The sequence below is a fragment of the Phalacrocorax aristotelis genome, chromosome 2 (assembly GCF_949628215.1).
Source record: "Phalacrocorax aristotelis chromosome 2, bGulAri2.1, whole genome shotgun sequence".
Taxonomy (NCBI): domain Eukaryota; kingdom Metazoa; phylum Chordata; class Aves; order Suliformes; family Phalacrocoracidae; genus Phalacrocorax; species Phalacrocorax aristotelis.
In genome coordinates, this window is record NC_134277.1 from 55441250 (window position 1) to 55719119 (window position 277870).

At 41.5% G+C, this 277870-nt stretch overlaps 8 protein-coding genes across 27 annotated transcripts; 1 reads left to right on the forward strand and 7 right to left on the reverse strand.

Moving 5' to 3' along the window:
* Positions 1-10051: 10051 nt before the first annotated feature.
* GOLGA4 (golgin A4) lies at positions 10052-81824 on the reverse strand. Of its 5 annotated transcripts, none has more exons than XM_075083645.1 (26): positions 81356-81710; positions 73508-73603; positions 65448-65546; positions 60011-60076; positions 58521-58835; positions 56365-56412; positions 55884-55940; positions 52215-52313; positions 51560-51698; positions 49928-50115; positions 48322-48405; positions 47352-47499; positions 41685-41863; positions 40480-40611; positions 39337-39492; positions 34112-38400; positions 33218-33339; positions 32054-32184; positions 27831-27944; positions 24377-24397; positions 24129-24197; positions 23442-23517; positions 21006-21109; positions 15787-15873; positions 12721-12784; positions 10052-10630 (listed from the first exon to the last, which is right to left on the reverse strand). In XM_075083645.1, the coding sequence occupies exons 1-25, from the start codon at positions 81440-81442 to the stop codon at positions 12755-12757; spliced, it is 6936 nt and encodes a 2311-aa protein (XP_074939746.1). In that variant the 5' UTR covers positions 81443-81710; the 3' UTR covers positions 10052-10630; positions 12721-12754. The 5 variants fall into 5 exon arrangements, with proteins under 5 accessions (XP_074939746.1, XP_074939744.1, XP_074939745.1 ...); XM_075083643.1 differs by having other exon boundaries at positions 58521-58727; positions 81356-81630; XM_075083644.1 differs by lacking the exon at positions 65448-65546 and having other exon boundaries at positions 58521-58727; positions 81356-81824.
* A 19495-nt stretch (positions 81825-101319) lies between these two features.
* On the forward strand, positions 101320-160121 carry LRRFIP2 (LRR binding FLII interacting protein 2). 16 transcript variants are annotated; one of them, XM_075083647.1, is made up of 27 exons: positions 101545-101903; positions 111938-112042; positions 121581-121667; positions 123134-123184; positions 126054-126107; positions 127446-127511; positions 129128-129169; positions 130064-130129; positions 131570-131644; positions 132391-132441; positions 132517-132561; positions 134000-134047; positions 134145-134198; positions 136941-137048; positions 139449-139493; positions 140164-140277; positions 140669-140740; positions 145235-145405; positions 146068-146160; positions 148198-148290; positions 151916-152017; positions 152272-152404; positions 154402-154451; positions 155902-156022; positions 157073-157152; positions 158359-158463; positions 159196-160121. In XM_075083647.1, exons 2-27 carry the CDS (start codon positions 111953-111955, stop codon positions 159304-159306), a joined length of 2127 nt encoding a protein of 708 aa, XP_074939748.1. In that variant the 5' UTR covers positions 101545-101903; positions 111938-111952; the 3' UTR covers positions 159307-160121. The 16 variants fall into 16 exon arrangements, with proteins under 16 accessions (XP_074939760.1, XP_074939759.1, XP_074939763.1 ...); XM_075083653.1 differs by lacking the exon at positions 101545-101903 and adding an exon at positions 102260-102446; XM_075083648.1 differs by lacking the exon at positions 101545-101903 and adding an exon at positions 102980-103000.
* A 19781-nt stretch (positions 160122-179902) lies between these two features.
* Positions 179903-212893, reverse strand: TARP (TCR gamma alternate reading frame protein). Its single transcript, XM_075083665.1, has 9 exons — positions 212504-212893; positions 212105-212383; positions 210690-210752; positions 210275-210579; positions 204106-204139; positions 191391-191435; positions 183094-183384; positions 181873-181941; positions 179903-181123 (listed from the first exon to the last, which is right to left on the reverse strand). The coding sequence occupies exons 1-9, from the start codon at positions 212544-212546 to the stop codon at positions 180990-180992; spliced, it is 1263 nt and encodes a 420-aa protein (XP_074939766.1). The 5' UTR covers positions 212547-212893; the 3' UTR covers positions 179903-180989.
* On the reverse strand, positions 202221-205745 carry LOC142052881 (uncharacterized). The gene is made up of 4 exons (XM_075083664.1): positions 205357-205745; positions 204958-205236; positions 203543-203605; positions 202221-203432 (listed from the first exon to the last, which is right to left on the reverse strand). Exons 1-4 carry the CDS (start codon positions 205397-205399, stop codon positions 203068-203070), a joined length of 750 nt encoding a protein of 249 aa, XP_074939765.1. The 5' UTR covers positions 205400-205745; the 3' UTR covers positions 202221-203067.
* A 10737-nt stretch (positions 212894-223630) lies between the features above and the next one.
* On the reverse strand, positions 223631-227755 carry LOC142052883 (uncharacterized). Its single transcript, XM_075083667.1, has 4 exons — positions 227367-227755; positions 226968-227246; positions 225553-225615; positions 223631-225442 (listed from the first exon to the last, which is right to left on the reverse strand). Exons 1-4 carry the CDS (start codon positions 227407-227409, stop codon positions 225078-225080), a joined length of 750 nt encoding a protein of 249 aa, XP_074939768.1. The 5' UTR covers positions 227410-227755; the 3' UTR covers positions 223631-225077.
* Positions 227756-230776: 3021 nt separating this feature from the next.
* LOC142052884 (uncharacterized) lies at positions 230777-234890 on the reverse strand. Its single transcript, XM_075083668.1, has 4 exons — positions 234514-234890; positions 234115-234393; positions 232700-232762; positions 230777-232589 (listed from the first exon to the last, which is right to left on the reverse strand). The coding sequence occupies exons 1-4, from the start codon at positions 234554-234556 to the stop codon at positions 232270-232272; spliced, it is 705 nt and encodes a 234-aa protein (XP_074939769.1). The 5' UTR covers positions 234557-234890; the 3' UTR covers positions 230777-232269.
* Positions 234891-246643: 11753 nt separating this feature from the next.
* LOC142052885 (uncharacterized) lies at positions 246644-249738 on the reverse strand. The gene is made up of 4 exons (XM_075083669.1): positions 249377-249738; positions 248978-249256; positions 247563-247625; positions 246644-247452 (listed from the first exon to the last, which is right to left on the reverse strand). The coding sequence occupies exons 1-4, from the start codon at positions 249417-249419 to the stop codon at positions 247088-247090; spliced, it is 750 nt and encodes a 249-aa protein (XP_074939770.1). The 5' UTR covers positions 249420-249738; the 3' UTR covers positions 246644-247087.
* Positions 249739-255049: 5311 nt separating this feature from the next.
* Positions 255050-258140, reverse strand: LOC142052886 (uncharacterized). Its single transcript, XM_075083670.1, has 4 exons — positions 257780-258140; positions 257381-257659; positions 255966-256028; positions 255050-255855 (listed from the first exon to the last, which is right to left on the reverse strand). Exons 1-4 carry the CDS (start codon positions 257820-257822, stop codon positions 255491-255493), a joined length of 750 nt encoding a protein of 249 aa, XP_074939771.1. The 5' UTR covers positions 257823-258140; the 3' UTR covers positions 255050-255490.
* Between the last annotated feature and the right edge of the window lie 19730 nt (positions 258141-277870).

Sequence of the window (277870 nt, forward strand, 5' to 3'; positions counted from 1 at the left end):
GACCTATCCTATTATCAGAAGTAGAGTTTTAAATCTAAATGGAATTGACTAGACTTAAAGATCATACCAATTTACATGCCAATAAGTTTTATAGCTTTCTATTAAATTACAGCTTAAGACAAAGATATTAGGTATGTAATTATAAAGAGATTGTTGATTGCCTCCTTCATTTGATATTCACTTTTTAGTGAACCTCCAGTGATAGAGGTCCTTTTCAACAGCCAGGACCTAACCCACAGAAAGCCAGGGAAGGGTTCCGAGAAGTTTTAATGGAACTAGACTGTTTAGTATTTTTTAAGCCAAATACAAGTTAATTTTGTCTCGTTTATCTCATTTCACTACATCAAAACAAAGATCACAAGTGGGAGACACATACTAGATATGAGAAAGTCACGAAATACTGGCCACATGATGGATACTGTGATCCACAATTTTTCTACAGGATATCAAATCTCACTGATTTATACATTGAAGTGGTATCTCTACTTTCCTTTTTAGCCTCCATTTCTAAATCTATTATTCTGAGACCCTGGTGGTCACACGAGCTTTAGCCACTGTCAAAAGGTCCAGTTTACACTGCAGCTTTCAAACATTTAGCTTGGCATTCTTGGCACATCTGCTTTCCATTAGCCGGCCAACTCAGTGTTTATTATTCCACATGTTAACTATCATACAGTCCTTGTGTGAAAAGCTCGGGTGAACAATAACCTATTTATCATCTTTGAGAGATCCAAACCTGTTCTCTCCACACGGAAAATACACTTTCTGCAGTTGTTGTGTGTGGGCACTCAAAGCTTGAGCCCTTAGCTAAATAATTTGGGATACACAGGACCCTTCTGTGACCCAGTTATTTCTAAATTGTCTAGTATGCTATGGCTCGATTTGGCGTGTGCTGCACCTACACAGTAATTCAGAAAAGTAAACTGCGGGACTCCATAGGACTTGTTATTGGCATGAGCTATGCCAGAAGCATCATAGTTATCCAGTCTGATAATGTGAAAAGCAATGAATCTGATAACCTGTATAGCAAGAAGGATGCTGTGTTGATGCCAGGGATTTAAAGAAAAAAAGAACCCACCAAAAAAAACCCCAAGCCCCTCAAGGACAAAATTTTTTTGCAGGTATAATTCAGTTTAAAACAATGGAATTAAGGCAAGGAATTTGCAATCCCCAGGGTGATATTCACTACAAATAACATGAAGAGAGAAGCACAGCACTTGTGATAACACAGCAGGCTCTCTTGGTTATGAGTGACATTATTCACACACCTCAGTGACTGGCCCGGCTATAAGAGAGGTTTTGGGAGGAATTTGGCAATAACAACCCTGTCATCCCATAGACCAGCAAGAAAAAAGGACAAATTTGGAGGTCGATGTGAGAGTTTCGTGGTTCACCTGCTGATTTCTACTGAGTCTCTTCTAGCATCACGCTATTAGAACAAAGTTGCACACTCCTAGCCCTCTCGCTCAGTTGATAAGGACTGACCAGGTGACACTAGCAATGTTAGAAAAGGCTTGGGATGTCTTCCAAAATGGAGACAGCGACTATCATGCCCCAGGTGAAAGCAAGCCATGCTTCTGTCCTCAGCAACATCACCAACAAAACTGGGACCAGCCTGGTTGGACTGGTCACAGAACGCATGAAATCAGGTGAGATGTTTAATTACCTTGCCTTCCCTGACACATGAAAAATTAGTCCAGGCATCCCAGTGCGATACATTAAACAAACTATGCTCACAATTAGTTGACAGCAACAATGACATGATATATAAGCAAAGTTTAATTGTCACCTTGTCAAAAGGGCATGAACTGAAGCTATTTTTACGCCCTCTTGTCCACTCAGTTTATTTGATTCCCTAACTATAGTATGCCATTACCGCAGCCACGAAGGGCTTTCTGAAAACCATCAGGATCCTGCTGAAGGATGTCTGTAACAATACATAATTTGACTTCTATTTTTAGTCAATATTAGAGCTTATCTAAAGTAAACATTAATTCCGGTTTCCCTATAGTCAGCATCCCTCCCAGAAATACACACTCTTATTTTCAGCCTAAAAATAAGCTGGTGACTTCATGTATTTGCCTCTCAGCTCCATCTCCCAGCACTATATAAAACAAGCAGTGGGCCCCCACTGTCTAGCAGCTCACTGAAAGTCACCCTCACCTTCTGCCTGTTTAAAAACTTATTTCCAAGGAGACACTGATGCACAAGGCCCAGAAAGGGTCAGTGAAGACAAATGGAATAAAGTGTTTAACAAAAAGTGTTTAATGAATAATTGCACATAACCAGCACACTAAAGAGGAGCTGCAGAGACCACCTGTACAGCGCAATGCTGGCTGTCACCCAGCAGATCTCTGGCCCACGGTGCTCTTGCCTACAGGAAGCCGCTGGCTCTGCCAAAACTTCTGGCTTGCCCTGCCCGTTTATTGAGGCCTCCACATGCGCCCATCCAGAAGGTGTGAGGTCAAGTCTAGCTCTCCAAGCAGAAAAGCTGTCTCTAATCACTAAAGTTTGTTGGATTTTGGGGGGTTTTTGTTTCTTTCTTTGTTTTTTTAAAAAGGTTTCATACCACTACAAGTAACTAAGGCAGTATCTCTGCCTGTGCTTAAAAGCCTAAACATAGCAGGTCCTATGCATGGCCGTGCACAGCACTACAAAGCAACCACACATCGCCATTGCCACCAGTGCATTCTCCCCTCTTCCTCTATTATTGTATTAAACAAGTTACATTAAAAACAAACAAACAAACAAACCCCTCCAAAACCCAAAACAGGAGCTTGACCCCTACAAATCAATGGGCCCTGACACCATCCACAAGAGGGTGTTGAGAGAGCTGGCTGACATCATTGCAAGGCCACTCTCCATAATCTTTGAGAAGTTATGGAGAACAGGGGATGTCCCAGAGGACAGGAGGAAGGCAAATGTTACCCCTATCTACAAGAACTATAGGCCCATCAGCCTTACTTCAATCCCTGGGAAAGTTATGGAATGAATTCCCATGGGGGCCATCACAAGTCAAATGAAGCACGTGATTGAGACAAGCCAAAATGGATTCACTAAAGGCAGATCGTGCTTGAAAAACCTGGTGGCCTATGACAAAGTGACTTGCCTGGTTGACATGGGGCGGGCAGTGGACATTGTCTACCTGGACTTCTCCAAGGCCTTTGATACGGTCCCCTACAGTTTCGTCCTGGAGAACTAATGTGTTATGGCCTAGACAAGTGGTCTGGGCAGGGGGTGGGGAACTGGCTGACAGGCCACACCCAAAGGGTGGTGGTAAATAGCTCCTTTTCCAAGTGGCAACCTGTCACTAGTGGAGTCCCCCAGGGATCAATATTGGGCCCAATGTTATTCAATATCTTTATAAGTGATCTGGATAACAGCATCAAGTGTAGTGTGATGGAGTTTGCTGATGACACCAAGTTGAGTGGGGAAGTAGACATTCCAGAAGGGAGAGCAGCTGCTCTGCAGGAAGATCTGGATAGGCTGGAGGAGTGGGCCAGCAAGAACCTTATGAAGTTCAACAAGGAGAAGTGTAAGGTCATGCACCTGGGAAAACGTAATCTGGGAGTGCAGCACAGACTGGGCTCCACCTGGCTGGAGAGCAGCTCTGTGGAAAGGGATCTGGGGGTCCTGGTGGACAGGAATCTCAACATGAGCGAACAGTGTGCTGCTGCAGCCCAGAAGGCCAACAGGATGCTGGGTTGCATCAAAAAGGGCATCACCAGCAGAGATCAAGAAGTCATTAGCCCGCTCTACTCAGCGCTTGTCAGGCCACACCTGGAGTACTGGGTGAAGTTCTGGTCCCCGCTATACACAAAGGATGTGGACAGGCTGGAAGGGGTCCAGAGAAGGGCCACCAAGATGATCACAGGACTGGGAAGCCTGCCATACGGGGATAGGCTGGGAGATCTGGGTTTGTTCAGCCTTGAGAAAAGGAGGCTCAGAGGGGATCTCATCACCATGTACTGGTACTTAAGGGGTAGCTACAAAGAAGATGGAGACTCCCTTTCTACAAGGAGTCACATGGAGAGGACAAGGGGGAATGGACACAAGTTGCTCTTGGGGAAATTCCGATTGGACACCAGAGGGAAATTTTTCACAGTGAGGAGAGTCAACCATTGGAATAATCTCCCCAGGGAAGTGGTTGACTTGGCCACGTTGGACACCTTCAAGAGTCGTCTGGACAGGGTGCTGAGCCCTCTTCTCTAGACCGTGCTTGTCCTAGAAAGGTTGGACTAGATGATCCCTGAGGTGCCTTCCAACCTGTGATTCTGTGATTAAAACCCCCTACAGATGTATGTCAGACAGGCCCATGGATAAAGGCACACCCCGATTCCCAGGGACCTGCATGGCAGTTTTGTATTTATTCACTGGTTGAATAAGGAGAGCACTGTTAAGACCAGCACAACTTCCATAGCGTTTTTAGGTAGCATTTCCTCGTCTTGAGGAAAAGGACAGGCAATGTGGATCTCTCCTGTTCACTCTGTATTTATAGCAACATTTCTACTGGTCTATCCTAGAAATGAGGTCCCACCATGGCAGAACCTCCATAAAATAAAGAAACTGTGTACCATCCTGAAGAGTTTAATACCCTGAGAATCATCATGTCCTGAATGTGCTACCTGAAGGTGGGTGGGAGGGAAATCCACACTTAACTAAGCTAGACACATTTTGTACTGAATTTGTGGTTGGATCAGATTTTAGTTCAGTGAGTAACAGCACTGGAATGTCAGGGCTGAAGTGTGCTGTGCTTTAAATAATGTGCAGATAACGCTCGCCATGGCTACAGGGCTTCAAGGTAAGGACAGTTTCTTTCTATGTGGAATCACTTTTCAGGGAAGTCAAAGCCAGAACTCAGTGTGGGAAACCAAAACATTCACTCTCTGAAAAAAGCTCAGCCTACTTATTATTTTCATGACCATGAAGGAAGACCTTAGTCTTTCACCTCATCCCTCTTTCTGTTTTTGCCACTTATTTAATCACCATTCTAAAACGGCTACGTAACTCTGGTCCTAGCCTAGGCTGTGAGGAGGGAAAATAATCTCCCTTATTTTTAAGGCATACTACTCTGTATATTATAAGCCATAGACAGCCACTGCAACCACATACACCAACAAGAATTGCTGGACTGGCTGTGTCTTCTTTTTGTACAGTTTGCAATTTAGTTTTTTCAAGCTTATAAACCACCTCCGGTGGGCTTTTCCACCTCTAGACATAGGGAAGTACTGCCCATTTTGTTAAGGGATAAGGAAAGTCTATTATTTTCAATCCTGCAGTTCATTTCCAGAATAATTTGTTGCATCAGCAAGGACGACAATTTGGTAGTATGCATAAAGATATATAGATGCGTAAGTGAACCAGAACATCCAGTTACAGTAACACAGCATACTCCATTCCAGCAATTCTCATGTATTGGGGCACAAAATCTCATGGGCAACAGGGAGGTCTACTTCTAGACAGCTTGTGCCTGCTCATGACTGATTACTTCTACCCCCTCCACAATGGCTGGCGTGTTGGTCAGAGACATGGCAAACATGTTAAACTCAAAAATTCTGCACAAAACCAGTAATATATTTAATACTTCTCATCTGATCTGCCATGATGAATCTTACATCCCAAATAACTTTACTCTGTTCCTACTTTTCATCTCTCTTCCCCATTCAGATACTCATTCTCAGTTTTCCATTGCAGCTGTTTCTCCAGGGCTTGTGGCTTGAGCGAGAAAGACTGGCAAGGCTCAGCAGAAGCAGCAGCTTACAGTTAAGGAACCACAGAGCATATGTCATGTTGGCCGCACAGAGAGATGCCTGTTCTAAATTTGTGCATACTGTTTGTTTGATCATTTTGATTCATTTGCAGAAGATACACTACTGCCTCATCCAAGTCAGAAAACTTTTAAGTGCTTCCCTTACTCCACTAAAACTGGACGGTGCATAACACCACTAAATGCAACTATTTTTCTTGCAGACATCAGCACTGTTAAGAAGTAGGAATCATAGATCTAAATAAGAAGGCTAAATACCTTCTTGGACCACTGAAGTTTCCAAAATATAAACAGTGGCAAAGATTACCGCATACACTCTGTTATTCATCCCTTTTCCTTTCAGTGAAGTTAAAATGCTTACAGAAATGCTGGAGATTCAAGCCGTCCAGCCACAAAAAGACACTGCTACAGCTCAGCAGGCAAAGGTGTCTCTTGCCGCAGGTGTACTGACCTGTTCTGGCATCAGCCCCCTGGGTGCCCTCCAGACCCTGAACCTGGTCAGCCCCCAGAGCCACACGTGCCTTGGTCTACCTGCCAAATCAAAGTGGCTTTGGTTACAGCAACACGCCTAATTAGAACACAACTACCTCATTCATTGCCCAGTGGCCACCAGGTAATGGCGTGACTTGAGCTGCTCTAGAAGCTGCAACCAAGGGGACCAAGTCACATGTCACAGCAGATGTCTGCACCACACTTAACTCCATCATCATCCATTGCTCTACCACGATGTGCTAAGCACAGCTGTAAGAAAACATATAATTACCATGGGCTTAATTACCGCCTCTCTGAAATGTCACATGGTATTAAGTGGCAGCTGTAGGAAATAATAGCTGTCACTGTTCTACAACAAAAGAAACCTCTAGAGACTTGCTTACTTTGAGTCAACGTGCCTTTATAATTACTCTAATACATACAAGACGCTAACTCAATGTTAACAGAGGAAGACTAGAATCAGTGTGAGAGCCTGCAACAGAAGAGAAAATTAGAAGTGGCAACTCTTAGATCATAAATGCAATGTAAAATAAAATGCAACTTATGGCTTAGTTCTGTTCTAGCATCTCTAATTTGCAACATTATGAATATACACCAGCGAGCAGAGTTTCAAAATCCCATGCTAGCAATGCTTCTGAGGAACGGGGTCTAGGAACAACCATGAAGATTCATATGTAGCTGGGTCTGGATATTCCACACATACAGGAGAGACTGCCAGTTTCTGCTCATCTTGATTTCCATAATGACTCAGTAATGGTGTTGTGAAAGCACCAGTGTTTCTTGAAAAAGCAAACAAAGTATAAGTTTCTCAATTTAACAATTTAGAGGAAAAAAATATTTTCTGTAGCACATACGGGTGGGCAGTAAGATTGTATGCAAGAAGTATGTATTACAAAATGAAACCAATCCTCTCAGTACTCGTCCTAGTTTTCGGAGAGTTTAGAATCCTCATTTTAGAGGGGAAAAACAGAAATCACGTACTATTTAGGAAAGAAAAATTTTAGTACAGCTCACAAAGGACTATAAATGGCAGAACTGAAAGTTGGATGAATTTATATATAATGTTTTATAAGAAGTTTGAAATAATATGTTGCTAATAAATATCAGCCTAGGCGCTGAAATGATACAGGAGTAAAAAAACTGGCATTTTTCACTTAAATTAACAACGGCTAATCATTAGGACACTTGATAAACATTTTAAGTCTTATCTTTATGAATAGATCTACACATTTTTAAATATGCACGTGTATGGGTCCATAAAATTATAAATATGATGTATATTGCATGTAAAACTAGGGAAAAGTTCAACATAAGACAATTCAAGTACATTCTCTTGCAGCAGCATCTTTTAATACTCCAGTCTGAACAAGCTTGGGATCCTCTAACCTTTGCTGAAAAGGCAGCCAAAACTTTGACACTGTTTTTGGCTTTTAGCTATGTGTGTCTAAACAAGGATATTTTATAATCATAAGTATTTGTGGCCTGGAGTATATTAGTTTATAGTCACATTGGCACTACTAGCAGTATTTTATGACACTCCAACAAGAAAAAAAACACTACTCAAAGGAAGCCCTTGTTTTCATGCTTTCAACCTAACTAATTTCCTTTATTTAAACTCTAAAGCAATGCTTTATTTACATATTCTCTTAAAAAAATCTAACAGCAGTTAAAACTTCAGTCTGACAAAACTTGTACTTAACACACTTTCCCATTACATTACTGAAGAGTTATGTAATTGCTTATCAAAATGTGAATTTGGGGAGTGGCTATCTGATTTTAGTTTAAAAACAAAAAGAATCAAGGAGAACTCTAGGGCACTTCCAGGTAAAAAGAAATTATTTACTACATCCAATGTTGTATGAATATTATACAGGCTATTTCAGTGCAGCTCCACAGCACTTAGGTCATGCTTGACAAAGTACAGTCTATAACTAGTATCTTTCATGGAAAGAGAAAAGAACAAAAAGAGAAAACATGAAAAATAGCCTATTTTTGAGGACAAGAGAACTGCAAGTGATCATGGTGATACTCACTGTCAGAGTAACAGATCCCTGCATTAAATTTCCCAAAGCCTAAGACAACATATACCTTACATGGAAACCTGAAATTCAAATCTATATTTGAAATTGCTGTAATGGTAGTGATAGCAAAATCCTACAAATCCTCAGCCAGCTACGAGAGGAACACACATTTTTTCATAGCCAAACATACCCATGTCAAGTCTGGTCCAGGCTGCTGCGATGTGCTGGAGGATGCCGTTCTGCTACGCAACAGAAGCAAAAAGATGATCTTATAACTGGAACCGTTACAAATACATTTTTTTTTTTTAAACCAAATTTGATATAAAGAAAAAAGAAGCTATAAATAATAAAGGGCACAAAAATGAAGAGTTTTTGCCAGAGGCAAGGCAGTAGGAAATAAAAGATGGAACTCTGGGTCCTTAACTATCAAAGGCATGTCCCCATACACCGTAAATAATAATTTAAAGCCAGATGTATTCTTTAGACAGCTGGTGGACACAATAGGCCTTGGATCGCTCAAATTGTTGCATTTCTCCCAGTTTCGTTAGGACACAAAACTGTGCAAATGAATTCAGCTTCTTCACTTGTTTTCCTGCAGATGACAAAGGTGAATCCCAGAGCATTTGAAGGAAAAAAAAAAACCCAAAACCCACACCCCACAAAAAACCCAAACCACAACAACAACAACAAAGCCCAAAACAAAAAAGACAAACCCTACATGTCATTGGCTTGTACTCATTTTTTGGAGCCATGCAGAAATATTGGGCTACTATTTGTGCCCTGGCCTGAGGGTAAGATAACTGAGCAGGATGCGGAAAACCACTGGACTTGACAGATAAGAGTATGACAAGCTGACAAAAGGGATAGTGTTGTGAGGAATGGTTGGATCTCACAGGTGTTTATTGAGGAATTATGTGAGAAAAGGCTGAACTTCATAGATAATCAGAGGCAAATATTGGGGATGCAGAGTCTTGAAATGCCAACAATGCCAAGGTAATTGCAACTCTAATACCATATGAAGCTGAGATTGTTTAGATAACAACATGAGAAATACAAAATTTTGGGTAGTGCCCTTGGGTACAACAGCTGGAGCAGGACAACAAATCAAATCTGTCAGAGATGAGCTATTCAGGGGACTCCTGCTCCTATAAACACTGGTTAAAAATTATATTCATGGAGGACTGACCACCTTGAATCATCTTGGCAAACTAGCATACACAGTACAGATGACAGTTATTGATATGTAGCTGGAGCACAAGTTGAATTAATCCGTACTTGCATGTTGCTTCAGAAGAATACAACTTACTGCCAAAATGACCAGACAGGCATTACTTAAAAGAACAAAAATACATAATTTAGAACTTTTACAAAGCAAACTTCCCTACTTGCTATATTCTTATGCCAACTTTTCAGCTCATCATGTGTCTGTCTTACAGGTGCCCTGAAAAATCTGAAGGGCCCCACTGACTTCTTACAGCTCAACATACTTGAACAGCTCTTCTTATGAGTGTGGAAATGTCTCAGCTAAGGATGTCTTGAACAGGAATAAGAACAAAACTGGTGGATCCTTTCAAAAGAAAAATCTTACCAAAGAAGTTCCAAAATTATACAGTAAATAAACTTTATTTCATCTCAGCTCTTGTCGGATTAGTGCTGTCAACAGTCTTAGATCAGCATATGATACAGTTATGTATTAACTATTTACAATTTACAGTAACGTACTTTTTCTCCAGAAAATATAAGTAGAAAAGCTAGGAGTAAACAAATGAGGTACTGCAATTTGGATTTATTGTAGGCAAAAGCATATAGAAGTGACTTTTAGCAAACAACTGTAAGATCACATCGGGAGAGAGCAGTCATAAAGAGTGCCTAGTTCATCAGGAAAAATCACCTCAACTGCTACCCATCCAAAAATGTATTGCACAGTTCATTCAAAACTAAAAAAATAAATAGATGAAACAAACCATTTATTTCAACTCTTAAAAAACACCCAGTAAAGCCTGTATAGAGATACAGTAGTGGACAATTCCTTCCTAGGATAAAGTCTTTTCTCTCCTTTAAAAAAATAACCTCTTAACACAAAATAGAAGACAGCGTTCAATAGAAGAGAAAAAAGACTCATCACCAGATAACCCCTGATTAGCGTTTCTTGTCAAGGCAGTTTTAACTATATTCACGGTCCAAAGGTGGTGCTGAGTTTTGGTTCTTGCTGTTCCATTTGTGACCTTGAATAATAGCTTTTCTTCGTGTCCCTTGAGAAGGGTCAACAACAGAGATATGAACATATTTCTAAGCAGCAGTGTCATGAGACATTCTCATCACAATTTCTTCAAGATGGTCGTAGCCATGACTAGAAGGAATGAAAAGTTAGAACAAATGAACAAATGCTGCATTATGTAGAGCAACTTAGAAGCATTTAATATTAGAGTAATAATGATGATGTTTATTGATAGGAATGGAGATGGAAAAATTTCAGGTAAGTCAAATTGTCAAGTTATTAACTGATTTAGAGCAAGTAATTCCATACCAGTATCTGAAAACAGTTGAGAAACTGTGATGAAAACAAAATAACGTGTAGCAAAACAGTCAGGAGTCTCAACGGAAATAGTCTGCCACATCGTTGCATCTTAATCCAATGAAAAACAAAGTTGTCCTCTCTGCATAAGGCCTATCATCAAAATTGAAATGCTGAAGTAAAATTTTGGGGCTAGCAAAAAGCCAAAAGCCTCCTCTATCAGGAAAATAATTACTGTTTTCACAGTGAAGTCAACATGATCTTAATTTCCAAGTTTTATACATGCAAGAATATTATCCCATTTGCTGGCTATCTACTGACGTAAGTCACAAAAATACTTGAGATAAAGTAAGAAACTACAGTCCAATAATGAGGTCTGAACAGTTTCCATACATATTAGCTTAGGTTCGGAAAGTGTAACAGCCAACTGCTGACATTAAGGTCAGAACCAAGCCCTTCTGTGATATGCTTCAAATGCAGTTGAGAACGCCTGAACTTTTTACACCAGCATTACAGACAGCACAACAAGAATTTAAGTTTCAAACATGCTTTCTGCAATAGTGTTGGTAAATAGCTGTGTCCTATCGTTACGAACAATTCAATTATTTTCAACAGAGGGCTAGAAAAAACAGTTGCTGATTTTGTCAAGAAGTGATCAAGGTTAGGGGGCAAGTGGTCCAAGCTCCACTGTGTTTTAAGTGCAATAAAATGCATCTGCTATTGTATTCAAAGGTTTAAAAGAACACAAAGTGAAGTAGAAACCATGACTGTTTGCTAAGATGAATAGATCTTTTCCTTTGAAACAGATAGTATTTTGTACTGAAGGCTGTGTTCGCATGACTGCCTGTCAACTGCATTCTGATAACTGGCAATGGAAACAGCTTAAGTTAATCCATTTTGCTATGGCAGGGGTGCAGGCCAACCACTATATTTCAGCCCGCTGATAGCGATTGCTTCACATGCAATGAATCAATTCCTGGCAACTGTGCAAAGCTTTTCAGTTGCAAAGGAGGAGAAGGAAAACTGGGCCTACCATATCCTATAGAATTCATCTGAAGAGTTTATTAACTATCATACACCACTAATGACTCAAATTGTAATCTTATCAGCAGTGCAGAAAGTTTTACTTATGTATTTCCATACCCTACTCCTCTCTCAACTGCTATTGCTTGTGTGCTCCTTGTTTAGCTTGGCTAGTCTGATACAACCTGCATCTCTAGACCTAAAATCAATCGTTGGTTTTCGGTAACACTACAATTAGTCTTGCAGATTCGTAATGAAAGTAGTTCAATAAAACCTGAAAAAAGGCACAATAAACTGAGAGCATCAAGGTCCCAAATTGTTCTCCTTCTGCTCTAGCTTCTCTTGATACCAAGCTAAAGCTCTGATTCAGAAAGGTACTGATGTTTAAATGCAATTATATCCTAATTCCTCTACAGAGGATATTTCATCAATCTTTTTAAAAATAATCCTCTCTCATATTTATAAGATTTAATAATTTCAAGCAGTACAGTATACATCTCCCATAAATCTGACTTATTTGCTTATTCAAAAAAGGAGCTAAGAAAGTGAATAAAGACAAAACAAAGCCAAGTGCAATAAGATTTAATATTACATACTAACTGATCTAAAATCTGATATTTTTTTTCCACAACTGAGATTTCTGTAGCTCAATCAACATTTCAAGTTATGCTTTTAACTCATAAGGATTAGTTTTGAATCAATATTTACTATTTTCAAACTTGGCTAGGTAAAGCAAAACATGATTAAGAGTAGAACAAAGATTATCATACACATATAGAACAAAAAAATGTGATTTTTTTTAACAAACAAAAGCAGGAAAGAAAAAAAAGCAGGAGAATGATTAGTCTCATACTACAGGTTTCATACTTAAATAGAACAAGTATGTATTAGGCTTCACTCACCCACATGCTAACTAAGCACAGACTGATGGGATATTCAGAAGATACCACTGCGAGGTGAGGCAAACTACAAAGCCAGGAAGAAAACAGCTTATTGGACTACTTCGTTAATAGTGTAGATAAGAACTTTGTGGACATCTGCTCACGAATGAGATTGCTGCAGTTGGATCACAATAACTATGTAGTAAAAGCTAGATTAGTGAAGGAGATACACTGATCTAGCATATGTTTATTGATGTATTTAACAGTTTTCAGAAAACTTTTGACAAATCCCTACATGCCTACTAAGAGGGTAAACAATTACTCACAGATACTTAGTACTACACACACTTATTCTTTTCCAGTAGCACAGTTAATTAACAATTTACACATTGAAATTAGTTATAGATGTTTTGACCATAAACTAACACACAAACAAGCAAGCTTTATGTTAAAAATGCACATTTATATTGCAGTTCAAAGCTTTATTGCACATGAGACCTAAATACTGGGTATTTTCAAATATCAGCATCACTCCAATATTAAGTGTGGAGAAAAACTACTGCCGTGTTAGTAAATGTCAATAAATCAAATACAAAAAACCAAGCGTATTTCTCGACAAAATAATTTATGAAAACCCCTCCAACTTTTTAGTCCTAAACAGAATTACAAAAGACTTGCCCCCCAAAATAATTTGTGCTTCAGTAAACAAACTTAGTAACTTTGAAAGTGAAGAAAAAAAGTTACTACATCCTCCATAATATGTCCTAATATCTGCGTTTTCTAAGCCAGGAAAGGTTTGCTATGTGAAACCCCAGAATTTTCTGATTAGTGCACAAAGCTCTTTGAACGATGATATCCTTAATAATCAAAACACTTGCAGCCTGCAAAAAACCTCACTGTATGTTCTAGCCAAAACTTAATTCCAAGGACCTTTAACACCAGGGACCAAAACTTACTGGGTGAATTCAAGCTACCTTTTATTTAGTATCAGAAGTTGTGAATACCTGTTTTAGGAAGGCCAGGTTTCAAGTATCAAAAAGCTGAAAGGACTGCAAAATAAGGTCCATCTCTCTAACCTTTCTTTTGGCCAACAGAGAGCTTAAAATGTTTTCTAAATATTACTCTAGATTGCCAAAACAAAAAATAAGGCACCAGCTTTCTACCTGGAGGTCACAGGAAGTGAGCATTAAGAAAAAATCATGTTTGGGATGTGTGATACTTACTGGAGCTGCAGTATTATCAGCATTTGTGTCATTCTAAACGTATTTTAAATATTTAAGATTGCAAGACACTCTCAAACATACTAAGTGTACAGGAAAATGCTGAAGTATTTAACACTTTCCTCAGATTTGATACTCCAACAGATGAAGTGGTAGAATTTTTTTTAAATTTGTTTCAATGGATCAACAGCACTTTAATGTAACTACTTCACTGAAATGTAAAAATGTTAAATTTTTTATTTTTTTCTGTTTCTGCAAATAAATATATATGCAAGGCCAGTGACAGAAACAGAACACAATTCTTCCTCTCACTTAAATTCCTAAATATTTTACTAAGATGACCCACAAATAGAGAGATCAGTGTTGACTCGAGAAACAATGTAGAGAAAACTATTACTGAAGTTTTCATCGTAATAAAAAATAGCTCACATACATAAAACAGTAACAGTAACCCCAAAGAAATGTTTATGCTCATATATTCTTCTTTTTTTGGGTCTGCTTCTCAAACCCGAATTCACCTTTCTGGTAAATAGATTAACTGGTAAATACCAAGCAACAGCCACAAAATAGTAAGTGTGTTGAAACTGGGGAAAAAACCCAATCAAGCAAAACCAAAGCGAGTACTTAGGACACTTATTTTTGACCTGTCCTGACCCAGAGTGAATGTGACCTATTTTGATGGTTTTTCAGTATAAAAATAAAGCAGACAAAAGAAACCACCACACAAGAACTAAAAAAGAAAACCACCAAAAAAAAAACAAACCCCAAACAAAACCCAGTCTTGTTAGGATACTCACTGAAGATAAAAATGTACATATCCCACTTGAAACACACATATCCCAAGTGATTGAGCTCATCAGGTTTCTAGTCTACAACCAAAATGGGATTTGGTTTTGCCAGAAATTTTATCCCAGGGCTGAAAAATCTCTCTTGACGTATTTTTCATGAAAAATGGTTATGACCCCTCAGAAACCTATAAATTTAAGAAACATGAAACATTCGCACCTCGAGTACTGGTTGGGTTTTGGGCCCCTCATTACAAGGAGGACACTGAGGTGCTGGAGCGTGCCCAGAGAAGGGCAACAAAGCTGGTGAAGGGTCTGGAGAACAAGTCTTATGAGGAGTGGCTGAGGGAGCTGGGGTTGTTCAGTCTGCAGAAGAGGAGGCTGAGGGGAGACCTTATCGCTCTCTACAACTACCTGAAAGGAGGTTGTAGCAAGGTGGTGGTTGGTTTCTTCTCCCAAGTCACTAGTGATAGGATGAGAGGAAACGGCTTCAAGTTGTGTCAGGAGAGGTTTAGACTGGATATTAAGAAAAATTTCTTTACTGAGAGAGTGGTCAGGGATTGGAACAGGCTGCCCAGAGAGGTGGTGGAGTCACCATTCTTGGATATGTTAAAAAAAAACCAAACATGCGGACATAGCGTTCCAGGGGATGATTTAGGAAGCACAGTGGTGTTGGGTTGACGGTTGGACTTGATGATCCTAGAGGTCTTTTCCAAGCTTAATAATTCTATGATTCTATTAATTTTCTGTCAGATTACTTTTTTGATTAGAAAATTCATCTGCAGAATAGTGGTGGTGACTGAACTTGCTTTGTTCTGTTGTACCCATAGCTATCAGAAATATGGCTTAACCAATGATGAGAAATACTAGTTAAGAAAGTATGCTTGCTTCCCCCCCCCCCCCACTTTTGCTATAAACTCAAACCTACAGCTGGAATTTGACATTCCACTGAAGAGGGGGGAAGGAAGGAGAAAAGGAGTTTTCTTGAACGTGGACACAGGGGAAAAAGGAGACTTAAAAGTTTCTAATTTATTATTCTTGCAACCTAATCTCTTCCATAACTTGATTTACTTATAACTTACCAATGGTCGAGCATCTTCTCGTTCTAGTATCTTCTGAGTCTGATCTGCTGGGAACTTCAGCACTGTTGTTATAACCTTGGCCATTGTCTAAAAAGAAATAGGTCATCTATAAGCAATTTCATATGCACTAAAATGCTTTGTAATATTTTAAAATGCATTTCATTTAAGAACACTGGATGCTATTTTTAGTAATATCATTGGAAAAAAGTGAAACGAGTAAGATATAACTACTTGTTTTATATCATATATGCATGACATCTTATGTGAATTATATGAAAACCATGAAGAATCTTCATTTCATGTTGTCACAAACTGCAGATACTGTAATATGATGTAAGCTCTGTGGTATATATGCTTAAATACCTGAAGTCCATTATTAAGACAGCGTAGTTACAAATACTGCTCCTACTACATTTGATTTTAACACAGCATTTCTGAAAGGCACATTTCAGGCGCATGGCACCTGAGAGGGTCCTTATGGATTCAAATATGACGCATCATATATTAAACTATGTGATTCATCATGCGAATATTTTCTAAAGAAATAAAACACTGAGAAAGCAGATCCAAATGTCAGGTGTGGAGCTCCAGTTGTGTAAATATTTTTAGCTGGTATACAGTAACCCCATATTTAAATAGCAAATCATTTAGACATCCTCAGACAGAAGACGTAGGAATATCAAAGCTTTGTGCAAAATAGGCAGTGACTATTTCCATTTTATCAACAGATGAGTGGGAAGAAAAAACTCCAAAAGGCATAAAACAACGTTCAGGTGACTTTTACAAGAAAGGTCAAAGTAAGAGCTGCAGCGCAGCTCAAACAGAAGGTGATTGCTGCAAAAGGAGTAACTGCTGCTCTTGAAGAATGTGGATGAGATAAGATTGCTGCTCTGAATGTCTACTGTTTTTTACCAGTCTCACATGTGGAATGAAGAGGCAGGCCATAGCAACAAATCAGTTGCAGGACAAAAATGACTGCAGCTAAGAGTGAGAGGTAAAGCCCTAATTTGCAACAACTGTTTCAGTATATAACTTAACTAGGGATAAAAATGGGAAGAAACCAAACCAAACCAAACCCTGTTGAATCCTTTCAGCTCAGAAAGCTTAATTTTTAACATATTAATAGCTCCCATCAAGTGCCCCTACTGCAGTTCCCAGATACACAAAGGAGTATGCTCAGTGCCACAAACTAACATTATACTTTTCTAATTTCTTTTGCCAAAGTCCTCATCACAATTACTTAGGACTACCAGATTAGAGAGCGCTGATCTTACAATCTGTTCAAACTCTTAGTAACAGAGCTATCAAGAAAGCTCTCTTCTAACTGTTTTCTACAGGACACAATGGCATGCAAATATTAAAGAAAAATCTATAAACACTGCAAATACTCCATGAATGCATAGAAACTTATGTGCCAACTTAAATAGGGGCTATCTAAAACTCTCCTTCCTGAAAACATGCATTTTGTAATTTATCACTAGCAATGACTTGAAATAATTTCCAAGTCTTTGAAGACACTAGAGAGATTTTGAAGTAGAAATATTCAACACTATTCACAGTTGCATAGTTATGAAACAAAGTTACAAGCATTGCAGAACTTAGGGTAGTATGGTTAATACAGGCTTACTTTATTGCTCTAATAGTCTATTCTACTATAAAACTACCCTAATAACTGTTTAAGAGTGTGAGTACACACACATATGTTCCTCTGTGTGCATCTCTATACCTACCTATAGAAAGGCCCTGAGCTTTTTCAAGCACAATAGCTAGTTCTGCTATAAGATGTGACAGTTTGCATTCCCATTTCTTCCTATGAGGCTGACATAGTCAGATATGTAATCTCTGAAAATAATACTTTTACAATGATACCGATCAGTGCTCTCCCTCACTCAAGAGCTGCTGGTCAAAGGCAGAACCTTCAAAACCAAAGTTTTACAGAAATATCCCTCGTTTTTCTGCAATGCACAAAAGCACGTCGAGGTGCCAGAAAAATATCTACATAAATTTACAATCTCTGACAAATATGTATTCCACTATATTCTTCCATGTACCTAAGTCAGTGTCAACACAGACATTTATTACAGGCATGCAACCCTTGGACTGATTTTCCAGCCTCAGAACAGACTCCAAACAGCATAACGAAGTTACAAGTAGAATTCTGCAAGACTTAAGATTCAGTCTGCAGTACAGCTGGACAGTGCAACTGTTCCCGTGACTGTAGAGAAAATTATTTTCTTTGACCTAATGGTTTATGCCATGTATTTCCAGGTTCAGATATTCTGAACAAAGTGCATGCTTAGAAAAAGCTGGCAATCTCATTTCATATACCATGCCAAGGATGAGGAAAAATATAAAGTTGGACTAGAGAGCAAGACAGTAAAATCCCCCAAAGACATGTGCAGTTTACAAAGAATGTGATAGGGTACATGTTATGACCATAATTCCTGACTCTTAAGATACTGAACCACTATCAACCCTCAACATTTCTCTTTGTGTCTCCAGCACAATAACACAACTGGTGCATTCATTAACATCTATACTTAATACTATTCCAGGATCATTTAACCGGGCTGCATAAATGGCAATCCATCCTAGATAGTTTGCATAGATTCTCTTGAATTCCTTTCAATAAAGAGGAAATAATGTCTACAGAGATCACCAATTCCACCGCTGAACCACCTCTGAAACATGACATACATATTTGCACCATACAAGGAAACCCTGCACAGAGAAAGGATGCCAGAATGATCTTTACAAGCGAAAATTAGAAAAAATTGCCTCATCTGGTCCAGGAAAACAAAGGCCAAGAGGAAGGCAAGTCTGTACCAAGGAAGTAAACCTTGATACAGATGATTTAACTCAAGGACTGTGTTGGGGGAAAAAAGCACATGTTAATACTTTACTAACACACTTAGACCGTGTATTAAAAAAATTTGTCAATCACACTGTCATTGCTCATGGTCTTCCAGTCAGTGTAGCAGGATGAAACCAGTTTTCAAGACACAGTTCAGTAAATTGAAGTTTATATGATACAATCCCTATGAGAGCAGACATCAAGCTCTGTGTCTTCCAGCAACACATCCAATGGTTGAAAGAAAACCAGCAGATTAAATCAGCTTGAAAGAACTTTCTGAAGCAAAAGTGAAGAGACCAAACTACCTTTGTATTTAAATTGGTAAAAATGCTATCCTTCATTCCATTTTTTTTCATTAATAAATGCTAGTACAGCTACACCCTTGATCAGCTAATAATAGAGGACTAAACAATACCAGAAATTCTTCCCTTCTTGCAATACGTCAGAACATTCACCCTCAATCAAAAATTGCTAAGAGGTAATCAAATTAGTATGAACACACAATAGAGAGGAATACATAAATCACATTGAATCACATTTGATTTTAAGGACTCTGTCATTCACCTTTACCTATCTACATCTAACCTCCTGAAACGAAAAACTGTAGTGCTTTGAAAATTATTTCTGCTGTTTGTTTGTTTAAATATACTTCCCCTTTCAAATATATAAACTTTCAAACAATGCCTTCTCAAGTTCCTGTAGGAACCAGATGTCTATCTTTTCTGATTTTTTCTTCTGTTCCCAATATTCATCTTGTTTTTAAGGAGCCATGTGCAGGCAAATGTTGTAGTGGCATCTTCTGGTTAAATACAATGTAATCTCCAGTGCAAGTAAATACATATATATGTCTATGAATGCATACATACACATATTTATTCATATAGCTTTTAATCAAAGCAGCTGAAAGACAGAAGAGACCTAAAGTCAATTTACTTTAGCACTGATTGTTTGTTGCTCTTCTTGAAGAAACCAACTGCAAATTTTAGGATGTCATTGATAAAAAGGAAAAAAAAATCCTCACAACTCTATTATCCAAAGTTTTGAGGCATGTATTGTAATGTTTTGAAGATCAGTAAGAAATAGCCTTAATGAGTGAAAAGAGTTTTCAAATTAGGTTTTCTTGAATGTAAATTTGCTAAGTACATCAGCAATCTACAATAGTCATCTGCAGCTGCCTCAAGACTTGTTTGAAGCTGAAGTGCGGCTACAGGGGTTTTTTTTTTAGCATTTTCTCTTGTCTAAGTCCCTCACAATTCAAAATCATAAAACCCAGTAATGTGCATATTTTTCTTTAATGATTTCAGTTGTTTGTTATTGAAGTAGGAGAGCTGTCCGCTGAGCCACAGGCTTGTGAACAGAAGGTAACTAGTGATTCTAGGGTTTTTGGATCAGGGATTTGTATTTTTAATAAAAAAGGAATTATTATCAAAGTGAAAAATGGGATAAAAAGAGAGAGAAAGAGGAACCCCATAAGGACAAGATGTCCTGCACAGACCAAGTTTTATTCTGTACAGAGCACAATGGGAACAAAGATAATTAACATAGAAACCTACACAAAATCTCTTTGCTTAATAGTTGTCCAAGTTGAAAGCAGGACAACAAAGAATGGAAGAACTCCAGGGAGGAGGAAAAAAAAAAGACAAATAGAAAAAATGAATCCACATAGCATTTATCATCCAAGAAAAATGTTTGTGTTACGCCATACATTTTTTGAACCTGGTCAATCTCTAAGCATCAGTATTGTTACAGGCTAGTAAAATTCTAGCTTAGGAATTATTTCACAAGCTTGCAGAATACAACAAGAAGCCTACTGGGCAGTTTTTGCCTAATTTTAAGAGTAAATTAATACTAGCTAGAGAAAGTATATGGATTTGGGAACCCTATAAAATATCTTTAAGCAAACAATTAGAGAGATACGCCATCATCTTCAGAGTTACTAACAAACTATTATTTAATCCAAATGTTACTTACCATGTTTGTGTCAAGATGAATCAAAAGAGCACTTTTGCTAATGTTGTGCATACATTTTCACTTTACATTAAACTTGGCCAACAACAGATCTTTCGCTAGTAAAACCATACGTACATATAAAGATTTTTGTCTTAGAGGTACATTGGTGAGAGATGTAACAACCCCCTTCCCCCCTTTATCTTAGCTCACTGACAAAGTTTTTAAGGTATGGATCATGTCTCTCTCAAAAAATAAACCAACCCCAAAACAAAACCGTGAAAGCCTATCAAATCCTGTGTCAGTAATAAACAGCATGTAACAAATCACAAACACATGGTACTTCAAATCTGTAAAGCAAGGAGGTTGAACTGTATTCTAACCTGAATCACTTGTCACCACATACAACTTTCCATACCTTTGTCTCACGACCCATCATATACTCGAAGAGCACTTTCCTCAAGTATTCAAACTCAGTAGGCTCCCCAAAGAGGGAAACCTCAGTATGGTGAAGGTTTCCATCTGTGTAAACAAAAATAAGAGAATATTTATACTGAGAGTCAGTCATATGAATGTAAGTTCCACCAATGGCATGAAATTGAGCAACAACAAATGCCAGATTCTGCACTTGGGACAAAGTGAACAGCAGCCCTGCAGAAAGGGGTCTGGGGGTGCTGGCTGACAGGAGGCTCACCAGGAGTCAGCAGTGTGCCCTGGCAGCCAAGAGGGCTAACCACATCCTGGGGTGCATCAAACGCAGCATAATCAGTCAAAAGAGGTGATTATCCCGCTGTACTTAGCACTGGTGTGGCCTCACCTTGAGTATTGTGGGTAGTTCTGGGCTCCACAATTTAAAAACGGTGGTAAGGTACTAGGACTGTGTCCCAAAGAAGGGACCAAAGCCAGTGAAGGGGCTGGAAGGCGTGTCCTCTGAGGAGCAGCTGAGGTTATGGGGCTTGTCTAGTTTGGAGAGAAGGAGGCTGAGGGGTGACCTCACTGCTCTTGACAGCTTCCTGAGTGGAGGAAGTGGAGAGGGAGGTGCTGATCTCTTCTCCCTGGTACCCACTGCCAGGACACGTGGGAATGGCTCAGAGCTACATCTGTCAGGGGGGTTTGGACTTGACGTGAGGAAACATGTCTTTCCTGAGGGGATGGTCAAACCCTGGAGCAGGCTTCCTGGAGAGGTGGTCGATGCCCGAAGCCTGTCAGTGTTTAAGAGGCATTTGGACAACGTCCTTCATACCGTGCTTGAACTTTTGGTCATCCCTGAAGCTGTCAGGCAGTTGGACTAGATGATCACTGTAGGTTCTTCCAGCCTAACTATGCTATTCTATGCTATACTTCCTCCTTCCTATGCCTTCTCCTTTCCCTAGCAGTACATGCCAAAGAATCTCTGATGACACTTATTTCCAGCCCAGCGCTAGCAGAAGGCATTGAATAACCATAACCATGTCCCAGTCTAGAAACTGGCTCTGCCACTTTGTGGGAAGGAAGCATGTACCTTCTGGTGGAGATGAGAGCTATGGATGGGCTCAAGATAACTGGACCATCTGCACAAGTTTGCAAAAAGCAAGTATGAAGTGTGGTTTTTGAAAGCCTTCTGTGTCCATCCAGTTTAGCTGGATCCCCACAGGATGGCAACACCCCACATCTGTGACACTAGCAAGGCTCAAAGATCAAGCCCTCAGTCAGAAGCAAGGACGTGCTCCTCAACTAAAGGGTTGCGAATCTCTATGAGGTGAGCAATATCTGTTCATTTCCCATGGATTGCTTTTTACTCCATGTACCCATTTTTAGAAATGCCTGAGTTGTTTCCTGTGGAAAAACATGCTACACCAAAAGAGCCTGAGAACAACAGTACTCTGTCAGAGAGAAGGTCCCTCTGGCCCCATACTCTTGTCTCCAAAGGGGCCAAGCATAAACATCTAAAGGAGAGCATATGAGCAGTGCAAGTGTCCTTGCACCAGGGCCCTGGGGGTGCTCATAGTTCTCAGTGGCTGGGACCGGCCTCCCCTGGGACCCCCAGCCCCAGCGTCTCCTGCCAAGGGCCGAGGGGACGTGTCTCAGCTCAGCCTGGGACCTCCAGTCCCTTCCTGAGCCATGCTGTAGATGTGCCCGTCTCTGCCTCTGTCTCCTGGACGGGGCTGGTCCCTGCACTGCAGAGACCTGCCCTCCCGGATGGAGCCCTCTGCCCTAGATCAGAGCTTGTCATGCAGAAATCTAGGCACAACATAGCATGGCTATTCTATTCTACTCCAGTATATTCCACTTCTGTTCCCTGTGTTCACCATGAGTCGAATAACAAGACTGTTGTTTGCCTGAAATGCCAGGGGGTTTTCAGCTTCAAAACCACTTTGAAGGACACATATCACAAAGGTTAGAAGTGGAGGCAGGATTTTATTTTATTTACTACTGTGTCACAGCAGAAGATCTTGCATAGTAGTAAATAAAATACAGAAGATGTGTACAGTCTAATATTTGTATTGTTAAGAATTTTAGAGAGTCATAAAACATATATTTAATTAGCCAAGACAAAAGGATAACTCCTCCTGACCCACTTTCGAGTGCCACTGCCTATACCACTCCCCCTGGAGATACAGAAAGCTTAAGAACTCTGATGTAGAGCTCTTTTAACTGTATGTCACAAAACCAAACATCAAACAACATCTGTGTGATTTGCTCACCTGAAATCACACACCAGCTCTATTATAACAGACAAGACAAAACAAGGATGATACCATAAAAATATTATACGAGTGTTTTAAAGAGACTGATATTTTAATAAATTGTCTAAACCAAAGCTTATCTTTCAAAACAAAAGAAAACTTATTTGTGATGAAAACTGCGTACTTACCTCTGTACGATGTTCCAACTGATGTGACATACATATTCTTCTCATAATTTTTCAGCCGGTCTTCCAGTACATGAATCTAAATAGAGGACAGTCAAAATGATAAATGGTGATCACAAGCAGCTAAAATAAGCATAATCAAAACAGTTTTCGGGTAAACATCATCTCCTTCTATGAAAGCAAAATATATTTGCTTTTTAAGGAAGGAAAACATTAAAAACTGTCCCTAAACTACTTAAGAAAATGTATATACACATAAGAATATCTATAGCAAATGTTATGCATACATATTTGTATACATATATACATGTGTCTATTTTATACAAATAAGCATACATAAAAAGAAAACATGACAAAAATTATACTTAGCATCAGAAAAGATTTAGTTTAGAAAAAGAAAGGATTCATAATTTCATGAAGTGCATTGTTCCATTTTTCACTGTGCAAATGTTTTGCTAACCTGTATCACAAGCATGTGGTATTTTCATTCTCAGGGGGAGAGGAGTACTTTGAAAACTGCACAGATCACCGGAGGGCAAGTATGAGTCAAAACTATTTTACACGCCTATTATTTCTACAGTACCTGTGTGGAGATGTGCTTCATCATCAGCTGAAAAGGACAAACTTTTCAATACTGCAAACAAAGTATCAAACAACAATAATTTTTGCTTTTTCAAACAGCACCCTCACCTGCTCTTTGAACTCCTGCTCCTTCAGTTTTGAATCATTGACTAGTGTTGTCTTCTGTGCAAGCTGTGCCTGAAAGAACGGCCATATATGGAAATCATAAAGAAACTGCTGAAGGTATATCATGGATACCTTTTCAATAAATCTTTCTCTTTTTAGCGCACAGAAACTTATAAGCAGTATTTCTGCTTTCAAACTGCTATGAAACAGAATTATCTAGAGAGCAAAAATCAATAAAATTTAAGACTTACCTGAAGTTCTGTTATCATGACCTAGAACAACAAGAACAACAAATTTAAATTAAAATGTATTAAAAATACTGAGTATATCAAGCACTGGTCATGGGTAAAAAAAGAAAGAAATACCAACCACCTAGTTCTGATACAGTGAGTTAATAGAGGATGATAAAAATTGAAATTACCAAATCATGCATAGACTTATAAAAATAAGTAGTCTCATAAATAGAGTTTAACTTGTTTGTATTGACAGTACATAAAGCTTACATTTAAATTCTCTCATTTGATTCTGTAAGACAATTATCGTACATGTATCTTCAGGAACCTAGTGTATCCAAAATGCATATTGGAGATGAATAATAATTGAATGAGCATGAAGCACAAGCCAGAAAACCCTAACTACTATTAATACTATTCACAATATTGTACTTTTTTCCTTAATTCTCCAAGTTGCCTTTGGAAATGTGAACACTTAACTGAAAATAGCTTCAGCTTAGAAGCTTCATGAGCTCTACAACTTGCAAAGATAGCAATTTTTATGAAGTACAGAGACAATACTAAGCTGAAATTTCTATCTTTCAGTGTTCCAACTCTAAGGAAAGTAATGCTTTAGTACTCATGGGTATAACTCAAGGTTGTAAAATAATTTTAACATCAAATAATTTGTGTGTGATTTTTTTTTTTTTTACACTAACCTATACCTTAACACAGAAGTGGTACATACTACTTGTTTCTTCCTGAGCCTCTTTGGAATTATATCAAAAAGGAAAGCTGTACCCCCTCTCTGTAGGTTCATAAAACCAGTAGGTTTTCCTACACTCCGCAAACACAATATAAGGGAAAATCATTCATCTATGGATCTCAAACCTGCAAGTGCAATTCTTTCTTCTGAAGACCTCAATCATCTGATCAGCCATTTATTTTCTCACACAGTTTCTGATATTTTTACATCCCAACACTAACACTTAAGGATGTTAGTATCTGCCAACTATTTATCACAGTCAGACAAATATTGTTGAATTGATTAGTTACACTTCATGTCAAAGCGTACATGTTATATGTGACGTTTGGCCTAGGCTGACAATAAGCAGCACAGGTTTTAAAAGACAAATGTCTATGATTTGGGAGGCTCCAACTTGAGACAACAAAAAGTTGTTTCCAGACAACAGAAGACTTCTGAGCTGTTTTACTACTAGTGCTGAAGGGGAAGGCGGGGGGGGAGAAAAAAAAAATTACAAAAGAACAAAATAAAAAAGAAATAAGACAAAAAGACAAGGCAAAGTAAGATCAGATAATAAGATAAAAAGGCAAAAGATACCACATCAAATGTAAGATGACAGAATTCACTCGAATGCACACGTAAAATCCAGATGCGGATCTGTACACTTCTGCTCAGGTATGTGGACAAGGTCCACAGGCCCCAACAAATTTTCTCATCTAGCTCTGTAATGTTGCATATATATATTGCATCAGTTGGAAATATATGCTATTTTACCAGGTAATAGCAAAATTAGTTTCCTACAGACATTCTGAGGACAGGCAATGGACAAATTAAGACAGGTAAGAAGTAAGAAGAACAGCAACTCTCAATTTCTAAGGAGGAAGAAAGAAAACTACCTCCTAACACCAGAACAGACTGTCAAAGAGCAAGAATCCAACCCTGAAATACTGATAAAATAAGAACTGCAAGCCCACTTACTCACAGCACACTAAATACTCAAGCTCTGACTGGACCAGAAGATGTACCAGGAGCTATCTGCACATTCAGTAGCATGATCTTACTATTAGAATAGTTATGTTGTTTTGAGATTAAGTCACCATTGCAAATAGTAGGAAATATGAAATTGACGTTCAGTTGAATTACAGCTATGCAAAAGAAAGCTTGTGAACAATTTGCTAAATTTGAATGTAGTTGGAATTTTCAAAATTACTCAGGAAAGCTTCATGCCTGTATGCCAGCGAAATCATGGATATTTAACTGCCTTACACCCACCAAAAAATCCCATTCTTATTCTGCAAGCATTTGGAACCTGGATGCTTTAAGTGTACTTAAGTACATGCACTACCACACAGGTTTTCCTCCCCTCTGAATAAGACATCATCTGTCCTTTAAAACAAAGCTATTTACCAGCAGTTGAGTTCTCTCAACTGATTTATACCCACCACAGATGGAATGACTCCTTCGAGTTTCCCCAAAAGTCTGCCATGGAAACTCCAAGGAGTGGAGAACTGTGGACAAGATTCCAAAGACAGGCAAAATCAGCTGTTTATTTTGTTTATTATAGTCAGATTTATCTTGACATAGAGATGTAGTATTTGCAATACTCAAATATTTTACAGGTCTTGCTATTATTCCAAATCTTTTCCATGCATTTCTGGGAGTAATTGAGAAATATATGAAATACCATTGCTGAGATATAGATCTGATATAACCTTCATGGCCTATCAGTGAATATATAATCGTGAAGATGCATGTAAAGTGTGATGCTAAATGACTGCCTGTTATAGCAGACTTATATAACAAAGTAAGTAGCGAACAGTTAACAAAGAAGTCCTAAAGAAAAAGTACCCTTCGTACTTTTCAGAATGTTTTAGGGTTTAGGAGTCTCTTAAAGAATCTTCCTCCAGATAATAAGATTATGTAAGATTATAATCAGTGGGTAGAGACAGAGGTTGATTAAGAATACAAGGCAGTCTCATACAAATATTTCTGCTTTTCCTGTTATGAAAACAACACTCATGTCATGGAATAGTTAACAGAAGTAACATAAAGGGTGTTGTGAGCAAGTGCAAGGCAGAAGGTACAAATGTTAGGATAGTGAGGTAATTGTACTTTAAGTTTGTAGTGCCAAATAAATATATTTAATATCCCCATTGCTGTCTTTTGTCAAAATGAAAATTTAAAAAATAAGATTAATATGAATTATCAATGACTCAACACCTCATATAATTTTTGTCTTCTCAGTGTAATAATAACCATTAATATTTTCATCAAAGAACCCCTCAAACTAAAATGTGGTCTTAGAAAGACAAAAGCATGCACTTAGTCTTCTTTCAGTGAAGAACTCGCTGTCCATAATTGATATATTCAAGGCAATATTTCAGAGCCCTTTCAACTTGAATTTTAAAAAAATTACACTAAAAATGACCCAATATAACTTCCTTTCCTTCTAAAGGGCTTCCAGTAAAACCAACAAAAAAAATACACATGCAGAGGGCAAAACCTCCACCTTAATAATCACCACACAACTGGACTTTTTAACGTAACATTAAAAAAAAGGTTGTATCAAGCACTGCAGATTCTAAAGAGGTTCACTTTTGAAGTCAACATCTAAAAGAATAGAAACTGTATGGGAAAGTGAAGGCCAGATATATAAATAAAATCCAATTAAATGCAAACTACAGAATTTTATGAAGACTAAGCATTTCACACCTAAAGATGTAAAAATAAATGTTAGTGCCAGCTCACTTTTTCACTGTTCCAATGTTCCTCTTCTGCCACTCTTTTTTTGTATTCCTTTTGCAAGTCTTCTAGCTGTGCCTGCAACTCATGAACTTTTGCTGTCATCTCTTCTTCACGAGCCTTCAAGATACAGGAAAAAAATTATTTATACGATCATCTAACCACTCAAAACCTGAACTACAGTGGACAGAAAGCAATAACAAAGGAGTTATGCTATACACAGAAAGAATATGCTTGCAATTCAGTATAAAGGCTAGTTACACTACAGGACTACAGAAAAGAGCAACTAAGAAACATAGGAGCTTAACAAGATTTTGCAGGCCTTTGACAATTAAGATTACATAGCTAGGATCACAGGGTTTTTTTGTAGTTTAAAGAAAAAAAGAGCTGTTTCTATTGGGCATTAAAACAGCATTTGAATATAATCCAGTAAATGGATTACTGGAGAGATTGTGCTTGCTTATATGACCTTCATGAAAGGGACACGTGATGATACAGTTACTTCCTCTACTCTGGAAGTGACAACTACTTATATCCTTTCCTCACTCAATCTCACAAAGATGTTACTAAAGCAGTTTTAAGCACATTTCAGAAACAATGATTTCCTGTTCACAAGGGTTTGCAGGGCACTGTGCAGCATGGAGGAAAGAAGCAGTAGCAAGAATGGTAGGGAGGAAATGAACTTTTCCTGTATGTTTTATGACAGTGTGAAGATTCATAGGAGAAAAATATGATGACCTAAATCATAGCAAGTTAATCCACTTTTAAAAATTGGGTCCCCTCTGGCCTTGTTTGCAAGATAACACATTAGGGAGCTTATAAAAAGGCACTTGGATTCAAACTGCACATCTCTACTGCTGAACTCAACGAAAACTTAGTTTCACTCATGCTAACCACTCAGGGCAGTGAGCTGCCTGCTCTGATATGCAGTAGTACTTCAGATCAAATTAGTACAAATTAATCAACTGTTATCAAGAACAGAGCTGCTGATCAAAATTTTGTTCCATTCAAAATCTCAGGAGTACAAACTATAGTGATACAGAATATTCACAGGAAAAGGAAGTGCAGAACTAGAAAGCTCATCCAGGCTTAATAGATTTAGGATATGCCATATGTAAAAAAATAAGTCTTTCCCTGTAAGGCCACTTTTTCATGTGTTCCATGCACTCTACTTAAGAGCAAAACACCTACCCCACACAGCCCCTTGGCCCAAAAACCACCACACCAAAAAGAAACAAAGCAACCCTCCCCAAAATGCTAGCGAATGTGAAGTCACAGTACAGAAGCAAGTTTTACAGACTAGAAGTTTTTAAGAATATCTGTCTTCAATAACAACCTTCCTCAAACATCATGACTGCCAGTGTTATTTTTCATTCATTCACATGATTTTTTCCATGCCCTCAAAAATACATCAACAATTAATCTTTTCTAAGTTTTTTTTTAAAAAAATGGTTATACTCTTCTAGTTAAAAACCCTCAACACCTGACATATTAAGATGCTTCTACTTTCCATTTGTTTGGGATTTTTTTTTGGGGTGGAGTGGTTATTGTTTTTTGAGGTTTTTTATATCAAGAATCTAAAATCTTACAATTTCTAGATTACTGTTCAGTGAAATAAATCAAACTTGCATGCACACCATTCTTAGTCATACAAGGCAGATGAAATGCAGAGAAGAAATTCAACTCAAGATGATGAATGACACTTCTGTGAAAAGGACCTACCTGTGACCCATTATTTTTATAAAACCCTGAACAGAGATTATCATTTGAAATTTTAAATAATTAGAGATCATGTGGGGTTCAAATATCCTGCAGAATCTGTATTTACAATAAGAACTTATCTGGCAGACTCTGAAAATAAACTGCATGCTATTTGGATTATATGGTCAATAAAGTTAATAAAGTCATAATTTCCCAAATCTTAACCACAAGGCTATCCTGTATTCACATAGGAGGCATTACGACAAATGAAAGAATACACACCTGAAGTTAGATATTTTCTTTTTAGCTCATAGATAAGCTTAAAATAGGCTAGCTGGAGCACAACATTCAATTTTTCTCTAATTATATACTTTAGTTGAAGAAAAAAGGCTTATGCTTCAAATTACATGCTCTGCTGATTTGCAAGTCCTTTGATTAGGGAGACTTTGATGAAATCTTATATAATAAAAGTTTTTATGAAAGATAACAAAACACCAGATAAAGCAAGAGAAGTACCAGGGGAACACTTCACAAATAAATCATATTAAGTTTAACAGATTGAATGATTCCTGCTCATCCTTAAGGATACATGCTCAAATCAAGTTAGACGACTTTTTAGCATCATTAAACGTGTTTAAAATGCAACAAAGATCTACAAAGTTATACGAGCAAAATTAATTGTTGCAGTTGGCATTATTCTTGCTTCACCTTCTTACTATTTATGGCGGAGACAAATCTCTCTGCATAAACATCTTGAGGCGAAATTTCTCAAACCTATCATGAACCAAGTCAGGTATAAGTCGGGTAATAACTGGTAACTTCAGGCTAAATTGAGAAAACTATACATCTGCTGATGCATATGTTCCCATTTACATCAGAGATCTCAATGAATATGGCATACACTTAATTTAACATAAATATTTCGTAACTTTTGAGATGCTTGCAGTATTTTTTTCAGGAAAAAGGATAACAAATTGGTTTTTTCCTTCCCCAAAATAACAGAAACAAACCACTCACATATATACCATTACCTAAAAAAGGAACACGTACTCTGAAATTTAAAATATCAAACTACAGCTTATTGCAGTTGCAGGCAACTGTCATTGCCATCATCAATGAGATGCAAAAAAATGTATCCATGTCTTCCAATTGCACAGAAGTCAAATTAGCCTAAACCTTCAAGATCATACATTGAGTACAGCATGCATGTTTCTAACACACACACAGACTGAATGCATCAGAAAACAAAGAGGAATTATATCTGCATGACTTCAAATCACAGACCTATTTGGGCCTGTAAAGTAAGGACCTGAATGGCAACACACTGCACATTCATGTAAGAGAAATATAAATCCTCCAGAAATGCAGAATTTAGAACTATGGTACAAAAAAACCCAAAATAAACGAACAACAAAAAAACCCAACCACCAAAACCAAACCCCATGACAACAAAAAAACAAACACCACAAAAAAAAAAAATCCCCCTACCCTCAGTTTTATATCATGCAATATTTCTAAATTAGGAAACAAAAGAAGGGGACTCACAATTTAAAACCCTGCCACCTCCATCCAACTTCCTAGAAGTTCAAAATCAGAATGGAACACACCAACCTGCCTACAATACTGAAATTTTTGGCATTAAACACTCAGTCAGACTCAGCACCTAGCTCCTTGGGGCTGGTAACTTAGCATAAACAAACAGAAATGTACTTACGTTTATTACTGCTAGCTCTATTCAAGGGACATTCTTTTTTATTAAATTATTTGTGCAAACAGGACTAAGATTAGCAAAATTAAAGCTGCATGCCAATACGATGTACGGTCTAGCACTGAAAACTATTTAAGCTTTTATTGCCATACATGTAGGGCTGGGACAATTTACTTGGCCAAAATAGGAGGCGTCCTTGGGAGATAAAACATCTTCAAGACTGAAGTTGGCTGCTAACTTCTGGCTGAAATGTTACTGGAGCAAAACCATGTCTATTGCAAATATCATGCAGACTAACTGCTCACTTACAAGTGAAAACGAAAGCTTTACTAGAGTAAAAACTATGCAAACAGACTGCACCCTGCATGGAACAGAACCTTACTTTAAGGGCTATGGTGCAATCTGGACAGAGCATCAGAGAAAGGGGCTAGAGAACAAGGATGACCCATAAACATTGTATTTAAATCCTTAAAAGAAGCAACATACAACACCAGCACAACTCTAGTAAAGCTTAAATTTAACTCACCCACTTTCCTCATTTCAATCTGGAACACAAACTGCTCAAGGACATAAGGACCTAACTGTATAATTTGTACTGAATGATCAGAGCCAGGGCTTAACTTCTGGTGTTCTTTCATGTTCATAAAACACAGAAAACACTATTTTAAATGCAAGCTAGGTCACCACACATATCAAGTGTGATTCAAGCAGTAAGATCTTTACTAGAAAGAATTACAGTTTTTCTATCTAGTTGTGCAATGAAAAAAAGGAGAGAGTTATTTTGAAATGTATGTAGTCATATCACTTTTCAGAAAGATACCTCAAGGATTTCTTCATATTTTGCCACAGTTCTTTTTAGATCATCATCTTTTTCAGCAATTTTCTTATGCAACTCGGTTGTCTCTATGTGATGATTTTCTATCAATTCAGTTTCTACCTCCTGGGCTTTACCTATTAAAAAAAAAAAGGCAGATGATATAAAAAAGGCATATTTATGTTGTTAAATTATGTCACAACAGTATTAAAAAAAAAGCTTAAAGACAACTGTGGAAGGCATCTCTAAGGAAAGCTTGTCAAGAGGATCCATTTTTCCACACTGTCAGCGATAATTAAGTCACTTGATCCTAATATGTATGAAGTTTGTTGTCTACAGTTTGGTATCCAGAGCAGTTTTTTCTACCTGTTGCTGGAACATTTTTCTAAAAGTTAAGATCACAACCAATATCCATATCTTATTCTCTCTAGGGAAGTGACTGAAACATCTGCAAATCTTCAGAAATTCCTCACTTGTATGGGTACTTCCAGTAGCTGTGGAGTCGAAGGATACCCTCTGCTCACTTCTCCAGCCTCCAACTTACACTACAGTGGCAAAAGATCGACAGAGGAGAGAAGATGAAATATGGTGTATTCTAGTTATACCCACATGGTATAGCTATCAGACATCATATCCAGTGGGTACCTGTTAGTAGTTACAGTGAATGAAGTCTGCAAGACACAGCTAAGAAAATGAAATTGATTCCCAGATGGATCGAAGTTTCTCTAAAAGGCACCCTTCAGTGCCATATGTTCAACAGTGGAGTGTTAAAGGTTTGTAGTATTACAATGAAAACTTACCAATGTGCTTTCACCTCTAAAATCTTACTCTCCTTTTTTTACTTTTGAACATATGATTAAAAAATGGGTACCTATGGCTATCATGGGTAACTCTTGCCATGACAGATGCAAACAGGAAGAGTGGTAGATCAAAGATTCAACCTGCGGGGTAACAAAGAACAGCTACATATGCATTTTCCTAATTGCACTACAATTAACATTTCTATGTTATTTCCTGAGCAAGAGACCTTCTCTCCCTGAGTTCTCTAGGCAGTTATAAAACACATGTTGACTTTATCAGAGTCCCAGGAAAAAGCCCTTCCGCAAAACATCTGATGATTTGGTTTTCTGGCTATTTTACTGATTACAGTTATATCAGTATTTCACTTACTGATTGCCTCTTTCACTGCTGTTTCCAATTCCCTTTCTTTTTGAGCCAGCTGAGTATTAAACTCTCTCATTAACTGCTTTAAGGTGGAGATGTGCTTTAACTCAATGTCTTCTTGTTCACATCTGTACAAAAATATCAAAAAAATACAGTGAGGAAATAAAATGTTAAAAGAGAGTGAGAGAACAGTGCAGCAAGGTAGGAGATCTGGGAATTTCTCTAAAACTGTTTTAGAATGGGATGGTTTGGAATTATATTAATTCCATGGGATTCAGGGAGGCTTTTTGTTCCAATCCTATTGAATTCACCTGGAAGGCATGGGAGTTTCATTTAAAAAAAAAAAAAAACAACAACCCAGAATTGAACCCTTCCAAAAGATATGGAGTTCTTCCTGAGGAAGAACTGGAAGTAAAGAATGTGCCACATAAAAGCAGAGTTCTTGGGGAATTCCCTGCTTGAGAAACCGTTAGAGCGCTGAGCAGTATACATTTTTGTGCCATACATATGAACAATTCTTGATATAATTTGAACATGAAGCTCTCAGTACTAAGTTTTAATAAACTTGGGTTTCCTGTTTGAGGAAAATAGAACTATGTGTTATGTTCTGGCAATGCTGAAAATAATCATTGCTAAAAACAAATCAAAAGCTGTATTACTTTGCCAAAAGACAGATCACTTTTTAAACTGGTAACTCAAATAGTGGTTTATGTGTTCATGAAGTGCTACTTTCAAATAGCTCTTTTCTTACTGTTTCTTTAACTCTATTTAGCAAATGAGAGAAAAAACACCAGTCATTATTTCATTGTTACAAACTGAGCTTTTAAAAAGTATTCTTGAGGTTTTAGTGGTTAAAGATAAAACAAAGAAATGGTAGCAAGACAGGAACAAAGGATTTACCGGATTTTCTGCTCCATTTCTTCTAAGGACTCCTTCTTTACTATGTCAAGTTCCTGCTGATGTTCTTTTCGCAGAGTACGTAAGTCTTTTTGAAGATTATTCACTTCTTTGCGTAGTTTCTGTTTCTCCCTTTCAGTCTCTTCTAGTTTAGTCTGCAAATCCTTCTGCTGGTTCTGCATATCACCTAGTAACTTCTGCAGCTCCAAACCAGATTTAGTCTTTTCTTCAGCATTTGCCGCAAAAGCTTGCAGACTTTCATTTCTTTCATCCAACTGTTGCTGTAAACTTTTTAGCTTTTCTTCATATCTCAAGCTCATATCTTCCACCTCAATCTTATGCACTTCATTTTCCTTGACTAGATTATTTTCCAACTCTTTTATCTTCTGTTCTAAAGATTGACTGACTACCTCCTTTTCATGCAATTTTTTCTGGAAATCTCCAATTACATTCTCCATTTCAAGATTTTTTTGTTGTTTAGCTTTTAGTTCTTCCCTACTGCTTGCTAAATCACCACCACAACGAGCATGCTCGTCTGCTAACAGTGAGTAATTTTTTGTTTGCTCCTCAAGTTCTTTCCTGAGGCTTTCAGTCCTACTCTGTTCTTCCTGATGGCTCTTCTCAATGCATTCTAGTTTTTTTAAAAGTTCTTCCTGTTTGTTTTGCAGTTGTAGGTGAAAGTCATTACTCTCCCGTTGTTCCTTTTCATACTTCTGCAACAATTCATCTTTTTCAGTTAAGCCCTTCTGCAATACGTGCATTTTCTCTTCATATGTCTGTTGGACACTCTCAAGCATGCTATTTTTTTCTTGTTCTACAGCAGCTTTTACACTCTCTACTTTTTGCAGCATTTCTTTCTCTAATTCTGTGGAATCTCTTGTTGACTTAATTTTTTCTTCCAAGGACTCAATTTTGGCCTCTCGCTCCTGCAACTTTTGTTCCAAGTCTCTTAACTGATTTTCTCTGTCTTGCTTAAATTGCTGCTCCTTTTCTTCCATTTGAGACATCAACTGCTTTTTAATAGAACCAATTTTTTGCTCTGCCTTCTTTTTCAGATCTGCCAGCTTAGTGCTGTTCTCTGCATTCAGTCTCTCTTCTAATTCTTTCAGTTCTTCCTCTTTGCTTTTAAGTATCGCTGACTTCATTTCGTTAAATTCCCTCTCCTTTGCTTCAAATTCAGCTGTCAGTGAGCCTATTTGCTTCTCAAGGTTAAGCACTTTTTCTTCAGCCTCCTTAAATCTACTGTCCTTTTCAAAAGCCACCTTCTCTGCCTGCTGGAGTTGCCAAGTTATCTCTTTTTGCTCTGTGTCTTTTTGTTCACTATACTTTTTAAGTTCCTCCACCAAGGAATAATTTTCTGAAGTTTTCTGAGCAATGTGCTCTTCTAGTTCAGTAATTCTTGCTGCTTGGTTTTTTAACTTTGCAGTTAACTCACTTTCTTGCTTATCCCTCCTGTTTTGCTTTTGCTCCAATTCACTTTTTAAACTATCAAGATTCTTGCTTTGTTTAGCCAGCTGCTCCTTCAGTTTATTTAGCTCTTCATCTTTTTTATTGGCTTCAGTATTGCTTAATTCAAGTTTGCTCTGCAAATCTTTAATAGTATCGTTACTTTGTGTAAACCTGGTTTGTGCTTTCATCTTCCACTCTGACAGCTTGGCCATGCAATTATCTACCTGCTCAAGAGCCGATGCTTTTTCTTGACTCAGTGTCTCAACTTTGGATGACAACTCCTGCACCTGGTTTAACAACTGCAACCGATCCTCTTCATGTTGCTTGCTTAACAGAGACATGGCTGCTTCCTTCTCTGTTAAACTTATTGTGCTTTCAAGTCTCGTATTAAGGTCATTAATTGTTTTGTTGAGAGCAGAGATGTCAGATTCTTTTTCCTGGAGCTCCTCCCTCATTGAGGTGACAGCATTGATATTTTCAGATAACTCTTTCCTCAGCTGTGTTATACAAGTTTCTTTTTCTGATGCTGCTTGCTGCTGATGCCCTCCTTCTTTTTGCAACTGTTCCTTTTCTGTTACAAGTCCTTCAATGTCAGCTCTCATGGATGTAATTAAATTGTCCTTCTCTTGCAGCTGTTGCATTGACTTTTGCAAAGAAGTATTTGCAGCAGAATGATGCTCTGTTACTTCTCTAAGCTGAGCTTCTAGTTCAGGAATCTTACTTGTTTTAATTAATAATGCTTCTTTAACTTCTGCAGTTCTGCGCTCACAATCTGCAATTTTGCATGTTACTATGCCAATTTTTTCATTACATTTTTCAATTAATTCATTGCTTTTTGTCTGCAATAAAGCTGCAGCATTCTTCCAATAGGCATCTAACTGGGCTGCAAGTTCTCCTGACTGCCTTTTAAATTCAGTTTCTTTTAGCTGAATTGCCTCTATTTTTTTCTCATAGTTTTCATGATCTTTATACTGAGCAGACTGCACAGTTTGGAGTTTCTCTTCAAGTGTTTTCAGTTTATCAGCCAGCTCAGTAATTTTGGTTTTGTCCTTTTCTTCAACTGCTTTCTGTTTACTGAGCTGTTCCTGAAGTCCTGACTGCTCTTTCAGGGACTGATTAAGATCACTTTCCAATTTTTTCAACTGTGTTTTCAGGTCACTTTCCTTATCTGTCAAAGCATTCACGTTAGCCACTGACTGCCTTAGTTGTTCTTGCAATTCCTTCAGGGACTCCTCCCTTTTTACCTGTTCTTCCTTCAGTCGGGTTATTTCTGTTCTGGAGCCCTCCTTCTCAGCACTGAAGGTGGCAAGTTTCTGTTTCAGGTCTCCAACTTCCTGCTCTTTCTCTTGCAGTTCCATTTCATGTTTTTCCTGGAGCTCTTCAACCTGCTGATTGAGTTTTTTTTCCCAGCTCTGGGTAATTTCTTCCAACTCCCTCCTATGAGCCTCAGCAAGACTCTCTAGTTGCTCTTTCCGATTAGATTCCAGTTTTGACACGGCATCATTGATTCCGGCTGAGCTGGCACGTGCCATTTCCAACATTTTAGCACTGAATTCACTCTCTTTCTGCCTGAACTCCAACTGCTTGTTTTCAAGCTCTTTTTTAAGTTTAGCTTCCTGCTCAGCAAGTTTCTTTTTGAGAGTTTCCTGCATATCTTTCAATTTCTGTTTAATTTTCTCCATTTTGTTCTCCTGATGTTTCAGTTTACTTTCATATTCTCCTTGTATAGCACTAATTCTCTCCTCTGTGGTGAACAGTTTCTGTTTAAGCTCTTCCACCTGCTTGTTCTGTAACTTCTTCATGTGTTCAATTTCATTTTCCTTCTCAGCTAGACTTCTCTTTGTCTCATCAGTCTCTCTTTGTAGATCCTTCAGCTGGCATTCATACTGTTGTGTTAGAGAAGTTACTTTTTGTGTACTTTCATTGCTTTGCTCTTGCAAATGCTGCTTCAATTCATGTACCTGAGAGATGTATGCCTCTAACTCATTCTTGACTTCATTCAGCTGGGAATCAGTTCTTCCTAGCTGCTCACTAAGTTGCAATTTTTCACCTTCAAGATCTGTCAGTTTTTGCTGCAGTTTTGATAATTCCTCTTCATAAATCTTTGCCTGCTCATTAGAAGTACTCCGATGAGACTCTGAAAGGTCCTCTAGCTTTGCAGACACCTGTACAAGTTCAGCTTCAGATCTTTCTGCAGATTCCCTTAGTTTCTGTTCATGTGCTTTTAGTTCTTCCACATGTCTGTCTTTCTCCTCCAATGATTGCTTGAGTTTGTTGAGTTCCTCTTTGAGTACCTTCTCAACACCTTGAATAGACATCTCATGCTCTTTTAACATCATTTCAACTTCTTCGTTGTGCCGTTTCCTCTCTTCTTCCAACCTTCCTTCCAGTTCTTGCTTTGCTTCACACACTTTACTATTCAATTCTGAGAGCTCTTGTTCTAAATCATGACGTATTTTTAATGCTTCTGATAGCTCAGAAGACAGTGCTTCTAATTCTGTTTGTTTCACATCAAGTTTTTCTAATGTTTTTTCATTCATCTCTTCTATGTGTGCACGGAAAACTGCTTCTTTCTCTTTCAAAACTCTGTTTATCTCTTGTTCTTGTTTCTCTCTCATTTTTAATATTTCAGTTACTTGTTGTTGCTTTAAGATTTGAAGTTTTTCTGTCCAAAGCTTATCCTGCTGCTGTTTCACGTTCTCCAACTCTTCCTTGTGTTTTTCAACTATATCATTGATTTCCTTATTGTGCTTTTTTTCAGATTCCAGAGTACTTAATTCCTCTGACTGCTTTCTGTCATCTTGCGAATACTTTGCAAGAGAGCTTTCCAGTTCAAGAATCCTCTGTTAGAGAACAACATTTTAAAAGAATATGAATATTCCAAAGGTAATAAATTGATTACAGTTTTAAAAATCTCACCAGGTTCAAATAACTGCAAGTCACTTATTCCATTATTTTTAGTGAATATCAACTTTTTACATAAGCCTTGCATTCATCTCTTTTGTTGTCAGCTTTGCTTCCTTTTATGGTGAGTTAGTTATTTAATAAATTTTCTATTTCACTGCAGTGAAAATCGATACAATTAAAACTTGGAAAGAATTTAACTAATTAAAATAAAATAATTTACATGATATTCATGAGATATATGTTCACACTTTCTTATTAAGCTAAAGTACCGATACATAGGACAAAAGATGTCGGGAGTCTACTACAGTATTACGGAGCTTTGTATATATCTGCTGATTTATCTTAATTCCACCTCTCTTGGAAATGCTGCTGTAAAGTTAAAATGCTTCTATAGGAAAAACTTCCAAACTAATATTTGGTAGTGATGGAATAATGTACAAACTTGCATTAGCGGATAATACAATCTTACCTGCTACATAAAATGCAAAGGACACTTCAAAAACCTAAGCACATTTTTCACTTATTCAAGTATCCTTGTAAGTGTTTGTATGGTAGTGGTACCCAGAAGTTAAACAGTTTAAAGTTTAGCTCTCCTGTATAACGTATATAAAAATTATGTAGATAGATACAAATTCATATCCCATGCCATGATGTAACATGAATGTGTTTCTATATTTTGTCACCTAATCTTGTAAAAAACTAGGGGCTGCAGCATACTATGGCAATACATTACATTTCTGCCCGTACAAGAAGCATCAGACTAAAACAACCCAACCACAATAAATCCACAGTATTTGTAAACCTGTCACAGTTAAATACATCCACTGAAAGGAATTCTTCTAAACATTAGGTCTTTTGGAATCTTTACTCACAGTTCTAAAAGTCTCTACTTCTTGATGCATCTCCTGAACTTTCTTGTCACACTCTAACTGTATTGCTTTCTTCTGCAGTTCTAATTCTTCCAAGGCTAGGGATTCTTGCTGCTCCTGTTCTTGAAGGGTTTTTAAACACTCACTCTGGTTTTTTTCCTGTATCAAAAATTATGATAAAAACAAGAAACTATAGTCATCACACCTTCAAAAACAGTATACAAACCAGTTAATAGGAGTCATATACTCATCACCTGTATTTTCCCTACACACACGCAGAGTTTGCATTTCATCTGTGAAAACAAAACTGTTATAAATCACTTCCATTTTCTCTTCTTCGGAACCATTTGTCTTCTACTTCTCCTTGTATAAAAAACAAAATGCAATCCAGCCTTTCATTTTGGTTTGTTTACCATGATTAATTGAGAGTAACATCCTAGAGGAATAAAGGTCTGTCCTCACGTGATTCCACTGCTAATGTATTTTTAAGCTTCTGTTCCTTATAATTAAAAAAATAACCTGTGAAACAGGTAGAAACATATAGTCAAGACAGGACTGTCAAAGTCACTCAGTCCTAGTCACCAACAATCATGGAAGAGCACAAAAGGGAATCTACTATTTGTTAGGTAAAATTACACGATCATCTAAAGTAGATTACAGATTATGAAAAAGAGCAAAGAATCCCAGTGATTCCTCCCAGCCTAACCTAGAAGAAAATTATTTTCTGAGGTCAAACACTGATTAGTTAACCCTATTCACATAACACAACAAACGCAGACATAATGATACCAACACTTTTAAGTAACAGCCCCATTCTTTGTAGCTCTTTTACTCTAGTTGCTGTGGCTAATCACCAATGATCCAGAGGAAGAAATTAAAAAACCCAAGTCTAACAAAAAGAGTTTTTAAAAAAACGAAGTCTTTCCCACAAGGTGCACCTGTTAGTTAGCAGCGATAGTGATTAGTTATCATTATTCAGTCTGGATCATTGCACCTGCTTTCCTTTCATGTTGCTGAAGTCTCTGAGCTCTTTAACTTTTGGAGGACACTCATATCTTTAGCACTGCAGAACAGGGTCGGATTAAGACTTCTAGTCCCATCTCAGACTTAGAGAAATGTCTTTCTACACATTTTAGGGATACTTACAAGAGCTGCCTTCATCTTCTCCTGGAACACCTTTTCTTGGGCCTGTAATCTCTCATTTAGCTCCTGATCTTTAGTAGCCATTTCTTTTTTATGGAATTCTTCTAGTTCAGCAACACGTTCCTCTGAAGACTTCTGTGAATCAGTCAGAAAAAACTAATTTTACAACATTAAACAACAAAACACTTTGTACTATTTCTTAGTAAGAAAAGCAGTCAGAGAGAGGAAACCAGAACCATCTCTTTGCTCCCTTTGAATAAGTAACAAACACGTGGAGCACTTAATATTAAGCCCTGACAGCTTAGTTTCAAGCTTGAAGACATCTATCTTCCTTCTCAAGTCTTCCACAGTTCTACTAAAAGAAACACCATATTTTTCTAAAGACTCTCCTACCAAGGTGAACTTAGTGTTTTCCATTTCAGTTCAAATGTGATAATAAATTGGAAAAAGAACTTCTGTACATGGCTTTCCCTGTATTCTTGTTATTTCATGAGCCAGAAAGTCGGGTGGTGATACTCTACATAGACAGCTATCTACAACCTACATACATGCTTTATTTAAGAATAATGTAACGCAAGTCAGTCATCCCCCTAAAGCATCAGTGTATTCTCTTAGAAAAATTAATAACATAACAAATGTCAACACAAGAACTGCAATTTAAAGGTGTTCAAATTTACAGCATTGCAAGGCACATGCAGTACTCCTGCAATTCCTACCTGAATATACTAGAAGCACATTTTAGCAATTCTTGACTAGCAAAATGTTTGGCAACAAGTTCTTAAATGTTTGCACATACTGGGCTAGGATAATCATTAAAAGTACTTAGCGTTAAAACCCAAAACCCTGCTGGAAATGCGTGAGCTGATTGCCATTAATTTATTCTTCTTGACTCCCTCTAAAGTCTCATGTGTACTTCTAGTAAATAATTTTATTAAATACTGTGAAACAAAGAGTAATACTGTTCATTTTTACATGCCCCTAACATACTGATTTTAAACTGTTAGAGGAAAAAAAAAATATATGGGCAATTTTCTGTTTTGTTTTAAGTAAATCTTCAATCCCAGAAATTAATTTTTATAGAACTTCTAAATAGCAAAAAAAATCTTATAACAAAGTTCTGATACACTAATGTATTTTACAACTATAGTTTAACTGTAATTGAAAGATTATATTAAAAGCCAATAATACAGGGTGAGTTTCAGCTTTACCTTCATAATCTCAACCACCTCTTGCTTCACTCTGGTTAACTCCCGTTGAAGATTTACCCTCTCTTCCTCACTTGCCTTTTCTACTGCTTTGATTTTTTCATCCATTTCTACCTGCAATTTTTTCCGGGCTTCCTCTGTCTTTTGGGCAATACTCAGAGCCCTCTCAAGCTCTTCAAAAGCTGCAAAGTAAAAAAGTTATATGATAGTTGAGAAATATCTATGTCCCTTGATAGAAGAACAGAGTTCTCAGTAAGTGTAAATTACACAAGTCACAGAAGAATGAACTCAGGAATTCATCACGAATTCACACGGGTTTATTATCTAGGAAGGAAAGAAGACTGACAAATATCTGTGAATGTCTTCCAATACACTCTGTGGTTTTTAATTCTTCCCCTAAAATCGCTATTCTATATATAAACCATATAAATAAACTGGCTCCTCTTCTGGCTATACGTGCTGAATAATTTTGAAGAAGAAAAAAAAAGCTGCATGAAGAAAAGGCAATTCACAAGTTGTTCTGACACTGAAACAAGCATAATCCAGGAATGACTATTATGCAAGTCACTTTTTACTGAATCATAAAAGACTTCTTCCTGAATAGAACACTGAATTATAATGCCAGGCACTTATTTACCTAAGAGTTGTTCATTTCAAACTATACAACCTAGATAATCTTCTCTTCAAACTGTGGGTTTGGTTGATTTCCATACAGAGGGCTTTACTAATTTCATTATTTCACCCTCTACTTTTAGTGTAAACTACTATCAATGCAATTCAGAGACACCAGAAAAACACTTGTGTGTTATAAACACCATCCTGTGCTTCTAAACATCACAAATAAAATAAGAAAAAAAATTAATATTTGCTCCCAGAAAACTCAAATATACGTAAGATGTTTCAAAAGAACACTCAAGCTGCTGCGATAAAATTTATTTACATTTGCACAAGATGCACAAGTCTGCTGAAACACATTTTCATTTACAAATCAGAAGCAATAATTCCACAGCTTCTTCCCATGCTAAGGAGAAGTATTCTGACATACTTTATTCACTTCATAGATGATCATTTAGGTATAAAAATAAGGCAAATAAATTCCTGTGTTATATCTTAAAAGCATATTATTCCACTATACCCTGGACTACTTGGGTACTATTCTGGGAGCAGACAGAACAAAGTAATTTTTAAAGTGTTATTTAGTATGCTAAGCTTTCTTCCACTTAGTTCTATCCCAATAAGAAAATCATAACACACACATTTCTAGTTCCCTTGATTCACCATTATTTAGTAGGCATTCACAGCAGTTCTCGTTATCCTTGGTTTTTTGAAACTATCTTCAATAACATTCAGGCGTAAGTTTGAGAAGTGAATAATAATTTCCATTCCACATCATCTAATAGCATTCAAAACGGAAGCTTTTAACCACAATCTATACTTTTGAGGTAATGCTGCAAATCTGTTTTCACGTAACTTAACTCCATAAAATTGCATTCACCCAAATTCTGACCCCTTCCAAAATTTTCTTCTGTTTTCTGAGGAAACCTTTCCCTGACTACTCACAGCAACAATCACGTTTTAGGGCAAAACAAGGTTGTTATTGACCCTGGCAATACTAAAAGTATATCATTGTATTCACTTTTTCACTCCTAGTTCTACTTAAAGAAGTACTAAAACTCATTAGGAAAAATTAAGAACACCAGAGATTATTTCAAACAGCGGAATGGTCTAAAACATAATGCAAGCATGCATGAGGCTTATAGCTCCTTGCTTTCCAAGCACATTTTTTTAGAGTCTTCATCAAGGCATTTGCTGCCAGGGACCCACAGGGCTCAAGTCCTACCCCCTCACCACCCTGGGCACAACGTGGTGATGAACACAGCCTGCACAAGTCCGTTTGGAGAATGGCACTGACTTCCCTGATGCTCCACCCAGCCCTAATGAAAGCACACACAGCCAGCAAGATTGGCCAAGTCCTTCAGTATTACAGCATCATAAATGGCTTTAAACAAAAAAAAAAAAACAAAAAAAAAAAAAAAAGAAGAAAGAAACTAAACCCGCAACACCCAGAGACCTTTACAAAGTATAGCTTGCAAATAAAGCCTGCAAGTAAAAGCTTTTTCACTTTTCGATACACGTTTTCTGATTCTTTTTCTGAGCAACATACACTTCATTTTCATTTTAAAAACCTGTTCCTTCTGCAAAAGGAAAGAGCATCCATTTGCCATAGCCCACAGATCTGCCAAAGAAGATCCAGGTTTGCACTAGGACTGACTACTGATAATGTAGTAGCTGAGCAACATGCAGTTGCATCACCATAATCACAAGCAGGATGCTAATACAAAAGCCAGCAAAAGCTGATGGATAAAACACCAAGGGGTTATGAAAGCACAAAGAAGCAACACCGGACACAAACACACTTAGCTCTCTAAAAGTTACATTATATGCATCTCAGGCACTTTTAGCACTTAAGCAAAAAAGAACAATTTTATTCGAAGTGGTTCATTCTAGTGTAGCATGACACAGAGTTTCAAACCAGCAGAGGGCTCAACTACCTTCAAGTAGACAGAACGTGGTCTAAATTATTATTATTATTATTATTAATTTATGGAAGATTTTAATTCTACTGTGGATAAAAGCCTGGAATAAAAGTCCATGGTTTTATTCAAATACATCTATTCTGAATACAAAGAGTAAAGGCACTGCCTGTATTCTTCCCCAACCAGCAGAGCTACTATTGAGGGAAGATCTTCTAACCAAGGAACTGGTTAAGTGAAGTCTCATAAAGGCACAGTGGCAAATCAAACAGTAACAAGCACACCAACAGAGTTTCAGTTGAATCTTGCAAAATTCCATTCATGTGACCAAGCCAGACAAACCAGAAACCTTCCTGTGCAGTATATAAACTAGACAAAAAGAGACTGAGCAGAGTTCAAGAAGTGCAAGGCTGCAAAACTGATTTATGTCAAATGTGTGCTAGAGAGTTGACTGCTTTACATACACTATTCCAAAGCACCAGTCTCAGTTCCCTTTGCCTTGCCTCTCCTACACAGTGTAACACCAACTGCAGACTTCTTGCTTACCCTCCCAGTGCCGCAGACAGGTTATCTTCAACTATAGTGCCATCTACTGCTGAAAATTGTGACAAAAGCACTAAACAGAGTGGCAAAGGAGGGATTTACATGTTTTACTGAAGGCTGAGAGCAGGCATCTTGTCAAAAGTTTGAGAGAAAGAGGTTGAATTAATTTCCTATAGTTGATTTGCGCATCTAGCCAGGACTTCAAGTGCACAGTCCATGCTTTTTGTTTCTCTGTAGAAAGGTGCAAAGCATACGTTAATTAAGCTTGCAAAAGAAATGTTGCCTAGTAAGAACGGCAAAGCAAAATGAATTTGCTTTCTAAAGACTCTTTTTAATTACTGTACAGAATATGAATAAATCAATAATCTGCATCCGGAGAAGTCAGAAAGGACTTTATGCCTAAAAGTACCTGAGAAGCACAGAATTTACTTTTTAGAGCCCAGTTCAAGCACCCAATGTGTGATGTAAGAAAAAGAGCCCTTACCCCAGTCCTGTTCATACAAGGCTTGGGAAAGGCACCATGATTCACTTATTGGCATGTGTGGATGCACAAAAACAAGATGCTCTGTGAGATTTCAACATAATGTACCTCTAACTACAAAAAAAATTATCTTCAACTGGGGAGACCAAGTCACATTTACACAACACACACAAAATAAGCATACATATCTTTTCTCTATTTCAGTACACAAAAATGCATTAACATTAAATCAAACACTGGAGCATTTCACTATAGTCACTGAATTACAAAGGAAATAGCCAGACATGTAACTCTAGGCAAGTTAAAAACATGAAGGAGAAAAATATACTGCTTTTTAACCTACAATAAAGCACTACCAAAGTAAATTCTAAGCGCAAGTGTATTATGCTTATCGTTATTTTGCCATAAAATAAATGAAACTGACTTAATGGAATATTGTATTTGTAGAAATGTTAATTCTTCACTAAATCATAATATAGAAAAAGAGAAGTCTAGAATTTAAAGTCATCTCACATTAACTACCCAAGAAACAGAACCTCAAACATGTTGACCTCAAATACAGGAAACTGCCAAATTCTTAAAACTGGTAACTCAAAGGTTGTGACCTAGAAGTAGTTTCAGGCTCTCCCAATACGCACCATAAAAGTTACCAAAAGTACTTTAAAATTTTATTTAAAAGAGAGCATATTTAACACACAAATCTCCCCCTAGAAAAGTGCATTGTACTCAACACATTATTCATAAATAAAATTACTTCTCACTGCAGTAGTTAAGTTCTCCAGGTATCCAGAGCATCACCTCTAACCCTTTTTCAGCTTCTGGCTACGCAAACCTGAGGAAATTACTGTATTAACCACTGTTTAAATATTAGTTCATAATTAAGAGGTTTCTACTGCTTAAAAAAAGCTGTGTTTCAAAAAACTATGATAATAACTTTGTATCTATGGAAGCGTTAATATATTCTTCAGCTTTTTTTTTTTTTTAAATCATGAAGAAAAGCTTCCTAGTCTCGAAGAACTGAACAAAATCCAACTTTAGCAGGCCTGACTGACTTCTGAAATATGAATTTCCAGAGCTAAAAAGACACATGCAACCTGAAAGGGTAGGCAAGGAGGGTAGCTAATCAAAATGTTTGTTACTTTCACAAGATGAATATTCAAGCTGCTTTTCTGTATTACAGCACAATGTTCTACCCAAACTAATCTTTAAAATTGAAAGTTCTGATCTAAATCTACGTAGAAGTAAAATAGACCCCTACAAACTGTATTGTTTGAACTTCTCAGTGTTTTTAGAGAAAGAAAATATGAATAGTGTTTTATACAAACTAACCACATCTGAGCTTCTGCCAAAAGAGTGAACTCCTTTAGATGCCTATAAGAGCAAACTCAATTATTCTAAAAAAAATTTTGATACATATAGTGCAAAACAATTTCACTGTTTAAAAAGCAAAGGTGGGCCAGATTGACCTTCTTAACTTAGTTTCAAGCAAAAGGAGAACTGCAAGCACACATAATTAATGTTACCTAATTTCCATCAAAAGCAAACTACAGCGCGTAATAGTTACATGACCACTAGGTTCCAAGCCTGAAGTGAAAGGAATCATCACTGCTGTTTCACTAAAAAGAAATGAGAAATGCTTCCGCTATGATTATCGAAAGAAAAATGCTTATTATGGTTGTAATACATCCTCTTGTTTCTACTTCTTCCCAAGGTCTTATATGCTCCTGCTATGTTTTCTATGTAGAATATTAGTGGCATTATAACGATAATTTATACAGAGTTGCAAAAGTTTCCCTCCTGAAATTATACTGGCACAAAACTCTATCAATCTTTTTTCCTACAAATGGGAAGGTAGAGCTGCCCTTCAGCAGTTTTCTTCCTAACTCTAGCTGAATGGATAATAAAGACAAACCAGTCAAAAACATCCCTAAACTCTTCTGACCAGAAGTGAAGTTAGTAATGACACTAGCAGGGGTGATATGTAGAACATTAGGAAAAGGAGCCTCTTTTGATACCCATTGCAAACAGCAACTGATGAAAAAGTGTAAGAAGAGCACACTGAAGCTTTCTCATGTTTAAATGTGAAAGCTAATAATTCCCAGAATTTCTTACCAGCTCTTTCAGATTTTTCTTTCTGTTCTTTCAATTCCTCGCCTTTTGTAGTTATTTGCTTGATCCGAGCACGCAGTTGGGCTATCTCCTCCTCCTTCATTTCCAATGTTTCATGCATTTGTCGCTTCGTCTCTGCAATTACCATGCCCTATAGAAAAGGCCCTTGTGATAAAAAGCTAGCAAATGAATAAAACATATAGCTAAAACAATTTCAATCCAGGACACAATCCTTGACAGGAATAAACTTTAGCCTATTACTACAAGACAAGAGATCACGGTGGTTTTTTCTATGTCAGAAAACGCTAACAAAAAGAAGGTAAGAATAGGGATTATTTTGAAGAGTAGCCAAAATTTATCTAGTGGTGAAAAGAACTCCTCCAGCAACTAAGAACCATACCTCCCTTCTGGTACAGATACTTTTCTTTGAAATATGCATTCTGTAAACAAACCAAAATTAAAACCATTCTAGTGTGCATGCTTCTCCTTAGAGAACATGCATACATAATGAGTGCTAGTCATGTTGCTTATTACGCCACCAGAAGTTACTTCAAGTACTAAGACTGCGATAAAAAAAAAATTTTAAGGTACAAAAAACTGAGAAACTCTTCATATTCTTAAGAAACTAGTTACTTTTCCTTCAATAGTAATTATTTAATTAATTTACATTATATCCCATCTTCTTTAGTGTTTGGGGATTTTTTTTTTAAAGCTGGAATTGAGGAACACATTCAGCATAATTGCTCCCTCCTAAACAACATCATCTTGCAGTATTAAGTGTAACCTAAGAGATAAATACCCTAAAGTATCTATACAATAAAATTCTCAGGTAGCTTAAATTATTTGCTCCCTAAAACATAAACCAAACTACATCAGATGATTAAGAACAGCTTCTAATAGCAAGAAGCCCGATACTTTGAGTTTCAAACAATCTTCTTCAAAAACTACACAGTTGAAAGAAAATCTTTTTTACCTTGTCTTGTTCTAACTGCTCGATCAAATTCTTTGCATCACGCAGCTGTGTAATCAGTTTAGTCTTCTCAGCCATGTGAAGGTCCTAAACAAAAGACCCCAACCACAAGTTTAATGAGCTGCCATCTATAAGAAAATACTGTCTTCTGACAAACAGGTTAGGTTTGGCTCTTACCCTGCACTATGCCTTGGATTAAGAGCACAGAATAGGATCCAGGGAAATTCAAGTAGGCAGCTTTAAATTACTTCTAAATCTCCCAGTGCAAAGCTGCCTCACGGCTTCCATAATAATTCAGCTTTGTTAGAGCCTCCACAGTTCTCTCATGCATGTCAGAGCTGCTACAGTAAAATGGGCAATAAACACGCTTAAGGCACCTGCTTTATTACCTGATTTCAGCTTACAAGAGGACCTCAACAATGCAACATAATTGCTCATTACGGGCCTTGTTCTGGAAAAGGTCCTTAAAATACTCGAGTCTTTCAGAGCTCTTTCAAACTGCACTAGTACTCAGAGACCAAGACAGAGAAGACAATCTTATCTCCAGAACTCAAGCTGAATACAGCTATACTTACCACATTTTCATGTTCCCATTACTATCAGCCACCTTAATTTTACTCCACACTCAGCATTAATGGCCTTAAAAGGAAAACTGAGCAAAATAATAGTTTAGCTTTGGGACTGCACTTATGTTATCTTCACTGCATTGTGCTCTCCACTGTCCATCCTTTCTGTGTTTTCTGTTCATTTACATAACTGCTGCCTCTTCCACTGTGTCTTAACCGTTTAGCTCTGCTCCACTTCTCTCACTTTACCTCCTGTATTCTGTGCTAGGACAGTCTTGTCCTCACCCCAACTTCTCACAGCTACTTTACTTTTGACACCATTTTGATGGTGTCGTGGTTTAGCCAGCAGCTCAGCCCCATACAGTCGCTCGCTCACTCCCCCACCGGTAGATGAGGAAGAGAATCAGAAGGGTAACGCTCGTGGGTTGGGATAAGAACAGTTTAGTAGTTAAAATTAAAAACAAACAAACAAAAACAAAAAACCCAGCAAAAATGCAATGGAAAGGAAAACAATGAGAGGCGCGAAGCCCGGAGGGGGAGAGGGAGGGAGGGAGGAGAATGAACCCCCGAAACAAACCTCACGCGACGCAGCCGTCCACCGCCCGCCGACCCGACGCCGCGCCTTTCCGAGCTGCAACCTGCCCCCCCATAATATACTGGTCATGGGGTCACATGGTCTGGAATGAACCTGCCATTGGCCAGTCGGGGTCAGCCGCCCCCGCCATGGCCCTGCCCCTCCCAGCCCCCCACCACATGGCAGAGCACGGGAAGCTGGAAAGGTAGCAACCCCACACAGTGAGGAGAATTAACCCCTTCTCAGTCAAAACAAGCACAGATGGTTATTCATACAGTAAGGTTTCATAACCTTACTGACAACTTTTTGAGTAACTGCTCAACATGTTCATTCCAGGTGGGTCTTGTACTTGTAACAGCAAAATAGTACAGGGACAGTTTGTTTAATGACCTGCCCTATTAATAAATTTTGGAAATATCTGAGTGCTTACTGTGTTTTAGTAGCTACCCATGAAGAGCATTTTCCATACCTTTATTTTCTCCAGTTCCTGAAGCCTCTCGTCTAACTGTTCTTGAAGCGCCTCTTTCTCGTTCGTTAACTGGGCGCAGCGCTCCTTATGTGACCGAATCATCTCCTTACAACGTTGCAGCAAGTTCTCTTGGCGCTTCACCCGCTGATTAAGAGCTTCTAGTGTTTTAACAGAATCTTCATTACCCTCTACAAGACAACATACCAACATTATCATATGCACACTGTTCCCAAAACGCAGATCTGCACTTATCATTCACATTGCGGGCAACTCATAGGTCTCTACAGAAAGTCCCTCAAAGTCTGCAAAACTTCCTAGTGACTACTAGAACTGCCAGAAACATGCTACACATACAGAGAATAGTAAATAAAGCCTTTCGCCCCAAATTAATTTTAAAAATTCCAGTAACTATACAAGCTTCAAAAACAAACTATTATTCAACATGGTTTTCTTTGCAATTAAAAACTCATCACAATTTACAAACCTGCCTGCTGCTACTAACAGAACATTCACAAGCATGAAAAAATGCAAAGCAAAGCAAATCATATCTCTCAAGTGCCAAGCACAGATTCCTGCTTTCCCAGGGCTGGGTATGACATTAATTCTAAAATATCCAGGTTGGCAATACCACATTCGGCAGGATAAAGGTGGTTTGTGTCTTTCTGAGCTGTACTCCTCCCTGTAGAACTAACACATTGGGTAATATTTTACTGTGTGTTCTGCTCCAATGGTCTGGAGGGTGTAAAAGTACTTAGCATGAAAACAGGATCAGACAAATTCAGAGGTTCAGTTCATGACTGTAAGTGTTGCACACTATAATCCAGAAGCAGACTCCAGCGCAGGAAACATCCTGAACCCTGATTTTTAGGGACTGGATACTCACATTATTTTCTAAGCACTACAAAAGACATGATGCTGGAAAAGAAAATCTCTGACCTAACCCTTCACGTCATCCTAACATACAAGAGTCATGGCAGATGCTAGAACAAAGAGCATTTCAATATGCACATTCACCTCTGTCCGAACCCTTCCTTTTATGAAGGACACTGATGAATGACACTTTCATTATGTGTCAGCATTATAACATCCCTTGCTCAGTAATCAAATATACACAATGCTGGGAGTTCCATAAGTCAAATAACCTCCTGATGTGAGGAATACTTAGATTATTCAATAACATGAATATGACCTTTGCTTTTATTTTTTCAGGGGGATGGGGCAGGGATGGGATGGAATGGGATGGGATGGGTGGGAATGGAGAGTCAGATTAGCAACTGGTTCCCCCTCTAAACTCCAAACTCCAGGGATAGGTTGTTGCTTATGGGGGACAGAATCTCTTAATCATATTAAGTGGGGATAGTAACAACCCCTACCGGCAGAAGCAATAAATACAATACTATCATCATTATTAACAAAGGCAAGGCATATCAGATTTGAATTCTTACGAAGATTTAGTATCTTTGAAGGGTTATACTGTCCTCTAGCTGCCAGGGTTTTCAAAATGACTGTTGTCTTCTACAAAATATATCCTTACTATTATATGTTCAGCCCTAAGTATTGTTACTGCATCATAAATAACACTAGGCTTATTCCCCAAAATTCAAGTTCTCTTGAAAAAGCTGCAATACCTACCATTGCTTCCTGGTTCCACGGCATTTTCTATGCTGATTTCTTTTGTTGGACTTTGAACTTGTGGTTCAGATTGGATATTTGGATCAGGGAATTCAGTGCCTATCTGACCATTCTGTAACCTCTGTTTCAGCAATGATACCTAAACAAAATGTTCTTTTTGTTAAAAAAACCCAAGGATTCTAAGTAGGTCACGTTTTCATCTTCAAAACTAGAGAGAGTTAAATAAAACTGATATCAGCAAGTAGAGAAATGAAAAGTCTGTCTACATTTTTTTAACAATCAGAATTATGTTTCCAATTAACAAAAACAGGATCATTATGAGTGGCGAAACAAAGACAAATTAAGCAAAACACAAATTTTGCCAAAATAATTTTAGCTCAAACATCTACTAATGTTATATTCTTGATAACAAAGACATTACAAAGATATTTAAGTGCAAGTCAAACAATCATTTAACGTGAGTGAGATTTTACAAAGGTATCCTTTACCACAAAAATACGCACTTATTTTCCAGATAATCATAAATTTTCAAGAAGCTTTACAACATTGCAGCAATTATAATGAAACATGAACATGCATTATAGGGAATACATAATTAAAAAAAAAAAGTAGGAAGAGCAGTTTTAAAGAACATCTGTTGGGTAAGGTACCTTACCTGAGTTTGCAGGACACTAATAAGTTGATCCTTTTCTTCTAAGGAAGCATCAAATTCCTCTTGGAGATGTTTCTTAGCTTGTTGATCCATCTGGAGCTCCTGAGAATCATAAATAAATACAACTCAAATAACAACTGAAATGTGAATTCAAAAGGCTTATCAAAATATTATGAAATACTATTAAAACCTCTTCTCAGTTGTGACCCCAGAATACAACCATAAAGTAAATATTTCTTTTACTATACAACATTCCACACAACGTGATAAGAACATTCTGATACCAGAATTAAAGCAGCAAGAGTCTACATTTGATGCAAAATTATCAAGGATTCTTTCTTCCTAAAAATAAGTTTGTGTAGGGATCACTTCAAGCCTGCTCCTGAAAACTGTTTTCCATGCACACTTTTCTCCTGCAGTTTGAAGACTGCACTCTGGTAAACCAGATTCTTCATTTAACCACCAGATTAACTCAACATAAACAGCAGAAGTGTGAATTTCTCTTACGCTCATTCAATTTGCTACCATTCTAATCTGAGAAAATCCTTCTATAAGAGCAGAAAGTTAGCTTTTCAGTCCTCAAACGTGTCTCAGATGAGAAAGACAGAGAATGCCAAAGAACTTAAGTATGTGGCTTTACTTGCTACTTACTTTCATTCATTTGGCTGAACGCTTTTAGAAACGTGTAGATGTTGCCTAAATGCATTAGTAGGATCTACATGATCTTATAAAATACTGCCTTAGGGAGGTTTCTTTTATTTACTTTCTATGCTTTTGAAGTTTACATATTCTAATTTCTTTAAATAATTATTGTTCTAATAAAAATAAATGTATTTAATGTTAAATTAATTTACATCTAACTGCTTACTGAAACAGAACCATACACATTCCATGCATACACTGTAAATAATTTCCCAAACTAGTATTTTAGTTTGTTTAAATTTATATATTCACTTCATCCATATATATCTTCCTAGTGATTTACCCCAGGAAACTAATGTTCTATATGACCATTATTCTGCAAAGATCGCTTGTCTAAAAGCAAACGCCATCCATAAACATGGATTCTATTAGTCAGGCAAAGATAGAGGATGATGGAAAGAAAGGATTAAAAAAAAGCAAACAAGAGACAAAACACCGGGCACTATGTACTTCCTGCTTTGCTTTCCTCCACCTCTGAATCTTGCTTTTATGCTTTCTTGCTGCGTATCCCTTACCTTCAACAGTGAATCCTGGCTGCCATGGCTGAGCCTGATACCAGCTTTGAGAACCACAGCTGTGTGAGCTGAGCCTGCCCAGCCATGCACAGGGAGGACAGTGCCGGGAGGCGTCACTGGGAAAACTATTCCTCTCTCTTCCCAAGTAACTATATCCACTTCTTAATACTGCATTGCCTCAGGTTCTCAACAGCTACTGATCACACTTCTGCCTTGTGCTTTTGAGCTTTAGAAGCAACTCCTTCCAAGCAAAGCAAAGCAGCTCAGTGCAAGAGCAAATGCCAAAGAGATTTACTGAAACCAACACAGAAATAGTTCTCTTTGGATTCCAAAGTCCCTTCTGATCCTTGTCTCAGAAGGAGAACACTGAAGACTGCTTGAAGTCTTAACAGGAAAAAAAACTAAGGTAAGCAAAAGACATATTGATTTCCAGGGACTATTTTACACTGACACCTTGGTCTCAAAGGAGACTTAGTTTATTCTTACATGGCCCACTTATAAGAAACTTGTCCGATTCAATATATTTATGGGGAAAATGGACTATCTAATGAGGAAAGGGATTTTTAAAATTAATTGCTGATAACAAAATATTACAGCCATGAATGGTCTATTTTGTACCATTTTAGCTTCCACAGTGGAAACGTACCATTTTATTTGTAATTTTTCTTTTAAGTCTGTTTTACCTATTGTTATAAGACTTGGGCTTCCAAAAGACCAAAAATTTACCTTTTGAAGTTTTTCAATTAATAAAAAAGAATATCCGTGTTAGATTTGGAGCAATTTTTAAATCTACAAGGTTTATAAGAAAGAACTTAAATTTTGCACCAAATATATATACAAATCAGACAAATATATATATAAAACTTTATATATATATATATGGATCAGAAAGGCTATGACAGAGGAAATGAAAAATAAGTATGCACATGTCCAACCCTTTTTCATAACCAAAAGCTTTAACTCTGATATATATACACCTGCTGAACTTCACCTAGTACCAATAAGCTGGAAAACTAAATTTACTGGGGCATGCAGATAAAGACTTAACACAGAATGAGCTTCTTTCATTTGACCTTGTGGTGAACTGGAAAAAAACAAACATTGGCAAGCCACTTCTGTCAGTAATGCTGTGGGTCTTCCCCTCCTATGGGCTGACGGTTTAGCTTAGGACAGAGCAACAGCCCAGATGCAGGCTCTGGCTAAGACGAGGACAGCACACCCAGCACTCTGGCTCACTGTTCTCAGCTGCTGGGGTTGAAGCAGCACGGACTTGAACCAAAATGCTACCCCTGTGGCACACAGAATTCACAGCCTGCTTACCTGGATCACACTCTGCATCACTGAAGAAGCTTGCCTTACAATTTGCCAGTGACCTCCTCTGAAATGACTGGCTGCCCGACTGGTTGCACTGGGGCAGCCCCTCGCGGGTGAGCATGAGCCTTGGGTACATACACATCCAGATGCTCACCCTCAAGGGACCGACCCTGGCCCTTGTCTGTGGGCAAGACGCCTGACTGCCTGGAGCTAGTCTGCCTTCAGGCAATGGTGGGACCTTGCTGTGGGGGGTCTGATGACTCTTGCAGCCTCTGCTCTGCACAGCACATGCCAAAACATGGAGTGCATCACAGAGAACGCCCGTGGTTTTGAGCCATCTGGTACCCACCTCCCAGGCAAGGTCAGAGCATGGACAGAGAGGCCCTCGCGCACCCATCTCCAAACCTGATGCTGCACTGGCTCCTAGGGCAGTAAAAAGGCGCCAGCTTCATATTCTGCTTCACTAGGGCTTGACAATATGGCTTTTGTGAACTTGCCCTTTTAATTTGCTGTGGCCAATAATTTGGACATGTCTTTTAATTAAGCCCAATGTGTTTATTATCAATACCAAATACATTATAGCTTCTCCTTTTAATTTCACTATAACCTAAGGAGACAATTATCATAACACAACCTACCTGATTTTATGATTGAAACCAAACTATACTGCAAATCCATAAAAAACAATGTAAATAATATAACTGACATCAAGATGGGTATTTTTTTAAATTAGATCCTTAATTTTTTTATTGATAGTCAATAAAATCTTTATTTAAAAGTGCCTACTGGTTGTATTTTCTTAACATTAGTATTCCTCAATACTAGAAGAGCAACAAATTGCACAAGACAACTACTGCTGGGCCCAACAATACCACAAGACTCACATGCATTTCTACCCATTTCATGATGAACAGAAAAGCAGTTCAGTTAGTACGATTAACTGTTCTATATTAAGAGTATGACAATAAGCTGCTGAATGGGAAACAAGCCAGAGAAATAACCTCATATAAATAAATGAAAAATATCCTGCTGCGCAACAGAAAGTATTTTGTAAAGTGAACAAAAAAATCAAAAGGTAGGCAGAGAAAGATCCTATGTATGTGTGGTATAAAGTAAATATTCAGTCAATACAGGAAATTACCTCTCTCAGTTCTCCAATTCTGCGAAGTGCTTTATCCTGACTTTGACTCAGAATGCCCTTAAAAAAAGGAAGAATAAACAGCAGGTTTAATAAATGTAACTTATATAAAAGTGTAAAAAATATTCATAGAATTGCATTTAAGCAGAAAAATTAATGATTTGTATTTCTCTTTCAAGTCAAACTTGTAGTGCAAGTATTATCATAAACTGCCAACTGTGGGTTGGCAGTCTATCACCCAAATTCAGCTGATGTAATAAAAAAGGTTGGAGTACAATAGCTTCACAGTTATTTTGACAAACCAAGCTTGGCTTCCTTAGAAATCCCAGCTGAGTCTTTTGGTATACACACACACACATATATACACAACGTATTGTGTAAATGCACACACACACACTGCACCAAAATTAAATCAGTATCTGCATTACACATTTTAGGATTCAGAAAAGCATTCAGGTAAGAGAGGATGAAAAGTACCACTTACCTGTAGCTTCTTCTTCTCCCGCTGGATAACTTGATAGGCAGACACTAGCTAAAACACAGAAATCAGGTATAATGATGATAATGTATCTGCTTACAGCTATCACAATAATTTGCTTAGTTGTATCACTATCTGCATTTTCGAACTCTTCACTTGAGAAAGCTCTTCTGACAGAAACATACTTAAATTTTCTCAGTGTTTCCTTTTTCCATTTATAAAGTATCTCCAATGTGTTAAAAAAAGTAAAACCCACATACAAAACAATGTGGTTACTCAGCATTCACACCATTTTCCCTTCACTAAAAAGACCTTTAAGAACCACCATGCTTCAACAGAGAGAGTCAAAAAAACAACTGTATCAAAGTTACATCCCAGACAGTTACCCCAAAGGGATGTACATTTGTAAGGGTACACGTTCCAGAGAGCTTAACTAAAATTAATTTTACAATGAGTATGCATTAAAAATACCCTCACAAGTCTAGCAAAAAAAGGTCTGTGTAATACTGAATGTTCTCATCCCATGTGCTTTGCATATACCCAGCAGACAAAGAAACACTGGAAGTGGACAATATTTCTCATTGTAAGCTGACAATAGGACTTCATGAGTAACTGCACAATTTAGTGTAATTAAAAATTTGATCACAATTGCCTAAGTTGTCCAAAGCTGAACTTGCATAATGGCATTTGGAACTAGAATATTCTGTTTTCAAACTGCTGAAATATTAAATGAAAACAAGTCCAAAACACCGAACCCAGAAATCTCTGAGTCAAAAGGCAGCTTCAAATTAATATTTCAAAGAAATCACAATTTTTCAGAATTCAAAAATACTTCTAATTTCAGAGTCATACTTATTTTGCACTTAAAAGAGAACTAAAACTACTACGGATGGTTTCCTTTACCATATTTTTTGAGATGCTAAGTATCCTAAGTATTTTGAGTATCCTACTTTAAATGAGAAACAAATTTTACATCTGAAGTTCTCATTATATATTGAAACTACCTTCTTCCAAGCTCCAGCAAAACAATATTTTTCCAACTGAACTATGGAAATTCAGAAAACCAGGAAAAAAAACCCAGACCTTTTTGATGGAGAAAATGAAAAGACTTGCTGGATAGACTACGCTAAAGAAAAAAAACCCAACAAAAACAAAACCACCAAACAAACAAACAACCCCCAAAACACACACAAAAAAAAAACCCCAAACAACAAAAAGCCCCACAAAACACCAAACCAAAACAAACCAACAAATGGAAGAATTTTCATTTTGGCAACACTGTTTACAGAATTTTCTTTTTCAAGTTTATTATGCTAGCTGGATGAGAATGAAAAATTAACGGGAGACAACAATTCCTAAATTAATGGAAGACAACTGTTCTTTCAGGCATATGCTGAATACTGTAATTGCCATATACATATTTTAGATTCCAGGGATTTTAACAGTAATAACCAAAAGTCTGCACAGGAATTTTTGTATTTGAGGGCAAACATTTAAAGAACTGTAAAAAACTGTGCAATTGGCCAGTTTTAAACGCAAAACACACACACTTTAAAAATTCTACACCACCACCTGGAAAGCTTTACTTTTCACAACAGTTTAGAAAGTGGGGAGCAAAACTACTTATATCATCAGTTGTCACTAAAATAGCAAAAGAAATAGTCCTTGAATGAATTCCTTCCATGGAATACCTGGAAATTATGGGGAGTAGAACTTATTTATTGGAAACAAATTGCCCATCGCATATACATGGAATATACATTGTGTACTTCAGGAACAAGTTCAGAAGAAAGGTACATTTGTGAGTACAAGCCATGCCCACCTCTGTACTGCACTCCATCCCTCGCTATGGACTTTCCGTAGAAACCATCATAGGCCTTCTCTGTGTCAGTAACTACTAATTAATCTCTATTGCTGACAAAATGAAATTATTTAGAAACAAGAGAAGAAAAGGATTTCCACATTTTATTACCAAGACAACATATGGCCTATCTAGGCCAAAAATAACTAGACTTACAACCATAACTTATTGTCCATGTTAGCTGTAGGTTGATCCATTTGCTCCAAACAGGAAAACAAAAAGATTATCCACTACTGCAGCATCTCTTAGCCTCAACCTTGTCCCCTCTCCGCCCAGGTAAGACAGTGACAACATTGCCTACCTCTGAGTATTTTCCCCTATAGTTGCCCAAACTGCGCTCCACTCTGCGCAGTCGCTGCAGCAACCGCTCCTTGCTGAGGCTGTCCATGTTTCCCGGAGGCTCTTCTGTTTCACTTTCAGTGTCAGAAGGTGGATCAAAGGTGGGACCAGCTGTGTCCAAGTCCAGTCGATTCAACGAGTCTCTTGAAGAAGTTCGTATCAGGGACTCCTTAGAAGAAGAGTGGAACAGGGAATCTTTTATTGGGCTTCGAAACAAAGACTCAATGGAGGGAACCCGGAGCTGAAGCCTCTGGGCAAAAGACTGAGTGTCACTTAGCTGCAAAAATTCAAAGCAAACAATTACTTCTGCACTGCTTTAGGCAGACACACACCCTAAAGCCCAGGAAACAGAGACCTGACCTGGGTAAAGGAACAACTGTTCCCAGACACATGCATGACACCAAATAGCTACCACTTCCTTGGAAGAATCACCTCCTTGTGCAGAAAAATCAAGCATGCAGCTACCAGATGTGGGCAGTTTCAGGCAGCAGCTAAATCCAATAAACTACAGCTCTGATTTAAACTTCTAAAATAATGTATTTCTGTGTAACCCCTTTAAAAAGTGAAGAATATGTAACTAAAATGGATAGATGCATTTACTGTTGTCCAAATGTGGAAAAAAAAATAGTGTGACTCACTTCTTGATGTATTAAACAGAAGGCTGTATTTATCTCAAAGACACAAAGATATTTTCCTATGATTGAGAAAACAAATTCATTGTAAAAGTCCTTGTACAATAGTTAGTTCTCACATGCTGTCTTAAACAGTCCTTTTTTTATTTCAAATGGCTTTATGATTTTATATAAAACGCAATCACTGATTTATGCAGCGAAAGTATTTATGCTGTTCTGTTCTAAAACAAAAGGTTCTGTGCTATGGTACTGTATCCTGCTGATGCTACAGAAGTGATCTGAAAGCTTTACTCCATAATGTTGCCCCCACAAACAAATGTTGAGTCACATGTGCTAGGAGCCAATGCTAATCCCACTCCAGCAAGCTAAACTTTTTCCTGGGACGTATTAAAAACTGACCTCCACCTTTATCTCGAGTGACATTACAATTTTTTTAAGCCTATCAGTTCTTTTCCTTCAGCTAGAAGTTAGCTTTCTAGCCACGCCATATGCCCTCTGCTCTTGAAAGCAAGGTTAACACTCCATGGGATCATGCTGGCTGTGTCCCTGAGAATTGAGATGCACCTCAACGCGGGCAGCCTGTGGCACGCTGTCAGATACTACTAACCTGTCCCTACAAACAAAGCTCCACAAATCAGTGACAACACTCAATACCAGCTAATGGGATTATGCACAAACAATACACCGCAGCATCCTGACATGGCAAGTGCTTGTCATCCCTACTCTAGCATGAAGATATATACAGGGCACTTAAGCCAACGTAACACAAAGACAACACAGCAGTGAAGGAGGAAACAACCCCCCCATGTACCCCCTATACCTGTGGTGAGGCTCGTCCACTTCCACTGTTTTCTGGGGATCTGGGAAGTAGTGGTCTAGTTAAGACCTACATGAGGAAAAACAACTATTAGAAGGAATAGACTGCAAGGACTGTAATTCAGTGATGCCTAGAAATAGCACCTGTGCTTTTTCCTTGTCTTTGTTTTTAGTACTTTCTTTTGAACGTTTATTAAGATGTCTTCATGCAAACAAGCTAGTTTGTTAAATTCAAAACAGGTTGCTGCAATATACAGAACTACAAAGCAGCTATGTGTGCATGGATTAGTATGAGACATCTGCAAATGCTGATATCTCAAATTATTCGTAATGATTATTTATGTAACATTTATGCACAAATCAAAGACATACCAAAAAGACAAAATGATAGCAGGAAAAACTCTTGATTGATGACCAGTGCTGTTTACAGCCAACATGAGTAACTATGGAATCACACTGTCTTTCTCTCTTTAAGTACGTTTTTGTGGGTGGGTGGGCGGCAACTACCTGGAGAAAGTACTGGTAACAGGCTGTTTAAGACTCCAAACAAGCACAGGAAGAAAATCAGACTTCCAGGAAAAACATCCTGTGCAAAACTTCATGCGTACATTCCGCTGCTCTCCCAAAGAAAAACAAAAACCAAGCCCAAACCCTGCCCCCAAAAAACCCCAAACTCAACGTAACAATAGTTTTGGGTGGTTTTTTTTGTTTGGGTTTTTTTTTGGTTGGGGTTTGGGTTTTGGGATTTTTTTTTAACAGAGTTCAACCATTTCTTTTCCTAGTGTGTCTACCCTGCTTTTCCTATGTCTTGCGTTCAGGTGTTTTCTAACCTGTATAAATCCAGATGGTTTTCTGGTGTTTAAACCACGTCAAACTGAACCAGCAAAACATGCTAAAAACCATCTTCGATATGATTTTTGTCCAGGAGAAGCAAACCACTGAGACATATCTAAGTATGATTAATATTATGAGAATATTATGATGAAAATATGAGGAATTCAGGTATAACTTTTAATCAAGATGTACCCTGATAGTTATACACAAGCTGTAAAATCTAAGTGTATATACAACTAAAATATAAATAATCCATGTATCTGCTACATTACACCCACAGCTTCTACTCTGTGTGGATATGCAGATAAGCATACATAAACATAAATGTAGAAGAGGAATGATACAGCGTAAGAGGGTTTCAGAAAGGTTTGACATGGAGCAAACTTAAGGAAGTACAAAAATACCACAGAATAAAGAGAAAACCAGACAGTTTAGAAAGCCAGCGAAATGAGCTGTCACCCAGATTCAGACAAAGCGAAATGAGCAATAACCAGCCATACAAGAAGACTATTTGGGTTTGGAAATCGCGCTTCACCTGGCTTGAACAAAATCTGCATTCTGCTTCAGAGCACTATCCTGCTGCAGTGGATTTATTCCTAGTGGATTAAGAGCTCTTACTGGGTTTTAAACTAAAGCACCCCTACATTTTATTCTCGGCTCCATTAACTGTTCGTTTTCATTTCCTAACTGGAAAATTAATAGTGAGGGTAATCCAAATAAAAATTTAACTTCTGCTTTATAATTTACAATGCATCCTCAGTGCTAGTACTGGACTGACAACAGAGGAAGACAAATACTTTACCAAGAATTACAAAGTAACTACAAATACTTCTTTCCAAACCCATATATTCTGATACCTGTAAAAAGAATTAAAGTGAAGTATGGAGGGTTTGTACATCTAACTCATATGAATAATTTAATAGTATTTAAGATCTATATTAAAAACACAAGATTAAGTAGATTTATTACATCTAATAAGGTGTTTATGAATATAAAAACCATGGATCTTTCCTGTGAAGATCCTTAAAAAGCTGCCATTTCAGGATCTACGCAGATCCTTAAAAAATGCCATTTCAAAACTAAAACTAATGTAGCCACATTTAAAATCTTCCTATTAATTGTGCTGAAATCTTTGTATCCAATGTGCGTGAACAAAAGTAGAATCTATACTTGGGATTAGACTATCTATTGGCATAAATCATGAAAGGGGTACACTGGTAACCCTTCATCTAAAAACTGGACCACCAGAGGTATGTAGCTGCTGCAATTCTAAGTCACTGTGCTCTAGGGCAAAGGGTCAGTCTGGCGTCCACACAGTGAAAGGTAAGCATGAATGGAAGTTGCTATATATAAGTACAGATTCAAGAGGCTTTGGAGAGCTTAAAAGCCATAGCCTTTCATAAGCCTTAAGAGATGTTTCAGCAAAACTAGAAACACGGAACACCGGCTGGCACTTTGAAAGTCTTAAAACCAGCAGTTATGTCAGGGTTTCTGGAGACCAACAGAAGTCTTTCCTCCACAATCCCATAGAACATACAGAACTATATTTCCATCCGAAGAGAGCTATACTTATAGTCTCTAATCAGAAGGTTGCTTTTTATAATTAAGCTGTATAAACCAGAGCTCACTTTTAACTGGAGCACATTAGGGCGTTGTAGTGACACTTATGCTTCCTTACTTCCCTATTTCTGAAATGCAAACTAATTGGAAGGCACCTCAGGGATCATCTAAGTCCAACCTTTCTAGGATGAGCACAGTCTAGACAAGATGGCCCAGGACCCTGTCCAGACAACTCTTCGAAGTGTCCAACATGGCCAAGTCAACCACTTCCCTGGGGAGATTATTCCAATGGTTGACTCTCCTCACTGTGAAAAATTTCCCTCTCATGCTCCCCAATAGCAACTTGTGTCCATTCCCCCTTGTCCTCTCCATGTGACTCCTTGTAGAAAGGGAGTCTCCATCTTCTTTGTAGCTACCCCTTAAGTACCAGTACATGGTGATGAGATCCCCTCTAAGCCTCCTTTTCTCAAGGCTGAACAAACCCAGTTCTCCCAGCCTACCCTCATATGGCAGGCTTCCCAGTCCTGTGATCATCTTGGTGGCCCTTCTCTGGACCCCTTCCAGCCTGTCCACATCCTTTGTGTATAGAGGGGACCAGAACTGCACCCAGTACTCCAGGTGTGGCCTGACAAGTGCTGAGTAGAGCGGGCTAATGACTTCTTGATCTCTGCTGGTGATGCCCTTTTTGATGCAGCCCAGCATCCTGTTGGCCTTCTGGGCTGCAGCAGCACACTGTTCGCTCATGTTGAGATTCCTGTCCACCAGGACACCCAGATCCCTTTCCACAGAGCTGCTCTCCAGCCAGGTGGAGCCCAGTCTGTGCTGCACTCCCAGATTATGTTTTCCCAGGTGCATGACCTTACACTTCTCCTTGTTGAACTTCATAAGGTTCTTGCTGGCCCACTCCTCCAGCCTATCCAGATCTTCCTGCAGAGCAGCTGCTCTCCCTTCTGGAATGTCTACTTCCCCACTCAACTTGGTGCATTTATCCAGATCACTTATAAAGATATTGAATAACATTGGGCCCAATATTGATCCCTGGGGGACTCCACTAGTGACAGGTTGCCACTTGGAAAAAGAGCTATTTACCACCACCCTTTGGGTGTGGCCTGTCAGCCAGTTCCCCACCCCCTGCCCAGACCACTTGTCTAGGCCATAACACATTAATTTCTCGAGGAGGAGACCGTAGGGGACCGTATCAAAGGCCTTGGAGAAGTCCATGTAGTCAATGTCCACCGTCCGCCCCATGTCAACCAGGCAAGTTGCTTTGTCACATATCACTTGCACAAACACAGTTAAAATACTGGTCTGTTTTAGCACAATTAATATGCATTTGTGTATGCTGATGAAATTTTCCCTCTCCTGCATCTTTAGTTTACCTAGGTTTCCCAAATGTATATAATGGGTTTTTTTAATATATATTTGATTATAATCGCCCCTCCTCTTCCCTATACACTTTTATATAATTATTTTCTCCACCTCAATTCTTACTGTGAAAGTACAGCTCTAGAGCTTTCAAAAAGTTCAGAGAGCAAAGTCAGTTTTACAGGTAATGCATTATTAATACTCATTGGAAACACATTAACAATAACTCTTGCATTATAATATTTGCTATGTATGCAGTCTTGCACATAAATATACAAGTCAGTGATTCAATATAAAGACAACACTTCAGCATTCACAGAAATATGTTTTTCTAAAGGCAACTGTACTAGCGATGTTCTGTAGCGTAGTGAAGAATAGCCCTCAACTTATTGCTGTAAGTGTAGAAAAGCTTAATTAAATTTGCAGTGAAACTTTAAGTAGTGATCAATGGACCTGGAATATGGTCAAAATACATAGAACAAACAAAAAAAAAGAGCTAGTAACTATTTCAAAACTACAGATTTCAGCACAGTCTGAACATCCTCTTTGCTCCCCATCAAAAAGCTCAATCCTGAGAACACCATGGCTGAGCTAGTAATAAATCTGTGCTGTAAGGGCATGCTCTGAGCAAGTACAACACTTTACAACAAATTAAGACTTTCCACAGATCACCTTTTTAACCATTGTTTCAGTCCAATCTTGCTTAGCTTGAGAGAGACAAGTCCAACACAACATGGTCCTTCTGCTTATCAAATTTCTATCCTGTTATAGCTTTCAGTGACTTCTCATTTTCAGCCTCCTCATAAGCAGCAAAAAAGCACTAGCTAAATTGGAAAAGCAAAGTAGTCATGAAGTATGACAGCGAGCTGGGACTCTTAAGAAACACTGTGTTGTGAATCACTAGGGACTCGGGATTGCCATGCCTCTGAAGCATGTGAAAGATGCCATACTGTTCCTGTGACAATAACGAGAAGAACACAGCTTTGTATGTGCCTATGTTGGGAAGTAGAAGGCTGCTTTCCTCCCTGTGCCTCCTTTTTCTCCACTCCTTGTTCTCTTCTCTCTGATCTTTTCCATTCGTGTACTATGAGAACATTTCCAGCAAAGAAATAGATATTAAAAATAAAATCTAATTATTAAAAAGACTATCCTCACAATAATAGCTGCCAAGTTACCAACTAGAAGTAGCTGAATTTCAGTGTCTATGTGAGATAATTATTTCCTGCTACCATTAGTGGTAAATGATGTTGTGAGGCTTTCACTGTACACAGCAAAAAGCATGTAATTTTTAAACATTGAGATTGTTTTTGTCTATAATATCCATTTATCTTGAAATACATACAGACTTACATAAGAATGAAGAATAAGACTTTCAAAGGCATTAATGAATTCCAAGCAAATGTACAAACTTGTGCAACAATCATTTAAATGTTGTGTAGAGTGTGGTTACCTGTATAACAGAAAATGTGTTAATTTTTTTATGTTACAACAAATTCACATCATACAGCACACCAGCCAGGAGCTATCAGGTACTACCTCTGTGAAATTTAGTGCAGGGTTAGCAACACGGTAGTTAAGATGCCTTTGTGAGAACAAGCCACAAGCAGCACTAGGTTTGCCTTCTAGTACAGTACTCTCCTCCCCCTGCTAAAGGCATCGCTAAGAGGGGTGGGATGACTCACCACACCGTCACTCTGTGGCTTAGGTTGTTTGTTGGGATCCAAAGCAAAGATAGTATACTCAGAGAGAAAAGCAGGTTCTGCTATCATCCCAGCTAGCAGCTGTCATTCAACGCAAAAAGCAGGAAAATGAAAATAAACCAAGTAATAAGGTAAAGAATGTTGCATGACTTTACTCAATTTTTCCACACTATTAAAAACATCAGAAAATAATACAGCAATTTATGAGACCACAGAAATTGATAAAGGCAGGACATAACCAGAAAATATGCATTAGATCATATCAGAACAGCCAAAATACAGTTTTGATCATTTAGATGTAACGAAACACACAACTGAAAAGTTCCTAGTTTAGCCAAAGATAAAGACAATGTTTCAGGCACTGATATTGTAGGTTTTTTTTAAACTTCCGTGGATGACTTATCTTCAGATACCACTGAGCCTTCTTTGCTCTCAGTTATGTACTTGCCCAGTGCATCCACTGTGGTTGCAGCCACATGCTGAGTTTGGTCAGACCGGACACCAAACCTCTCTGTCCATTAGAAGTATAATTCCTACAAGTAAGCTGTGTTAAAGCTCCAGCTATATATTGATTCAAGTGTGTAAAACCCACACAAGTTTCTTTCCTCATCTGAGCTTTTAGGCAAAACACAAATAAGAAAGCTGACAGGTGTTAATAATTCCAGAAAATCTTTGTTAAGTGGTGATGGTTGTAGAAGCTCATAGCCTTGGCCATGCTATGCATTTTGTTTATGGACCTCTTGAAAGGGTATATGCCAAAAAAAGAACTGGCAAATATTATGCATACACAAGTGTACAAACATATAGCAGCAGTACTACAAGCAGGCCTGGTGGCCTTGTGAATTAGAAGCATGCAGATTCTCAACCATAAATAAAATAATGAGATCTTTAAAATAAAAATTACTTTGTATGTTTAGAGAAGACCAGTTACCAAGATGAAACACAGTTTGCAAAGCACTCATAAATGGATTATGACATACATTATTACCCAAAAGATTATGAACATTTTCAATATGTAACATATATTATCTTCAGCCTAGTTATGTCACTTTTAAAAACATGACTGTCAAGGACTTCAGGAATCACAGATGGTTCAAATTCTCTCTTCATAGTAACAGTATGCTAATGTTTGCTTCTCAAAATACTAAGTTGTGACTTTTCACCATAGCATTGTTTTGCTTAATCCTAATTCCATTAAATAGTACACCAAGCAACTTGCATTAAAAAGAATTCCTATTTGATCTCTAACAAGTTACTATTCTTCACCTGAAATAAAGAAAAAAAAATAGGACCATCAGTATGTTTAAGCATCCATGAATTGTTATATTTTCAATCATCCCCTGAAGTCCACGACCATGTCAGTACAGCCAAGTTCTGACAGGAGGCTTAGACAGTAAGTCTTTCACAAAACATTAATTACAAACCTCAAAACTTAAGGGTAAGATGACAGAGAGCTTTAAACAATGGAAAGTAATTTTAAAAATTCATTCAAACTACGTGGTGGGCAAGTGTTAGGGAGTGTATGTAACTCCTTTTTAGCAATATCAAAGATCCAAGCTATCCACAGCCTAAAATATGCCAATCCACATTACTAACTGTTATGGTTTTGAGAAAAAGAAAGAAAAAAGCTTGTGAATATAAACTGATGCAGTACTGCTTGAGTTTTCAGACATAAAACTCCACCCTCTTTATCACAACTAATAGTTTACATAAACAGTAGAATGCAATTAACAACACTGTTGAGTTTCACAGACATTAGTCAGAACCCTGATCCAAGAACATCACTAGATCATCTCAGCTTCACCCTACTTGAATAAAGGGCTTGAGTTAAGGATAGTGCAAAAGAGAAGGAGCCAACCCTGCAAATAAAGAGGGGCAGAAGACAACAATACTGGGGCAGAACAGTAACCACCGCATCAAAATGAAATTGCAAAACATTTCCTCCCTAGCAGCCAAGAGATTCACACTTCAAATAGCTACCAAAAACAGACTATACTCAGTCATGGTCCAAGAGAGGCATTTCCTAGCACATTTGGAACCGGCTGCATCTTCTCATTAGTGAGTTCATCCTCCACTCTCAGATGTTGGGTGCCCAACAATAATATTTAAGTGCTTGCTCACAGTATTTTTGTTACTCCAGCAGCTCATTACCTGCTATGTTTTTACAGCTACATTATAAACAGAGCTGTCTAATGAGTCCTATAATTACACTACCTAATGCTTTCTAATATATACCTGTGTTTTTATCTGCACTCTTTAATTTTTTTAATCAACTATTCAGTATGGCTTTAAAACCAGCTGTCTAGTTAAATCTGGAGGGCAGGGAGGCACTAAGACCTATTCACCTATGCCTGGAGAAAAGGCAAGAAACAACCTGCTAGTCTGCCAAAATTAAACAGATATAAATATTTCCACTTGCACTTCACGGTCTGGCCTAAAACCCACTCTGAATTATCTTAGTAGCTTCAGAAACATTAAACATATCTGGTGCTATACTGTGTAATGTATCACTAGCACCACATTAGCACTATGCCAGTAATGCGATCAATAGAACTAGACAAGCAAGGAAGCCAACTGGGCTGAAGCATACTGGAAACAGACCGAATGTGGAAAGATGTAAATAAACCTTTAACTAACCTTCTCTAATCCTCTGAATGCCATTAAATCACACTTGAAGCTTGCTATATAAATACTACTAAGATCTTCCAAAGTTCTGTTTCAAATATACTCCAGGGTAAATAAACTCCCTACCCCATACGGACCTTAATCTCAGGCACCAAATTAAGGCTACGATATTGCTGATCTTTTGTCACAATATTTAACTCCTATTCGTTTTTTGGCAAATAAAATCTTACTAACCAACAAACATTTCTATCTTGAAGAGAAGGTTACAAATGAGGCAAATTAGGTGATGAAGCCAGGCAGCAGATGATGCTGTCTCCTTCAGTATTACCAAAGAACCATACATAAAGTTATTTTTTAAATAAACTTTGTATTTCCAAAATTATGAACAGTGTCTGTAGCCCTCAAGTTTGGCCTATGTTAAGCTGCCTTACTTGCTCTTTCTTGACTTTCTGATCTCCAGACCCAACTGTGTTCATATTATTCTTGCTATTCCTCTTCCCTCTGAAGAATTACCATGCTCAAATCTTCCTTTGCTAAAATTCTGATGAGTGGGGTGCTAAGGCCACAGTGCATGCAATCCCTAGATCAAAGGGCTTCCTTAACACACTGTGAAACAAAACCTAGAATTTAACAGGGTCTAACTGCTCTGGAGATGGCAGTAGTTGAATCAATGCATGTTACATACATATAATACACATTTGATAGCCAAAGGCAGTCATTGTTCCCTTCCAGAAAAAAAAAAAAAAAGAAGAGAATCAGTGGTTCCAAATTTCAGATTAAACTGTTATCAAGCAAATTAATAAATTTTGTTAGCAAAGTGTATTATGGTATATGTGCATTTGTAGTATGTTAATGCTTAAAAGCTTCTGTAATTGTACATGGACAGTTTTGCTATGTTGTATACAAGCACAGTAAGATAGAGGGAAAGCAATCAGGCTACAAGCTTGTCTAAGAGACAAGCCAGTACTTGCTCATCTAGTTCAAGGACCTGGGGGTTGCCAGCTACCAGGCTAAAGGTTTAGAGTTTCAACTCTTACTGACAAGTAACTCATTCCCCACAGCAAAATAAATACATAAATTTGGTTATTTGTCCAAGTTGGAGAACGCCAGAAAAAAGTTGTGAATAATTCAGTGATTTGCTGATTTACACAAATATTTATTTATAGAAGGAATGTGCAATTTGCAACATAACCTTTCATGCCTCAACCCTCCTGTGACCAGGGTATAGGAAAACCCAAAGAACTGAAAGTTCAAGGCTTCCCTCTGCAATTAAAAAAGCCCCAGAACCTGCGAGTGCAGAACTGCATTTTCAGAAGGAGGTAGTACAGAAATCAAACACAACTCTTTTCTGGTTTGTTTTTCATTCTGATCAGCAATCTAAACATGCTGGTCTATGCATCAGGAATTGTAAAATCCAGGCTTTAGATACAAACTAGGTTATGCAGCCTCCACAATTTCGCTTTAAATTTGCATGTCAGAAAGGAAAAAAATACAGACGTATCTGAATCACTAACTTCTTTGCATGGCAACGTCTATTTACAAGTACTTCAAATGACATTTATGAATACTGGAAAGATGCAGCCTTAACACAGTTACTGAAGGAATATTACTTCAGCTTTACTTGTTCTGCTTTATTAATAGCCCACACTAGAAGAACATTTCAATTAATCTAAAAAACACAGTCATGATATAGCACTAAAGTGAGACTGAAAAGCACCTTAGCTAGTTTATCTTTAGCTCTAAGAAGAGCTATATATATTGTGCTCTGCTGTCACTTCCATAACACTCATGAGGATGTGAGTGATACTTGGATCTGCATGACTAGTAGGTCATCCACAGCAAGCTATCAGCTGTTTGCTCTCAGTTGATGGCTCCAAACTAGCTTTGTTATCTTCTGCAGGTCAGCCTGACTTGTAAGTATATTAAAGAAAATTTTGAACTTCTAGGAACTATACTGAATACAACTCATGTATTTCACCTCAAATTCTGTTCAAAAGTCAATGCATTAACAGTTTGAAAACCAAACACTATTCTTTCCTAGAAAGACTGGAAGCACGAAGTAAGCATGTTTTAATCATCCAGGGCTGTTTCAAATGGCATCAAGATCAACTCAGAGACCACGTGATATTCAAATTGCCTGAAAAGGTTCTACGGAAGTACCAATATATGCTTTTATCTCACACTGTAGACATATTTTATGGGTTACTGGCAAGAGCAGAATACAGAACCAGACAGACTTCTGCTTTTTACTCATACACGAAAATAGTATGAGCTTCTGCGGAACACTGCCTCTGGAGATCCACAGCTCCACTAAAATACAAGCTGAAGAAGAAAGTAGGCATGAAAAAGAAACTTACCTAGTATTCCATGAATGGAGCATACAAGTTTTTTTTCTTAAACCAAGAATGTTTTGGAAATTTAAAAAAAAAATTCTTATCACTGCAGAATATAAGTCAGGAATGTTTGCCTTTATGTTTTCTTGTAATTCTTTTGATCAGACTAATGCTGTCATTTACAAATGCAAATCACTCTGAAATTGTTTTTATTCTAAAAATATTCTGAGTTTAAATCAAAGCTGTCACATTCAATACTTGCAACTTTGATATTACACTAAAAATCCAAAAACATCATCTATTAAAGACATACTAAAACATAATAAGCCCAGAGGGAGGACAGAGAACATACAAGAGAACAATGAAACACTGTAATTTTGCTTAGCTTTCAGTACCAAAAGAGGTAGCAATTATTCGGGTACTGCAAGAATGTTGCAGCATATGATACTCTTCAAAAACCATATATTTTCAGTGTATTAAATGTTGTCCAACTGCAGTTCATTGCCACCCATTGACACCTGTACATAAAGTAACTGCCTGATCAAATGAGAACACTTGCAAAAAACACCTCCCAAAAGATATCACACCCCCATATAATCAGGGCATATGTTTTCAGAGATAGTATGTAATATATGGATTTTCTTTGAGCATAGTAATACTGCCACTGAACTGAATTTTATGACAATTTAATCCAACAAACAAATTACAACAACAAATTGCTTTTAATCATTCTGTTAACATTTATGAGATATACTTGGAGAAAGGAGATTTCACACCTTGATCATTTAAATTTATCTGTCTTTCATTGAAACTTTCCATTTGACTTAAAATCACTCCTTACAGGAAAAGAAGATATTTTCATTCCCTTAGCAGCTTCACTACTTTCTGAATTTCTAATTACAGGATAAGTTTCACAAGTAAAATTCTCTTAGCAGCTCCCTAAGCCCAAGGATAACTGTAAGTCTGAGGTCACTTTAGTACTCTGTTTCCTTTCTTAATCTTATTTCTCCTTCTGCCTCTCTGATCATTTCAGTGTAACCACTGTATTTAGAGCACAATGTTCTTCTAACATAACTTGGCATGTCCTGTGGGGAATTCTTTGCTTCTCCTGTTTGTCTGGAAAAGCAGTCTGAAAAAAACAGTCTGCTGGGGGGTAACATATATCTAATGAAGCAGTACAAGACAAAATTTAGTTCTCCATAGAAATAATGAACACTACAGAAAGCATTTATACATACAGGTGACATATCAGTAGCACCCAACAACATTTGGAAATGTATTTATTTTTTAAATGTTAGCTGAACTGTAAAGTATTGCTAGTATTTTTCACTAAATCAAGTGATAAAACTGTAAAAGCATATAAGCCTTAAGGCTCACAAACCTTTTCCAGATCTGGTATAAAAGCAAACATCCTCAAAAATAAATACAAGTTAAGGAAAAGTATTCTGCCTTTCACTCAATGTGAGAGTTATACTATTTGAGCAGAAAAGCAGTTGGTACTTGTATAACAGAAGGGATGAGGAGTGTTACCGCTTAATCTTTCCCTTTATTTCGCACTGAAAAGAGAGAGGAAGATCTCTTCCTTTTGTGTAGGCACCACCAAGTTAATGAGAGGCATCAACAACTTAATAAAGAGACAAAAAACAGTGAATCAGCCCCACAGAGGAACATCACTGTGTCTCATGGTTTCAAAATTCACATTCCAATGAGCTTTTGCTGCTTAAGAAGTCTGAAAACCTTGGCCAAAACAGGCCTCCAGTATATCCTACAATGGATACATGTAATAAAATTTAAAAAAAAAAGGGAATGTTTATGTTTGCACTGGTCACCGATGACACCGACTCTTGGCACCAACTCATTCCTTCTAGGCTACAGTGGTAGTACTTATGGAGCAATATGCCACTTCTATGCTCTGCATTAAGAATAGAATGCAGTATTTATCCTGGGTGACACTGCTTGCTGACATTCTGGGGCATCAGTTAACAGAAAACCTTGCTCCAGGGACAGAGGGAAGTCATTACATACATATATATGTATATATACTGAACAGTAGAGAAAATAAGCATTTATTAGAAAACTCAATATGGCATTTCCAAAACACACAACAAAATCATGAGGTACTCTTCCTTTATTTTCTATTATCATTGCAGGAAGCAAACTGCCAAGCTGTAATCACTGGTAGCATTCATAATAGAATCTAAGACAAATTTCAGGTATTTCTCCTGAAGAAAACATGGTCTTAAAATGGATTGTCCCACTGCAAGAAAGCACATCTTTTTTGCAGCAAAACCCAGCAGCTGAATTTTCTGGCTAGAAATTCAGTATTTCCTGTGATAAAGTTCACAGAATCACAGAAGTTCCCTGCCTTACTCCACTGGCCTATTTTCATGCTTGCTAAGTCAGGGCTTTTTTTGTTTGTTTGTTTTTTCTTTTTTAATCAATCCACTTCAAAAAAGCCATAGTATTCAACATGAAAAGAAAATAAGTGTGGATTATGTCCTCTGTTTGCTCTGTGAGAAGGATTTTCATGATTGATAATTTAGAATCAGTTTGGTTTGTTGTTTGGGCTTTTGGGTTTTGGTTGGGGTTTTTTTGGCTGGTTGGTCAGTTGTTTCTTTTGGGGGGTGGGGGTGCAGGGAAAGGGTAGATTTTATCATTATTACTGATATGGTTATAAACATCCACAAGGGCTCAGTCTAAGCCTTTAGGCTCCTCCACCTCAAGTTACCTGTGCAGTGAACTGGATTCCCCCAGCTTTTCAACCAAAAGAGGCATAAAAAACTAAGTTAGTCTCTCTGAACGTAATTTCTGTCCTGCTACCTCAAGTTCAGTTCAGGGTAAGATTTCTAAGACCTGAAGAAGGTCTTAAAAGGTTTCCTAATCTAGGGCTTCACCACTACAGCTTAAAGGCCTGTTTTACTAAACAATTCAGTATTTAACCTAAAAATTAGACTATTCACATCTATCAATGCAAAGAAAATAATGAGATTAAGGAATAAAAACCAAAGTTAATCAAGGACACAAAGACAGATTTTTTTTTTAAAGTTAAAGTTGAAAAATACAGAAAAGCAGTTGTCAACTGACCTCTTTGTCTGGTGTTAAAGTGCCTTCATCATTCTGATCTGTAAATGAAGATGTCCTGCTTCTGTTGCCAGCTGGTGGAAGGGATCTGGAAGGGACCTACACAGAGATCACATATATCAACAAGTAATAGTATTAAGTCCAGAACTAATTATTCCATATCATAATTGATTTCAACAATTACTAACTATAGTAAAGCCTGGTCTAGATTTTCCCTTTAAAGAAAAACACTATTTCCACATATTGTCTGTGACAAGTTCTACCTTACTACAAAGTCTCCAGAGAAGAATGTGTCATGAATCAGCCACAAGACCATGCAATAAAATCAGTTATTTTGATTATTGCTGACCATAGTCCTCTTAGACTACATTTGAAACTCAAAACTTCAGCGACACAGTACAGCTGCCTCAGGTTTAACAGCTTTGCAAACTGTCAGGGATTCAAGCATTTACATACAGAATACCATCGGATTCCTTTAAGAAAACAAAAAAACCCCACACCTGACAAAAGAAGAAAAAAACCCAAACAACACTTATAAAACAAACTAAACAAAGAAAAAGGGCAGAAGAAAATGACACATTTCATGAAGTCAATGGGAACTTACTGTTCATGTCAGCACTGATGATATATTAAAAAAAAATTCACAAATTCATGCTGAGTAAGGCTGCAACAAGCCATGCCAACCCAACCCAAATGTAGCTTGCCGGCCTCATACTTCAAAATCCAAATGTAAAATTTGAGTGCAAACATAATGACACTAAAATATCAACAAGCTTCTATGTACAAAGAAATTAATTAGCAAGTTCCCTCAATAGGTATATTCTACAGTATAACCGGAATGCAAAAGGTGTTGCAACCTTCCCCCCCCTCAAAATACCAAACCAAACCAACTAAATAAGCAAACCACTACCACCCCCCCCACAAAAAATACAAAACAAAAGACAAACTGAAAAAGCCCCATAACTACCACACATCCTTTTAATACTTTGTGGCAGCACCATCATTGAGGTTGCATACTTAAATTCCGCCTTGCAAAATGCCTGTCTCACAAGACAGAGTTGGATGTTCTAAAACTTGATAGAGTACCAGACCACTGAAAAGACATTATCAAAAAAGACAGTATTTTTTGAGAATTACACTCACATATGAGTTTTGTAAGATTTGGATAATAATGAATTAGAAAACACAAGATTATTCCAAAATCAGTCATAATTACAGGCCTAACCAAGTGGACCCAATCTTCCTACCTGAAAATGCAACTCAGAAATCAAACACCCTACCCAGTACTGAAAAATCATTCACCATGAAAGCTCTATGTCCCATAGAAAGACTTCATGCCAAAAGTATTCATATAGTTTGAAAAACAACAATTGAATCAAGCCAACAGCCTACCCCCCTTCTTTTATTCCTACTTCCTAATCTAATGCCAGTGTTTTAAAGATTGCTTCTGGCCCTCACCATACACCAGGAAAAGTGTTTCCAAATGTTCATCGCCACTTTGCTACTGCTTTGAAGGAGTATGGACATCTCTCTTTATTCTACCCTTAACAGTTCTTCAGCTTTCACTACTGCATTCAGGCTTCTTGTCAATGGAGAGCCATTTCAGCAGCACTAACCTCTGCACCATGAATACTCTTTGATCTTACGCAATGAACAGAAAGATTAGGCCAGTTGGAAGGGATCATCCAGACCAGCTGCCTGGCCAACAGGGCGGACATCACCCAGCAATGCAGTGACATCAACGCTGCAGTCACAATGCCCTGGAACAGGATAAAAGCAGCAGCGTCCAGCAGCCAATGCCAGCGCTGGCCCAGGGGCAGCCTGAAGACATCTGAGAGGAAGACCTTGAGGAACCAGTGGAATTACTTGGAGGAATTGACAGAGGAAGACACTGGATGAGGACGCTGGAGGTTTTCTGCTGCAAGGCCAGCTCCCAGTGGGGCCATGTTCAAAGCCTATCTGCTGGATGGAAATCCTGCTTCAGCCTTCAGGGAACAGACGCAAGCCCCTTGGGAGATGAGAAGAACCACCAACCCCTGGAGGTACCCAAGGCTATCAGGCCTTTTCAGCTGGATAGCAGTGGAAGACCAAGGCAATGCCTTCCTGAGGAGCACTGCAGAGCTCACCGTCCTCATCCCCTGTGGAACCAGGGGCAGCAGTGTCAAGGAAAGGGATGCAGAGATGTTGCAAGGGGTCCCAGTGCTTTGGAGTACCCACTGGTGTCCCAGCAGGCACAGGAAGGATTCTTGCCCCCACGGTCAGTCAGGCCAGCAGCATTTGGCCACTCTCAGAAGCCCCTGAGATGGCTCCAGGCTGAGGGAGAATAGGGCTTGGGCATCTCCTGGGAGGCATGACCAGCTTGTGGGACAAGGAGACAGGTCTTGCTCACATGCTCAGGGAGTAGCCGATCGCCAGTGCTGGGGTCAGGAAGGAATTTTCCCCCAGGGCAGATTGGCACTGGTCCCTGGGGGTTTTTCGCCTTCCTCTGCAGCATGGAGCATGACCACTTGTCAGGGCTCCCCTGGTCCCTTTTAGCTGGGTCACTGCCTGCTGCTCGTGCACCACGAAGATGGCCTCTCGTGCCCTGCAGCTGGGGGGAGGAAGGCTTTTTTTCCCCCATGGTGGGCTAGCAAGCATCCCTGGGGGTTTTTGCCTTCCTCTGCAGCAATGAGCACGGTCCCTTGCCAGGGCTCCTTTGGGCCATTTTGGCGAGGTGCCTGCTGCTCCACGAAGGTGGCCCTCGTGCCCCGCATCCGGGGGGAGGAAGCTTTCTCGACTCCCAGGGCAGGCCCCCACGGTGGCCCCTGGGGCTGCTTCTTGTCCTCTGTAGCACTGAGCACAGCCCCTTGTCAGGGCTCCTCTGGGCCCTTTTTGCCCAGTTCTCGCCTGCTGCTCTTGCACCTCCAAGGTGCCCCTTGTGCCCTGGCTCTCTCTGGCTCTCTCGCCCATTGCAAGTTTGGAGCAGAAGCGAGCTCTGCTCTTCCCTTGGCTCCATTTCCCTGGGGCTTCTTGCTTGTGCAAAACAGCCTGTGCTTGGAAGGGCACCAGGCTTGCTGCACCACCAGGAGCTGCCACTTTCCGGCTCTCCCTGCATGCAATATGAGCGCAGGGCAGGCACGAGAGCGCTTTTCTTGCATCACTGGCCAAGAAGCGCAGTGACAAAGGTTTTGGAAGGCAAAAACTGTGCCTGTCATCACTGTGTCATACTTTGGAAAATACCCCCGCGGTGCCACACACCTCTTCTTCGTTTGTGGTCATCCTGATCCTCATCCTTCACATTCTCACTCTCCAAGAAACAGGGACTGCTTGGCCAGTGTTCCTGCTGCTACTTTCTGCAGCTGTGTGACTTGCCTTTGCCGGACTGCAAGGGATGGGTTTTTAAGCAGAACTGAAGAACACAGCCTGCTCTTGGCTACACGTGCATGTTGTGTTAATGCTTGTGAGCACTGGCTCTGAAACAGATTCAGATAAATACAAATAAAAATAACACCCTGTTTCCACTTGTAGCCTTTGTGTTTTGTGTCCTCGAAAGTGTTTTAGGAGCTGAAAAACCCCTGGCGTATCAGGCAAATAACAGTTTCATTGTTATTCGACTCACAGTGAACATAGGGAAGGGACCTACAACGATCATCTAGTCCAACTGCCTGATCACTTCAGGGATGACCAAAAGTTCAAGCACGGTATGAAGGACGTTGTCCAAATGCCTCTTAAACACTGACAGGCTTTGGGCATCGACCACCTCTCCAGGAAGCCTGTTCCAGGGTTTGACCATCCCCTCAGGAAAGACATGTTTCCTCACGTCAAGTCCAAACCCCTACTGACAGATGCAGCTCTGAGTCATTCCCACATGTCCTGGCAGTGGGTACCAGGGAGAAGAGATCAGCACCTCCCTCTCCACTTCCCCTCCTCAGGAAGCTGTCAAGAGCAGTGAGGTCACCCCTCAGCCTCCTTCTCTCCAAACTAGACAAGCCCCATGACCTCAGCTGCTCCTCAGAGGACACGCCTTCCAGCCCCTTCACTGGCTTTGGTCCCTTCTTTGGGACACAGTCCTAGTACCTTACCACTGTTTTTAAATTGTGGAGCCCAGAACTACATACAATACTCAAGGTGAGGCCACACCAGTGCTAAGTACAGCAGGATAATCACCTCTCTTGACTGATTATGCTGTGTTTGATGCACCCCAGGATGTGGTTAGCCCTCTTGGCTGCCAGGGCACACTGCTGACTCCTGGTGAGCCTCCTGTCAGCCAGACCCCCAGACCCCTCCCTGCAGGGCTGCTCTCCAGCCACTCCTCCCCCAATTTAGACTTGTGTCCAGCATTACTCCATCCCAGGGGCAAAATCCAGCATTTGTTCTTGTTCAGGTTCATGCCATTAATGACTGCCCAGTGCTCCAATCTATCCAGACCCTTTTACAGGGCCCCTTGTCCCTTGAGGGAGTCAACAGCACCTCCCAGTTTAGGACCATCAGCAAACTTAATAAGGATGCATTCAACTCCTGCATCCAGATTATTAATAAAAATATTCAACAGGACTGGCTCTAAAATTGAGCCCTGAGGATCACCACTGGTGACTGCTCATCAGCCAGCTGTAGCCCCATTCACTGCAATCCTCTAAGCTCTGCTGTTCAGCCAGTTCTTCACCCAGCACACTGTGAATCTGCTTACCCCATGGTTGGACAACTTATCCGGAAGGATGCTGCGAGGGACAGTATCAAAAGCCTTACTAATCCCAGAAAAACTACATCCACTGCCTTCCCTTCATCCACTAGGTGGGTAACCATATCGTAGAAGGATATCAGTACTTTCCATTTGTGAATCCGTGTTGACTGTGCCTGATGAGTGCCTTGTCCTTTAAATGCCTTTCAATAGCACCCAGTATGATCTTCTCCTTCATTTTTCCAGGAACTTCGTTTAGACAAACGGGTCTGTAGTTTCCCGGGTCTTCCCTCATGCCCTTCTTGTAAATTGGAACAACATTGGCTAGCTTCCAGACAGCGGGGACCTCCCCAGACTCCCAAGATGATCAAGAGGGGTCCTGCTGTAATATCTGCTAGTCCCTTCAGTAAACTGGGATGAATCACATCAGGCCCAATGGACTTGTGAACATTCAGCTGATACAGCTGGTCCCTTACAATTTCAGTGTCCACAGATGGAAGGTTCTTGTTTCCACACTTGTGGCCCTCCAACTCAGAGAACCAGGCAGCCCAAGGTCTATGAATATTATTAAAGACTGAGGCAAAAAATCCATGGAATGTCTCCACTTCTTCATCCCTATTTGTCAGGTGACCATCTTCAACAAGTACCAGTCCAAGAGACACTTGGTATTGCAACAGAATTTTTTTTCTCCCTGTCAGCAGTTAAAAACTGATGTGTCCTTCAGCCTGTGAGGGGCAGAGCACAGGTATTCTCAATCTCACACGCTGACTTCAGTTCGCTAACCATTCATATAAAAGTGTGAGGCCTACAAAGGCCTCCTCAGAAGAAGTGGTACACTTGAGCAATTTTACCTACAGATTTAATCAGTCTTAGGTCAGTAAACTTAGTCTTGGACACTACAAACCAGAGGACAAATTACAAGTTTTAGGTCTCAAAGCAGAAAATACAAATAGAGTAGAGAGGATATGGTGAGTGAAGACTCCCTTCAACAGGGAATAAGAAGATGGCAAAAACGAATCCGAACAGAAGTCTCATAAAAGTAAGAGAAGTTAAGTGTTTGGAAAATCTGGCTTTACAGTGTCTCAACAGGAAGTAGCTGATAATCTATATGATGACAGAGTACCCAACAAGTGGAATGCATTTTAAGGATCTGATTTACTAAAAGCAAGGTAACAAAAACATTCCACACCCTCTGCAAGACTCCAGTACATTTTACAGGCCTCAAAACCTTCTCGCTCCTTCCTCACCTACAGAATCTGTTCTCAAATAAGATATAAGGAATAAACTGACCAGCCTATTTTACTTTTAAGATAAAATTTAACTCTAATTTCCCTCTAGCAGTACTTGAGAGCAATTGAAGAATAAGCAATACTGAAAGGTAACTATTTTACACACACCAAAAAAACTCTGTTCTCATTTTCTGCTTCTGCCTTTCCACTCATGTCAACCCTTGAGTTACATGATCTACTCTGTCCACAGTATAGCGGACTAGGTCAAAGTATCATTTATCGTAAACTCCTGTATTAGGTTTCATGTACTTTGTCAATGTTACTTTTAACAGCCAAATAAAGACTGCAATATATTATGCTGTTGGGTGCACATGTGCACTCAGGCCCAAATTTATCCAGAACACTGTCAGCAAGTGCCGACCCTTTAACACAGGCACTGAGTATCCTGAACTAAGTGGGTTACAATATTGTGTGCATGGTATAATAATTTAGCTACTGCTTATTGAGAATAGTAAGCTCTGCAGCTCAATCTCTTTACACTGCATTGAAAGTTAACCACAAATGCCAATTCAGGACAGCACTCTAAACTGCCGCTGACAAAAATGTACTTACCTTCACCAACTAGAGAAGACCCAGAGTTAATAACTATGAAAGGGCTTAAAATAAAACTCAACAAGTTACATAAAGCTTTACAGTAGATCCATTTCCAAAAATATTGCCCCTGTTTGACAAATGAGAGATTTAAAAGATACTACATAGCTGAATGTCAGCAGCTTTGAAACCATGGTCTAATAGAGAGGCTATGCAGTGTCAGAGCTCCCAGTGGTTCATATTACATTCAGATCAAACCCAGGCAACCGACTGCCTATTAGAAAAATTAACCAAATTATCTGCGTCTAGTTTAGCATTCACATGATACAGATTTTATCCCAGTTTTATACTTTTAGATTCCAAGATACAAAGGATACTTAACCCAGTGAAAAGCCAAGGAGACATAGACACACATTATAATTTTCAGTGCAGAGTTTGCCAATACAAAGTTAAGTTGTCAAAGTCTTTCTACCCAAATTTGAACTGGTAGAATGAGTTTACTCTGCTTTGACACATGCACGAAATCATCACAACATTTTTTTGGCCACTGTCGTTTTCAGGGATACTGATACTGTATTTCAGAGACACTCTGCCCCCATGACATACCTAATGTGCATTATTATAATTTAAAAACAGTAACTTCTAGAATCCAATACTAATCATAATTTTGCTAAAGTACACGCAAGAGAAAAATGGCCAATTAAATAATGACTAAAAGGAAAAAGATGCCTTGTTCTCAGCTCTATACTATAGTCTCAATTTCTCCACAGTTTAAAAAAAAAAAAAGAATAAGTTTAAGGTAAGCAGAATAAGGTTAAAGTAGGCAGATCAGCCCTCTATGCGATGGCAACAGAAGGGGCTTACAGGAAGCAAAAGCACATTCAGATGACAGAAAACGAGAACTAGCTATGTCAGTGCCGGGTTGCTATCCAGCGCACACGACAGCGTCATTCCTTTAATCGCTGAAGGAAAAACCCGCTTCTGTTTCGCTCTGTCTGACATTCAAGCAAGAGACGGCTTCCACGCTCCCCCAGAAGACAGCCTGTGTGGGGAGAGCGGCCAGGGGACAGCCTCGGCCTCCCCCGGAGCGGCTCCCAGCTCGGAGGCGGCGACTGCTGACAACAAAGTTGGCGGCTGCTGACAACAAAGTTGGCTCCCGCCGCCGGCGGGACGCCGGGGCCAAGGCCTGCGCCGCGATACTCCCCGTCCCCCCGCGGCCGGGGCAGCGGTCCCACCCGCGGCCAGCGGGACGCCCAGGCCTCCCCGGGCGCAGCGCGGCCCTACCCCGCCGGCTCCATACCGGCCCCACACAGGCCCCAACTGACCCCCCCCGCCCGCCCCGCCCCGCCCCACCCCACCCCACGCCCGCGGTACCTGCGGCGGGAGGGCGGCCGCCCGTCCCCCCATCCCGCGCGGCGGCGCCTGCTCCTCGCTGATCTTCTGCTTCAGCTTCTTGAACATGGTGACAAAAGGGAGAAAGGGGAGCGGGGCCCCGCGCAGCGGGCGAGGGGTGCCAGAGGGGAGGGTGGCGGCGGAGGGACCGAGCTCCGCCCGCCGCGGACCCGCGAAACCACCGCTGCCGCCGCCGCCTCTCCGACCTGGGTCCCCCCCGCCGCGGAGCAGGTGAGCGTGGCGCCTACTGCGCCTGCGCCGCCAACGTGGAGGAGCGCGCTCGGCACGGTACGGGGCGCGGTGAGGCGCAAACTTCACGGCGGAATTCCCAGCGCCATCCCGCCGCCTGGCAGCGGGGGGCGGGCGATGGCGGCGTGCCGCCCGGACGGCTCTGGCCGCCGGGACCGCGGCGGGGCGCTGCTGCCTCCCTCCCTACCTTCTCTTCCCCCCCGGCGGCCGCGGGGCGGGAGGCGGCGCCGTGCTGGGAATAGCGCGGACAGAGAGCAACCTGTGCCCGCCCACGGTCGAGTCATCGTTTTTCTGTCAGGAAGGAGGAAAACGGAGCGCCAACCACAGTCCCACCGGCTGCCGCCTCGCTGCGCCTTCCCGCCGCTGTCGGGGCCGCCGTAACTGGCTGATTCGACACCTCAAACCTCTCCGCCACCGGGGCGCCAGCTCCGCCCCGGGGGCGGGGGGGAAGGCCGCAGGGGCGGCGGCAGCTGTGGCGTCCGGTACCCCTCGGGTCCTGCCTCCCATAAAGCCACGAAGGGAGAAGGTGAACTCCGGCCTTCCTCCCCTTGAGACGGTGCACCCCAGCATTCCCTTCCGTGGCACCTGCAGGGGCACGTTTCTGTGGGCAGGGGGAGCGGGCGCAGCGAGCCCTGCCCGCGGCCGGGGAGCGGGACGCCGTTCGGCTCCAGCTGCCTGTTTTCTGGCCTTTGCTGCCATAGCGACTGCGCTGGAGGGCTGGCCAAGTAACTATAAGTAAACCCTTTTCATCTTAGCGGGGGTATGGCCAGTCAGTGCCGAGACATGATGTGCCAGAATGCAGTAACGGGTTTCTGTGCCCTTGCTGACACAACCCCCGGGCTGGTTAGTGACAGACTCATGCACAAGCTTGCAGAAGCTTCCACAAGCCCAAGAAGCGGGTACCTTCTTATCACAAGGTAATTAAACGGTAATAAGAGGATGCTTGGTTCTTGGGCTTTTGAAAACTTCCGACTCAAAAATGGTCAAAAGTTGCTTTTTGAAACTGCCTGAAAATCTATCTGCTGATAAGAAAGTGATGCTGTTTTTATTTAGTCCACCCTGAAACGTTTTGAGTGCTCTTCCCTTCGTAAACCTGAGGTATACTGCTTACAAATACACTACCATTAAAGTGGAAGGGCAATGTTTGCCACCGTTACTATTATCTGTTGAAAACTGGGGCGGGGGGAGGGGGAACGTTCTTGACCGCTTTAGGTTAAACCCTATGGCTTTAGAGCCCTTGTTGGATGAGATTTGGGGGTGGAGGGGGTTCGGTCCTGTTGGTGTAGGTGCAGAGAGCGGCTGTCAGTAGCTGGCATTCATTCTCCAACACGGGGACTCTGTGGAACCTTGCTGTATTGACAGTGCTGTATGAAGGCCAGAAATACATTACACTGTTTCCAAGAAATGCTGAACCATGAGGTCTTCTGTATAGCACCATATGACAAAGACTGTATGCGGTAATCACAAACATCCAGAAATGTTTTTGCTGAAGTACACTCCTGTCATCTTTAAGTATTACGTGGATAGAAAATAGTTTGCATACAGACCAAAAAAAAAGCAAGATAAATCCACAGCAAAATAACTGCTGTTAGTTTTTCCTAATTTTTTGCTACATGTTAAAAAAAGTAATTTTCAGTTGTCTATTTATCTGTAGATAAACGGAGAAGCTGGTAGTGATCATCATCTTTGTGTTCCCATTAAGGCTACTATGCATACATCGGATGTGAGCAGTGATTTGCACGCTCTGCTGATTTCTAGTGAGAAAACCTGTTGATTTCTAACACCTTCAAAGAAAGCTAGTCTGAACCTACAAGCTGTAATAGTCAGATAAGTAGTTTGAAGATTTTTATGTTCTCTTTTCTATAGGTGGACTTGAAACAGAGGTATAGGGGAGTCTCCAGGACTACTGGGGCAAAAACGCCTGAATAGCAGTCCATAAGGAAACGAGATAAAATGTGCAATTAAGTTTACTGCAGCCATAAAACACAAAAATTCTCTACTTCAGTCAGGTAGCCTCTGTTCCCTCTAAATATGACATGCACCAGCACAGCTGTACAATTCAGAGGTTAACAAGTGAGAGGGGCATTGCCTGATGGATGCTTTCGGAAACCCCCTTAAGGACCTTCAGTCTCCTAATAGATCTGCCATTCTCACACACCTATGCGCTCTCTTTCACATTCTCTTCAGCATCTCCAGATTACACTCTCATTTTAAACCTAAGTCACTAAATGTAGTATGTGAGTTTCATGGATAGATGCATAATTGAAAGGACACTAGCTCATGCGGCTATGAAATAGAAAAACAGCTTTGTTAATTCTTCCATAAAATGTATTTAGCACAAAAGAGAGATCTGTGTTATTTCCTTGGGAAATTTAAAGCTTGAGGTAGTATGTTCTGACTGTTTCTCATAGTGCAGATGTTTCAATAGGACTAAAAGCTATGTGGAAGAGAACAAGTACGAGACTAGAAACTATGATAAAAGGGTTTTTTTCCTACACTAAAGCCTTAGTTGCTACAGAAAATGGTAAGGTGATTAATTAGAACTCTGTTAATGAGTTGCAATAATACTAACCCAATGTGGTAATCATATGGCAGTTAGATGTTCCAAGGGTTTTTTTTTTACTACAGCAAGGTCTTTTGTTGTGTAAATTTCAACGTACATGATCACCTCCTGTTCTCCACAGGAGGTACCTAACCTGGGTTTTAGGAAGAGGTGAAGTAATATTTGTATCATTTAATCATATAGAGATTGGTGGCATTTAACAAATCGAGGACAATGTGAATTTCTGTGCTTTTAAATTGGCACAAAACAGTGATATTTTATGATACGTGCCTATATGTCTAGTGTGGCTTAGATAATACAAAGTGGTATCCCACATTAAGTGGCAGTATACAAATTCTGAAGACCTATATGATAACTCTGCAAAATACTATCAATCATAACCTTTCTGAAAGGGCTTTAAATGTTTTAATGCCTGGACAAGTATGATTAAAACTTACGGCAATATACAAAGCATTTACTCCAAACCCCACAGAAGTCCTGAGAGAAATGCCTAGACAATATTCTCACACACGGTGCCAAAATCCTGTATTTAACTGAATAGTACCTTATTTCTAGAGAGTCAACCTGATCTGACTTCTTTGTGAAGGTAAAAGTAATAGTAGAAAGTGAAGATTTGCCTTTCCTTTTTTAGCTTCCTTAAGTACACCAGTTAGCAGGCTAAACAAGAGAAACATGATGTTATTGTACTGCCCGTGAAAGATAAATATATTTCTGCGAACAGCACTGGTTATGGTGGATAACTAATAATAAAGGTCTGTTCCCAATTAAATATATAGCAGCCATTAATGTATTTTTGTGGAAAAGGGAATAGAGCATAAATGTAAAAGACTGTTTTCATGGCAGTCTAGCCTTCCATAATTGTCAGCTCAGTGGCCCACACATTCCTGCAGCCCCATTCCTTGCCTTGCGCTAGCTCCAGTGCTTGTCAGGCCTTTCCCTTAGTCACTTCTGTATGTTGAGTCTGCAGAAAACTAACCTGACAAAAGAGCAAATAATTTTCTGCTGACTTACTGTGCTGAGTCCCCCGAGTACAGGAGCTGCTTCGAGAGGGACAGAGGCAGGCAGGAGCTGGATAGCTTTACATTGCCAGGGTTAGTTCAGATCGCTCAGGAACATACAGCCTTTGCTGAGCAATTTGCTTAACTTTAAACTGAACTAATCCCACTAAGTGCTACTTCCAGTTCAGCTAACAAGCAACTCTGTTACTGAAATAATCTGATACTATCTCAATCAGTAACTCTCTTAGTTGCTAATGATGATTGAAGTATTTGTGTGTATGGCCTCCAGTCTAATCTGATGTTTAAAATGCTGTCCTTAAGTCACTGCAGCTTTCTGGAAGTCACAAAAAAGCCCTGGGCATAAATTATGAATATGGCTTTCAATACTCTTGCCCACACCTACAACCCAATTACTTTATGAAACATGTATGAATTTGCTGGAAGCTGGTTCTTTCAATCCAGTCATCCACCACAAATATGAAAAGACATAAAAGAAAGCAACGTAACATACATAGCATTTCTGATAACTTTTTAATGTTGATTCATATTTTGTTTGGAAAGGTTTGCCATGTTTGAATTTTTCTTTACATCATCATGCTGTTAAAATAATGCCTAATATACTGGATAATATTTGAGATTGAGGGAGTTACTTTCAAAATAAACAAACATGAACTGGTAATGGAGTAAACAAACCCAAGCAGAAGGGAGCACTAATCATGTAACAGGAGTTACTGTCCAGAGCTTATGTACACACCACTGTTCTTTATTGACCGCTTACAGAATGTTGCATTTCGTAATAATTGCAGTTTTTACTCCTACTCATAAAATTCAAAATACTAATGTCGATGTTAAAGCAGTCATAAAGCATACATAAGTGCACAGCTAAGCAGTTTGTTAGGAAGTATTTTGATCGTTACTTCAGCGCAAAGGTTACAAATGACAGCACGTTATCTGATAGTGCAGTGAAAATGGTGACAACTCATTGTACCTGCAGCCTACACAATGAGAATTAGCTGTGCAAGGTAAATCCTTTGTAGTGCTGTGATTAGAACCCTGCCGGTTTTAATATGAAAGCAGGACTTGGTGGATAACCAGAGCATTTGCCGAGCCCGATTTGATTGCCGTTTTTACTTTTTTATCTAAATGTTGTGACTTAAAACCACCACCAGATGACAGTGTTCTAGAAGATTATGACTATGCCCCTAGAGTCACTGTCAATATTACAAATGCAAAACTATACCAACAATGGAGTGAGAGTATAAAAACATTCAGATCCTGCAAGAGTCTTACTTTCCTAAAACAAGGATCTTCATTTTATCACTACCTTGTTAAGCAGCATTTCCTTTCTGCTTTGTTTAGAGCGTCAAAACCCTTCTCTTAACTTCCATTTCACTTTAGTTGTTGTACTTCCTTTAAAAGCTCTGGATGCCACGAAAAGAGAGCAAATGATGCTGTAAAACAGCAGATCCTTTATATCAACAGTGATGCCAGTCAAAAGTTTAAAATTAAATTAGCTGGCACCAGACTCTCACTTAAGTACTTTTGTTCTTTTTTTCTATAATCACAATATTAAAAAAACCCCAAAACCAACACTGTGTGGGCAAGGGCCTTATATTTAAAAAAAGAACTTCCTCCTGGAGACAGGCCTTCTTTACAGCAGACCTGGGTTCCATTCCTAGCTCCTCCACAGTGCCCTGCTCACTGGCCTTGGGCAAGCTGTTTTCCCATCTCGGTGTTTCTATTGGTATTTTAATTAAGAACAGTGATGCTACCCAAATCCTTGCAAACACATAGTTTTCCTCTTTGCTTGCCGACCTGCTTATAGCAAGGTCAAAGGAACAATGGCTTGTTTGGATGCTTTTTAAAAATGGATGAGATACATGTTCATAAGACAATTATCTCCCTGCTGGGATTTTTCCAGTTCGGTGATAATATTTTGCCCTTAAGCACTGTTGTTAAGAAACAGCAAATTATTTTGCTTCATCATTCCTAGTCAGTAGGGCTAACCTACATGCAAAGATCTTGAGACACTGAGGCTACTCAGTTGGGAAGAGCTAAAAAACCCAATTTAATTTCTGTGATCCCTTTAGCTAAAGTGTGGAACATCTGAAACCACATCACTAGAGATACTACACCCAGCAGAATTCACTTTTGAGGAATTGAGAATGACAGATTCTTAAAGAGGTGTACTGAATAACATTTGCAACCATCAAGGTAAGCAACTATTTCAAGGAGAATCAGGAAGCATTCTTCCCAATTACTGTTTAATTTGATAGGTTGTTAATGAAAACACTCGGTTTCCTTGTGCAGTATCAACTGTATGAAACTGATGGATGCAGAATAGAGGAAAACAGTGATTTAGGAATAATTATACTACTACCGTGCATCACAGTTTCTAGAAACTACAAAATACAACAAATACACATTTTTGTTCTGTGGTTACACAAAGCCATTACATATAAAAGCACAAAGGCAATAGTTTTATGTAGCCAGACCCATCAATTAGTGCTTGAATTCAGAACATGTGAAGGCTATGAATGTAACAGATCTCTAAGAACACACAACGAATTTCAGATTAGGAATTTTTCAGCATTTAAGGTAATATCCTGATACTGCTATATTGTTTTTTGAGACCTGTTGTACTCTGAATTCCCTACTACTCTTACTTTTCAAACGTTTTGGAGGGAAGTGTTTCTCACCGTCCTTAATTCCTTTTTTTAGCTCCAAGGATTTACTACAAGCTTTGCCACCCACTGAGTAGGGCAGAATATCTGGTTGAAGCGACTGGAGGGCTTTAGGCCTGACATTCCTTTCATGTCTGGCCTACTTCTCAGTGACAGGCCCACAGGGCACTTCTAGGAATGGAAGAGTAACTTACCTTTCAGTTGAAAATAGTGAACACTTCATCACCCCTGCTGAACTACTACAGGAACAGGGTTATTATTCAGTATTGATCTGCACACATGATGTCTGGCTTTCTTGAAGGGCTTTAGAAACAAATGGTCAGTAGGTCTGATGGTATGTACACCCATAAAATAAACAAAAGCCATTTTACAGCCGAGCAAAATGAGTTCTGGAAAACTCAAAATACTGCACAGCAACTTAGTGGTGGATATGGGATTGAAACATGGACCATTTGATACTGTTCCCAGATTTATAATCTAAAATATTTTTAACCCTGTGGTCTAGAAGACATCCTTACTTAATTGCGTACACACATAATGAAAAGAGATGCTCCCCATGCATTCTCATGTTTTTTCATTGTCTCTGGGAGCTCACCTGTATGTAAGGATGACGTGCTGGCACGCTTCCTTTTTATTATCTCTCCTCATCTGCAAACAAATGCTGCCAATGCAGAATCTTGAGATGTGAAGCACTTCTTGGACTTGAGAAAACTGTTATTTAAAAGTGATTACCAAACTGCTCAGAACACTCCAACTATGTGATTTTTCATCTTCATCAGTTAACATGCACTATTTAAAATGAAACTCAAATTCTAATCATCAAATTGTTCTCGCAGACTTTGCTCAGCTTATTCTGCCACTTTGATTCCTGCTTATTTGGAAAAGGCCAGAGACATTGGGTTTGGCTTGACAAATACCAGGTACAGGTCACAGCATAGTTATATTTAATTATTAATATAAAATAATACGTACTGAATTTTTAATATAAAACATTCCTTACTGATGAGTGCATCTATTAAAATGGACCACTACCTTCTAAATGGCAAAATACCAGTTTTCCAACTGTCCAAAGTAAACTCTGATGCCTGTAACTGAAGTATTACCTTGTTATATTTACAAAAGAAAAAGAAATGCTGAAAAAAAACCTATTTTCACAAAATAGTGACAAGTCTTCACACAAGTATTTCCTCAGGTAATTTGCTTCAAACCACCTGGACTTTCCTGTGGCTCTGAAAGGAGAGAGGGTGTTAACCTAAGGGTTGCACTTACGCAGTTCAGTTTAGAGTAAACGCAACGTGAACTCCAGCTATTATATTAAGAAAAACTAAGCCGACCTCAGTTTGTCCTCCAGCCCCTGAAACTTCATTTGGAATAACACCTGTGGGAGATAAGACAAGAGAGATGCTGTTGATGGGGACTGCCTCAGTATTAAACTGCATTCAGTGTCTTTTAGTCAGGCAGAGGTCATAATCTGAAAGTTCAGCTCCAGAAAGACACTAGCAATTTTCCAAGTTGGTTTGGTACTACAACATAAAGCAAACTAGCTCGGCATAAAAAGAGCAACACAACTGTGTCATTACTCTGTCCAGCTAAATTAGACGATTACAGGCAATTTGGTTTTCATTTCCAACACTGTGAGGCCCTTCTTATGAAACCAGGAGCCATATTGTGAGCTTCTTGCTCTGATTAAGCAGCAATTTGCATGCGACCAAGAAACTCAGAGTTATGATGCAAGTCACTGTTTACTAAAGAGTTTACAGTATGACTTTTACTCTGTGAATCTTTTCTATTAAACACGTGAGAATACTTATTCACAGAAGTGCTACACTGAATCGTTCGCCAGAAATGAAGGCCAGACCTTGCACACAGACCTTGCAGGGGGGTCTGCTGTGGATACTTGGGTCAGAACACACAGGACTCATGGAAATACTGAGATGTAATTCTGTCTCCTACCAGTCACGACTAGAATAGAGGTGTATTATTTAGTCTTTGATTTCCAAGTGTAAAGTGTTTTGTATTGTTCTTCTATTATCCTGCCTTATTCAGTTCATCCCTATAACTATCCAGAATAGCAAGAAATGTTATCTCTACATCATGTAGCTCCCTGTACATCTGTTCAACTCATTCTTCAATATGATGTGCCACAATCCAAAGTATCAAAATGATTTTGCAGGTGGAACACTGAGAGAAGAGAAAAATGCATTACGGTTAGAAAAAGTGTTGCAAACAGTTAACATTTCATAATTATACTATAAATATGCACACAGATACTTAGAAGGAAGGCGTAACTTCCTTTTGGCTTTGTTCAGATACTGCAAGAAAGAACTCTTCACTTGCTGTCATAATGTATTAACCAGCGTCATAATATTCTTGTTCAAAGCGCACTCTAACACTTTGCACTGAAAATGTTTCATGCAGGATTTCCTCTTCTTCCTCCACGTACTAAAAATTGCTTTCTTGAAGTTTAATCTAATTAAGCACAATATGAAGGTTTATACATTAATTAATTTTATTATTTGAAATATTTTTCTAGATATTTTATTCTTTATAGTCTAGTGGTCCAGACTTTTGCTAGTCCCTTAGGGACCATACTAAGGAAGTAACATACTGCAAGTAAGATCAAATTTTGTTCTTGTTAACCTCTGTTACAACCTTTTAATTTAAGTCTTATAGCTATGAACAACATCAGAAAGTCTCATGGGGTAATATACAGCCCACAAGCCACGTAGAGCTTGGGGTCCACTGGTGAAGCCCATTTAGCAGGTGCTCAAGCAGGAGCCATGCAGGACAATTAGGTACAGGGAGATAACTGTGGACTATTACGAAATAACAAACCACCGTGAATGACACTGTGGTGTTGGTAATCTTGAGTACACAGTGCGTACTTACAACACATTCTCTTGTTGCCATCACCGTACACCCTGCAAAGCAGCCATGAAGCTATCCAGCAGTTTTGGGTACCTAAGCAGTCTGAAATACTTCAGAATCAAAATCGTACTTCTCTGGAGTTCAAAGGAGAAACTGCTGCCTCAGGAGAATACCTAGTCTCCAAAAGCAAAACTGGAAGAGCAGACATCATACAGGTAAGCTGAGTAGTCGCTCAACACAAGCCTCAGAGCAAAGAAAACAGATAGGTGGTAGACTGCAAACACAATCCAGAGCAGAGACGGGTATGTAAGCAGTCTCTAAATCACTCTTTGTCCAAAAATGAGTAAAATTTCTGAATTTCAAGTTCAAAGATTTGCGCTTTTTAAACACAGTTTTGCCTTTTTTTAGTACTGCTTCACATGCAGATAAATCCAGTTGCATCATTCATGCAGAGACACCCTAAGAAGACAAAAGCAGAAAGGATCAAGTCAAAAGCTTTGTTATATGGTGCAAAGAAACTAATGAAGAGGGAGAGACTTCCCTTAAGGTTATTTGAGATTACCACTACAGACAAGAAATTTAACTCCTAAGAAACAAACTCCATTAATGACAACTAGTAATTTTACTTCTAGTTAGCAAAACTAATTTAATTTTTGCAGCAGTGGAAGAAATTTGTTGTTTTGTTGATTTAGTCTAACACTAAGACTGCTCAAAGATGAAGGCTGCTCAAAGACAGAAATACTGAAAGCATAGAAAACTGAGGTTTGCCTCCAATGCGTCCAGAGAAGATTATTTTTAGGAGGGGAGGGAGAAAAATGTAAATACTGCATACACTTGAAAGGGTTGATGACTGAAATGGAACACATTCTTTAAGAATGAGAAACATATCAGGTGTATTAATCAACACAGAAAATATTTCTCATTTTTAAATAAAACCCAATAATTGTTTGCTTTTTAACTTCATCTTACTGACTGTTATATTTTAAATACTTAAGTACGTTTTCATTTGTTGATATACTTGGAAATAGAGGAAAGTATAAATACTGAAAATATAAACTATTAACAGAATTTGAAACATGGGACTCAAAATCAGACCTCACAGTGCAAATACAGAAGAGACAAAGAATCAGAAAATGGTATCACAGTGGAGATAACAGCACAGTATTGAGAAATGAGAGCAGTGATACTGCCTAATGTTAAGGACACAAGTATCAGGTCACCAGCGTAATAACCCTCACACCTCTGTGATCCTGACCCTCCAAGTGCTTTTATGATAGCAACCTGCATGAGAGTCCACTCCCTGCCAGCCAGAGGCTGCAAACAGCAGCAGCTTTCATCAGCTGACCAGGGATAACAGCCTATACTTTTGCACCTACTTCTCTCTCTTCTTACCTTTACTATACCCCTGCTGCTTTGTCTTCTCTGTGCTAAACCGAAAGAGTTCTCTGCCCTGGGTTTCGGCTAGCTGCCTGGCTTAGGGTGGAGAGCAGCAGCTTCCCAGGTGGCCAGCGAGCAAGGCCGGGTTGCAGCCTGGCGGTCACTGCCAGGGCACCTGTCAGCCCAGGGTGCCTCCCACCAACTGCTGACCTTGTGCAGTCTTAGCGCTGTGCCCGTCATGGGCTGGCGTCACAGCGGCTGGGTGAGCCACTGGTGTTACTCTCCACACCCCGGTGTTGTGTGTCAGGCTCTAAACTTCTATTTCTCATTATCAGGGGAATTATTTCAAATTAAAAGCCTCTGGATTTTTTACAACATCTCCAAGGGAAACTCTCACATTTCTCATCTTAACCTAGCACAGACAATGGCAGATATGAATAGCTTTGTTCGGTTTGACCATTAATCTTATGTTAAATTGCCAAAAGTAGAGCCAGCAAGTAAAATAATTGCACCTAAGAAAAGCTTAGATCAATTTCAGTTTATCTATATGTACTGACAAATGTATTGGTTACTGTTTCTGAAACACTAGTAGTCTACAAAGTGTCTTCCTTACAACTTCTTTCTTGATCCAAATAATCTCTGGGGTAACATTTCACAACACACCTCTTAATAGCCTTTCTGGATGTCTCTCCTTTAAATCTGACAAAGAAGGACAAGTACAACCCTCAAAAAGCTAATCTGATATAAGGTAGTTCCTACTGCTTTTCCTCATCCAGCATGAAAGTTTCTTCTTTTTTTTGTCCCTCGGTTTTTTGGTTGTTGTTTTTTGGTTTGTTTTGTGAGGAAAAGGTGTGCATGTTTTAACAGTAACAACATATTATAGTTAACAAACCACTTTTTTCCTGCTCTAGGTTATATTCCAGACATTATTGCTGCACTTATGGATGACAGATAAGGAACACAACTATTACGTAGTTTCAAGCAACTAAAATTTAGTTGGATCGACCCAGACCTTTATGTTTAGATACCAGTTACCATCCCACTGGTTATGTTCAGTATCATCGTTTACAAGCAACCCTGCCAAACATCCTCTCCATAAGGTACAAAAGCAGATGAACGCAGATGCAGAACTGGTTGTTCTAAAAATGAACGTGGCTGTCTTGCTTACCAGGAATTGAGAACTGTGGTATTTCCCTCAGGAAACAGGCAAAGCTTGAAAAGTCAGCATACATCTTACTTATGCTGGTCTGGTGACTAAATTTATGCTCAGAGGTTTTGAAGTAAAGCAGGCATGGAGAGTTAAGAGAATACTGTGACATCTTCGGTGAAGGAGGAACCTAACAGCATGAAATGGTTATTTAAGTAATTGCTTCTCATTAGACACTGCAACCTGTTTGAGATTCCATTTAGCCTAGGTTTAATATTTATTAGTGCTGGATGCTCTGTTTTATACATACATATACGTATTGCATGTATGTATATCTTATATATAACAACAAAAATTGCAGTTTGTTGGCGATTTGAAGGATCCTTAAATGGGTGTATTAACCCATTCTATTTTCATGAATAAATCCTAAAAGTTTTTTTTTCAGCCTTAAGTAATTAAAGAATCTGATGTCTATAACAAAGCAGCAAAACTAAGTTGTTGCTTAAAAGCTTAAGGTGTGGTTCAAAGTATAGCTTTGCTCTGAAAAATTACTGTAAAAACAGCATGAAAAATATTCATATATGTTGTGCCTTGGTTCTGACACCAGATATGTTTTCTGTAGTCACATAGAGAGTTTGGGTTTATTGGGGGTTCGCGGAATTTCTTTTGGTTAGTTTGCTTTTCACCCCCCAAAACTGCCAGGCCCACAGACCCAGCTTTGGCTCCTGTAGTCACCCAGCGTTATTTCTTGCTCACGTCTCATTTCCTGTAACAAAAGTTCTCCCTGCCAAACAGTGTCCTCATTACAGTTGTGTAATCCCGTAGTTTTTTAAAAGTGATGCCCTTGGTGACACCTGTGCAAGCTGAGCTGAGGTTGCATAAATAACCAACTGGCTCTCTTAACTGGATGCTAATAAACAAGCCCACACGAGAAACTATAATCTAGCTTGTGTGTGCTCGCTCTGCCTTTTTTAGCTGAGTTGGTTGGAATAGTTAATAAGCGTACAAAATATTCAGACATGAGTCATCACAAAAGTTACTGGATCTCCTTTCGAAGCTACAGAAATGTTGAGCAAGACTTTCATGTCACTCTTCAGAATTAAATCATGCCTGGAAGTAGAATTGCCCAGTACGTATTTGGAGTGACATCTGCTTGCTTTTATACCGCTTTTACATTTGCTCAGCCTAGAAACAACAGAAGACAGATTCTTTCTCTTGCATAATCTATAGCTTTGTTTACTGTGTTTCAATCGGTTTGACTACTAATATTCAAGAAGTCTCACAGAGTTGCAGAGGTATGCATATGCATAGGTGTAATTTAGGACATCCCTTAACAAGCATGATCATTTGCATGATTGTCTTAAAAACCCCTGAAAAGGCAAAACAAAACCTTGCAAATAATTTTTTCTTGTTCATGTATCAAATACAGAATTCTACAATGTTAAAGTTTGTTAGATCAGAAGTGCACATACATACAGAAACAAAAACTTGCTTTTTATTACTTCTGGGTCACAAAGGTTGAGCTGCCGTAACCCTCAGAAGATTCAACGTCAAGTATACACAGAGATCAATTTGCTACAAAATCTAAGTAATCCTATGTTCGAGCTCTAAAATGCAATGTACATTTAAAGGAATATTAGAAATTTAATTTAGTTTAGTTAATTTGCTTAAATATTTGCAAATTTTATAGCCACTTTTCAGTTTGGCCAGTTCTAATGTTACAACTAGACATTTGGAGTCCTGTAGTAGCTTCACTCTGTAGCTGAATAAAGGATCCACATATTGTCGTAAGAAAGAATGAAGAGGGATATGCTGTATTACAATCCTTTATAAGGTAAATGATTAAAGACAAATGTCAATAGGTTAGACTTTACAGGCAAGACATGGTATACATTGTATTTATTTTAATTATGTATTATGAACATTTCTGTGAATTTTTCACATTCTTCTTCCTCATTGTTTTATTGTGTTTGAATATTAGAATATTTGAATATTTGGATATTAGAATAGCCTTTCCGTGAACCCAACTTCTTTTTTTTTAATTTGTGTAGTATGATAGTCCTAAAATTTCAAGCACTGGAGCTACTATCAGCTCTAGTCATGACTTGGCAAAGCTGTTTTTGCTCCAGATCTTGGGTGCATGTACCTCATAGACAAATATTACTTAATTCCCAGTTTTCCAAAGCTTGTACATACACTGATTTTTCATTCAGTAAATGGAATTTTTAAACCAAATCTGCTTAATTTGAATGGGCTGTTTCTCTGAGGAGTGTTGAACATCCATAGCTGCCACTGACTGTAGTGGCAGTATCTGCTCAGGAGTGTAAAAAAAACTGGACAGAAGCGAGGGTGATTAAGTCTACAAAGAACATGCAAAGTTAACATTGACTGGCTTCTGTGAAAAATACACAGATTTGACAATCTCTAAAGTAAAGTGCAGTACAGAGCCTGACATTTAAAATTTAAATTTCAGTGTCCTCTTGCTTCTCCGGTTTAACAGTACTTGTATGAAGGAACCATCCATCTTCATCTTCAAACAATACTGCTAATTAATGTCAGACACACACCAACAGAGAAGTGCACCAAAGCATCAAGGAGCAGCATGCAGCACACAGACTCAATATTAATGGAAAAGAAGTATCTCTCTCAATTTGGCTCTCAGTTATTCCATTCATCTGGTGTTTAAATGCATTAGACAGAGGGACAGCTTTGTTGCTAGAGAAAATGAGATGAAGGCTCAGTGAAAGCTATTTTTATTATATCAAGAATCTGCAGTACTTGAGATTTTCAAAAGTGGTTCCTTCAGGTAGGAAGCAAAATTAAGAAAGTAGTTTAATTTTCATTATATTTTCTAAAGACGACAAAAAAACATAGTAGATATGTCTTAGTAATACTAAGAATTTGTTCACCTCAGCATACCTGGCAGGAACTACAGTAGGTGAAGTAAGTTTGGGTTGTGGGGATACTTGGCATAGGAGAGTTCTGATAAATGCCCATTCAGTTTCAGTATGTTATAAAATCTAAAAGTATTGAAAAGTCCTATTTAAATTTTACACTCTAATTATGTTTCTACATAAAAAATAACAGGTATCAGAAAAGCAACTAAGAAAAACATATGAGTACATACTAAAAAAGCCATGTGTTTACTCACTTATGCTTAATATAGACACTGCTTGTTGGTTTTGCAAACTCAGCACAACTGTGTAAGAGTGAGGTGATTTCCTCTACATGGCTTGTGTTGCATCAGTAAAAGCAACTAGCATTTACAATCTCTCTTGGGGGATATATAACACACAAAGAATAGGGCATGACTTCAGATTCAGTTTTCAAGAATGGTATTTAGCATAGGAAATTCTCAGTATTTATATATATGTCAAATAGAACATAAAGACGTTTACAACTACATCTACCAGGTCTGTAAGGATGACGATACCTGGATCTCTACCTGTTTTTACCATGGAATAATAATGAAAGGCTCTATATGAAAATTAAATATACTGCTATGTATAATGTGAAAACCTTCAAATTTTAAAGTAAAACTTCAATTTTTGAAGTCTTTTTTTCAAATATAGCCTCACTTTCTTAAAAAAAAGTTTCTCACAAGCCCTCAGTCCACAAACCTTGTTAAGATATTTCATAATTTTTTCTACATCTAAATGGGATTGATTGAAATAATGCCAGTGTCTTCCCCTTATCTCTTATTTAATGAGCTGATCTTTGGCCACTGTTCAGAGCACTCTAGTGCTTAAAATTTTACGGTGTAGCATTAATCTGTAGCAATTACAAAAATCTTCCTATAAACCCATTCTAAACATAAACCACAATATTCTAGTGCTTACCTTGTTTCTAAAAGACTTAAAAAAAACCCACAAACAAACCCGAACAAAATAGTGACAATAAATATCTAGGATGTGGGGAGCATTCTGTTTTCAACTGTTTGGTCAATTAACAAATCTGTGTTAAAACAGACGTTTTCTACAGAAGATTGCATTTACTTGGAAATGTAGACTTCTAGGAAAACATTGGAATACAAATTTTTCAGTTAGCCCTACCCACAGCTATTCAACAGATGGTCCAACCCTTTCCCTGCTGAGGATGCAACGGATCTGAACCAGAACTACTGATGCAATTCTACTGCTGGAGTGCACCAGAAAGATTTGTGGATGCCGATCCCCATCAAAATGCATTGTTTGTGCATAATTCCTACTGTGCTCTACAGATTTTTGCATTATTAGAAATGAGGTAAAGGGAAAAACTACATCTCACTGATTCTGCAGTTACCTAGCACTCCCAGAAACCTTCTAGTCTCTATTAACCCTGCAAGAACAGCCGTGAAATGTGCATATCCCCACAATAAAACGGCTAGGGATTCTGAATGCTTGCTTTTTCCCACTACTTGGTAAATGTTATATGTATGTATTTAAATAAAGAATTTTGTGATTATGTTCAGCATACAATCTGCATGCATTCTGCCTTATAACTATTTCAAATATTCCCTTCAAAGTCTTACACTGTTTCCCACCATTTACATTGAAGTCATGCAACCCTTTTCCTTATTGCTTTGAATGTAACTGAAAATCAACATTACTTTGAATAATGTCACGAGCTTCGACAGAGCTGGTACTGGATCTTTTTAAAGATCTTTTGACTGTGCCACAGGATTCCTCATTCTTTTGCTCTCTCTATTTAGTCTTCCAGTAACTAAAAATATATTTTATTAGTCTAGTAACTGGATTATAAATTGCCCAGTGTCTGTTTATGTAACTTTTACATTTAACTTCCAGTAGAAACTGTCTGATTGCTATGGTTCCCCAGAACTAATGTTTTGTAAATATATTCTGGGTCCTAATAATTTTTGAGTTAAAAAAATTGGTGTGGAGAAGATCACATGCAAAAGGTCATCCAAGGAAGGCAATGCATCTTTTTTTTTTTTTTACTACTTCTCCTCTTGAATTTTTACAAAACATATAAACACTGAGACTGAAAACATTTAAATAATATATATTAGTGTCTGTGTATCTGATGATAGAAATGCATCTTTAGCAGAAGTTAAACTCTTGACAGAAGGTGGGGAGGACAGGAGTAAAAGGGCGGGGCAGAAGCCTTCTCTAAGCACATCCAATAACTGTTTTGAAAAACAAAACAAACAAGCAAAAGTTGCTCCCTGCCTTACAAAAGGGATTTGTACTTATGTTACAGTATAGCCACGCAATGTTGATTTTTCCACCTGGCACAAGGGAATAGTAGAACACCCTTTTTGTGGGGAGAGGGGGACAAGCAGTTACTAACAACACTGGGAATCTCCAAAAGAGGATCCACTACAGCTGGAAAAAAAAATGTATGTTCAGTTGTGCCAAATGAATTGTTGAGTGACGGTGTCTGAAATGAGGAGATGGAAACTACAGGAAAGGAAAGGGACAAAATGGGAAGGAGAACAATAAGTGGATGGAGGTGGTCAGAACTTCTTAAAATGCTATGTTACACCAATCAGTCTCCGTCAGTAAACCAACCTACCAGTTAAACCAGCAGCTGAAAGTTGCTCTTTCCATAAAGGGGTGGGAGGTGGGTGTAAGAGAAAGAGAGAGAGAGAAGAATAGGGAGGACACAGAAGGAAAAAAAAACATGGAATCACATCAGAGATCAAGTTAGACTATAATCCTAGATGTGTAGCCACCAATATTACATTCTTTACCAGAAGCTGCAACAGTCATGAAACAAAAGCTTCATGGGAAGATTAGAAATGCTAAAGCGAGCAACAAAAAAAGATATTCAAAACTGCAGAAATAGGAAATATTACATAGGAAAACACATTTTTCTCTCATTGAAGCTGTTTCGATGACAAAATGTCTTTAAAAATGTATACAAATTATTGCAGGAAGTTGATAGTTGTTGATAGTGTTCCATAAAACTGACTTATAAAATCATCCTAGATATACTTTCTTAGGTGACCATAACTCTAAAAAGAACTAAGATTTCACCCACGGAATGCCTCAACTGAGAAGAACAGTTTTAGAGAGAGATTTTCAGAAGGGAAAGGGAAAGGAGAGGGTAAATCAGCAGGTTCAATTACATATGAATCTATATTAAACACCCCCACCCCCATATAAAAAGACAACACTGAAGACAAAAATATATTCAAAGGCAGATCCAGTGATACTTCATTCCTTCATTTATTTGTAGCAGAAACTCATTAGTAACCCAGCAAGCTTTACAGTAGCTTCAGTAAGAATTTGTTCAAGGCAGACTCATAAATAATTGTATATTTTGTATCTGCAGCCATTTAATAGCAAAAGTTCAAATATAACTTCAATTTTCTGGCTTCTAATTAAAGGTTTATAATGAAACTCGATGTAACTTGACTGTTTTAACCACTCATTAATGATGCTGAACTCAGAATTGCTACTGTGACATCCTGTACCACTGCCTGTAGAAACTGCACTGTGTATACACTGCACTGTGCACCGCTTTTCAGTCAAGTAAACAATTGCTCTTTCAAGCCACAAAAATGCACGTCTGCTCTCCAGGAGACATGCGTTTTGCTCCATCATTAAAGGAAAAATGTGCAGCCTATGATACCAAAAGACTAAACGTATTCAAATACCAACCATTCATCAGAGAAAAATGTACAAACAATTGAAAATTTTTCCCCCTTTACATAGCAATATTTTTACAGAGGATCATCCTGCCCAGACCTGGGACATCCCACACTGCAGAAGATTCCACACAAACTCTCCACTCAAGAGGGAACAAGAGTTCTCCCACCAGCTAGACCAAACCAAATGACGCGAGATGTTTTTAATGAAGACTCTCCATAAAGCCAAGAAAATCAGATGAGTCCTTCTGTAAGGATAAACGTCAAATGAAAACATAGTTTTAATCCAGTACTTTTTTTTTTTTTTGTCTTTTCTACTGATGTTCCAAGAGACACTTTCTACTTCACCTCCCTGCAGTGAGATCATCATCTAATACTGCAGAAGTTAATGTGATGTTAAAAATAAGCATGGTGAGGCTATGCTGTATGATCACACAAGGAAGAGGATTGAGATGATATAGCGTTTCTCAAAAAGTTACAAAATACTAATGAAACTCAAGGAAGTTGTTTTATGTCTAGTGTAATAGATTTAACTCACTGGCGTGTCCCTTTTTTCTTTCCTTCATGCACATCCACTTGAGCTTATTTTAGTAAGCCAACATTTGACCACTGCCAAGGGCTCTGGTGAATGTTCTTGAGTCCTGCCCCTTGGCTTGTCATTTTAACAGTGCTTTTTCACGTACGAAATGCCATCTCTTCCAGACCTCTGATCACCTCTATGTTCTTCGTGTATAATTCAGTATATCTTTAATGGTACAGTCATTTCTTCCCTATATGGTACCCTTAGGGACTCTGATCCTTGCTTATATTTAAATTTTGACGGTACAGAAGTCCGCCCGCGTTTGGTGCGGTATATGATAAGGCGTAAACGTTTGCACAGGATTTTTACCCATAAACCCTGCCTGGCACCCATCCACGTAAATCTCCCGAAACCCAGGCGTGGCGTGCCAGGTGAAAAAGGCGGGAGCAGGACGCACAACGTGGCGGGGCGCGAGGGGAGCGGGGCGGTTCCTTCGGGCCCGGCCTCCCGGGGCTCCCGCCGGGCCCTTCCCGGGGAAACACCACTCCATACAAACGAAACCCCAGCTAATAACCGAGAAGCAAACGCAAAGGAGAAGGTCGCAGACCTACCTCTCCCCGCCACAGCAGCGAGTCAGCCGGCCTGCCCGGTGATAACGGGACGGGGGAAACACCGCAGCACCTCCTCACCTCAGGGCACGACCTTCCCCCCTCCCCGCTGCGGAAAAGAGAACCGGGGAGAGGAGAGGAAGGCGCTTCTCCTCCAGCAACGCAATTAACACCGGGGGCCGACTGCTGCCTTGCCTTCCCTGAGCTGAAAGGGCGCACCGAGACACAAGCGCGCACCGCCATCCCTCCCGCCTCCAAGCGCTGGCCGGGACCACCAGCGGAGCCCCCAGGGCCGCGCCCCGCGCATGCGTGCGCGCAGCCCTTTCGCCCCTTCGTCCGCGGCGCGTGCGCAGTGGGCCTCGCCGCCCTGTGTAGGGCGCCGGGGCTGGGGCGGGTCTCGTACCGCTCTTGCAGCGGCTGCCGGCTCCTTCCTCCTCCTCTTCCTCCTCCTCTTCCTCCCGCAGGACCGTGCGGGCCGTTTCAAATTAACCGCTGTTTTTTGCCCAGGTTCTCGATGTCGCTGTAACCGCCAGCACTAAGGGGAGGAGACGAGAGTGCGGGGCGTGGAGGAGGAGGAGGGCGGCCCGGAGCGGCGCTGCTCGTCTTTGCTGAAAGCTCCGGTTCCTCCGGCCTCTCACGGGGAAGGGGTGGAGGGGGTTGGGGAAGGGTGACGTGAGGTAGCAGCTGCCTTCCCGCGGCTCCCGGACGGTCCGTGCCTGCGGGCACCCGCGCTCGCCCTGGGGCGATTTCTGCTGCTTTTCTATGGGCTCCGGGTGCGGGGCGTGAGGGAAGGAAGGAGCCTGAGGCGATCCCGGGCCCCGCGAGCTCCTCGCACCCGTGGAAGTGGGGTAGGGGAGAGTGCAGAAGCCCCCCTCCCTCCCTCCGTATCGCGGCGTGGCGGTGCTGCGGCGGGCTGGCCCGCAGGTAAGGCTCCCCGGGGCCCGGGCACGGAGAGGGCGAGGGGCGGGGGGGGAGGGTGGCATCTGCATGTGAACCCGGGCGGGGCGGGGAAGCGGCGCGGGAACCCGGTTCTGCGGGTTTAGAGAAGCGGGGAGGGCCCGGGGGCTCTGCCGGGTCTGCCTCGTCAGGTGGGTGAAGGGAAAAGGGAACAATACGGGCGGCGGCCCGGGGCGGTGGTGTGCGGGGCGGCTCCCTTCGCCACTGCCGCTGCCAGACCTACGGCAGGCGGGTGGCCCGGGGGAAGCCGGGGCCGGCCGAGCCCTTCCGGCGGCTGCTGCCGCAGGCCGGCCTCCATCCCCCTCTCCCCGCCCCGTGGGCCTGCGGGAAGGCGGTGGTCACGCCTCGGTACTGAGTGGGAACGGCGGCGTGAGGGGGAGAAGAGGAAAGAGAAAGGAAGATGTCCTGAAATCACAGTCGTGTGTATTTCAGTGCCTTTCGCACTTCATCGAAGCACAGCTTCGCTGTTCCCCGGGGCAACAGGGCATACCCCCTCGGTGGAGAGCTGTGGTAGGGTTCAGTCAGCCTTTCTGGGGCTTAGTCGGGCTTTTTGTTTTGTTTGGGTTTTTAAATTATTATTTATAATATTTATATTATTATTATTATTTCAGATCATCTTTATTTATTTATTCTCAGTATGCCCTGCTGCTATAACTGCAAAGAGGTAGATGGTGCTACTAAGAGAGATGGGTACATTCATGACTTAGGAAGGAGCCCAAAAACAGCCCTGAGCAGACAGGGAGATCTGCTTTGTGTGTTCTGAGTGAATTGCAGTTTGAATCCTAGTGTGATGCTTTGAAGGGCAGTGTTATGTATTTCACCAGTAATAAAAACGTTTTGTAGACATAGTGGTACTACATTGAATTTGTATGATCTAGTCAGTGACTCCCTTATTTTAGGGACAGTTTCCCTTATTTTAGGGACAGTTACAGACATTTTTGGCTTGAAATGAGGACAGTCTAGGATCAGTTTTATCCCTTTGAAGTATCAGTTTGCATCGAACATCTTTGGAGATGTGTGGGGTTTTTGATACAAATTTCCTCTAAGATTAAAGAACTCACCAGGTAAGCATTGATTTAAACGTTCATTGCTTCTTGACAGTAAAGTGATGTAATTAAATATTTTGGGGCCTAGAAACGGTTTTCTTCTTAATATACATATGCTTCCTTGGTTAATGTAATTTTTTAGTGAGGACGTAAGAACAGATGAAAGGTCCCCTAGCAGTACAAAACAGTTTGATGTACATGACATGCTTTTTCCATTGTTTTGTGTTACTTGGGTTCGGAGATGTTTACCTTAGAGTGTGAAGCCAGTCTTACCTGACCTGAATTCCTGGCTCTACCTGAGAACTTGTGAATAGAAGACGGTTGTGTGAAATGTCAGGTGTAAGCTTGTTGCCCCAAAGATCAGTACTTCTTGTGAACTGACTCCAAAGGAGCTTATTTTCTCTTTTTTAAATTACTCTCTTGGTCTCAGAAGATGACATAGTACTTTAACACATCTGAACTTTTAGAAAGTGCTGTTTAAATTGGACTCTGTAGAACATGTTATGGCTAGACTTTGGCACAGCACACAAGTTGTCATATGCATGTACCCAAAAACCTGGATTGGTATTATATAATTTAATACATCTGGTATACAATGCCAGCAAGAGAATTAGAAACCAATGACAGATTTGATACTATGTTGTAGTTTCTGTTTGTAAGATTCTCATGTGAAGATGTGTGGTGATACTTGTGGATCAGTACAGCCCAGCAGCGTTACAAAAAGTTATTAGAGTTGCTGAGAAAGTAATCCAAATTTATTATCTTGAATATCTGGTAACTAGGTAACATATAAGTGTACGTCATGGACAGTTTGTGTTTATGCATTATGTGTCCTTGAAAATAGTTTATGTAAATAGTGCTGTCCGCTTGTGAAGATGACAGTTCATAATTTTTTGTATTAGGCATGCAGAGTTAGAGCTGCTCCAAGGGAAGAGGTGAGGGGCACCTCCCAAAGGGCCATGTGGGATCAAGTGTTTCGGAGCCTACCAGCTTCCTACTGCAGCCGAGGGCTAGTTGGCAGGAGTGATGCTGGCTGATCGAGGAAGGAGCTCTAAGGGGTAGCCAGGAGAATTTGTCCTGCTTGCTTCAGTAGCTTTTCTTTGTTGGACTGTAACTGGACCAGTAGTAGAAAAGAGTGTAGGAGTGTATTAAATTGGTAATGGAAAAATACCTTAAATAGTTGCAGCTTGTTACTGAATGTGGGTTGTTACCATGGGTCGCTCTGTTTGTTTCATTTAAAAAAATGGAGGATCAGTATAGTAGCAGTGTTTTGGTTTGGTTTTTTTCAGTCATTCTTTTGCAAAATGACAGAAAGGATATCCACTTTGAAAAAGCTGACTGTAAAAATGATGGTTGTTCCATTTTAGAATAAACACTTATGGAAGATTCTTGTGACTTTTTTTTTATTAGGCATGCCTATCATTTTTCATGGTGCTCATCATAGTACTGTCATTTCCTCATATTTTAAAATCATGTTTGATTTCTTATTTTGTTGATTTCTTAGTTTACGGTAGCGCTGATTCTAGAAAAGTCCAACTCTGTTACACTGCTCCTCTGAAACCTTCATATGCTTTACTCTGTGCCCTGAGAGATCCTCTGGTGAGTGACCATTATAAGAACTTCGCAGATGCTCCTTGTCACTGATGATAAAATAAAACATTACATACAGGATATTGTGGAGTAATGGGATCACCAAGTACAGCTGTTAGCAATTGACTGGCAGAGAACTCATACTTTATAAAATAAGTGCCACTGCTTGAAGTTGCATCGCTGTATGATGTTGTCATGGAATTTTGGTAATTTGAAAAGGCTGAGAAAAGTCACCAAAGATAGCCTGGTAGTTCTACAGGCCTGTAGGATACTTTGGTACAGTTACTGTCTTGAATTGCTTTAAGTTTACCAACACTAAACCAGGCACGGTTATACTTTACGGCTCCATCAGGAGGCAGCGCTCTTGCAGATGGCATAATGGCTTTTTGATTGTCTTAACTGGTGACTTTGTGTTCATCTATAGCTTCATAATGCCAACAGACTTGAGGGATTTCAACCCCCTCAAAGGAATTGTCATTCTATTGCTAAACACCATGGACTTAGAAGTTGTATTTTTGAGATTTTAAAATGACAGATCAACTGCCAATATGCTGCACTAAAGGGGTAGATTGTGCAGTTGTCAGCTTGTACCGGATTAACTGTCAACTATCCAGAGAGTAACTTCTTCCTGAAGAAGCTGATGCGAGCTTGTCTGCTCAGAGCAGAAATTTTGTGTCAACGGTTTCAGAAGTGGGCCGTGATTAAAGATGAGCAGGTTTGTTTTTTTAAGTGGAAACACTATTCATGAACTGGAATGACTGCCTCCATCATAGTGGTAAGCACTGTAATCTTTTGGCAGACAGTAATTACATGCTTTTCTAAGTCTTTGCCTTTTCCCTTGAATGTTAGGCTCTTTTACTCATATTGGCAGCTTTTTTTTTTTTTGCAGTAGTTCTAGTTTCAGTTAATCATTTTCTGAACAAGGTCACACTGAATGAAAATTCTAAATGAGTCCTTAAAACTATTGCATTAAAACCCTGCTTGTTTCCCTCTCGCTCCCTAAACACTCCTTTGTTGGGTCATGGTCACCCTGTGATCGTGCAGCTCCTTTTCTTTCTCAGGTGCTTTTGGGCCCACGGACAGGCATACTAATTCCAAAGAGCATACCCTTGTATAGGGACATTCTTCTGGGGAAGACTCTTGTGTTAGTCTTGCATAATTTTAACTCAAGTAATGTATTTTTTTCTATGTCCATTTATTTGTCTGCCTCCTTAAGAGTTTGCTTTGACAAAGCACCAAAGGTTAAGCAGATAAGATTTCCAACGTGATTCTTTCTGCTCCTTCCCAAATATGAATGCTATTTCTGTTGTTTTGCAGTAATAATACCTCTGGCTTATTTGTAGCTTTGTGTTGCTAGAGCTGCAGTTTCATGAGACAGTTCTTTAGAATTGCTGGGTTGAGTTTTCTACTGTTCTTCTGAGGACGTTAACTTTTAGAACTTTGCTTTAATTGCAGTTATAGTAGCTTCCAAACTTTTGCTCATCAGCGGTATTCGTATTTTGAAGTAAAGAGTAAGTGTTCAGTTAACTTACGAGGTATATTTAGATTCTTTAATTTCAACTCTGTCCTCATTGCATAGCACTCCAGCTTCTTAGATCTTTCTTTTCAGTTAGGTATTTGAAAAAAAGCTTTTGCTCTTTTAGGTATATTTCACACGTATATTTTTTTAGTATATTTAACATTTGTGGAACTGTCAAAAATAAAAATGAATTACTACTGTTTGTGCTTTATCAGCAACCTGTGAATCGTTTGCTGGTGAGAAATTTTTGTTTCTTCCTGCTCCTTACATTCATCCTCCTTATTTATTAATGTGTTTCTAATATTTGCCCAAGTAACCTTCATTCAGATTCTTTATTTTAGGTCTTTAGGCTGTTTGATTTCAAGGAATTCCAGCCTTTCTCTGTGTTAATGTTCCCTTCTCCCACTGGCTTCATTGCCTTTTTGTTTGTATGAAATCAGAGAATTTAGCCACTAATTTAAGTTGGATCAACTTATAATTGAAATAGATCACACAGACTATTACCATGTATTCTATAAGATCTTTGGGTTTTGTTGAGAAAATCCTTAGTGCTACGTCTTGTTTGTTAAGAGACAGAAATTCTGTAACAAACATAGGTATTTATGTACTCTAATATTGTGGAATTACATTCAGATTATATTTTATAATCAACAGCTTCCCAGTAGTGTTTAACTGTCTTATCACATGTCAAATATACCAATTTTCAGCAGCGGGGCAGTTAGCACTATTGCAGTACTCTGCAGAACCTCCTCTGTGGTCCACTTGATTCAGAAGTTTAAAGGTCTGTAGCAGATAAAAACATGAACTTTGGAAGTGGACAACTGAAATAGCAAGAAACTGCCTGGATATTAGGGACGAAAGGTGAAACTCATTCTGAGGATTAAAAGAATTTACTTCTTTGAAGATATAAACTGCTGTGTTTGTGGCTTTCGACTAGAAATGCAGGGGCTGCTGGCTTATATTCTAGTGTTAATTAGGAAACTGAGACTGGTTCTAACAGCCAGTGGTTCTAGAGCAGGGCTGCTCTTTTCTGTTGTTGGATCAAATATAGAAAGATTGTTCTACACAGGTGAATTTTAATTATCTTCTGGTCTTACGTGAAAGAGAAAAGGAGAGTTTCAGTCTGTTTATTTATAGCCTGTTCACACTGTAGTATCTGAATGCCTTGCGTGTATGTGATGCCAAGTACACTGGCATAGACCCAGACATCAGAACAGGTGGTGCCACTAAAGGTGGTGAGTGATAGGGCCATAAACTGTTCTGTAGCTTCTGTTTTATGTAAGATGGGTCACGCTTTTTTCTAGGAAGTGAGAAAGAAACAAAGGGAACCTTTAGCCAGAAAGTAATAGGAAGAAGAGTAAATAGCAAAGACTTGGGGGAGAGATAAAATTTATATAGGCCTGAAGTGAAGACAATGAGAGAGGGAACTTCAGGGATTTCCTCACAGGTCTTCTGGTTGGTTTGGGTACTTCAGACATGTCAAGTTTTTGGAAAGAAATACAAGAGGATGTCACTTCAACACTCATGTAATACAATATGTAACCCAGTCTGCACTAAGAAATAAACATGTAATAGATGTGACTCAGGAATTCTGAACTGTAAATGCTGCAGATCATGATGTACTTTCATTTTACTCTTTTTTTTTATAGTTTAGGAAGGCCGGTGTAACAAACTGTTCTTTGTGTGGTTGTGTTTTGTTTTGGTGTTCTTAGTTATTTTCTGTGAAAATCCTAATATTACAGCATATATTAAGTTCTTTATAATATGAAGCATAATAATTTTTCCTGTAATTAGCAGGTTAAGGAAGTGAAGCACCCAAGAAGTATTTCTGCATGCATGTGAAATATCTGGCACCGTATGTTTAATGGAGAAGTAACATCATGATACATTTAGTATTAGACTAATTAGTCTGAAACCAAGACAGCGATAGAGCTACATCTCTTTAGTACTGAACTATAACAAGACATTAAATACTCTGATGTACATCAGCTCAATTAAAAGGTACATGGAATGGAAGACGTTGTGACATGACCTTTGAAGGAATATTAAAATGTTTTATTAAATTTTATTAAATTAAGCTTATATTGAAGTTTAGTTTCAAAGGTGACAGCAATAATAACTGTAGAATCCTATAATCTTTTATTTTGGAAGGAACGTCTGACTATCACCCCTTGCTCAAAGTGTGGTCAATTAGATCAGGTTTTTCAGAGCCTTGTCCAGTCAAGTTTTTATTATCTTCAAGGCTGGACTTTTCACAGCCTCTCTAGGCCAGGGCTTAACTACCCTCTGTTCTTCAGCTCCAGGGTCCCCTACTTGCACAAGATTCCTGTTGGAGATGTGGGCACTCCAGGTTTGCATGTACCTATGCTGTTCCCTGCAGTGCCCTAATGCATGCGCCAGTGAGAGTGCACCTCACAAGCTCCACATGCACCAAAGGTGTGGGTTCTCCTCCCTTGCTGCACCCTGTACTGACCACCTGCTCGCTGGGGTGCAGCACCTTGCATCCTTCAGGAGGGCTGCTGCACTGTCTGGCCTGGACAGATATGCAGTTAGTGGGGTGACTTCTGGCAGCGCCAAACCAGGTTTTGACTGCTGCTGCTTCCTCTCCAAGGCCTTTCCCACAGGTATAGCTTTTTATATTTTTTTATATGTCTTCTCAAGAGCACTCCTTTATTTCAAACGTTTCTTTGTCATTCTGTAGTTACTGTTAATCTAACTGCTGATCCTCTTGCTCTTCAACATGACTGGTTTTGGGCAAATGCCCTGTTAGACAATCTTGCATTTTTGGTTAGCGCACACAAATTCTTACTGTCACGTTCGTTATTATCCAGGCGCTATTGCCAAGGGTGGATCTTGCAAGCACCTTCACTATGTCCCCCGTGTCACTAAGCAATGGCTCTACAGTTTTCTTAGTCTTTCATTCCCAGTGTCCTTCTTTCTGTCCTTATCAGCCTTTGCTAGTTTTGCCTTCAGCTGAGCTTTGTCTTTCCTAACTCCTTGTAGGCAAAGGGCAGCATCTCTGTACACCTTCTAGGTAATCTGTCCCCTTTTCCTTTTTTGGGTTTGGGCTCAGTCTCAAGTTCTGTGCTCATCCTAGGTGAGGAGTGTGGCAGATGGCCGGAAGGGATGCCTCACTTGCCTTCCTTCACAGTGACTTTGGCACAATTATGCTACAGCAAGACTGAGATCGAGGACTTTTTTCTTATTTAAAGAATCAGCATCTAATTTTTTTAAATTCACTACTCCATGTGTATCTATCAGTATTTATTGTCAGCCTGAACATACCTGTCTTAGATATATAACCTATTACATTCAGTTTCCCAAATCAATCTGCCAGCTAAGAGAATCTCACTGAATTAACAAGCCAAAGTTAGTTGTCTATAAGAAGTGGTATGTTGTTTAAAGGATGCCCACAAATGCGGTTCAAGCCTATGGTATACGCAGTTACTCTGCAGATTTTACTTATGTGGTAAATAGTTAAAAAATACAACCCATAACATCCAATTGAAAAGAATTTCATTTCATGTTTAATGACCTTTTTTAGTACGTAAGTTTGAGTTCTGTTGCTTATGCAAACATTGTAATAACATAATTTCTTGATTTTTGTTTTTCTCTTTTTTTTGGCTGATATATACCCTTGTGAAAACCTTCTGTATTAGGGGAGTATTATTTTATGTGTTGATGCAACTTCTACTTTGCGTCCTATATGCTTTTCTTATTTCAAGGCAGACAATAAAAATTACTGACAAAAAGGTGCAGATTTTTTTGAGATATTTCTTCCATATGTGGGCAGCAGCCTGTAGCTCTGAGCTTAAACCTTTGTCAGAGAGATCTCCAAATTGCTTTCTGCATGTATATACCTAAATTAATCTGAGTACAAAACATGTTTGCTTGTTTGTTTTAAAGACTAAAAAGGCAGGCTCTTACTGAATGGATTAACAGTGGCAATACTTGTCCCAGGCCTTATCTCAGAATCTCCCTTCAACCCTGAGTTTGAGCTCTACTGTTCTACTTCCAAGACCCATCCCAGTGTCTGATATGAGTGAGGCTGGAATCTTTTATTTCTAACTGAAAGTGTGCTGCTACCGAACACCAGAATTAAAGCCAAAACAAACATCATCATCATCATGGTGTTGTGGGGGAGTACAAATAAATTGAACTACGAGCCACAAGCAGATGGTAAAAACACTCTCTGTCAGGTGAGGCCTCTGTGCTGGTCCAAATGCCTGTATTTTATCCAAACACTCTCCACTGCAAAATGAATGAGCAGCCTGTGGAGGAATGGATGGAATCCAGGGAGGTACTTATTTCCACTCTTCCCCGTCAGGAGTGTGTTTGTTACTGGACAACAAAACTGCATCTTTCTGGCCCCTTCAGATACTGTGGTTTTATTCCTGTACTACACATCCACGAGGACTACAAGATCTCTTTTAAGGTCTTTACACAGCGGAGTAGTTGTGCACCTGCAGTATTGAGTATGTTTAGTTTTGGTCTCAGAATAGCAACTGGAAATTAATAAGATTATTGCCTAATTGTTGTATTTGTCCTATGCAGGAGCTTTTATGAACCGGGACATCTAGTTTCAAGCCTTTGTCTTTTCTCTCATCAGCAAATATAAAGAATAGTAAAATACCTGCAGAATTTGAAGCACAGTAAAAGACTGTCTGCCTGCATGGAAAAGAGGACTGGTGGCATAAAGTTACAGGGAAAGGGGAGGGGAAATGTCAAAGCCAACAACAACAACAAAAAAAAGCTGTGATGCTACTTGAAATCTTTGTACCAGAAAGTACCCCAGTATGTTTTGGCTTTGTGATCGCTGTATAAAAATAATAATGTAGAACCTGCTTGCACAAAAATAGCGGTCTCCCCCCCCCCCCCCCCAAATAAACTGTAAAGAATTCTTGAATGATTGCTGGTTAGACCCAGTATGAAAGATAGTTCTTGCACCAGTTCAGTTTCAAAAGGATAGTCGATAGTAGTTCCCCTCTAGACCTTTTCTGTTTGCATGAAGAAAATCTTGTTCTGAAGGTGTTTTCCCAAGCCCTTTGTGGGACACTTGTTTGTATCAAATAGCTGGACTACCACCAAATTCTGATCTGGTATCAGAAGGATGTTGATGTCTGGAAGTAGGGTTTCTTCAGGATATTTGAAAAAACTAATTTAGATTTTTTGAGTAATGTTTTGTTGTCTGTGGCTGTATGTGCTATGTTTTGGTTTGGTAGTGATTTTTATTTTATTGCAATAGGTTTCTCTCTTCATTTCCCAAATTAGGAATCTTGTTAGGCAAAATTATGTTTGTTTGTCCAGAAATGTCTTTATCTCTACTGTAGTAAAACTTCTCCCGAGAACAGCTGTGTTAAAATGTAAATAAGCTCCATCTACCTGCTTGGAATGCTTTGAAAAGTTTGTCTGCTGAATCTGTGTTTTCTCTTTTGGAGAGAGCTCTAGTGATCATGTAAGTTTAATATCTGAACCTGTTGTTGCCTACAGGTTTTCTTTGTGTCCATTTTTAAGACTTGTGAAAAGTGAAAGGGTGCATAGGTATTGTCATTGAATCATGCACAGTTGTGCATAACTTTGAAGCTGATGGGTTCTGTTCAGTAGAAAAATGCTGTGGGTGCACTTTGTAGGATGCAGTGGTGTTCTGTAAAGCTGCAACAAGACTTGATGATGATGTTTTCCCAGAAGTACAACTGCTGGATAAATTTGAGGCAATGGCATGTAGGTTTCTTGAATATCATACAGCTAAAGTACTGGAAAATTTATTACATTTTGGGGTGTGGATTGTTTGTTTTTAATTCCAGGTCTGAAAACTGAGCTTTTTCCTGTCTGTTTTGCAAATACAGAACCAGAGAATAAAAATGGGAACTCCTGGATCAGGACGGAAGAGAACTCCAGTGAAAGACAGGTTTTCTGCAGAAGATGAAGCTCTGAGTAATATTGCCAGAGAGGTTTGTTAATGTCAAATTTCCTTAAATTCAGAAATAGGGATGGAAGCAATCTTGTTATCCATAAAAAGTTAAAATTTTTAAGCTGTGCATTAGTGTAATTAGCCAAAAATATGACAATTATTATAAAATAAGAGTTTCTGATACAAAAAAACAAAATCACATTTTCAAAAATCTTGTCACAGTGATATATTCATTGAATGATTAATGTAACTTCACAGGATCACACTAAGCTTAGCAGATATTTCTATAGGTAGTTATATGTTTAGCTAAAGATAAATGAGAAGTCAGAAAGAAAAGTTGCGATCTCAGGTCTAAAACTAAAAAAATTCCACATTTATCCCATTGTGTTGTATAGTATTCTTAAGATGGTAAGTAGAGTGTGTTAGTGTTGAATGAGTATTAAAAGGTATTTGTACTATATTCTGTTTCATATGTGAAAGGTCACATTTCTGTCAAAATAAGCCTAATATGTATGCTATAACAGGACTTTTAACAGATTCACCATCTGGATAATAGAGAGCTGGAGGTAACATGCCTAAAATGCAATTAACAAGAAGTTGATACAAAGGGAAATTTTGTCCCACCGGATATAGGAAGGAGGCAGCTGCAATTTAGAGTCTTACAGTTGATGTCTACTTGAACTTCAGTTTTTCTGGGAGGAAACGATGTGCCTTGGGAACAAAAGCCTTAGTACTATTTGTATACATTTGGATACAGAAGCTTTGAGCTTCACTGTCAACAAAGCTGCTCACACTAGTTGACATAAATGAGTGCAAAATGTGGATTCTAATTGGCCTTCTAATGTAAGTTTTTCTCTGTGTATATAGTATGTATACATAGATGTGTATGTAAGACAAAATGGTTGGGTGTTAGATCTTTGAAAACACTATGATTTTTCAAATGTAGCCATCACAGGCTGTAGGCAAAGGAAATGCTCTGTTAGCAAAAAAGAATTTTCATTTAGTTGGTAACTTTCCAGAAAGTTAGGTTCACACCAAATCTAATGGAAGTTCTTGCCCTACCATGCCTTTGGGTTATGTACAGTCTCACTGATCAAGTTCTATCTTCCATTTTTGTGGAAAACAGTTAATGAAGGAGAAGGAATCTGGTTGTAATTTTTTTTTTTTTAGTATTCTCTGTGTGGTTCCAATGCTATAACATCAGCTTGCACCTTAGCCTAGAAGAAAAGGTCTCAATAGCAAGGTATAATAAGTATTACCTTACTTAAAATTACTGTGGGGCTTTGTTCTCTTACGTTGCTAACTCCCTCAATGAAACTTTGAGCATGAGCATAAAATAAACAAAAATGAAGGATTTCTTCCCCCCCCTTAGTGCTACATTAAGCTAATACTAGGTTTTGTAGCTAGAGGTCTGTGTAGGACAAGCTGGCATTAGATCCCACGTCAGACAGCAGCTGTTGTCATTGAATTGGTAGCTGTAGTTCATAGTATTAGCCAACTTTTTCTGAAGAAAACTTTTACTTTAAAGGAACAGAATGCATTTTGTACGATATAACAGCAGAGGCCAGGTAACAAAACTAAGTTCTGTCTTTAAATAACATCTGATTTTCCTGTGCCATACACATGCCTTTATCATTTGAGGCTGGGGAAAAATTTTGGGTTACCATGCTGACATACGGCATGCTAATTCTCAGTGCATGAATAAATATATAGAGTAGATGTACTTTACCATTCTGAGGTCATTATGTCAGCAACATGGCTTACCTTTTTATTGTCAAAGGGTGTTTTGTTCTTCAACTTCCTCTTCTGAAATTACCTTTTTAGCAGATGTTACACAACAGTTGAATTGAGCCCTGTAATCCAGAAGTCAGATGTCTTGTGAGTGAAGCGTTCCTAAAAGGTGTTCTAGGTATCAAGAGTTGGTAATCAGAATATGCTGAAACAAAAGGCTGACGCTCAGGATGATCTGCACAGAAAAACTTTGTAGAAGTGCTCTGGGGTTGAGAACATTCTCAAAAGGATGGTAGGAATTATCAGAGTTTGTAATGCTAGCAGAGACTTCTAGTGTAGTGTATGAAGTTTCAGGTTTTTTCCCTCTAAAAGTTCAGATTTCTGAAAGCACTAATCTTATTCTTCCTCACCACCCTAATTTGACAAAATTGAGATTTCCTTGTTCTATGGGACGTGTCAAAAAATGTGATATCTTCCTTATGGTGCCAACAAACATCAGCTTTCTAGGAAATTTTGTGTAAATAATTCTTTAGTACTGATTCAATAAATTCATTTCTATATAGTAATTTTTCTGCACTGGTTGAATCTGATGTATCATCTTATATGGAAGTATTTAATGGAAGACATGGGCACTATCATAGGATCTGGGGGGGTTGGTCAAGCTACTTCTTCCTTGTGAGATATCTTTAATTTTATCCATCTTCCTCTGTGGGTTGTGTCTCCTCCTTCACTTCTTGTAGCACTAGCACTGTTATGTAGACAGTTGTTTTGTAATGCCTCTGCACTAAACAGGGCATGAGTATGCTATCATACATCAACATTGGAGTGAACTACTGCCTTATTCCAAGAACTTCTGAGTTACCAGATCTCTTCCTTTGGGACCTACTTTTTCGTGTTCTGTTGTGTGATATCCTTCCTGGCATTGAATTCCCTGTACATGCTGAAACTGAGGAAGAGTGAAGGTGGTGTACATATTCAGGGACAGGGATCTGTGCATCCTTTTCTGGAAGCAATGTGTTCTCCATATTGCACGGTGTTAAGTGAGATTGGTTACAGTTGATTAGTTCGGAAGTCTTACCTTGGTACAACAGGGAGGATTACCAGTTTATCATGTTTGTTTCAAAAGCTGTAGAAACAGGTGGTAGGTTATATTGTCCAGGTGTTTCCTGCAAGGAAAAAGGAACTCTGAGTGTAAATGCCCAGCTACATTAAAATGGAGTATTGGCAAGTGTCTTCTGATTACAACAAGGTTAATTTGAAGTCAGCTAATCTCTTATTTAATAAAGGAAGAAAAAAGCCTACCTCCTGAAGATACGAAGAGTTCCTGTACACCACCTTCTGGTTCCTTCTCTAGCTGTTGTAATGGATTCTGAACCTGTTCGCTTTCTCAGATTGACAAAGAATATAAACCAGCTGGTGTAGAATACAGTTTCTTCTGCCACATGGAAAGTTCTGCCTTTCCAAATAACAGATAGCTATCGTCTAGTGTGACTTCAGGCTCCTGTCCAGATTAGGTTCTTATGCAGGAATCCTTTTTGTTTAACAAATAACTAAATAAATAAAAATTGAAGTTCATCTTCTCAAGGTTATAGTAATTCTACACTAGATACAGCTGATATGATCTCAAGATCTGTTTCCCTATGGTGGTTTTTTTTTGTTGAGATTCTCTGCTTATAAAGCTATTTTGTGGACAAGTATCTTCAGCTGACATCTGCATCACTGCTTCACTTGTCCTTGTAATTTACAGACCAGTTGTTTTGTTCATTTTAAATATTCAGCATAACCTGTTGTCATCGGACATCTCGTGATTATTTGAGACCTCTTTCTCCACAACCAGCCTTAGATGCAAGAGTGGAGATTTCAGTCACTTCTGTGTTCTTATATTGTCTTCAGTTCAAGCTCAGATAAAATCAACATCATGCCAGAAAGTGAGAAGAATCTGACTCTTGTAATCTCACTAGCCTCAACCCGATAAGCAGCAGTTTGAAGGGACAATCAGGATTTACCTCTTCTATCCTTTCTTTCCATGCTTGCTTCAGCAACCCTTCCATTCTTCAATGCTGAGTAACTCCAGATGACAAAGAACGAGAGCTTGTGGGCAATGATTGCATCACTGTTCACTTTCTTTGTAGCATCTTTTCTGTATTTTCTCAAGAACTGTTCCCATGACTCTGTTTCATTGTATAGCAGGAGCCTGGAAACTCTTAAGATGTGTTTTCTCATGGGAGAGAATAAAGATGCATTTGGATTTAAAATTCCCTCTGTGGTTGCTCAAACTTTGGGTAGCGTGCAGTTGTTCTTACTTTGGTAAAAATGTCATGTTACTTAGTTGCTAGGGTAGAAAAAGCCAAGAGTTCAGTAACTTAAGATGTTTGAATGCTATATTGTGAATTTAAAAACAGTTAACAACATAGGCTTTGTCATATTGAATCTATTCAAAGTTCAGTATGTGTTTCTCTCTGCACACAGCTTCAGCTTTTCTTAAGAAAACAATCAAAACCCCAAAGAACCCCACCCTCAAAGATTGTGTTTGTAGATGCTACATGATGTTCGAATTTATGTTTTAATAAGAGATCACATCAAATATTTTTTTAAATCGGCTATTTCTACTTTAGTATTAATTAGAAATTTTGTTTGCTCCTACTTTTAATAGTGGCTAAGAATCTTTTATAAGAGGTAAGGTAGTCTAGAGACTTTCTAATCTGTATGTGTATAATAAATGGAAAAAGAATAAGAGTCATCAGAAATAAAGAATCCTAAACTGTTAAGTCATGTAAACCTTAAGGTTTTATTGTTTATAGTCTTTGCTTTGTAGGAACTGGAGAAAGAGTAGGCACATAAGATAAAAGTGGAAGGAAGATACTTGTGAGGAGGCATATGAAATACATTTGGCACATGAGAGATGGTGTTGCCTTGGGTCCATGAGACAGGAGGAGATGACAGTAGGTAAAAGCGTGGCAATGAGAATACAGAAATAAGCAACAGAAGAGAGAAATAATGCATGTCACTTAATAAGAAATTATGAAATAAGCTTTATATTGCAGTGTGTAATAGTGTATTAAGAAATATGGTGAATGTTTTAAAATGCTCACCCTGATGCTTTGCCAGAGCTGGCAGAATGTCCTGGTGTTCTGTCAAACACCCTGTGGCAGAAATGGAGCCACGTAACTGGTGCCCTTGCCTCTGCCATTTGGTGGGAGAAGGAGAACCTTCTTTGCCTGGGCCTCCTGCATTGGAAGGTGCAGGCTTGTAAACACTGCATATCCCTTGACAGAGAGAAGAGCGAGTTATACATATTATAGCCCATGATGACAAAATAATTCTAATTTTTCCATGAAAAGCATTCATATTTTTTCAGAGGTGAATAACATATTTTAGTATAGGCTGTATTTTATCCTTATGAAGCTTTTATGCTGAGTCTGAGCTAACTAATGAATCACCTTCTCTACAGTATGAACATTAAAATACTATTGCTTTCTAGTGAATTGCTTCTTGCAGGCAAGGGGAAGGGCAATGGTGCCTGTCTGCGCTACAGCGACAGATGTTATGCTTCTCTTTAGTCAACACAGCGGGAAGCTTCTACCATATCAATTCTATGTAGTAGTATGCTGCTTATTTTGGTGAAGAACTTAATCATTGCTGTGAAGGCACTTAAAAAAAAAACACATCAGAAAGGAGAGACTCCAGACTCAACCTCTTACGAAGGCATTAAAATTAAAATCTGGTCTTTTTCCCTTTCTGCTTTCTTTCTTTCTTGCCAAAAATACTTTGGATTTAACTGAAGAACTGAATATTGTCCTTGGAAGTTGAGATAAAATGTTTTGGAAGGTTTTCAAAAGATTGTGGCAGTATAGCTATTAAAAAAAACAAAAGAGAAGAAAATGGAATAAGCAGAGATGGTTTTCTAAATGACTGTAAGTAGTTGTTAGTAATTAGTTTTTAGGTGGAAATGAGAAAACTGACCATGTTGCCTGCAATGGAAGGAGAACATTCTCTTGCTACCCATACGTTCACAAAACATATGCAATAAAATAACCTAATCAAAGTGACTACTGCTTGAAGGTGGTGGCTTAACTGCTTGAAAACAGCCAGAATCATCATATTCTTCTAGAATGAAATGCTTTTTATGCAGGTGCAAGGAAACATTGCTTTTATTTTTGCATGTAATGCTTTTGAGTGCATATTTTGAAATTAAGAATTCCAGAACTCGGCAGTTAACAGATAGCTTTGCTTTGTTACTCAGAGCAGAGCTAATACGCAAAGAAACACAGATATGGCACTTGGTTTAAAATCACATATTTGTCCTTAGGGTAGGAGGTAAAAGATAAGGAGTAGTATCAGTGTGCCTATATAAAAAAATTGTTTACAGATTTAGTTATTAAGCCTCCTTTTCTTATCCAAAGTCTTGAGGGCCTCTTCTTGTGTTTTGTTTTGGTGGGTTTTTTGTTTTGTTTTGGGGTTTTTTCCCCACTCTCTCTTGTTGCAGAGATCTTCTCTGTAGTCCTCTATTTCTGTTCTTGATCACTTCTCGCAATAAATCCCATGCAAAATTGTTGTATCTATATCTCATGGCTCCTATTTGCCCTCCAGAATATATAACCAACTGATTTCTTTCCATTTTAGCCACCAGTGTAAGTGTACTGGTATGGCTCTAACAGGTTTGGATATCTCATCTCTTATTTGCAGTTGAAGCGTTTAAGAAAATTCAGCTATCACATTTCTTTTTAGCAGTCAGAAGTCCCCTTTTGAAACTTTTACAGTGTTGGATTTGCTAGATCTTGGACAGTTGACAGTTTAATTTTTACATCAGAAAAATAGAAATTTGGTATGTAACAACATTTTTTAACAAGCTGTACTTCAAATATATTATTTTATATCTTTATAATAAATAATATATTTTATTTATGTGTGTCTGTTCTAAAGACTATAGAGAATAATGACCAATGGAACAGAAACCAAGACTGTAGTGGCCAGCCTGTAGTTTTGTAATACTGGAATTTGTTCAGTGCAAGCTGTGGAAAGCAACTGGTACTGACTCCCAAGCTCCTACAAGCAAGGAATAGTGATGTATTTAAGATGGCCTTTAATTCAAATACTAGTTTAATTAGGAAGCATTATAATATGTCTGCCTGTCCTTTTGATGTTTGGGGTTGGGTTTTTTTTACCCCCCCCAAAAAAAAGTCTAGATTTCTGTGCTGCTTCAGTAGTCCAAACAGCTGCTTCTTTTTAACATTGTTCTCTATCCAAAGCTGTTATGGCACTGTATTTCCCGTAGCAGGTATGTAAAGACTTTTTTTCAACGTAGCTGAAGAATTTAATTTGTGAAGAATGTTGGTGGAAAATAGTTTCATAACTTTTATGGACTTTCTTTGGTAACACAACAGAGTGAACAGCAGCACCAAGGCAGAAAACTGTCCTTTTGAATTATAGCTGTTTCTTTTATTACTGTTAACTTTGAATTTCAGTTATATAGTTATCACAATTTGTAGGAGTGTCGTATTAATAACATGAGGTCTGCTCTCTAACAATTCTGCTGAGAATAGTTATGTATGATGGCCTTTCAGATGGTGATGTGATTTGTCTCTTGCTCTATGCTTTGGTGAAGGAAGCCAGAGAACTGTGCTTTCAGTTACCTTGCCAACTCCCTTGTCTTTTTGAAACTGTGTACTTTTTAGAGGAATCTGGTAACTCAGATTAATGATTACTGTAATACCAATCTTTGTTTTTTTAGGAAAAAATGTTCTCTAAAAAGATGTTTTCTTTTCAGTTTGACACCCATTTTATGACAAATGTTCGTAGAGTACACCTGTATTTTATCAAAGGCTTAGTAAATTGGAAGAAATGGAGTGTCCCCTGCACTGTAGGAAGGTGAAGGTTAGGTCTCTGGCTGTAGGACTAGGATAGAGTCGTGAAATGTGAATTGATTTTTAGCATGAATCAGTGAAGGAATGAACTTTCTATATTTAAAAATAAAGCCTTGCCAGTGTCTGAAGGCTAGATAGATATGTCTGCTGATCTATAGACAGAAAGAAACCCAGACATATCAGCTGTTTGGGTCCTTTCTCTTTCTGTGCTGGATACATGTCTATTTGAAAGTTTATATGGGACAGAGCTATGATTACAGGCAGTTACAGGGTAGGGCTGCAAGTGAGGAAAGACTTCCTGTTGCATTGGGAATTCCCTTGCTTTTCTCTGTGCTGTCATGTAGGAAGCAGAGTAGCTTCATGCTGCTGTGAAGGCAGCTTACATTGTGGCAGACAAGAGTGCTGACTCAGACTTTGAATCATTTAATCTGAATATGCAAAATATAGACAAACAGTGTTAATGAGAGTCATTTGAAGTTAAGACAAACAATTTTAAGTGATAAAGCTATAATGTGTTTGCATTCTTTCTTGTCATTATTTGATAAATATTTTTGTACCTGTAGTTTAATCATAATTTAAACTTCAACTCTGAGTTAAATACCCCATTTTTCCTGAAGCATAGTAAAAGGTAGTTATTTGCAATTGTCATGTATTTTATAGGTTTCTAATGTTTTACATAAAGCTATGCTGTTTTAGTGGCAAAAGCAAAAAAAAAAAAACCAAAACAAACTCTCCTTAACCAAAGGCAAAATCCCATTGATATTTACATTTTTTAGAACTTCTATAAAATGAAATGTTTTGGATGTTAGGCATTCTGAATTTTTGGCTGCTGGTGCTTCTCATAAGTTGTTAATTAACATTTAGATAGACAACTAGAATTTTTCGTGCAAAACCTGGCTTTAGTGGTTTAATATTTTAAGACTTTAAGAGAAAACTTTTATCAACTCATTATCCAAACATGAAAAAAATTCAGCCTGTGTTTTCCTCAGCTACTAGCTTTATGTCAAAAGTTATTGCCTCATGTAATCAACTGACTAAATTTGAGGTAGCATTTAGGGTCTGAAAGACAATGTGTTTTTTCTTTGTTTGAGGCTGGATAGAAAGTGGAGAAAATATATAGTTGCATCTGCCAATAACCAGGTTTCACAAGCAGTGCAGGAGCTGTAACAGCTTTTTGCCACTGAAAAGGGGGAGGTCTCACTGCTCTTTGTCCTGCCTGTCCCTTTTGCTGGGTCTGGTGTTCATAAGATCCTTGTACAAGCCAATTCATTTCACTAATGCAGCAGAAAACTCAGAAAACTACTTTCTGTTGTTAACTTTGTGCTATGGTACTTAGTTAAACTGACTTACAGCAGATTCTGAGCGCTGGAGCTGTGTCCAAGGAAGACGTTGGGAGTATAAGGGCTTGAATGGAAAGGTAGGGAAGTCCCTTTTTGGTGATGTTGAATGTTAAAGTTAGTTCTTAAGGAACTGTAAGCTTAAATTTCTCACATTTTGCCCAATAATCAATTTGATTTTGATTGCTGTTTGAAGTAATTCAACTTCTAAGTGATGTTTGCTTTTTGAAATCATTCCAAATTATAGCAGAGCCTTTAAATATGACATGAACAGTAGTGGTTTAATATTTTTTGGTTTGATTCTTTTTTTGTTTTAATGTCTTTCTGTGGCCAAAGATTCTGCAGCTGCATACGTGCCTGTTTAAATACTATGCATAGGCAAAGTCCTGTTAAAGTATGCAAGACATGGAATTTTAGATTTAGTGACAGTAATATTTCTGAACTGAGTTCTCTCATCAACATGTAATTCTTTTGGCTACTAATGATATTTCTGAAATTTCATTCTGAGAACTGAGATTTCTTTAGTACTTATGCAGTGTGATGTTAGAATCTTAATGTGTTTTGTGAAGAGATTATTAAATTGAGTACTCGGGCCATTGTACAAAAAATGCGGTTTTAACTTCCAGTATTTTCAATTTGCTTGTAGGCTGAAGCCAGGCTCGCAGCCAAACGGGCAGCTCGAGCAGAAGCAAGAGATATACGTATGAGAGAGCTGGAGCGACAGCAAAAAGAGGTAGTATTTCACCAGGAATTATTGCAAACCTTTACTAAAATTGTTAATGTATTTTATTTCTGTACTTGCTTCAGATTTTGTCTTTTGGTGTAATTCAGTTGCATGCTACTATTTTCAGCATCAGGCAACTGTTAGCTTCTCTCTCTGCCCCCATACCCTTCTCGTTCCCCTTGGGTTATGCATGCAAAAGGACAGCTTGCTTTCTATTTACCTGTGGATAGCACCTCACAAAATATTAATCTGAACTATGCTCGTATTGTGGGGGAAAAAATCTGCTGTACAAAATAAGCTGTTAGCACTCTTTCAAATGCAAAACCAAAACATTTTTAATGTGATTTTTAAATTCTAGTTTTACAGGCAAAATCAGATGCTTGGATGTTTTACCTTTAACAAATACAGTAAATTCCATGCTAGCAGTGAAAATTGTCCAAAAATTAATCTAAATGTTTATCTTCAGATTTTTAAATGGTTGAGGCTTTCCTATTACTGCTTATTTGATTTTTAAATGAGCAGAAGAGGGAACATAATGACAATGTCCAGAACTCAGGCTTGCATAATAATTTTGCATAGAGAAGAACAGTTTTCAACTTCTAATGTGAAGTTTGATATTGTCTGGGTTTGGATTACTAGGCTTGCAGCTGAGTCAGCTGGTGACTTCTGTGCTTTTATAAGAACAACTACTTAACACATGTGGCAGTTTCTTTGCTTGTTGCTGTGCAGAAGGTCCATGTAAATATGAATAACTGGCAGCACAGCATAAATAGTAAACATGACCGTACTCAAAATGAACACTGCCTCATGTATAGGATAAACAACTATGAAAAAGTAGAGAGAATTATTTTGCTCTAGTTTTAATGTATTTATAATATACTTAGTAACTGGATAATTTGTGTATGTGACTTTGGATATGCGGTTTTCAGTCAATTTCTTCCCATATATATACTGAAAATGTTCACAATAAATACCTATTGTCAGGATCTTTACTTAAAAAAAACTAATGGAATTGGGATAATATTTACACATACAGTTGTGTGTTGCTCCACACATTTCTCCTAAAAAAAAAAAAAGTTTGCATTTCTTCAGGAAAAAGTACTGAGGAACTAGATTTTCAGTAGCATGTTTATTTCATGGTGGTTGCATTTGATCCAGGTTTTGACATAGCATGCAAAAAATTGAGAGTTTATTATTTGTCACGATTACGTGCAAATTCATGTAAATGCTGGGTTTTTTTCCTGTGGTAATAACAAGTACAATCTACAAAACATGTTTTGCCTCGATTTTCTATGGTTCTCATTATTTTGCATACTTTCAGTTTTCTAGCTACTGTAGGTATCTGATATTATACTGAAGATTACGTGGCAATTAACTTAGGTTTTTTCCAAATTTTTGCTGTAGGAGTCCAGTCTTGTGTGGTGTCTAATCTTTATTGTAAATGGCCTGTTTGTTTTTGTTTTTACATTCTGTAGTTTTCTCAGCATTCATATGATAGAAAATGGGCTCATATCCAGAAATGGATGGTAGGCTGAAACCACGTGTTGTGCATGTGTTTGCCACTCAGAGAACTAACACAGGATTTGGAGGAAATAATTTACTAACTGTTTGCTGTGTGCCATTTAAAAGTGTTTTATTACTGAAAACAATTACATCCGAACTATATATGGATGTGGATATGCAGGGCATTTTATGGCAGCAAAAGACGAACTATGAAATGAGAACTTTTCTTGAAATGTTTTTTGTTTCCACCATGTGCTGGCTTAGTCATGAATCTATTTTAAATGAAATTACATTAGTTTCAATCTAGGTAAACATCTTTTTCAATAGCAAATGTTTTTATTTCTGTTAATTTCTGGGGGTTGTGTTTTTTACTTTTTTCTTAGCAGACTTGCATTTGTTTCCTCTTCGAGTAATATGGCAAATGCTTATCTTTTCACTGATGATTAAGTCACTTCTATGACTCACAAAAACTAACTGTAAAAGATCTAAAAAAACGCCAAAACCAAAAAAAGCGGGAAAAAAAAACCCAAACACAAAAAAATCACACTATGCATCAGTTGCATTGTTTTAACCCTTGCCCCTCGCTTTCCATTAATAATGATAAAATATTTGATTGTTCAGTTATTTAGATTGAATCCACTAAGTACAAAGTAGTAGAGATAGTTGAGTTACAAGCTGAGAAAGCTGCTGTTCAATTTATACTAATTTAGTGTAATGTTTCTTTAGAGAGTTCCTTTCACAAACTTCATGTGCCTCTTAGAAAGGTACATGGGACATGTGAGTTTCTTTGTATGTTTTAGGGAAGTGTTCACTATGTGAATGTTTTGAATCAAGAAGATTTAAGGAATGCATGCTAAGGCTAAGCATAATTCCAAATAGTTAAAACTATCATGACAGTTAATCAGCACTTCTGTTGAGAAATCCTAGAACTGTCATCAGAATTTTATTTGCAAAAGTTTTGCTGACTTAATGTAGTCTCTTTGCCTAGCTGACATTTGTGTGTATATTAGTTCTTATGTCACTGATAAAGGATAACATAGGTTTCTGTTATCTCTTGGAAAAATGCACATTTGAACTTGTTTTTTGCTGGAGAGCAAGAGTTTCCATACTGGAACACAAATGGCATTTGTGAGCAATCTCACTTTGAAATTCATGCTACTCAGTTGAATGCCACTTTTTTTTTCTTTTGCAGTTGTCAGAGGCACATCTGCTGCAGGAGTTTTCTGAGCAGATGTGCACTCCACTCCTAGATCGGGAGGCCTAACCTCTCAGATGAAGTGCATATTTCAAACTTAAATTCTTAGAAATCAAGCTTGATAGCTGCCAGCAGCAGTTATCTGTTTGCAATATGTAATGTATTACTTTATCCTGTGACCTGAATATGCTGAACGCTTAACGATGGCTTTCTGTTTTCTGATTGTATGTCAGGAAGAGACGTGTTACCCCAAGTAAATCACCTACAGAAATGTACAGAAAATTTCATCGGAAGCTGAAGCTTTGCATTATAGGAGCATATTATTAGCTGGAGTGTTATATATTGGCAATTAAGAGGAATCTTATATATATAGCAAACTGTCTGCTTGCAAGCTGCAAATGTTATTAAGAGGTATTTTTCCATTTAGACCACAGGCCCGAAGTGTATTTAACATTGGCAGTGATCTCACTGCAATCTCTTGAAAAGGTACATAGTGTAAATGCTCATTTTAAACCTCAGAGTAGACACTAGACAGAGAAAGACTAAAATGTCATTATGAAATGAACCTCTTTTACCCCCCGCCCCCTTCTTTTCTCTCCCCTCTTTGAGAAGTTATTTTCTTGCAGAGTATTAACTAGGTGTCTTGAATAGTAACAAAATAATTTTAAACGAGTTAATGTCTCCAGTGATAATGCAAGAAAATAACCACGTGACCATAAGCAGTATGAAAGCCATCTTTAGACTTTAGACATCCATCTATGATCTGGAGGCTGAGCTTTTAACTCTAAAGATAACTGGTTTACAATCTTTAGAATAGTTTGACATATGGAAAACTGTAGAAAGTGAGTAATTTAAGGAAGGATTTCTAGTTTTAGAGCCCTGTTGTAGCCTTCAAATAGGATAGTTTCAGATTAAGCTTACTCTTAAAATGCTCACCTACTGTAACTAAAAAATTGAGAAGCTTCTGGCATGTGAAGCACTTAATGTTTAATTTTAAATTAGTTGTATTTTGTGCTGCTTCTCACGTATTCCCTTGTGTGAGCCAAAACGAACATTTCCTGATCATTCAAGAGGACAAAAGATACTAAGGTGCGTTAGCTAGTTGTCCTCCCCCAGATTTTATAAGTTAGATTTATTTTTTTTTACTATTGTCGTAGAGCAGAACTACCTATAGAATACTGATCTATTTGCTTAAGAACCTTTGCTCCTATAAGAGAGGAGAAAATCTGAAATATGTATGAGGAAACGGAGAACAATTGCCTCTATTAGGGCTACAAACTTTTTAAAATATTCACAATCTGACTGTAGTAATTCTATAGTAAATGTCTTACTAATGTATTTGTAATTTTGTAAAGCTTTTTTAAATTTTACTTTAATTGCTTAATTTAAATTTTGTACTTTTTTCTTCATCAATATAGTAATGAGAAGAAAAATTGGCTACTGAATGCTAATTATTATATTAACCCCAATTATTTACCTCTCCTAATGTAGTATGTTGGCATACTTACCTAAATCAGGTGAAATCACAGTTGTTCTTACTTGAATGAGTTCACTTGACACAATGGATTTTTCAAAAATAATACACAGCATTAGAAGTGCTAACAGCACCTTTGCTTGCTTGTACTTTGTCATCATCTTTTTGTTTTTTTTAATTTCCTTTCGTCCTATGAAATAACTCTGCATTTCTTCTTTCTCAGGAAGATTCAGAGAGGGCCAGGTATTCTCACCGGTCCAGTCGACATTCATATTTGGTTTGTGTTCAAACTGTATACTTTTCCTTTTGCATCATGGGTTTTGTTTTTTTTTCTAAAAAAATGTTAGGGCTGTGGTTTAATTTTCTGAAGTAGCAGATGATGCTTTAAGTCTTCCAAGTATTAAAATTTTTAGAGTCAGTATTTTAAATCACATGTAATTTTAAAGTTCATCTGATATTTTATTTCCATAAACGTCAACAAGGAAGTTTATGTATTTAAGTATCTGCATTTAAAAAGAATCTCAATTGCCATGCTTTAATTCTCTGTTTTTACTATAAATACCTTGTGCTTTTTTTCCTCTTCTACATACGTTTGTTTACAGTATATTTTTGTTGCTGAAAATAATTTAGTAGGGATTTGGAAACTGTTTGGAAGTATATGTAGTAGGAAATAAATATGAATTCCAATCAGTTATTTGGAATAACATACATTTGATGACAAGTTTTAAGTGTAGTTTTTTAGTGTTATTCCAGTCTAATATAATTTCTTCCTTTTCTAAAAAGCTGAGTAATTATGCTCACTTAGGCCAACTATATATTGCCAACTATATATATTGCCAACTAGTACGAATTAATTGCCTTGTCTTGAAATGGTAGAGTATTAAGATTCCTACCTACATTGTCAATTGTCTTATGATTACTACTAGACATCAAATGTAATGGTCAGATGTGAAGGTGTTATTAATGATCAAACACTGGTCTAGTTCAGATAAATCTAATGGGAAAAATATCCCTTCCCATTTTCCTTAGCTGTCTCAGAAATTCTGCAAACACGCAGATTTTTATTCAATAAATACTACTGCTGACTGGAGTCATTCTGAATCAATGCCACTTACTGCGATGAGTATTACTCATCTGTATCTTGGGCTTTCATTCCAAACTGATGCTGATAGTCTGCTCGCTGCTGTGTCTTTTCTTGCACTTTAAGTATTATTGTGTTTCTCTAATACATGTGCAAGAAAAAGTAGTAGTGCCTTAGGATGCAATTTGAAGAAGAGTTTGGTATGATGGCAGGGTTTTATTTCTTTGAGAGTGTGAGGATGTCTTATTCGTTAGTGGCAAAGACTTACTTGAATGATGCAAGGTGCGCCAAAAACTGCTAATAGAAGCATTTATTGTATTGTATAGGCTCTCCTATATCCTCTTTAGGTCATATACAGTGCTAAAAAATGGTGTTATTGAGGCTTTGTAAACATTTTCTTGTCTTTAGTAGATCTGCCTAGAAATCAGCTTGTCATTGATCTGGATATATAGGCCAGAAGAGGGACAAATTACCATTAGATCTTTTTAAAAATTATTTTATATATTGATACATTTTTACAATTTCATTCTTAAGAGTTCTTTGGATGTCAGTGGGTCTCACAGGAGCAGAGCAAGTACCTCCAGAAGGAGAGATCTTGTGGTGTGTAGTCTGGAATGAGCATGCTTTGATGTGTTCACGTTATAATGTTTTCTGTGTCTACTTACCAAAGCAGTAGCTTGGGGGAAGCATGTTTTATTGTACAAAATGGTATTAATTGAAGTGCTGCGATGATTGATATAATCGAACACTTCGTAATAGCAGGTTTGGGGGCTTAAAGAAAGTGTTAAATTTTGTCTTGAAAATAATTTCAAGTTTGAATTAGTCTCTCCAGTCTCACTCTTCTAATGCCCCACGAGAAGTAAGATAAAGTGGTAGAGGTTTTGCATCAACCTCGATAGATATAAAGATGTTGCTAAAAGTTATGGTAGGAAACCTTTTTTTCCCCAATTATGTTGCAAAGTTAGTCCTACAGTCAAGGCTGGAATACAAACAGAAATTTTACTTTTTCAGAAATGGGTATATCTATATATTTTGTGGTATTCCTAGTTTAGGCAACTTAAATATTTGTTAGTAGACTGTTAAGGTGTTAATAGTTAAGGTGTAAGTTAAGTGTTGTGATGATAATGATTTTCTGAGGGATCAATCTTCATTCTCTGATAGCAAGGTTGCTTATTGGTAGGTAACAATTAAGATTAAAACCTTTTTAAAAAATAAATTTTTAGGTTGTTTAAAACTGGTACAGTATCCTATGGTACTTATATGGTAATACTTTTAGCAACGCAGAAAGGTACCATAGTCTGTAAATAATATTAAATTATTATTTAATACAGTATGAATATTGGGTATATTTGAACTGTTGAGATAATATGAAAACAATATGAAATAATATGAATTAAACCTGTCCTATATTACTTTATAAACAAATATAAAATCCACAAATTTTGCCATTGTTGAGTGACAACAAGGGTGGGGACACTGGCTAAGCTACTATTACAAAGCTGTTTTCATAAAAATGGTTGAGTTGCCAAATTTGGTAGGTGAGCAGTCTCTTTCCACACAGGTGGCCCTTTCATCGCACTATTCCTCCTCTTTTGCATACTTGCTGCTTCTGAAAACACATTTATTCCTTCCTTTCCCCACGCTCGGTTCCTCTCCTGACCCCAAGATGCTATTGCTCTGTATCCATGCCATGTAGGCAGTAACTTCCCTCAGTCTGTAAGGTGCCCTGAAGAGCACCCACATCATGATGGGTTTCACACCTCAACGGTGGGGCTGGCTGATGGTCCTTTGAGCCGCTTTGCCTCTGTGGAGATGAGTCTTTTATCACATAACCTAACAAATACTGTCTCAGTTTAATATAATCTACCATATGAGACAGCTTAATTATTTGAAATTCTGTTATCAAAACCACATTAATTATGTCATGTAACCTGCTGCTGTCCAAAATTATCTCACTTACTAGAAACTGGAATGCTGTTGGGAGCGGGGAAAAAAAAACAAACCAGCTTTTTAATAAAAGTGTTCCAGCCTTAGAATGCCCTTTGGATTGGATAAAAATGGCATTCCTTCATGTATAAATTCTCATAATTAGTAGAACACATTTTCTTGTAATTTCTTTTTAGAGTCTTTTTAGTCATTATTTGGGAAAAAAGATTATTTTTATATCTCTGCTTTTTTTAACTTTGTGATTTTAATTTCATTTTCTTTTACTTCAGTATGACAGTGCTAAGGATAGATCTACAAGACACTCGGTCCCTGTATGTTAACACTTTGCATGTCTTTGAGTGAAGACTGCTTTTGTGCTTTGTTTTTAAGGTGTAATGACACTAACTTGCTACTTCAAATTATTTTTAAAAAATATATACATTTCTACTATCATACTTTCAGACCTAAATAGCAGTATGGTTCTAACACTTTTCCATAGAATGCATGTGTAAACTTTCTCTGGGAGAAAATCTAATGAAGTCACATATTAAAGACAGCTATCTTACAGTAAGCACTTTTTAGTATTTTTTCTGTTATTTCTAAACTTTAAGAAGTGTGTGTATGCCTATATTTGTAGTCTCCATCTTCATATAGAAACTTTAACTTAATCTAATGGAAAACTACTTTAGTACTGAGAAAAAGCAGGTAGTTTTTATACCTTTACTTAAAAAAATTCCTTCTTATCATTATGAAGCGATAGTAGAGTGCATCACATCCTCATTGGTATTACACCAAGTAGTATTTTTGTGTGTTTCCTTAAGCAAAGAAGGGCACAGAGTACCACTAAAAGGACTATGCAAGAAGCTTAAAAAGCTGAATTTGTTTAAACAGCAGCGTTATCTGTATTAGCTACAGATAGGTGAACATAATATAGTGCTTAAAATAGTCTGTGATGTTAAACTTTTTTAGTGAATTGGTATTACATTATTTGTGAAATGTGAACACTAAGGCAAGTCTGTGTTAATCAGCAATAAGTTTCGTTATAGTTTCACTTATCAGTCCTTTTTTACACAGTGATAGAAGTATGGCCTATTATTCTAATCACATAGTTAGAATTTTCTGTGGTGGGTGATAAATACGTTAAATCCTTATGTTTGACTTCTTTACCTTTTGAGATTGAAGATGCTGTTATTTAGTGGCATTAATTTTCTAAATTTTATTCTTAGAGTCATGCTTACAGTGAATCTCATAGTTCAAAGAAGAAAGCTGCTTATTCCCGTAAAGATTTATTGGTTAGTTTTCTACTATATTTATTATAAATATACTAACTACATAGAGTTACATACAAATACAGTTGTGGATAAATTTATTAGCTTGTTGACATATGCATAAATGTTTTCAGGAAAAAAGAAAGCTCTAGTATTGACCAAATTCTTACCTGAAATTGAGTGTTTGAAACTGTGCTCATGTCAGTGGAATGCCATGAATGGAATCAGCTGAAGAGAAATCAAGCTCTATTGGAGGCCTGTGGAAGGCTCTCGGAAATATTTAAAAGTAGTACTTCCCTGTGTTAGAGTTTATTCAGTCAGTATGGAGATACGTGTTCTATTATTTACACTTTGTCCCCTATCAGTTAAATATACTTTAAATGTAGATGTAAAACAGATTGAATTTACTAGAAACTGTGACGTTAACCTGGTAAACTGTTGAGAAAGGATGTGGATTATTGCGATCTTCCAAAAACTAGTCTAGAAAGTTCAGTGCGTAACACATGTGAATACAGTGCCAAGAAGTTAAGTATTTTTGATGTAATTTGTCAGAGGGTTTTGGCACTGATCAAATAGCAGTTGTGTTGAGGGTTGGGGGAGTCGGAGCCGCAGTGGACACCTGTGTTGAGACAAGGCTGAAAAAATTTTTATATTTACTTATTATTTGTATTACAGCATTTCGCTGTACACTTTTGAGGTGCTATTTTCCTGTTCCCTCAGTTCTTAAATAAATGAGTAATATGAATCTTTGTCTCCTGTGGCCTATTGAGAAAGAAGGTGCTACTTTCTGAAAGCACTACTTTTTTTGCCACATTGTGATCTCTATTTTTATTTCATTATATGTGTAAATCAATTTTTTTCCTCACATACTCATATATATACAGTCTGTGTAGGAAGTGTCAAAAAACAACAGAAATAAGCTGAAGGATGCGTGCTCGGTGTAAAGAACAGTAGTAGTGTACAGACTACTGCTGATCACATGAATATCTATCCCCTCTTAAAATCTTGGGAATTTGTGTTCCCTTGTCTCCCCAAATGCTGTTATGCAGGATGGTATCTAATGGGGGAAAAAGGTCAAGCAAATCATTGCACTAATTATTAGAGAGTTTTGTCAAATATGTTTTTCATGTATTTCATGATGCACTTGTCAAGGTTTAGATAAACTTTTCAGGGTTTTCTTATTTATTAGGGAGAAAACCCAAATCCTCTTACCCCTTTGGTTGGGCAGGACATTAAAATACAGATGATGTTGATATACAGAGAACATAAGTAGGTTTGGGGTTTTTTGTGCTTTACTTGCTTCAGAAAGTTACATGGTTTTTGAATTAACCGTAGGGAGGATTTTCACAACAGTCTGTAAAAGTTCTAAGCTTGGGAACATTTGGGCCATGTTGAGATGGAACTTTTGTTTACAAGATCTACAGATGCAACCTTTGTTTTCTCTTTTCTTTTTTCCCCCCACAGAGTGGAATATACTATGATCAAAGAAATTATAGCAGTCTTAGATATAGTAAACCAGTTCCTTCCTACCATACTCGGGTCTGTCTTGTCTTCCTATTTTCATTTTTAAATGTGTATAAAATACCTATATTTAATTTTGCTACCTTATGCTATACAAAGCAAACGTCTCTGTCTTTCCTTCTATAACACTGGAAATTATTACAGTTAATAGTAGTTACAATTTTATTTCTTGCTTTTAAGGGTTGCCTTTTATAAAATAAATGGATAAATGCAAGTTAGTGTGCTGCACATGTGGGATTTTAAATTCAAAATAGATTGTTTCATGTTTGCTGTATAATATAAAGAAAACAGCAGCTGTGACACTTGCTTTTTTGAAGTCCTGTTTTCAAAAAAAACCAAAAACTGTTAAGTTTAGCATCCATGTACTGCTTTCTTCTACAGTCACATAAATGATAAATCAGTGGTCTGTCGTGAGATGGGTAGTATCTTCCCGTACCTGTAGCTAACGTTCTGGTCAAGTTTAAATAAGTAGCTAGAGGAAAGTGACACGTCTTTTGAAAACTACTTAAATTTCTTACCATTCTCTTCTACAAATCTTTTGATAAAAATACTAGATTTCTTTAATGTTTTAGAATATGATTTCAAAGATAATGGGTTTCCGTGAAATGTTTATCCAAACTTTTCTTAAAGTTCCTGCCTGTTGTAGATGTAGAATTTAGTATTTCAGTGTTTTGGAACTTTTGGTGACTATAGAGCAATAGATTAAAAAAACTTAGTGTACACAGAAAAAGCGTTTCTGACTTTTTCTATTCTTCACACTACAGTCGTCGTCTTCTCTGTATAGTGATCCGGTGGCAACAACTAGGAGTTACAGGGTTAGTACAATGTAAAATAATATATTAGATGTTTGAACGGCCCTCAGAAATATAAAATTACACTTTTCTTCATAGGTGTCTCCTTCTGTAAACACTGGTTTGATAAGAAGTATCAGTTTGGTTCGTAAGCACGATTTGCATGGTTGCCTTAAATCTGTAATGTATGGCCATAAGGCTTGGCAGTATTACATGCGCATTTTTTCATATACTGAAATAAAGCTGCAGCTTGTGTGTGTCATTTTGTGGAGGCATTCAGTTTTAATGTTTTTAGCATTGTTAAATTGCCTTTTAAAATTATTTTAGTAGTTGCTGGTTTACTGATCCTTTTACAGACAAGCATAAAGTTTATGAATACAGCAATGATGTTGAACACTGGGTTAGAACAAGTTAATCCAAGCATACTAAATAGCAACTGCATGTATAATACTAAAAAGTATTTAAACAAGTTAAGCTAACTGTTTGAATAGGAAAAGATTACAGAAATTGGTGGTAAATACATTTTAAATGCTTTCAAATAAGATGACATATTTAAAATTAATAATCATACAAAAATGTAATAGGATGACAACCTAGTCTGCATCATTACAAAATAAAAAGTAGCTAGAAGTGCCATACAAATGGTTAAGATAGCTCCAGAAAAGGTTGTCGTCTTTAAAAAGTGGCATGTGTGCCTGAAACTTTAAGCCTTTCGCTGCTGCAGTAGTTCAAATTCAACTTATATTGCCATTTAGAGACATGCTAAACCTATGTGGAAAATCATCAAGTATTCTTATGTAATATTTTAATGTAGTTAGTGAGGTTTTGTTCTGCACTTGGATTGCAAACAGAGATAACTTGCTTTTTTGGCTTTGTGCATATCTCGAAAAAACATTAGAAGATCCAGTGAGAGAATGAGGCCATAATGACTGCTATTACATGTAATTTTAATATACATGTAATTCTAACTTTTACTAGAGATCTCTTCATAGGTAGGGGGAAAGCAGCATGAGACTGTAGGTTTTTTGTTTCTAATTGTGTTGCTCTGAGCTGCTTGTATTATCCACTGCATACATAGACTTCAGCTTTGTACCTTAGAATCATAGAATCATTCAGGTTGGAAAAGACCTTTGAGATTGAGTCCAACCGTAACACATTCTCCTTCAGGAAAGCCTGCATGGGTGAGAATGAAGTAAAGCAGATAAGTATACAATGTAGCTTCACTTCCTAGGGTGGATTAAAACTTTTGAAAGCTTCAGAACAGTGAAAACCACATTGTAGTTTAAATATTTAATTTAATTGTATTCTGAAAATAGTTAAGACTTGGGTTTTTTAAAAGAAATTATTTTTCAAGGAAACTTTTAGATTTATATTTAGAAATAGACATCCCTAATAGTAGGAGGAAATGCTGGAAATCTTTAAAAACTGTTTGTCCCATCAAAAAGTTTAATGTTAACTGGAAAAATCCATAGATGGGATAAGCCAGAGTACATTATAGTGTGTAAGAATTACAGTGTAAAAGACTGTGGCATAACTGTTTCTGAAACTGAATATAAATGGTATTTCATTCCCTTTTTCTCAGGCATCTTTGTGTGGTGATGGATTACATAGCTCATATAGTTCTCGCACTGTAAGTGTAAGAGGCTTTTGGTTGTTTCTTTATCTCTGTTTTCTGGAGACAAAAATCTATGATAATTGTGAAAATTTCCTTCATAACTTTTCTTTAGCCATCTGAGTACAGTTATTCTTCAAGAGCAAGCTCGGTTCGAAGTAGTCCTGTGGTGAGCGTTCCTCTTGCATGATTTGCTGAATGCTTTGATACTAATACACAATGTTTATGAGTATTTACACTGGGGATATTTTTACTGATCAACACACAGACTCGAGTTTTCAATTCCTCATCAAAAACTTTAATTTGTCAGAGATGTGATTTTTTTTTTTTTTTTTTTAGCCATATGTAAAGTTTTAGCAGGAAGACAGTAAAGTGTAGAAGCAATAAGGAGTTTGCTTTTCTAAACATCTTTTAAATGTTTGCAATGTATATAATGGGAAGCAATTGGAAACTAGATTATAGTACGTTGATGGAGTTACCACCTTATGTCATAGCTGGGCAGGCACACGAAACTGTTACTACAATACATGTGAAAGTCTTTCTTTTCAGGAAGAGGACTAATGCAAACTCTGTTGTCTCATGCAGTAGGAAGTAGCTAGCTCATTTTTATGGTGACCAGTATTCAAAACTGAGAGAAGTTTGTTCATGGATGTGTTTTGTGTCAAAAGGGTCATGCCAAAGATGGCTTTTTGTGCTGCAAAAGTGATTTTAAGTAGTTCCACCCTAGTTTTGCCACTGCCTGACTATCTTGGTTTCATTGGTGCAGCTGATGACTTGTCATGCTACACAAAAAAAGTAGATCAGTGTTCTGGTATAGGTTAACTGGAAATGTTCTGTTTATGAAAATGTTCTGTTTACATATTCTTGATGTTAGAGGTGAAATAACTGATTTGTCAGAGTCTGGATGTTTTTAGCTACAAAAGATGTCAGGGGGAATTTTTGAGGGTGTAGGAAAAAAGGAATTTTGCTGCTGCTTTATGCAGTTCCAAAACCTGAGAGATATTAACATCATCTCTAAAGTCTCTTGAGCTGTGAAAATACTGCTTGTCTCCTTAGTTTCTCTTAACATTAATTTCCTTAAAATATATACTTCGTACATATATAGGAATATATATATTTATCAGATCTCAGTATGTATAGGTGATACCAATAGTGCCAAGGTACCATTCACTCACAGTAGTGAATGTTTAATGTTTTAGTGTTTGTTATTTATGTTAATGTATTTGTTTAATGAAATAATTCTGAAAAGGGTACTCAGCAGGTAAAATAGAAATCTTATTCAGAACTTCACTTTCACTTTCTACTGTTTCTCTGGTTAATTTTGGTTTCACTCTGGGTAGTGCATTGGAAGTCAGGTCAGTGCTCATTGGAAGTTGAAAGTAGGAGAGAAGATGGAAACAGAGTAAAAAACACTGATAAACTGTATGGTGCATCTCCATCTTAAACTGTATTGGTTTTGATAAACATATTAGAAGTGCAAAAGGTATAGAAGGAGGAACAGTAAGGTTTCAGACATATGGACTTTTCAAGAGCAAAGATAGATTAGTTTTGAAGGAAAAAGAGCACGGTGTTGTCATAGATTGTTTGTAGCTCTTGAGTTGGTTGTTCTTCTGCTGTAACCGTAATTCATACAAGCAGAATTCTGTTCAACATCTTTATACTTTGTGAAATAAGAAAGTTTGGCCAACTTTCTGACTGTGAAAATTTTACTTTGTTATTTTAAAAAAAAATTTAAACTGTAGATATTGCTAGAAAATTCTGTCAGAGTAATAGAACATAACCAAGCAGTGACAAAAGATACAAATTCAGTAATCCTAAGCATGCGTAGTCTGAGACAGGTGTTTATCAGCAAACTGTTTTCTCTGTAACTGGTCACATCTGCATGAAAAACAAGTAACTATCTTTTAATTGGAATAAGATGAGGCTACTTCACTTGTACCTCAAGTACAAAGAAATTAAGGATTGCTTTTTACAATAGTAAAAATGGAATAAGGACAGTATATTTTCAAACTGTTCACTTAAAGATTTTTTTCTTTCATAATCACTTTTAAAACTAAATGTAATGTTCACAGTAACTCTCTGCCTTTGAAGTAGAATGTTATAGTACAACATTTCTGATAAACCTACTCTTCTCATTAAATCCTATGTTTAACATGCATAGTGTTTTCTCAGTTAAATATTTCACTTAAATTCATGTGGCACTGTAATGTGGTTAGATATATCTTGCCTTTTTTACCAGTGATGTGTAGCATTAGCATTTTTTCCTCACCTTTTTAGGTGCCTGCCTGAGATACAGCTTGGGGGAGTAAGCTTGTCTTATATTCTAAGGCCTCTTAAAATTATGAGTGAGAGGAAGACCAGATCATATTCATAATTAGTAGTGTTGGGATTGTGTTGATTTGAAGAAAAGACATTTGTAGAAGAAAATAATAACTTCTATTTAACAACTTCTGCTTATATAATCTGTTTTTATGATCTACACACCTTTTTTTAAAAAAGGTAATTTTTGTAGCTTATACTTGGCACCATATTAGCACTAAACTCTTTTGTATCTCCAATTGTATTTTTTATATTACTCCAAATAAGGAAAATTAATCAATAAATGATAGTTTTAGAAACTGTAAAGTATAAGGATAATAAACATGAGAAGTGTGTGTTTAGAAACCATGTATATGCTAACAAAAGTGTTCATATCAGCACGGCACATGTTTTGTTCATGTAGACACATTTAAAATAGCAAAAATCTAAAAGAGTGATTAAGATTTTACAACTGTTAAACTGTTAGAAAAGCTAGAATAAATTCCGATAATGGAGATCTAAGTTAGGATTTCCTGTTTGTTCTTTTTTAAATAAACTTCATCCTGTGGTATCATCTTCAGTTCTCTCTTACCCTTCTCCTTATCTTTTGAAGTACTCTGATTTTTCTGATCAAAGTGAAACCGCTGCTGACTATTTTAGTCGTTCCAACCGCAGGGGAAGCATTGTTTCTGATGCAGACGATGTCCAAGGTTTGAATAGTGTGAGTGTAATTCTTGTTGTTATACTGTGATGAATACAGCAAACTTACTAACCATGGATTGTCTTTTCATGCTCTGGAAGAGTAAATACTGTAAAAGTGTTCAGAGTTATTTAATGGCAAATAGGTTTGTGGAGGCTGGGGATGGTTTTTTGCATAAAAATGTCTGGTCTGAATTTCTTAAAAGCATGCTGCTTTATCTTAAAGGGTTTTCTGCCTGTTTCTAGAAGCATGTGACAAGTGTTAACACTTCACATTTTGTGTGTGTGATAAGCTTAAGCATCTCTTAAATGTAAAATGTTGGGGTGTTTTCTTGTGGAAATTAACAATGCCTAGGTCTTTTGTGTATTTTTGGAATACTATTGCTTGGTTTAGTGACAAAAATAAATACTTAAAACTGTGCCCCCCTTAATGTGTTTTAGTGTTCATTCATCCAGGATGAGATTTTGTCGGGATCTGTTACAGGAGCACACATTATTGGCTATGCTCTTGCACTGAATCCCAAATCTATGCAGCACGGTACAGGAAAATTGTGATGGTTTTCTTGTGCATCCCTTTAGTTTGAACATCGTTTACAACAAACCTAGCTGCCTTCTCTTTATTGCTGCTGTAAGTTTTAGAAGCTCTTGTTGCTTGTAGTCAAATCTTTTGTGTTTAATGGTGGAAAAATAGGGAAATTTTTCTTAGACATGTCTTTGAAATAACAGAGTGTTAGCACATGCAGGAGGAGGAGAGGTTGAGAGAAATGGACGTATTTAGTTGGGCAAAGGGGATGCTACATGGTGATCAGCAGCCTGGAACTGCTTAAGTAAGAGCCAAACTCTTCATACCCGTGCCAAGCAGTGCAACAAGGGGCAGCAGCCTCATGCTGCAGCTGAGGAGGTTCAGATGAGCCACTGCAAGAAGCTCTAGAAGGAGGTTAATGTTGCACTCTTGACAGGTTACACGAGGCTGGAGAAGAACCTCCATCCTCAGGAGCTGGTGAGACTTTGCTAGATATAGCCACAGCTAACCTGGGCTGTTGGCAGCAGTTCTGGTTTGGAAGGGAGGCTGGGCTAGGTGATTGCTAAAGTACCCTTACAACCACTGTTTCTGTGATTCTGCATTTAGATTGTTTAATACTCTTAGAGCTATGTAACTTGTATTGTGATAATGCACAGTATTTATCATCTGAACATGCTCAAAGCATGGCATAAACCAATCATTTCTCCAGTTCAAGTTTTAGCCTTTTTTGTCCTGTGATAAACCTGCTTTTCCTGAAATTAATGCTCTGCTAAAAGAAAATGTGGAGGCTGAGACCGGCAATTATGCTACCTACCTTCTCAGTTGCTTTTATTTTCATCTTCATTTTTATGTATTATTAGATTCCAAAATGGTATTTTTAAGTTGTGCTAAACGGATACTTCAGATGAATTGGATTTTTAACATCGTGTTACCATCACAATGGTGACAAATATTCATAATTTACAATTTCAGTATGTCATTGGAGACGGTGAATTTGCCATGGAAAGGCAACGTTGCTTCTGTAGGAACCACAACAGAAGGAAAAAGAAAGATCTCATAAAGTAATGTTTGTTTCTACTGGAATTGTAGCAGACTTCCCAACCTCTTGTCCTGGGCAGGGAGAAAGACAGGTGCTTTCAGGGAAGCCAGATATTTGAGATACCATACTCAATGTATCATACTTATTTTAGGAAATACGGCAACATGTTAATGTCTTCATTTAATTCCACCTATTTTGATTCATAGAAATATAGCAAATATGGGAATCTACAATATAAGTTTGCAATATCAGAGTTTCATTAATTAAGAAGGTGGGGTGTGGTAGTTTTTTCTGGCTCAGACTTTAATACGTAAAATATGAATTGAAATTATTTTGTAGGTTGCTATTATTTAGTACCCTTTAGTTATGGGCTCTTACCTGAACTGTTTCGTCCTGATGTAATTGCAGATTTCACCAAAGAGATTGAAGAAACAAAAGTGTTTTCTATTAACTAGGACATTCACACAGGTGTCACTGGCTTGTCTGAAGTGCACTTGCATGAAGCTTTGTGTTTGTTATGCCACCAAGTGTTGTAGTCACTACCCTGTTGAAATTTAAAATAATGAAACATGCTTTTTGATCAGTACATTTTTTAATATTGGTAATGACTTTTTTAAAGAAAACTTTTAAGTTTCTGACTCTTTCTTTACAAGCATTCATTTATTTTGCAACGGAGGTAAAAATTACTTTTTCAGACTGAATATATTTTTTTTCCTGTCTTGATCTATGCTTATTTCTGGAAATTTTTTATTGTTTCATTTTTCTTAAATATTTCTTAGTATCTTTGACCAGAAGATGGTGATTCAGTAGTCCCTTATTGCAAAAGGTGTATTGTGATCACTTTCCCTTTTCTCTTTCAGCTGGAAGAAAAGAGTGAAAAATCACATTCAGAAATATTTTCAAGGGTAAGAGTGTTTAATTTAAAAACTATTGAAAGTCAGTGTTCAGCCATAAGTTTACAATTATTAAAATAGTTCAAAAAGCATAAATGCTGTGTGTTTTTAGTTGAGTGCATTGTAGTCATTTTTAAGAGCTTGCAAAGAGATATCTTTAGACATATTTTTTTATCTAAATTTATGTTTTGCACCTTCTATTTCCTGAGGAAAGAATTTTATTCTTTAGTTTACTTGTAGCAAGTATTGGTTTCTTAGAGAATTTATTTTCTGTGTGAGAAATATTAAGCAGGAAAAGTTGGATTTTTAAGAGGCCAAGGCTATCAAAGTTCATATGCTAGATTCAACTGGAGACTTTCTTCTGTATCGTGGGTGGCAGAAATTATAAATTTTAGAAATATTTTGTACTTCTACAGTTTTTCAACACTAACAGCCTCCTTATGAAAGTCTTCAGAAGACTCAGAACTGTAATGTTGTGATAACTGGTAAGTCATCAAAGAGAAACCAACATCTCACCTAGAGGAAACATAAGTGGTGGAAAATATTGTCTACAAACTAATATTAGGAAACAGTAAAAACAAAGAAAGGTGTTCTATAACTGTGAAGCAATTTATAGAGTGAAGTCAAGTGTATCAGAAATGACAGAATAATTCCTGATTCAGTGTTATTCCCTTTTTATAAGCCATCATCTCGCAATTCAGTAACTGCAACTCCTCTGAGTGGAAACTCATCTAGGAGAGGAAGTGGAGACACGAGCAGTTTGGTGGATCCTGATGCCTCCCTCAGTGAATTACGGGTAAACTGCATTTTTCAGAGAATTGGGAGCTAGTCTAAAATTGTATTTCTGGTTAGGAGGAATTTTTTCTTCCTACAGATCTTCTGGTTTCCTAATAGTACGAAAAAGTTACGAGAATGTGATTTTTAATCACAAAAGATTTCTCTGTTATTAAAATATGACTTTGTTTATGTCAAATTTGAAACAATTCTGTCCTATTTGGGATTGCTTGGGTTCAGTGATATGAACAAAATTTTATTTCCATCAAGTTATTGTGAATTAATCATAATTTATGTGAATTATTGCAGGCTTTGGCATTTGACAGAAATGCATGTAAACCTTTGAATGCTTTTTCAACTATAAATTATTTCCCCATACTTCTTATGCAATGGTTCATTCCTATGTCCTGCAGGATATCTATGATCTTAAGGACCAGATACACGATGTAGAAGGGAGATACATGCAGGGACTTAAAGAACTAAAGGTATCAGGGCTCCTCCCAAGCATGCATTCTGTATCGGTGTTTTTGGGTAACAGAGATACCACTGGTTCCACTAACTATATAAGGCTTTACTAACAAGTTTTTAAATTTCTTTAAAGCATGTATCTAACTTTTAATCCATAGAGAACATAATCTTAAATTTGTCGTGTGGGTAAATTAAGTTATTACTTAAATGTACATGAGATAGTATATCTTCATTATTTAGTTTATGTTAAAATAACATTAAACTTTCGTATTTTAGCAGGTGTTTTCTGGTAAGATAATGAGACATTCAGTTTATATCTTTCAGAGTTTCGTTAGCAAACAAATGGATATTCAAAATAATTACTAGGTATTGAATGGGGAAGAAAAAAATGGGAAGTAGTTATGACAAAGAACTTAAGAAATTAAGAATTAAGTCTTCCAGGTTTCAGCAAATACTACATCTTATAAAGCAAAACCAAAGTAATAATTTTGAAAGATGTGCTGAAATTAATCCGGGCAGACATATTGCTTGCATGAGATTATTTTTGTTTTACTCCCTTGGCACTGGGAAAGATGTTTGGGGTGTTTTTTTAATGCTTATGGTTTACATTCCCATTATCTTTTTCTAAATTGGTATTTTCAGTGTTAGGTTAATGAGATTTGTCTCTACTTTGACTTTGTTTAAATTTGTATGTATGCTTTTCTTTTGTAAGTTTTCACAGAATTAACAGTTTGCAGTTGAAGTATGATTATTTTCCCCTCTTCTGTGTTGAAGGGAAATTGAGTACACCAAATGATGTTCTGTTCTCTTTCCTGTTACCTAATTAGAAATGGTTCCATGTAAAAGTAAAGAGATCTTTCCATATTTGCTTTATATTCATATAGAGACTGAATTTAATGAATGCTGCTTGTACTAGAGCATGTAACAGTGATGTATTTAACAGCTTCCTTGAATTTCCTTGATTAAATGACGTATCAGATGGTATAGTAAAGGGAGAATATATAATTTGAACTGTTCAGTGTAGCAAAAATTACTTCCTCTTTAGAGGGTAAGTAACTTTGAATCTGATAGCCATATGCTCAGATGAAGTATGTCTAGTTTTAATTGTATTGCTATATGAATATTAAAAGGACTTCAAAGAGCAGTAGATTACAAGATTATTAGATATATCTATGGTTGTACTAAATTTAAATAAAATGTGAGATTGCTTCATATTTTCAGAACGGATCTCTCTCACACTTCTGCATGTTTCCCAGCATCTAATGACTACTGTTCTGAATCGTTACTAACGCACTATTACTTATTGCACTGCATTACAGGTGCCAAAAAGCATGGATGTGCAATAGACAGTAAGATCTTGACCTGTGCTTGGCTTACAAAATCGAATTGCATTTTATGCTATTCTTAATACTGAATAATATATTGCTAAGTTAATTTACCTTCCATAGAGAATTTTTTCAGGAACCCTTCCTCCTAATGAGGAAGGTATTGCCTTTTTCTCAACTTCTGCTTTAGCAGTTGTGTACATTAGAAGAGTTACTAGGATACCTGCTTTTACACTGCTTTTAAGTTTTGTTTAGGTTGGTCAATTGGGTTTTTTTTTCCCTAGTGGTTGAGTAACATTGATTTGTAATCACACTAACTTCATATCTCTGTGGTTGCCCATCCGTTGTGCTGCTAAGAGGAGTTTTCACCTGGCTACAAATCTGCTGGGTGTCAGCAGAATGAACTCTCGTGTGGATAGTCCTGATTCAATTAGGCCTAAATCTTTTCATGTCTCTGATTCAGTTTTGTTGATTCTCTCTATATTCACTTGCATCAACTAGAAAGGAATCCTTTTTCTTTCCTCAAAATTTTTCTTTTATGCAGTTAACAGAGCACTCTTTTGATGTCTGCCTGTTCTAGCCAAGCAGCCTAATTTGCATAGCCCTTTGGCTTTCCTGAGAGAATTGTGGGTGGTATTGCTTCGTAGCTTTGGGTTATGTGCAAAGCCTTATTATCCATTTTTATTACAGCCTATTCCCACTGTTTCATCCTTAGGGATCCCAGTGCCGCATTCAAGTGTTTAAGAAATTCTTCCAAATCCATATTATTTCTTACCAAACTGGAATATTACAGAAACTACATGGAATTCCTGAACCATAGGGAACATGTGTAATGCTCTTATTCGAAAAGAAGTAACAATTCCAAAGGAGCCTTAGCAATGTTTCTGGTTTGGTTTTTTTTACTGATTGGAGAATCTTAGGCATAGCTTAGTTTCTTTCTGGAAAGCAATTCTCACTCTTCTGTCTCAAAATCAATTTTTTATTCTTCCATAGCTACAGATTTTTTTCCCCTAATTAACTTGTTGATTAATGACATCTTAATCCAATTTTTTAAGCTGCAACCTTATGTCCTCTTTAAGGCTGGAGTCCTGGAGCATATGGCATACAATAAGAGGCTGAGACAGCTGGATTTGCTAAGTCTTGGGGAGTGGGCAGACGGCAGTGTCACTGCTGTTTTCAGTTGCCGAATAGGAGGCTGTTGAGAAGACAGGGCAGACTCTTTTCAGAGGTGCACAGTGACAGGGCAAGGTGCACAAGACAAAAGTTGCATTGTAAGGGCAGAAATTCCAATTAGACCTCAAGAAAAAGACTTTTTCACAAGGAAGGCAGTCAAACACTGGAGCAGGTTGTCCAGCCAGGTTCTGCAGTCTACATCCGTGGAGACACTTAAAATGAACTGGAGATGAGCTGCGAGCAGCCTGATCTTGGTTTAATTAGGAGATTGGACCAGATGGCATCCAGAGATCTCTGCCAACCTAAATTACTACATGAGTCCACTCACCTCACTCACAGGAACAACCAAATCGGAATTTTTTCCTAGTTGCACTTTTCATGAAGTTTTGCATCTCCTCGTAAAAGGACTATAGCATTCACTTTAATCCCAGTATTTTCCTTTTCTCCTCTAAATTGAATTACTCTTTGAAATACTTTGGAAGCTTTAGTGTCTCTGACCTTTTGTTTTACCAGTCTTTACAAGATTTGTCATGTCTACACCATCACAAATGTTTTCTGTGGTTTTAATCTAAAACTTAAGAATTACTTGAATGCACTTACATGTGTTCTTTATTTTTAAAAATTTTTTTTCTATCTTATCATGAATCTTCTTTGTTTGCTATTTACTGCTTCTCAAATGATAATGGTTCCTTTCTTATTTTTTCACTACTTATACTGTCATGTGTCTTCTGATCTGGATATGTCATGAGTTATTTTGTTTTCTGGGGGTTCTAAACTACTGTTTCTCTCCAGCACAAAATTCCAGAATTTAGTGAATGGAACAGGTATATAAATACATGTGGCTATGATAAAATTATAGAAGTTAAAAAATGTACTTTAAGAACAGCTTTCTCAAACTGGTGATTTATAACATGGAGTAGGGCTTGGGGGTTGGGTGTTTTAGGTTTTCTCAGGACACTTAGACTGTTACCACCCTCTCTTCTAATACCTTAGTCCTACTTTTCTGTTTTCTGGAAAACCCAAGCCTGGTGCCCTTCCTGTGCTAGTACTTCTACTGTGATAAATATAAATAATTAAATATGGAGCTTATGCTGCCTATGCCTTTGAAGAACAGATTGTGTGACATAGTAGGGGATTTGTAGTAGGGCACAGATCTACCTCGGAAGCGGAATCACTTAATAGTTCTTCAATTCTAAAATTAGGACCCTGAAGCTCAATTTCTGTATTTTTAAAAGCATGCATATTGAAATCACTGCATGTTTTAAAGTGCCTGGAGTGATAGTTGTTCTAGTATTTGAATAGTTGACATTTGTTATAGTACTGAGAAATAATAATGTGATAAATGATTTTGGTAAACATGAGAGAATTGCATAGCAGGGTAATAGCAAGGTCTATGTGTACCTTCAGGTACAGAATTAAGCATGTGAATCTTTACATGCTTTTTTGTTTTTTTAATCTTAGTAAGAAGTAAAGACAGTGTCTGCTTAAACAGAATCATTATTACTTAAAATATGACTACCTTAAAACTTTGGATCTGAGGTATAGAGCACTGTTTAAATAATGAGCATTAAGTTAAAGCTAGTCTTAAGGATATTTCTGTGATCTTTTCTAGTCATTTAATTATCTGAGTTCCCTGTCAGATTTGTTGCCTCATTCTGAATTTTTTTTTTTCTTGTGCATGCACTGAAGATACAATAAAGCTGTGATATTATTACTTTAACCCTGTGAGTTAAGTTGTGAAGGTAGAGTAGAAAATGTAAGTGGAATGTTATCTTGTAATTTTCATACATTTGTAATGATAACTTTTCATTGCTGTGTATGACTTAACGTGAATAATCGAAATTGAACTGTGACTTGGTATCTCTAAAGAGAAGACATTGAATAATAATTCAGAAACAAAAATGGTTGTGTAGTTTTACTGTGTAACAGCACTCTTCAGTATTATGGTAGTATTTTAACGTATAATAATACATCAAAAAATTAGACTAATCTAAGCCATTCTACTCTCTGTAGGATTCACTGGCTGAAGTTGAAGAGAAGTACAAGAAAGCTATGGTTTCCAATGCTCAACTAGATAATGAGAAAAACAACTTGGTTTACCAAGTGGATACTCTAAAGGACGTCATTGAGGAGAAAGAAGAACAGATAGCAGAGTTCTATAGGGAGAATGAAGAGAAATCAAAGGTAATGATTTTTAAGACTTTCTTTTTTTTATTTTAAGATAAACCATAGAAGCCTGGACTACTTAGAACAGTTACTTGGATTAGTAGAGAAGTCTGTCTTTCTCAGTGGCCAAACATGTTTTGAGTATTGTGTTTTGGTTTTTAAAAAACCAAACCAGCTACCCTCCCCCAAAAAATACCAAACAAAATCAAAATATATCCTAACCTCCACATACCACCCCATGACCCCAGTTAAATGCAAATTAATTGCATTTAATTAATGCAATACACTAATGATAAAATATGCATTTGAATCATATAGGACATGTTCAGTCCCACTTTCTTGGAAAGGGAAGATCTGTGTGGCAGTTTTTTCAAGAAATTTTAGATAAAATCAGTATCTGAGCTTTTTCTCGTTACTGTTGTTCTTAAACCTTCATGGCATTTTTCTCTCCACTCTAAATTTTATTAAATAAAATCTTCTGTATAGTATGTATCTGGAGAACTTATCTAAAACACTGATTCTGTGACTTTTGGCTACTTGGTAGGTAGAATTTCTCAAACTGTTGCTGTAATTTCTTAGGTAATGTTAAGTGCTATTACTAACTTTTTTTAAACTTTATATTGAAAATGAGTGTCAAACCCAAAATAAATAAAAATAAATCATTAATTTATTTAACATAGGAATTGGAAAGACAGAAACACACATGCAGTGTTCTACAGCATAAGTTGGAGGAACTTAAAGAGGGCCTTCGACAGAGAGATGAATTGATAGAGGTATGTTCATATGATAGTGTGTGATAGAACATATGCAAATAAATATGGTGTAAGATTTGAATGGGAGCCACCACCATACACAAAATGAGCTTAATATTGTCTCACATTTTTAAGACATAATTTTTTCTTGTTTGGGTGGAATTTAAGCTATCAGTCTCTCTTAATTTAGAAAGTTAAAATGTCTCTCTGCAAGATTTTCAAATGTGTAAAAACCTTAATTCCTGTAAGAATCGTGGTTCTCATGAATGTTCCTTATGTCTTTCCTTCCTTGTGAGGGCAGAACTAATGTCTGTATGACCAAAATCTTTTTGCACAGGCAGAAGTTCTGATGCATTGATAATACCAAATATTATTCTTTGCCTTTCCCAAGAGTTTCCTTTTCAGTTATTTCAGATTTTTGTGAGCATCAACCACTGAAGTTTGCAGTATCAAATGTTTGTTTGCTTACAAGTCAAGCATAAATATAGCAACACTGGTCAGTGTGTTCTTGGGTCATAACAATGTTGCTGGATGTGTGGTGTGTTATTTTCTTTTCCCTCTCGCCTCTTTGATTTGTCTCCAGAAGAAATTTGCCCTAAAATCCTAGAGCTATTATCAGTCTTAATTTTAAAATGGCCCATAAAGATATGTATTGTCAACAACATGCAGGTGTCTACTTCCCACTGACCTTGGTTCTGGCACTGTAAGTTGTAGTTGAATTAGTACATCATTTTCCCACTGCCTCTTGGTTTCTCTCAAAAAAAATTTGATTATTTTAAGTGTATGGGCCAAAGTTTCCATGACCTCATTTTCAAAAGCTATATAATATTGCATTTCATTAATTGATTTCTTTCCCCATTAAGTTCTTGTGCTTTCCAGGCAGTAGTATAGTAACTCTGAAAAGTTCCAGATCTGTTATGGTTACTGAGAAAATAATCTGCTTCATGAAGTGGAGTTAGGAGGACTTACTAGCAGAAGAAAAGGAGCAAGATTAGCTTAAGAAGCAGCATTTTGCAGATTAATGCTGCCAAGCAAGAACTCAGCAAATTCTGTCTGTAGCTTGCTCTGGTTGTCACTTGCTCTGGATTCTCTTTGGCTTCACTATGAAGGACAAAAGCACTTTCTTTGATGGTTGGTTGTTTTTTGGTTTGGTGTTTTTTTTGGTTTTTTTGAAGTATGTTAATCAAGAATATACAATAGATTGATTTGTCTGGAGCATTTGCTTTGGTAGAATGTAGCATATGTTTGAATTCTCACCCAATGTATGGAGTCCCTTCAAAGGTAAAGACAGTTTGCCCCCTATTTACCTTTTATTTGAGTAACTTGTCCAGCTATTAACACTAACAGATAATTTAGCTGAAGCCATTTCACAGAAAGAAATTGTCTTCCATTCCCAGATGTAAAATAAAGTTCACCCTTCGGGATGGCAAGAAAAATTATCTCTAGCCCTAAAAATTCTTATGTCATCTTCATACGTAATTATATGAGTGTATCAAAGAATTGTCGTTTTATTTGCAAGGCAAACAGTAAAATGCATTGTTAGTCAGATGGAGAAAATAGGACCACACTTGATATGTATTAATATAGTATCAGAAAGCAATCAGCCTCTGTATTTCAATTCCTGGATGCTTAGTTCAACCTTCGTTCTTTATACTTTCAATAAGGTTTTTCTCTTTTGTAAAATATTAGTAAAACCACTTGTTAACATAAGTGTTCATTTCCAAACAGGACTTGAAGGTATCTGGAAATTACCACAGGGTAATTTTTTTCCTAAAGAAAGGACGTTATCCCCAGTCTTTACTAAAGAAAAGTAGCTCTAGTTGCATTAAATTCTTCTGTCAACATTAAGTGATTGAATAAAATTATTTTCCATTCTTTTGCATTAATTCATAGGGAAATATTGTAACCCTTAGTAGCACCCTTTTCCTTTAACTTCATGCTCATAAACTCTTTGGTTGGCTTTTACTATTTAATTTCCTTTATGTCTTTGAATGTTTCTTGTTTCACTTCCTTACTTTTCTTTCCTCTTTTATTCTTCCCTCATACTATTTACTACAGGAGAATCAACGCATGCAGCAGAATATAGACTCCATAACCAAAGAGGTGTTTGATCTCCAGGAGACAGTTAATTGGAAAGATAAAAAAATAGGGGTATGAAACAAATATGGGGGGAAAGGTATTTTTTCATTTTTAGAAGTAGATGGATGCCCCCCACCCTCCAAGGAATGCTGTGTACTCTAAAGAAATGAAGGCTACTCCCAATTTAAATATTGAAACCATTTTGCAGTCTTGTTTAGAAAATGAGCTCCACTTCATCTTCACTTGCATAATGATGAATAATACTAATTAAATCTATAATATAATAAATTTATGCATAAAATTTTATAAATTTTTACAAAATATTTTTAACCTGTAATAAGGGCTTGAAAAAACGATTTCCTTATTCTTTACAAATGTAGGAATTGCCTGAGCATGTACACTGATCCACAGTGACAATTTTATACAGATTTGAAATTATTTTTAAAGCTTTTAACCTCCTTAGAGGCAAATACAATTTAAAAAACATGAACAGTTTAGAACTTGCTCACCATTTAGCTCCTGCCTCTGTTGTCATCTTGAGAATTTGCGTAACGATTAGCAGATTTTAAAATGGTCTGCTTTCCACCGCCTGGGATAAGAGAGACAAAATATCTCAAATAACGGAAAACCTACAGAGCTGCAGGAGCTAAGGGTCAAAACGTAGAGAAGCCCCAGAGAGTATTTTTAGATTGTGCTTGCATTTGGGATACTTAGTGCTAAAAAATATGATCTTGAAGTGACTTGTGCAGCTACACTTGCACATTCCTGTGCTTCACTTCTGATCCTTCTAGGGCTGGTTAGCTTAGATGCAGCACTGAACCAAGATGATTTTGTGATACCACAAACAAAATACTAGAGTTACCAACTATTGAAATTGAGAGTTGGAATTGAAACAATGGTTGCGTGGGACCTTTTGAGGAGCATCTGTAGGGCTCCTGCATAGAAAAGAAAGTGGTACAGGAAGAACTGAGTTGATGTGCACTATGCAGCTAATGTAGGTCAGGCAGAGTTTGTCAGCTCTGCTTCTGAGCAGCATAGAAGTTTGTCTCAGAGCCAGCCTGATCCTTGGTGGTAAGTAGGCTCTGAACCTGTGGCTGTTCTGGGCCGCAAGTAGATTGGTGGTGAGACGGAGTTAACTGGATGGCCTTTAGAAAGGAATCAGTAAGTCTAACTGAATTTTACACAAGATTTTGACATATGGAGATTTCATAGAAAATTGCTGTATTTAACTTTGAAAAGCTATCCTTTAACTGGTGCTGCCCAGATTAAAAAAAGCCCTCTTATACTGTCTTTATTCAGTTCATATTTATTTCATGTTTCAGTCCTTCAATCCATATTGCAATTCTTTCTTCCATCATAAAATAATATTTCAACGTTTAAGTTTTCTTCTGAACATCTTTCTGAAAGGTTTTTTTTATCTTTAATAGTATTCTTTCCAAACTTACTCTTTACCTTTGTGTACTGGACTGTCCCAATTTGAGGAATTGTTTTGTGCAAGCACTTTTTTCTTTCAAATACATTGCTAGAGTTGGTACAGAGCATATCATCTATTCAAAATAACTACTAGCCAGACTGACAAGAAAGATATTTTTTTCTTTTAGCCAAAATGTTCCTGCCAGTTTCTGCGTTCTTGTAAAAACCATAACTGGATCTTTTTCTAGTTTTCGTATTTTTTACCATATTGGAATTGAAATTTCTCAGTTCTTAATATGTAAAAAATGCTGCTGTCTTTTCTTTCTCATTTCGTTATCTTAAAACATTTACATATTATTCTTAGCTCACAGCTTTTGAGTCTTTCTCCCCCATACTGAGTAGTTCTGCTAATTTTTACTCTATTCCACCTTCAGAAGTCTCTGAGAAGCTTCACAGAGTGGTAGTTCATAATTAGAATTGTAACCCAGTTTTACAATGTATATGCATGACTGATGCTGCCTCAGAGGAAGAAAGGGAGGCAAGCACAATAGAGATACCATGAGTCTGTTTTACCACTTGCCTTCCTATATTGCATTGTTTCTACAAAGTGATTGGAATTTGCATGTGTATTTAGTCTTAAATTAGATCAATTTGAGGACACTGAACTATAACTTCCAGGTTATACTCCTGAAATATACAGCTGTTTTACTGTTTGGTGCCTCCAAATTGTACATGCATTGCCGATTTGAAATTGGCAATGGCATGTCTGAGTTTAGTATAGCTTTTGTGAAGGTTCAACACTGAATAATGATTACTAATCTCTCTATAGGTAGAGTTATATTTTTATATCAGCTTCACTTCCTTCCTCATCAAAATTTTTATTTCCAACACTTGTGCATAGAGGATGAGGATAGAAAGGATGTTTTGGGAAGGTCAGCAGCATCGCAGGGCACTGCCAAGCACACAGACGATGTGTGTGTGCAGTGTGATTCTGGGCCTTTGTGCCCAAGTGGGTGAGCTTACTTCCCTCTCTGTCTCTGCTGCTATTCTTCAAAAATGGAAAACGTGTATGTTTTATTTAAGTGGAAGACAAAAATGATGTAATGGTTAAAGTTCTTAGCACTGCTTATAATGTAGTTACAGAGGTCTAGTATATGTTAGGAAATTAAGAATTCATAACGTGTCCTTTTAACTGTGATATGACAGCTAATACTTTCACACGTGCTGAATTACCTATATTTTAAATGTTATATTTACATACTAATAAATCAAGTGCAGCAGCACTTAAATTTTTCTGTTGAAGTTAAGAGTAATGCGTTAAAACGTTGCTTGAGGATACAGATTCTAGATGATTATTAAAATTCAGCACGCTGCAACTGTCATGTGGAGCAGCTACAATACAAAGGTATACACCTTCATTTCTTTCTTTGTAGCAGTCCATTCCTAAACATTCATGCATGACACAAGGTTTAGTCGGATAGTTTTCTTGGTAAGATGTGTGTACACTTTTGTAGTTGCTGTATGGTCAGGATTATTTGTAATGCATGCAGTATTGAATTTGAATGTAATACTGGGATGCTGCCCAGTCCAAGTGAAAATGTCTGATTAATTGCCAGGTAACACAGCTCCAGCATCAGCAGGCAAACCCATCTACGTCTGTATTGCGCTTTTAGCTGCAATCTGTTCTTGTGCTAAAATAGCGCTGCTAGTGTTTCCTGCTCGCCCTCTTCCCCCCCCCTTAAAAACTGATTGCTTTGGTTTTAGTAAAGGGTGGTTGTAATACTTAAGCAAGTAGAAAATAGTATTTGTAAGTGAATGACAGGCTGATACATCCAAGGTCTTTAATGAGGTAAGATTCTACTTCTGTACCTTACAAAAGGTAGATAAATTAGTTCAATGAATGTAATGTTTTAGGATCTTTGCAAGTTGAGTTCCAGCAAATTTTACTTCTGACCACGGAGTGCCTGTATTCTTCTAATCACTTACTCTTTTGGTATTCAATTTAGTATACCAAAATTACAAAAAATAAAATCCACTAAATAAAAGTCTACTATAGAATCTACTAAGACTCTCGTCTGGGGAAAAATCACGTCATGACAAGCGTGCAGCAATGAGGGTAGAGTGTGACTTGTAAAAGGTAGTTATCAGAGATATATGTTTATATATTAAATACCCTTTTTAATTTCTTTTATTGAGCTCTTTGTACTTGTTGAAAACCTCTCTGCTATCTGTCATATGCTTTTTCTCTGTGCCATTCTTTTTCTTGCTATCTGCCTGAACCCAGGCCCTAGAAAGACAGAAAGATTACTTTGACTGCATTAAGAATGAGCGAGATGAGCTCAGAGAGGAGTTGGCTCACCTGAAGGAAACAATGAAGAGAGGAGAGGTATGTTGGCAGTGGTTGCTTTACAGTAACAGAAATCCAGGAATGGGGCATGAAATCAAGGTCAATGAAAACGAATAATGATGGTTACTATTCTTGTGCAGTCTCAAAACCTGACAAATGGGTTTAGGGTAGGACAAATGGTGTATTTCATTGTAGCTGTTTCAACTTGAAAAGCTTTTTAATAACTTTTCTGTCCAATTACATTTTAGCACTGCTCTTGTATTAATAGGATTTTTCTTCTTTTGTATTTTTAGAAACATGGATTAGTTATAATTCCAGATGGCACACCAAATGGTGATGTAAACCATGAATCAGTGGTTGGTGCAATAACAGTTGTATCACAGGAAGCTGCTCAAGTCTTGGAAGCTGCAGGAGAAGGACCACTAGGTAAAAATATCCTAACATACTTTGGAGAGTGTTTGAAGTCTTTGTTTCCCTTCTGTTCATAGTGGACTGTGATTTAGCCACAAGAAGATACTGGAGGTGCTTCTGGAATACATGCTTACACAACTTTCAAGATTATGATTTTTTTTTTTAAAAGCCGAGTAAAAAGACAGATGTATTTGTTGAGTAAAAAAAAAAAAGTATGTGCCTGGATCTTTATAACTGATTAGATCTCTTGGTCCCAGTTTCTGTTTTATTACTGTCAGAAAATACCTTGCCTGAAAGTGTAGTCTTTTGGATTAGTATGCTTCCAGTTGTGTTTCATGGAAAAAAAATATGTAAAAGTATGTATAATCAATGAAAGAACTTCCGTTATAGAAAACAATATATTCTTTCCCCTTCCTTGAAATACTTCTGCCTTTATTAGTATAAAGCAAGGGCAGCCCCCCCCAAAAAAAAACACCACCATGACAAGAAAAATATAAATAAACCAAAAAACCCCCCACAAACATAGAAAATAACTGAAGTTTAAAAACTATTCAGAAAATTACACAGAAAACAAAGATAGAGGTTTTGCGGGCCTTTAGTTTAACTTTCTTTTATCCTTCGGTTAAACAAGTTATTGCGTGCATAGTCAATCCACTGTAAAACTTTTGTTAGTTGACATGCAAAGAAACATTTCTATACACTTGCAATATATTTGGACATAACATATAATAATAGTTTGGGGTTTTTTTGACAGATATTAGACTTGATACATGTTTCTGCTGTGGCTCCATCATAGTGAAACACAGATGTCTTTATACCTTCTTACTGTCAAAGTTATAATTTCCAAGGGAGCTGCTCTAATCTTAGCATAGTGTTGCTCGACAGACTGTTTTGTAGTCATTGCTGATCTTCTGACTGATTAGAGACATTGCAACATTCCTATTGATCCTTTCCCAAGTACTTTTTTTGTGGTTTGAAAACACTTTCTAAAGAATGGGGCAGTGTCATGGTTTTAGCTGGGATAGAGTTAATTTTCTTCACTGCAGCTGGCATAGTGCTGTGCGTTGGACTTAGTATGAAAACAATGTTGATAACACACCAATGTTTTAGTTGTTGCTGGGTAGTGCTTGTACTAGTCAAGGACTTCTCCAGCTTCCCATGCTCTGCCAGGGGCACAAGAAGCTGGGAGGGGAGGGGGCACAGCTAAGAGAGCAGATTCAAACTGGCCAAAGGGATATTCCATATCATGTAACATCATGCCCGGTATGTTAACTGGGGGGAGCTGGATGGGGGAGGGAAGCAACAATCGCTGCTCTGGGACTGGCAGCGTCGGTCGGCAGGTGGTGAGAGGTTGTATTGTTTGCATTTCTTTTTTTCCCCTTTTTCCCTTTTCTTTTTTATTATATTATCATTATTGTTGTTGTTATCATAATTATTATTATTATAATAATCTAATTATTAAACTGTTCTTACCTCAACCCACAAGGCTTTTTTTTGTGCTCTGGCTCTTCTGATTCTCTCCCCCATCCCACAGGGGTGGGGGCAGTGAGCGACTGGCTGTGTGGTGTTTAGTTGCTGCCTGAGGATGAACCATGACAAGCAGCTTAGTGCCTTCCTGGATAGATAACAATCTTTCAGAATAAGACAGGGAGAAGAGTATCCAATCAGAAGAAAATGTTGTTGGAAATGGCTGTTCTAGATATTGGGACAAAGCTGTGTTCTATTAAAAAAAAAATTCGTAGTTGTTCATTTACTTTGAAGAATTACTAAACTCTCAGAGGTCTTGCTTTTAAGATTGTTATATTTCATTCACATTGTTTATTAGTATCTTTCCCTTTTTTTCTGCTATTAACTGAAGTCTGGTATGTTGTTATTAGTGAGATAGCAAAGTGTTATGCTTCCAGTGCTATTAGCTTTTAAGTTTGAAGAGCATTTTATTTGAAAATGAACAAGAAGTTATGAAAAAATGTGTTCTTAGTTACAGATTTCTCTGTTTTTGAATTTGTTTTTAGATGTCCGGCTAAGAAAACTGGCTGGAGAAAAGGAAGAATTATTGTCCCAGGTAAAACAAGCTATTCTATTCATAAATAGAACTTTGTGTCTCCTTTTTCAGGCTACTAATATACTAGCAATAAACAAATATTAAGCACTAAGGGTTCTTAACCAAATACTTAAGCACTAAAGCAAAATAAAATATTCAGCTTCTTACCTGGCTGGCTACCAAGAATTATCAGCTCCTCTCACTAGTGTCCTTATCCATGTGACTTCAGTCTTGGTTGGTAAAGAGCCCTCATTTCACTAACTGGTTAGCTGAAATCTAACTTGCTGCTGACTCTGCTATTAGTGCACGTGCTTAAAGTTGTTCATTCTTTTATTTTGCCTTATGTGGAAATACTAAGGTCGGTGAAATGACATTCTCATAAGCTCAAGTGGCACTTTCTTCCAAATTGCTAAGTAGTACTATTTCTTTGATCATTTCAGTTACTCAAATAAAAAATTAATATTATAAAAGTAGTTGTATTTTAATACAGCTCAGTATTGAGAAGAAAGGACGTAACAAAACACATCCATTGAACAATTGTTAAGAATACCATAGTTTTTGTGCTTCTAGCTGAACACATTGCAAATTTAAAGTGGTGGTGTCAGCATTTGTTTTTGCTGGGAATGTACTTTAATTAGCATAGATAACATGGTTTAGAATGCCAATAAACTCTAGCATTCAGTCAAGGCTGTTAAATGTAAGTATATAAATATGTCTACAAAGATACATTTTTCACAGTATGATTGTAAAAATCACTGTTAAAATATTTTATTTATATCATGAGTGGGAGTTTTGCAAGTATAAGTCCCCTAACACTAATCTGTAGGGCAGTATTTTGATAAGAGATTCAAAAAAAGTGGCTCCCACGTCTTTCATAAACGCCAGACACAGAGGGTATAGCTGAGGAATCTATGTTCCCTGACTACTGGAAAAATCCAGAGATGGCTGCTGTAGAATACAATGGAACAGTTTAAGACTAATGTGTACTATAGACTTGCCTAGGACCAATGCTTCCAGGTGGAGGAAAAGACAGGACCCCAGAAAAGCTGTGGATTATTCTTTCTGTAAACTCACCAGGATATTGTTCGTTATCTTCATACGTGTTTAGAGTGTAAAAGAAATGTATAAACAGAGTTTAACGCCACCTTCTCCTCCGGAAAGGCAGCTCTGTCAGAGTTACTGGGTGCCTCTGTATTGCACACAGATCCCTGAATCACTGACCAAACTGGTGGGTCTGGACTGTGCATTGACATGCAGAGGGTGCTTGCCCAGAAATGGAGATGGGGGATTGCAGCCACAGGCCTCAGGGACTGGCTTCCCTGCCTCCCCTGCATGGCTCTGCTACTCCCACTTACAGGACCGTCTCAGCCAGTGGCATCTCAGGGCTGCTTTGCCTTTTTCCCATTGAACGTTTAGATACACAACTACTGAACTTCTGGGAGTCTCTCACAAAAGAACACTTGTTTTTCAGGTTAGAAAACTGAAGATGCAGCTGGAAGAAGAACGACAGAAATATTCTAGGAGTGATGGCATGAATACAGATATCGTAGGTTTAGAGAACGGTTCTGACTTGCAGCTAATTGAAATGCAGAGTAAGTGTACCGTTACTGTTCAAAGGTACTCTTGCTGGGGAGAGGACACATTCTTCCAACAACTCCTTTTCCTATATTGTTATGCTGTAGTAGTATTGTGGATGAATATATTGTTGAGCAGCTAGTTTTCTGTTGGTATCTCTCCTTGCAGGAAATGTCTCACTGCAGAATAGCTTAAAAGACTGCCTCTTTCAGTGCTGAATAGCAACATTCTGGGAAGTTGTTTTTCTGTTGAACTTCCCTAGAATGGGTGCCACTACTTGAACAATTCCAATTTTACATGATAGAATTTCAGCTAAGATATTTTGTTAATATATTCTACCTGATTTTTTAATTGAATCTTTGATACAGAAATTTAATCTGAAAGACTATTATCCTCTGAAGCAAAACAAGAAAAATTATTAAAGTTTAACACAATATTCAATGTTGCTTCGTAAAAGCACTAAGCTACTTTCCATTTTCAAGCAAGCTATTTCTGAAAACTTTCCATGTTTGACAGATTGTCATTTAGTATCCTTGTGGCAATGAACATGAGCAGAGCACTGGCAATGTCAGGGCTAAAATATAACACCAAAATAATTTGCAAAGCTTCTTGGAGTTCATCAGGCAGGTTCAAGCCTTGTGCCTCTTATTATTCGAGTGTTATTACAGATGTCTACACTAAATTCTATGATTCTATGATTCTAAATGGTGCTGGTTTTCTGTCTGTGATTCGACCCTTTTTGCAGTGTGTGTTGGTTATTGTGTTGATTCTCTTTTCTGAGAGATGAGTTTGATCTATACAGGTGTGTTTTAAAAGGTGTATATCTCATTTATACATCCGAGATTTAATGCACAGTCTTACAGAGACAGTAATTGTGTTCTGTAAATAACAGGAAAATTATTTCTTTTTCATACACTCAGAAAAGATTTCTGAAAGCATTTACCACTTTATAGTCCTGTATATGGGCTTCTCAATAAAATGGTCTTTTTAATGAATTTTAATTAAAAGGGAAACTGCCATCTTAGAGAGTTGCTTTGAGTAATATATTCATGTCAATTTTTGTTTAGGAGATGCCAACAGGCAAATTAGTGAATACAAATTTAAGCTGTCAAAAGCTGAACAAGACATAACTACTTTGGAACAAAATGTAAGTGTGTCTGTCTTCATATTTATTGTTATCATTACACTTGCTCTGCATGCTTTTACAATATTCTTTTTCAACAAAAGCTATGAAATCATATTTCATTGCTTGATTTACTGTTTGCTCTTCAGTTTGCACAGAATGGCACTATATTTGTCTTTTATATTTCATGCAGTTCAATATCTGTGCTTAGTCTAACTGTAAGAGAAAATAATCTGGAGTTAATTTACTACAGTGTGAATATACAGCAGAATATAAAGAACTGAAGCTACCAGTTCAAGAAAATCAGTTTATGTAGCTTAATTACTTGTAAGAAAGTTGTATAGACTGTAGAAGGTGCATAATTTACTTTCTGAAATTAAGAGTTTGTTTTTAGAGATATGTGAATATATATCTCACATGGATTTATGCACGCTTAGTGATTTTAAGTCAGTAACATGGTATTATAGTTCAGCATCTCTGTATATCACCTAAAGATCACGTAAAGGATTTATAATTTGAACCAGAGACGCATAGCTGGTGTCTCTTGCACGGCAATAGGCTACTAGCCTGTCCTATGGATTTGGGGGTAGCAGGGACCTATAAATACAACAGTCCAGCAAGTGGGCTTTAACACCTGCAGATTGCAACCAGGATTTGTCTCGAGGCCCTTCTTTACTGCTGATCTCTGCTTGAGCTCAAGACATCTTGCATCTTGTCCTGGTAACAGTTATAGTCTCCTTTCTACTTTGTCCCTTTTCATACAGTCTCTGCTTTTCAGCTTTCCTTGTTTTGTTTTTAATCCCATGTGTTCCCAAATTATTGAATTTTTTTTATTATTATTATTATTATTCCCGCCCTCCCCCCCCCCCCCCCCCCCCCAACTCTTCTGTCTGCTTAGCTCTTTAACCTTCTGTATCTTCTATGCTGTGTCCTATATTATGTTCCATTCTCTATCATTTCCTATGAACCTCGCCAGGGAGGGACAGGCTGTGAAGGACATTCCAAGTTTCTGCCCACAACTTATTTTAGTGTTTTATTAGTTCTTTTAAACAGTCTCTTTGCAGTTATGGCTGCTGCTAACACAGTTAAACCTCCTCTTTCCAGAGGGAGATACTATGGGTAATTCACAGGATGCCTTGTGTTACAGTGGCTTTCAGAAAGGGAAGCACAGCTAGTGGCAGGTGAGCTCAGGGTGGAATACCTGAGTAATTGTTCCTTTTGGGTTTGCAGGTTGGACGACTTGAGGGGCAGGTTGCAAGGTATAAAAATGCAGCAGAAAATGCAGAAAAAGTAGAAGATGAGCTCAAAGCTGAAAAGAGGAAGCTTCAGCGAGAGGTAATTGACTTGATTTCCTTTTCAGCTCTATGCTCCTTTCTTGAGCTGCTCTGTCTTTTGCCTCCAAGCTCTTTTTTGTTAGTCTTCGGTTGCAGCTTCTCAGTTGTTTTTTGTTTTGAGAAGGCTTCTGAGTCTGTGTTGCATTCAGAAGATAATTGTAACACAGAAAAATAGACACTAATAACAATTCAATGCAGTCCTTCCTTGAAAGGAAGGATCTCGGATTGTATTTTCTTCTGAATTTGATAGCTTGTAGTATTTCCAACTAACCCTTCTGTAAAAGTTACTGGGGAGTCAAATGCTCCCTGTGTCAAGTGCCAGCCTGGGAAGTTTCCAGCATGCACCTCACAGGGATCTGGGAAGAAGCGGTATTTAACAGAGCTGTTGATCATGCTGGCTTAAGAGCTGCTGCATGACTAGCATGATGCCTGCTACCCATGGCAATATCTCCATCAGCAAGTAACAATGGTGGAGAGGACTTCACCTTTAAATAGCATGTAATAGGAAGCTGCAGACGCCTAGTTCTTTTGGAATGAGCATGTGTTTCATGTTTCAATTGCTTCCCAATCTGGTTCATCTGACTGCAACAACGGAAGTGTCTGAACTTATGCGGGACTGCTATAAAGCGTATAACACTTGTATTCCTGGTCTAATTTCCTCTGTCAAAGCTTAAGAACAGCAGAAAATCCAAGTAAACTTAAAGTCATCCTAACACTTGTTTTCATTTTATAGTTAAGAACAGCAATGGATAAGATAGAAGAGATGGAGATGACCAATAGCCACTTAATGAAAAGGCTGGAGAAGATGAAGGCAAATAGGACTGCGCTTTTATCTCAACAGTGAAGTGGAAATTCAAAGTATGATGCACTGCTCCTTTAATAACTAGCCCCTAGAGTGTTTTTAAATACAGACTTTCATTGGCACAAACTGTTTGAAACACTGAGCTGTTCATTGATATTTTAGTTTCAAAATTAAATGGCATACTTTTTTGTAACTTACGAGAGAATGAAATGTAGTTTGAATTCCCATGTGAACGACGGCAATTTTCCTGTAGCATTTGATTCTAGAGTCAGAGCTGGAGCACAATGCTGTATGTTCAACTTAGTGATAAAAAACGTTTTTACAACTGTGGAATCAAGTTTACTCACGATCTCTTTTGGCTGCTTTAATGATGCTTGATGCTTGGAGACAACTGCATGAATTCAAGAAGACACTGTATTACTGTATTATAAACTAACATATATTTGCTCAAGACATCACACAGCACAAGTGCCTTTTATCTGGTGCAATTTAGACTTCATTGTTGAAATAACCTTTGAAAGCAGATAATGTTTTATTTTAAGATACATTTGGGGTATTCACTAAACTTTATACATTTTGAAAATACATTTTTGTAAAATATTTAAATTTATAAGAAAAAAGGAGGGACTGTATATAAAAATCTGCTTTTTTTGCATGGGCACATCTGAGTTCTAGGTAATTTTGTCAAATACGGGCCTCTGATACTCTTATTACTAAGAGTGCGGATTTATAAACTTCTGTTGTACACCATCAAATTGTATGTCATCTGCTGCTTACGTGTGAATTGAAATTTTAGGGTGGGAGGAAGGGGTGGGAAATGTGGCTAAGGAGTTTATTAAATGGACACTTTACTGACCAAAAACAGATGTTTTGTGTTTTCTTTTAAATACTGAGATACCAACAGGACAGAGCACGATCTTTGCAGAATAGTAAATTCTGATCTCCATATTCTTCAAAGGTATTTTCTTGGCTTTGAAATAGTGAGTTTGAAAGTGGGTTTTTTTGTTACCCTGGTCTGCTACTCTCTGACAGTACTGCCGTGGGGGAGGGAGGCAGTACAAGGAAGAAGGTGCTTTCTAGAGGAGTTGGGTTTTGTCTGTAGCCTACTTTCTATGGACAGTGAATGCTGTTAAGAACTTTCACTCTTTTCAAGCTGGCACATCACAAGTGGCAATTCAGAAGTATCTGAAATGGCACTGCCCGTGTGTTGGACTTCCCTTGAGGCCAGCAGGAGTCCAACATTTGATCTCAGAGGAATCATTATTTGGACTTGTATCAGATGCTTCCCTGTTGTAAACTGCTACCCTTCAGGAGTATTTCCCAAAGCAAGGCAGGTTTCAGGACCTTTGCAATACAGAGGGTAAGTACTTCTGCTTGTACCAGAGCTGCTTTCCAAAGAACACCCATCTTGACAGTGCAAAACTGAAGCTTTCTGTCTCTTGGTTTGGATGCCTTGTGGACTTGGAAAAGAAAATGCCTTCCCTGTTGAGAAGTCTCCTTGTAAGTAGCAGATCTCCCTAGGCCTGTGTATTAAATAGGAGACAATTGTAATTTGGTGATCATATAGATCATTGTCTGTGCTGTTTGACGCTTTGCATTCCATTGTGTACTTGTTCAGAAGAAGCTATCAGGGTCTTGATTAATTGTTCTTAATGGTGTGTGTTCTGAAGATAAAGGGGATCCTTTGTGGGTTTTGAGAGTGTTCACATGTACAAAACTCTGCGAAAGCCTTATTTGGCATATGATGGGTATTAGTATATCCTTTCTAAAGATTAAGGTTTTTAGTAGGTTTTTAAATTTTTAGTAGTGTTTTTATTGCGTGACCTCAGGAAAGATGAGACCTGCAGAGGAGGCACCATCTCAGGAGACAAGTGTCCACTCTCACTTAACCATCCCACCCTCCCCACCTCCCCAGGCATCACAGTGTCCCCCTGAACATCAGCTATTTCAACCAGACCACTGTCATCTTCCATTTCAGCATCATGTGGCCTGACTGCACCATCTAGAGGCCCTGTGTTAACCTCTGTCTTCCCTTCAGAGGGGCCTGTACTTAGGGGTTGCTCACTGGCTTGAGAAAAGCATCCAATTTCTGCACTCGGGAATCAGTGTGGACTGGAATTAAAACATTTACCAAAAAAAATTAGCTAGAGAAATATCTGAAAATGTTCCTGAGACTGTTGCAATGACCTGGGGAGGTAACATGAAAAGCAGTAACAAAAAAAGAACACGAGGTTCTTTTCTCTTGATACAAGTATAGGCAAGAAAAAAGATTGTAAGGAATAATGACTGACACTTGGATAGCAATAGAGAAAGCTTTTTTTTTTTTTATTAAAGCACAGTTCATTTAATCAGAACTAGTGTATCTGTGACAGGCAAGTGAATAGTGGCTACATGACCTTACCAGCATTGCTGAAGACCACAAATTGCTTGTCAGCCAAATGAAAGAAAGCATTAGCTGTAATTACAGAAAGTTTATAGGGAAAGTTATTATTTTTCGTCAGACCAACTGGGGTTTGGTTGAGAAAAAAACCCCATGAGTTTAATTATATTAATCAGATAATTTTAGAGATGTTTGCAAGGGGACAGAGAAGGTTGTTAGTGCCTTCTATATGCAGAGTTATGCCCAATTACTGCCAACAAAAAGGTGCGAAGTTAGTAGAAAGTGGGCATAAGGATAATTGTAACATGGCGTAATACCTGTGTTTTTATTAAGGGCATGATTTTTAACACCCAGCATAGTTTGTTCTTCCCTCAAGTTTGTGGGGGTTTTCTTTGGTCCATGGGGGGGGCATTGTTGAGGCCGGGTGGAAAGATTCGGTGAGTGTTTGTTAGGGACAGACAGCAGCACCAAAAAGGTGAAGAGAAGCTAGGTTTTCCTGATTTGTGTTTTGTAGGAGATCACATGCAAAAAAGCAGGCTCTGAGGTGCCTAATGCGCTGATGGCTTTTTCTACCAAACTCCAATGAGACAGTGAATCTCCACAGCCTCAGAAGGAGATCTTCACCCCACACTTCCTGCTAAAAACTAGGAGTCCACTAACTGCAAGCTGTTGATTTACCCCACATAAAAGCTACACGGGCGAGGCCAGTCAGGCCAAGCAGCAGAAACAGCAGCAATGTAACCTGCACCCACCCATGCGCACTCTCGCAGGAGGGGTGAGGTGGCCTGTGGCAGTGACCGTGGGCCCTGGCAGGGGCTGTTGGGGGCAGTTGTGGTGGTTGCAGGCTGTTGCAGGCAGCTGCAGCCACCTGGTGCAGGGCAGGTGTAGGCCCAGCTGCTGCCGGGGCACTCGGCAGGGCGGTGAGGGGCTGCTGGGCCACCCCAGCCTCCCTGCAGTTCCTGACACCCTCGTAGCCTGATCTGCTGCTCCCCAGTTCCCTGCCACAGCCATTTGTGGGTATCTCCTTTGCCTCCATTATTTGTGAAGATAGGAGATGGCCAAATCCTTGTGGAAACCATATAGAAGGAGTCGGAGTAAGGCCAGCTTGAAAGAACGAATAAAAGAGAGAAACAAGAAATGGATGAGGCTGGGGAAAGCTTATGAGCCCTTGTCTACAAATACCAATGGTGCAAGTAAGGTGGTTTTTTTGCCTGTGCCACAATTTGTCCCGTGCTTGTTCTTAATTTCTGATGTGTAACAACAGATTGTTCTCTTGCAGCCAGCAGCCATGTGCCACTGAAGAGCATCCAAGCCAACAACAGAGCTCTGGCTCTGGCTCTGCAGGAGGAGAAGCTTAAAGTGAGAGAAGCCAGAGATGCCATTCTGTGTTTGAAGGGAGAGAATCAGTGCCTGAAGTTTGAGATCATTTATTTACAAACACTGCTCCAGTCACAGCAAGTGCAGGCACCTGCTGAGGTATTTTGAACAATGTCTTTGTCTTGCAGTAATGGGGGGTGTCAGAATTGGCTCCAGATAAGCCTGAGGTCTCTTTCTGAACTTCAGTGACTTCCAACAAGTCAGTTTGTTACACAGGATAGCTCTTGTTGGGTTCCCCCCGGTTCTAGTCATTAATTCTTCCTGTTTCTTGCTTCTCTTCCTTCTGTAAGGAGATTTAGTGCTCTCCTTTTAATGGACAGTCTATGACACCTGATTTACATACAGTTCAGTTTTCTCATAATGTGATTTTGTGATGTGTGTATGTGGAGCTGAAAATAACTGCACCAACCTGGTTTGCACGGTTCCTCTGTTAGACAAGTGTGTCAGCCTTGTTTGGGCTCCCATCTTCAGGAGCTGCTTGGAAATTATGGCAATCATTTGCTGGGCCAGAAAGGTTGGGGGGTTTGTGATGTGGTGGCATCCCACCTTCCATCTTTGGTCTGCACCTTTACTTCTGTCTGCCAAGGAATCTTCTCTTTTCTGAGTTTTCCCCTCCAAGTATCTCCATTGCTTTCTTCCTGCAGACATCCACACAATTTGCCTGTGGAGGTGAAGGAGAGGGCTGGCTCTAAGCGTGGCAGAATTTGGGTTTCTCTGCTGCCGTCAGTCATCGAAGCCTTGCTCTTCTGGGGACTATCAGTCTTGTTTCAGCTGCTTAATCACAGTGAAACCTTTCTTGTTGGCAGAATGCAGGAGTGTTTCCTTCAGTGCCTGTGATTCCTGTTGTCACTGGACAAGAGCATTGTGTGTAAGTAGCTCTTATTAATTTGTCGATTCTCCTCTAGTTTTCTTAGAGTGAAGGGAGGCAGGTGTAATGCAACAGAAATAATTCCTTGTCCTAAAAGTGATGTATTTTTCCCCTCCCTAGGGGAGCTCCACAACATATTTTGGAACATGAAGAAATCCCTGAGAGTGAGATAAAGGCCACAGCAGATGACAATAAGCCAGCTGGCTGCATTTCAGAAGACCATTGTGAATCTCCCAGTGTCAATGCCATAAAGGAAGTACACCCAGACCGTGGTAAGGAAATCTATTGGGTATTCCTTCCTCCTGAAGTAAGGAGGAGGACTGTGTGCTTATAACCGCATCATGAATACTCCTTAGTAGTAACGGTGAGGTAATACATGAGAATGGAGGAAATTGTCTATAGGGGTAGCTGTGGCTGTACTAGTGGTGGTGAGGAGCAGACTTGAATATCAGCAAAGGCTAAAGGTTTTGAGTGAAGATGCCTGGCAGAATGGGGAAAAAATTTGAAAGGTCTAACTCTTTATCCCTGCCTCCTAGCAACCTGAACTACTGAAGGGCTGACTAGAAAAATCTCCTTTTCTGTGGTCTGTTAGTGTTTATGATGAGCTACTTTTTCAAAAGCCCAATATTTGAAAAGGCTGATTGAAGAATAGTTATGAGCTGCAGCTGAAATATCCTGGAGTCCTGCTGTTAGAACTCACGTTTTCTGTGAGGAAAATACCCAAGCTGTAGCCTATTTCAGGATGCTTTCTGGATACTATATTCACCCAAGCTTATCTTGGTGGCCGCACATTGGGTCTTGCAAATCTTTTTAGAAAACTCTGCAGTTGGTCTGACTGATGGATTTAGAAAGTAAGCAAATCTTCTCTGGGTTGTTAATTATATTTCAGTACGACTCTCTGTTCTGAGTTGAATTTGATTATCTTTATTTTATTTCCTTGTTAACATAGTGCCAGAGCTGGAGATTGCCTCTTCAAAGCAGTGTGAACAGTCTGGCAATGCGTTCTACAAAAGTATGTCCATCCGGCAGTGCTATTCAGAGATAAGGGCTTGTGCAGTGTGTCCTTAGGGTTTTGCCCTTCCAGAGACAACTCATTCAACAAGAGTCTTTTCTAAACAGAAAGAAGTTAGACTTGGGGAAAGCCTAGAAGAACATAATGTTGAGAATACAAATCCCACTATTTCTCAACAAAATGAGAGCATGGGAGAACTGGAGCTGGTGTTGAGGCATGTAGATTCTGCAGGTGCTCAACTGAATTCAGACGATGTGCCTGGCCTGAGGGAAGCTGTATGTAAAAGGCTCTTGAGTAAGGAGGGAGCGATATCAGGAGAAAAATCTGGAAGGTGCTGGAGAAGCCTCCAGACCAAGCCTAGCACAAGTGAAGACTTGCCAAGGAAAGCCAGAGGTGCTGGGTGAGTTCTGTCATGGTAAGGTCCACGTTTCTTAGAATGGTCATCAGGTGACAGCTTTTTGGTGGAAGAAGGTGACTGACCCAGCTACCAGCAGGGCTGACACAGAAGGTGTATCTGAGTCCTGGCCACAAGTTGGGCAGCGTTGATGAGGATTTAGATGATGGTCTCTGCATGCCTCATCACCATACATCGCCCAGCAAGAGCAGCTCAGTGGCCAGAATGGGTGATGGGGAAGAGCATGCAAGACCTGGACCTGAGAGGTGTCTGGCAGAGCCTGAGCAGGAACTCTAGAGTGAAAGAGGATTGGAGTATCCTACACCAAGGGCAAAGCTAGTTGGTAAGGGGAGTTTGGAAAGGGTTGTGCCCTTTCTGTACTTCCTAGAGTGTTGTTTTAGGGAAGTGGACTGTTTCAAGCTATCTTCTCTTACAAATGCACATGAAATGGTGCTGGAAACCTGATATAACAGTGTCATTTATCCAACTGCTCGTATTGTGAGCAAAGAGGTAACTGAAGATGGATACTGTTTGAAACACTGCTTAAAACCAAACTATACTGTGTTGTTTGTGTTTCACAATGTTGTAAGGATGAAGGGAAGCAGGAAATTAGAGCTACTAATAAAGAGCATGTCACCAGAGAAAGCGGGATATTCTTTTTTTAATGGCAGATCAGGGCTTGAAGAGGATCAACATAAGTACTTCTTACTCCTTGAATGGAGAGATGAATGGCATAGCTACAGCTGGCAGCTGCTTAATGTCTATTAGTTCATTTGTATGTATTGTGCCTTAAGATCCATGTTTCCTTGAAATGTTGGGTGTAAAATGAACTAATGTGCCTTGAAACTCTTTGAACAGGGGATTCTTTTGAGCCTTCTCATCGATATCTTCAGAATGTTACCGACATGGCATGCTCCCGACTCAGCACTGGGATAACCATTGTTCACCCAGCACATGAAGGCCACCACCTCTGAAACGCAGGCAACATGATCCCAGGAACTGTGTATGTGTCCTACTTCTCAGTTTAATGCAGTGAAGCATTGTGGCCTCTCTTAAAAGGCAGGATATGGCGGGGGTTATTTTGGGCAGAAAGTTCCAGGACAGCCTTTGAAGAAGGGTCTGATATTAGTAGTACACACCAATTCAAAGCAGGATCTAATGTCATATTTGGAAGTTGAACTGTTGTAAATAGAGGAGGGAGTTGGAGATGAAATAGAATCCAAACTTAGTTTTGCTGCATTATTTTTGCAGGAATCTTAAAGGAGATGCATTTGCAGATGAGTATCGTCTGACAGCTCCAATTTTCCAGCAGAGAAAAAGAAGAATCTCTTGAAATAAATGAGAAATGTTTTAGTTATCAGTGAGTTTTCCTGTCATTCTTAACACCTAGGTAGTTCATGATGCATGAGAACATCTCCTACAAATAGAGTCACATCTGGGCATCTCATACTAGGGACATAGACAAAAGGTTCTCTTGTTTTCTTTAGTCCAAAGACTGACTTGCTTTTAAGGAGGTGACTTTTGTGTGTAAGGCATAAAGTGACTTTATAACAGAGGTGATTCTATTTAAACTCTTCTGGGAGAAAAAATGTTCATTATTTCTCATTTTATAAATGTCCCATGCAATGATGGTTGAATGTTAGAGGTTGACTCTCCTATCAGTCCTATCAGTAGGACTTTGGTTGATGTAGGTGGATCCCCTAGGATCACTTGATTCTGAACATTTGTGTCTCCTCAGGTCTAGTTTATTGCCAGGGTTTGTGTTTTAAATTGATGCTGTAGTAAATGCATTAGGAAGTACAGCAGAGATCTGGGAAATGGTTGGCATCTCTAGCATGGCTTCAGGGGTCGCTTTAAGTGTCCTCTGCCAGGTACTAGAGTCCGGTCTGGGCCCAGTGCCAGCCAGTGCACTCTTTTCCTCCCATTGTATCCATATAAGCACCTGTGTTAGCCAGTCTGTCAGCTGTGCTTTGACTGCCCAGCTGAAAACCATCTGAATCCATTGGCACAGCTACAGATATGGCTTGAGAAATAGAATCTGGGTTCTGCCTTAGTTTGGTGCCTGTCTGGCTTCCTGTGAAGACTGTGAGAGGTGCCCTGCTATGGGGCATGGGAAGGGAGATATTGTAAGGGTAGAGAGAGCTATTGGTAGGAGAGAGCTTCCCTACTTTGTTCTCACGGACTTGATGCATTTGTCCTTGATAGAACGTAACCTCAAGCCACCAAGGGAGAGCCCTCCATTTGTGAACTGACACTCTTAGTACTGCAGTAAGTGGTGTGTCAGAGGAACCTCTGAAAACTGTTAAACCGTTTTAAGGCTGTGTAGCACTGGCTGTTTTTTTCTATGCCTATCTACCACTTTCTGAAGTGGCTGCTTTTGTTGTGAGGACATGAAGAAGGCAAGTGCATCCCAAGTTTACGGTGGCAAAGAACAAGTGTACAGCTTCTGTCTCTATTGGAGAGGTTCCCAGCCTCACCTGACCCATGTGAAGAGGCACATGACTTCTCTACTTCTGTAGTTTGGAAACAGCAGTCACTCTTATGCTTACTTTGTCCATGATGGTCTCAGCAGTTCAGATGAAGGAAGTTCCTGCTGAATGTTTTCTAGTGTTCTGCCTTAATACAGTGCTGTGGCTGCTTACCTAAAGCGTGCAGGCTTGCCGTGGGAGTCAGTAATTCCAGTGAGGAGTGCAAACTTGATGTTGCTGTCCCCTTCTGTAGTCTCAGAAGGATGTAAGCAGAGTGAGCTCTTCCCTCCAGGTGCTTTGTGTCACCTCAGCACCCCTGCAGCCTGCAGTGACTGCTGTGGCTAGAAGGCTAACTTTGTATAAAGCCTGCCTGAACCTGAGCATGTTGCTGCTTCTCTCTTCTGTATTGATGTGCCTAGGGCTGTCAAGAAAGCAAGGCTGGGTTTTCTCTGGAAGCTGCCATGACCTCTAGCAAATATATTTGTCATATACTTTCTCTGCCTTAAGTGATGGAGCCCCAGACTAAGTCTTACTCAATGAATAACAGCCCATCCTTCCATGTTTTTTGGAGCGCCTCTCTAACACTGGGCAGATGCAGCCCTACCCTTTAGAGGGTTTTCTTCCAGTGTGCCAAAAATAACTTGCATTAGCAGTAGATGATGGCAGGTATGTTCAGACTCCAAAGGGAGAGGATATTGCTTCTGTTCATTGTGTACTGTTACGAAGGGATGTTTAGTGGGCAAAATACGCACCTAGCAAAGAGTATCTATCTTCAGAGGAGAACTCAAGACCTCTGAGAAGATCAATCTGAGTTGCTTGAGGTGTTAATGTTGCCAGGGATTAGTACATTTTGTGACAAGGTATGAATGTTATGTGGGGTCTTCCCTGCTCTTCCAGTAGAATTGCTGGCTGGGACCTGCTTGGGCTCAGTGGACCTATCCCATGGAGTTTGTAGGCTTTCCGAATAGTTATTGAGGCCTGGAAGGGGCAAGTAGCTGACCTCTTGCAGATTCTATGCTGAGTTGTGATGTAGCAGCACCACCTGTCTGCCCAGAGAGGTGGCAGATGCCCCATCCCTGGAAACATTCATGGTCAGGTTGAATGGGGCTCTGAGCAATATGATCTAGTTGCAGATGTGCCTGCTTGTTGAAGGGGGATTGGACTAGATGACATTTAAAGGTCCCTTCCAACCCAAACCATTCTGTGATTCTGTGAGCTATATGCTGAAGGCAGATCTAGCAAAGTAGAAGTCCAAAGTAATTCAGGTTTAGTTATACTTCAGGTAAACCTATTCTGTACCAGTATAAAATATTGATTTGACAAATATGGAATGGCCAGCTGTTGAAGCATTTGCTAAATCACATATGCTACTGTGACTTCCTTGTATGGTATCTCAAAAACTTCCAATTTTAAAATTGGGGAGACAGTGCATTTCTTTGAAACTGAAAAGGGAGGCACTTAGCATGCTTTTTTAAGGTTAGCAACTTTCACAGGCTCTGAAGCTAAACAGGTACATCCAGCTAGTTGGGGCTTTTCAGCCTGGTACCTTCTGAAGTTTACCCATGGAGCACCAGTGGCAAGTATCAGCCACCAAGGATGAAATGCATGTTTTAGTCTTCATGAGAGTAGTGTATGAATTTTAACTAGAAAATATCAAGTGATGAGGTTTTTTGGCCCACATTCATCTCTGTAGAGTTAGAGTTATGTCTGGGATGTCATGGAAGCAAGAGAATGTATGTTTGTGTATTCAATTTCATGCTGTGGGATGTTTCATACAGAAGTTGTTCTGGGAGGGTTAAAGCATGTATCAGTGAAGAGTAGGATATGAGGTGTATTAGGAAGTACATCAAAACCTTACCCTGTTGAAGCCACTTAAATACAATTCTAACAGGCTGACGACACTCAAAGGTATTTTGGGTTCTTATGTCTTGCATAAACCAGATCAATGTAGAATGGCGATCTAGCCAGCCATTTTTCTTCATATACTGGTTATGAGACTGCAATTTTTATGTGGAATGTTTGTCAGGCTCCCAAGTAAGGCAAGTTTTACTTACATTGGGTTAGGACTTCATAGACGATCCATGAAATTGTGGGGTTTTTCTGGAAGTTGTTTCTCTTCCTCACCTGAGTATTTCTTCAAAAACTTTCTATTAAAAAAGTTTAAACTTCAAAGTTTGAACTCTTCAGCCCCTGATTTAATTTTACCATTTTCTAGTAAAATAGAATTGAGGAGGGAGGTTTTTCAACCTGATACTTCATTAGCTAAACTGCCTGAATACTCTTCGTATTTCCAAATGTGCAGTTTACCATGGTCTGAGGGATTTTGCACTGTAGCTAATAAAAATTTACATGAACACGGTAACTGGTCATGAAAAAAATCTTAGACATCAAGTGCATATAAGGAATCACTTTAATAAAATAAAATTTCTGTATCTTTGGTATAATATGTTTGCAAAGCTGAAAGAGTTTTTAGAAGTGCTAGGGATTGAACAGGGAAGTTTCCTTGAAATACTAACTTCTGAGAAACAGAACTGCATCCCCAGCTGTAAAACAAGTACACCTGTTGCAAGAGAGGCACCCTCAATTGTCAATCACACTTGTTCAAGTTACGTTTAGAAAAAATTCTCCATTACATCAGCGCATTTGTAAGATTTATTCTCAGTGTAGATTGTGAAAAGTCACTCAAAAAAGGCTGTGAATAATTTGAGACACATCATAGCTACAGTTGCTTAAAAATGAACTAGTGATGTGTTGAGAATGTGTTTCACGATGTGATGTGGGTAAGGGAGAGGCAGGAGATACAATTTGAGAGAAGTGGAATAAATAGCACTTCCCTGTGCCAGGGAAAGGTTGCTTTTTTGTTGTTTTAATTGCTAATTAAACCATGAGGACGATCAAATTAAATACTTACTTAAATTTTCTTGGACGCAAGACGTATGGCAAGCAGTGCAGCTGGGAGTGAGTTCATGCCCAGCCCAGTTGTAGACATTGTCTTTTAAAGAGCCATGCTTGCTTGAATTGTCTTCAGTGAATAATCTAGGGAGCGTTAACGCTCTCTGGACAAGGGAGCCATCTGGTGGCTCTCGCTGAGATGTTTCCATGTGGCCTTAACTCAGCACCCCGAGTAAACTTGCCGGAGATGAAGGAGCAACAGACGAAAGTGGTCAGACCAGCTCTAAAGAGCCATGTATTGAAGGGTAAGGGTCTTTGTTTCATCTGATGGGGGACTATGCATGTTCTTTCAGTGTCTGGTGTGTATATTGGGGGAATACTGGCAATGAGCTCTCACTTTTTCAAGGAGTGCTGGTATTAGTACAAAAGAATCTAGGTAGTGATCAGCTTCTCCTGTCACTGTCTACTTCAGTCCCTTACCTGTTGGCAAAGGAGGTCTTTCACATTTTCTCTTTTTATACACTGCTTTTTGTTTCTCTTTTCTCTAGTGCTTTTGTCAAGCTTGAGAAGAGAAGGAGGATCTGGACCTGCAAGGGCTGCTCTGCCTTGAGGTGCAGAGGGAAAAGCTAAATGAGGGTGGTGTTTCATGGTGGCTTCCATAGGTGTTTTACAGGCCCCTGTGGAGGCAATGTTCTTGGCCGTCCTGGGTGTGAGGTACTGGGAATGACCTACTAAATTGTGAGCTTGCTGGCATCCTAAGGGAAAGCATTAAAATTCACATAAAGCACTGAATTTCCCTGCAACCCGCCTAGGGGATATGGGAGAAAAACTTTCTAACCCAGATGCTTGAAATTATCAGCAGTGGGGGCTGCTTAGTCCTTCCAGGATAGCTCTTGAGGGATGAATTAATTTCTTGCACCATGAGCTCCTTACATGATTTTGAAAACAATTATACTCCTGAGCAGTTCCTTTTAAAGTTTGTTGTATTTCCCCAACCTCAGGCTTTGTTTTCAACAAGCCTTTTTAATGCCCCATCTTTTTGTTTTGTTGGTTTTTGTTGGGTTTTTTTTTAATAGTCTGAGGTCCCTGGGGCTGGAGAGTTGTGGATATTGAATGTCTTTTTGTTTCAGTATATGCCAACAGGGGCTGTCACTTGTAGCACGTGAGCATTAGGTGCTGCTGGATAATATGGGCTGAAGAAGCTTAACTTGGCTGCCCTGTGTATGTACCTCTTATGAAGGGCTTATTAATGGTATAGTTGCAGGCTTTTTGCTATGTCAGGAGGTCACTGGTGGTTTGGGAGTGTGTATTGGGAACGTGGCAGAAGATGCTGTATTTGAGGAGCTAGTGATCTTGAACAGACCTTGTCTGATCTATTGCACCTTGTACTTAAGGCTTGAGAAGCCTGTTATGTTCTTAACACAATCTCTGGTATCTCTGGGAAAGGTGCATGTGGATCAGGGGGTGGAATGTAATGATCCTGACCAGAGACTGCTGTACATTGTGGAGTTAGTGATCCACATAATGCTTAACCTGAGCAGGCGTGTGCTGTGCTGCACATACGAAGTGGCCTTTGGGCTCTGTGTGCTGCACAGATTCCTTGGCTGCAGGATCAACTCAGCCCACTCATTCTAACAGAGAAGCCTTTTATCTAAAAACACAGCAGGAAGTTCTCCTGTGAACATCCTTTATGAGTAGAGTTGTTTTCTTGTAAGAAAATTATAAACTAGCTCAAATGAGCAAAATGGAAGAACCTCTCCTATTGACAGGATCTGTCCAGCATGCTGCATGTAGATCAGAGGTCTGTTTGCAACTACAGCAACCAGTGTTCCCAAGGGATGTAAAATTATCTATAATATTCTCTCCTTAGAGTGTTAGCTGTAGTAAACAATATTTAAAATTATGTTTTACAGAGCCTGAGTGCCCCTCTTACTGGATTGTAATGGGCTAGCATCTCCTGGTGCAAAACAGAGGGCGTTTACCCCCTTAGTAAGTGAGCCATATCTAGAGACTTTTTTCAATATGGAAGTAGGAGTCCACAGTTAGACTTCTATAGTTTTAACTTGTGGTCATACATTAAGTCTATTTTTGGTACCCTCCACAATGTATCAGAATAGAGCAGGTTCATGCTGTTTTCATATTAAGAGCCTTTATTCTGTGGAATCCAGGGTGTCTCAATTTATCCTTTATATCTATTGTTTGTGTTGCAGCACTTGTCTAACATCCATGAACATTTTTCTTGAGGCCGAGAAGATTATTCCTAAAAATTGATTTTAGAGTTACAAATAGTAGAACAAAATCTGTCGTGAGAGGATGTGCAATTTGGTATGCACAAGGAGACTATGAACTATGTTCAAAACTTTGCGGATGTCTCTGCACATAAGGATATCTGTACTGGTTTCAGACCATTTTTACTATTTTGCAAGTTTAGCCTTATTAGAAAACCCGGCAGAGTACTGTAAGCTCATCTTGCACGTTTTATCAATATTTACTAAGGTTAAACTCGCCAGCTGTGGTACCTGCAGATAGTGGGCTCTGCAGCTTTGCAGAAGAATTTACAAGAATTCATAGTTTTAAAATTGGGTTTTGAAAGGACTTGTTTAGCCACAGTGCTTTAACAAATATTAGCGTCAAAACTGTAAAAAAAGATACTTAGAGACGGAAAGATCAAATTTTTATAACTGTGTAGTAGTATTTAGTTACAGGTTGTTATCCTTTGTGGTGGAATTGTTACTTGCTGAACCATTTATTCAGATGGTTAGCATGAGTCAGTCTAACTACTGAGATTAAGGAGAAAAGTATTTGTGTTTTTAAATACACAAATGGAAAAAAATGAGCTGAAGATACGAATGCACCCACAAGGCAGAGAAAGAAAATGGCAGCACGCAAACCTAAAGGTCACTTGTTTGGTGGAGTTGTTCCTATATCCAGTGAAATATAGAAGAGACTGCAGATACTTAATAGCTTCCTCTACAAAAGGAGAAGAAAATGTATTCTGCAGCAGGTCTTGGAGAAGCTAAGAGATCAGAGGATCAAGGGCGATGATCAATGGAGAGTGCCCCAGCCGCTCCTCACAGCAGGCCTCTTATAGCTCCCCATTACCAAAACCTTGACACCTACACCCAATGTACCTTGGCTGTGGCAGGGTTTGCAACCTCCTTTTCTCTCAGCAGAGAGCGCTCTCCTCATAGATAAGAAATGTGGGGAGAGTTATAACTGCTGGGCTTGTCAGAAAGGAAAACACAACCAGTCATCAATGTTGAAGAGTGTCAGGAACAGGAAAGACCAAAGAGCTCATTCTCCAGAGAGGCTGCTCCAGGCTGGAGAGCCATGCTGGGCAGAAGCCCTGTGTCAGCCCTAGAGCAAGGGAATGGGATGGCTGGGGGCCCTCCTTTAGGTTAGCTCCTTTCTCTGAGCACTGGCTCTGTCAGTCCTCACTCTTAGATGACCAAATCTCCTTCTGGAATACATAGGACAGGGCCCTGGACTCTATTCAAGGGCTGTGCACTTAAATGCTGAGCACCTACCCTGGGTACCCAGGGCCTGTGCAGGCCCTTTGCTTCCCCTGGTCACCCTCACATAGTAAATATTGTACCAGAAGAGCAATCTACAGAGCAGAGGTTGGGGCTCGACCGTGTCCTGACCTCCCTTTGGTTGATATGTTCAGCCGAGTTGCTCTTATGCATGCTCCAAGGCTCTGCTTTGTTTCTGCATTTGTGGGCTTTAGAATTTCTGATTTGTGTGTTGAATAATCCACAGATTAACCCAGAGTAACTGTCATCAAGCTTGTGGGGATGTGGTGTATTAAGGTAACTAGATAATATTTTCCCCAGAGCTCCATGGCAGGGACAGTCCTGGAATCTCCTGTGGGGTAAACTGAAGCAAAGCCCATATTGCAGGAAGGAGCAGCTGGCCTTAACACTTCTGTGTTTGACACACACACAGCTTGAACAGCTTCCAGTGAAGTATTGTAGAGGTTTGTAACAGAAATGACTGGTGTGGATGCAGTACAAAAGGAAATGTGCAGTGAGAGGAGGGGAGCTGGCCGTGTGCTTGTGGCTGTGGCAAATGAAAGGGGGCACCTTTCAAACATGCAGCAGCTATTGGTCTCGTATTGCATGTCCTGTATGGTCCTGTCCTTAGCTGGAGGTGATTATATGTGATCAGATTTCCCTCCTTTGAGTGGGAGTGCCTGGTGAGTGGCAGTCAGGAAGGCTGTGCTCTCCCATCCTTGGAGCAACCACCATAATACTAAAGGTATCCTTTGCCATCTTGTATTATAAATTTATAAATGTTGGTGATATTTTTCATGGCTTAATTGCTGCCTTAGCAGTTTCTGAGTGATTTTTTTAACAGCACTGTCTCATGCCTTAATTATGGTCACCTTGATTGTTCACCAAGGGTTCTTCCCACTCTCAGTGGTGTTGGGTGGGAAGAACAGAGCTATTGGCCCTGTGTCCCGTGGAGAGCTAATGTGCTGGGAGTCTGAGCCCCCTCTACTGCTGCAGTGTTAGAGATGCTGGTTACCTGGCTTCTGAAACTAGGTAGCCCCTTGCTTTCTGACCTGGCATTTCACTATGATGAGCTAGGCTGGAAGACCCTTTGCTGAAGGAGTTTTTGCTCCTGCCAGACCTTTGTTTCAGAAGGCATCTTCAGAGTGGAAGTACTATCTTGTTGGTACTCTGCACCTGATCTGTCTGTGCTGTCTAAAGCAGTGTGTCAGAGCTCAGCCTTCAGCCTTTCCCAAAGCTTTTTGAAGGAAGGGGATTCTTTCCACAAGAAGTAGAGGGCAGCAGAAGCAGGATAGCCAGCTGTGGGGTGGAAGTATTCATAATTTTTCATCCCCTTTGTAAGCCTCTGTGCACATTCTGTGCGTTTTTCCTTGCATTAAGGAGTTTGCTAGCATTTATTTTGCAAGCTTATATGCAGGTGAGCAGGTATGCTCTGTACCTACTAGGAATTGGAGTATATTCAAGACAGGTGTTAAAAGCTTTCTCAAGAGAAGTTAGAAGTTGATAAAACAGTAAGAAACCTTGTAGCGTCTTGGCATAAGGGGTGTTGAAGCATAAGGGATGTTGAAGGGCATCTAGGGGTGTTGAAGCATCAGGACAATGAAGAGTATAATGCTGTGCTGTACCAGTGCACTGCAAATTAAGGTCTGTTTCTGACACAGGAAATGCTTAGGAGGGGGAAAACTTGGGTTACAGGAATACAGGTCACAAGTGAAATACCCTGCTTACTGTGCAGGCTGCTAGGGCTCCAGGTACAGTCAGTCTTTCCTGCGTGGAGATCCTTGAAACCTTATGCAGTAGCATGATCCCTGGGAGTACTGTGGACTAAAATCACACTGAAGGCTCAAAAGGAAAATGTAATTCAGTTAAACGTAACAGAGGTTCAGTGATCTGGTTTTGTTGTTGGTGGATTGAGGAATGTTGGTGGAAACAAGGTCCAAAAAAGCAGATTGAAACTGCAGAACATAAGCTGTTAATATTTTTAAGAGGAGGTCCAGCCCTTTGCTGTAGGTACAACAGTCGAAGATTCAGAAAGTTCTGAAAGACTCTATGCTCAATCTGGAAATGTTCTTCTTTTGTCCCTATATTTGTGATAGTACTTGAAGATAGAAACGGCTGACACTTCTGACCCCCCTCCTTCTATTCCTTCTGTTCCTTCTTTTCCTTGCTGCCCATGTGCATGAGTTGATTGAGCTAATGTGTTGTCCACTGCAGTTTAGCTGTCTTAATGCTGCATGTGCATTCAGCTACCATGCCTCATATTGCAAATGGTGGTGAGGGTCCTGTGACTTGCATTACTTTGAGCTCAGCGAGCTGCCGCTTGAGCCTCAGTAACAGCTTGTGCACTTCCTTTCTGCTAGCCTGCCCCAGCTGTCAAGGAAATAGTGTTGGTTCAAGCACTCTTTATGGATATGAGAAATGAAATTACATTAAATTATGTGAAAAAGGTTAGAGACTTCATATTAAAGGTGAAGGGATTAGATAGGAAGTCTTGGTTGCTGACTAATCATTCTGCTAGTACAAAATCAGCCTGGAAACAGTTTATTCCTACTGTTACTTTACAGTTTAAGCCTCAAAATGATTGGCAGTTATGCTATTCCAGGAAAGGAAAGAAAAAGTCTCCCTGAAGGGACTAATCCATCAAGCCACCTTCCTGCAAAGCAGTGCCTCCTGCAGAAGGGGTCTCTGGGCACGTAGCCCTGTGACCACCTAAGCTTTCTTCTGGAGGCATTTGAGCACTTTTCTGCAGCAGAGACCTGCATCTTTTTGTAGCGTGCTTTTGTTGAATATGAGAAATGATCTTCTCATTTTGGGAATGACTTAATTTATTTTCAGAATTGTCTTGCCTCATGCATTCACTTTGCCACAAATGGCAAAGGTCCAGCTGGGGAGGAATTAAATCTTGAGATGCTGAAGCTCCTGATTCGAAATCTTCTAGTGCTCACTGGGGGCAGTGGATGGCCTTTTCTTTTGAGCCTCCTTTTTTCAATATCTGTTGACTTGACTCATCTGCATTCATCTTGACTTCTATAAAAGAAATTCTATGGGAGAAGTTGTTGGGATTTGGAAACTATGGCAACAGAGTCTGTGGCTCACTTGCTGGTGGAGCTGCTGATAGGAGAGTTTATTAATTAAAAAACAAAGGGAGTGGTTCCCATGTGCTGTAATATCTCACAAAGATGTATCTTTTTGACATATGTATATTAGATTGCCTTCCAGGTGGTATGAAAATAATTGTTCAAGATGTATTCAGTAGTTCCTGGGTTTGTTCAGCCTGGAGAAGAGAAGACTGAGGGGGGATCTTATCAATACTTAAAAATATCTGAAGGGTGGGTGTCAAGAGGATGGGGCCAGACTCTTTTCAGTGGTGCCCAACAACAGGACAAGGGGCAATGGGCACAAATTGGAACACAGGAAGTTCCACCTGAATATGAGGAAAAAAATTCTTTCCTGTGAGGGTGACAGAGGGGTGCAACAGGCTGCCCAGGGAGGTTGTGGAGTCTCCTTCCCTGGAGACATTCAAAACCCACCTGGTTCAGTTGCTGTGCCCCCTGCTCTAGGTGGAGGCCCCTTCCAATGCCTGCCGTCCTGTGATTCTGTGATTCCTGAGGTTAATCTTCCAAGGAGTAGGTAATTAATGGAAAGCATTGTCTTGTGTACCTTATCAAGAGACTGGTAATACAGTGAAGTAAAACTCACCTATGGTGGAACTATATTTAATGACTCTTTGGACTCACTAGTAAAACTTGTCAATTAGTTGTTAATTGTTATTTGATCTATTTCCCTGTAAGTTTCTATAGGTGCAGAGGAACGAATTCTCAAACTGTTCCTCTGAGATTTTTTTATTTCCTCAGCACTTTCTAAATGTGTGCTGATGCCCCAGCATTTCAAAAAAATCTCAAACTGAATAGTCCGCTATTTGAATATTTCCTTAAAAGTTATAAGTGTTGGTACATACTATCAACAGAAGTTAGCTGTTAGGAGACTGCTGTAGTCCTTATGCAGATCTTTCTCTTTTACAGCTACATGTGAGAGGAATCCACAGGTAGTTTTCCATATCACCTCTTGTAGGTTATTTTGATAGTGGAGAAGTCAATATTCTCAAGCATGTAAGTTGTTGTACAGTATAGGACACAAAATTATTCTAGCAAGATAAAGAATGTATTGCACATCCCTTTCCACAAATAAACTCATTTGTGCATATTACTTCTTTGTGCTTTCACGGCAAAAGTTGATCCTATTCTGTCTTCTTTTTGTTGGAAGCACCAGATGGCCTGTAACCATTTTTGTAGTATTTGTATTAATTCTGCAGCTCTGTAACAGGAGTAGAGCAGCTGTGATGCTCATAATTGTAGGAGCTTGAAATCACTGAAAATCAGTTGTGGTAAGATATGTACTTGAGGAGACATGTCTTTCATCAACAGTCCCGACTACAGAAGTTTACACTTAATAGATAACATCTAACTGTGGCGTGCATTCTTGATAACTAAGACTGCAAGTCCTGCAGACGTCCTGCAGTACCCATGTTTTTGTGGTAGCAATAGCCCCTACACAAACATATCACAAGCATGCAGTCAGACCAACATGTGTACCAAACAGTGAGTTTCACTGTGTTATTTTCATGTAACTTAGGCATGTGGTTTTTATCACTTTGTATTTCCATTAGAAGGAAATGGTTTAGAAGTATACTGTGGTAAAAGGCAGGACGGCTGTGGTCTAACTGTCCTCAGCTTATCACCCATTCTCATCGCAGCCCACCTCCTCTGAACCAGTTGTGACTGGTTCAGTTTACAGGGTTTTTCCACTAAATACCCAAACCTTCCTGCAAACAAACACCCCAGCACCCAGAAGCCTTAAAAAAATCCACTTGTACTCTTATTTCAGCTAAATAAATAAAAATTTAAAACTTACTATGAACAGCATATGTCTGTATAAATAAACTTCAGGGACATGTGAGCTGTTGCAGATGTAAAACGTGCAACCCTGTACTTGAGAAACCTGAGAAACTGTGAAGTGATAGCTATGCTCAGCATGGTTTAGGATTGCACGTAGGCATGGGGGTTTTATGCAAAAAGCTTAAAAAGCTGTGTTTTCTCTCTTTTCCTGCACATAGACAGCATCTTTCAGTTTCACGTATCAGACACAACAAGTGGATTTAGGGATCATTTTAATGGAAGAGATCTTGGTTCAGTAATGCAATCAAGCATTTCTCTAGCAGAGATAAAGGTAGGGCAGATGAGGATAGTAATGCTACTGAAATCTAAAGTTACTGCATTCCAAAAATACCTTTGTAGCTATGTTATTTCACTTTGATTGGAACTGAGCCTTAACAAATAATAGTATGGTATACCAGCTGTTTCTCAGAGTGAGTGACTAAAGACTAGATATGACATCTTTCTTCTCATTGAAGAGTAACTTGACATTGAAGGCAGTAATTAGTTGCATTGGCTTCAATATGCAGGTTGTAAAATTGCTTGTAAGATACACTGTTCATAAAATAGCTGTGGTTGTTAGAACTGAGCCTGACTTATGTTCTTCCTCTGTTGCAATGGCGTGAGCCCTAGAAGGCAGTGCTGTTGCAACAGCACTGCATCCCCCCCGGCTTAGCTCTTCAACAGAAAGGATGTAACAAGCTAGCTTTTATTTTTCTGTGTAAAAGTGTCCCTGTTTAATACATTGAAAAGCAGAAAAGTGATGGTTTTAAGGATCTTTGGTTTCCTGAGGAATTTATACGAACAGAGAAATTAATCGGGTTTTCTAGCCATCTTGGCATATGCTGTGGAAATGCTGGAGAATGAACACAGGCCTCACAAATTCATCTGGAAGAAAGCTTTTATTGCCCTCTACATCATTACTGAAACAGTGAGTGTAAATGCTGCAGGCATTATCTCCAAACTTATGGCAGTGTTTTGCCCAAAACTGAGCAAATGCTTTACCCCAATATGTCTACTTCCAGTTTTTCCACAGAAATTTGGAAGGAACTGATTTGTGGAACTTGGAGATGAAGAGTTTGAAGTCCAACATCTGAGAATTTTTCCTCTATTGTGAAAACGCTTTCTCTATCAAAGCTTCAGATACAAGGTTTTGCTCAACTTAAAAAGGTATCTCTAAACAAGATGATGTTTGTGATCATCACAACTCTTTCTTGCTTTAAAAATACAATGTGCAAGTTTCCAGTCTGTGTCACGGTGCTGGTGTGGGGCCTGGTGGCTTTATTCTGTTTCTGTACATGTGTACCTTAGAATTCCTTTTATGCTCAATGAACTTCTTCATTCAAAAATATTATCTTCACTTTTTAAAGCTGTATTTAGTTAACTCTTAAAGCACACATAATTTCAGAACATTTAAGTCCTGATTTGGTGGATACATGAGAGCTGCAATAAATTATTGAAAGTATATATGAACAAGTACCTGTGAATTTACAGCACAGGAATGCTCCTAATTAAGCCTTAAGCGCAATGACAAAATGCATCTCTGCTTTATATGTCAAAAGCTCCATTGCACCTCTAAATTTCTCCGTGCATGACTACTTTTAGCATGACTACCTTCCTCATTTTCCAATATGGACTTTGGATTAAAATCCAAGGCATGTAACCTTACTCTTATAGCCCAGCTCAGCTCAATACTCAGAAAAATTAGGAAAGCCAGAGTGATACAAAAACACTAACAGTAAAGGAAAACAAGCCCCATGCACTAATTATTTTGGGATTTTTTGTTTTGTTTTGTTTTTACATCTAACACTGAGAGCAGGGGAGTCTATATGGATAATCATATAGCAAAGCAAATTGAGGATGATTTTGTAAGCCTTTCCTAAGCCAGCGTTTATGCTTTCTTTCCTTGGTGCTTGGTTGGAGCCCACATTCTGTAGATGAAGAAGAGTACGATAAGGTAGTACATGGAGCTCTTCAGAAGAAGGACGATGTACACTAAATATGCTGTCCTGTGCGTTAAGTGATCTGTAACAAATATAAGACAGAAGAGTCTTGTTTAATGTCGATATTGTACAACCTCCTAAAAGGTGGGTAGAACTGGGACTGTGTAGTCTGTTTACTGCTGCAATTACATTGATTCCAGTGAGCAGTGTATAAACACATACAATGTCTTGACTGTCCTTTGAGTGGGTTTGCGCTGCTAATAAGTTCTAGATCAAGCGGATTTCTTAGCACTAGACTGCCTCTCAACGCCGTTGGGTTATTATGCTCTGCAAAGGCAAGAACATAATTCTAGTACTTCTGGAACTGATTACCAGTAGCACTGTGTTTGCTTGAATACTGTTGTGTTGGATTTTTTGAATGTAAGTGCTCACAATTCCTCCTAAATCCCTGTTCAAGCTAAAAGAAAATTTCTTTGTCTGAAGCATTGGGCAATTGCTTGGCTGATGGAGCATCAGCTGAAGCCTTGAGCATTTAACTATACAGGTATTTAAAAAAGAGGCACTTAATGCAGGCTAATAATCTAGTAGACTGAATAGCATTTGTAGCTCCTGATAAAGCTACCTAATAAGGGTACAAGAGCCCCTTCTTATAATCCACAACAGAAGTTAATTCAGAATAGCATTGAAGTATTTTTAAGTTATAGACCCCAGGCTTAAAAGATTTCTTGTATACTATTTAGATAATTTCCATGATGTCCTGATCATGTGTAGCAATATCTAACTGTTGTATGACATGCATCGCTTTCCTGCATATTAATACATTTTAATTACCTCTATTAAAAACTGTGCCGTTTCCAGGATATGTGGTGCAGTTTTCCTGAGGAGGAGGCTTTGAAGAATCTAATGGAAAGAGAGTTTGAATGACCAATTAGGCTTTTCTTTAATTTTAACAAACATGAATTGAGAAATAGGGGTAAAAAGAGGCAGTAAAGTAACAGTGGAATGGGAAGTTAGTATTAAACAACAACAAAAAAAGATGTGTAAGATCTGTCTGCAGAGCAGATGTTCTCGAGTAGCATCCATTTGCAGAGAGACTTTAAAGGGGGGAAATGCTCGTAGAGAAGTGACTGGGTATTTGTTGCCATAAGTGGGAGGTTTGCCTTTGCCCTTTTAGGAATGTGTCCATTAGGCTGTTCCTTGGCAGAATCTCTTTTATGTGGAACTGCAGTCGATCTGACATCCCTAAATACATTCTGCATCTAAATAAACTTAAAGCATGTTATTTTCAGAGTATATTTTGAAGGTTGAAATTTAATGGCTATTTATGGCCATACTCTCACTCACTGAAGTTACATTAAGTTGTAGTAAGTTGAACAGAGGTAGGTACTGAGAAAAGATTAATCTAAACCAATATAGGCAACTTTAAGAAAAGTTATAACCACGATTTGAACAATTTGCATTGATTATAGATTACTTTTTTCTTTAAATTGCATTGTCTATCAGATTTTTCTTTGCATAATCAATATTTCCGTAATTAAATATCTTATTTTCATACATGCTTATTATCTCATTATTGCTGGACTGTAAGTAATATATTTAGACCTTGCTCTACATCCCAGCAACCTTGTTTTTAAGTCCTTAGTTTTTTATAGCTGTGACTAATGTCAGGGGGTGTCAGAGGGACTTACACCTGTAAGCCATGGGTAACAGAGAGGTAATACTGTTTTCAGGAACTTCTGTAGACTGGAAAGTAACCAACACGGCTCAGTGTGGAACTTTTGGAGCTATACTAGTTTACATGCAATGAGGTTCAAGAACTGCTCTTTTCCTGTTACAAAGGGACGTCCACTTGGGGAGCATAGCACAGGCTGGGTTGCTTTTCCTTGGAAAACTTTGTTAGTTTCTTCCAATGTGTATTTTAGCTATTGTGCCAAGGAGCACAGAGGCTTTTGGGAACAGTAATAGAAAGCATTATTTCTATCATTTTATTGCAAAGAAAAAGTGATGTCTATCAAAATACGTAGAATAAAATTTTTAACATGTAGTATATACCTTGTGTTACCACTGAACCCGAGATTGCTTCATGTTGGTATTTGCACTCGTACTTCTTGCCTTTGTTCTCCTCTTTCACAGTTAACCAGCTGCTGACTGAGTAGTCATCCTCTCCTGAGCGCTGCCAAGGGTCTCCTTTTACCACGTCCTCTTTTATCTCTCCTTGTTCATCAGCCCATGTCACCTGAATAACTTCTGGGTAGAATTTCTCAATAAGGCAAACATATATTGTCTGATCTTTATGTTTCTTCTGCAGGATTTCAGAGTTTACTGGTGGAGAACTTTCTTTGTCTGGATTGGTTGTTGGAGGAAAAAAAATAGCAAAATACAGAGTTGGAAGATCAATAGTGTACAGCAAATAAATACGCAGCCACAAAATATGAATTCTGAAGAGCAACAACCTAAATGTCTTATTAGCAAATGTTTTAGCTCTCTAATTTGTTATTAAATGCTTAGGATGTGAATGGAAATGTCTTGTGTATGAAAGGAATTTTAAGTAGTAGGACGGATGAATTACAGCTGTTTCCATCCTTGAAGTAAAAATAAGTTTTTGTAGAGCTGGACGAACCTGGCATTCAAACACACTTTACATTAAATATGATTTCAATGGACCCAAATGGCAAGTTTTAGTTTTCAGTCTAAACCAGTTACAGTACTATTCAGAATAATTGGGAATAGAAAATATTACTTTTAACCTTATTTTAAAATGTGTTCTTTTACAGAGAACTAAAATGAATAGAGGCTTTTATGATAATTCTACAGAATTTCAAGCTCAAAATCAGAAGACAAGACCCAATTAAAATATTCTAAACTATTTTTGTTTAGACAATATAGAGTCTTCCAGAGTCCAGAGAATGTTTGATCTATGGTTTGATACTGTGCCATGTGTAGGGAGAAACATTATTTAAGTCCTAAATCATTTGGTGAACACTAACCTCTAGACTGCTTCATTCATGCTTCTTGTCAAGCAGCACATCTGATAGAGGAAGACTAGAGTAGACTAAGCCTACTGTTTAGTACTAGAGTAGATTAAAAAGTAACTCACAAAAGATTTCTTGAGTATTTATTAGAAAAATAAATTCAGGTCTGGTTATTTAAAACCTTAGAAACCTACTCATTTACTTTTGAGGATGTTAAGAAACAAATATTGTTGAAGATGATAATCTCCATTTAAACTGAGTTAGAAAACTTCAGGTAACTACTGAGAGCCTATATATCGCAGCCATCCAAGCAGCACTGCTGTCAGAAAGTGTATTTGTCTGCATGAGTTTTGACAATTATTAAATAATAGTAACAGTTCCTGAAAGAGCTTTGCTCATATATTTGATAAGAGGAATTTAATATTGCTTTATAATGTTTATGCAAGAACAACTACATGAAAATTCTCTGCAGGATTTTATAGACCACCTACCTTTCAAATCTTCGCAGTTTTATGTCCCCAGTATAAGTCCCCAATGCTAATTTATGAACATCTCCTCTATTGAATTAATTTTCTGAAAGCTGATATTAATTTTGTTATTTTTGGGGGGCGGGGGGAAGGGGGAAGGCAACAAAAAGTTACTGTTGCCATCTTTTTTAATTCATTCTGCGTATTTGCCAGGTGAAGAACTTGATACAAGACAGGAAAATGGAATCACAAAATGCTTTGGACCCCAAAGGTTGGCAATGCTCTTCCTTTAACAGTAGATTTGTTTCAATATTTGAAGTAATACATTTCTATACCCAAATAGCTTATCTATCTATACAGGGTTGTCGTATATGATGTGCTTTCTGAAACATGCCCAGTATGAACATACATTAATATATTTTAAATGAAAAGTGAGCTGTTTCCACAAGCTAACTGTAGGTAATCTCCATTTCATTTGCCTCTCTGGATTAAACCTTATGTTATTATACTAGGAGGAGTCCAAATCATCCAGATTTTGTCCACAGGGAGAAGACATTTTGATATTATAAAAATGGATAGTAAGTTTAAGAGTCTGTTTAAGTTAAATGTGAACTTCTGCAGTGTGTATATAGGCAGTGCTCATGGGCAATCGTTTTCGTCTACGCCTAACTACAAGTGAAGACTAGATACAGTTTTCAAAATTGACTTTTTTTATATAGAAGGTACCACTTAAGACTGTTTTACTTAACTCAGCAGAGAGATTTCAGGTGTTCATCTCCTTATACCACTCCTTCTCTTTAGATTCCAACGTAAATCTCCACCACTGCATTTGAGCAGCCAGATGCACAGGGTTTAAAGTGTGTTCTGGCTGAGTGGTGAAGTTTTCATGCATTGTGAGAAAACACATGAATGTAAACATGTATTTTTGTCAAAAAGCTGCTTCCTTTCTTTAAATGATCTGGCCATTCTAGAGCAATCTACGTTGCATCCCCCCTAAATAACTTAATGAGTATTTGAAGTATTTCATACTCAGTGTTTAAAAACAAAGATGACCAAAGCATAAGGCTGTCTACCTTCAAAAAGATAACCCTTTTATTATAAATTTCCTTCATTTTTGAGATTTGTCATTGAAATGAAGGTGTGGACTGAGTTCTGTTGTACCAGAAATAAAATTGCTAACAATTTTATGGTTCTCTAACATTAATTTAGGGGTTAATTTTATGTTCTTTATGCATCAGTCCTCCCAGGGATGCAAGGTTAAAATAATTTCTAAAATGATTTACTTGTTCCAGAATACTATATCTTCAGAAGACCACAATGTAGATCCTGTCCCAGTGACATTGCACCCTGCAAAGCCTCATGCCTATATTAGCTGTTTCTTTTAGATTTTCAAAGCTTAGTAAATTACCCTGACTAATTTCAGGAGGCTAAAATTTAATTGTCTAGTTTGATGTTGTTGTCTTGGATTATCAAATCTAAGTAGACAGGGAAAGAGAGATGTTTCCAACTGCTAGCTCATCCTGCCCATTTTAGAGTCTTTTATTAAGATGGAATAATTTCCACCTCTGGAATTGCCAATGTCTCTTCATTTACTGTAAGACGACCCTAGGTGCTTAGCTTAAATGAAACACCTAAATCATATCACAATACTGAGAAAACGTACTGCTTGAATAACTGCAACTGTGTGCGTGCATGGGAGAGTCTCAGGTACACACATAGGTAAATGGATGACAGTGGAGAACTGAACAAATTAAATTTAGCATATATACATGTATGTATATATTTGCATGTGGAAAAAATATCTCTCCATAAACTGTGGGTATGTTTATGGAAAAAAGGATGAAAACTTGTAGAATTGGCTGTAGATTTTGAGGTATTTTCAGGCTGATCTGTTAAGTCATTGAAGTCAACATGAGGGTTTCCACTGGCTTTTCTGGGCAAATGATCTGATCCTTTCTGAAAAATTTTAAAGTCATGAACTTCCACTCCACTGTCTTTTTTGTTTTAGTTAAACTTTCAAAAATTTTGCTGTTAACTTTGTTAAACAGCTTTCTAAGGCACGTTTTAAAAGGTACGTAGGTCTTATTTTAAAATAACATGTAAGCATGTGCAGATGTTTCTTAAGCTAAAATCTGTCTTTCCTCTCTTGTAATAATGCAGTGAGACTGCAAAACATTATGCAAATAAAATTCTGGAATTAGGCTTATAATTAATAAGCTATTAATGAATTTGGGTTCAAACTATATGTTTTTACAGATTAACTGTCAGAAGTTTTCTTAACAACTCCTCTACAGTTTTCTTATAAGTATCTATAAATAAAATTTATAAATAAGGTCAATGTGTTCTTAAGCTGAAGTTTTAATTCTCATTACTTGGATGATCCCACAAAATAGAGAAATTGTGTTTGATACTCAAAGCTCCTCAGTTCCCCTTCAAGCCAGTGGGAGCTGAGAGCACTCAGCACACTCAGCTCATAAACAGCATTCTTGTCCTGATTGCCAGTGACTTCAGGTATTATTGCTGATAATAACACAGTATAGTCCTAACCTACTGTGAGCCACTCCAGATACCTTAAAGAGCTGACAACCTTCACTCCAAAGCTTTCCCATTACAAAACTTAAAAAATAAGTCTTTGAAAACACTTACTGGAGACGATGAGTTTTGTGCCAGAGCCAAATACCTTGTAGGTCCCCCACTAGTACATTCCTTTGCAGAAACTGCTTGGGACGTTTTGGCCAGACAAGGACCAGATTTAACAACCACCATATGAACTATTAGAGCCGATTCATTTGGCTACATTAATGTAGAAAATTTTAATTCAGTCTCAGCTAATGCTGCTATTCCCAAAGATCCTTTAGCAATACATACTTTAAATCAAGTTTCAAGTTAATCTTTGCTATCACTTGTTTAAAAAAAAAAAATCAAAACAAGCCAAAACTGTTGTTGTCCAGGGCATTGATTGAGCTACCATATTTCCTCTAGATATTTTTTCTAGAAAAATTAATTTTTTTGCAGGATGGTGAGTGCTTTTGACCACACAATTTAAAAATGCACACATGCTAGACCATTGTTTAACTGAATTAATGAAAGGCAGTCCTGAACAGCCATGATTCCTCTCAAGCCTAGTGGATGGGCATTTACTCGTTGTGAGCCTAATCCTCTGGATGTTGAAGTTACTGTAATCTGCATAAATGGATGTGGGATCGGGGCCATTCACCCTCAAATCCTGCTGTGCTTGCCTACAGTACTATTGCAAGTAGTCAGTACCGAAAGGAAACATCACACGTGCATCTATGTATGCTGTAGAGAAGCATCAACTGCCATCATTCCTGTGCACATCCTTCCCTAGGGCCTTCTGGTTTCTCCTGATGGAAAACCATGTGCACCTCACATGAAATCCTGCCAACACTGAAACCAATGCCAACATTTCCAAAGGTCCAGGGTATCCCCCCACCATTTTAATCTTCTGATTAGTTATTGTCTTCCGACAGCTAACCGGTGCTGTGGTGCATCCAAGAGACCTCAGTTCCTCTTGGCTGGAATAAACCACCATTATTAGGACAAATCAATGGGGAAAGACTTTCCCCTTGACAAAACAGAGAGATGCAGAGCCTCATCCATGGTTTAGGGGATATGTTGGCACTCACAATGTTTTCCTGTATAGCACCTCTATTCCCCCTGCTCTGAGGCCAAGGGTCAATCTACAGCCATGTTTCTGAGTTACCCTAACCTTGCTGCCCTGGGCAGTATGCTTTGCACAAGGTAATGACCTGATGTAGCCCTAAGTATCCAAAAGAAGTTATATTTCAGCAATTTATAATTTATGTGAAGTCCTATAGTTTACCCTGACCTCTCTTATACAAGCATTTGAGTGCTAAAGAAATGAATTCTGCTACTGCAAAGTCTACATCACTTTTCTGTATTATACTTTTAAATCTGTATTTTAACCTGTATTATAATTTTAAAATAGCATATCACATTCCCTCTTTTCTATATTTTAGATTATCAGAATAAGGCATATTTTCCTAGATACTAGAAAACTTAGCAGAAACAATAAGCTTTGGGCCAGTTCCAAAGACTTTGTTATATTCAGTGCATGCAAGTGCTCTGCAAAAGCCCACCTAGTCTCAATGTTTTTAAAATCTCTTTTTGTGTCCCAGCCTAACCTCATTTTCTTATTAGAAAAGCACCTGTTTCTTTTGACACTGATTTCTATAATTAAAACTTTCCTCACAAAATGATGTATGGATGAAATTGTGTGTACTCATACAACAGATTTCACTTATGTTAGTCTTTCAGGTTTAAATAAATAAGCTTGCAGGTACACAAAAGTAAGGATTTGGAATGCTGACAAATTGGATGATGAAGCCCTAATTTAACAGTGGGCATTAAAAATCATGGAAATATTTAGACAGATACTGTGCACCTGAGATTTGTAACTTTCTAGACTGAGTCTCCTTCGATATCCCCTGAAGTTTCTGTAGAAAACGTGAAGAAGAGTAAAGGTTATCACCTTGACAATGTGGGAAATAATGCATTGATATATATGTGAATGTACATCTGTGTATGAATATATAACCTATAACAAGAACCTATCACTGCATCCTATCACCAGTTCCAGATGATCTTTTGGGCCATGGCTTTAGGATAAGAGAATGTTATAAACAGGGTAATGTTCGCACTGAAGCTTGTTTGTGAACATTGCCTTAAAAGAATCAGATGCTGAATTAATCTTCATGCCCATGAAATCCTTGATATTTTAAAGCTGTTAGCAAATATTCCTAGTAATATTAATCACAGTAAGAGACTTTTACTCCACAGATTTCTTTTGAGTGGCCACATCTCTTATTTATGTCTTACGGCTCCATCCTTTTGCCCTAATACTTGTTTGGACTTTTGAGTCTACTGGGTTTTGATTCAGAGCTTCATGCTTTTCCCTGTTGAAAAAAAATACTAGTGCAAACTAGTGCATACATTAATCTTCACCATTTTGATTTAAACAGGCAGAAATCCAACTTCAGGTAATGTATAAATAAATTTAAGTATAATCTATCCTTAGGCAACATATATTTTATAATATATAGTTATAAAAAATAATTGTAGCTTTTTGAACTCTGATCTTCAATGCACTCGATGAAAACAAGGTAGGTACTTCAGTAGTATTTAGGAGATAGCATTCAAAGAAATCAAATATTGCTACCATAATTTCTGCTGTGAAAATATTTCCTAGAAATGTTAGTAGATTGTTCTTTCTGTCACTTCCAAATAAGTTAGCAATATGCTTGTGAGTTGCCAGGAAGACCCAGCTTCAGCTGAATCTGAGATGGCAGAGGGAAACCAGCCCCATGCTAGCAGAGCAAGCCACTCTGCTTCTGTGCTGAAGGAAAAAACCTGGATTTGGAGAGGCTGGGTCAGTCTCAATTTCCCTGTTGGAACCTTGTGAGTCCCTAAATTTCCTGGAAGGATACTTACAGAAGAATCCTGTATTGCCAGTTTATGTTGGATTAATATTTCCATTCCGCTGTAAGCTTCTAAAAACTCATCTATTCCACCAAATGCGAATGCCAAACCAGTCTCTCAAATCCCAGCCCTTCTGTTACTTGCATTATTGTAAGTCTCAAGCGACTTTCTTTTGGTCAGAACTAATTAAAAGAGACCAACAAGAACAAAATCAAGTTCATTACAAGTTGATGGGAGTTTCGCTCTCTCTATATTTGCCTCTTTCGGTATAGATAGGGGAAAATATTCTGCTCAAGCTCAAACCCCGATGATTCAATTCAATTAAGGTCACTTATCCTAAGTCCTGATTTTCTGCATTTCTTTCCATTAGGAGTAACTTACTAAGCTGATGTTGGATAGTCACCTCCGAAAAGACAAGCTGCAATGAAATGCCTGATCTTAAGCGTGAGGTCACTACAGCCCTTTTACTCTATTAATTGGCCAGAAGCCTTGACCACATACAGGCAAAATCCTACAGAATTAGTGTGATGCTTGAAAAGAATTTATTTTGAACTGTAGATATTAAAAGCATGGCAACTACCTAATTAACAAGGTAAGGATTTTCACTAAAAACACCACACCTATCCTGACATGGATATTTCTATTGAATTTTGGATTTACTTAGTCATTATGACATAAATCATTAAAAACCATCTTTGCTGGATGTGCTAATTAAAGTTTATATATTCAACCAGGCTTAAAACATTTGGTAGCAATAGTTCCTCTGCCTTGTGCTTGTGTAGTTGCTTACTCCAAGATTATTGCATTTAAAGCACATTTAATAGGAAAAATATTTTTGTCCTCCACTTTCCATTAAAATAAATATCTCTGCAGGAAAGGCAAAAAAAAAGGATCACTTCTTCATATGCGTATTAGCAATAAGAGCATTTGGGGGTAGTAATTTATTTCTACTGCCAAAGTGCTGTGTACATGTCAAAAATAATTACAGACAAGTTATTTCACTTTTACTAGCCTAATTAAAAAATTAAAATATGCAACGGCCATTGCATATTGCTCTTTGTATATGTATTGGGAAAAGGTTTTCTTTTTTTCTGCTTAATTCACAGATGCTTGATTCCCTGCTTTTTCCTTCAGTACAGCTGGGGGAAAGAGTGAGGGCTCTGGAAACTACTATCGGCCATTTTCCACCGCCTTTCCAAGGAGGAGTATGATCAAAAGTGACTCAAAATTGCTCCTTTTCAGAAATGTTGGTGATCCTAAACGACTACATTTCAAATACAACAAGGCTCTTACTGTAGGAATGGCCAGCTAGGGAGGGGAATCTTGCACAAGGATGGTGTCAACTGAGTCTGGAAGTGGGCTAAGTGCCCTCTAGGACACCATAGCACTTATCTATATGACCACCCCAAGCTCCTATAGCTTATTGTATGGAAAATAGCATGCAACTTACCTGACACAATGAGTTTTGTACCAGAGCCAAACACCTTGTAATAATCACAGTGAATAACATCTTTGCAATAACAGTGCAGGTCTGTTATCTTTATATGGGTAAATAGCATTCTTTAAAGAAAATCAGATTTGCTGTGTGATCAATTTTTAGACCCTAGAAAAGTAAAAAAAGAGCGGTTGCCTAAACTAAACTGAAAAAAAAAAAGTATTGAGGTTTTTGAGGGCATGTATGCTGTTAAATGGACAGGATCCGTCTCAACTACTTTTAGTCTTCTGAAAGTTTAGACAGTGGTGAATATTAATCACCTTGGCTCCATCTCTGCTTTCTGGAGAGAGGCAGCCCAGCAGAGGATCTGTTTGATCAGGTATTGGCCAAGTAATTTGCTCCTTATATAACCCCATAATTTCAGACCTAGAATTGGTGAACATTATGCTGAGATCTGAGCAGCACAAGACTCCTACCAGTATTTTTATTGTCAGTAACATGAAGAAAAACCCTGCATGGATTGGAACTGAACCTCCCACTAACCAGATACAACATTTTCAGATGGTTAAAATTAGGCAAACTGTTTTCATCTCAGGTGCTTAGCTGAGCCAAATCACAGGCAAGTATCAAAGCACCTGAAGTTTACTTGAAGCAAAATAATTTTGCTAAGTATGTCAAAAAATTCTGAATTTGGCATTCTTCCTTAATAATAGTAATAACTGATAATAAACAGTTTCTGTGAAAGCAAGGAAGAGAGACCTTTTCGACTATACGTATCTTCAGACAGCTCTGGGAATACCTCAGATAACTCCTTTCATTTGGTATCATCAGACATATTCTTAAAGGAAAACGTTTTGCTTTTCCAAGAATTTGAGTAACCCAAGGGTTTTACACATTTTTTTTCAGAATGAGAAATATCACAAAGGTTGAATATGCATATTTAAAAACAAAAAAAATCTTTCAGTTCTCCGAATGCTATCATTGCCATATCTATATTCATCTTTAAAGAGAAAATACTAGTGGGCTTAGTTATACATCTGTGCTGCAATAGCTGTTGTGTTTCCCCCATTTCATGCATAAATACAAAACAATTACATTGTGTTCTCCTTATGGAAATCCTGTTTAAGAGGAAAATCCTGCAAAGCATTAGGTAGGGTTAAAACTAGCTAAAGCTAAAATAGCAGAGCACTTCATGCAGCCAGTATCTAACAGTATTGAAAAGCATTTCAGAAGGAGTTAAGTTTTAAATTTTGTACTTACTTGAAACAATAAGCTTAGTTCCACTTCCAAATAGTTTGACATCAGCATACCACAGCCTGATAATGCTTAGCAATATCTCCTGCACTGTGCTTTTCTTGCACAGGCCTCAGAAAAAGTCTCTCTAATTTAGAGGTTGGTGATAAATCTGGCCCAGTGCAACAGTTGACTTTTCAGTATTGACTAGAGTGACGCTTTTAGAAATACTTATATTTTTATAGTGAGTTAAAAGTTCAGGTTTTTAAACCCGACATTTCCTGAGAAGAAAGCAGTGCTGTACTTTTATAACTATGTTCTAATCCTTTTAGCCCTGGGATTTCTCTAACAAAGATCTGTTGCCTCTGGTGTGCTAGGTTTTCTCTGAAGTAACTTCTTTTTGCTATTTTAAGAAGAAATGTTGTTACATTATGATTCCCAGAGGAAATGAAGGAAGTTTACTAGTTGTTTGTTGATTTAAATATACAGGTAAAGATTTTTTTTTCTTAAATGTCCTATCTTGTGAATTACTTAATGTGTGAAACCAGCTTAACTAAAGTTTCGTCAAACTCATATTTTGAAGCCCATATTTTAAATGCAAAGTCCATGCTCTAAACAAAACTAACTGACCCCCATAACTCATGCCTTTGGTAAGTGGTTATGCTATTGTCTTTTTGGCAAAAGCAGCTGCCTCTACACAGGCACAGTTTAATTGCTAATTGCAGCAGAGGACATTTTTGGTCAGAGGCATGTACAACATGTTAAATTTCTCCTGTAACTCTCCTCTGCTTTTTACGAGTTGACTTAGTTATAGTCACCTTGATAATATAATGTATTTTCTGAACAACGTAGTGTAGGCATTGCTGTATGCTTTATACTGAAAACAACATTCATCCTATTGATTGCATAGATTCACCACGGTTAAGGATAATACAAATGCAAAAGTAGACCAGTTACTTTTCAGTAGGGCCAGAAGCTAGAAATTTGTTACATTCCAGGCAACTTTCCTTCCCAATCAACTTAGACTAACCATCTCCATCAATAAGAAACTTTTTGCATCATTTACTTGCTGTTCTGAGAGTGAACATTCAAGCAGGTCACTTTTCTTTCTCAGAACAGGGCATTTTTACTTCTCATTTTTCCATTCCCCCACCCTTAATAAATATTTAGTAATTGTTCTAGAGGCAATTTCTCTATTCATGAGGTCAACGTATTTATTGCCCATCAACCCACCCAACTGGGGCACCACACACATTTCACAGACAAAACATGATTTATCAGGCAGAAATTAATTTTCCTAGTCTTTCATTCTTAATTATCTGAGAACCTAAATGACTCTGTGAAAATCAGATCAATAATAATGGTACTTACCAGAGATAATTACCTTGGTTCCCGTGCCAAAGTATTTGATCCAGGTGCTCCACACTGTGTTCTGGCTTTGCAATAAGCTAACATGCTCTCTTGCTATGCCATTACTGAAGGAAATCCCCCCCACACCTTTTTCTTTTTTCCCAAGCAGCCCTGAGAGACTGAGTGAAAGCTTGGCCCTTGGCTACTGGGAAGATGTCAGGAATTTCAGACTTGCACCTGGTTGTTCAGCTGGTATCTAATGCCCTTTGGAGCAAATCTCTTTCCTAAAGTGTTACAAATTTGTTAGATAGCCCCTCCGCTTAACACCTAAGAATTAGGTAAGGGTTTCTCTTCAATTTCAGACCCACAAATAGGTGCACAGGGTTGTGCATGTTAAAAACCACATACCTTCAGGTGATGATCCTGCTCTTTCCCAAAGGGGTACACCCCCTTTCACCTGCAATTAAGCGTCAACGAGTACTACTAGCATGGAGTTAATTTTTAGTTGCCTTAAACAATTCAGCAGAGGGAAAGGAGGGAGAGCCAGCACCATAAGCATCACAAAGATGTCTGTGTGCTGCAGGTTGCATTTTCTGCCACTGGTACATAGTTATTGTCTGCCCATCTCCTGGAATCAGTCCAGGCTCTGCAACAGCAGCTCACCAGCATCTTTTCATATACTAGCGGGTAGGAGGAGGCGGCTTTTCCTTTGCGCACAGGTTCCTTACAAAACAGACCAAGATAACATCAGAGGAGCTACAACTACTGTCAATCAAACAGCCTCCCTGCTTAGTTTGCCATTTAAGAGAAACTGAATTTGAGTGCTTCTGGGATCTCGCATGGCATACCAACTGCAAAACAACGTTAAGAAATTATGATTTGTGGCTAGACGGAGGAACTAGACGGAGTGTGAAGGTCTTTCAGTTGAAGTAGGTGTAACAAAAGCAATTGTCTACTCTGAAGGCTCATGGACAGGAACAAAGTAATCTCAACCACAAAGCAATGGCAGGAGTGATGTAGAGAGAGGATGGTGTCAACCGGTACTTTTTCCTGCCATGTCCCTAGACACACAGTGGAGGCGGCCACCACCATCTCATCTGCAGTTGCTGGAACTGTTGGCTTACCGTCCTGACAGTGAGTAGCTGGGAGGACTTATTAAAGCAAATAAGGTGAAATATTGCATATTGCAGACAGTATGTCTAACTCCCCTGTATGATCTGGCCTTGCAAATGTGAGTAGGACAAAACTGAACTATAGTGATTTGGAGAACCAGTACACATTTGGAATTGTGTCCCTTTTTCCATCCCATCAGACTAATATTCCATTATGAGTTACACTTCAGTGAACCAAGTAAGGAGAGTATCAGGGTACCACAGTAAAGGAAAATATTAAGGAGAGCTTGATCGTAGAGAAAAACCTCTGTGGATTAATTCCTCAGGCACGAGAGTCAGCATGTACCTTGAGGCAGTGGCTAGGAGAGATGCACTGTGTATGAGATATAAATATGGACAGTTGTTCTTAACTATGGAAAGCTCTTTTCTTCAGTACTAGCTTTGATAACTGTCTCCAACTTTTTAGGTGATTCAGATGCATCGCTACTAAGATGAACAGCAGTGAAACACATTGATAAGCATGAAGGAGGGGGAAAAGGGCAGATACAGCTCCAAAAAAGTGAACAAATATTCTCACCTCCAGGTGTCGGGAGGAATAAATAGGAAATCTTCATCCTCCAAAAGCTACAAACTTTTAAGTGAAAATAACACTCCTTTTCCTTTCCTTAACATTTTATGAACCTTCAGGATAAGGCTCTCTGTTTCAGTTTTCTTTGTCAAGCCAGATGCTTTGAAGAGCTCCAGTACAACATGCTGACCTATTTCCAGGAACAACAATATAGAAATGTGCCTCTTACCATTAAATAAATCCTTACAACTAGAACACTGACATGCTTGAGCGAAGAGGGGGAGAAGCCGGATTGGAGAGGATGGGTTAGATATTGGACCTTCACCACTGTCCCCTTTGCACTATGCACTTGCTCAGTCAAAATCTCTACCTTTTGGCAGCTGATGCCTCCAAGGAGTCAGTCAGCACCGGCCATGTCCTGCTTCTTCAGAGCCTACGCCTGAGGCCAGGTGACTCATCCACGCTAGGGGAAGTGAGTTGTGATATTTCAAGTTGTTTGCCGTTGAGACGCTGAGGGAGTTTTTGTCTTGGTGATCTCTGAGTTCCTACCACAGTGACTGTACCAGTAGGCACAATAGTAGGTAGCAGTGTCGTCTGGAATGACATCATTTATTGTAAGAAAAAACACTTTCTGGCTAGAAATTTTTTCAGCTAAGTACTTGTTCCTTTGGAAGCCGTCATCTACTACTTTTGACCCTGAGAAGTAGAGAACCCTCTCTAGACCTTTATTTGCCTTCTGTTGATACCAGTGTATGACAGTGCTGTCAAAATTTCCAGAGACGTCTTTAAAGTTACATTCCATGCGCACGCTTCCTTTAGACTTTGTGATAGATATAGGTCTCTGCATGGGAATTTGTTGTGCAAATACATCTAGAAAAAAAAGAGGAGAAATGATGTCATTAGCTGGAATTCAGGAATTTGGGAAGATGCCTGTTAGCACAGCCATGGTGCCTATGAGAAGAGGAGAAGAGGTAAGAAAATAAGGAAGGACTTACAAGACCAAGCGGCTGTGGCCACAAGTGCTGCCAGCATCAGCATGTTTGCTTGCCACTCTCTGCTGTGGTTGAGACTTGGAGAGGAAGAAAACCTGCCCTGGTGCAGAGTGAGCAATGCCGCATGGGAAGAGGAGGGACTCCCCTGGGTGGCAGCTGGTGACACTGTGCATCCAGCCAGAGTAATGTGTCCTATGAGCTCCTGCTGGGAGCACTGGGGGTGGGGGAGCAAAAGGGGAGGGGAGGGGAGGGGAGGGGAGGAGAAAACTCTTGCCTGTGTGGGGCTTTGCTCTGTGGACAGACCATGGGTGGCTGTTGTGAAGCTTGGGAAGTGCTGGTCCCCTGTGAGACATCCAGAGTGTGCTAGAGGTGGTGAAACCACTGGAGATGGCTCTCTTAATGGTCCACATTGATTTTACTATTATAAAATGGGCATTGTGATGCCACATGCTGCAACAAGGATGAGGTCTTCTTCAGGAAGCTTTCTGAGCAAAATATCAACATTAACTGCAGCACTGCAAATGCAGCATTGATGGATGCTAGAAGCCATTACATGTGGAAGGCAGAAAACAAAAAATAAGGATAATTCACTGAACTAAGAGGAAACTCTCTGGAAAACTGCCATGAGATCGACAGAATGTGACAGTACCAACTTCTAGCTAAGAGTTGTGTGTCACATCACTGGCTAGACCTGAAGGTACCGTGAAATCAAAAAGCACTTGCCTGCTTAAACTTCACTTTGTGTTTAAGACTTTCAGGACCTGAGGCTAATGGTGTTTAGTGTTTATTTGCAGCAAACCTGACCTTCTTTCTGAAGTCCCATAGCTCATGCTATGTGATGGTCCAGCATTTCAGGTATCCAATTACACCCCTCATCAGGAAAAGAAAAGCTGATGAATAGGCACATACTGGGTTAACGGCGCAAGCAAAAATTATTCCTCTCAGTCTTCCCTGTGAAATGCTTGCTGTGCCCAGGGCCATATACTAACTCACCGCAAATTTGAAATAAGTCCATCAAACTTGATAGTTTCAGTAAAACTCCTTCCTTCTAAAAAACCCTGTTTATCCTATTTCCCGTAACATGAAATGAAAGAGGAGGATGGTTATAAGCAACATATCATCAGCTGTGGTAGGTAAGAGACTATAAATCTCTGATTTAAATTGGTCCATGTGGGATTTTGTGGTATCTCAATTAGGTAAACAATATTTCCAGGGACTTACAGTTGCTCACACATACCAAAGAAGAATATAGTGGAGAACATGGAGAGCTTTTTCTTAGAAGTGCTAGGCAGTGGCAAGCATATCATTCCCACCACCAAGGTACTTTCTTCAGCGTATTGTCTTTCTTTTACTGTCTTCTCTTTCCTAAGGGAGAACAGTGGCTGGACTGGAAAATCAATTCAATGTTTGCTGCCCTCAACTGGCCACTAGACTTCTGCCATGGCTGTGCAAACAGAACCAAAGGAGCATGTAAGTTTCCAGTATTTATGTGCTAAACCAAAGGAGCAGGTGAGTTTCCAGTATTTATGAGCTAATCCTTAAGGCAGTGAAGACTTCCTTTGCCCTTAAAATAGTAGGTGTGTGTTTGAAGATTGGAGTGCTAATGACAACCCAGACTTTGAAAAGGAGAGTTGTACAGAATTAGTTGCTCTTTTTGGGTAGCAGAAAAAGGTTTGGCCTCTCAGCACCTCATATCGGATGGAGTGAGAAGACTGGGGGAGTGGCACAGTTACAACCCTGTGGTTCAGATGTTGAGGGAGGATTTTTTTTGCCTCGATGATCTTTGAGTTCCTATCACAGTGAGGCTCCCAGTAGGCACAGTAGTAAGTAGCAGCGTCATCTGGAATTACATCTTTTATTGTAAGAACACACCGTTTCTGGCCAGAAACACTTTCAACAATGTACCTGTTTGCTTGAAAGCCACTTTCAACCGAAACTTTCCCTTTTGAAAAGAACAGGAGCCTTTCTGGAGCTTTACCCTCCTTCTGTTGATACCAATGTATGACAGTGCTATCAAAATTTGTTGTCTGAATTTCACATGTCATCCGTACACTGTTTTTGAACTTTGTGATAGATATAGGTCTCTGCACGGGAATTTGTTGTGCAAATACATCTAGGAAAAAAAAAAGAGGAGAAATGATGTCATTAGCTGGAATTCAGGAATTTGGGAAGATGCCTGTTAGCACAGCCATGGTGCCTATGAGAAGAGGAGAAGAGGTAAGAAAATAAGGAAGGACTTACAAGACCAAGCGGCTGTGGCCACAAGTGCTGTCAGCATCAGCATGTTTGCTTGCCACTCTCTGCTGTCGTTGAGACTCAGAATAAGATGAAAGGGATCCTAGATGAGGACAGTGTTCTGTGGGAGAAGAAGGTGACTCTCTTGAGCAGTCTTCAGTGATGGGTCTTCTGTGCACAAGCAGATCAAGCTTACATTTGCAGGAAACCCGCTCCAGTCTAGCAAGTGCTAAAATTGGTTAGAAGGTTGCAGTCATGTCTGCTTTTCAGGTAAAGTTGAGATCTTTACCTGAATCCTAAGATTACGGCCCTTGAAAAGTTGAGCCAGAGCCACTGAGGAAGGGCTGTGAGTCAGATCAGCTCCAGCCGTATATCGGGGTGTGAAGGTTCCAGCCTGTAGGTCACACTGGTGGGCGGTGAGTGCGTGCTGTCCCCGAAGAGGTTGCAGGGAGGCTCACAGTACCTGAGCAGGCGGGAGGCATTCCCCCATGCCACTAGGGACCTCCTTTTGCTGTGTCAGCTTAGTCACCCAGCTGCAGCATGCTGAAGTGCCCAGAGTGCCCCCGTGCTGGTGCTGCCCTCCACTGAACAGCGGGAGGCCATCACCCTCTAGTTACCGGGGCAGCTGCACCATGGGAAGGCACCTTCGCGTTGGTTATCTGTGTGGGAGGAAATGTACAGCCATAGGATTTTGCTTTTGAAGCTCAGATGAGATGAAAGCACTTCTTGGAAAGGAAGACTGGTAAACAAAAGCTGCTGTCAACAGCCATGGCAGAGGGTCATCTTGATGCGTGGGGCTGATGCCGTGGGGCGATCCCCTGTGACTGGTGAGTCTGGGCTGCAATTTGCTGATTGCAAGGGTGATGAGCTGCTTCGGCCTCCCTCCTGCTGGTGGTTGGCCACATGCAGCATGCCGGTGGAAAGCGTGTGTTGCTAACTGCTTGAAAAGGTGCCCGTGAGCAGAGGGCTCAATGGAGAGGCAGGCAAGGAGAGGCACCTGCTCCTGTGTGGTGGCAACAGAAAGGGTCCCTTTCTTCTAATAAAAACCATTGGCAAGTCCTTAATTTTATTAGGCCTCCCTCACTTTCAGGGGAGAAGAAGAAATGACTTAATGACTGGCACGCACAACAAAGTGACATGGAAAGAGAAATATGAAATGGACTTAAAGGTAAAGGGAGGGAGGTGCAAGGAAAAGGTCACTCAACAAAGTCTCCTGCGTGGGCAACTCTCGTTAATCAGAGTGAAAACTGTGTTGGCAATTGTACGCTGAGGACCTGAAATCCAGCTCTTCTTGCCAAAACCTACCAGGGCATGTATAAAACTGTTGCAGTACATTGTTATTCTTTTGATCAGAGATATCTTCTGGCACGTGGTTCCAGATTAAGAAGAAAGGCCTATGGGAGTAACTGGGTCTTACACAGTTAATTGTCTAAATTACAGACACTCTCTAGGTTTTACACTGCAGCTTTCTAACAGAGCAAGTCTCTCAGTAGGAATAATTACAGATCAAACTGCATGGTATCAGTGCCAAGAGGACGCACACACGCAGTGGCCAGAGCCTTCTTCAACAATATACCTTTTCAGGTTCAAATTATGAGCAAATAGACTTGTCACTTGAAATATTTTCAAGGCACCTTCACTCCTTTTTACATGACCCAGAGGTTTTCCAGCTTGGAAGTTCCCACAAGGATGTGAGGTCTCTGGATCATTAGTCAGCCTGAACCAAAGTATGGCTAGGAGTCAAATATAGCTGTCAGACAAATGGCAGCTTTCCTCAAACCAGTCTTGGATCATAGGCCCTGATTTGTAACACTCAGTGCACTTAACCCAAAGGGCCTGAGAGTCTCTGCTTGCCAGGGGCACGGCCCCTGGCTGAGGATTTAACGTCTGCCCTGGACACACCACATGAGAAAGTGTGACAATAACATTGGGCTTTTTGGAATGTTGTAGATATTTATAGAGAGTAAAATGCAAAGGAAGGAAAAAAACCAACACATGAAGGAGGGTGTGCAAGATTGTCTGGTCTTCCCTTCTTTTATATTAATGTCTTTTTTTTTAGATAAAAATCTGAGGGGATGGAGATGTCTTTCTCTGCTAGCTCCAAGGATTCTAACAGAGAAGAGAAATTTACAGCTTAATTTCTTGACACAGACAAGCATTTTCACTGTCAGGGGAGTGCTTTCAGGACAATCAAGCCTTCATCTTAAGAGCCATGTTCAGCCTATTTACACTGAAATGACTGGGAATCTCCGATTTCTGGATGTTGCAGATATGGGTCAGTGCTGAAATGATATACTGATTGTTATCATTATATATTTAGCAGTTGTCGTGAACAAATTGCTGTTACTTAGTTGCAGAAAATCATGAGAGAGGGTTGGAATAGGGAACTTTCTGGATTTTGGCAGAGTTCAGATCCTGTGGTTCAGAGTGCAAAACAACCTTTTTGTATGGCTAATCTTTGCCCGTCTAATGCTGTGATGTCTTGGTAAAACCCAGTATGCACAGTAGTATGTACCAGAATCACTTGGGGTTAAATAATCTATCTGAAGACTATAGAAAGGCTTTGTAGAATGCTTCCAAGCTTGAAATCTCCTTTTATCACCACTGTCATCAAAAACAGGTGACTGTCCCGACATGTACAGTATCCTCTTTGGTGGCTGCCCAGGAAGCTGCTTGTACCAGTGCACAGTGTTATCGGCGCTCATCTGGCACTCCATGCTGACAGAGCTGCCCTTCACCTGCCTCCGGAGCGCTGGGCTTTGCACTGGCACTGCCTGCGTGTCTCCACCTGGAAGGGGAAGCAGAGAAATTGTGTGAAGGGAAGAAACCACTGGAGTTTGGAGCCCCGACTGTGCTCTCGGCACACGGGAAGGAGAGGGGAGAGGAAAAAGGGCTTACGGGACCACAGAGAACTTGCAAGAAGGACTGGGAGCAGCAACATGTTGCCCGTGTGGGTTAAACCTGGAAATGAAATGGAGAGAAAAACGTTATAAAGCCCTTCAGGTGGAGAAAGCTCCAAACAAGTGGGAGGAGGAAATGACTCATTTGTCACATCCAATGGTCGTTCTTCAACTTGCTACCATGGTGGGGGGTTAAATTTATTGACAAGCTAAACCCCATCAGCAATGATGTAGAGAGGAGCTAAAATAGTCAATTTGAATTAATTTTTCTTCCTCTATCAATCTGCTACATTCCTCTCAGACTTACGTGCTGAGCTCACACATAAAAAGTCCAGTGGTTCTGTGTGGCCCAGTGGTGAGCAGCGAGTGTGTACCGTCACCCGGAGAGCTGAGGGGAGGTGCACGGTACGTGAGTGGGTGGGAGGCGTTCCCCCATGACACTAGGGACCTCCTTTTGCTGTGTCAGCTTAGTCACCCAGCTGCAGCATGCTGAAGTGCCCAGGGTGCCCCTGTGCTGATGCTGCCCTCCACTGAACAGCGGGAGGCCATCACCCTCTAGTTGCCGGGGCAGCTGCACCATGGGAAGGCACCTTTGCTTTGGTTTTGCATGTGGGAGGAAATGCACAGCCGCAGGTTTTCGTTTTGAATTTTGGATAAGATGCAAACACCCCTTGTAAAGGAAGACTGGTAAACAAAAGCGAGGCTGGTGAGGGCTGCTGTCAACAGCCATGGAAGAGGGTCGTCTCGATGCATGGGGCTGATGCCATTGGGCGCTCCCTTGTGACTGGTGAGCCTGGGGTGCGAGGGTGTGAGGGAGATGAGCTGCTTCGGCCTCCCTCCTGCTGGTGGTTGACCACATGCAGCAAGCCGGTGGTAAGCATGTGTTGCTGACTGGCTTGGAAAGGTGCCCATGAGCAGAGGGCTCAACGGAGAGGCAGGCAAGGAGAGACCCCTGCCCCTGTGTGTTGGCAATGGAAAGGGTCCCTCTCTTCCAATAAAGAATAGTTGGCAAGTCCTTAATTTTTCAGGCCTCCCTCACTCTCAGGGGAGTGCTTTGATGACAATCAAGCCTTCCTCTTAACAGCCATGTTCACTCTATTTATGCTGAAGTGACTGGGACTCTCTTGTTTCTGGATGTTACAGACATGCGTGAGTACTGAAATGATATGCTGATCATTATCATCATATATTTAGCGTTTGTCAGAAACAAATTGCTGTTATCCTTATCCAGTTGCAGAAAATCATGAGAGGGGGGTGGAACAGGGAACTTTCTGCATTTTGGCAGAGTTCAGATCCTGTGGTTCAGAGTGCAAAGCGACCTTTTTGTATGGCTAATCTTTGCCCGTCTAATGCTGTGATGCCTTGAAAAAACCAGTAGGCACAGTAGTAATTGCCAGAATCACTCGGCGTTAAATAACCTATCCTAAGACTATAGAGGGGCTTCGTAGAATGCTTCCGAGCTTGAAATCTCCTTTTATCACCACTGTCATCAAAAACAGGTGACTGTCCCGACATGTACAGTATCCTCTCTGGTGGCTGCCCAGGAAGCTGCTTGTACCAGTGCACAGTGTTATCGGCGCTCATCCGGCACTCCATGCTGACAGAGCTGCCCTTCACCTGCCTCCGGAGCGCTGGGCTTTGCACTGGCACTGCCTGCGTGTCTCCACCTGGAAGGGGAAGCAGAGAAATTGTGTGAAGGGAAGAAACCACTGGAGTTTGGAGCCCCGACTGTGCTCTCGGCACACGGGAAGGAGAGGGGAGAGGAAAAAGGGCTTACGGGACCACAGAGAACTTGCAAGAAGGACTGGGAGCAGCAACATGTTGCCCGTGTGGGTTAAACCTGGAAATGAAATGGAGAGAAAAACGTTATAAAGCCCTTCAGGTGGAGAAAGCTCCAAACAAGTGGGAGGAGGAAATGACTCATTTGTCACATCCAATGGTCGTTCTTCAACTTGCTACCATGGTGGGGGGTTAAATTTATTGACAAGCTAAACCCCATCAGCAACGATGTAGAGAGGAGCTAAAATAGTCAATTTGAATTAATTTTTCTTCCTCTATCAATCTACTACATTCCTCTCAGACTTACGTGCTGAGCTCACACATAAAAAGTCCAGGTTACATTCTGGCCCTTCCCAAGGACGTTCTCCTGACCTCAGACACCCCAAAGCTGTCCCCGAAGCATGTTTCAGCAGCCTTTCCTAGAACATACTGCCTGCTTTGGTAGCACGAATCAGGTAAGTCATAGTGAACTGTCACCTCTGAGTCTTCCTTAAAGCAGCTCCAAACTGCCTCGTCCCCTTATCCATCTACCCCAGACACGGTGATGTGACGCCAGGGTGAAGCGTGCACGTCTCCCAGGCAGCCGTTTTCTGCCCTCTGCTGTTTCTTGTACTTTTCCTCATTTCAGAGCCCGGCAAAGGTGCCCTGCAAAGGCTGCATGGCAAACGGTCACTTGGGCAGCAGCCACCACACAGCACTCTCTACGCTGGGAATGATTTCTCATTTTCTGACCCAAAAGAGATAATCAACTTTGGACTGCTGTAGTCTGCAGCTTTCTCTCGTAAATGATCTTCACAATAATTTCTCGGGGCCGTCTTTTCAGGAGAGGCACAGTATTACAGACCCTTGCCTATAACAAGGGGTCCTAGGGCGTATCGGTGTTAGAAGCAGCCCTCCTCATCACTGAGTGACCATCATCAATGAAACATTAGGGTGGGAGTGACCAGTGAGGAGCATCACCAGTATCGCCATCGTGACCTGGGTGTGAAGTCTCCCAGGCTACCTCTTCAGTGCAAATATGCCCCTCCTGTGCTGCCTGCCTGCCATTTGCTTCATTTTTGCCAGCTCAGCCTGTATGTGGGGAAGTATCTGCCTTCTTGAAAGACAAAACTGTGCCACTGTCTACATTCAGCTGTAACGCCATCACGCACAGGAGTGCTCCTTTTCCCCAGCACAGCGCATTATACCTGTTGAGGTGCAGAATGCTGCTTTTCTGTGCTTTTCTCTCTGTCAGTTATTTAGACTGACATACTCAGCATGAACCTGTTGTGTTGTTTTAGAGGCAGGAAGGTGCAATGGTGTTTCTCTGCATTTGACAGAAAGCCTGCCGCTCAGGGTACAGGCAGCTTTGTGTACGGGCTGCCTGTGCTCTTCTGGTTCTGTGGGACTGCCAGTAGGCACAGTAGTAGGTACCTTCATCGCTGGAGTCGACGTCCCTGACAGTTAAAGTGCAGACATCTGTGTCTTTCTTCGAAGACCCAAACTTGTTTCTATAGGAACTGTCATCATAAGCAGGTTGAGCTGATCCGATATACAGAATCCGTTCGGGAGCTTTGGGTGGTATATGTCGGTACCAATGTATATACGCAGACCGGAAGTCAGATATGCCCTCGGCTTTACACTCAATCCATGCAGTTTTCGTTTGCCGTTTGGTAGTAGATACTTGGCTCTGCTTCAGAAGCACTTGTCCATCTAGAAAGAAGGAGAGAAAACACAAGGAGCGCTCTTAGCCTGCTGTTCACTCACACTCGTAAATAAGGGGTACCTCCTGCCGCTGCTGCGTGCCATGCTGTGGTGACAAGGGGAACCTACGAGACCAGGCTGCAGCCAGGGCCAGGAGCGGGAGCAGCAGCATCCTGATGGCTCTTGCTGGCGTCTGCCTTCAGGAAGAAGGGGACAGATCTCCCGACAGCAACGGAGAGCTGCTGCGGCTGAGGAAAGGAAATGACTCACTTGGGCATCATCCGGAGAGGCTCCGCTGGCAGCAGGCAGGTGATGTTGAGAAAAAGCAGCGTGGCTGCACCCTGCTGAATGTTAACAGCCCGATTATAGCTTTTACACAAGCAGCACAAACTCACCTGATTTTGCTCACTCTCCCTCTCTCTCTCATGCACTCTCCCCCCAGATTACTTTAACTCATTTAACAAAGTAATTGTGTAGCCTGAAGCAGTTTTACCACTGCTTGTAAAGTAGTTGAAGGCTGCTAAACAATGTGTGGGGTCAGACGCTTTTCCTCAGTCCCACTGCCAATAAAAGGAAGCAGAAGTAAGAGCCTGATGCTTAATGAATTTGAAGGCCCTCAAATTCCTGCTCATCGCACAAGTTGAATGCCAAATGCCAGGAGACTACACAGCACCATCTGGGAGCTCAGAAGGAGGATTGCTGCGCTTGTGACTGTTTCTTGTCACAGGTAAGGTGAGAGGTTACAGCCCAGAGCGGCATCTCCAAATGTACCTTGTGCCAGAGGCTGGGCATAGGGTCGGTCTTTTCGGATCGAAGCACAGCGGTCCTGTGACCTTAACAATCAGTTGTTTGGCTGCAAACAGAAAGGGGTGAAAAAACTTCAACTGTCTTTCTGTTTGAACAATGGAAGTCTGAGGATCTGTTTTATTGTTGCTGTTTGTTTTGCAGGCTAGCTGCCGCGTTGGACGAGAAGCCCCGCTGAAGTCAGTTGAGAGACTTGTGTTTTTTAACTTAAATGAGGGTTTGATCCTCTCCAGATGGAAAACAAAGAGAAACTAAGACAAGATTCTCTACCTGCAGAGGAGTACAAAATGAGTATCTGATATCTGCAGTCCTGAGCGGTGCTTCAAGTTTGTTTTCACTTGCACCCCTCTGTTCTACCACACAAATGGTGTAACTGGGGACTTATTCCAAAGCTGTAGCTTGAAGGGTAGTGGGCCTAGAATGATTTTTCCTTCTGCCAGCTGGCCCACCCGGCCGTCCTGTAAACCCACCCAGAGACAATCCAGCCAGACCTATGAAAACGCCACCTTGTTGTTGGTGACGTGAAACCAGAGCTCTGCTGGTGCTGACTGTAGCGCGTGTCTGCAAAACCCGCGCTAGCTCAGCAGGTGTCTTGGATCTGGCTGCCTGTACAGTGTGTCTGATTCAAGGCTGATGGCGAAGGTAGGGTGGGGGTGTTCCTGCGTGCGGTCAAACACTTCAGGCTCCGGTTCAGGAAGCAGAGCACGTCTTTGTGCAGGCCGCCTATGGCCTTCAACTGCTGTGCATCCCACCTCGCACAGTAGTAGGTAGCCGAGTCTTGCAGAGTTAATTTGCTCACTGTCAGGGTGCAGACAGATTTGGCAGGGTCCTTCTCAAGACTAAATTTCCTCTCATCGGACTTGTTTTCAAGGAGTGGCCTGGAGTACATGTAGGCAATGCGCTCGGGCGCTGCGCCGGGCCTCTTTCGGTACCAGTGAATGAAAAGGTTGTTAAAATCAGGATGGGAGACATGGCAGTTGATTAGCACTGTTTTGCTTTCTGGCTTGGTGATGGATCTTGGGGTTTGCTGCAAGACTTGTGCAGACCTGCCTGTGTGAAAGAAAAGGAAAGATAAAACCCATGAAGCTGAGATAAGAGAGTGTGTCCTTTGCCCGTGGTGGACATGCAGGCATAGGGGTGAGCAGGGCACGCACAAGAAAAACCAGCCACCAGGAAGAAAATACTCAGCAGCCACATTGTCACTTCCCTCCTTATGGCTTCCTTTCAGGGACAGGGTCAGGACCAGACTCAAGTGGTGGCAAAGCAGTTCTGAGTGGCAATGAACCACCCAATGAGACTGTGCCAACTGCGATGTGTTAAATAATTATGCACAAACCATTTCCTTTGATTGACACTTAAGTAGAAGGCAAACAAACAAAAACAAAACAAAACCCACCCATTTAAGAAGAGAGCTCACTACTGAGGCAAACATTTTTCTTTTCCCCTCTTTCCCCCAAGAAATTTGCTTAGATGATGAGTAATGAGTCTTTTTTTTTTCTTTTTTTTTTTTCTCAACATACAATTTCTGTGCTCTAGCTTTCAAAGTCCGTTCTTCATACCCAGATTTTAAGGTACATTGGCTATCAGAGGGCAGAACAGAACAGATGTCCCTTGAAAGCAGGCAAAACTGCTGCCCTAAATCCCTGAGACCAGGAAGCATTTCTGGGTAATTGCTCCTGTATGTCTGTTTGTACAGACATACACCTCCATGCACCTATTGTTGCCTGCTGCTGGAGGCAGAGCGCAGGGTTGCACCCTGCACCAGGCAAGGAGGGACGTGAGGTTACACTTTGCCTCTACCTCACGCTGGTGATGCAATTCCCTTCTGCCTATCCTTCCAGGTTAATCACCTAAAGCAGCCAAGCAGCGCTTGTATGGTATTTTTCACAACTTGTCACCCTAGTGTATTCTTGCAGGTCTGCTGAGCCTGGCAAGCAGGCCCTTGGAGTCAGGTGAGGTTTCCAGACCTTGGGAGAACAGAGGAAATTTTGTGTTAGCTGCCTGATGGTTTTCTAAGGATGTGAGGTCCCAGTAAGTGCAATAGTAGGTAGCCTCTTGCTGCTTTTTTATTTTATATCTTGTCAGAGTACAGGTGGACTCCATCCCTGCCTTCTCGTCCCAGAAAATATCTCTGTAAGATTTGTCATAAAAAGAAGGGTCCCCCATTTGCATGTCCAGAATGCACTTTGTTGTTCCTCCAGGGTTGTGTTGGTACCAGTGGAGGAAGGTATTCAGAAAGTGTGACGCAGGGAAACAGCAGCTGATCCGCACAGTCATTTGCACGGCTCTGCTGGTGGAACGTTTTGGCTGCCTGAGGCTTTGCATCCATCCGCAGGGAAAGCAGAGAAACAGCACTGTTGTGACAGCAGCAACCAGCCCCCAGGGCTCAGAGATTGTCACTCTCCCAAACCCCTGCAACTTACATCACCAGCAAAGGGCTGATGCAGCCAGAAGCACCTTCAGCAGCAACATCTGGGTCGTGTGATGCCAAGCCTGCCTCCATGAACCAGCCAGGAGCAGAGTCCGTCCCCAGCAGAAGGGAGCAGCACATAGGAGGACAAATGAGTGACTCAGGTGGCCATCACCCAGTGGCAGCTCCTCTAAATGCCTTGAGCTTTTTGGGGCCATAGGAGGTCTCCTCTGCCTCTGTATGAAGGTTCCATGACACACTGAAGTTCCCAAAGGTAAGTCCGGTGTGAGCAACTACAGCTTTTCTTTAAGGAAACTGCCTCAGGACTGTACCCAGGTCCTGGGACTGTAGCCCTTGAAAAGTTGAGCCAGAGCCACTGAGGAAGGGCTGTGAGTCAGATCAGCTCCAGCCGTATATCGGGGTGTGAAGGTTCCAGTGCGGAGGTCACACTGGTGGGCGGTGAGTGTGTGCTGTCCCCCAGAGGTCTGCAGGAAGTGGGAGGCATTCCCCCATGCCGCTATGGATCTCCTTTTCCTGTTTTCTGTTTCAGCTGCAACATGCTGAAGTGCCCAGAGTGCCCCCGTGCTGGTGCTGCCCTTCACAGAAGGACTTAAGGTCTGCTCTCCCAAAGCCCAGGGTTGTGTTTTTGCCCTGCTCCCTCCTCTCGGGAGCCTGAACCACACCAGCTCACGGTCACCGCAGCCAAGGCTGTCCCATACCTTCACATCCCCAACAAGTTCTCCCTTGTTTGTGAGTTGGAGGGGCAGAAGACCACCCTTCCTTGTTGGCTGCTTGGTCACCTGTGTTTGGAAGTTGTTGTCAACTCACGCCAGAAACCTCCTAGATGGTTGTGAGGAACCCTCACGTCCCGCAATGTGAAGACACAAGGCGAGCAGCCTGCAGTTAATATCTCAGGTCACGTGCTCTACAACCTATTTTTCAAAGAGTTAAGCAGGCCAGACACATGAATAGTGAGGCGTTACGTATTCAAAGCTTTCCAAAAGTCCAGCCAAAACGATGTTCAGAGCCTGCGGAACTGGAAAACCACCACAATGGAGGTATTTGTGCTCATTTGTGAAGGCCCAGACGCATTAAAGGAGTATCTCACAGGATATTGAGGATGTGCACTCTGTCCTACCGCAGGAACTCAGAGGCACAAAACTGTCTCCGTTTTTCTGACGTAGCTGTCAAATGGCAAATGGCAGCTTTCCTCAAACTCGTCTTTGATCATAGACCCTGATTTGTAACAGTCAGTGCACTTAACCCAAAGGGCCTGAGAGTCTCTGCTTGCCAGGGGCACGGCCCCTGGCTGAGGATTTAACGTCTGCCCTGGACACACCACGTGAGAAAGTGTGACAATAACACTGGGCTTTCTGGGGTGTTGTAGAAGTTTGTCAAGAGCGAAATGCAAAGGAAGGTAAAAAAAACCAACACATGAAGGAGAGTGTGCAAGATCATCTGGTCTTCCCTCCTTTTAAATTCATGTAGGTTTTTTTTTAAAGAAAACACAGAGGGGATGGAGATGTCTTTCTCTGCTAGCTCCAAGGATTCTAACAGAGAAGAGAAATTTGCAGTTGACATTTGTTCAAAGAGACGGGCGTGTTCACTGTCGGGAGTGCTTTCAGGACAATCAAGCTTTACTCTTAAGACAATCAAGCCTTCATCTTAAGAGCCATGTTCACTCTATTTACGCTGAAATGACTGGGAATCTCCCATTTCTGGATGTTGTAGATATGGGTCAGTGCTGAAATGTACTGAGTTCAGAACTTGCGGTTCAGAGTGCAAAACGACCTTTTTGTATGGCTTCTCTTTGCTGATCTAATGCTGTGACACCTTGGTAAACCAATAGGCACAGTAGTAAGTGCCAGAATCACTCAGCGTTAAATATTTTATCCTTAGAACATAGAGGGGGTCTGACGAAGGTTTCCAAACTTCAAATCTTATTTCATCACTGCTATCATCAAAAACAGGTGACTGTCCCGACATGTACAGTATCCTCTTTGGTGGCTCCCCAGGAAGCTGCTTGTACCAGTGCACAACGTTATTGGTTCTCATCTGGCACTCCATGCTGACAGAGCTGCCCTTCACCTGCCTCCGGAGCGCTGGGCTTTGCACTGGCACTGCCTGCGTGTCTCCACCTGGAAGGGGAAGCAGAGAAATTGTGTGAAGGGAAGAAACCACTGGAGTTTGGAGCCCCGACTGTGCTCTCGGCACACGGGAAGGAGAGGGGAGAGGAAAAAGGGCTTACGGGACCACAGAGAACTTGCAAGAAGGACTGGGAGCAGCAACATGTTGCCCGTGTGGGTTAAACCTGGAAATGAAATGGAGAGAAAAACGTTATAAAGCCCTTCAGGTGGAGAAAGCTCCAAACAAGTGGGAGGAGGAAATGACTCATTTGTCACATCCAATGGTCGTTCTTCAACTTGCTACCATGGCGGGGGGTTAAATTTATTGACAAGCGAAACCCCATCAGCAACGATGTAGAGAGGAGCTAAAATAGTCAATTTGAAGTAATTTTTCTTCCTCTATCAATCTGCTACATTCCTCTCAGACTTACGTGCTGAGCTCACACATAAAAAGTCCAGGTTACATTCTGGCCCTTCCCAAGGACGTTCTCCTGACCTCAGACACCCCAAAGCTGTCCCAGAAGCACGTTTCAGCAGCCTTTCCTAGAACATACTGCCTGCTTTGGTAGCACGAATCAGGTAAGTCATAGTGAACTGTCACCTCTGAGTCTTCCTTAAAGCAGCTCCAAACTGCCTCGTCCCCTTATCCATCTACCCCAGACACGGTGATGTGACGCCAGGGTGAAGCGTGCACGTCTCCCAGGCAGCCGTTTTCTGCCCTCTGCTGTTTCTTGTACTTTTCCTCATTTCAGAGCCCGGCAAAGGTGCCCTGCAAAGGCTGCATGGCAAACGGTCACTTGGGCAGCAGCCACCACACAGCACTCTCTACGCTGGGAATGATTTCTCATTTTCTGACCCAAAAGAGATAATCAACTTTGGACTGCTGTAGTCTGCAGCTTTCTCTCGTAAATGATCTTCACAATAATTTCTCGGGGCCGTCTTTTCAGGAGAGGCACAGTATTACAGACCCTTGCCTATAACAAGGGGTCCTAGGGCGTATCGGTGTTAGAAGCAGCCCTCCTCATCACTGAGTGACCATCATCAATGAAACATTAGGGTGGGAGTGACCAGTGAGGAGCATCACCAGTATCGCCATCGTGACCTGGGTGTGAAGTCTCCCAGGCTACCTCTTCAGTGCAAATATGCCCCTCCTGTGCTGCCTGCCTGCCATTTGCTTCATTTTTGCCAGCTCAGCCTGTATGTGGGGAAGTATCTGCCTTCTTGAAAGACAAAACTGTGCCACTGTCTACATTCAGCTGTAACGCCATCACGCACAGGAGTGCTCCTTTTCCCCAGCACAGCGCATTATACCTGTTGAGGTGCAGAATGCTGCTTTTCTGTGCTTTTCTCTCTGTCAGTTATTTAGACTGACATACTCAGCATGAACCTGTTGTGTTGTTTTAGAGGCAGGAAGGTGCAATGGTGTTTCTCTGCATTTGACAGAAAGCCTGCCGCTCAGGGTACAGGCAGCTTTGTGTACGGGCTGCCTGTGCTCTTCTGGTTCTGTGGGACTGCCAGTAGGCACAGTAGTAGGTACCTTCATCGCTGGAGTCGACGTCCCTGACAGTTAAAGTGCAGACATCTGTGTCTTTCTTCGAAGACCCAAACTTGTTTCTATAGGAACTGTCATCATAAGCAGGTTGAGCTGATCCGATATACAGAATCCGTTCGGGAGCTTTGGGTGGTATATGTCGGTACCAATGTATATACGCAGACCGGAAGTCAGATATGCCCTCGGCTTTACACTCAATCCATGCAGTTTTCGTTTGCCGTTTGGTAGTAGATACTTGGCTCTGCTTCAGAAGCACTTGTCCATCTAGAAAGAAGGAGAGAAAACACAAGGAGCGCTCTTAGCCTGCTGTTCACTCACACTCGTAAATAAGGGGTACCTCCTGCCGCTGCCGCGTGCCATGCTGTGGTGACAAGGGGAACCTACGAGACCAGGCTGCAGCCAGGGCCAGGAGCGGGAGCAGCAGCATCCTGATGGCTCTTGCTGGCGTCTGCCTTCAGGAAGAAGGGGACAGATCTCCCGACAGCAACGGAGAGCTGCTGCGGCTGAGGAAAGGAAATGACTCACTTGGGCATCATCCGGAGAGGCTCCGCTGGCAGCAGGCAGGTGATGTTGAGAAAAAGCAGCGTGGCTGCACCCTGCTGAATGTTAACAGCCCGATTATAGCTTTTACACAAGCAGCACAAACTCACCTGATTTTGCTCACTCTCCCTCTCTCTCTCATGCACTCTCCCCCCAGATTACTTTAACTCATTTAACAAAGTAATTGTGTAGCCTGAAGCAGTTTTACCACTGCTTGTAAAGTAGTTGAAGGCTGCTAAACAATGTGTGGGGTCAGACGCTTTTCCTCAGTCCCACTGCCAATAAAAGGAAGCAGGTATCCCTTCAAGGAAGGTGTTATATATCGCCCAGGAAAATGGACCACCATGGGGAAGGGTTTCCAGTACCTGAGGGAATTATCTGTGCTTGAGGTGATTTATGGTGAGTTGGACGATGAACAGTCACCCAAAGATCCAGATGAAGGCCAGTGCGCATGACCCACGTGGCGGAAGTTTGTAAGGAGGGCACCATCATTTTATGCAAACTCATTGGCCATAATGCCTGGAAAGATGGCGAGGCACCAGCGGTGGTGGATGTGATTTGCAGACTCTGTGATTATGAAGCAGATACCTCTTCCTCCCTCATCTCAGCTGTGGAGAAACTGTCCGGGAAGGTTCAGCAACTCAAAGAGGATATGTCCTACCCCCCACCTGTATGGACCAGTATCTCAGCCATTAGGAGAAAGCGTCCTTTTGCTCAAGAGAGAGGATACACACCATGGGCCAGCCTATGGTTTTACCCACGTGACCACGGAGAGGACATGAGGAAGTGGGGTGGAAAATCTACCTTGACCCTAGAGGCGTGGTTACATGAATTGCAAGGAAAAACAATTATTCAGGGGGGTTCTCCTAGGCAAGTTGCTGCTCTGGTTTCCAGTAAGCAGTTCCCCAAACAGAGGAATAGAAGTGCTGATTTTACTTCTGAGCTTAATAGAGAGACTTTTGATTCACATTTACAAGTGAGTTGTGAATGCTACAATGAGGACTAGAGAGGCCCTACCTCCAGCCAGGTGGAGGAAAGGGACAACCGAGTTTACCGGACTGTCGATCTGATGGCACATCAGACGCACAGGAGTATAAGGCTTTAGTGGACACCAGTACAGAGTGCACCGTAATGCCATCAAGCTCTATAGGGGCAGAAACCATCAGCATTGCTGGAGTGACAGGGGGATCCCAAGAGCTAACTGTATTGGAGGCCGAAGTGAGCCTAACAGGGAATGAGTGGCAAGAGCACCCCATCGTGACTGGCCCAGAGGGTCCATGAATCCTTGGCATAGACTACCTCAGGAGAGGGTATTTCAAGGACCCAAAAGGGTACAGGTGGGCTTTTGGTGTAGCTGCCTTGGAGACGGAGGGAATTCAACAGCTGCCTACCTTGCCTGGTCCCTTGGAGGACCCTTCTGTTGTGGGGTTGCTGAGGGTCAAAGAACAACAGGTGCCGATTGCCACTACAACAGTGCACTGGTGACAATATTGCACCAACTGAGACTCCCTGATTCCCATCCGTGAGCTCATTTGTCAACTGCAGAGCCAAAGAGTGATCAGTAAGACCTGCTCACCCTTTAAACAGTCCCACATGGCCAGTGTGGAAGTCTAATGGAGAGTGGAGACTAACAGTAGACTGTCGTGGCCTGAGCAAAGTCACTCTACCGTTGAGGGCTGCCGTGCCAGACAAGCTAGAACTTCAGTACGAATTGGAGTCAAAGGCAGCCAAGTGGTATTGCAAAACTGATATCACTAATGCATTCTTCTCAACCCCTCTGGCAGCAGAGCGCAGGCCACAGTTGGTCTCACTTGGAGGGGTGTCCAGTACACCTGGAATCGACTGTCCCAGGGGTGGAAATACAGCCCTACCATTTGTCATGGACTGATCCATACTGCACTGGAAGAGGGTGAAGCTGCGGAACACCTACAATATACTGATGATATCACTGTGTGGGGCAATACAGCAGAAGACGTTTTTGAGGAAGGGAAGAAAGTAGTCCAAGTCCTTCTGAAGGCCGGTTTGGCCATAAACCGAGGTAAGGTCAAGGGACCTGCACAGAAGATCTAGTTTGTAGGAATAAAATGGCAAGACGGATGTCATCAGATCCCAATGGAGGTGATCAACAAAATAACAGCCCTGTCTCCATCCACTAGCAAAAAGGAAACACAAGCTTTTTAGGGACTGTAGGTTTTTGGAGAATGCATATTCCAAATTATAGTCTGATTGAAAGCCCTCTCTAGCAAGTGACCCAGAAGGAGAGTGATTTCAAATGGGTCCCTGAGCAACAACAGGCCTTTGAATAAATTAATCAGGAGATAGTTCATGCAGTAGCTCTTGGGCCAGTCTGGGCAGCACAAGATGTAAAAAATGTGCTCTGCACTGCAGCCGGGGAGAATGGCCCTACCTGGAGCCTCTGGCAGAAAGCGCCAGGGGAGACCCGGGGTCGACCCCTAGGGTTTTGGAGTCGGGGATACAGAGGGTCCGAAGCGCACTATACTGCAACTGAAAAAGAGATATTGGCTGCATATGACGGGGTTTGAGCTGCTTCAGAAGTGGTTGGTACAGAAGCAGAGCTGCTCCTGGCACCCCGACTACCGGTGCTGGGCTGGATGTTTGAACGGAAGGTCCCTTCTACACATCACGCAACTGATGCTACGTGGAGTAAATGGGCCGCACTGATCATGCAATGGGCTCGAATAGGAAACCCCAGTCACCCCGGAATCTTGGAAGTGATTGTGGACTGGCCAGAAAGCAAAGATTTTGGACTGTCACTAGAGGAGAAGGTGACACATGCTGAAGAAGCCCTGCTGTATAACAAACAGCCAGAAAATGAGAAGCAATATGCCCTCATCACTGACAGGTCCTGTCGTCTTGCGGGAAAGCATTGGAGATGGAAGGCTGCTGTATGCAGTCCTATATGGCAGGTCACAGAAACTGCTGAGGGAGAAGGTGAATTGAATAATTTTGCAGAAGTAAAGGCCATCCAGCTGGCTTTAGACATCGCTGAACGAGAAAAGTGGCCAGTGCTCTATCTCTACACTGACTCATGGATGGTGGCAAATGCCCTGTGGGGTGGTTATGGCAATGGAAGCAGAGCAACTGGCAGTGCAGAGGCAAACCCATCTGCGCTGCCAAATAGTGGCAAGACATTGCTGCCTGGGTAGAGAACCTGGTTGTGAAACTATGTCACGTGGATGATCACGTCCCCTAGAGCAGGGCCCCTGAAGAACGTCGAAACAACCAGCAGGTGGATCAGGCTGCTGATATTGAAGTGGCTCAGGTGGATCGCATAAGGGTGAATGATTTATAGCTTGGTGGGCCCATGACATCTCAGTCCATCAAGGAAGAGATGCAACATACAGATGGGCTTGTGATCAAGGGGTGGACTTGACCACAGATGCTATTGCACAGGCCTGGCAGATTGATTATATCACCCTCCCACAAACCTGCCAAGGCAAGTGCCATGTGCTTAAAATGGTATAAGCAACCACCGACGCTGGGAACATATCCCGTGCCCCGTGCCACCAGCAGGAACATTATGCTGGACCTTGACAAAAAAGTCTTATAGCGACAAAGGCCCCAAAGGGCCTGAGAGTCTCTGCTTGCCAGGGGCACGGCCCATGGCCGAGGATTTCACTTCTGCCCCAGACACATCAAGTAAGAAAGCGTGACAATAACATTGGGCTTTCTGGGATGTTGTAGAAATTTGTAGAGACTGAAATGCAAAGGAAGGCCAAAAAACCCAAACACATGAAGGAGGGTGTGCAAGATCGTCTGGTCTTCTCTCCTCCATGCCTTTTTTTCAAAAGAAATCACTGAGGGGATGGAGATATGTTTCTCTGCTAGCTCCAAGGGTTCTAACAGAGAAGAGAAATTTGCAGCTTACATAGGTTCACAGCAGGCCGTGTTCACTGTCAGGGGAGTGCTTCCAGGACAATCAAGCTTTCTTCTTAAAAGGCAAGTTCACTACATTTACGCTGAAGTGACTGGGACTCTCTTGGTTCTGGATGTTACAGCTATGTGTGAGTACTGAAATGATGTACTGATTATTAACATCATAAATTTAGCAGTTGTCATGAACAACTTCCTATTTTTCTTATCCAGCTACAGAAAATCATGAGAGAGGGGTGGAATAGGGAACTTTCTGCATTTTGGCAGAGTTCAAACCTTGTGGTTCAGAGTGCAAAACAACCTTTTTGTATGGCTTCTCTTTGCCGATCTAACACTGTGCTGCCTTGATATAACCCAGTAGGCACAGTAGTAAGTGCCAGAATCCCTGGGGGATAAATAATCTATTGTAAGTCTATAGAGGGGCTGTGCAGAAGGCTTCTGAGCTCGAAATCTCTTTTTATCACCACTGTCATCATAAATAGGTGACTGTCCCGACATGTACAGTATCCTCTTTGGTGGCTCCCCAGGAAGCTGCTTGTACCAGTGCACAGTGTTATCGGTGCTCATCTGGCACTCCATGCTGACAGAGCTGCCCTTCACCTGTGTCCGGAGCGCTGGGCTTTGCACTGGCACTGCCTGCATGTCTCCACCTGGAAGAGGAAGCAGAGAAATCGTGTGAAGGGAAGAAACCACTGGAGTTTGGAGCCCCGACTGTGCTCTCGGCACACGGGAAGGAGAGGGGAGAGGAAAAAGGGCTTACGGGACCACAGAGAACTTGCAAGAAGGACTGGGAGCAGCAACATGTTGCCCGTGTGGGTTAAACCTGGAAATGAAATGGAGAGAAAAACGTTATAAAGCCCTTCAGGTGGAGAAAGCTCCAAACAAGTGGGAGGAGGAAATGACTCATTTGTCACATCCAATGGTCGTTCTTCAACTTGCTACCATGGCAGGGGGGTTAAATTTATTGACAAGCTAAACCCCATCAGCAATGATGTAGAGAGGAGCTAAAATAGTCAATTTGAAGTAATTTTTCTTCCTCTATCAATCTGCTACATTCCTCTCAGACTTACGTGCTGAGCTCACACATAAAAAGTCCAGTGGTTCTGTGTGGCCCAGTGGTGAGCAGCGAGTGTGTACCGTCACCCGGAGAGCTGAGGGGAGGTGCGCGGTACGTGAGTGGGTGGGAGGCATTCCCCCATGCCACTAGGGACCTCCTTTTGCTGTGTCAGCTTAGTCACCCAGCTGCAGCATGCTGAAGTGCCCAGGGTGCCCCTGTGCTGATGCTGCCCTCCACTGAACAGTGGGAGGCCATCACCCTCTAGTTGCCGGGGCAGCTGCACCATGGGAAGGCACCTTCACTTTGGTTTTGCATGTGGGAGGAAATGCACAGCCGCAGGTTTTCATTTTGAATTTTGGATAAGATGCAAACACCTCTTGGAAAGGAAGACTGGTAAACAAAAGCGAGGCTGGTGAGGGCTGCTGTCAACAGCCATGGCAGAGGGTCGTCTCGATGCATGGGGCTGATGCCATTGCGCGCTCCCTTGTGACTGGTGAGTCTGGGCTGCAGTTCTCCAGCTGTGAGGGAGATGAGCTGCTTCGGCCTCCCTCCTGCTGGTGGTTGGCCACATGCAGCAAGCTGGTGTGTTGCTGACTGGCATGAAAAGGTGCCCATGAGCAGAAGGCTCAACGGAGAGGCAGGCAAGGAGAAACCCCTGCCCCTGTGTGTTGGCAATGGAAAGGGTCCCTCTCTTCCAATGAAGAACAGTTGGCAAGTCCTTAATTTTGTCAGGCCTCCCTCACTTTCAGGGGAGAAGAAGAAACGACTTAAGGACCAGCAAGCTCAACAAAGTGATCATGAAAAGAGAAATATGAAATGGAATTTATGGTGAAGGGAGGGAGGTGCAAGGAAAAGGTTACTCATCTCCGCGCATCCCATGATAGTCTCCTGCGTGGGCAACTCTTGTTAATCAGAGTGAAAACTGTGTAGGCAATTTTATGCTGAGGACCTGAAATCCAGCCCTGCTTGGCAAAACCTACCAGGACATGTATAAAACAGAAGCAGTACGTTGTTATTCTTCTGATCACAGATATCTTCTGGTACGTTGTGGAATAATCGCTGGGGGTGACTTAGAAATTAAACTTATGTTTTTAGCAAAGGTACATCACGGAAGAAGCTTGCAGGGGAGGGTGGGTGCAGCTGACAGGTCAGAAATCCAATCTATGGCAGTTCCCTAGGCTCGTAGCATTAGACGTCAGCAATGCCAGGGGAACTTGGTGTACTGCATCTAAGAGGATTTGTCCAAAGATGGAACAGTGTGGAGACACTGTGGCCAGGCTCCGTGACCATGGAGCTGATACACTGCACATTTGGCCAGGCTCTGTGATCAATGGCAACTTGCGGTACCATGGAGCTGGTACACTGCACATTTGCTACCTTGAGCCAACGCTCTGTCATGCTTTTGACAAAAGGCTGTCCTTTTTGTCATTATAATACCAAAGCACACCTCCATCCCAAAAGCTACCTGCCTCTAAGGTGCAACCACCCCTCACTGGGCAAAGCAAGGAAACTTTACACCAGTCATAATAAAGGTATGTATGACTAGAGTCACTCAAGCTCCACCTGAAAGGTCAAAAATAGTATAAATTAGGCTTAGAGAAAGGGGGTGTTGGGGAAGACACCATCGCGTACCACTCTGACTTCTGGGACCAGTCGATGGGCTGAGCCTCTCTTTTCCCCTCACTGAGACGCCTTTGGGTAAGATTTGAGCACTTGGCTATATCAAGTGTTTCCCCGGGAAAACTTATAAACCTCTCTATAGCTTCACTTTAAACCTCCAATTCATTAGAGTCATACTGTATTTGCTTAACGCACTCGTCGCCTAGCAGTGTTACTAATTTTCTCAGTATTTGTGTGTGTCTTGTAACCAGCAATTCCATTCCCGGTAATCCAAAGGACCTGTGTACCTGTTGCTTTAATAAATCGTACTATACATTAATCTAGCCGTGACCGTTCTCACTGAATGTGACCGGCCTGGGCAGCTGCCACATTAGTTACTGACAACAATTACTCTGAGGGGTGGTTGCATCTACAGTCCTTAGAAAATAAACCGTTGACCAAGTCTGAGACTGGATTTAGCTGCGCCTAGACTCCTCTCTGAGAAGGAGTTTAGAAAGCAAGGGGGTCCTGTCTGAACCTCGTGACTCAACCGTAGGGTCTCCCCCTAGCTACTGCTCAGACTCAACCATTGCTGAGGTTACACTCTATCCCATCGTCCAGGTCATTGGTGAATATGTTGAACAGGGCTGGGCCCAGCACAGACCCCTGGGGAACGCTGCTAGTTAGGGGCCTCCATCCAGACTCTGCCCCATTGATCATGATGCTCTGAGCTCTGCTGTTCAGCCAGTTTGATGGAATTTAACAGAGTTTAAAAGTGGTTTGACAAGGTTCAGTACGTTTGGTGGCAAGGTTCACCTTATTAATTACTACATGGGAAAACGTACAAACAAAAATGAGGTTAGGCTTGAGTTAGAGAGATTCACAGAGAGAGTTAGAGACACAAAGAGTGAGGAGGACCCTCCCGTCGAGTTGTGACGTTCAGAGTGGTCCCCCCTTGCTTTCTAAACTCCTTCTGGTGCACCTTGAGGTGTGGATGGGTCCAGTCGTAGCCTCAGACTTGGTCAATGGTTTATGTCTAATGCAATTATCCGTACAATGTTTGTAGTAGCATTGAGTAGCTACATGGATTAATAATATTTCATAGTATTAATTCATCATGCTCTCAGTCACTTACTGAGGACCTGGTGCGGGTAAGGGATTGTCATGTTTTTAGGTGGGATAGAGTTAATTGTCTTCACTGTAGCTGGTATAGTGCTGGTTTTGGACTTAGTATGAAAATTACGTTGATAACACACTGATGTTTAGTTGTTGCTAAGTAGTGCTTGTACTGGTCAAGGACTTTTCCAGCTTCCAGTGCTCTGCTGGGTACACAAGAAGCCCGAGGGGAGGGGGCACAGCCAACAGAACTGATCCAAACTAGCCAGAGGGATATGCCGTATCATATGATGTCATGCCCAGTATATTAACTGGGGGGAGCTGGCCGGCGAAGCGGGGATCGCTGCTTGGGGACTGGCAGCGACGGTCGGTGGGTGGTGAGCAGTTGCATCACTTGTTTTTTTTCCACCAGGTTTCATTTCTCTCTCTCTCTCTCATTATTTTCCTTTTCAATACATTATCATTATTATTACTGTTATTATTATTATCATCATCATAACCATTATTACTATCATCACTATTATTACTATCACTATATTATTCTAATTATTGAACTGTTCTTCTCTCAACCCACAAGGGTTTGCTTTTGCTCTTCCGATTCTCTCCCCCATCACGCTGGCATGGGAGCAGTGAGCGAGCGGCTGTGTGGTGCTTAGTTGCCGACTGGGGTTAAACACCACAAGAGGGATCCCTCTGCCTTGGGTAAGGAAGGATCTCTCAGACTCAGGTAAGGAATGGCTACCCTTGAGAGACATCCCTGCTCAAGGGAAGAGTCACCTTGTGTGCAGTCCAGCTGCAATTCAGGGAGCGCTCAATCTGGGCCCATCCTCATGGTAGTATTTATAGAGTGAAGTAGTTGGCTGCTATCAATAGTAAAGGCAAAACAGGCGTTTCAGTGTTACCGCTTCTATCTCCTGTACTTTGGTTATCTTGCATTTTTGTGTTTCGATACCAGCCTTTGAAATATTCAGCAAGGCACCTTCACTACCTTGTATGTGAGGCAGGGGCTTTCAAGCTCAAGGACGTGAGGCCTGTGGCGCCTCAGTCAGCCTGAACCAAAGTAAGGCTAGGGGTCAAGTGTATCCATCAGAACATCCCATCAGGCGCCATGGACTCCTGTATGTTCAGTTTAAGTGCTCACTGACTTGATCCTCCTCCACCAAGGGCACATCTTCCTTGCTCCAGTCTTCTCCTGGGGTCTCAGGGGCATGGGAATCCTGAAGTCTGGCTTCACAGGTGAATACTGAGGCTAAGCAAGCAGTGCAGACCTCGGCCTTTTCCATGTCAGTTGTCACCACTTTCCCTGCCCTACCGAGCAGCTTTGCCTAGTCTCTCTTTTGCTGCTGATGTGCTTGTAGCATTCTTTCTTGGTCCCCTTCACACCCTTTGCCCAAGTCAACTCCAGCTGGGCTATTGCTTTCCTAAGCCCACCCCTGCATGATCAAACTGCAGCTCCATATGCCTCCTGGGCCACGTGCCCCTCTTCCACCTCTTGTACACTTCAGTTTCATGCCTGACTTCATGCTCTTTTCTCTTGCATGAAGGCCTCCTGCTGCCTCTGCTTGATTTCCTGCTTGTCAGGATGGGCCTTTCTTGAGCTTGGAGGGGAGATGCTTGAATATCAACCAGCTCTCCTCAGCACCTTGTCTCTCCAGTGGTGTACCTGATGGGATTCTTCAAAGCAGATCTGTGTAGGACTTAAGGTCTGCTCTCCCAAAGCCCAGGGTTGTGTTTTTGCCCTGCTCCCTCCTCTCGGGAGCCTGAACCACACCAGCTCACGGTCACCGCAGCCAAGGCTGTCCCATACCTTCACATCCCCAACAAGTTCTCCCTTGTTTGTGAGTTGGAGGGGCAGAAGACCACCCTTCCTTGTTGGCTGCTCGGTCACCTGTGTTTGGAAGTTGTTGTCAACTCACGCCAGAAACCTCCTAGATGGTTGTGAGGAACCCTCACGTCCCGCAATGTGAAGACACAAGGCGAGCAGCCTGCAGTTAATATCTCAGGTCACGTGCTCTACAACCTATTTTTCAAAGAGTTAAGCAGGCCAGACACATGAATAGTGAGGCGTTACGTATTCAAAGCTTTCCAAAAGTCCAGCCAAAACGATGTTCAGAGCCTGCGGAACTGGAAAACCACCACAATGGAGGTATTTGTGCTCATTTGTGAAGGCCCAGACGCATTAAAGGAGTATCTCACAGGATATTGAGGATGTGCACTCTGTCCTACCGCAGGAACTCAGAGGCACAAAACTGTCTCCGTTTTTCTGACGTAGCTGTCAAATGGCAAATGGCAGCTTTCCTCAAACTTGTCTTTGATCATAGACCCTGATTTGTAACAGTCAGTGCACTTAACCCAAAGGGCCTGAGAGTCTCTGCTTGCCAGGGGCACGGCCCCTGGCTGAGGATTTAACGTCTGCCCTGGACACACCACGTGAGAAAGTGTGACAATAACACTGGGCTTTCTGGGGTGTTGTAGAAGTTTGTCAAGAGCGAAATGCAAAGGAAGGTAAAAAAAACCAACACATGAAGGAGAGTGTGCAAGATCATCTGGTCTTCCCTCCTTTTAAATTCATGTAGGTTTTTTTTTAAAGAAAACACAGAGGGGATGGAGATGTCTTTCTCTGCTAGCTCCAAGGATTCTAACAGAGAAGAGAAATTTGCAGTTGACATTTGTTCAAAGAGACGGGCGTGTTCACTGTCGGGAGTGCTTTCAGGACAATCAAGCTTTACTCTTAAGACAATCAAGCCTTCATCTTAAGAGCCATGTTCAGCCTATTTACACTGAAATGACTGGGAATCTCCGATTTCTGGATGTTGCAGATATGGGTCAGTGCTGAAATGATATACTGATTGTTATCATTATATATTTAGCAGTTGTCGTGAACAAATTGCTGTTACTTAGTTGCAGAAAATCATGAGAGAGGGTTGGAATAGGGAACTTTCTGGATTTTGGCAGAGTTCAGATCCTGTGGTTCAGAGTGCAAAACAACCTTTTTGTATGGCTAATCTTTGCCCGTCTAATGCTGTGATGTCTTGGTAAAACCCAGTATGCACAGTAGTATGTACCAGAATCACTTGGGGTTAAATAATCTATCTGAAGACTATAGAAAGGCTTTGTAGAATGCTTCCAAGCTTGAAATCTCCTTTTATCACCACTGTCATCAAAAACAGGTGACTGTCCCGACATGTACAGTATCCTCTTTGGTGGCTGCCCAGGAAGCTGCTTGTACCAGTGCACAGTGTTATCGGCGCTCATCTGGCACTCCATGCTGACAGAGCTGCCCTTCACCTGCCTCCGGAGCGCTGGGCTTTGCACTGGCACTGCCTGCGTGTCTCCACCTGGAAGGGGAAGCAGAGAAATTGTGTGAAGGGAAGAAACCACTGGAGTTTGGAGCCCCGACTGTGCTCTCGGCACACGGGAAGGAGAGGGGAGAGGAAAAAGGGCTTACGGGACCACAGAGAACTTGCAAGAAGGACTGGGAGCAGCAACATGTTGCCCGTGTGGGTTAAACCTGGAAATGAAATGGAGAGAAAAACGTTATAAAGCCCTTCAGGTGGAGAAAGCTCCAAACAAGTGGGAGGAGGAAATGACTCATTTGTCACATCCAATGGTCGTTCTTCAACTTGCTACCATGGTGGGGGGTTAAATTTATTGACAAGCTAAACCCCATCAGCAATGATGTAGAGAGGAGCTAAAATAGTCAATTTGAATTAATTTTTCTTCCTCTATCAATCTGCTACATTCCTCTCAGACTTACGTGCTGAGCTCACACATAAAAAGTCCAGTGGTTCTGTGTGGCCCAGTGGTGAGCAGCGAGTGTGTACCGTCACCCGGAGAGCTGAGGGGAGGTGCACGGTACGTGAGTGGGTGGGAGGCGTTCCCCCATGCCACTAGGGACCTCCTTTTGCTGTGTCAGCTTAGTCACCCAGCTGCAGCATGCTGAAGTGCCCAGGGTGCCCCTGTGCTGATGCTGCCCTCCACTGAACAGCGGGAGGCCATCACCCTCTAGTTGCCGGGGCAGCTGCACCATGGGAAGGCACCTTTGCTTTGGTTTTGCATGTGGGAGGAAATGCACAGCCGCAGGTTTTCGTTTTGAATTTTGGATAAGATGCAAACACCCCTTGTAAAGGAAGACTGGTAAACAAAAGCGAGGCTGGTGAGGGCTGCTGTCAACAGCCATGGAAGAGGGTCGTCTCGATGCATGGGGCTGATGCCATTGGGCGCTCCCTTGTGACTGGTGAGCCTGGGGTGCGAGGGTGTGAGGGAGATGAGCTGCTTCGGCCTCCCTCCTGCTGGTGGTTGACCACATGCAGCAAGCCGGTGGTAAGCATGTGTTGCTGACTGGCTTGGAAAGGTGCCCATGAGCAGAGGGCTCAACGGAGAGGCAGGCAAGGAGAGACCCCTGCCCCTGTGTGTTGGCAATGGAAAGGGTCCCTCTCTTCCAATAAAGAATAGTTGGCAAGTCCTTAATTTTTCAGGCCTCCCTCACTCTCAGGGGAGTGCTTTGATGACAATCAAGCCTTCCTCTTAACAGCCATGTTCACTCTATTTATGCTGAAGTGACTGGGACTCTCTTGTTTCTGGATGTTACAGACATGCGTGAGTACTGAAATGATATGCTGATCATTATCATCATATATTTAGCGTTTGTCAGAAACAAATTGCTGTTATCCTTATCCAGTTGCAGAAAATCATGAGAGGGGGGTGGAACAGGGAACTTTCTGCATTTTGGCAGAGTTCAGATCCTGTGGTTCAGAGTGCAAAGCGACCTTTTTGTATGGCTAATCTTTGCCCGTCTAATGCTGTGATGCCTTGAAAAAACCAGTAGGCACAGTAGTAATTGCCAGAATCACTCGGCGTTAAATAACCTATCCTAAGACTATAGAGGGGCTTCGTAGAATGCTTCCGAGCTTGAAATCTCCTTTTATCACCACTGTCATCAAAAACAGGTGACTGTCCCGACATGTACAGTATCCTCTCTGGTGGCTGCCCAGGAAGCTGCTTGTACCAGTGCACAGTGTTATCGGCGCTCATCCGGCACTCCATGCTGACAGAGCTGCCCTTCACCTGCCTCCGGAGCGCTGGGCTTTGCACTGGCACTGCCTGCGTGTCTCCACCTGGAAGGGGAAGCAGAGAAATTGTGTGAAGGGAAGAAACCACTGGAGTTTGGAGCCCCGACTGTGCTCTCGGCACACGGGAAGGAGAGGGGAGAGGAAAAAGGGCTTACGGGACCACAGAGAACTTGCAAGAAGGACTGGGAGCAGCAACATGTTGCCCGTGTGGGTTAAACCTGGAAATGAAATGGAGAGAAAAACGTTATAAAGCCCTTCAGGTGGAGAAAGCTCCAAACAAGTGGGAGGAGGAAATGACTCATTTGTCACATCCAATGGTCGTTCTTCAACTTGCTACCATGGTGGGGGGTTAAATTTATTGACAAGCTAAACCCCATCAGCAACGATGTAGAGAGGAGCTAAAATAGTCAATTTGAATTAATTTTTCTTCCTCTATCAATCTACTACATTCCTCTCAGACTTACGTGCTGAGCTCACACATAAAAAGTCCAGGTTACATTCTGGCCCTTCCCAAGGACGTTCTCCTGACCTCAGACACCCCAAAGCTGTCCCCGAAGCATGTTTCAGCAGCCTTTCCTAGAACATACTGCCTGCTTTGGTAGCACGAATCAGGTAAGTCATAGTGAACTGTCACCTCTGAGTCTTCCTTAAAGCAGCTCCAAACTGCCTCGTCCCCTTATCCATCTACCCCAGACACGGTGATGTGACGCCAGGGTGAAGCGTGCACGTCTCCCAGGCAGCCGTTTTCTGCCCTCTGCTGTTTCTTGTACTTTTCCTCATTTCAGAGCCCGGCAAAGGTGCCCTGCAAAGGCTGCATGGCAAACGGTCACTTGGGCAGCAGCCACCACACAGCACTCTCTACGCTGGGAATGATTTCTCATTTTCTGACCCAAAAGAGATAATCAACTTTGGACTGCTGTAGTCTGCAGCTTTCTCTCGTAAATGATCTTCACAATAATTTCTCGGGGCCGTCTTTTCAGGAGAGGCACAGTATTACAGACCCTTGCCTATAACAAGGGGTCCTAGGGCGTATCGGTGTTAGAAGCAGCCCTCCTCATCACTGAGTGACCATCATCAATGAAACATTAGGGTGGGAGTGACCAGTGAGGAGCATCACCAGTATCGCCATCGTGACCTGGGTGTGAAGTCTCCCAGGCTACCTCTTCAGTGCAAATATGCCCCTCCTGTGCTGCCTGCCTGCCATTTGCTTCATTTTTGCCAGCTCAGCCTGTATGTGGGGAAGTATCTGCCTTCTTGAAAGACAAAACTGTGCCACTGTCTACATTCAGCTGTAACGCCATCACGCACAGGAGTGCTCCTTTTCCCCAGCACAGCGCATTATACCTGTTGAGGTGCAGAATGCTGCTTTTCTGTGCTTTTCTCTCTGTCAGTTATTTAGACTGACATACTCAGCATGAACCTGTTGTGTTGTTTTAGAGGCAGGAAGGTGCAATGGTGTTTCTCTGCATTTGACAGAAAGCCTGCCGCTCAGGGTACAGGCAGCTTTGTGTACGGGCTGCCTGTGCTCTTCTGGTTCTGTGGGACTGCCAGTAGGCACAGTAGTAGGTACCTTCATCGCTGGAGTCGACGTCCCTGACAGTTAAAGTGCAGACATCTGTGTCTTTCTTCGAAGACCCAAACTTGTTTCTATAGGAACTGTCATCATAAGCAGGTTGAGCTGATCCGATATACAGAATCCGTTCGGGAGCTTTGGGTGGTATATGTCGGTACCAATGTATATACGCAGACCGGAAGTCAGATATGCCCTCGGCTTTACACTCAATCCATGCAGTTTTCGTTTGCCGTTTGGTAGTAGATACTTGGCTCTGCTTCAGAAGCACTTGTCCATCTAGAAAGAAGGAGAGAAAACACAAGGAGCGCTCTTAGCCTGCTGTTCACTCACACTCGTAAATAAGGGGTACCTCCTGCCGCTGCTGCGTGCCATGCTGTGGTGACAAGGGGAACCTACGAGACCAGGCTGCAGCCAGGGCCAGGAGCGGGAGCAGCAGCATCCTGATGGCTCTTGCTGGCGTCTGCCTTCAGGAAGAAGGGGACAGATCTCCCGACAGCAACGGAGAGCTGCTGCGGCTGAGGAAAGGAAATGACTCACTTGGGCATCATCCGGAGAGGCTCCGCTGGCAGCAGGCAGGTGATGTTGAGAAAAAGCAGCGTGGCTGCACCCTGCTGAATGTTAACAGCCCGATTATAGCTTTTACACAAGCAGCACAAACTCACCTGATTTTGCTCACTCTCCCTCTCTCTCTCATGCACTCTCCCCCCAGATTACTTTAACTCATTTAACAAAGTAATTGTGTAGCCTGAAGCAGTTTTACCACTGCTTGTAAAGTAGTTGAAGGCTGCTAAACAATGTGTGGGGTCAGACGCTTTTCCTCAGTCCCACTGCCAATAAAAGGAAGCAGAAGTAAGAGCCTGATGCTTAATGAATTTGAAGGCCCTCAAATTCCTGCTCATCGCACAAGTTGAATGCCAAATGCCAGGAGACTACACAGCACCATCTGGGAGCTCAGAAGGAGGATTGCTGCGCTTGTGACTGTTTCTTGTCACAGGTAAGGTGAGAGGTTACAGCCCAGAGCGGCATCTCCAAATGTACCTTGTGCCAGAGGCTGGGCATAGGGTCGGTCTTTTCGGATCGAAGCACAGCGGTCCTGTGACCTTAACAATCAGTTGTTTGGCTGCAAACAGAAAGGGGTGAAAAAACTTCAACTGTCTTTCTGTTTGAACAATGGAAGTCTGAGGATCTGTTTTATTGTTGCTGTTTGTTTTGCAGGCTAGCTGCCGCGTTGGACGAGAAGCCCCGCTGAAGTCAGTTGAGAGACTTGTGTTTTTTAACTTAAATGAGGGTTTGATCCTCTCCAGATGGAAAACAAAGAGAAACTAAGACAAGATTCTCTACCTGCAGAGGAGTACAAAATGAGTATCTGATATCTGCAGTCCTGAGCGGTGCTTCAAGTTTGTTTTCACTTGCACCCCTCTGTTCTACCACACAAATGGTGTAACTGGGGACTTATTCCAAAGCTGTAGCTTGAAGGGTAGTGGGCCTAGAATGATTTTTCCTTCTGCCAGCTGGCCCACCCGGCCGTCCTGTAAACCCACCCAGAGACAATCCAGCCAGACCTATGAAAACGCCACCTTGTTGTTGGTGACGTGAAACCAGAGCTCTGCTGGTGCTGACTGTAGCGCGTGTCTGCAAAACCCGCGCTAGCTCAGCAGGTGTCTTGGATCTGGCTGCCTGTACAGTGTGTCTGATTCAAGGCTGATGGCGAAGGTAGGGTGGGGGTGTTCCTGCGTGCGGTCAAACACTTCAGGCTCCGGTTCAGGAAGCAGAGCACGTCTTTGTGCAGGCCGCCTATGGCCTTCAACTGCTGTGCATCCCACCTCGCACAGTAGTAGGTAGCCGAGTCTTGCAGAGTTAATTTGCTCACTGTCAGGGTGCAGACAGATTTGGCAGGGTCCTTCTCAAGACTAAATTTCCTCTCATCGGACTTGTTTTCAAGGAGTGGCCTGGAGTACATGTAGGCAATGCGCTCGGGCGCTGCGCCGGGCCTCTTTCGGTACCAGTGAATGAAAAGGTTGTTAAAATCAGGATGGGAGACATGGCAGTTGATTAGCACTGTTTTGCTTTCTGGCTTGGTGATGGATCTTGGGGTTTGCTGCAAGACTTGTGCAGACCTGCCTGTGTGAAAGAAAAGGAAAGATAAAACCCATGAAGCTGAGATAAGAGAGTGTGTCCTTTGCCCGTGGTGGACATGCAGGCATAGGGGTGAGCAGGGCACGCACAAGAAAAACCAGCCACCAGGAAGAAAATACTCAGCAGCCACATTGTCACTTCCCTCCTTATGGCTTCCTTTCAGGGACAGGGTCAGGACCAGACTCAAGTGGTGGCAAAGCAGTTCTGAGTGGCAATGAACCACCCAATGAGACTGTGCCAACTGCGATGTGTTAAATAATTATGCACAAACCATTTCCTTTGATTGACACTTAAGTAGAAGGCAAACAAACAAAAACAAAACAAAACCCACCCATTTAAGAAGAGAGCTCACTACTGAGGCAAACATTTTTCTTTTCCCCTCTTTCCCCCAAGAAATTTGCTTAGATGATGAGTAATGAGTCTTTTTTTTTTCTTTTTTTTTTTTCTCAACATACAATTTCTGTGCTCTAGCTTTCAAAGTCCGTTCTTCATACCCAGATTTTAAGGTACATTGGCTATCAGAGGGCAGAACAGAACAGATGTCCCTTGAAAGCAGGCAAAACTGCTGCCCTAAATCCCTGAGACCAGGAAGCATTTCTGGGTAATTGCTCCTGTATGTCTGTTTGTACAGACATACACCTCCATGCACCTATTGTTGCCTGCTGCTGGAGGCAGAGCGCAGGGTTGCACCCTGCACCAGGCAAGGAGGGACGTGAGGTTACACTTTGCCTCTACCTCACGCTGGTGATGCAATTCCCTTCTGCCTATCCTTCCAGGTTAATCACCTAAAGCAGCCAAGCAGCGCTTGTATGGTATTTTTCACAACTTGTCACCCTAGTGTATTCTTGCAGGTCTGCTGAGCCTGGCAAGCAGGCCCTTGGAGTCAGGTGAGGTTTCCAGACCTTGGGAGAACAGAGGAAATTTTGTGTTAGCTGCCTGATGGTTTTCTAAGGATGTGAGGTCCCAGTAAGTGCAATAGTAGGTAGCCTCTTGCTGCTTTTTTATTTTATATCTTGTCAGAGTACAGGTGGACTCCATCCCTGCCTTCTCGTCCCAGAAAATATCTCTGTAAGATTTGTCATAAAAAGAAGGGTCCCCCATTTGCATGTCCAGAATGCACTTTGTTGTTCCTCCAGGGTTGTGTTGGTACCAGTGGAGGAAGGTATTCAGAAAGTGTGACGCAGGGAAACAGCAGCTGATCCGCACAGTCATTTGCACGGCTCTGCTGGTGGAACGTTTTGGCTGCCTGAGGCTTTGCATCCATCCGCAGGGAAAGCAGAGAAACAGCACTGTTGTGACAGCAGCAACCAGCCCCCAGGGCTCAGAGATTGTCACTCTCCCAAACCCCTGCAACTTACATCACCAGCAAAGGGCTGATGCAGCCAGAAGCACCTTCAGCAGCAACATCTGGGTCGTGTGATGCCAAGCCTGCCTCCATGAACCAGCCAGGAGCAGAGTCCGTCCCCAGCAGAAGGGAGCAGCACATAGGAGGACAAATGAGTGACTCAGGTGGCCATCACCCAGTGGCAGCTCCTCTAAATGCCTTGAGCTTTTTGGGGCCATAGGAGGTCTCCTCTGCCTCTGTATGAAGGTTCCATGACACACTGAAGTTCCCAAAGGTAAGTCCGGTGTGAGCAACTACAGCTTTTCTTTAAGGAAACTGCCTCAGGACTGTACCCAGGTCCTGGGACTGTAGCCCTTGAAAAGTTGAGCCAGAGCCACTGAGGAAGGGCTGTGAGTCAGATCAGCTCCAGCCGTATATCGGGGTGTGAAGGTTCCAGTGCGGAGGTCACACTGGTGGGCGGTGAGTGTGTGCTGTCCCCCAGAGGTCTGCAGGAAGTGGGAGGCATTCCCCCATGCCGCTATGGATCTCCTTTTCCTGTTTTCTGTTTCAGCTGCAACATGCTGAAGTGCCCAGAGTGCCCCCGTGCTGGTGCTGCCCTTCACAGAAGGACTTAAGGTCTGCTCTCCCAAAGCCCAGGGTTGTGTTTTTGCCCTGCTCCCTCCTCTCGGGAGCCTGAACCACACCAGCTCACGGTCACCGCAGCCAAGGCTGTCCCATACCTTCACATCCCCAACAAGTTCTCCCTTGTTTGTGAGTTGGAGGGGCAGAAGACCACCCTTCCTTGTTGGCTGCTTGGTCACCTGTGTTTGGAAGTTGTTGTCAACTCACGCCAGAAACCTCCTAGATGGTTGTGAGGAACCCTCACGTCCCGCAATGTGAAGACACAAGGCGAGCAGCCTGCAGTTAATATCTCAGGTCACGTGCTCTACAACCTATTTTTCAAAGAGTTAAGCAGGCCAGACACATGAATAGTGAGGCGTTACGTATTCAAAGCTTTCCAAAAGTCCAGCCAAAACGATGTTCAGAGCCTGCGGAACTGGAAAACCACCACAATGGAGGTATTTGTGCTCATTTGTGAAGGCCCAGACGCATTAAAGGAGTATCTCACAGGATATTGAGGATGTGCACTCTGTCCTACCGCAGGAACTCAGAGGCACAAAACTGTCTCCGTTTTTCTGACGTAGCTGTCAAATGGCAAATGGCAGCTTTCCTCAAACTCGTCTTTGATCATAGACCCTGATTTGTAACAGTCAGTGCACTTAACCCAAAGGGCCTGAGAGTCTCTGCTTGCCAGGGGCACGGCCCCTGGCTGAGGATTTAACGTCTGCCCTGGACACACCACGTGAGAAAGTGTGACAATAACACTGGGCTTTCTGGGGTGTTGTAGAAGTTTGTCAAGAGCGAAATGCAAAGGAAGGTAAAAAAAACCAACACATGAAGGAGAGTGTGCAAGATCATCTGGTCTTCCCTCCTTTTAAATTCATGTAGGTTTTTTTTTAAAGAAAACACAGAGGGGATGGAGATGTCTTTCTCTGCTAGCTCCAAGGATTCTAACAGAGAAGAGAAATTTGCAGTTGACATTTGTTCAAAGAGACGGGCGTGTTCACTGTCGGGAGTGCTTTCAGGACAATCAAGCTTTACTCTTAAGACAATCAAGCCTTCATCTTAAGAGCCATGTTCACTCTATTTACGCTGAAATGACTGGGAATCTCCCATTTCTGGATGTTGTAGATATGGGTCAGTGCTGAAATGTACTGAGTTCAGAACTTGCGGTTCAGAGTGCAAAACGACCTTTTTGTATGGCTTCTCTTTGCTGATCTAATGCTGTGACACCTTGGTAAACCAATAGGCACAGTAGTAAGTGCCAGAATCACTCAGCGTTAAATATTTTATCCTTAGAACATAGAGGGGGTCTGACGAAGGTTTCCAAACTTCAAATCTTATTTCATCACTGCTATCATCAAAAACAGGTGACTGTCCCGACATGTACAGTATCCTCTTTGGTGGCTCCCCAGGAAGCTGCTTGTACCAGTGCACAACGTTATTGGTTCTCATCTGGCACTCCATGCTGACAGAGCTGCCCTTCACCTGCCTCCGGAGCGCTGGGCTTTGCACTGGCACTGCCTGCGTGTCTCCACCTGGAAGGGGAAGCAGAGAAATTGTGTGAAGGGAAGAAACCACTGGAGTTTGGAGCCCCGACTGTGCTCTCGGCACACGGGAAGGAGAGGGGAGAGGAAAAAGGGCTTACGGGACCACAGAGAACTTGCAAGAAGGACTGGGAGCAGCAACATGTTGCCCGTGTGGGTTAAACCTGGAAATGAAATGGAGAGAAAAACGTTATAAAGCCCTTCAGGTGGAGAAAGCTCCAAACAAGTGGGAGGAGGAAATGACTCATTTGTCACATCCAATGGTCGTTCTTCAACTTGCTACCATGGCGGGGGGTTAAATTTATTGACAAGCGAAACCCCATCAGCAACGATGTAGAGAGGAGCTAAAATAGTCAATTTGAAGTAATTTTTCTTCCTCTATCAATCTGCTACATTCCTCTCAGACTTACGTGCTGAGCTCACACATAAAAAGTCCAGGTTACATTCTGGCCCTTCCCAAGGACGTTCTCCTGACCTCAGACACCCCAAAGCTGTCCCAGAAGCACGTTTCAGCAGCCTTTCCTAGAACATACTGCCTGCTTTGGTAGCACGAATCAGGTAAGTCATAGTGAACTGTCACCTCTGAGTCTTCCTTAAAGCAGCTCCAAACTGCCTCGTCCCCTTATCCATCTACCCCAGACACGGTGATGTGACGCCAGGGTGAAGCGTGCACGTCTCCCAGGCAGCCGTTTTCTGCCCTCTGCTGTTTCTTGTACTTTTCCTCATTTCAGAGCCCGGCAAAGGTGCCCTGCAAAGGCTGCATGGCAAACGGTCACTTGGGCAGCAGCCACCACACAGCACTCTCTACGCTGGGAATGATTTCTCATTTTCTGACCCAAAAGAGATAATCAACTTTGGACTGCTGTAGTCTGCAGCTTTCTCTCGTAAATGATCTTCACAATAATTTCTCGGGGCCGTCTTTTCAGGAGAGGCACAGTATTACAGACCCTTGCCTATAACAAGGGGTCCTAGGGCGTATCGGTGTTAGAAGCAGCCCTCCTCATCACTGAGTGACCATCATCAATGAAACATTAGGGTGGGAGTGACCAGTGAGGAGCATCACCAGTATCGCCATCGTGACCTGGGTGTGAAGTCTCCCAGGCTACCTCTTCAGTGCAAATATGCCCCTCCTGTGCTGCCTGCCTGCCATTTGCTTCATTTTTGCCAGCTCAGCCTGTATGTGGGGAAGTATCTGCCTTCTTGAAAGACAAAACTGTGCCACTGTCTACATTCAGCTGTAACGCCATCACGCACAGGAGTGCTCCTTTTCCCCAGCACAGCGCATTATACCTGTTGAGGTGCAGAATGCTGCTTTTCTGTGCTTTTCTCTCTGTCAGTTATTTAGACTGACATACTCAGCATGAACCTGTTGTGTTGTTTTAGAGGCAGGAAGGTGCAATGGTGTTTCTCTGCATTTGACAGAAAGCCTGCCGCTCAGGGTACAGGCAGCTTTGTGTACGGGCTGCCTGTGCTCTTCTGGTTCTGTGGGACTGCCAGTAGGCACAGTAGTAGGTACCTTCATCGCTGGAGTCGACGTCCCTGACAGTTAAAGTGCAGACATCTGTGTCTTTCTTCGAAGACCCAAACTTGTTTCTATAGGAACTGTCATCATAAGCAGGTTGAGCTGATCCGATATACAGAATCCGTTCGGGAGCTTTGGGTGGTATATGTCGGTACCAATGTATATACGCAGACCGGAAGTCAGATATGCCCTCGGCTTTACACTCAATCCATGCAGTTTTCGTTTGCCGTTTGGTAGTAGATACTTGGCTCTGCTTCAGAAGCACTTGTCCATCTAGAAAGAAGGAGAGAAAACACAAGGAGCGCTCTTAGCCTGCTGTTCACTCACACTCGTAAATAAGGGGTACCTCCTGCCGCTGCCGCGTGCCATGCTGTGGTGACAAGGGGAACCTACGAGACCAGGCTGCAGCCAGGGCCAGGAGCGGGAGCAGCAGCATCCTGATGGCTCTTGCTGGCGTCTGCCTTCAGGAAGAAGGGGACAGATCTCCCGACAGCAACGGAGAGCTGCTGCGGCTGAGGAAAGGAAATGACTCACTTGGGCATCATCCGGAGAGGCTCCGCTGGCAGCAGGCAGGTGATGTTGAGAAAAAGCAGCGTGGCTGCACCCTGCTGAATGTTAACAGCCCGATTATAGCTTTTACACAAGCAGCACAAACTCACCTGATTTTGCTCACTCTCCCTCTCTCTCTCATGCACTCTCCCCCCAGATTACTTTAACTCATTTAACAAAGTAATTGTGTAGCCTGAAGCAGTTTTACCACTGCTTGTAAAGTAGTTGAAGGCTGCTAAACAATGTGTGGGGTCAGACGCTTTTCCTCAGTCCCACTGCCAATAAAAGGAAGCAGGTATCCCTTCAAGGAAGGTGTTATATATCGCCCAGGAAAATGGACCACCATGGGGAAGGGTTTCCAGTACCTGAGGGAATTATCTGTGCTTGAGGTGATTTATGGTGAGTTGGACGATGAACAGTCACCCAAAGATCCAGATGAAGGCCAGTGCGCATGACCCACGTGGCGGAAGTTTGTAAGGAGGGCACCATCATTTTATGCAAACTCATTGGCCATAATGCCTGGAAAGATGGCGAGGCACCAGCGGTGGTGGATGTGATTTGCAGACTCTGTGATTATGAAGCAGATACCTCTTCCTCCCTCATCTCAGCTGTGGAGAAACTGTCCGGGAAGGTTCAGCAACTCAAAGAGGATATGTCCTACCCCCCACCTGTATGGACCAGTATCTCAGCCATTAGGAGAAAGCGTCCTTTTGCTCAAGAGAGAGGATACACACCATGGGCCAGCCTATGGTTTTACCCACGTGACCACGGAGAGGACATGAGGAAGTGGGGTGGAAAATCTACCTTGACCCTAGAGGCGTGGTTACATGAATTGCAAGGAAAAACAATTATTCAGGGGGGTTCTCCTAGGCAAGTTGCTGCTCTGGTTTCCAGTAAGCAGTTCCCCAAACAGAGGAATAGAAGTGCTGATTTTACTTCTGAGCTTAATAGAGAGACTTTTGATTCACATTTACAAGTGAGTTGTGAATGCTACAATGAGGACTAGAGAGGCCCTACCTCCAGCCAGGTGGAGGAAAGGGACAACCGAGTTTACCGGACTGTCGATCTGATGGCACATCAGACGCACAGGAGTATAAGGCTTTAGTGGACACCAGTACAGAGTGCACCGTAATGCCATCAAGCTCTATAGGGGCAGAAACCATCAGCATTGCTGGAGTGACAGGGGGATCCCAAGAGCTAACTGTATTGGAGGCCGAAGTGAGCCTAACAGGGAATGAGTGGCAAGAGCACCCCATCGTGACTGGCCCAGAGGGTCCATGAATCCTTGGCATAGACTACCTCAGGAGAGGGTATTTCAAGGACCCAAAAGGGTACAGGTGGGCTTTTGGTGTAGCTGCCTTGGAGACGGAGGGAATTCAACAGCTGCCTACCTTGCCTGGTCCCTTGGAGGACCCTTCTGTTGTGGGGTTGCTGAGGGTCAAAGAACAACAGGTGCCGATTGCCACTACAACAGTGCACTGGTGACAATATTGCACCAACTGAGACTCCCTGATTCCCATCCGTGAGCTCATTTGTCAACTGCAGAGCCAAAGAGTGATCAGTAAGACCTGCTCACCCTTTAAACAGTCCCACATGGCCAGTGTGGAAGTCTAATGGAGAGTGGAGACTAACAGTAGACTGTCGTGGCCTGAGCAAAGTCACTCTACCGTTGAGGGCTGCCGTGCCAGACAAGCTAGAACTTCAGTACGAATTGGAGTCAAAGGCAGCCAAGTGGTATTGCAAAACTGATATCACTAATGCATTCTTCTCAACCCCTCTGGCAGCAGAGCGCAGGCCACAGTTGGTCTCACTTGGAGGGGTGTCCAGTACACCTGGAATCGACTGTCCCAGGGGTGGAAATACAGCCCTACCATTTGTCATGGACTGATCCATACTGCACTGGAAGAGGGTGAAGCTGCGGAACACCTACAATATACTGATGATATCACTGTGTGGGGCAATACAGCAGAAGACGTTTTTGAGGAAGGGAAGAAAGTAGTCCAAGTCCTTCTGAAGACCGGTTTGGCCATAAACCGAGGTAAGGTCAAGGGACCTGCACAGAAGATCTAGTTTGTAGGAATAAAATGGCAAGACGGATGTCATCAGATCCCAATGGAGGTGATCAACAAAATAACAGCCCTGTCTCCATCCACTAGCAAAAAGGAAACACAAGCTTTTTAGGGACTGTAGGTTTTTGGAGAATGCATATTCCAAATTATAGTCTGATTGAAAGCCCTCTCTAGCAAGTGACCCAGAAGGAGAGTGATTTCAAATGGGTCCCTGAGCAACAACAGGCCTTTGAATAAATTAATCAGGAGATAGTTCATGCAGTAGCTCTTGGGCCAGTCTGGGCAGCACAAGATGTAAAAAATGTGCTCTGCACTGCAGCCGGGGAGAATGGCCCTACCTGGAGCCTCTGGCAGAAAGCGCCAGGGGAGACCCGGGGTCGACCCCTAGGGTTTTGGAGTCGGGGATACAGAGGGTCCGAAGCGCACTATACTGCAACTGAAAAAGAGATATTGGCTGCATATGACGGGGTTTGAGCTGCTTCAGAAGTGGTTGGTACAGAAGCAGAGCTGCTCCTGGCACCCCGACTACCGGTGCTGGGCTGGATGTTTGAACGGAAGGTCCCTTCTACACATCACGCAACTGATGCTACGTGGAGTAAATGGGCCGCACTGATCATGCAATGGGCTCGAATAGGAAACCCCAGTCACCCCGGAATCTTGGAAGTGATTGTGGACTGGCCAGAAAGCAAAGATTTTGGACTGTCACTAGAGGAGAAGGTGACACATGCTGAAGAAGCCCTGCTGTATAACAAACAGCCAGAAAATGAGAAGCAATATGCCCTCATCACTGACAGGTCCTGTCGTCTTGCGGGAAAGCATTGGAGATGGAAGGCTGCTGTATGCAGTCCTATATGGCAGGTCACAGAAACTGCTGAGGGAGAAGGTGAATTGAATAATTTTGCAGAAGTAAAGGCCATCCAGCTGGCTTTAGACATCGCTGAACGAGAAAAGTGGCCAGTGCTCTATCTCTACACTGACTCATGGATGGTGGCAAATGCCCTGTGGGGTGGTTATGGCAATGGAAGCAGAGCAACTGGCAGTGCAGAGGCAAACCCATCTGCGCTGCCAAATAGTGGCAAGACATTGCTGCCTGGGTAGAGAACCTGGTTGTGAAACTATGTCACGTGGATGATCACGTCCCCTAGAGCAGGGCCCCTGAAGAACGTCGAAACAACCAGCAGGTGGATCAGGCTGCTGATATTGAAGTGGCTCAGGTGGATCGCATAAGGGTGAATGATTTATAGCTTGGTGGGCCCATGACATCTCAGTCCATCAAGGAAGAGATGCAACATACAGATGGGCTTGTGATCAAGGGGTGGACTTGACCACAGATGCTATTGCACAGGCCTGGCAGATTGATTATATCACCCTCCCACAAACCTGCCAAGGCAAGTGCCATGTGCTTAAAATGGTATAAGCAACCACCGACGCTGGGAACATATCCCGTGCCCCGTGCCACCAGCAGGAACATTATGCTGGACCTTGACAAAAAAGTCTTATAGCGACAAAGGCCCCAAAGGGCCTGAGAGTCTCTGCTTGCCAGGGGCACGGCCCATGGCCGAGGATTTCACTTCTGCCCCAGACACATCAAGTAAGAAAGCGTGACAATAACATTGGGCTTTCTGGGATGTTGTAGAAATTTGTAGAGACTGAAATGCAAAGGAAGGCCAAAAAACCCAAACACATGAAGGAGGGTGTGCAAGATCGTCTGGTCTTCTCTCCTCCATGCCTTTTTTTCAAAAGAAATCACTGAGGGGATGGAGATATGTTTCTCTGCTAGCTCCAAGGGTTCTAACAGAGAAGAGAAATTTGCAGCTTACATAGGTTCACAGCAGGCCGTGTTCACTGTCAGGGGAGTGCTTCCAGGACAATCAAGCTTTCTTCTTAAAAGGCAAGTTCACTACATTTACGCTGAAGTGACTGGGACTCTCTTGGTTCTGGATGTTACAGCTATGTGTGAGTACTGAAATGATGTACTGATTATTAACATCATAAATTTAGCAGTTGTCATGAACAACTTCCTATTTTTCTTATCCAGCTACAGAAAATCATGAGAGAGGGGTGGAATAGGGAACTTTCTGCATTTTGGCAGAGTTCAAACCTTGTGGTTCAGAGTGCAAAACAACCTTTTTGTATGGCTTCTCTTTGCCGATCTAACACTGTGCTGCCTTGATATAACCCAGTAGGCACAGTAGTAAGTGCCAGAATCCCTGGGGGATAAATAATCTATTGTAAGTCTATAGAGGGGCTGTGCAGAAGGCTTCTGAGCTCGAAATCTCTTTTTATCACCACTGTCATCATAAATAGGTGACTGTCCCGACATGTACAGTATCCTCTTTGGTGGCTCCCCAGGAAGCTGCTTGTACCAGTGCACAGTGTTATCGGTGCTCATCTGGCACTCCATGCTGACAGAGCTGCCCTTCACCTGTGTCCGGAGCGCTGGGCTTTGCACTGGCACTGCCTGCATGTCTCCACCTGGAAGAGGAAGCAGAGAAATCGTGTGAAGGGAAGAAACCACTGGAGTTTGGAGCCCCGACTGTGCTCTCGGCACACGGGAAGGAGAGGGGAGAGGAAAAAGGGCTTACGGGACCACAGAGAACTTGCAAGAAGGACTGGGAGCAGCAACATGTTGCCCGTGTGGGTTAAACCTGGAAATGAAATGGAGAGAAAAACGTTATAAAGCCCTTCAGGTGGAGAAAGCTCCAAACAAGTGGGAGGAGGAAATGACTCATTTGTCACATCCAATGGTCGTTCTTCAACTTGCTACCATGGCAGGGGGGTTAAATTTATTGACAAGCTAAACCCCATCAGCAATGATGTAGAGAGGAGCTAAAATAGTCAATTTGAAGTAATTTTTCTTCCTCTATCAATCTGCTACATTCCTCTCAGACTTACGTGCTGAGCTCACACATAAAAAGTCCAGTGGTTCTGTGTGGCCCAGTGGTGAGCAGCGAGTGTGTACCGTCACCCGGAGAGCTGAGGGGAGGTGCGCGGTACGTGAGTGGGTGGGAGGCATTCCCCCATGCCACTAGGGACCTCCTTTTGCTGTGTCAGCTTAGTCACCCAGCTGCAGCATGCTGAAGTGCCCAGGGTGCCCCTGTGCTGATGCTGCCCTCCACTGAACAGTGGGAGGCCATCACCCTCTAGTTGCCGGGGCAGCTGCACCATGGGAAGGCACCTTCACTTTGGTTTTGCATGTGGGAGGAAATGCACAGCCGCAGGTTTTCATTTTGAATTTTGGATAAGATGCAAACACCTCTTGGAAAGGAAGACTGGTAAACAAAAGCGAGGCTGGTGAGGGCTGCTGTCAACAGCCATGGCAGAGGGTCGTCTCGATGCATGGGGCTGATGCCATTGCGCGCTCCCTTGTGACTGGTGAGTCTGGGCTGCAGTTCTCCAGCTGTGAGGGAGATGAGCTGCTTCGGCCTCCCTCCTGCTGGTGGTTGGCCACATGCAGCAAGCTGGTGTGTTGCTGACTGGCATGAAAAGGTGCCCATGAGCAGAAGGCTCAACGGAGAGGCAGGCAAGGAGAAACCCCTGCCCCTGTGTGTTGGCAATGGAAAGGGTCCCTCTCTTCCAATGAAGAACAGTTGGCAAGTCCTTAATTTTGTCAGGCCTCCCTCACTTTCAGGGGAGAAGAAGAAACGACTTAAGGACCAGCAAGCTCAACAAAGTGATCATGAAAAGAGAAATATGAAATGGAATTTATGGTGAAGGGAGGGAGGTGCAAGGAAAAGGTTACTCATCTCCGCGCATCCCATGATAGTCTCCTGCGTGGGCAACTCTTGTTAATCAGAGTGAAAACTGTGTAGGCAATTTTATGCTGAGGACCTGAAATCCAGCCCTGCTTGGCAAAACCTACCAGGACATGTATAAAACAGAAGCAGTACGTTGTTATTCTTCTGATCACAGATATCTTCTGGTACGTTGTGGAATAATCGCTGGGGGTGACTTAGAAATTAAACTTATGTTTTTAGCAAAGGTACATCACGGAAGAAGCTTGCAGGGGAGGGTGGGTGCAGCTGACAGGTCAGAAATCCAATCTATGGCAGTTCCCTAGGCTCGTAGCATTAGACGTCAGCAATGCCAGGGGAACTTGGTGTACTGCATCTAAGAGGATTTGTCCAAAGATGGAACAGTGTGGAGACACTGTGGCCAGGCTCCGTGACCATGGAGCTGATACACTGCACATTTGGCCAGGCTCTGTGATCAATGGCAACTTGCGGTACCATGGAGCTGGTACACTGCACATTTGCTACCTTGAGCCAACGCTCTGTCATGCTTTTGACAAAAGGCTGTCCTTTTTGTCATTATAATACCAAAGCACACCTCCATCCCAAAAGCTACCTGCCTCTAAGGTGCAACCACCCCTCACTGGGCAAAGCAAGGAAACTTTACACCAGTCATAATAAAGGTATGTATGACTAGAGTCACTCAAGCTCCACCTGAAAGGTCAAAAATAGTATAAATTAGGCTTAGAGAAAGGGGGTGTTGGGGAAGACACCATCGCGTACCACTCTGACTTCTGGGACCAGTCGATGGGCTGAGCCTCTCTTTTCCCCTCACTGAGACGCCTTTGGGTAAGATTTGAGCACTTGGCTATATCAAGTGTTTCCCCGGGAAAACTTATAAACCTCTCTATAGCTTCACTTTAAACCTCCAATTCATTAGAGTCATACTGTATTTGCTTAACGCACTCGTCGCCTAGCAGTGTTACTAATTTTCTCAGTATTTGTGTGTGTCTTGTAACCAGCAATTCCATTCCCGGTAATCCAAAGGACCTGTGTACCTGTTGCTTTAATAAATCGTACTATACATTAATCTAGCCGTGACCGTTCTCACTGAATGTGACCGGCCTGGGCAGCTGCCACATTAGTTACTGACAACAATTACTCTGAGGGGTGGTTGCATCTACAGTCCTTAGAAAATAAACCGTTGACCAAGTCTGAGACTGGATTTAGCTGCGCCTAGACTCCTCTCTGAGAAGGAGTTTAGAAAGCAAGGGGGTCCTGTCTGAACCTCGTGACTCAACCGTAGGGTCTCCCCCTAGCTACTGCTCAGACTCAACCATTGCTGAGGTTACACTCTATCCCATCGTCCAGGTCATTGGTGAATATGTTGAACAGGGCTGGGCCCAGCACAGACCCCTGGGGAACGCTGCTAGTTAGGGGCCTCCATCCAGACTCTGCCCCATTGATCATGATGCTCTGAGCTCTGCTGTTCAGCCAGTTTGATGGAATTTAACAGAGTTTAAAAGTGGTTTGACAAGGTTCAGTACGTTTGGTGGCAAGGTTCACCTTATTAATTACTACATGGGAAAACGTACAAACAAAAATGAGGTTAGGCTTGAGTTAGAGAGATTCACAGAGAGAGTTAGAGACACAAAGAGTGAGGAGGACCCTCCCGTCGAGTTGTGACGTTCAGAGTGGTCCCCCCTTGCTTTCTAAACTCCTTCTGGTGCACCTTGAGGTGTGGATGGGTCCAGTCGTAGCCTCAGACTTGGTCAATGGTTTATGTCTAATGCAATTATCCGTACAATGTTTGTAGTAGCATTGAGTAGCTACATGGATTAATAATATTTCATAGTATTAATTCATCATGCTCTCAGTCACTTACTGAGGACCTGGTGCGGGTAAGGGATTGTCATGTTTTTAGGTGGGATAGAGTTAATTGTCTTCACTGTAGCTGGTATAGTGCTGGTTTTGGACTTAGTATGAAAATTACGTTGATAACACACTGATGTTTAGTTGTTGCTAAGTAGTGCTTGTACTGGTCAAGGACTTTTCCAGCTTCCAGTGCTCTGCTGGGTACACAAGAAGCCCGAGGGGAGGGGGCACAGCCAACAGAACTGATCCAAACTAGCCAGAGGGATATGCCGTATCATATGATGTCATGCCCAGTATATTAACTGGGGGGAGCTGGCCGGCGAAGCGGGGATCGCTGCTTGGGGACTGGCAGCGACGGTCGGTGGGTGGTGAGCAGTTGCATCACTTGTTTTTTTTCCACCAGGTTTCATTTCTCTCTCTCTCTCTCATTATTTTCCTTTTCAATACATTATCATTATTATTACTGTTATTATTATTATCATCATCATAACCATTATTACTATCATCACTATTATTACTATCACTATATTATTCTAATTATTGAACTGTTCTTCTCTCAACCCACAAGGGTTTGCTTTTGCTCTTCCGATTCTCTCCCCCATCACGCTGGCATGGGAGCAGTGAGCGAGCGGCTGTGTGGTGCTTAGTTGCCGACTGGGGTTAAACACCACAAGAGGGATCCCTCTGCCTTGGGTAAGGAAGGATCTCTCAGACTCAGGTAAGGAATGGCTACCCTTGAGAGACATCCCTGCTCAAGGGAAGAGTCACCTTGTGTGCAGTCCAGCTGCAATTCAGGGAGCGCTCAATCTGGGCCCATCCTCATGGTAGTATTTATAGAGTGAAGTAGTTGGCTGCTATCAATAGTAAAGGCAAAACAGGCGTTTCAGTGTTACCGCTTCTATCTCCTGTACTTTGGTTATCTTGCATTTTTGTGTTTCGATACCAGCCTTTGAAATATTCAGCAAGGCACCTTCACTACCTTGTATGTGAGGCAGGGGCTTTCAAGCTCAAGGACGTGAGGCCTGTGGCGCCTCAGTCAGCCTGAACCAAAGTAAGGCTAGGGGTCAAGTGTATCCATCAGAACATCCCATCAGGCGCCATGGACTCCTGTATGTTCAGTTTAAGTGCTCACTGACTTGATCCTCCTCCACCAAGGGCACATCTTCCTTGCTCCAGTCTTCTCCTGGGGTCTCAGGGGCATGGGAATCCTGAAGTCTGGCTTCACAGGTGAATACTGAGGCTAAGCAAGCAGTGCAGACCTCGGCCTTTTCCATGTCAGTTGTCACCACTTTCCCTGCCCTACCGAGCAGCTTTGCCTAGTCTCTCTTTTGCTGCTGATGTGCTTGTAGCATTCTTTCTTGGTCCCCTTCACACCCTTTGCCCAAGTCAACTCCAGCTGGGCTATTGCTTTCCTAAGCCCACCCCTGCATGATCAAACTGCAGCTCCATATGCCTCCTGGGCCACGTGCCCCTCTTCCACCTCTTGTACACTTCAGTTTCATGCCTGACTTCATGCTCTTTTCTCTTGCATGAAGGCCTCCTGCTGCCTCTGCTTGATTTCCTGCTTGTCAGGATGGGCCTTTCTTGAGCTTGGAGGGGAGATGCTTGAATATCAACCAGCTCTCCTCAGCACCTTGTCTCTCCAGTGGTGTACCTGATGGGATTCTTCAAAGCAGATCTGTGTAGGACTTAAGGTCTGCTCTCCCAAAGCCCAGGGTTGTGTTTTTGCCCTGCTCCCTCCTCTCGGGAGCCTGAACCACACCAGCTCACGGTCACCGCAGCCAAGGCTGTCCCATACCTTCACATCCCCAACAAGTTCTCCCTTGTTTGTGAGTTGGAGGGGCAGAAGACCACCCTTCCTTGTTGGCTGCTCGGTCACCTGTGTTTGGAAGTTGTTGTCAACTCACGCCAGAAACCTCCTAGATGGTTGTGAGGAACCCTCACGTCCCGCAATGTGAAGACACAAGGCGAGCAGCCTGCAGTTAATATCTCAGGTCACGTGCTCTACAACCTATTTTTCAAAGAGTTAAGCAGGCCAGACACATGAATAGTGAGGCGTTACGTATTCAAAGCTTTCCAAAAGTCCAGCCAAAACGATGTTCAGAGCCTGCGGAACTGGAAAACCACCACAATGGAGGTATTTGTGCTCATTTGTGAAGGCCCAGACGCATTAAAGGAGTATCTCACAGGATATTGAGGATGTGCACTCTGTCCTACCGCAGGAACTCAGAGGCACAAAACTGTCTCCGTTTTTCTGACGTAGCTGTCAAATGGCAAATGGCAGCTTTCCTCAAACTTGTCTTTGATCATAGACCCTGATTTGTAACAGTCAGTGCACTTAACCCAAAGGGCCTGAGAGTCTCTGCTTGCCAGGGGCACGGCCCCTGGCTGAGGATTTAACGTCTGCCCTGGACACACCACGTGAGAAAGTGTGACAATAACACTGGGCTTTCTGGGGTGTTGTAGAAGTTTGTCAAGAGCGAAATGCAAAGGAAGGTAAAAAAAACCAACACATGAAGGAGAGTGTGCAAGATCATCTGGTCTTCCCTCCTTTTAAATTCATGTAGGTTTTTTTTTAAAGAAAACACAGAGGGGATGGAGATGTCTTTCTCTGCTAGCTCCAAGGATTCTAACAGAGAAGAGAAATTTGCAGTTGACATTTGTTCAAAGAGACGGGCGTGTTCACTGTCGGGAGTGCTTTCAGGACAATCAAGCTTTACTCTTAAGACAATCAAGCCTTCATCTTAAGAGCCATGTTCAGCCTATTTACACTGAAATGACTGGGAATCTCCGATTTCTGGATGTTGCAGATATGGGTCAGTGCTGAAATGATATACTGATTGTTATCATTATATATTTAGCAGTTGTCGTGAACAAATTGCTGTTACTTAGTTGCAGAAAATCATGAGAGAGGGTTGGAATAGGGAACTTTCTGGATTTTGGCAGAGTTCAGATCCTGTGGTTCAGAGTGCAAAACAACCTTTTTGTATGGCTAATCTTTGCCCGTCTAATGCTGTGATGTCTTGGTAAAACCCAGTATGCACAGTAGTATGTACCAGAATCACTTGGGGTTAAATAATCTATCTGAAGACTATAGAAAGGCTTTGTAGAATGCTTCCAAGCTTGAAATCTCCTTTTATCACCACTGTCATCAAAAACAGGTGACTGTCCCGACATGTACAGTATCCTCTTTGGTGGCTGCCCAGGAAGCTGCTTGTACCAGTGCACAGTGTTATCGGCGCTCATCTGGCACTCCATGCTGACAGAGCTGCCCTTCACCTGCCTCCGGAGCGCTGGGCTTTGCACTGGCACTGCCTGCGTGTCTCCACCTGGAAGGGGAAGCAGAGAAATTGTGTGAAGGGAAGAAACCACTGGAGTTTGGAGCCCCGACTGTGCTCTCGGCACACGGGAAGGAGAGGGGAGAGGAAAAAGGGCTTACGGGACCACAGAGAACTTGCAAGAAGGACTGGGAGCAGCAACATGTTGCCCGTGTGGGTTAAACCTGGAAATGAAATGGAGAGAAAAACGTTATAAAGCCCTTCAGGTGGAGAAAGCTCCAAACAAGTGGGAGGAGGAAATGACTCATTTGTCACATCCAATGGTCGTTCTTCAACTTGCTACCATGGTGGGGGGTTAAATTTATTGACAAGCTAAACCCCATCAGCAATGATGTAGAGAGGAGCTAAAATAGTCAATTTGAATTAATTTTTCTTCCTCTATCAATCTGCTACATTCCTCTCAGACTTACGTGCTGAGCTCACACATAAAAAGTCCAGTGGTTCTGTGTGGCCCAGTGGTGAGCAGCGAGTGTGTACCGTCACCCGGAGAGCTGAGGGGAGGTGCACGGTACGTGAGTGGGTGGGAGGCGTTCCCCCATGCCACTAGGGACCTCCTTTTGCTGTGTCAGCTTAGTCACCCAGCTGCAGCATGCTGAAGTGCCCAGGGTGCCCCTGTGCTGATGCTGCCCTCCACTGAACAGCGGGAGGCCATCACCCTCTAGTTGCCGGGGCAGCTGCACCATGGGAAGGCACCTTTGCTTTGGTTTTGCATGTGGGAGGAAATGCACAGCCGCAGGTTTTCGTTTTGAATTTTGGATAAGATGCAAACACCCCTTGTAAAGGAAGACTGGTAAACAAAAGCGAGGCTGGTGAGGGCTGCTGTCAACAGCCATGGAAGAGGGTCGTCTCGATGCATGGGGCTGATGCCATTGGGCGCTCCCTTGTGACTGGTGAGCCTGGGGTGCGAGGGTGTGAGGGAGATGAGCTGCTTCGGCCTCCCTCCTGCTGGTGGTTGACCACATGCAGCAAGCCGGTGGTAAGCATGTGTTGCTGACTGGCTTGGAAAGGTGCCCATGAGCAGAGGGCTCAACGGAGAGGCAGGCAAGGAGAGACCCCTGCCCCTGTGTGTTGGCAATGGAAAGGGTCCCTCTCTTCCAATAAAGAATAGTTGGCAAGTCCTTAATTTTTCAGGCCTCCCTCACTCTCAGGGGAGTGCTTTGATGACAATCAAGCCTTCCTCTTAACAGCCATGTTCACTCTATTTATGCTGAAGTGACTGGGACTCTCTTGTTTCTGGATGTTACAGACATGCGTGAGTACTGAAATGATATGCTGATCATTATCATCATATATTTAGCGTTTGTCAGAAACAAATTGCTGTTATCCTTATCCAGTTGCAGAAAATCATGAGAGGGGGGTGGAACAGGGAACTTTCTGCATTTTGGCAGAGTTCAGATCCTGTGGTTCAGAGTGCAAAGCGACCTTTTTGTATGGCTAATCTTTGCCCGTCTAATGCTGTGATGCCTTGAAAAAACCAGTAGGCACAGTAGTAATTGCCAGAATCACTCGGCGTTAAATAACCTATCCTAAGACTATAGAGGGGCTTCGTAGAATGCTTCCGAGCTTGAAATCTCCTTTTATCACCACTGTCATCAAAAACAGGTGACTGTCCCGACATGTACAGTATCCTCTCTGGTGGCTGCCCAGGAAGCTGCTTGTACCAGTGCACAGTGTTATCGGCGCTCATCCGGCACTCCATGCTGACAGAGCTGCCCTTCACCTGCCTCCGGAGCGCTGGGCTTTGCACTGGCACTGCCTGCGTGTCTCCACCTGGAAGGGGAAGCAGAGAAATTGTGTGAAGGGAAGAAACCACTGGAGTTTGGAGCCCCGACTGTGCTCTCGGCACACGGGAAGGAGAGGGGAGAGGAAAAAGGGCTTACGGGACCACAGAGAACTTGCAAGAAGGACTGGGAGCAGCAACATGTTGCCCGTGTGGGTTAAACCTGGAAATGAAATGGAGAGAAAAACGTTATAAAGCCCTTCAGGTGGAGAAAGCTCCAAACAAGTGGGAGGAGGAAATGACTCATTTGTCACATCCAATGGTCGTTCTTCAACTTGCTACCATGGTGGGGGGTTAAATTTATTGACAAGCTAAACCCCATCAGCAACGATGTAGAGAGGAGCTAAAATAGTCAATTTGAATTAATTTTTCTTCCTCTATCAATCTACTACATTCCTCTCAGACTTACGTGCTGAGCTCACACATAAAAAGTCCAGGTTACATTCTGGCCCTTCCCAAGGACGTTCTCCTGACCTCAGACACCCCAAAGCTGTCCCAGAAGCACGTTTCAGCAGCCTTTCCTAGAACATACTGCCTGCTTTGGTAGCACGAATCAGGTAAGTCATAGTGAACTGTCACCTCTGAGTCTTCCTTAAAGCAGCTCCAAACTGCCTCGTCCCCTTATCCATCTACCCCAGACACGGTGATGTGACGCCAGGGTGAAGCGTGCACGTCTCCCAGGCAGCCGTTTTCTGCCCTCTGCTGTTTCTTGTACTTTTCCTCATTTCAGAGCCCGGCAAAGGTGCCCTGCAAAGGCTGCATGGCAAACGGTCACTTGGGCAGCAGCCACCACACAGCACTCTCTACGCTGGGAATGATTTCTCATTTTCTGACCCAAAAGAGATAATCAACTTTGGACTGCTGTAGTCTGCAGCTTTCTCTCGTAAATGATCTTCACAATAATTTCTCGGGGCCGTCTTTTCAGGAGAGGCACAGTATTACAGACCCTTGCCTATAACAAGGGGTCCTAGGGCGTATCGGTGTTAGAAGCAGCCCTCCTCATCACTGAGTGACCATCATCAATGAAACATTAGGGTGGGAGTGACCAGTGAGGAGCATCACCAGTATCGCCATCGTGACCTGGGTGTGAAGTCTCCCAGGCTACCTCTTCAGTGCAAATATGCCCCTCCTGTGCTGCCTGCCTGCCATTTGCTTCATTTTTGCCAGCTCAGCCTGTATGTGGGGAAGTATCTGCCTTCTTGAAAGACAAAACTGTGCCACTGTCTACATTCAGCTGTAACGCCATCACGCACAGGAGTGCTCCTTTTCCCCAGCACAGCGCATTATACCTGTTGAGGTGCAGAATGCTGCTTTTCTGTGCTTTTCTCTCTGTCAGTTATTTAGACTGACATACTCAGCATGAACCTGTTGTGTTGTTTTAGAGGCAGGAAGGTGCAATGGTGTTTCTCTGCATTTGACAGAAAGCCTGCCGCTCAGGGTACAGGCAGCTTTGTGTACGGGCTGCCTGTGCTCTTCTGGTTCTGTGGGACTGCCAGTAGGCACAGTAGTAGGTACCTTCATCGCTGGAGTCGACGTCCCTGACAGTTAAAGTGCAGACATCTGTGTCTTTCTTCGAAGACCCAAACTTGTTTCTATAGGAACTGTCATCATAAGCAGGTTGAGCTGATCCGATATACAGAATCCGTTCGGGAGCTTTGGGTGGTATATGTCGGTACCAATGTATATACGCAGACCGGAAGTCAGATATGCCCTCGGCTTTACACTCAATCCATGCAGTTTTCGTTTGCCGTTTGGTAGTAGATACTTGGCTCTGCTTCAGAAGCACTTGTCCATCTAGAAAGAAGGAGAGAAAACACAAGGAGCGCTCTTAGCCTGCTGTTCACTCACACTCGTAAATAAGGGGTACCTCCTGCCGCTGCCGCGTGCCATGCTGTGGTGACAAGGGGAACCTACGAGACCAGGCTGCAGCCAGGGCCAGGAGCGGGAGCAGCAGCATCCTGATGGCTCTTGCTGGCGTCTGCCTTCAGGAAGAAGGGGACAGATCTCCCGACAGCAACGGAGAGCTGCTGCGGCTGAGGAAAGGAAATGACTCACTTGGGCATCATCCGGAGAGGCTCCGCTGGCAGCAGGCAGGTGATGTTGAGAAAAAGCAGCGTGGCTGCACCCTGCTGAATGTTAACAGCCCGATTATAGCTTTTACACAAGCAGCACAAACTCACCTGATTTTGCTCACTCTCCCTCTCTCTCTCATGCACTCTCCCCCCAGATTACTTTAACTCATTTAACAAAGTAATTGTGTAGCCTGAAGCAGTTTTACCACTGCTTGTAAAGTAGTTGAAGGCTGCTAAACAATGTGTGGGGTCAGACGCTTTTCCTCAGTCCCACTGCCAATAAAAGGAAGCAGGTATCCCTTCAAGGAAGGTGTTATATATCGCCCAGGAAAATGGACCACCATGGGGAAGGGTTTCCAGTACCTGAGGGAATTATCTGTGCTTGAGGTGATTTATGGTGAGTTGGACGATGAACAGTCACCCAAAGATCCAGATGAAGGCCAGTGCGCATGACCCACGTGGCGGAAGTTTGTAAGGAGGGCACCATCATTTTATGCAAACTCATTGGCCATAATGCCTGGAAAGATGGCGAGGCACCAGCGGTGGTGGATGTGATTTGCAGACTCTGTGATTATGAAGCAGATACCTCTTCCTCCCTCATCTCAGCTGTGGAGAAACTGTCCGGGAAGGTTCAGCAACTCAAAGAGGATATGTCCTACCCCCCACCTGTATGGACCAGTATCTCAGCCATTAGGAGAAAGCGTCCTTTTGCTCAAGAGAGAGGATACACACCATGGGCCAGCCTATGGTTTTACCCACGTGACCACGGAGAGGACATGAGGAAGTGGGGTGGAAAATCTACCTTGACCCTAGAGGCGTGGTTACATGAATTGCAAGGAAAAACAATTATTCAGGGGGGTTCTCCTAGGCAAGTTGCTGCTCTGGTTTCCAGTAAGCAGTTCCCCAAACAGAGGAATAGAAGTGCTGATTTTACTTCTGAGCTTAATAGAGAGACTTTTGATTCACATTTACAAGTGAGTTGTGAATGCTACAATGAGGACTAGAGAGGCCCTACCTCCAGCCAGGTGGAGGAAAGGGACAACCGAGTTTACCGGACTGTCGATCTGATGGCACATCAGACGCACAGGAGTATAAGGCTTTAGTGGACACCAGTACAGAGTGCACCGTAATGCCATCAAGCTCTATAGGGGCAGAAACCATCAGCATTGCTGGAGTGACAGGGAGATCCCAAGAGCTAACTGTATTGGAGGCCGAAGTGAGCCTAACAGGGAATGAGTGGCAAGAGCACCCCATCGTGACTGGCCCAGAGGGTCCATGAATCCTTGGCATAGACTACCTCAGGAGAGGGTATTTCAAGGACCCAAAAGGGTACAGGTGGGCTTTTGGTGTAGCTGCCTTGGAGACGGAGGGAATTCAACAGCTGCCTACCTTGCCTGGTCCCTTGGAGGACCCTTCTGTTGTGGGGTTGCTGAGGGTCAAAGAACAACAGGTGCCGATTGCCACTACAACAGTGCACTGGTGACAATATTGCACCAACTGAGACTCCCTGATTCCCATCCGTGAGCTCATTTGTCAACTGCAGAGCCAAAGAGTGATCAGTAAGACCTGCTCACCCTTTAAACAGTCCCACATGGCCAGTGTGGAAGTCTAATGGAGAGTGGAGACTAACAGTAGACTGTCGTGGCCTGAGCAAAGTCACTCTACCGTTGAGGGCTGCCGTGCCAGACAAGCTAGAACTTCAGTACGAATTGGAGTCAAAGGCAGCCAAGTGGTATTGCAAAACTGATATCACTAATGCATTCTTCTCAACCCCTCTGGCAGCAGAGCGCAGGCCACAGTTGGTCTCACTTGGAGGGGTGTCCAGTACACCTGGAATCGACTGTCCCAGGGGTGGAAATACAGCCCTACCATTTGTCATGGACTGATCCATACTGCACTGGAAGAGGGTGAAGCTGCGGAACACCTACAATATACTGATGATATCACTGTGTGGGGCAATACAGCAGAAGACGTTTTTGAGGAAGGGAAGAAAGTAGTCCAAGTCCTTCTGAAGGCCGGTTTGGCCATAAACCGAGGTAAGGTCAAGGGACCTGCACAGAAGATCTAGTTTGTAGGAATAAAATGGCAAGACGGATGTCATCAGATCCCAATGGAGGTGATCAACAAAATAACAGCCCTGTCTCCATCCACTAGCAAAAAGGAAACACAAGCTTTTTAGGGACTGTAGGTTTTTGGAGAATGCATATTCCAAATTATAGTCTGATTGAAAGCCCTCTCTAGCAAGTGACCCAGAAGGAGAGTGATTTCAAATGGGTCCCTGAGCAACAACAGGCCTTTGAATAAATTAATCAGGAGATAGTTCATGCAGTAGCTCTTGGGCCAGTCTGGGCAGCACAAGATGTAAAAAATGTGCTCTGCACTGCAGCCGGGGAGAATGGCCCTACCTGGAGCCTCTGGCAGAAAGCGCCAGGGGAGACCCGGGGTCGACCCCTAGGGTTTTGGAGTCGGGGATACAGAGGGTCCGAAGCGCACTATACTGCAACTGAAAAAGAGATATTGGCTGCATATGACGGGGTTTGAGCTGCTTCAGAAGTGGTTGGTACAGAAGCAGAGCTGCTCCTGGCACCCCGACTACCGGTGCTGGGCTGGATGTTTGAACGGAAGGTCCCTTCTACACATCACGCAACTGATGCTACGTGGAGTAAATGGACCGCACTGATCATGCAATGGGCTCGAATAGGAAACCCCAGTCACCCCGGAATCTTGGAAGTGATTGTGGACTGGCCAGAAAGCAAAGATTTTGGACTGTCACTAGAGGAGAAGGTGACACATGCTGAAGAAGCCCTGCTGTATAACAAACAGCCAGAAAATGAGAAGCAATATGCCCTCATCACTGACAGGTCCTGTCGTCTTGCGGGAAAGCATTGGAGATGGAAGGCTGCTGTATGCAGTCCTATATGGCAGGTCACAGAAACTGCTGAGGGAGAAGGTGAATTGAATAATTTTGCAGAAGTAAAGGCCATCCAGCTGGCTTTAGACATCGCTGAACGAGAAAAGTGGCCAGTGCTCTATCTCTACACTGACTCATGGATGGTGGCAAATGCCCTGTGGGGTGGTTATGGCAATGGAAGCAGAGCAACTGGCAGTGCAGAGGCAAACCCATCTGCGCTGCCAAATAGTGGCAAGACATTGCTGCCTGGGTAGAGAACCTGGTTGTGAAACTATGTCACGTGGATGATCACGTCCCCTAGAGCAGGGCCCCTGAAGAACGTCGAAACAACCAGCAGGTGGATCAGGCTGCTGATATTGAAGTGGCTCAGGTGGATCGCATAAGGGTGAATGATTTATAGCTTGGTGGGCCCATGACATCTCAGTCCATCAAGGAAGAGATGCAACATACAGATGGGCTTGTGATCAAGGGGTGGACTTGACCACAGATGCTATTGCACAGGCCTGGCAGATTGATTATATCACCCTCCCACAAACCTGCCAAGGCAAGTGCCATGTGCTTAAAATGGTATAAGCAACCACCGACGCTGGGAACATATCCCGTGCCCCGTGCCACCAGCAGGAACATTATGCTGGACCTTGACAAAAAAGTCTTATAGCGACAAAGGCCCCAAAGGGCCTGAGAGTCTCTGCTTGCCAGGGGCACGGCCCATGGCCGAGGATTTCACTTCTGCCCCAGACACATCAAGTAAGAAAGCGTGACAATAACATTGGGCTTTCTGGGATGTTGTAGAAATTTGTAGAGACTGAAATGCAAAGGAAGGCCAAAAAACCCAAACACATGAAGGAGGGTGTGCAAGATCGTCTGGTCTTCTCTCCTCCATGCCTTTTTTTCAAAAGAAATCACTGAGGGGATGGAGATATGTTTCTCTGCTAGCTCCAAGGGTTCTAACAGAGAAGAGAAATTTGCAGCTTACATAGGTTCACAGCAGGCCGTGTTCACTGTCAGGGGAGTGCTTCCAGGACAATCAAGCTTTCTTCTTAAAAGGCAAGTTCACTACATTTACGCTGAAGTGACTGGGACTCTCTTGGTTCTGGATGTTACAGCTATGTGTGAGTACTGAAATGATGTACTGATTATTAACATCATAAATTTAGCAGTTGTCATGAACAACTTCCTATTTTTCTTATCCAGCTACAGAAAATCATGAGAGAGGGGTGGAATAGGGAACTTTCTGCATTTTGGCAGAGTTCAAACCTTGTGGTTCAGAGTGCAAAACAACCTTTTTGTATGGCTTCTCTTTGCCGATCTAACACTGTGCTGCCTTGATATAACCCAGTAGGCACAGTAGTAAGTGCCAGAATCCCTGGGGGATAAATAATCTATTGTAAGTCTATAGAGGGGCTGTGCAGAAGGCTTCTGAGCTCGAAATCTCTTTTTATCACCACTGTCATCATAAATAGGTGACTGTCCCGACATGTACAGTATCCTCTTTGGTGGCTCCCCAGGAAGCTGCTTGTACCAGTGCACAGTGTTATCGGTGCTCATCTGGCACTCCATGCTGACAGAGCTGCCCTTCACCTGCCTCCGGAGCGCTGGGCTTTGCACTGGCACTGCCTGCGTGTCTCCACCTGGAAGGGGAAGCAGAGAAATTGTGTGAAGGGAAGAAACCACTGGAGTTTGGAGCCCCGACTGTGCTCTCGGCACACGGGAAGGAGAGGGGAGAGGAAAAAGGGCTTACGGGACCACAGAGAACTTGCAAGAAGGACTGGGAGCAGCAACATGTTGCCCGTGTGGGTTAAACCTGGAAATGAAATGGAGAGAAAAACGTTATAAAGCCCTTCAGGTGGAGAAAGCTCCAAACAAGTGGGAGGAGGAAATGACTCATTTGTCACATCCAATGGTCGTTCTTCAACTTGCTACCATGGTGGGGGGTTAAATTTATTGACAAGCTAAACCCCATCAGCAATGATGTAGAGAGGAGCTAAAATAGTCAATTTGAATTAATTTTTCTTCCTCTATCAATCTGCTACATTCCTCTCAGACTTACGTGCTGAGCTCACACATAAAAAGTCCAGTGGTTCTGTGTGGCCCAGTGGTGAGCAGCGAGTGTGTACCGTCACCCGGAGAGCTGAGGGGAGGTGCACGGTACGTGAGTGGGTGGGAGGCGTTCCCCCATGCCACTAGGGACCTCCTTTTGCTGTGTCAGCTTAGTCACCCAGCTGCAGCATGCTGAAGTGCCCAGGGTGCCCCTGTGCTGATGCTGCCCTCCACTGAACAGCGGGAGGCCATCACCCTCTAGTTGCCGGGGCAGCTGCACCATGGGAAGGCACCTTTGCTTTGGTTTTGCATGTGGGAGGAAATGCACAGCCGCAGGTTTTCGTTTTGAATTTTGGATAAGATGCAAACACCCCTTGTAAAGGAAGACTGGTAAACAAAAGCGAGGCTGGTGAGGGCTGCTGTCAACAGCCATGGAAGAGGGTCGTCTCGATGCATGGGGCTGATGCCATTGGGCGCTCCCTTGTGACTGGTGAGCCTGGGGTGCGAGGGTGTGAGGGAGATGAGCTGCTTCGGCCTCCCTCCTGCTGGTGGTTGACCACATGCAGCAAGCCGGTGGTAAGCATGTGTTGCTGACTGGCTTGGAAAGGTGCCCATGAGCAGAGGGCTCAACGGAGAGGCAGGCAAGGAGAGACCCCTGCCCCTGTGTGTTGGCAATGGAAAGGGTCCCTCTCTTCCAATAAAGAATAGTTGGCAAGTCCTTAATTTTTCAGGCCTCCCTCACTCTCAGGGGAGTGCTTTGATGACAATCAAGCCTTCCTCTTAACAGCCATGTTCACTCTATTTATGCTGAAGTGACTGGGACTCTCTTGTTTCTGGATGTTACAGACATGCGTGAGTACTGAAATGATATGCTGATCATTATCATCATATATTTAGCGTTTGTCAGAAACAAATTGCTGTTATCCTTATCCAGTTGCAGAAAATCATGAGAGGGGGGTGGAACAGGGAACTTTCTGCATTTTGGCAGAGTTCAGATCCTGTGGTTCAGAGTGCAAAGCGACCTTTTTGTATGGCTAATCTTTGCCCGTCTAATGCTGTGATGCCTTGAAAAAACCAGTAGGCACAGTAGTAATTGCCAGAATCACTCGGCGTTAAATAACCTATCCTAAGACTATAGAGGGGCTTCGTAGAATGCTTCCGAGCTTGAAATCTCCTTTTATCACCACTGTCATCAAAAACAGGTGACTGTCCCGACATGTACAGTATCCTCTCTGGTGGCTGCCCAGGAAGCTGCTTGTACCAGTGCACAGTGTTATCGGCGCTCATCCGGCACTCCATGCTGACAGAGCTGCCCTTCACCTGCCTCCGGAGCGCTGGGCTTTGCACTGGCACTGCCTGCGTGTCTCCACCTGGAAGGGGAAGCAGAGAAATTGTGTGAAGGGAAGAAACCACTGGAGTTTGGAGCCCCGACTGTGCTCTCGGCACACGGGAAGGAGAGGGGAGAGGAAAAAGGGCTTACGGGACCACAGAGAACTTGCAAGAAGGACTGGGAGCAGCAACATGTTGCCCGTGTGGGTTAAACCTGGAAATGAAATGGAGAGAAAAACGTTATAAAGCCCTTCAGGTGGAGAAAGCTCCAAACAAGTGGGAGGAGGAAATGACTCATTTGTCACATCCAATGGTCGTTCTTCAACTTGCTACCATGGCGGGGGGTTAAATTTATTGACAAGCGAAACCCCATCAGCAACGATGTAGAGAGGAGCTAAAATAGTCAATTTGAAGTAATTTTTCTTCCTCTATCAATCTGCTACATTCCTCTCAGACTTACGTGCTGAGCTCACACATAAAAAGTCCAGGTTACATTCTGGCCCTTCCCAAGGACGTTCTCCTGACCTCAGACACCCCAAAGCTGTCCCAGAAGCACGTTTCAGCAGCCTTTCCTAGAACATACTGCCTGCTTTGGTAGCACGAATCAGGTAAGTCATAGTGAACTGTCACCTCTGAGTCTTCCTTAAAGCAGCTCCAAACTGCCTCGTCCCCTTATCCATCTACCCCAGACACGGTGATGTGACGCCAGGGTGAAGCGTGCACGTCTCCCAGGCAGCCGTTTTCTGCCCTCTGCTGTTTCTTGTACTTTTCCTCATTTCAGAGCCCGGCAAAGGTGCCCTGCAAAGGCTGCATGGCAAACGGTCACTTGGGCAGCAGCCACCACACAGCACTCTCTACGCTGGGAATGATTTCTCATTTTCTGACCCAAAAGAGATAATCAACTTTGGACTGCTGTAGTCTGCAGCTTTCTCTCGTAAATGATCTTCACAATAATTTCTCGGGGCCGTCTTTTCAGGAGAGGCACAGTATTACAGACCCTTGCCTATAACAAGGGGTCCTAGGGCGTATCGGTGTTAGAAGCAGCCCTCCTCATCACTGAGTGACCATCATCAATGAAACATTAGGGTGGGAGTGACCAGTGAGGAGCATCACCAGTATCGCCATCGTGACCTGGGTGTGAAGTCTCCCAGGCTACCTCTTCAGTGCAAATATGCCCCTCCTGTGCTGCCTGCCTGCCATTTGCTTCATTTTTGCCAGCTCAGCCTGTATGTGGGGAAGTATCTGCCTTCTTGAAAGACAAAACTGTGCCACTGTCTACATTCAGCTGTAACGCCATCACGCACAGGAGTGCTCCTTTTCCCCAGCACAGCGCATTATACCTGTTGAGGTGCAGAATGCTGCTTTTCTGTGCTTTTCTCTCTGTCAGTTATTTAGACTGACATACTCAGCATGAACCTGTTGTGTTGTTTTAGAGGCAGGAAGGTGCAATGGTGTTTCTCTGCATTTGACAGAAAGCCTGCCGCTCAGGGTACAGGCAGCTTTGTGTACGGGCTGCCTGTGCTCTTCTGGTTCTGTGGGACTGCCAGTAGGCACAGTAGTAGGTACCTTCATCGCTGGAGTCGACGTCCCTGACAGTTAAAGTGCAGACATCTGTGTCTTTCTTCGAAGACCCAAACTTGTTTCTATAGGAACTGTCATCATAAGCAGGTTGAGCTGATCCGATATACAGAATCCGTTCGGGAGCTTTGGGTGGTATATGTCGGTACCAATGTATATACGCAGACCGGAAGTCAGATATGCCCTCGGCTTTACACTCAATCCATGCAGTTTTCGTTTGCCGTTTGGTAGTAGATACTTGGCTCTGCTTCAGAAGCACTTGTCCATCTAGAAAGAAGGAGAGAAAACACAAGGAGCGCTCTTAGCCTGCTGTTCACTCACACTCGTAAATAAGGGGTACCTCCTGCCGCTGCCGCGTGCCATGCTGTGGTGACAAGGGGAACCTACGAGACCAGGCTGCAGCCAGGGCCAGGAGCGGGAGCAGCAGCATCCTGATGGCTCTTGCTGGCGTCTGCCTTCAGGAAGAAGGGGACAGATCTCCCGACAGCAACGGAGAGCTGCTGCGGCTGAGGAAAGGAAATGACTCACTTGGGCATCATCCGGAGAGGCTCCGCTGGCAGCAGGCAGGTGATGTTGAGAAAAAGCAGCGTGGCTGCACCCTGCTGAATGTTAACAGCCCGATTATAGCTTTTACACAAGCAGCACAAACTCACCTGATTTTGCTCACTCTCCCTCTCTCTCTCATGCACTCTCCCCCCAGATTACTTTAACTCATTTAACAAAGTAATTGTGTAGCCTGAAGCAGTTTTACCACTGCTTGTAAAGTAGTTGAAGGCTGCTAAACAATGTGTGGGGTCAGACGCTTTTCCTCAGTCCCACTGCCAATAAAAGGAAGCAGGTATCCCTTCAAGGAAGGTGTTATATATCGCCCAGGAAAATGGACCACCATGGGGAAGGGTTTCCAGTACCTGAGGGAATTATCTGTGCTTGAGGTGATTTATGGTGAGTTGGACGATGAACAGTCACCCAAAGATCCAGATGAAGGCCAGTGCGCATGACCCACGTGGCGGAAGTTTGTAAGGAGGGCACCATCATTTTATGCAAACTCATTGGCCATAATGCCTGGAAAGATGGCGAGGCACCAGCGGTGGTGGATGTGATTTGCAGACTCTGTGATTATGAAGCAGATACCTCTTCCTCCCTCATCTCAGCTGTGGAGAAACTGTCCGGGAAGGTTCAGCAACTCAAAGAGGATATGTCCTACCCCCCACCTGTATGGACCAGTATCTCAGCCATTAGGAGAAAGCGTCCTTTTGCTCAAGAGAGAGGATACACACCATGGGCCAGCCTATGGTTTTACCCACGTGACCACGGAGAGGACATGAGGAAGTGGGGTGGAAAATCTACCTTGACCCTAGAGGCGTGGTTACATGAATTGCAAGGAAAAACAATTATTCAGGGGGGTTCTCCTAGGCAAGTTGCTGCTCTGGTTTCCAGTAAGCAGTTCCCCAAACAGAGGAATAGAAGTGCTGATTTTACTTCTGAGCTTAATAGAGAGACTTTTGATTCACATTTACAAGTGAGTTGTGAATGCTACAATGAGGACTAGAGAGGCCCTACCTCCAGCCAGGTGGAGGAAAGGGACAACCGAGTTTACCGGACTGTCGATCTGATGGCACATCAGACGCACAGGAGTATAAGGCTTTAGTGGACACCAGTACAGAGTGCACCGTAATGCCATCAAGCTCTATAGGGGCAGAAACCATCAGCATTGCTGGAGTGACAGGGGGATCCCAAGAGCTAACTGTATTGGAGGCCGAAGTGAGCCTAACAGGGAATGAGTGGCAAGAGCACCCCATCGTGACTGGCCCAGAGGGTCCATGAATCCTTGGCATAGACTACCTCAGGAGAGGGTATTTCAAGGACCCAAAAGGGTACAGGTGGGCTTTTGGTGTAGCTGCCTTGGAGACGGAGGGAATTCAACAGCTGCCTACCTTGCCTGGTCCCTTGGAGGACCCTTCTGTTGTGGGGTTGCTGAGGGTCAAAGAACAACAGGTGCCGATTGCCACTACAACAGTGCACTGGTGACAATATTGCACCAACTGAGACTCCCTGATTCCCATCCGTGAGCTCATTTGTCAACTGCAGAGCCAAAGAGTGATCAGTAAGACCTGCTCACCCTTTAAACAGTCCCACATGGCCAGTGTGGAAGTCTAATGGAGAGTGGAGACTAACAGTAGACTGTCGTGGCCTGAGCAAAGTCACTCTACCGTTGAGGGCTGCCGTGCCAGACAAGCTAGAACTTCAGTACGAATTGGAGTCAAAGGCAGCCAAGTGGTATTGCAAAACTGATATCACTAATGCATTCTTCTCAACCCCTCTGGCAGCAGAGCGCAGGCCACAGTTGGTCTCACTTGGAGGGGTGTCCAGTACACCTGGAATCGACTGTCCCAGGGGTGGAAATACAGCCCTACCATTTGTCATGGACTGATCCATACTGCACTGGAAGAGGGTGAAGCTGCGGAACACCTACAATATACTGATGATATCACTGTGTGGGGCAATACAGCAGAAGACGTTTTTGAGGAAGGGAAGAAAGTAGTCCAAGTCCTTCTGAAGGCCGGTTTGGCCATAAACCGAGGTAAGGTCAAGGGACCTGCACAGAAGATCTAGTTTGTAGGAATAAAATGGCAAGACGGATGTCATCAGATCCCAATGGAGGTGATCAACAAAATAACAGCCCTGTCTCCATCCACTAGCAAAAAGGAAACACAAGCTTTTTAGGGACTGTAGGTTTTTGGAGAATGCATATTCCAAATTATAGTCTGATTGAAAGCCCTCTCTAGCAAGTGACCCAGAAGGAGAGTGATTTCAAATGGGTCCCTGAGCAACAACAGGCCTTTGAATAAATTAATCAGGAGATAGTTCATGCAGTAGCTCTTGGGCCAGTCTGGGCAGCACAAGATGTAAAAAATGTGCTCTGCACTGCAGCCGGGGAGAATGGCCCTACCTGGAGCCTCTGGCAGAAAGCGCCAGGGGAGACCCGGGGTCGACCCCTAGGGTTTTGGAGTCGGGGATACAGAGGGTCCGAAGCGCACTATACTGCAACTGAAAAAGAGATATTGGCTGCATATGACGGGGTTTGAGCTGCTTCAGAAGTGGTTGGTACAGAAGCAGAGCTGCTCCTGGCACCCCGACTACCGGTGCTGGGCTGGATGTTTGAACGGAAGGTCCCTTCTACACATCACGCAACTGATGCTACGTGGAGTAAATGGGCCGCACTGATCATGCAATGGGCTCGAATAGGAAACCCCAGTCACCCCGGAATCTTGGAAGTGATTGTGGACTGGCCAGAAAGCAAAGATTTTGGACTGTCACTAGAGGAGAAGGTGACACATGCTGAAGAAGCCCTGCTGTATAACAAACAGCCAGAAAATGAGAAGCAATATGCCCTCATCACTGACAGGTCCTGTCGTCTTGCGGGAAAGCATTGGAGATGGAAGGCTGCTGTATGCAGTCCTATATGGCAGGTCACAGAAACTGCTGAGGGAGAAGGTGAATTGAATAATTTTGCAGAAGTAAAGGCCATCCAGCTGGCTTTAGACATCGCTGAACGAGAAAAGTGGCCAGTGCTCTATCTCTACACTGACTCATGGATGGTGGCAAATGCCCTGTGGGGTGGTTATGGCAATGGAAGCAGAGCAACTGGCAGTGCAGAGGCAAACCCATCTGCGCTGCCAAATAGTGGCAAGACATTGCTGCCTGGGTAGAGAACCTGGTTGTGAAACTATGTCACGTGGATGATCACGTCCCCTAGAGCAGGGCCCCTGAAGAACGTCGAAACAACCAGCAGGTGGATCAGGCTGCTGATATTGAAGTGGCTCAGGTGGATCGCATAAGGGTGAATGATTTATAGCTTGGTGGGCCCATGACATCTCAGTCCATCAAGGAAGAGATGCAACATACAGATGGGCTTGTGATCAAGGGGTGGACTTGACCACAGATGCTATTGCACAGGCCTGGCAGATTGATTATATCACCCTCCCACAAACCTGCCAAGGCAAGTGCCATGTGCTTAAAATGGTATAAGCAACCACCGACGCTGGGAACATATCCCGTGCCCCGTGCCACCAGCAGGAACATTATGCTGGACCTTGACAAAAAAGTCTTATAGCGACAAAGGCCCCAAAGGGCCTGAGAGTCTCTGCTTGCCAGGGGCACGGCCCATGGCCGAGGATTTCACTTCTGCCCCGGACACATCAAGTAAGAAAGCGTGACAATAACATTGGGCTTTCTGGGATGTTGTAGAAATTTGTAGAGACTGAAATGCAAAGGAAGGCCAAAAAACCCAAACACATGAAGGAGGGTGTGCAAGATCGTCTGGTCTTCTCTCCTCCATGCCTTTTTTTCAAAAGAAATCACTGAGGGGATGGAGATATGTTTCTCTGCTAGCTCCAAGGGTTCTAACAGAGAAGAGAAATTTGCAGCTTACATAGGTTCACAGCAGGCCGTGTTCACTGTCAGGGGAGTGCTTCCAGGACAATCAAGCTTTCTTCTTAAAAGGCAAGTTCACTACATTTACGCTGAAGTGACTGGGACTCTCTTGGTTCTGGATGTTACAGCTATGTGTGAGTACTGAAATGATGTACTGATTATTAACATCATAAATTTAGCAGTTGTCATGAACAACTTCCTATTTTTCTTATCCAGCTACAGAAAATCATGAGAGAGGGGTGGAATAGGGAACTTTCTGCATTTTGGCAGAGTTCAAATCTTGTGGTTCAGAGTGCAAAACAACCTTTTTGTATGGCTTCTCTTTGCCGATCTAACACTGTGCTGCCTTGATAAACCCAGTACGCACAGTAGTAAGTGCCAGAATCCCTGGGGGATAAATAATCTATTGTAAGTCTATAGAGGGGCTGTGCAGAAGGCTTCTGAGCTCGAAATCTCTTTTCATCGCCACGATCATCAAAGACAGGTGACTGTCCCCACATGTACAGTATCCTCTTTGGTGGCTCCCCAGGAAGCTGCTTGTACCAGTGCACAGTGTTATCGGCGCTCATCCGGCACTCCATGCTTACAGAGCTGCCCTTCACCTGCCTCCGGAGCACTGGGGTTTGCACTGGCACTGCCTGCATGTCTCCACCTGGAAGGGGAAGCAGAGAAATCGTGTGAAGGGAAGAAACCACTGGAGTTTGGAGCCCCGACTGTGCTCTCGGCACACGGGAAGGAGAGGGGAGAGGAAAAAGGGCTTACGGGACCACAGAGAACTTGCAAGAAGGACTGGGAGCAGCAACATGTTGCCCGTGTGGGTTAAACCTGGAAATGAAATGGAGAGAAAAACGTTATAAAGCCCTTCAGGTGGAGAAAGCTCCAAACAAGTGGGAGGAGGAAATGACTCATTTGTCACATCCAATGGTCGTTCTTCAACTTGCTACCATGGTGGGGGGTTAAATTTATTGACAAGCGAAACCCCATCAGCAACGATGTAGAGAGGAGCTAAAATAGTCAATTTGAAGTAATTTTTCTTCCTCTATCAATCTGCTACATTCCTCTCAGACTTACGTGCTGAGCTCACACATAAAAAGTCCAGGTTACATTCTGGCCCTTCCCAAGGACGTTCTCCTGACCTCAGACACCCCAAAGCTGTCCCAGAAGCACGTTTCAGCAGCCTTTCCTAGAACATACTGCCTGCTTTGGTAGCACGAATCAGGTAAGTCATAGTGAACTGTCACCTCTGAGTCTTCCTTAAAGCAGCTCCAAACTGCCTCGTCCCCTTATCCATCTACCCCAGACACGGTGATGTGACGCCAGGGTGAAGCGTGCACGTCTCCCAGGCAGCCGTTTTCTGCCCTCTGCTGTTTCTTGTACTTTTCCTCATTTCAGAGCCCGGCAAAGGTGCCCTGCAAAGGCTGCATGGCAAACGGTCACTTGGGCAGCAGCCACCACACAGCACTCTCTACGCTGGGAATGATTTCTCATTTTCTGACCCAAAAGAGATAATCAACTTTGGACTGCTGTAGTCTGCAGCTTTCTCTCGTAAATGATCTTCACAATAATTTCTCGGGGCCGTCTTTTCAGGAGAGGCACAGTATTACAGACCCTTGCCTATAACAAGGGGTCCTAGGGCGTATCGGTGTTAGAAGCAGCCCTCCTCATCACTGAGTGACCATCATCAATGAAACATTAGGGTGGGAGTGACCAGTGAGGAGCATCACCAGTATCGCCATCGTGACCTGGGTGTGAAGTCTCCCAGGCTACCTCTTCAGTGCAAATATGCCCCTCCTGTGCTGCCTGCCTGCCATTTGCTTCATTTTTGCCAGCTCAGCCTGTATGTGGGGAAGTATCTGCCTTCTTGAAAGACAAAACTGTGCCACTGTCTACATTCAGCTGTAACGCCATCACGCACAGGAGTGCTCCTTTTCCCCAGCACAGCGCATTATACCTGTTGAGGTGCAGAATGCTGCTTTTCTGTGCTTTTCTCTCTGTCAGTTATTTAGACTGACATACTCAGCTTCTTGGAAGGGCACATCTTCCTTGCTCCAGTCTTCTCCTGGGGTCTCAGGGGCATGGGAATCCTGAAGTCTGGCTTCACAGGTGAATACTGAGGCTAAGCAAGCAGTGCAGACCTCGGCCTTTTCCATGTCAGTTGTCACCACTTTCCCTGCCCTACCGAGCAGCTTTGCCTAGTCTCTCTTTTGCTGCTGATGTGCTTGTAGCATTCTTTCTTGGTCCCCTTCACACCCTTTGCCCAAGTCAACTCCAGCTGGGCTATTGCTTTCCTAAGCCCACCCCTGCATGATCAAACTGCAGCTCCATATGCCTCCTGGGCCACGTGCCCCTCTTCCACCTCTTGTACACTTCAGTTTCATGCCTGACTTCATGCTCTTTTCTCTTGCATGAAGGCCTCCTGCTGCCTCTGCTTGATTTCCTGCTTGTCAGGATGGGCCTTTCTTGAGCTTGGAGGGGAGATGCTTGAATATCAACCAGCTCTCCTCAGCACCTTGTCTCTCCAGTGGTGTACCTGATGGGATTCTTCAAAGCAGATCTGTGTAGGACTTAAGGTCTGCTCTCCCAAAGCCCAGGGTTGTGTTTTTGCCCTGCTCCCTCCTCTCGGGAGCCTGAACCACACCAGCTCACGGTCACCGCAGCCAAGGCTGTCCCATACCTTCACATCCCCAACAAGTTCTCCCTTGTTTGTGAGTTGGAGGGGCAGAAGACCACCCTTCCTTGTTGGCTGCTCGGTCACCTGTGTTTGGAAGTTGTTGTCAACTCACGCCAGAAACCTCCTAGATGGTTGTGAGGAACCCTCACGTCCCGCAATGTGAAGACACAAGGCGAGCAGCCTGCAGTTAATATCTCAGGTCACGTGCTCTACAACCTATTTTTCAAAGAGTTAAGCAGGCCAGACACATGAATAGTGAGGCGTTACGTATTCAAAGCTTTCCAAAAGTCCAGCCAAAACGATGTTCAGAGCCTGCGGAACTGGAAAACCACCACAATGGAGGTATTTGTGCTCATTTGTGAAGGCCCAGACGCATTAAAGGAGTATCTCACAGGATATTGAGGATGTGCACTCTGTCCTACCGCAGGAACTCAGAGGCACAAAACTGTCTCCGTTTTTCTGACGTAGCTGTCAAATGGCAAATGGCAGCTTTCCTCAAACTTGTCTTTGATCATAGACCCTGATTTGTAACAGTCAGTGCACTTAACCCAAAGGGCCTGAGAGTCTCTGCTGTGCATCCACCACACGCGCTCTCTACCCTGGGAATGATTTCTCATTTTTCTGTCTTTAAAGGTGTGATCAACTCTGGACTTATTTTTTTTTTTTGCACCTTAGTGAATAGCAGTGGACACAACTAAACCTTGTCTGAGAACTAGTAGAGGAACTTCATATTGTTCTGTTGCCTTTGTGATAGATACAGGGATATCAGAGTCATAAACCAATTTGCTTCAGCAATTCATTGCCCCACCCTTACAGATTTATGTCTTATTTGTATCCTGAGTTCTCCTTGCTTCATTTCTGCTGGATGTATCTTTTCTTGTTGTGTTGAGAGCCCTGTTTCCCGAAATTTATTCCCAGATATTGTACTAGATAGAGATCTGCTTCATTTTGTTTTAGAAGTTGGAGAAAAATATGCAGGAAATAACAGACTAATAGTGGAAATCAACTCTTGGCTACGTGACTGGTGCCGTTGTGAGGATTTTGGCTTATATGACAATGGGATGTTCTTCAGCAACCATAGACTGCTAGGGATGGATGGACTCCACCTGTCTAGAAGGGGCAAGGGAATCTTTGGCAGCAGGCTGGCAAACTTGGTGAGGAGGGCTTTAAACTGAGGAACTTGGTGGGGCAGGGCCAAAGTGGCAATGCTAATGCCATCACACACAATGGGGGAGTAAGACAGGACAACCAGAGTAGCGACAAAAGTGCCTTAGCTGCCTCATGAGGTTACAATCAGAAGACCAACCACCTCAAGGGTGTGTGTGGCTATAGTGGGTCCTCATGTGCCCCTCCAGGATAACCTGCATGCTCAAGCACCTTTCTGAAATGCCTGTATGCCAATGCATGCATCATGGGGAATAAACAGGAGGAACCAGAGGTTTGTGTGTGGCCGCAAGGCCACAATCTCATTGCAGTCACAGAGACATGGTGGGATAGCTGGCATGACTGGAATGCTGTCATGCATGGCTACATACATTTAGGAAAGACAGGCCAGCAAGGCAAGGTAAGGGCGTTGCTCTTTATGTGAGGGAGCAACTGGAATGTATTGAGCTCTGCCTTGGAGTGGAAGGAGAACAAGTTGAGAGCTTGTGGGTAAAAATTAAAGGACAGCCAAATATGGGTGACACTGTTGTGGAATTTTGGTACAGGCCACCTGATCAAGAAGAGGAAGTTGATGAAGCCGTCTACAGACAGCTGGAAGTAGCCTTGCAATCGCAGGCCCTGGTCCTTATGAGGGACTTGAACCACCCTAATATTTGCTGGGAAAGCAACATGGCGAGGTGTGCACAGTCCAGGAGGTTCCTGCAGAGCATCAAGGATAACTTTTTGACACAGGTGGTGGAGGAGCCAACAAGGTGAGGTGTGCGGCTCAACCTTATACTAATGAACAAGGAAGGGCTGGTTGAGTATGTGAGAGTTGGTGGTAGCCTTGGCTGCAGTGACCATGAGATGGTCGAGTTCAGGATACTGTGTGGTAGAAGCAGGGCAACGAGTAGGATTACAATGCTGGACTTCAGGAGAGCTAACTTTGACCTCTTCAGAGACCTGCTTGAAAGAATCTCATGGGTTAGGGCTCTGGAAGGTAGGGGAGGGGTCTAAGAGAGCTGGTCAATATTCAAGTACCGCTTCCTCCAAGCTGGAGATCGGTGCCTCCCTGTGAGGGGGGTACATTGTCTGTGAATTGGAGTTTCTCATCCAAAGTCACGGCGGGTCTTTCCACTTATAGCAGTGGGATTTTGAACACACTCAAATAACTGGAGACAACCTATACACAGAAATGGACAAACACAGGGTCAATGTGGGAATAGAGTTCTTTGTGATTCAGCATCTGACTCAAATAATGATTTTTTTCCTTAAATCTTTGCTTTGTAAAACTAATATGCAATAAAATACTGAATGCTTTGTTCAGAAAACTTAAATCTATATAGCTCTGACAACTTCAGAAGCACTGGCTTTCTCTGTCTCTCATTAGTGTTAGTTAAAAATAATTTTCAGACAAGGACTCCTTTCTTGTGAAGCTCCCAGAGTGTTTAGCATTCTTTAGCTGTTGCAGGAAAAAATGGCAAACCTGTACTTCTGTGACATAGAAGAGTAAGTGAACTCAAAGTTAGTAGCCTTTGCTGGTACAGCAAATTCAGGCTGTCAGTCAAAACAATGTCCTGATCTTGAGATAAACCAGGCTGTAGCCCATCATTTCCCCTTGGAGATGATGGCAACTCCATTTCGGGGACTACTAAGATTAGATTATGATAGAAACAATATAAGAAATAATCCTACATGGAAAACAAGTTGGACTGCAGGATCTGACAGGTGTCTTCAAATGTCACTTCTAGTTCTAGAAACCCTTAATACAACTTCATAAAGACTGCTGAGAGTGTATATTTAAGTACCATATTTCTGTAAATAACTCTTGTTTGTGCTTGTCTTTTATCTGATAAATAAACTGTAGGTTAGCAGCACCTCCCAGCTGCTTATCAGCTGTGTGGCTTACCTCACATCACTCAACAGCCCAGGAAGGAAGAGACAACAACCTAGGAAGGAACGACCAGATGCTCAGCATCATGCAAAGTAGGATACTTCTCATTGACTCTCTCAAAGACCGCATTTACATTGAATTTCTCTTGAGTAGCAAGAGGGAGCTGCAGCAGACAGTGCTACATGGGTCCTGGGATGGCCTCTTAGAAATCACAGGCACTATGCAGTCCCTCCTGCCCAGGTGTTCAGCTGAAGATAATTTGAAAAGGACTCTAAGATGGAGGCAGTTTTCTCCAGTAAGAATTCCCCAGCATTTACTGTGCCCTTCCCTATTTACATCTGGAAAGCATTCTGCTTCTTCAGCCCTCTAGAGTTTGTATCCATAAAGTTCCTTACCTGGGGTAAAACTTGAAAACTCCCACAGGACATGCAAACTCGGCAATTTTCATTTTTGGGGAAACCTGTGTCCCAATTTATATCAGACCCAGAAAGGGTAATAAAGACCAGTCTCTCCGCATGGGGAGTGGGTCCTAGGTGACATTTGGTACCAGTGGATGTAGGTGGACTGTGATCCTCCAGTTACTTTGCAGGTGAATTTGACAGTGTCCTCTGGGAGAGGGTGGACTGTGATGTAGACTGGCTCCTGGTCCAGTTGGAGGGCCCAGAGCATACCTGGAGGGAGAAGACACAGCAGTGATGAAGCTACAGCAATAAATCTTCATGCCTGGGGTCATGGGGGGATCCTCAAACCACAGGCCCCCCATCTGTGAGGAAAAGCGACTGAACTTTACTACCTGCTTTTGCTGGCAAAGGCACATAGTGCTGCACCATGTGAAGAGGGGGAGAAATGCAAAACCTTATGTCCAGCCTGTGGGTTGTATTGCCCATATTTGTCAGCCATCACACAGGCAAACCAAGCCATTTGTCCACAAGTTATCTGCCAAGTGTCATTTGAACTTGGGACTTGGGTAATAGGACATTGGGGATGTTAAACTGCATAATTAGGCTGGGGGACAAATGGAAGTGTGATATAAAAGCAAGAAGAAATATGTTCTGACACCTTTAAGAATAACTAATACATACAACTTACTAGTCAAGAGATGAGCTTGGAGGATTTTCAAGAAGCCCATAATTTTTTCTCGTTCTGCCACAGCTCCTCAGAAAAGGAAGTTCAGACATGCTGGCATAGTTCAACCCTAGTGAGACAAAGACATTAAAAAATATACATACTGATACCTTGCCCCTCCAAAAAAAGCAAATGAATTGGTGAAGAGACAAGTGATTTTTTTTCTTTTTTTTTTACAGTGTTGGCTTAATTTCCTGTTAATAAAGAGGCAGAGAGGCGTGTGTTGATGTGGAATCTTAGTGATGTCATTGGCAAGTGCTGCCTGTGCCTGCAAGCGTCTAACCTGACCAGGTCACTGTGCTGTTGCCCTGCCCAGCAGGAATCAGCTTCTATCTCTGTTCTGCCCCTCTGTGCCATAGTATGGCTAACACCAAGCCTCCTCACAACCCTCCTGTATAATCACAGACAAGTGACCAAGGGGCAGGTTTTTGAGAGCTGGGGAGCACCCATGCAGGTCTCATCAGGCAGGGATGTGCTCTGTTCTCCTGGCACTCAGCCCTCAAACCTTCGCAAACCAAAGCTATCTACACTCACCTGTGTATGAGCACCATCCTCTTCCCTTTCATCGAGCCTTTGCTTGTTGTGCTGCCCTGAGGTTGTGAGTGCTCAGACAGACAGACAGCTAGCCTCGGCATTTTTAATGTACTTAACACACTTGCAGGTCAGTCTGAGCTCAAGTGTGACAACATAACAGTGATAAGACATTCAGCATAGCTGGCCTTGAATAGGAGAACAAAAATAAAAATAAGAACAATGTCTTTATACCCTGTAAGACATGTTTTGTGCCCAAGATCTTCTCTTTTGCCACAAAACCATTATCACCACTTCCTGTGCATACTGCCTTGCCTCTCATCACAGGCAGGGAGGACACAGCTCCAGGTGGCTAATACTCCTCCTGTCTTGGAATATAAAGCACAGCACAATAAGTAAGTAGGGCTTTCCCCCAGCCCAATAAAAATCCTGCACTATCCAGTGTCTGGGACATCAAACAGAGAAGACTTTGGCATTTTACTGTGTAGTGCAGGCTTAGTTTCCTGTAAAAAAATGGTGTGTGTGGGAAGTCATACACACAGCATAACTGTGGTCTCACCACTGCACGTGTTGGGATGGTTCTCCAGACATCTCCCTCTCTCTGAGGAATGGCTTCACAGTCTGGCTGCTTCAGCGCTGCTGGCTCAGTCATGTCTGTGAGCAGCCTGGTGAAAGGGCAGTGCCGGTGCTTGACCTCAGCCCCCTCTCCCTCTCTGCCTGGTCTCAGGCCAGCTGCGAAAGCTTAGGCTTGCAGCAGTGGAGAATGCCCACTCCGGCAGTGAGCTCAGCCAAACACAAAAATGCTTGGTGATACCTAACCAGAAACCTCTCTGTGTCGAAGTGCTTGACAGGAAAGAAACCATCCTTTGCCTAGTCTTCATCTGTTTTCTTAGCGATTGAGAGGATAACTCCCCAGGGGTAGGGACAGTTTCACAGGGCATTCTTCTGAAGCATCTAACACAGCAATGGGTCGGTCACAAACCATATAATCATGACTGCAATCATGATAACTGAATTAATTTCCTGCTAAATGTTCACTTTACTACATGGAGGATCTTAGAATCATAGAATCATTAAGGTTGGAAAAGACCCTTAAGATCATCAAGTCCAACCGCTAACCTATCACTGCCAAGTCCACCACGAAACCATACCCTCAAGCACCACATCTACCCTTCTTTTAAATACCTCCAGGGATGGAGACTCCACCACCTCTCTGGGCAGCCTGTTCCAATGTCTGACAATCCTTTCGGTGAAGAAGTTTTTCCTAATATCCAACCTAAACCTCCCCTGGCGCAGCTTGAGGCCATTTCTTCTTGCCCTATCGCTTGTTACTAGGGAGAAGAGACCGAACCCCACCTCGCTACGACCTCCTTTCAGGTAGTTGTAGAGAGCAATAATGTCTCCCCTCAGCCTCCTCTTCTCCAGACTAAACAACCCCAATTCCCTCAGCCGCTCCTCAGAGACTTGTTCTCTAGACCCTTCACCAACTTTGTTGCCCTTCTCTGGACATGCTCCAGCACCTCGATGTCCTTCTTGTAGTGAGGGGCCCAAAACCCAACACAGTACTCGAGGTGCGGCCTCACCAGTGCCGAGTACAGAGGCATAATCACTTCCCTGCTCCTGCTGGCCACACTATTCCTGTTACAAGCCAGGATGCCGTTGGCCTTCTTGGCTGCCTGAGCACACTGCTGGCTCATGTTCAGGTGGCCGTCAACCAACACCCCCAGATCCTTTTCCTCCAGGCAGCTCTCCAGCCACTCCTCCCCAAGCCTGTAGCGTTGCATGGGGTTGTTGTGACCCAAGTGCAGGACCCGGCACTTGGCCTTGTTGAATCTCATACCGTTGGCTCCGGCCCAATGATCCAGCCTGTCCAGGTCCCTCTGTAGGACCTTCCTGGCCTCCAGCAGATCGACACTTCCACCCAGCTTGGTGTCGTCTGCAAACTTACTGAGGGTGCACTCAATCCCCTCATCCAGATCATCAATGAATCTATTGAATAGGACCAGCCCCAACACTGGGCCCTGGGGAACACCACTCGTGACTGGCTGCCAACTGGATTTGATTCCATTCACCACCACTCTCTGGGCTCGCCTGTCCAGCCAGTTTTTAACCCAACACAGAGTGCACTTGTCCAAACCATGAGCAACCAGCTTCTCCAGGAGAATGCTGTGGGAGACAGTGTCAAAGGCCTTACTAAAGTCCAAGTAGGCAATGCCCACAGCCTTCCCCTCATCCACTAAGCGGGTCACCCTATCATAGAAGGAGACCAGGTTAGTGAGGCAGGACCTCTCTTTCATAAACCCATGCTGGCTGAGCCTGATCCCCTGGGTGTCCTGCATGTGCTGCGTAATGGTATTCAAGATGATCTGCTCCATGACCTTTCCCGGCACTGAGGTCAGGCTGACAGGCCTGTAGTTCCCCCAGATCCTCCTTCCGATCCTTCTTGTAGAGGGGCATCACATTCGCTAGTTTCCAGTCATCTGGGACCTCCCCGGTTCACCAGGACTGCTGATAAATGATGAAAAGTGGCTTGGCAAGCTCCTCTGCCAGCTCCCTCAGTATCCTCAGGTGGATCCCATCCAGCCCCATGGACTTGTGAACATCCAGGTGAAGGAGCAGGTCGGTGACTGCCACCTCTTCAACAACTGGGACTTCGTTCTGCATACTATCTCCATCTCCCAGCACAGGTGCGTGACAACCCTGAGGATGACCAATCTGACTATTAAAGACTGAGGCAAAGAAAGCGTTAAGTACCTCAGCCTTCTCCTCACCTTTCCTGGCAAGGTTACCTTCCGCATCCAGCAAAAGAGGGAGATTCTCCCTGGCCCTCCTTTTGTCACTTATGTATTCATAAAAACATTTTTTGTTATCTTTAACGGTGGCGGCCAGTTTAAGTTCCAGCTGGGCCTTTGCCTTCCTAATCTTTTCCCTGCATAACCTCACAACATCCTTGTAGTCCTCCTGAGTCACCCGCCCCTTCTTCCAAAGGCAGTAAGCTCTCCTTTTTTTCTTGAGTTCCAGCCAAAACTCCCTATTCAGCCAAGCTGGACTTCTCCCCCGCCTGCTCAATTTATGGCACATGGGGACAGCCTGCTCCTGCGCCTTTGAGACTTCCTTCTTCAATAACATCCAGCCTTCCTGGACTCCTTTGCCCTTCAGGACTGCCTCCCAAGGGACTCTGTTAACCAGACTCCTTAACAATCCAAAGTCTGCCCTTCTGAAGTTCAGGGTAGTGGTTTTGCTGACCCTCTTCCTTACTTCTCCATGAATCAAAAACTCTATCATGTCATGGTCGCTGAGCCCAAGACAGCCTCCGGCCACCACATCACCCACCAGGCCTTCTCTGTTCGTAAACAGTAGGTCCAGTGGGGCACCTCTCCTGGTTGGCTCGCTTACCAGTTGCGTCAGGAAGTTATCTCCCACACACTCCAGGAACCTCCAAGACTGCTTTCTCTCTGCTGTGTTGTATTTCCAGCAGATATCTGGTAAGTTGAAGTCTCCCACGAGAACTAGGGCTAGAGATTGTGAGACTTCAGCCAACTGCTTGTAGAGTACATCTGTCTCCTCATCCTGGTTGGGTGGTCTATAACAGACTCCCACCAGGATGTCTCCCTTATTGGCCTTCCCCTGGACCCTTACCCCTAAGCACTCAACCTTATCATTACCATCATTGAGTTCTAGACAGTCAAAACACTCTCTAACATACAAGGCTACCCCTCCACCTCTCCTTCCTTGCCTGTCCCTTCTAAAGAGCTTGAGCCATCCATTGCAGTGCTCCAGTTGTGCGAGTCATCCCACCATGTTTCCGTGATGGCGACCACATCATAGTTTCCCTGATGCATGATGGCTTCCAGCTCCTCCTGTTTATTGCCATGCTGCATGCATTGGTATAAATGCACTTCAGTTGATCTATTGATCTCTTTTCCAATACAGGTATGCCACCCCTAGGCTCATCCCTAGCAAGCCTGGTTTTATCCCCTTCCCCCCTTTGTATCTAGTTTAAAGCCCTCTCAATGAGGCCTCCTAATTCCTGAGCCAGAATCCTTTTCCCCCTTTGTGACAGGTGAACACCACCTGTCTCCAGCAGTCCTGGTGCCATGTAAACTGCCCCATGATCAAAAAAACCAAAATTCCACCGCTGGCACCAGCCTCTGAGCCACGTGTTAAAGAGATGGGACTTCCTGTTCCTTTCCGTATGTCTCCCGGCTACCAATGGGATGGAGGAAAACACTACCTGTGCTCCTGATCCTTCAAGCAATCGCCCCAGTTCTCTAAAGTCCCTTTTGATTGTCTTTGCACCTCTCTCAGCTACCTCATCACTGCCGACCTGAACAACCATTAGCAGATAATAATCGAATCCTTTTACTAGCCTAGGGAGCTTCCCTAGGCTTAATTCTTCTTGATTAAGAGAGTGGTCCTGAGTTTTGTTCAGAAAGGAAGAGCAGCCTTGTTCCTGCCTGGAGTACTGGTAATCAGATTATATCTAGTAGGCAGATAAGAGCAAGCCAGATTGAACATAAAGGGAGCATTTTAATTGACTGAAAAAAAAATGTTTAGAAAAGGAAAGTTTGGACATTTTTCAGGACTAAAGCAAAATGTCTGATCAGTGCATGTGCTACTCACTTTTATGTAGGAAAAAATATTATTGCACCTTAAAGCATGCAAAAGCATGTACCAAAAGCGTAGGCACTTATTTACAGTCACATTCAAAGTTGGAAGGAAAGATGGTGGCATCCTGTGCTAATCAGGGCTCATTAATAGCCATGGGCAATCAGGACTACAACGTCACCGCCAGCTTCTCCATCAGTGCTGAAAGCAAAGATAAAGATATTTAACTCTGCCCTTTTCAAAGTGAGTGCAAACCTCTGCAGCCTTCAAGCATTCAAACTGGGTGAAAAGAAACAATCAATTTGGAAAGCTGTCATGTTAATGAAAATCTACCACGACATTCACTAAAGTGTTACCCCTTGAATCTACCTCCAGAGTAATTGAATTTGGTGGCCATCTGGTGACGGACTCAAAGCAACTGATCACACAAATAAATTATTCTGTACTTGCACAGGGCATAAGGGTTTGCTCAAAAGAAGGTAATTTCTGTAAGAGTAAAATCTTTGAATAGCCGAAGTAATGTTATGTAAACCAGATATTGCTGTTCATCTGCTCATACATGATGCGAACATAATTAGCTCAAAACTTCAAACTCATTTCCCTTCCTTTCTTTATTAGGAAGAGTTTGAAATCTGTCAAAAAAAGGGACTGTATGTCACAAACCACTAAACCTGCTAAGGTCTGCCTAGAGCTTTTATCCCTGCAAACCAAGTTACTTCACCAGCGCATCCTCTCCTGTGCTGAGAAAACGTGCTGCCCGATGTCTACCAACATTCCCAGGGCTGATGCAGAGCAAAGAGGACTGCTGCCAGGCCACACCTAGGAGCCTGACACCCCTAAGAGGAGCCAGAAGCCTCTGGAGCTAACAGGAGCCTCCTGTGTTGTAGGTAGAAACATATTTGTACTACAGAATTGCAGCTGTATTGGAGCCAGGCTTGCATTCCAGTAGCTTCCCACTCTATGTTTTCTCAGTATGCAGATGTCCCTGGGTGGGAAATAGTCTCTGACCTTCATGGTCACCTGTGTCCTGGACAGGACCTGGGTTTGAGGAGAGGTAGAGTGGTGGCCCCAGGTCTTGGTACCAGCGGATGTAGCTGGAGCTCAAGCCATCAGCCCCTTGGCCGATGCTGCTCTGCTGCAGCTACCAGCTGATGAAAGTCTGTTGCTGATCCACACGGTGCGCCCACAGCAGGTCTGGAGGCAAATGGGAGGGAGTGTGGCAGTGAGGAGATGCTGGCTGGAAATCCGTTTTTAGTCTCCCATCCTCCTACCAGTCTCAGCATCACAGCTTTCCCTGGCCTGGAAAGGCCAGCATGGCTGTCAGAACAGCAGCACTGATCCCTCCCTCTGGTCCCAGAGTGGAGGTTGAGAGCTGGGAGGGAAAGGGGAGGATACAGCCCCAGGGCTACCATAGTGAGGCTAAGGGTGATGATGGGCTTTGCTGAGCAGGAGAAGACATGCATACGTGGCCAGAGAGGCATCCTTTTGGGAAACAGCCTCTGCAGGTATGTCTGGGGCGGTCTCTGCTGTCTCTCGTGTGACCTCTTGTTCTTTCTTTCCTCTGTATAAAATGCAGAGCAATGCAGGCCTTGGGTATTCTAGTATATTTAAAAATTTATCGGACCTTTTGCAAAGGCAGGACATGTTACACAGCTCCTAAAGGATAATTTGATGCCTCACTCAATTATAATCACAGAGCTGAGTGTGTCCAGGTGTTTAACATTCACTAATATCCATATGTCCTTCACCATTCCATATTGTCTAGTCATTTTGGTTACCCATATTCACTTCAGTTTTGGTTGGATACTGTAGATTTTCTTCATTTCTTCTCCTCTATTCCTATATGCTGCCATTGAATTTCTCACAGATAGCTGCTGTGACCTTCTGCTTGAGGACATATTGTTTTGTTATAGGGACATGCCAACATTTATCATTTATCTCTCCATCTCGAAATGATGTTCTTCCTGCTCAGTCTCTACACTGGTTCCTGTGGCTATCCTAATGGCAAGGGCTGAGGGGAAGGAAACCTGGTGGAAGATGCCCTACAAGCCAGCCCTGGCAGGTAGGGTTTGCAGACTAGAAGAGGCTTGTGGCTTGGTGCCAGCTCCCACATGGCACAGGAGCAGCACTTGCTGCCTTTCTTCTCCCACTTGAACCCTAGCAGGACAAATGTGTCTTCTTGTCCAGAGACTGAGGTTTTTCTCTATGGAGATGGCAGTTCCACCAGTGAGATCAGAGCTTGAGAGATGGAGGTGGAGCTGCTTCTCTGGGGCCTTCCCTGGGGGGACTCAGTGCCAGTGGATGTAGGTTGCCTCTGACCTGGCTATCACATTGCAAGAGACTTCAGCATTGCTGTCCTTGTGTGCCTGGTTTATGACAGGGTCCTGCTCCTGGCTAACAGCCCACAGCACATCTGGAAAGTGAAAAGAAAGCAGCAACGAGGAGGCCATAGTGAGAAATAGGCCCCTACCTGGGGCAGCAATGCCCATCCCTAAGCTGGGTCTGTGCAGCGGGGGTTCACTGGGGGTGAATCTGTCTTTGGGGCAATGCACATTGCTGATGGTACAGAGGAGAGAAGTTTCACACTGACGTTTTACACTTGCTGAGGAATACCTAGCTATGCTGCAGCCTTGGAGAATCAGTGCATGAGCTTGCTGTGCATCCATACTTTGCTGATGATTTGTGTACCTAAATTTTCTCTTCGTTCCCTAGTTTCACAGTAGAGAAATTTTTGCTCTCTGGAATATAATGTTACCTTGCAGGGAATCAGACACATGGCCTTATATAAAAAAGACTAGGACCTTTAAAAACATTAAAGAACATGGAAATAAATGTGTACTTACAGGGAAAGAGACAAGCTGAGGAGGTTTCCAGGAGGCTTCCATACCCAGCTGCTGCTCAAGGGCCAGCAGCATTGTGTGCTCCCAGGCAAGGAGTACTCCAGGGCTGAAAGAGCAAGTAGAAAGACAAGTCCTAAATGCTCTGATAAGAAAATAAGGAGGTTCACCAGCTGCTGTTGCTTCAGCTGTATTGGAAAGTTTCAGGCTTTGACAGTGATAGGGGACATGGAAACACATAAGGGCTGAGAGGGGATGCGCGGTCACATCATTGTGTGTGAAAGCCTGTGAAGGTGGGGTGTGCCTCTTTCTACTGAAAGGGAGCTCTACAAAGTATTTCGTATCTGAGGGGGGGGAAAAACCCTAGACAAAATGTCATATTAGTTCCCATTTGGTAAAACGGAAGAGTGAAACAGTCCTCAGAGCATAAAGACTGCATTGCATTTCTTTGAAAAGCATACAAGAAGCATGCAGAGACGACTGAATTCAGTTCACTTCTGACCCCCAACACTGCACTATTGGACTTCTGCATTGCCTCCTACTGACATCCATTCCCAGCTTTAACTCACCTACATCTTGGAGAGGAAACCCTATGAGAATGATGAGAACCATGTGTGGGCATGTCCTTATTCCAGGAAAAAGCTGTAGTGGGGGTAGCTATGATGGGATAGGCAGCGCCATTCAGCCAGAGACCCTGCATTGATCAGATCTGTCTAGAAACCCTCACCTCACAGTTTCTGGCAGTACCTCTTTTTTTCACCTAGACCTCTCAGAAAAGGGCAAAAACAAAGGCTAGGAATACTATGAATTTGTATGCTATTTTGCAGACCTTAGTTGAGCAGGGAGTATAGAAAAATCGTGGAATATTTACTTACTGATGTTATTCCTACAAGTCTCCTCTCTCTACCTCCTTTACTGTTTCAAGGATGCCATTAGAGGAGAGGTGCTTTTGTGCAGTGTTTCTGTAGCCTCAAGAGCCAGAGTCAGGTAACTGAGGACTGACTGGCTTGCTGATTTTGAGTACCCAAACATTAAAAGACTGCAAATATTCATTATTCAGCATTGTTTTGGCTGGAAGTCAAATAGTGCAGCACTAGTGTCTAAGAACCACAAATCGAGCAGGGCTTTCAGTCACCCCAGTGAAACCAGGACAAACCATGGGTAGATTGAACCGAGAGAGACAGAGACAGGAGACATGAAAAAATTATGAGGGAAACTGACTTTACAAGGTCAAA

Coding starts and splice junctions, on each gene's coding strand:
- GOLGA4 (XM_075083645.1), bottom strand. CDS start 81,442: ATGTTCAAGAAGCTGAAGCAGAAGATCAGCGAGGAGCAGGCGCCGCCG. Junction 60,077..65,447: donor AGCCACAGAGTGACGGTGTG/GTGAGTCATCCC, acceptor TTCCTCATGTAG/GTCTTAACTAGACCACTACT. Junction 21,110..23,441: donor AGTTGGAACATCGTACAGAG/GTAAGTACGCAG, acceptor TTGTTTACACAG/ATGGAAACCTTCACCATACT.
- LOC142052884 (XM_075083668.1), bottom strand. CDS start 234,556: ATGCTGCTGCTCCCGCTCCTGGCCCTGGCTGCAGCCTGGTCTC. Junction 232,763..234,114: donor CGTCGACTCCAGCGATGAAG/GTACCTACTACT, acceptor TTTCATTTCCAG/GTTTAACCCACACGGGCAAC. Junction 232,590..232,699: donor TGCAAGTTCTCTGTGGTCCC/GTAAGCCCTTTT, acceptor TTCCCCTTCCAG/GTGGAGACACGCAGGCAGTG.
- LOC142052885 (XM_075083669.1), bottom strand. CDS start 249,419: ATGCTGCTGCTCCCGCTCCTGGCCCTGGCTGCAGCCTGGTCTC. Junction 247,626..248,977: donor CGTCGACTCCAGCGATGAAG/GTACCTACTACT, acceptor TTTCATTTCCAG/GTTTAACCCACACGGGCAAC. Junction 247,453..247,562: donor TGCAAGTTCTCTGTGGTCCC/GTAAGCCCTTTT, acceptor TTCCCCTTCCAG/GTGGAGACACGCAGGCAGTG.
- LOC142052886 (XM_075083670.1), bottom strand. CDS start 257,822: ATGCTGCTGCTCCCGCTCCTGGCCCTGGCTGCAGCCTGGTCTC. Junction 256,029..257,380: donor CGTCGACTCCAGCGATGAAG/GTACCTACTACT, acceptor TTTCATTTCCAG/GTTTAACCCACACGGGCAAC. Junction 255,856..255,965: donor TGCAAGTTCTCTGTGGTCCC/GTAAGCCCTTTT, acceptor TTCCCCTTCCAG/GTGGAGACACGCAGGCAGTG.
- LRRFIP2 (XM_075083647.1), top strand. CDS start 111,953: ATGGGAACTCCTGGATCAGGACGGAAGAGAACTCCAGTGAAAGACAGG. Junction 131,645..132,390: donor TTCCTTCCTACCATACTCGG/GTCTGTCTTGTC, acceptor TTCACACTACAG/TCGTCGTCTTCTCTGTATAG. Junction 152,018..152,271: donor AAACAATGAAGAGAGGAGAG/GTATGTTGGCAG, acceptor TTGTATTTTTAG/AAACATGGATTAGTTATAAT.
- TARP (XM_075083665.1), bottom strand. CDS start 212,546: ATGCTGCTGCTCCCGCTCCTGGCCCTGGCTGCAGCCTGGTCTC. Junction 212,384..212,503: donor CCTGGCTGCAGCCTGGTCTC/GTAGGTTCCCCT, acceptor CCTTCTTTCTAG/ATGGACAAGTGCTTCTGAAG. Junction 181,942..183,093: donor GGGTTCAGTGGTAACACAAG/GTATATACTACA, acceptor TCTTTCCATTAG/ATTCTTCAAAGCCTCCTCCT.
- LOC142052881 (XM_075083664.1), bottom strand. CDS start 205,399: ATGCTGCTGCTCCCGCTCCTGGCCCTGGCTGCAGCCTGGTCTC. Junction 203,606..204,957: donor CGTCGACTCCAGCGATGAAG/GTACCTACTACT, acceptor TTTCATTTCCAG/GTTTAACCCACACGGGCAAC. Junction 203,433..203,542: donor TGCAAGTTCTCTGTGGTCCC/GTAAGCCCTTTT, acceptor TTCCCCTTCCAG/GTGGAGACACGCAGGCAGTG.
- LOC142052883 (XM_075083667.1), bottom strand. CDS start 227,409: ATGCTGCTGCTCCCGCTCCTGGCCCTGGCTGCAGCCTGGTCTC. Junction 227,247..227,366: donor CCTGGCTGCAGCCTGGTCTC/GTAGGTTCCCCT, acceptor CCTTCTTTCTAG/ATGGACAAGTGCTTCTGAAG. Junction 225,616..226,967: donor CGTCGACTCCAGCGATGAAG/GTACCTACTACT, acceptor TTTCATTTCCAG/GTTTAACCCACACGGGCAAC.